Source organism: Cupressus sempervirens, chromosome 10, assembly GCF_028749045.1.
Source record: "Cupressus sempervirens isolate cs-2001-9-10 chromosome 10, ASM2874904v1, whole genome shotgun sequence".
In the NCBI taxonomy this organism is placed as follows: domain Eukaryota; kingdom Viridiplantae; phylum Streptophyta; class Pinopsida; order Cupressales; family Cupressaceae; genus Cupressus; species Cupressus sempervirens.
The window spans coordinates 331456373-331744730 of NC_143127.1; the positions used below are offsets into that span (position 1 = coordinate 331456373).

The window sequence follows — 288358 nt, forward strand, 5'->3', positions numbered from 1 at the left end:
ATTTATTAATTTTTAATCTCATGCACTCACTTTATTAAATCCACTTGTTTTATCTTAATATACTTTAATCACATGCATGCATCATGCGATCTAGAATCTTTTAATAATTTTAATATCTTTTCCATTTTTGAATTTATTTTCGAAATTTAATTGATAAAATATTATTTAGCATTTATTTAAAAATGAACTCTAAATATATTATTATTAAATTAAATAATTATTATCACATCCCAACTTTGAACTTGTAACTTTTAACTCCAAATTTAATTCTTTTATTTAATTAATTTCCCAATTAATTAAATAAAATAAATATTAAAATATCATATTAATTTTCTATTAAATTAAACCATTAATTAAATCTTTTAATTAGGCTTAATTAATATTAATTCACTAAGAAAAAGTTTAGCAATGATAGCAAAAATGCAAACTAGGGTAGGCACTACATATCAAGAGGCCAATGGTACTTCTGGAGAAATGACTATCATCTCAAACATGAACAAAATATCAAGTGTTCTTTTTTATTCTTATGTGAATTCCATTATTTTAATATGTGATGACATTATTACTGGTTGGTAATAGAATTTGGTGAATATGTATAATTTGAACTCAAAAGGAAAAAGAAAGAAATAATGGGACTTCCTTGAAAATATGATGAGTAATAACTAGAATGTTAGATGGATGCTAGCTAGAGATTTCAACACTTTTTTACACACCTCAAAGAAAGAAGGTGTGTAGTGTCTGCCCCTAGTTTACATTTTTTCTATTATTGTCAAACTCTTTTAGGCTACTTTTATGCTTGATTATTAGTAGCATTGTTTAGAGATTATCAAATATTGTTTTAGATTCAATTGATATATGATGAGATTACTTGGTACTCTATATTTCATGTATGCATAATGATTATTTAGTGATTTCAGTAATTGATGATGATTAGTTAGATGGATTATTATGTGTCTTCTTATAGATACTTACCCCATACTGCATGTGTATGGTGTGCGTGTATATTTTTTTTATCTATGGCATTTCTGATGTGGTTAGGGAAGGGACTCGTAGTCACTTGCTAGTCAGGATCTACACGATGCACCACTTCCTACCATTGTTTGTTTAGCTTAGAATATTGTGTTTGTACATGCGTGGATTTTATGCAAGTCGTAGGTACCAGGTATCAACTTCCCTGAATTGATAGGATGAACATACCTTATCGCATTATCTCAATGGTAAGAGAGGGGAGATAAATTCTTAAGTCCAAATCCTAAACATTTAAGCCATTTGTCCTAGAAAATTAGGACAAGTATTTGAGTTTGACTACCCTCCGAATGTGTCAAATGAAATTAATTTGTGATTATGACCCTTTAGTTTGATTTTGTATGTATTTTTCTATGATGAGTTTTGTATTTTATTTTATGAGTCTTTGGTGAAATTCTCAATTAATTAAGTCTAGTTAAAAGATTAAATTAATAATTTAATTTAATGAAAAATTATTATGGTATTTTTAATATTTAATTATATTTAATTAATTAGGAGATTAATTAAATCAAAAGAATTAAATTTAAAGATGAAAGTTAGGAGTTTAATTTTAGAACATGATAATATTTATTTAATTTAATAATGATATATTTAAAAATCATTTTTAATAAATCCTATATACTATTATTATTTAAGTTAATAAATATTTTATTAATCAACATTTCAAAAATAAATTAAAGCACGAAAAGATATTAAATTATTAAGAGTTTTAAAATTGCATGCATGAGATTAAAATATAACAAATTAATTAAAAAGTGAAAAAAATATTAATTTATTAAAAATTTAAAGATTGCATAATACGTGCATAAGATTAAAACTTAATAAATTAATTAAAAGAGAAGTCAAGTGAAATTAAATAAAGTTATTTTATAATTCAATAATCGTGCATGGAAAAGATAAAGAAAAGATAAAGAAAGGTTAATAAGGAGTTAAAGTCTAGTGAGGAAGGAGTCCTCTTGGGTGAACACACAATTAGTGCCCCAATTTTAGGAGAGAAATCCTTATCACCGATAGAGGGTTCATTTTCAAGGACAAAAGTTTTGGGAAGGAATTTTCAAAAAGGAGAAGGTTTTGAGAGGAGGAATTTATCTACAATCTTCAAGGGCAAAGCGATTAGCATCAAAGTCCAAGTAGACGCTTGAGATTATTCGCTCAATTTGTTACACTCTTTCATTCCCGTCTTAATCATGTCTGATGAATGGTTATTCAAAGATTTCTCTATGATGAGTGTTTCAATGTTGCAAAATTCTAGTATGCATGATTAAATCTTCTGAATACATAGAGATTGATACATCTTAGAATCCTCATCCATTAAATTTGTAGATTAGTTATTAAACTAGGGAAGGTTTTGAGATTTAAAAAGAAAATTTTAATTTAGAAATTTGATTGGTACTATAATTATAACTGTTTAAAAAAAAAATTAAAATTAAAATATTTTTTTTGGGGGGGGGGGGGGGGGGGGGGGGTGGGGGGGAATATTCTTGTATGCATTTTAAGATATATATATATATATATATATATATATATATATATAAAGGAGGGGGCGGGGCTATTAAACCCCACTCCCCAACCCCTATCCGCAACCTTTATGGCTGCACGTGATAGGTACTACTACTATGCAGTAGTAGTACTATGTACTATTACCGATGGTAGCAATTGTACCTAGAGCCATAGGGTGACAGGCCAGTGGGCCTCTAAAAATGCATAATGATATTTCTTATTAATTTTTATTAAAATTAAAATGTATTTTAATTAAAATATTATTTATTAAGAATTATTTGATAAGTTTTTAATAAGTTTTAATATAATTTGTTTAGTGATAATTATTAATTTTATTAATGAAATTTAATGATTAATTTTAATAAATTAATGATGAATGTTAATATAATTAGTTTTAGTATAATTATTAATTGATTTAATTTAATTTAATTATATTAAGTTTATTTAATAATGGAGGTTTTATAATAAAGTTTTAAAATTCATTTAATTATTATTCATAACTTTGATTTTAAGAAAATTATGAGTTATTTTATTTTAATTAGTGAGTATATTTTAATAATTTAAATAAATAATTATCCTGGAAGTATTTTAGAAAATTATTTTAAAATCAAATAGGCGTAATTTTTGTATTCTATTCGAACATAAGAATGGGTAAATATAAGGATTAATATGTTAATATTATGTACTCAAAAACTTATACTGAAACAAAATTGAAACCTTACTATAAACTGAGACTATGTATTTTCAAGACTAAACCAGACTATGACCAACACTATTGTTTGTTTGATATTGTGCTTTGGGTTTGGGTTGATCTAGCTTTGACCAGTCTTAGGATGTTACCAGAGGCTTGGGGGTTCTGTGATTGTGATGATATGATGATTTGTTCTCGACCTTTCTAGACCCAACCATGGTAATGTGATTAATATGCTCTATGATGGGATGCATTTACTATTTGTTATTGATTCCCAATCTTCTTGTGTGAAGCTGAGGTGTATGTTTATGAGATACTTGACTTCACCATTTTGAGTTTGTGATCAATTATTTTTGGGATGTTTTCTAGTTGCTTGTAGAGAATTAATGTGATTATTTTGAATTATCTCTTGATGCTTTCCAGTCACTTGTATAGGACTAAGGTGATTTTTATATGATTAATGATTTGTGCTTTTATGAGCCTAGGGTAGGTAATCTCTATGTAATGTCAAGAATTGGCTTGCAATGGGGGTCGAGGCCCTAAGTGGTTCCCATGGTAACCCATTGTAAGTTGTTTAATAAGTGAAAACACTACACTAAATGGGAATAAAATGAACCTAATAAGAGTCTTTATATGTTCTTCCCCATGCCTCGAGTGCTAGTACAGACTAGGATGGGAGTAGAGAGAATGCTTGGTTGCGACCTTGCATCCGTAGTATGCCTTGTCAGTACGAGAGGATACTAGTGACTACATAGGGATCACTAGGGGACTAGGGTCCTGAGAGACTACCAGGGTAACTCTAGTGTGATTCGTGCGATGACACTTGCCTGCCTACATAGTAGATTTCCTATGTGTCTTGTGTGCCTCTAGGATTAGATGTCGATTTATATTGGAACCCTTGAGATATAATACTTTTAGGACTCCCTATACTTAGAGAGTACTTTTGGTATTTGGTTTGATATCCTTTTTGGGACTTGAGGCTCTCTCCTCAACATGGTGGGAGTAGGCCATTTAGGTTCCATGCAATCAGGTGGTAGTGCTTTTTACTCTTACCATTGAGATCCATCTGTTGATACCATGGTTGGATTTTCCTTGTCTGCATTTGCATTTCCTTTCATTCTATCTTTGTATCTTTTATGATCGGTGATTTCTTTTATTGTATTGTACTTTGTATCATGGATCTGAGAAGGATAATGTAATTCCATTTTTATAATTGTATATTCATTTAGTCTTTCATACCCTATGATGTGTACAGTGGATGATTGAGCATTCTGAATTTTATTGCCAAGTGACATTTAGAATAAATGCATATTATTTAAATGGACATTGGACTTTTAATTATTCTTTCCTATAGATATGGTATTTGTTAGACTTAGTATTAATTAAATTTAAATGTGATTCAATGTCTTGGGATCCTTAAGGATTGTAACCTATTACGTATGCTTATTGATGATTGTATGTTATTACTTCCACTACTTTATGTTCGATGTGTATGTTATTCTCTCTTATTTAAAAAAAAATATTTGGAAAAATTAGTAAGACTTTAGGTTAATTCTTTTGGATCCCTTAGTGGGGTGTTACAAGGTGGCTCAGAGGAATTCTCTACTAGTATGGCTAATCTTGAAGATTTCTTCCAACTGACCAGTTTGTTATATCTAGACCTCAAAGGGGCAAGGTTTACATGGTCCAATTAGAGATCGAAAAAAAGCCTCATCTAGGTCAAATTGATTAGGTTTTCACTATCTTCCAACTGGAGTAATATTGATTATTTTATTCTAGAGGCTAAACCTAGAATGAGGTCAGACCATAACATCATGCTCATGCAATGAAAAGCTAGAAAAAGAAAAGTTGATCCTTTTAGATTTGAGATAGTTTTACAGTCCAATAGCAAGTTAAGAGACCTGATATATGGATGGTGGAAGACTCTAGCCAATTTCTTTCCTCTATTAAAGTTTAACTTAAAGCTGGAAGTTATCAAATATAAGGTAGATAAGTGGAATAAATTGTCCTTTGGTAATATATTTGAAAAGAAAAAGGACTTTAAAAGTAAACTTCTAATCTACTAGAATAAAGTTGGAGATAATCTGAATGACCTAGACTCCCAAAAATCAGAAAGATCCTATAGAGATGAATGACTCTCTATAGAAGGTGTCAGGAATACTAGTTTCTTCCATCACACCACTTTGAAACACAAGAAAAGAAAAAAAATTAGGTCTCTTAAAGTGGATAATGATAAGGTGGTTACAAATGAAACTAATATCAGTACAAAAACCATTAACTAATCTTGTCAAACTGGACTTCTTGATGATGGAGTTGAAGACCCTCGTGATCTAATCGAATGCATTCTTAAGTATCTCTCTCCTAAGGACAATTCTTTGACCATAAAGATTGATAAAGAGGAAGTTGGAATTTCTTCTTTCTCCTTTGCAAGGCTTCAAATCTCTAGCCTCCATGGGTTCCCTTGAATTATTTCCAAGAATGTTGGGACATTGTGGGAGAGAATGTTTTCAAAGTTGTTAGCAACTTTTTTGAAACTATAAATATGACAAATAAAACTAATCAAACCTACATTGTGCTCATTCCTAAAAAAATTGACTCCCTACATATTGAAGAATTTCACCCTATTAGTCTAAAGTAATACTATTTCCAAAATCATAGCCAAGGTTTTAGTGAACATGATGAAGCCAATGTTGGAAAAAGACATTTCAAAAAATAAAGAAGGCTTTTTTGGTGGGAGGAATATTATGGGTGTGGACATTACAACTCATGAAACCTTCTGTTCTATGAATGCCAATGTTAAACTGGCCATGGTTGTCAAGCTCAGTATTTCTAAAGCTTATGTTTTATCTCTTTCACAAGGTAAAGTCCACACTATTTCAGCAATTGATTTTGGGAAATTAAAAAGTAAAATAAAATAATTGGGCATTCAGTTTTATTTTTTAGGGTTGTACCTTGTACCTAGTGGGCTTAAAATATTTCTTTTTAATTTTAATATAATTTTGGAAAAATGTTTATACTACTTATTTTCTTATAATAAGGAGAAAAGCTTCAAATGTGTTGTATTAATTATATACTCTACAAACACTTTCAATCTTTCAAAAAACTTCATTAAAATGCTTAATAATTGGTACATAAGGGATCTAATATATAATTGCACCATATACCCTAAAAATCATATAATTACATTATGCATAGTTGATCAATGATATTGAATGACTACTAAAACTTTATACACCAAACACCAAGTTGGACAGAAATTGTTGGAATTCTTCACCACAAACAAGTGACTCAAACCTAACTATATATTATATTTAATTACCAATGTGCACTATTATAATCTTTATCTCCTCCTATCACATCTTCATGAACTGGGTTGATCATGCCATCATACAAATGACATCTTCATGAATTGGATTGATCATGCCATCATACAAATAAGAAATAAATAGCAAGTGAGTTTAGCTTGAAATGGCTGATTTTTCCTCTTTATCACAATTAAAAATGAATGACCACACGTTTACTCTAGTCTCACTCAATATCGTCTACATATTTTAAATTTTCTAAATTAATTTTCTACATATTTCTAAGGACCTTTTTAGGTTGGTACATTATATATTATTTAATTTACATTTTCATATATTAAACTATTATTCATTCATTCTTTTGAATGTATTAATCTTATATATTAATAAGAGAAACTCTATTTTTTGCTAGAAATATATGATTGGTTGTTTGTTGTCACTATGTCAAACACAATGTTCTATATTCAAGTTTATGTTTGTATTTTCTCAAGATTTATGGTTTGAAAGTTTGATATTATTGGAGATGTGGGTCTGTGTAGCATAGACTTAAAATGTAGTGGAAGACATATATGGATTTTATGTTGTATTAGAATAATAAAAAATGTGTGTATTCTTTATAGTTTCGTAATAGTATAAGACATATGTATCATGCAATCATAATAGTAGAAGACATGTATGTGTACTTTTATTTCATAACATGCAATATTGTTATTTTTAAAATGTTGAAGATGATGAGGATCCATGTGCAGGGTTCAATTCATGCGAAGACGTGATGAAAGAAAGTATTTTCTAATCTTGGTAAAATTGTCAATTTATATAGGCAAAAAAAGGTGAGATTTTTCTATCTAATATGACAAAGGCACTAAAATTATGTAAAACATGCAATTGACTCTCTACTAGATGTGGTAAACTATTTTTGTGACATCATGACATCTAGTAACTTTCCATGTCTTAAATAGTTCCCATTCTTCCTTTCTGACATTCATTCTAGTCTTCCTATGGCAACAGAGTCTACTTCTTGTTGGAATGTGTAATTTCCCCCTCAAATGAAATACTAGAGGATTCTAGAAACTCTAGCTGGAATACCAAATAGGGTAGGTCAAATTAATATATAAGTTTGTAAAGTTCTAGAAGTTATTTATTTTAGATATTTCTAGAAAAGTCTATTTCTATGTCTATTAATTTAGATGTTTTCAGAAACAATCAAAGACCTCTATAGAGAGACACAATGTAATGTTATGATCAGGCAATGAAATGTTTTTAAAATTTCTATAAGTTCTTGTAGTGTGTATTCTATGCTTAATTATCATTGTGGATAAAATCTATCCACATCCATCAAATTGGTATTAAAGCCAAGTTGGATAGAAGGTTGGATATAATTGTTGATAGTGATAAAAGAGCAAGTGATGTTCAAGTGCTGCCAAATAATTTTGAGGGATTGATTTGTGTTATAGAAAAGACAATTGTTTTGAAGAAGACCACACAGGAAGTGTTGAGTAGCTGTTAGAACAAGGAAAGAGGGAAAGATGACAAGAAAACACATTATTGAGAAAAATAGAATTAGTGAAAAGAAGAATTTTCATGAAGATTATGAAAGAACCAAAGTGTTTATAAAGTATGGAAGAAAGCACAAATGAAAGAACAAAAGGTATGGTCATTTGAGAAATTCTCCTATTGTCATTAAAACAAAAAAAAAGGATATGACATGGAGTCAAGTTTGATATTTATGTAGGGTTTGTTTCAAGTTGTTTGAAGATTTAATTAAAAAGCTAGAAGTAAAAAGGCATTTAGGAATTTTCTAAAAGAAAGAGTAAGGTGTATCAAATTGTTGATTATAATGAAAAAATCTGGTAGAGTTCAGAAAGAGAAGACAAATAAGTTAGAAGAAAAATTAGTGATGGTGAAGAAAGAAAATGCAAGATTATTGCATGAAAAAGATATTTAGAAAAATGAATTGGCAAAAGTAAGAAATAAAATGGGAGAAGAAAAGTCTAAATTGTTAAATGAAATTAGTGTCTACATAGAAGAAATTTAAGAGCTAGAAAATAGGTTAAAATTTGTGGAAGAAGTACATAATTGGTAGGTGAAGGAAACATGCAAACTTAGACAGCAAAATAAAGAATTAGAAAAAAAGTTAAATTTGTTTGATGATACTAAGAAAAAAAACAAAGGTTTAGAAGATAATGTGAAGAAATTGGAAGAGGAAAATAATATGTTAAAGAAGGAATTGTCTACTGTGGAACAAGAGAAAGAATGTTTGAATGTGAAACCATTTGTACGTGATGTATCTTGTGACACAAATGATTTGAGTGGTTATGGGATTGAGAAATGTGATTTTGCTAAAGTTGTTTGCAAAAAGGAGTGTAATGATGAACATGAAAATTGTATTAATAGAACTTCTTGTTGGAATTATTTTAGAATAATTGAGAGGGGGGGTGAATTAGTTATTCAAGGTCCAAATGTCCAAATAAAACTTTTTCGAAATTCAGTGAACCCATATAACATTCTTAACCATGCATGCATTCATTGTTTGTTAACCAAAACTAATATGTTACTATAACATTAACATGCAGAAGTATAAAGCATAAGACATAACACATCCATTAATACACTTGACACAATGATTTAACGTGGAAACCCAATTTGGGAAAAAACACCAATAACATGCTACTCCTTTTTCACTCTTCTAGAGTGATGCCCTATTAAAGGCCAACCCCGTTAAAGGTTACAACACACACTATTAAATGTGACCAGATTAAGGGATTTCAATCACCTTGTTAAAAGTGAGCCTTGTTAGAGGACTTTAGGTCATTCACTTGGAATGCCACCCTATTAAAGGATTTTAAAATGATTGTTATGTCAACCTTTCTTCAAAGGATTTACCCTAATCTCATACAATTGTTAGAGAGTAACAGTAGAGTTTGATCTGATAAAACTTATAACCTTACTTGTAGATTATAGATCACTATTCAGTCCTCAACTCTGCTTGGCTTCCAATATTTGAAGTTCTGATAACTTGTTCCCCCTTCAAGCATTCATCCTTCTCTAGCCTTCTTGCTTAGCTCACCATTACATATTTCTCCTGTTGAGTCACTTGATGAAGTAAACCCTCTTCCTTCACCCTGTCAAATTTTTGCATCCAAAAACTCTTTGACCTCCAACCATCTTTGCTTCATGGCTAGACATCCCTACATATAGGGAATTAGAACTCTTTTCCTGCTCATTATCCATCTCAAAAATTTGGGTCCTTGATGGATTAGGTAGGGTACAATGTATCTACCCCATATCTTGTCTTCTTTAGAAAATTCTCCCAAAAATCTATTTGAATTTGCCTCCAAAATGGTTTACATAAGATTTTGTGCCTCCAGCTCATCAATCTTACCTTCCTCTTAATTTACAAGTTCCATGAAAACAAACTTGTTGACTTTTATTTGGTGAATCTTCGATCTTTTTCATAATGCAACAACTCAACATTATCAATTTATTGATGCTCAAGACATACTGTGTTACTCGACATCTATTGTAAAATCACTTAGCATCAACAAGATTTTACTGGTGCTCAACATCAACTAAAAATCACTCAGCATCAACTAGATTTTACTGGTGCTCGACATCAACTAAAAATCACTCAGCATCTACTAACTTGCTCGACACCTAATAGTTTTCTTGACATCCACAAGAAATTACTTTTACTTGGCTCCAATTGAATTTATGCTCAGCTTGCACTAACTTTGTTGGGCACTTTCTATCAACTTGGTTAAGCTTAGTAAATGAACTTTGTCCAAACTTTTTCTTCTAAACTTTCTAAGTGTAGCCAAATATTTTGTAACCTTAAGCATATTATCAATACATTATATTATCACTGTCTTAACTGATTCTTGCACTTCAATACATAATCATAACTCAACCTTTCCTCTAGGTACTTTTGTTACATCTTGTTGATTAAATCATCTTCATCACTCAACTAAGTGATAGTGCTTGAAACATATAAGTAATTGTCTTACCAACATATAGCAGGTTTGACATCAGTGACAAAACAATGATTGAAAAAACTTCTTCAACAATAACAATCGTTCTACTCAAATGATCTTTTCAATCATATATCAACACTTCTATTTATTATAATGACAATATTGGTTTGAATATTATGGAAAGAATGGGATTCAAAGGAAAAGGTCTAGGAAAGGATGAACAAAGATTAAGCAATCTAATTGAGACTATAGTCAGGCCAAAATATGAAGGTCTTGTATATGATGGAGACATGGGAAGGATGAATAAAGGTTGAAGAGAATTAATTGAAGGCATAAAGATTGTGAAATGTTCACACTATAATAGGAAAGTGCATACAAATGATAGATGTTGGGATTTTAATCCCTACAATATTTGTGGTTTAAAAAATCATTCTGATAAGATATGTTGGAATAGAGAGTGCAATAAAGATTTTGTGGCAGGTTATATAAAAATGAATTGTGGTTGGAGCTATGGATTAGATTGGCAAAAAATTGCAGGAATGATCAGGGGTTTATTTGGGTACAAATGTTCAAGTGCAAGAAAGACTGTCATAGTAGTGGGAAATAGATACAAGGAAGGCATGAAAGAAGCAAAATATTTTTTAAGTCTATAAACATGGATTTGGACATGAGAAATATTCAAAAGAATGCAATAATATTGGCACACATAGAATTCCTATGCATCAACATTTGAGGTTGAAATTAGGGGGAGTGTCAGAATGTGTAATTTACCCCTCAAATGAAATACTATAGGATTCTAGAAACTCTAGCTGGATTACCAAACAGGGTTAGGTCAAACTAATATTTACGTTTGTAAAGTTCTAGAAGTCATTTATTTTAAATATTTCTAGAAAAGTCTATTTCTATGTCTGTTAATTTAAATATTTCCTAAAATAATCAAAGACGTTTATAAAAAGGCAATGTTATGATTAGGCAATGAAATAATTTTATAATTTCTATAAGTACATGTAGTGTGTATTTTGTGTTTAATTATTATTGTGGATTCAATCCATCCACTCCCATCAATTCTTAGAGATCCAATAGCATGTATTAAAGTTTTGGCTCTCTCGTTGATAGTTGTTGTACTAACATTTCTTCATCTAATTTCTCATGGCTATGACCATTGGTAGAGCAGAACTATATGAGATCATTCAAGAGTGTTTTGTTTAGCTTTAAAGAGTTGGATGTCTCCTTCGAGCTATGTGAAAGTCTATGGGGCTATACAATCAATCTTTGCAATCCATTTGAGAACTGCGCAAGTGTATACTCAAAAGTAATCTGGCATTTTAAGCATATTGTACATTGGTATCATTTGCATTGTTAAGGTGTCCGTGAAGCACAATAGACATAAAATCTTTTGCTCAATGTAAGAAGCCATAATGAAATAGATGGTCAACAAACTTAAAAAGGAACAAAGTGGTCGTTCACTCTAGCGGAGAATCTTCATTGCTAACAAGAAAGGTTCAAATATTCCTTTGCGTTATGAGTTGGGGCATTGAAAACTTTCAAGAAAACACCTTTCACTATGAGTTGGAGGCATTGAAAACTTATAGAATTGTAAAATTGTGTGTGCACTTGTTAGGAACATAATGTTTTATCAAATAAAATATTATGTGAACCCCTTGAGTTAGGGTACTGAATGTGAAAGTTTGGTTATGATATAACCATTTTTTGTGTAAGAAAACTCTATTTCATAGTTTGAAGATAAGTAGAATCAAACATAAGATTAGTCTTTTATTTCAAGTTACATTGTTGAAGGAAATTCTAATGTAAGGATGCTACACATTCAACTTATAAAAAAAACCACAACCTTTTTAGTACACTAAAATAACAAAACAGTATTAAGCAAATTATTTTTCTCCTACCATAAAATTGTTATGACAATGTTTGTGAGTTCAATGTGTTATAATATTTCATAGATAAATTCACTTAAGCATTTCAAGATCAGCTCTAAGGGAAATAAGGACACGTTATATAAATTAGTGTTACTAATCTCCAACTTTTGCAACTGTACCATATATATGCAATAAAAGTTTTTGAAAAAATATATATGCTTTGTTAATGCTTTCATTCATTTAAGGATACTAAAAAAATAAAAATAAAGACATGTTGAATTCCTTGTATTTACTTATGAGTTAGAGAATGCAATTATAATAGAAGACTAATGGAACTAAATTTGATGGGATCTTGGTGAATCTAGTTTGATAGAAATTTATAAGATAAATTTGATCATTTTCTATTTCTGTATAAACTATTTAATTCAATTCTTATGCTCTGAGTGTCCTTAATGACACTTCTTAACGATGTAGTTTATGTGAGTGGTCTATAAGAAATTATAAACTAGAAGCTAGTACACATAATCGGATGGGTAGAAGTGTATTGATATAGAAGTAGATGTATTCTTATTGCATAAATGCATGTGTAGACCCACTAAATGTACCATATACCTTCTTGAAAAGTAGAAAAAAGTTGTACAAATTAAAACTTTGTTGTTAATCTAAAGGCTGACAAATTACGTGGAAGAAAGCTACACGCAAAATGATTTATTAACATAGATACAAAGACTAATATAGGTTATAGTTTTGTGCAACAAGTATACAATAATAAAAAATATGTGAGAGGATATAAAAATTTAATAAGCTAAATCATGTGTTACTTGTTTACCATCAAGCATACCGATCTTCTCCTTAAAATATTAGCCACAAAAGAAATGGCATTGAAATAATTATAAATTTGTTAGAAAATAGTCAGGTGACTCGGTTTTTGAATTTCTTCTATGTCTTGAATTTCTTCTATGTTAAAACCAATTTGTGATTGACACTAACAAGTAGAAAAATAATTTTTGTTTGACGAACATTTTCCAAAAAATCACAGGGAGATGAGCAAAATTGTATAGGAGAGATGTCAAAAGAAAAAATAGTTCACAATATTTTTAAATTATAACATGTCTATGAGAAAATCTATGCAGACAATAACAACTCATTTAGAGCTATCAAATTTCCAAAATCGATCAGTGTTGTAATTTTTTTTCTGGATTTGATTGTGTGAACAATTTTTTACATCAATGTTTTATATCACACTCCATGATAATGACCCTATCCATATTGCCTTAAAAAATAATTGTACACAACCAGTAGTATTGTAAATACATGATATAAAAGAATCATCTTCTGATCTAGTCTTTCTCTCTAGAAGTAGGGTGTTCAATAAAAGGCTTTTAAGAATAATCAGTCCTATCAAATGAGCACAACTTTGATGAACCAAAAGTAGCATTGAGGAATAACACACCTAAAACCCTTGAAATTTGGGAAATTATAAGTATAAAGTAAAATAATAAAATAGTGCTACAAAGTTATTAGTTTTCAACAAAATAAAACTAAGTTAATTGACAAACTTAGATATTACATTGTAGATCGACAAAGTTCTTAGCCCCCTTGCTATCAAAAGAAACCCTTTTCTATGAGAGTGGACAACCTAGTCATGGAGATCTCTAACCCTTAGATAATGTCAAATGTCTGGAGTGTTACATACTTTTTAAAGTTAGAGGATAATATTCTTGTTAAAAGTTTTGATTTTTTTTTTGCTGATTTTTATTTGGAAAAATCATTTCCTTTCTTATTATGTTGTATTAAATCAATGAAATTTTAGATAAATAGATTTATTTTACTTTAAAAAGGTTAACAATTCGATTCAGTAATATTGGAATGAAATGTATAATAATTAAATGTACTAACTATTATAAATCTATTAAACATGTAAACAATTTTAGATTAAAATAAACTATTAATAGAATAAGAATTAAATAATAACAATCTAGAATCAGATTCTTATAGCTGACAAATTCTCTAAAATGGGATTTGAAGGACCATCCAGATGCATCCTATGGAAAAACAACTCTGAAAATATGGAGCATATTTTATTTAAGTGCCCCTTTGCACAAGATTGTTTTTATTGGGTTAAGAATAAATTGAATATACCTTAGGATATCAAGGGACTTCTTAGGGGTTCACCTATTAAGAATAGGTTTAGCGTCTATGAGATTATGGAATATCACACCTAAAATAAAATGTGGGAAATATGGAAGGAAAGAAATAGATGAATATTTTAAAGTTTAGAGCTTAGTAAGAAAACCTTTTTCAATAAAGTTGAGGCAACCATCATAGAAGTTATGAATTGCCATCTGAGGAACACACCCAAAGCAGAAGGTACATTCTCAGAATGGGATGAGCATATGAGGAAAAATTGGTTACATTTGATTAATCCTCCCCTTGTCTATCCTAAAAAGGATACGATAGCTAGAAAAGAATGTAAATGGGTCGCACCTTCGATAGGCTGGAAGAAATTAATTTTTGATGGAACATCTATAGGGAATCATGGGAAAGCATGACTAGGTTGTATAGTTAGATCTAAAAATGAAGATTGGATGTTAAAATGAGCTAAACCATTAGGTAATGTAACTAATAATATAGCTGAACTAGAAGCATTAAAAGAAGGTTTATAATTAATCTTAAAGAAGAATATTACAAAGTCAATCATTGAAGGTTATTCACAAATAATCATAAATGCAATTAGAAAGTGATAAACACCAAATTGGATCTTAAATGCTTAACTAGAAAGTGTACTTTACCTTATAGATCAATTTGAGGAGATTAGAATTCAACATATTTATCGTGAAGGTAATTCAAAAGTTGATAAATAGGCAAATGAAAGAGTGGAGGGAGAAGATTTTATACATTTTGCAGGACAAAATTAAATTAAGTAGAATACTAAGGATTAGAGTAAAGGATAGTTTAGTAGAATTATTACACACCTTTATAAGTAGCAATTAGTAGATAGACATTCATAGCAAGAAGATCTACTTATATTTATAAGGCATCTGAGATATAATCATGAAATATTATGTCTAATCTTTTTTAGTGTCTTTTAATAATCCTACACAAATGTGAGTAGACATCAATCAATGTATAACAACTCGAGAGTCGTCATCTATTATATAAGGTACAATATTCTAATTCTTTTTATGGCTCTTCTTTCTTAACAACCCCTATAGTTTCTCTATTAAGCACAAAGTCTTCAATTTCTCTCTTTCATGCTTTGGAAGTGATGATAGTGGCGTTCAGAGGGCCTATCAAATAGGAGAGGTGGAATAGGATCCTTAATCCAGTAGATGATGTTTCTAGGTTTGCAATCTCCTAGACAATTGGGGAGATGTTGTTTAAATATGATTATACCTGACATACCAATAGTTCTATCATAGGTTCTTTTATAGGATGTTTGGCTAGGGGTAGAGTCAAGAAAGGGGAAATTGTCATGCTCTACTATAACATCTTTGTCATCATTTGGCTTGTGGGTTTGGAAAATTCTATCATGAGCATGGATGAGAAACTATGAATTCTTCTCTTTGAGGTCTACATGGCATATGAACAAGAGGAGCTTCACCTTGTTAATGTTGCTAGGAGGCCATCTTTGTTTATTAGAGACAACATAAAGTTCTTAAATGGATGGTCGAAGATGGAGGCTAGTATTAATTTTCTACTGAGGTGGAGAGGAGTTTGTGAATACCCTAACAAGGATTGGTTGATCAACTTTCTTCAAGTGTTTGAAGCATATGTCGAACTAGATATCAATTTTGATGCTCTAGGTATATTGGAATTTATAATGCTAAATTATATTAAGTCTAGTAGATAGCTTATGGCATATGTATTTCCACCAAGATCAACAACTAATGAGGAGGACAAAGCCAAGGATATTGTAGTGGTGTGTTGGAAGAACGAGGAGGCTTGGCAATAAAAGTCGTATGATGGCTCTGGGTTAATGACTTCTCATTTAGGCTAAGGGTTTAATTACTAGATTAATAGTATAGAAAGGCCCTAGCAATTACCCTTATGGTTATTTTCTCTATTTTCTCACATGGGAACTATCTCTACTATGTTAGGGCTCCTTTTAGAATAGTTGTCATAGTATAAAGATTAATGGTTAGTATATAGGTAATATGAATCTAGTTTGGAAGTTTTTATATATTTTGGCATTTTGAGAATGAGCCATGGTTCTATTAGTATGGAGCATACAAATGGTTTTATTAATATATAAATGGTTTAGTTATTATGGACAAACTTCGATCTGTGTTCTATGGTTTTATCTTGCAATTAAACATATAGGAGGCCAAGATATAGTAGCATAAAGTTAGGTTCCTTAAACGTATAGCTGAAATATTATATGGATTTTATGATTACTTTAGTTGTTGCCTTAGCCTAGCTTGGGTGGAAGCCTCTCATGTTCCTTTTTTATTTATTCTCTCTGGTCTTTTGGAATGGAGCTAGATCTTTGTTATTGTAGATAATACATATTACTGAACAAATGTTGTTGGATTTCAGCTACTTGTGATTATCTATGATGTGCTATTTATTTGGTTTTATTTTCCTAGTAATAATTAATGAAGGAGGCCTAGTTAAAGTATCACGTTGCTCTATATTTCTAAGGAATTTAAATAAACCTCTGGGTGTGTATGCCTGGTTTGAATGCAACCCGATGATCAATGTTCTACTCCTTTCCCTTCATCTTGTTGGTTTAAGTTTGCACTTCATTATGCATTAAGTAGAGAAATTTGTCTATTAATCCCCTTGTTACAAATTATTTTATAACCTTAGATAGGCATTATGAATGACTTCAAATTGGATATTGGTTCTTTTGGCAATTTAGGACTTCTCTCAAATTCATAATCATATGATTATAATCAGATGGATCAATGAATATCTTAAATTATAGATTTTAGGTTAATATAATCATGATTTTTTTTTACATTAGAGCTAGGAAGGGAATCCAAATACCAAATTCACTCAAAGTATAAATGGTAAATTAAAAAGGTTGTGGGATGAAATTCTAGATAAGGACACACTTAAAGCTCCTTTGATAAACAACATGGGTACGGTTTATGATATTTATTGTTTATCAATGTTTAGTATACTTCTAATAAATGCCTAACATTAGATAGGTTGAATTTATGTATTCTAATCAATAATAATAATTTTCTTAAACTTTGAATTTGGAGTCTTGAGGTGTGGTAAACTTAGATGAAATAAAATGGAATCACTTCTTAAGAGCTCTATTATGAAGAGCCTCTTAAAATGTTGACTAGTCTTTTTTCTCCTCCCATCTTTTTTCTTATCACGTTGATTTTTGTACTAATTCCCAACTGGAAGATAGTTGTATTTTGTCATGCAAATGGTTGGTAGATCACTTCTTTTTGGTAGAATTCTTGATGCATTAAGTTCAGAACCTTACCTTTCTATAGCTCTCTGTTTTGCTTTTTGAAGGAACTCTATTTGTAATTAATTGTTTCATCAAAATATGTATAAACATGAATGAAGCTTCAAGCTTCATATATAATGGGGTATGCCCTTTTTAAATCTGTATAATATAGGACTTTGGTCTCGGGCAAGACTGGAGGTTTTCTTTATCCGTTCTTTCCTACCAGTCCCTGTTTGAACAAAAGACTATAATTTCTTGTTTATTCATCTAATATAAAACAAGACCTCCATCGTTTACCAATAAAATAAATAAATAAATAATAACTTTGTTTCTTCTACAAATCAAACACTAAACTATGTTCTTTCAAATAAAACAAAAAAATCTAAAAAATTAAAATACATAAATATCAATAGTGAAATAGTTCAAACACAAATTATCCAAAAAAAAAATTGAAAAAGAAAAAAAGTAAAAGAAAAAGCTCAATTATGTCACTCGTGAATAATTTAAAAAACTCTAAATTAGATACCAGTGTGAAAAAGGAAACAACCCTCAATATTCTAAAGTGCAGAAGATTTCGTTGCTTCGTAGAGTGATTAATGTGAGCAAATATTTAGAAACGCTAATTTGTCGAGAATCTGATATCTCTTGGTAAAGTGCCTATGCACTTCAATTTTAATTAGGATCTATCTAAAGAAGTGCATATTTTTCCTTGAACAAATAAACTCGAGAAAGAGAAGAGCATTGCAGAAATCAAAGAAAATCCTTGATTCAGGGAAAAATGATGAAGGTCAACATCTACGCCGCATAAAAGGATAGCTCATGCACTTTTATTTATCAAACCCTTCCTTCGCTTGGCCATCCCTTTCACTATTATGTTTCGATCTATTCTTTCTCTATGCATCTGAAATCTCAAAATCCTAAACTGCCTCCAAAAAACTTCTAAGTTACAGAGAGATTTATAGAACACGGTGAACCTAAGTCAAAATAATCAAAACTATGAAGAGCCTATGAAGTTACAAAAACCATAGAACTTATAGTAAAAATGAAAAAAATGAAAGATCTTGTATAATAACTTTCAAAGACCTTATAAAATTACACATTTTTGTGTAGAAATCATAGAGCATAAGAAAATTACTAAAAAATAAAAATATCTTGTGAAAATATCTTTGAAAGAGCATGTGGATTTTTTTAAAAGCTTTAGGATATTGCAAAGCCAGCCTTTGTAAAATTCTGATAAATACAAAGAGCTTGTAAAATTAATCTTCAAAAAGCTTGTGAAATTACACGGAGTTTTATAGAGACCGCTTAGCATAAGGAAAATAATGAAAAATAGAAAGAGCATATGAACATAACCTTACAAGAGTTTGTAACATTAGAATCCTTATAAATGCTGAAAAATACAAATAGCTTGTGATATGAACCTACCAAAAACTTGTGAAATTACAGAGAAATTTAAAGAAATTGTAGAAACCAAGTTAAATATAGGGACTGGTTATAATTCCTAACCTCTAAAATGCAGCCCTAAGTTTTCAATCAAAGGCTAACATACTTAGGTGTTCTCCCTCTCAGAGAGTAAAGTTGCCCCAATTTGCACTCAAAACTATTGTACAAAAGGATGAAAACTGGAATCTTGAGGTCTACAAAATGGACTCCAAGCTCTCTGGAATGAATCTTAACCTTCCATGATAGGAAATGGGCTCATTCAATTGATGGCTGAAAAGAGAATACATGGACTGAATTGATAGTGGAGAAGAAGGTGATCTGCGAGGGAGGCTTTATCTTTTAATAGGCGTAGTCGGTATACCCTTAAAATAAAATTGAATTAATGGTCAAGAGGAATTATTATTACTCATCAACAAGTACACATACGGATGTACCCTCTGACTAATTGTGTTCCTTTACCCCAAATTGTGGTAATTGAAATGATTGATTTTATTAATTGTTAGCAAATTGCATGACGAAGCTCACATAACTACTCTATGGGAAGGTCTGAATGAAATGAATGTGAACACCCTTTGAGGAACAGGTGAAGCATTCTAATTAGACATTTCCTTCATCCATTGACTGGCCTTTCGTGAAGAACATCATTAAAGAAGCCCAAATTGGGACCAATCTGAAAGCTCTCTAAGCAACAATGTGGAATGGATCTTAAATGATTCCTTTTCCTCTTGTTACACGAATGTTTTGCCTGTTACTGCTAGTTAAGCACAGGCTTCTGATAAAAGGTTTTTAAAAAACAATAATAGGATGTTTAGTTTTAGATTATAGGATTGTAGGGGTCTTAAACAATCCTATTTTTAATTTATATTTTATTGCTTATGGATTCATTTAGTCTTAATATAATTCAGGAATATGTTTGTATTACTTATTTTCTTATAATTAGGAGAGGAGCACATACATTTCATATACACTTTCAATCTTCTAAAAATATTGTTTAGATGTCTAATAATTTATTAGATAGTAGACCAAATACATAGTTGTATCATACGCTTTTAACTATTCATTGTGTTATGACATAGTTGAACAACACATTCGTGTTTATAATATACACCAAGTTGGATTCAATTGTTCAAATTCTTCTTCAATAAAGATATTTAATGTTTAGAAATGACACCACAAACAAATGTGCACAAATACTACTGGGGTTCTTGTTACAATAAAAAAAAGTGCCACTAAGTGGCTTAGTGTAAAGACCAATTTTCCATACACAAGACACATAGACACAATTCCATCAATCACAGAAAGTCAAAGTAAAAATTTTGACAACACATTTTGTCAAGTCAACATTTTTCTTAAAGCTACTATTTGAATGAGTAATTACATATGAATTCAACCTACTTGTCGAAATATTGTTGTTTAGGTCATTCACAATGAAAGTTAAGATATTATGAGATAATTGACCAAATTGTCGAACTAGCATGTCATCACATGACGAGACAAATATGTAATACTTCCAAGAAGAATGTTGAGCCACATGCCCAACATTTTGGAATGAGTACATCATATAAATATAAGATCATGAAATAATCATCTAACACATAAATAAAATATGTCATCGGACCTCTGTCCATCTACATGTAAACTCTATCTCCAAAGCCATCAGATTAAAGTCCATCTGCAATTGTGAGATGTGAGTGTGGCCCAGGCACTTTTACCGCTCAACTATGAAGTGGTTAGCTCCAGTGAGGTTCTTCCTAAAATGAAGAACTCCCCAACCCTAGTACGAGAAGCCTAGTAACTCGAGACAATTGGATCAGATGGATCCGGTGCAACCATGTGATTGATCTATAGTGCAACCTTATGCCTAAGTAACATCTAAAAATGGATGTCGAAGAGGGAAAATAACATTTAACCATGCATTTCAATCATATACATATATTATTCTTTTGAGCTTGGCCAAGAAAATAACCAGTGTATTGTAAAAGAAATGACAAGTAGCAATGAAAGAATATTCAATAAGAATTTCATTTTTCTACCCTCCCCTTTTTACCCACATTCAGCACCCCTCCCATTCTTTATGAACTAAAAAACAATCATAGTCAAAATTTAATAACACAGTTTTGAAAAATAGTGTACTCAAATAAACAAACAAAAGAAAATCCCCATTCATGAAACACATAAAAAAATCCTAAGAGTTTCATATGTATTCCTTAAGTTTACTTCAACAAATTCATTGGTAACACTAGAACTTTACAACAAGTATTGCATAGTAAACTATTCACCAAACTGCTTCTTCCTAATTAGTGATTTTCATTGAGTGAAAATAAAATAAAAGAAGATATCAAGCTAATATCATATTATTCTTCAACATTCTTTATTTTTGTCACTAGTAAATAAGGAATAATGATTGGGAGCAGATTATAGTTTCTAAAGTTAAATCATTTACTAATAGATAGTAAAATTACTGGCATCATTTATTGATATATTGAAATTCATGTGTTTAACTACCTCAGAGAAAATCTGAAATGATTATTCATTCTATCAATTTATCAAATCAAAATAAAGAAAAGAACTCTCACTTCCATTTTCATAGAAAACATGATATTTCAAATTAAAGCTTATAAATTTATAATACTAACTAATCCTAGGGGATATCTTTAGGCTAATTTATTTAGGAAGTAGTTTTCCACCAGTTTGATTATGTAACAATTAATATAGTTTTTTCTCAACTACCTGAATAGTTTTTAGGTTGTATATATTCAATTGTTATTATAATAAATTTTGTGTGTGTGTGTGTATGTGCATTTTCATTTCACATTCCTTGGGCCTATTACAGTGGTATTAGAGCCAAGTTATTGGAGAAAAGGAATTTAGATTGAATTGTGATGCCAATGCATTCTTTAATTTTAATTGTTGGAATAGTTCTTTCTAGAAAAGAGAATTATCATGAATGGTTTCAAAAAAGTTAAAAATACTCTTATTTTTAATGATTTGTGGGATGAAATTTGTGAAAGTAAAGATGAATATGAAGAGCCAAAGAAGGCTATAGATGAAAAGGAACTCGTCATCTAGAAGGGTAAAGACAAAAAGGCTTATGCTCTCATTGCCACCTCCATTACTGAAGAGGTAAGTAGACATATAATCTCTTGTAAGAGTGCATTTGCAGCATTACAGAAACTCAAAGATCTATATGATTCTCATTCATAACTTGAACTCATTCAATTATTAATGAAGTTATTCAACTTAGAAATGAAAGATAATTATCCAATAAAGTTAGCCTCTAAAATTAGGGCTTTATTTCATGATATTGAAGCCACATGTGTAAAAGTAGATCTACAACTCACTGCTTTTATTAAAGCTCTTTATCCTACATATTCACACTATCTTGAATATCTTCAAGCTAGTGAAATGATGAAAGATATAACATTTGAAAAACTTGTGGAGAAGATTGCAGAGAGGGGAAAAGCATTTGGGAAGAAACAATCACTTTCAAATGTTGAGACTTTGTGTCTTGTACAAAAACAATAGGGGCAACCATCCAAAGATGAGCCTTCTAGACATGACAGTAGCAACAAAGGTTGTGGAAGAAGATAGTTTAGAGGCAGAGGGAATAAAAATGATCAAGGTGATAGATAATATTCTCAGCCACAATAGCAGCATAGGGATTATCAACAAAAAGAGAGGCAATCTATATAATGCTATAGATGTGGAAAAATGGGTCACAGTGCCAATCTTTGTCGAACTCCATGGGAGAAGATTTGTGACAACAAGGAGAAACCACCAAATAGAGGTAACCCTCCTAAATGTGCACATTATGTTATAGCACATTGTAATTTTGGGATTGGAGAAGTTTTTAGTACTTCAATTTCTAGCTTGAATGATACTTGGTTGTTAGATACTAGAGCAATATGTCATATGACATTTAGAAGAGATTTTTTTGAGACATTCAATGATCAAGTGGATGTAGTATATTTTGCTAAAAAATCTGAGTGAAAACCTTCAAGCATTGGGTCTATTAGACTTAAGTTACTAGGTCTTGTTGATTACATGCTTTTTAAACTTTTATATCTTCTACAATTGAAGAGATATTTAATATCACTTATGCATATTAGACAATAAGGTCATTCAATACATATGTTTGATGGTATTATTGAGATTAGAAGAGATGGTGATCATGTGATTGTAATGACTGGAGTTGAAGATGACAAACTTTTTTACTTGAAAGGTACTTCATCAAGTTCTCAAAATTATGCAAATTTCTCACAGCATGGTGGTAATATTTCTTCCAACTTGTTATGGCATGCAAGATTTGGTCACATTAACTATGATAGTGTTAATTATGAAACAAAATGGAATTCTAGGAGTTCCCACTAACCTAAAATGAATTTCTCAATGTAATTCTTGCATTTTAGGCATACACAGTAAACAACCTTTCAATGATTCTATGTTTGGAGCTTCTAGAACGTTGGGTCTCATTCACTCAGATTTGTGTAGGCCTACGCCTTTTCCATCAGAAAATAGAAACAAATACATAATGAATTTTATTGATGATTATACTAGGATGTGTTGGGTTTATTTATTAAAAGAGAAATCTCAAGCTTTTGATACCTTCAAAAATTTTCATTTGTGGATTAAAAATGAGATTCAACTTAATATTGGAACCCTAAGAAGCGATAATGGTGGTGAGTACACTTCTAAAGATTTTGAAAAATATTTGTAGGAAAATGGTATTAAGCATCAGACAATTGTTCCTTATAACCCACAATAGAATGGTGTAGAAGAATGTATGAATCAAACACTCTTGAATATGGTAAGATCTATGATGTTTTTAAAATATGTTAAATTAATGTTTTGGGGAGAAGCAGTTCTGCATGCTATCTACATAAAGAACATAAGTCCTTCTACTGCACTACAAAGTAAAACTACATATGAAATGTTGCATGATCATCTTCCAAGTGTCAAGCATTTTAGGGTTTTTGGTTGCACATTTTATGCTTTAATTCCTACTTAGCTGAGAAATAAATTGGAAGCTTGGAGTAGAAAATGCATTTTTTTAGGATATTCTACTACTTCCAAAGCTTATCGTCTATATGATGAGGAGAATAAAAAATTTATGCACACAATATTGATAAACAAGTTTCTCATCTTGATAGGTTTCAATCAAAAAAATTCTATCATGAATGGGATAATGAACTTCCAACTCTTGAAAGGGGGATTCCCTTTCCAGGTAAATCTTTGGAAGTTACAAAGAATGAAGAACCTATTGAAAGAGAAGACAATAGTTCTAAATTTTTTGAAGAATTTGAAATAGTTTGTGAAGAACTCGTTGAAAGAGAAGACAACAGTTCTGAAAAATTAGAAATCATTTGTGAAGAACCTGTTGAAAAAAAATATGAACTGGCTTATGAAGAATCTAATTCAAAGGTTTTGGAGATTGATAAAACATTAGAACAATCAATCAGTAGATCAATATAGACCAAGAAAATTCCTAAGAGGTACACAGATTTTGAATTAAAATTTTCTATTGTTGATGAACCTTTTTCATTTCAAGAAGCAACAACAAGTGATGCATGGAGAAGTTCAATGTAAAGAAAGTATGATGCTCTCATAAAAAATGGAACTTGGAGGTTAGTGAATCCTCCAATTGGAGCAAAACCTATTGGTTGCAAGTGGGTATATAAGAGAAAATATAAAGCCAATGGTTCACTTGAAAAATACAAAGAAAGACTTGTAGCAAAAGGATATGCTCAGAGAGAAGGTGTTGACTACACCAAAACTTTTGCTCCTATAGCCAAATGGGGAACTATTTGAGCATTGCTTTCTTTGGCAACACAAAAAGGATGGAATATACATCATATGGATGTTAAAACGACCTTTTTGAATAGAGACTTGAAGAAAGATGTCTATATGCTGCAACCTCAAGGTTTTGTTACCAAAGGCCAAGAACAAAAGGTATGGAAATTGATAAAATCTTTGTATGGTTTGAAGCAAGCACCACATGCTTGGTATGAAAAATTAACTGACCGCCTCCTCAAATTAGACTACAAGCATTTTAGTCTATATGATGCAACTCTTTTTTTCAAGAAAATTGGTAGATTTATTGTGTATCTAGTTGTATATGTTGATGATATTCTCATCATAAGGAATAATGATGATTATAGAGAATCCATTAAGAGAGAGTTGAAATTTTTTTTTGATATGACTGACTTGGGATTACTTCATTATTACCTAGGTGTTGAAGTCATTCAAAATCCTAAGTTCATTTTTATTTCTTAGAAAAAAAATATTTGAGAGTTATTATACAGATTTAGCATGAAAGATTGTAATTCTGTTTCCACTCCAATGGATAAAAATATGAAGATTTCATCCAATGAAGGAAATTCTTTTGAAGATCCAACCAAGTACAGGCAGCTTGTTGGAAGTTTGATTTATGTCACCACTACTCAACCTGACATTACCTTTGTAGTAGGAATTTTATCCAAATTTATTCATAAACCATGTGAAGGGTATTGGATTACAGCACAATAATTTTTTAAATATTTAAAAGGAACTCAAACTCTTGGCATAAAATATTCAAAAGTTTTTGACTTCCATCTTACTGGCTATTTAGATTTAGATTTTGATGGTGACAATAAGAATGGGTTATCTACTTTTGGTTATTTGATGACCCTAGGATCAGCTGTTATTACTTGGAGATTAAAGAAACAAACAATTCTCATTGACTTTACAAGTGAAGTAGAATATGTAGCAGCAACTCAAGCTACGAAAGAAATTGTGTGGCTCAGGAAAATTCTTGATGACTTGCAGGAGAAACAGATAACTTTAACAACTTTATTTGTTGATAATAATCCTACAATATAGTTGGCCAAGAATCCTTAATTTCATGATCAAACCAAGCATATCAATACAAAATATCACTTGATTTGACATCATGTTGAGGCAAAAACTATACAGTTGGAATATTGTTCCATTGAAGAAAAAATTGCTAATATTTTTACTAAAGCACTGGGACATGTTAAATTTGAACAATTTTTTATGCTATTTGGCATGAAAAGTATCCCTTCAAATTAAGGGGAGAATGCTAACTAATCCTTTGGGATATCTTAAGGTTAATTTATTTAAGAAGTAGTTTCCTGGTAGTTTGATTATGTAACGATTAATATAGTTTTTCTCAATTACCCGAACAGTTTTTAGATTGCATATATTCACTTGTGATTATAATAAATTTTTTTTGTGTGTGTGTGTATTCTCATTTCACATTCTTTGGGCCTATTACATATAAGAACTGTATGAACAACATTGTTAACTCAAGAAATTTAACAAAAATAAGAAAATGGTAATATGTTTACATATATATCAACATCATGGTATCTTTTCATAATAATTAAATTTAAATTTACTAGATTTACTGTTCTTCCATGAAAGAGATGTGTAGAGTATTATTATAACAATGATTAACTAAGCTTGTACTCATTCTATATATAAAAAAATTGCAATCTAATTTAAATTTGAACATAGTTATATGCAAAAAGTTACATTCCATTACTAATAGAATTCGTGTTTCTATCTTTAGTGAGTTTTTCATAAAGTTTAAAGATCAATTGTGTTTATAATATGTAAGAGAAAACACATTTTCCTCTTATATTCTTCCTAATCCAACTCTAATATTTCAGCTTATCCTATTCATTTAGTTGGATTCTAAAATTTGATAAATTGTATAAATGTCACATGAATATGGCTCAATCTAAAATTTACTTTCTATTGGATAGAGATATATATAAAATAATAATAACTTAGCTATTTGAAAAGGCAGTTACTCATTTAGAGTAGCCCACCTATAGAAAACTAGGATGAAGAAATAGAGTAATAGACAATTAAGAGCTTTTGAATCATTTCCATCATTGATATCTTAGATAAGAGGAACATTTAAAGTAAACATGTAACATGGGAAAAAAATCAATGACTACATTCTTATGAAAAGGTTTTTCTAGAGAAAAACTATGGATGGAATGATACATGGTAATAGAATAACAATGTCCTTTACTAGTATACTCAATCTGTAATATGTAATTGAAATAGACTTAGATTTAGATTGAATTGTTGTATATGTTTTTTTTCATACACATGCATTCTTTTCTTATGCTAAAAGGATAAGAAGACAATAATAGTTCAATAACCAAGAGCTTGAAACCAGTCATAATATAAGTAAAAATTTAATTTCTCTAAATGTAAATATTCCTTTCTCACTAGTACATTTCGACTCATTTTTTGACAAAAATTGATCAAATTTTTTATTCATGTTGGTCAAATTTTTGGCAAACTATTTTGTCGCTATTTTTGTCATAAAAACATCAACAAATTCTTCTCAATGTCAGAATTTTGATGATGTATTTGGTTAAAAATGGTCTCTATTGTTAATGAGACCATTCAAGTCAAAATTTCAACCAAGTTTCATCAAAATTTTGACTAATGCAAATACTAATCGCCATGACTTATAGCAATATCTCCTCCTTTTTTGATAGAAGTGTTTGCTATATTCTATAACGATATCTCCTTTTTTATCACCAAAATACCCATCACCATGAATTAATATAGTGATATCTCCTCCTTTTCGATACAAGAGTTCGCTATATTCTATAGTGATATCTCCTCCTTTTCCATCATTAAAAACAATCATTGCCATGACTTATAGTGATATCTCTCCTTTTCGATAGAAGAGTTCAATATATTTTATAGTAATATCTCCTCCATTTTGATCACTGAAAGAACTCATCACCATGACTTATAGTGATACAAAATCTCTATTGCTCATCATTGTAATGATTATATTTATTTTCTATTTGCCGATGATTGGTATATGTTATAGTGATAAGCCTCCTTTACTGTTCATGGCTATATTGTTTTTGTAGTTTCTTTGCATAGCAATAAAAGGGATCGCTATATGTCATAGCAATATACTTTCTGCATCTCTCATCGCTATATCAAGATTAGGCCTTTTCTGATAGTGATAGAAGAGTTCTCTATATTCTATAGCGATATCTCCTCCTTTTTTATCACCAAAAATACTCACCACCATTACTTATAGCGATACAACATCTCTATCACTCATCATTGTAATGATTAACTTTTTTTTCTATTTGTCAATGATTGCTATATGTTATAGCAATAAGCCTCCTTTATCGATCATCACTAAATTATTTTTGCAGTTTCTTCACATAGTGATAAAAGGGATCACTATATGTCATAGCAACATACTTTCCTCATCATTCATTGCTATGTCAAGATTAGACCTTCTCCATATAGTAATAGAAGAGTTCTCTATATTCTATACTCATATAGTACTCAAAATCTCTTTTGATCATACTGTGATCGCTATAGTGTATCTTGACTCATGAAGCCTAATCATTGTAACTATAGCAATATGTGAAACATCAAATGAAGAAATCATATTTCTATCAATTGAGGTTGTGTGAAATAAATCTCATTAAATTTAATCAAAATGTTGAATGATAGATTCCAATGCTTATTCGATGGTTTGAGTGAGGCAGGGCATCGAAGAAATATACAAAGTAGTCAAGGTAGGGTTTGGATGAAACTATTATGTGTATAAATGTATCAGATTACATAATAAAAATATGGATGAAACTATTATGTTTTTTCGATATTATGACTCATTAATATCAAAATATGGATAAAATTGTAATGTAGTTTCGATATTACTCATAATGACTAAAAACACTCATCAAGATACTAACCCTAACCTAACTGCCCTATAACAATATCAAAAACTTGCAAATCACCTGCGACCATCCCACCTACAAAATTTAAGTTATTCTATAGGGGACAGTACAATAGATGCACATTACCAATTTCTTTTTGCATGTGAGGATGATTAGACTTAAATTGTAGGAACAAAACTATGAGAAGTATCTTGCCATACCGAGGTTATTTAATGTGCTCTTTACTATGATGTGGACTAGAGCTTGTTGCTATCAGTAGTTTTTCTGTCACTATCTTTTTTGGACATGATTCCTAAATAACATGATTGGTATATATACTAATTTGTCTAGCTTTCATACAAAGTTGTTGATCTAAAAGGAATTAATATCATACTATTGTAGGAAACTAAAAAAAAAAGAATGTATCGGCATAGGTCCACATTTATAATTAATACTAATAATATAGTATTAAGGGATACAATGCACCTACAGAGAGCCATGCATATAGTTTTAGCTTAAGGGCATTCCCCTAAGTTACACTTAAGGGGGGGTGTTGGTGTAAATACATATTCACTATTTACACTTTACTTAAGTTTACTTAGGTTAATGTATTATTTTTTTTTTTTTGGTCAGAAACTTAGGAGTTTGCATACTTTTATGAGCTGTCATGTTGACAACACAGAAGTAAGCAACTCTAATTCAGCACATGTTGTCTACAACACTGGAGTTTTAATCATTAACTGAGTTGTCATGTAAACAACATAGTTATTCACACTCTTAATTTAGCACATGGTGTCTACAACATAAATTTGCATTCTACACCTTTGTAGGCTTACCCTCTCATCATCACACTTACTCCTATGCTTAATGGAGGATAATCCACTTATGGTGAACATGTGCCTAGTTGCATGACTTATCATGATGTTGATTCCTATGCATTCTAGAAGCATTCCAAATGCCTTTATATACAGGCACTCCTGGTGTACTTTCACATTGAATCAAATACATATTGATATTCTAATCATACTATTTTTGGTCTACTATTATGCTTGTGCTTGAGCTCTTTGATCTTGGGTGAATTTTTCCCTAAGGAAAATTGTTACACAAAGGAATGATTTTTGATAGAAAGAAAAAGCCAAATTATTCTCTGCATGGAGTCAGAACCATGTGAAATAATAGCAGAATGAAGACGAGGTGACAGAAGAGTAACTACACCACCTCTACCAATTTCATGCTAAGAAGAAAGCATAATGTCATCCAGCCAAATGATGCAACATGTAGAGGAAAGCATGAAAATGGAAATTTTAACCTCTAACATGCAAAGAAAATATAAATTACCAAGTCTATGATGGTTATCTTTGACATAGTACTTTCTGGAGAGGTCTATAAGAGCTCGCACATTCCATGATAAAAAGTTCATGAAAAATCTTCCATATCTTCCTTGTCCTCAAGAGAGGAGTAACTATTTTGTAAGAAATTTGAAACCATGTGGAAGCCAGAAGGAAACTCCTATGGACTAGTAGCCCATTGTTTCTCCTCTAGTTTCTCAGCACATCTGGGAGGACTATGAGAATGTCACACATTCTACGTTGCAATGGAGAAAGAATAAAAAGGAGTATGAACCATAGAAGAAGTGGTAGAACTTGTAGATACCTTGAGTCCCTATGAACTACTAGGTTTTGAAACCCAAGAAACACCACAATTTGATTCTGAAAAACTATCATTGACCCTATAGTGGATGGGGTTTTCACTCCTATTGAAATAGGAGGAACTAAAATGATAGTACATATGACTATTTAGGAGCCAAGAGAGTCTTTCCCTTGTGTCCAATAGTAGTCCATTCTTCTTTTTGTTTCCCTTTTGCTAGTTCTATAGCGGCCTCTTTAGGAGGGGGTTTAACCTTGGGCATAGCCAAAGGGAAATCCCTTATTTTGTGTTCCTCTAATTGGTACCTATAGCATGTGTTAGGAAGGTTCAAATAGAGCACCCTCTAAGAGAAGATTTGAGAGCCAATCTCGATCTCCACATGATCCTTGAGATCCTTGGAGTGATCAACCTCAATGCACACATATTTATGAGGATGAGCATTGAAAAAAATTTCATGTTCCTTGGTAATAACTTTGAGAAGAGTATTGGCAATGAACTAAATAAAAGGCCAAAATAGAAAGGGTAAACCTTGGAACTCAACGCACATTAGAACCCTAAGTTTTTTATTGTTAGAGACAGTGAATTCTCTCGACCATCTTTAAAAAACTAGCAGGGGGAACACATTGACCAAGGGCCATTGTTAAAACCATGTCTTCCTAAGACACGTTGGACAAATGAAATAAAAAAGCCTTTGGTAAGGTTTTGCACAACATCAAGGTGGACTCCATGAGGAGTCTAGCTCTTGTTAACCCATTCTTGGATCATAGCTTCACGAGGAGTCCTACCCACAAAATGCTCTATCAAGGTATGTTGTTCTAACGAATCACAAGCAGCACCAAATTCAAGTGCCAAGGAAGGATAATATCAGGATTACCTTGTGAAAGACCTCCAGGATAAATTTGCGAGGAAGTTTGTTCAATGCAGGCACCATGGCTTTGTAAACTGGTAGCGTGAACACCAATATCAACAACTTGGTCATGACTTGCTCAGGCCATTATAAACTAGCTTAAAAACACTCACACTAAATGTGGGTTGACAGGTGGTAAATACAGGAGAGCTCAGATAGAAAGTCATATGCAAAGAAACTTAAAGAATGCATGATACCCTAACAGAGTGAAAAAATCCCTCAATCTTAAAACATGTCTCAATAATTTTTAAATTTGGAAAAATAAGACTTTTAGAAATTCTTAATTTCAAATTTACCAATTTATATATTAGGGAATAATTATTATTTTGTTTTAACAATAAACATTAAATTATAAATATTAAAATTTCTTATAATTTTAAATATTAAAATTCCTTTAAAATTTTAAACTTCTAATAAATAAATATATAATAATAATAAAATATTTTTAAATATTCTTAATATTCTTATAATCAATATAATATACTTTTAAATTTTAAATAAAAAATAATTTAAGGGCTCCCAAAGATCCATCTAATAAGACCTCAAATTAATTACCCAAACACAAGAAATAATTTTTTTATTATGTTATAATTAAAAAAAATGTCGTATACACTTTAGAAATAATATTGAAAACTTGAATGATAAATAATGCTTTATTGTGATCTATCAAAATTTAAAAAAACTTAATCATATGTTGAATGAGTAAGTCAAAATATGATACAATAGTACTTAGCCTATCGACAAGTACTAATAATGATAAATTTTAAGTGCTCTCATGAGTACATCCCCACACACATCCTTACAATGATTATTGAAATATATGGTACAATATAAAAAAAAATTAGATTTATCTATATTCTAGTATATACATTCTCGCACATAGCTTATCACATCTTCATGCATTTTCAGCGATAAATAAATAAACAAAGTTAACAATTAAATTTAGAACTCAATTGAATATTCCATCATACAAACGATTAATAAATGGCTAGTAAATGTAGCTTCACATGATGGATTCTTTCCCTCTACATATTTAAACTCAAAATAAATAACCACAAATTAATGTATTTATTTTCACATTTAATAGATTTTATAATGGGTGTTTTCAATGTCAATTTCATTTCAAACTACCTTTATTCGTACTCAATATTCTCTACATATTTCAAAGCTATGTAAGGAAATATGTACACATTCTTGATATGAGGGTGCCTATATAGGTTGGTATCTTAGTATACTATTTAATTCATATTTTCATAAATCGAGCAATTATTCCTACGAATGTGTTCATTGTCTCTACTTTTTTTGTCAAATACTTTTTCTTGTCATTGATGTCAAACATAATGTTATACATGAGATGAAGTTTGTGTTTGCTCTATCTTTGTGGTGTGAAAGTTTGGTTTTATTGGAGATGTTGGTTTGTGTATTGTTAATGAGGATTGTAGATCAAATGTTGTATGATAGAGAGGGCTTCTAGTTATAATAGTATTGCAATATTTTCCAATATTTTCTAAGAGAAGCCCAATGAGAATTTTGTGTGTGTGTGTGTGTGTGTGTGTGTCTATATATATATATATATATATATATATATATATATTCACCATGTTTTCTCATATTCAACTCAAGAAATAAAACATCAACACTCCCTCTCAGCTAGGGAGGATAAATACAAAATAGACATCACACCATTGGTAACTTATTAGGAATGAATTTTTTTAAGGATATCTTTGATCATAAGATTTCCATCATTTTCATACCATGAGTAATGCCCTTCAAAATATTAGCATATGATATTCACCAAATACTCTGAGTAATGGCCAACAAAATATCAACATATGCTATTCATCACATACCTTCAAATGACTCATAAACTATCAATTCAATGACATATAATACTTAGTTGTTGATTTACAAGATATAATCCAACATTACCTATTTCAAAATTTACATAAAATGTATATCTTGATTTAAGTTAGTATAAGATCATTAATTACCTTCCATTAACTTCTGTAAATATAAGTGATAATAATTTGGAAGTCATCACTTCCTCATGATATACACAAGGGCTAGACACATTAAAATTATATAGTCACACACGTGGGCTTTTCAACTCCCTTTAAATATCAGTCTTTTGAGCTCCTCATCCAAAGTTGTCTTTGAATAAGCGCCAGACATTCTTTGAATCTGATATCAATCTCCCTTTCCCTATAAGGAAATTCATGGAGCAAAAGATCAAGGCAAATAACTCTTATAGTATGTATTAAAAATAAAATTAAGAGAGAGACTAATATAATACTCAATATAAGATATTTCTAATAAAATATTGATAATTATAAATTAATGGTGCTCCCTCTTAACTTATATTGAGAATGATCCTCATTATTCAAATACAATAATTATCTAATTTAAATATATAGATTGATCATATATATACATAATTATCAATTACACTTATAATATTCTATACATAATGTATATATCTAAATCTCTTATTAAATATATATCACACACACACACACACACACACACACACACACACACACACAAACATAAGACAACAATGATAAATTTTATACAGTCTACTCTTCCAAATGGTGAATCCTAGAAAAAAAATGAAATTTATAAAATATGATAGGTCATATGATGCAGATTAGAAGGTAATCCCTATTTCAAATCCCTTCAATGTTCTGCAATCAACTTTAGAAGTCATCACGTTTGATAACTAAAATAAAAATTAGCAACAAGTCCATGTGCTAATGGAAGAACACAATAATAATCGAAATCAAAAGAATAGACCAAATGAGATTATGGAGAGGTAAAAAATCTTGTTTTCCAAAAGTAGATATCCTCATCAGGATCAACCTACTAACCCTAGCCCTACAGCTCTCTAGAATTTGACTATTACATTGGGATGGAATAACCCTCATCATAATTATAGGAAGAGGAAGAGTGTGATTAATAACATGGAAAGCTTCTTAAATAGCAATAGAAATACCATGGTTACACAATAGAAATCCTTAATAATGAATAAGGACAAGAAACCATAATTTTATGCTAGAGGGTTGGACCAAGATCACTTTGAGAAAAATCATGATGAGAAGTTTTGGATGGGTAAAAATGTAGTAGATATTTTATCTGAATTGATTCATGAAGTAATTGCCTTATTTAATCAAGGATCAATTACACTTAATGAGAATAATGTAAAGAAAAGTGTGATAGAAAACACCAAATCAACCTACAAAAGAAGAGGTATAGTCATTAGTCATATTAAGAAAGATGATTTAAGGTTTGCAAGTAAAAAAATTGCCAGCAAACTATATTTTGTTTCAAGGGATGATGAGTTAGCAGTTGGATTTGATCATGCATCTTATAAGTTATGATTGACAAGAATTAAGTCAATCTATATGAAATTCTGAAAATTCAACTAATAGATAATCTGGGAAGGATAAGGAAAACTAGAAATGCGCAATTTATATCTTAGACATTAATCATATATATGTTTTTCCATCAATTGAAGTGATTTCCATTTATACCTATATCTAATTGAACAAGTGAGAAATGTACAATGGAAAATATTAGAGATTTGTATAGGAGGCATCCCATGGATATAGTTGATAACAGTGCAACATCTCTTATGAAAAATTTTCAATTAAAAATCAAGTTGAGAATAGGAATACAAAAAATCTATAGTTGAGAAATATAAAGATGAATTATATTTCATGGTTGACACTAGTTTCACTAGTATAGAGGCAATCACTCCTAGATTGAGGTATGTATACAAACTTGGCTATGAAATCACAAAGGAATAAGTTGAATAATACGTACAAAGGATTTTAAATGCAGTTTTAGATCCTAATAGCTCAATATTTATAACTTGTGAAGGAAACATGTAGATGGTATATCATGTAAAGCTTAAAAATTTTGTGAGTAGGTGAATTATCAAGATCATGATAAAACATATATACTTCACTACATCAAGTTGATCTAAGTGTTGAAAACCTTCCTTGAATGATATATCATGTTTGTACATCTTATTAAATTCATGTAAAATATTGTTCTCTCCTATAGTCTCAAACATACAATAGATATAACTCCTAATAAGTTCCAAATACAAGACTCCATCAAGAATTTGAGAAAATACAGTGTTAGGGTCATCTTCCATAGTAGTGTATTGTTTACATTCAATTTAGGTCTCGAGACTTCCATGACATTATGAAACATTGATTCTTCCATTTCTATAGGCTAAAAAACTCAACCATGTTTCACAAATTGACTTGAGAAAGATGTAACTACCTTTAATTTGCAAATTAGTGCTTTCTACATGAAAATAGAAAAAAATTAGAAAATCCTTCAAATTTCTTGTAATTATCTCTACAATTAGTTTCTCAAGGCTCTTCAACTTTTTCCTCAATCAAATGGCACTTATCCTATCAATTTCAACCATTATATTTGTATCAATTCAATTCACCATTAAATGTGCATGTACGCATGACTAAAATGTGTTTTTCTTTAATCAGAGAATTGTTTTATGTTTGTGCACTCATATATGAACTCAAAAATTCATGAACACTTAATTGTAGCTTCCTTTTATCCACATAATACTATTCTTAACTTTGCGGGTCTTAATTTAATCTCTTAGTGGCCAACTAATTTTTTGGTGATCTTTTCCCTTTACTTATTAGTGTATAGATTTATTAGATTGATAAGGGTTTATCAGTAATTATTACCAACTTCAACTTGTTTATAGATGCATCACTTGTCTTTTTTTCTGCTGAGATTCATGTGCTTGTTGGTGTCTTCGCTCTAACAAATTCTTTATTGAGGTTCTCAACATGTTCTTTCATACTCTTTTTCTAACTTTCATTATTATTTTCATTCCTACTCATATTGATGTTAGCATTCCTTCTATAGTGAGGCATCCCTAGATTTTTTGATCTTGTATTATTTGGTATTCACATGTTGTTCATCCTATAAAATCTTGTTGTATGTCCCACATTATTACAAATATCACATGCTCTTACATTGGTTCCATCACCAGGTCCTAACTGACTAATATGTAATCTGCAATTTCTTGCAATATGTCCAAAGTTGTTGCACCGATAAGACATAACTTCATTTCTTATGACATTAGTTACACCAATAGGTATACTGCTTGTGTGTTTAGTGTCTTGATACATTCTATTATAATAATTATTATATCTAGGTTTCATGCTTTAATCAATTATGTGTCCATAAGCATAATATTATAACCATCACAAGAAATAAGGTTAGTATGTTTACCTATATAGTATTTCTTCATGTGACCAATTTTATTGCATGTAAAGCATCCTCTAGTTATTTTTCTCCTAATCTCTTTAGGTTGTTTAGATTGATTAGGTAGTTTTTTGTTAAGATCTTCTTATTGTTGTTCAAGCCATTAGATCATCTGCTCACCTTTAGTTTTGGGTTTCATGATATGCTCATCTAGCTTTTTAGTGTTGTAGTACAACTTATGAAGATGTAACTTTGTCTATGTAAGCTCTTCTTTCACAATAGTATTATACTTCTTTGGAAATTATAGCTTTGTATATTAAAGTTCAAATGTCACTTTGGTAAGTTCGGATTTTAGATTTGCATTCTCTGATCTCAAATTTGATTGAATTTTCTTGTCATTTTCTATCAAACTCATCTTAAGATTGGTAATTTCAAGCTCATGCTTTAGAATCTCATTCTCCTTTTTAAGCTTAGAAACTATATCGCTACCCTTGATATGATCATTTGAATCATTCTTCTTAGAATTAGTAGACTCAATATTCTCTTTCAATTTCTGAGTGATAGCTTTTGCCTCTTTATACTTGTTCTTCATATTATCTCCTTCTTCTATGATTACATCAAGCTCGTCAAGAGATTCTCCTAGGTTCTTAAGTAACTAATCCATATCTATAGTTATCTTACTCAAGCTATTAGGCCTCCTCATAGTAAATATTCTTTGATATTAATTGTTAGAAATAGTAAATGCTGAGAATGGGGGGTGGAGAGTGTGAGTTGATATTTCAAAAACTTTTGTCCAATTATAGATATCTCTAACTATCTTAGAAAATGAACATGTAATCAAGATGAAAATTAAACATAACTATGAAAAAATGCAACTCATAACACCATTATTTGTTAACTAGGGAAACTCTAGACAAGGGAAAACCCTAGTGGAGATGGTACTCAAAAAATGATCTACTAATAAAATGTATCTTATGAAAGAAATTGACCCTCTTAGGAGTTTATTAAATTTGTATAGTGTCTATATCCTTGTTAGAGGACTAAGCCTTGTTAGAATCCTCAACCATGTTAGGAGTTGGTATTATAATTAAAAAATTAGAAAGATGATCCCACTACTCAAAAATGCATATACAAGGTATATATACAAAAACCTCTTGACCATGTTGATATCTTCAACATTTGATTTGTCCTTTGTATCTTTCTCTACATAACTTCATAGATTATATCATTTCTCTGTTTTAACATAAAGTTTGTATCATATAACAATTCAATTTCAATGACATAGTCATCACACTACTTTTCATATATAAATCTTTCCTTTATACCCTTTTGTTTTTTCCTATTGGCCTTCAAGTATTCATATGTGTCCAAAAACACAACATTGATCTTTTCTAATTTAGGGTTAGCATCTATAATGTCATCCCATGTAATTGTTACATAATTATTTTGGTAAACCAAAATAATTTCTTAGCACAATTTACCATTTCCTTGCTTTTGTCCTATTTTTCATGTGCAAGATTGTAATTGGTAAATCGCTTAATATATTTGTTTATACAACTTGTTATGACATGCACTTTCAGATATAGGACCCTCATATTTTATACTAACTTCCATCAAGTTTGAGCATGCAAAATCACTTTCTTTGAACCTCACAAATAAACTACTAACAATTAATCTTCATGACACTTAGACAAGTTTCTAGGCTATCTTATCCAAAACATAATTCCAAAATCTGCTCTCTATATACAACATATAATGTTTGCATAAATGACAACCTCGAAGTATTTCTATACTCAACTCTTAGCCAAATTTCTAATAATGTAGTCAATAAGTTGAATTTCATTGTAGTTAATTTTTTTTTATAATAGGTACTTAATAAATAAAATTTAGTTCATTAATGATTTGTGATAATCTATGTGATATCCCCATTTTAGTATATAAATTAATTATACATAAAGGGTATAATATTTAATAATTGATAATTTATATAGAATAAATTATAATTATTCTAAGTTAGAAATATAAAATGTTATATATTATACAATAATAAATATTAATTATATATATGAATATGTGAATATTATTATCTATATATAATTAATATATACATATATATCAACTATTTTATCTGCTATAGTACATGACATTATGCCTATATTAAAATAATATTATTATAAATAATTAAAGTGATTCATATATATTATATAATAATTAATAATTAATCTAATAACATATAATCATATATTATTATAATCATATATAATTAATATTTATGAATAGACATACCTCTATACAATATATATATGTATATGTATATGTATATGTATATGTATGTATGTATATGTATATGTATATGTATATGTATATGTATATGTATATGTATATATGTATATATATGTATGTATATATATGTGTATATATGTATGTATATATATGTATATATATGTATGTATATATATGTATAAATATATATGTATATATATGTATGTATATATATGTATGTATGTATATGTATGTATGTATATGTATGTATGTATATGTATGTATGTATATGTATGTATATATATATGTACATATATGTATGTATATGTATGATGGATAATCCTTTTTCCCATAGTAGGTTGTCCATGTGGATCCTTGGAAATCAGAATATCTCCATCAGATAAAGTGGAATCCATTTCTAATTACCAGAATGAACCCACAAAGATCCAAGTTCCGAGCCTCTGTGAGAATTGAAGGAAAAAGTCGTGAGATTACTCAGTTAATTTTGAGTCAATTAAAAATCTCAAATCACATTTATGTGAAAGTCATTACGAAAGCCTCACACTTGACAATATATGCATTTGAGAACCCTTATATATATTCGTGCTCTCCTAACAATGGAATCTTCATTGCTCGACATTGCTTAGTTGATGAGCCAAACAAGTTTTTTTTTTCTCAATGAGTGATGTAATGTATAGACTGGTTTTCTCTTTCCCAATAGCAATTTTATCAGTCAAAAGAAATAATATGCAGAAAATATGCTTGATACGCCACGAAAATAGAAGTAGAGGAGCCATGAAAAGTTTGGAAAATATGTAGGAATGTTTCAAATTTGTTCATTGCAAAGTTCTTTGACATAATTATGTCTAAAACTCAAGAGCAACATGAAAAATACCAACAATAATAAAAAAAGAACATATCTGGCAAAAATGGGGGCAGCATCAAATAGGAAAATCATGTCAAAGAATGTGTTAAACTATCAGAGCTTGTCAAACCTAAACCTAATCCTATCACTAAAATTTTTGCATATCACCATAACATATAGCGGCAGGAGTAATGTTAACAAGAGTCGCAGGAAAGCTAGAATATAAAAAGACATTGGACAAAGATGTAGAAATCCTAACGAATTAAATATGAGCATTCAATAACAGAACAGACTCATTAGAAATGACATGAATATTCAAGAGGGCATGATTTACATAGAAGACCTAGACATACAAGAAGATGTGATAGAGATAAGCGGAATAAAAACATAATGAAATAGAAAATAAGAAAAATTAAAAGAAATCCTACAGAGCGTTAAGAAGATCCACGTGATCCATAATAAGTTTGGGAAGATTTAATTGAAGAGAGAAACTTTTTGTAAATTTCAAATACCATACACCATTGCAAATTTAACAACATGTTGTTAAAGCCGAAATTATAGGGGGAGTATTTCAAAAAAAGAAGGGAACTAATTTTTAGGGTAAAAAGGTTACAGTAAAGGAGTGGGGATAAAAGTAATAAGGTAGTTTTAAGCGAGTAAGAAGGTTAAGAAAGGAAATTGAAGCATAGAAAATAATAAAGCTATTAATTAGCATCAAGAATTATTTACAAAACTATCTTTATAGATGAAATTTTGGAAAAAAAAATCAGATTTGAAATTAGAAGTGGATTTAAGGGTAAGTCTTAGGTGGAGACATTACTAAAATATGACATAGCATTTAAAATATAATCTAAATATTTTAATCAATCACAATTGTTAGTAATATATATTGAAATCATATGGTGAACATGTGTAAAGATTTACTAAAGATTTTTAGGGAAGAACAATTGAAGATTTAGCCATATGGCAAGTACTTCTATTTTCTATGGGTTGGAGAAGGTGATACTTGTTTTTCCATTAATAGATAGATACTCAAAAGATATATTTGAAGAGACTACCAAATATTGCATATTCTAAGATAAGTTCATCTTTGATTTATTTTGATTCTAGAATTTAAGATGAAATTATTACAATTCTTTATTTTGAAATTCTCACCTTAGAAATCAAATTATTTTCAGGATTATACAAGAGGAAGACCTTAAGTGGATATGAAGATTACTTCATACTCATAAATTGCCACTTCAAACATAAAGGTGAGGAGGTAAATTATATGTTTTCTTCATATATTATAAAATAATTGCTAGTGTCTTTGTTATTATTGACACATTTTGTTATTGTGGTGAATATTAAATAGTTTAAATACTTAGTACCAATGATTCTAATCAAATAATTACAAGGAAATGACATTGATTTTTAAGTTGATAATAACAAAAGAATGTTGTTAAAGGGTCATCATCTTCCAAGATAAGGTAAGGCCTGTGGTGGAATGGGCTGGGTGACATCACTTGGGGTACCAGATAAAGCCTACAGGTACCGGGTAAGGCCTCGATGACGAGATATCTCAGGGTACATCATACAAAGGTGCTATCTTAGAGATTATGGTCGAAGAGAGATAACAATAATGAGGGAGAATGGTGAGGCCCATTGATTGGGTAACAGGGCACCACATTATGGTTTCTCCTCCTATAATTGAATGATAAGATTAACTATCTGATATTTCAAAGATTATGCTTTAAAAGACTTCTTATTGGAAAATAGTTGATAGAATCACCTTAAGATCATAATTCTCCAAGTTGAGATAAGGCCTATGGTGAAATGGGTTGGGTGCCATCACTCAAGGTATCGAATAAAGCCTACGAGTACCGGGTAAGGCCTACGGTTATGAGATATCCCAAGGTACATCATACAAGGGAACCTTCTTGGAAATAATGGTTGGAGAGAGGTAACAATAATGAGGGAGAATTGTGAGGCCCACTGGTTGGGTAATAGGGCACCCTATTATGGTTCCTGCTCCCATATTTAGAAAATGATGAGTTAATAAATGGATTGAGACTATAAACACCCTATCAGGGGATTGATTTATATATAATGTGTACTAATGATTTTTTTTGGTTGCAGGTTCACAATTAAGGAAATGCATAATGTGTGTCTTATGTGTTTGCATCGTGTCTACTTCATGTTTTCATGATCTATCTACATCATGTATGCTCTGTGTTTTCAGTCAATGTATATTTCATAAATCTTTTTGGCCTTTTGAATGCAAGTACATTTTGTGTCTATGACAGAGTTTGTATGTGAATGATTTTGCTTGAGGACAAGCAAATTTGAGAGGGGATGGCTGTGATATCCCCATTTTAGTATATAAATTAATTATACATAAAGGGTATAATATTAATAATCAATAATTTATATAGAATAAATTATAATTATTCTAAGTTACAAATATAAAATGTTATATATTATACAATTATAAATATTAATTATATATATGAATATGTGAATATTATTATCTGTATATATAATTAATATATACATATATATCAAATATTTTATGTGCTATAGTATATGACATTATGCCTATATTAAAATAATATTATTATAAATAATTAAAGTGATTCATATATAATATATAATATATAATAATAAATAATTAATATAATAACATATAACCATATATTATTATAATCATATATAATTAATATTTATGAATAGACACACCTCTATACAATATTGATATATATATATACATATATATATATATATATATGTATATACATATATATACATATATATGTATATATATATGTACATATATATGTATATATATATATATATACATATATATGTATATATATATATATATACATATATATGTACATATATATATACATATATATGTATATATATATATATACATATATATGTATATATATATATATATACATATATATGTACATATATATATACATATATATGTATATATATATATATACATATATATGTATATATATATATATATGTACATATATATGTATATATATATATCAATATTGTATAGAGGTGTGTCTATTCATAAATATTAATTATATATGATTATAATAATATATGGTTATATGTTATTATATATTTATATATATATATATATATATATATATATATATGGTATATCATAGGTTGAAGGTATCATCATACAAATTATTATCAAATTGATATAAATAAATGTCAAATCTGAAGATGCCCCAAAAATGGTACATTACAATCTAGGCAAGAAATAAAGATTTACAATTAATACATGTACTGATTAATTTTATGGATGTCATGAGGGGATAGTATATATCTTAATTAACAACTGAACCAGTTGGATATGGTTAGTTATCATCATCTATAGTTAGTCTAGTCCACTTAAATTTTACTTTTGCACATCTAAGTACATAGTAGTCTACAACTTCCCCATTTTTAGGATCTACAACCACAAAAAAAATGTCACCTATAGATGTACAAAAGAATATCTTAAAAATAAGAATTTAAGATGATTAATAATATTAAAAATTAAATACAATGAAACATGTTTGTAAAGGGAGCATAACTAAAATAATGTCATTTGAATCATCACAATAGGTGGCATGTCTTAAATTATCCACATGGGTGGGAGGACAAGGCTCCTCATAAAGGGATCATTTGGCATGATTGTATGATGATTGACATTTTAATTATTTTATTATTGTGAACTTTAAGTATTACCGAAAAAGGACATTGAGGGTGGATTTTCTAAGATCTTAAAAACTATCAAGTAATGATAAGAAAAGAAAAGTTTTAAATTCTTGCTCCAACTATAGCTAGCAACAACCATTTATGGATGGAAAGGGACTTCTAACACATGCTATTGAGGGTGGGTGTTTTTTTGGCTTTTAGGAAAGCTTGTGGAATTATGATAGCTATGCATTGCCTTTTTCTTTTAATCTTTGGTGTGTTTTATTTAATATTCAATAACTGCTAAATCTGCAACAAGGCTATGTCAAAAAATTCTAAGGAGTTGGTAGTTGATTTGGGTGATGACATGGGCACTAGTGATTGTATTGAACCTCTGGGAATGAAGGACTACATCCATAACATTGAAGTAGTGATAGTTTATTCATAGGAGGGTGGCCATTTACCATTAATGGAAGGAATTATGAAACATGATGAGAATGTCTCTATGCAGTTCTTTAATTCGTAGAAGGACAAGAAAGTGACTATCAATGGGATGGGTTTTGAAATCTTAGAGGAACTCATTACAAAGGTTGGAGAGTTTTTCATGGATGGCAAGAGTTAGCTCAGATAGACCAAGGTTAATGATGAAATGAGTCTACAAAAATTCTTCAAATTCTAGGAGGAACCAATGTGAATGCATGGTGGATTTTCAAGAGAATCCCTTACTAAACCTTGGGATGTCATCTACTATGCTATTATGAGGTACATTACCCTCAAGGATCAGTTCTAGGTACTCTATTATTATCATTTCCCCATTATTAATCACTTCAGAAACCTAGACCATATTTCCTTCCTATTTCTTTTTTTGCATTCTATGGAAGATTATATCTATAAGGCTAGGAGGAGAAAGAGGGTAAAACCATCTACCTTATCCATCAGGGGCTCATGAACAAACTGTATATCAACCAAATTACCCAAAACCCACCACTCCTGGTCAACCCTCTAGGTTTTGTCACCCTCGAAGCCTCTTTAGACCCTAACCCTAGTCTTAGCTATAGAAAAATCAAGAAAACCCCCAGCTCTAAGGTCAAAATTAGCCTCATTGAGTTGGATATAGACACTAGGAAGAGTAAGTAGAGTGCCAAGAGAACCAACAAATGCCTCTAGTTGGAAAAATTTAATTCTCCCCCTAAGAATGATCCCAACATTGAATCTACCAAAAGTGATGTTAAACCTACCAAAAAGAAGAGACTCCCATAGGATACAAAGTTTGTCCCCAGCCCCCTTAGCCCCTTTCATATTTGTTACACCCTTCCATCTTTTTGGTTGTTATCTAATACTTCAAAAATATGTTTGCAAAGATGCACCTTGAATAACTTAATAAAAAACGCATTCACAATCTATTGAATATATATAGGATTATGAATGTCTATGTCATTGTCATCTTCTTCATAAGAAGGAATTTTGATTATCTCTTTCATATCCCGTTGTGTAACATAAACATTTATAGTATTCTTAAATTAACTAATCACATTTCTTGATTGCAGACATCATGGTTCAAAAACATGTTTTTTCTCTAGTTGAATTAATGGAGTTTTGTGTTATCTTGTAGTCATCACTAGATGAAAATTTCTAATACAAGGAAATTGATTAACAATTGTAAGGATTGGACTGATCAATATCTTTAATACTCAATACCTACATGAAATTTTTAAATTTCTATGTCAATAATTATACTTGATAGTGCACATGATTTATGTTATGAAATAAATTAATGAAGTTAAATTAAATTATTTCCTTTCACTTTATAGAAAAGAGTTTATATATTATATCTCAAGGAGAAAATTGAGTTTTGTTCCATTCAACAACTTGGATTTATTTCTCTATCTTTGGACCTATACACAAAACAAAAGTTTACCAATTATTTTAAAATTATAAAGTACTCAAAAAACACACTTATATACATCAAATTTAAATATTAACCATCAATTTTGTACCTAAAAGTTTATGTTGGCAAATTTGAACACTTTACTTGTGCTCCTACTCCATCATGCTCTTCTTTTTCATGTCCACTCTCAAAGATGTTCCAAATAAACTTAATATTACATATAACATGTTGTCTTGCTAGTCAATTCAATGCTTTTACAAACTTGAATTGTCTTGAAAAAAATAAATTTATCAAATTTATGAGTAATAAAAATACCATAATCTTCATATAATTATATATATGCAATTTAAAAGTTTAACTTGAATGTAGATGTAGTTGCACAACCATCAACACAATACATTGTTCAAAGGCATTTATCTCAAATTTTACAAGATCATCAAAAAAAATCACAAAACAATGAGCTAGATAGCTCCTATCATAAACCCTATCATCCTTGATATGAAAATAGACCCCCTTAATGATAATGTGTTCATTTGTATCGATATTTTCTAGCCCATCTGCATCAAATTGCATATATCTATAGGTAACTTGTACACATATTGTAACTTGACAAGAATCACAATATTTAGCTTGAATTTCTGACTAAGAGGAAAATGTAACCTAAATGGGCAAAAATTACATTTTTTGAGTTGAACAAGGAAGCTTGGTAATTACCAAGCCTAATCAAATATCTTATATATTTGGTATATGATATATCCTACTTAAATATGTAATGGAATCAAATTGAAATGGAGGGTGGGGATTGAAAGTTGAGGAAGGATCCTCATTCTCCCCTCCATGCTCCATGTGAGGTGTTATAACTATTACAAGTGATATTTTTGTTCAATTGTGTTATAATATATTCCTATATATTCTGATACAACATATGTCCCTAAGGGTCCTAGGAATGTTTAAAGGTAGCATGGTTAACATTCCTGATGTGATCCTTGATGAAACAACTAAAGAGATAGAGCTTACTTTAGTTGAACATTACATTTTCTTTAGGCCCTCCATTAAGATTCTAAGGAAATGAGCTTCCTCTACTTGCTCTTTAAGAGGAAGTGTTAAGATTAGAACCCTGGCCAATGGTATGTTTCTATTCTCCTTCTATAATTTTAAAGATATTACACCCTTTCTCACTAATGGTCCCTAGTCGCTTAGTACTAATGTGAACAACAAGCTAGCCATTTGCAAATGGAAGCCTAAAATGGATCTAGCTACTGACTTAGGAGCATAATCTCCAACTTGGATCCATTTTCCTAGAATCCCTTAGGATTTTTGGAATTTTGAATTCTTTAAAGGAATTGTGGAATCATTTGGAACCCTTCTTTTGGTTAATAGAATCACTAAGCATAAATCAAGGATCTTGTTCATCAGCATTTGCATAAGTGTCAAAGCCAACATAGCTCTCCCTACTTATGTCTCTCTAGAATCCAAGCTAGGGACCTTTGTCAAAACCATGGAGTACGATAATGCAAAAATGTATTGTAGCTACTATAAAAGGTTTGGAAACTTGAGCATTTCTTGCCAATATTATATGATCCCTACTAATAATATCCCCTCTTATATCTCTACTCCTTTGGTGGGTCTCCAAGTTAACCCTTCAAGCTCTTCAATTTTTTGTAAGGGGATCCCTGTAGTGGCACAACCTTATAGCCCCCTTCTTAACCTTGTGTAACATAGGATCCTAGATGAGGTGGTCAAGAATTCCCTGGTAAACCTTCCTTCGTCTATCTGAGGCTCCACCTCTTTTTATCATAGCCCCAATCTAGCTCTTATATTGAATCTCTTAGTGGTCCTAACCCTCCCCCCTTGTCATCCTCATCTCACTTGGAAGATACTTGTATTTTATGATCTAGAGAGCATCTTAGAGCCCTAAAAACACTTACTAACCCTTCCTCTTCAAAGGAAATAGAAGACAATGAAGAATTTTTTGAAGAGTACAACTGAAATATAGTGGATAGAAAGAATAAGAAAAAATATGTAAGATGAACCTTCGATGGGAGTTACAAGAAGTCAAAGGTCCCATTAATGCTACCTCTAATCTTAATAATAGTAATCTTGAAAGGAATGTCAAGGAGAACAAAAAAGGGACCCACAATGTTAAGATGACACAAGAGATTTTGAAACTTCCTATTAGTATAGTGTTATAGAGGTTGGTTCCAATTATTTCTTCTTTTTTAATGAGTGTATTTTCCTAGAATATGAGAGGCCTAAATAGCACTATGAAGTAGCATATCGTAAAGTGTGTTCTTCAAGAACCTAAAGTTTATATGATACTTTTCCAGGAAACTAAGATGCAACAGGAGGGATTTAGATGTATAGCAAGTTAGGTTTGGCCTTTGCTGAATTGGATATCTATAGATTCTTAAGGGGCATTGAGAAGATTAGATATAATATTGTACACAAATAAAATTATGGGTACTTTGATCTATTATCTTCTGACTCTATAGTCTTGTGTTGTCATTATATTTTATCACGATGGTCTTGGAATTATTTGGTTAACATTTATGCCCCTAAGGACAAAGGCCAAAGGAAACAATTTTGGTCTTCCCTAGCTAACCAAATGGATAATAATCTAAACAATAAATGGATGGTTTTTGGGGATTATAAATCTCCCCTCTACCCTTCCCAGATATTAGGGGGTAATGAGTACTACTCTAATAGTGTGACTGACCTTGGAGAGTTTTTTCTTGATCAAGGTCTCAATTATTTAGATCTTGTTGGTCATAAGTTTACCTAGACAAATAGGAGACATGGAGTAAAAGAGTATGACTTACTCCTTTCTTCTAAAACCATATCTAGTTTTGATCATAATTTTTTATTATTTAAAAGGAAAATGGGTAAAAGAGTGGTCAGCCCTTTCAAATTTGAAAATATATGGTTCTCCTATCCTAGTCTGAAAGACCACATATAGAATTAGAGAGATACTAGAGTGGTTACCTCCCCTTTGATCAGCCTTTTCACTAAACTCGGTGAGATGAAAAATAAAGAGCTAGAACATAAACTATTTTGGAAATCTATTTGAAAAGAAAAAAGATCTAATAGAAAAAATGGAATTGTTTCAAAATTAGGTGGGAAAAACTATGAAGATGAAGAGAAGTGAAGATTTAAAGGAATCTTAAGATAACATTGGCTAAAGTTTTCTAAACAAGAAGAGGTGTTCTAGAAAAAAAAAATCAAGGATCCAATGGCTCACTGAAGAAGATACGACTACTAGAGTTTTTCATCAATCTACTTTGAATCATATATGTAGGAATGAAATTATATCTCTAAATGGATAACATGAAACAATAATAATAGAGGAAGATGATCTAAACATGGAAGGTGTTATTTATTTCATGAATAATGGCTACTCTAACTCTCTCTAAGACACAAGAAACCTCCAAACTATATTCTAGAGTTGGTGTCAAATGAGGATAATCAAAACCTAATGAGTAAAGTTACTAAAGATGAGTTTAAACTATCTTCTTTCTTATTTAAATCCTTTAAGTCCCCAAGCCTAGATGGGTTCCCTCCAGTCTTCTTCCAAGATTACTGGGATATTATGGAAGATGTGGTTGTCAAGGTTGCATGCCACTTCTTCAAAACTAGTCACCTTACAAAAGACTTAAGCAATACTTGCATAGCCTTAATTCCTAAAAAAGATAACCCATGTCTTCTCTCTTGGGTTATAGGCCTATAAGTCTTGGCAATATTGCCTATAATATAATATCTAAAGTGATGGTTAATAGACTTAAACGCATCCTTCACAAAATGATTTCCAAAGAAAAAAAAGGTATTGTTGCTGGAAGGAAAATTATGCATATGGTTATCACTACTCATGAACTAGTTCATACTATGGATTCTAAAGGGCTACCTGTGATGGCACTTAAATTGGATATTTCTAAGGCTTATATGATAGGGTTAGCTTGACCTTTTTGGAAGAATTGCTAAAGGGATTTAAATTTAAGGGGAAGTTCCTCAACATGATCATGTGTTGTGTTAAAACCACGAAGTGTGCTATTTTTGTCAATGGGGCTCCTACAAGATTTTTTCTATGGGTATAAGTCTAAGATAAAGGGACCCGTTATCCTTGTATCTTTTTATTTTGGTGGCTGAGGTTCTTGCTAGGAATATTTCCAAACTAAATGATGGACAAGCTTTGAAAGGTATTAAAGCTTCTCCTGCCCTACCGCCCTTTACTCACCAACAATTTGTGGATGATGCTATCATGTTTGGGGTAGCCCAAAAGAGGGAAACTAAAAGGTGGAAGACTCTTCTAAATGATTATGTTACTATTTTAGGAAAAAAAAGTCAACTTCAAAAAAGTAAGACATTTTGGTTTAATACACATACTTCTCTAAAAGATGAGATATTCAATATCCTAAAATGTGACATATCCTTTATTCCAAACATCTATCCTGCCCTCTATTTTTCTCCTAAGAAGCCTCCCTTGTCCTTTTGGAACAATCTTGTAGAGAGATTTTATAAAAAACTTGCAGGTTGGAAAGTAAAAAGACTCAGCCAAGGGGGGAAACTTCAACTCCTTAAGGCCTTCCTCCAAAGCATCCCCGTGTACTTCATCTGTATGTTAGTTATGCGAATCAAAGTTGAAAAAGCCTTAGAAAAAATACAAAAACATTTTTATGGGCCAGTACTAAGGATAAAAAGAAAATGTCCTGAGTAAATTCAAAAACAATTTCTAAACCCCTAGTTCATTGAAGCATACAAGGCCCCATGCCTTAAAAGAGTAGGACTAATAAAGACATCATTAATGTTGACAAACATGTTAGTGTAGATGAAGAGAGTAAAGGTATAGTTACTTTGGGGAAAATTGGATAACAAGAGGCTACTTTAGTCAAGAGAATATAAAAGAACAAAAGTAATAAATGGATGCAAAGGATACCTTCATGCATTCAAGGAGTACAAATTCCTTGAAGCAAAGACTGAAGAAGAAGATGATACTGATAATGAGGACACATAGGATGTAGACTATAAAGAAGAAAAGGATGTTAACTACAATGAAGAAGATGAGGAGGTGAATCATGGTTCAATAGGAGGCACTTATTAAGGTTGACCTTAGAGGGATTACTAAGAAACAAACTAATCCTATTGAGATTAATATGAAGAAAGAGGATGATAAATGCCATAATGTGGAAGATAAGGACAAAACAATAGATAGGGATTCCCTCATCAATAGGGTAATAGAGCTTTAAAGTAATCTTTCAAGTAGACTAGATGCTCTTCAAATCAAAATACAATCCCTAGATAAAATGTACAGAGAAACCATCACTGACCATGAATTGGGGGTCTTCATTGAAACTATCTATAGTATCGAGAGGGAGATAATAGAAAGAATAGTTTTTGGGGGTGGTCACCAATAAGAGAAGGAGGTTGAATAACAAGGATTGGGACTCCACTATGAAGGAAAAAGATCAGGAATAGGAGGCTAGAGATGTCGCAGATTAACATGGACAGCTTGTCCAGCTAACTAAAGAATGGAATGATGTTTTAAAAGCTTAGTTTTCTTTCCTATTTTAGTTTTTCTATCACCTCTTGTAGAGGAGTGAAAAATTATAAGAAACCTAAGTTAAATATTCTTTTTATTATTTTGAACTTACAAACTTTAAGACCCATAGGTTTTTTTGATTTAAGTACTTCTATTATTTTAAGACTTATTACTATTACAACATTGTTATCTACAAATAGTTTATGTTAAATCCTATTTTTTAGTTTGATTTATATTATTGCATATTATTTATTAGGTTTACTTTGATGCTAAATTTTATCATTTATCAATTCTCTCATGATGTGTATCAATTTGTTTCACAGTTGGTTTGATTTTTTGATTATTTTGTGGGAGTGATCTCTTTCCTGGTTCTATTTTTTTGGTAACATACTTGGTTGTAATGGCCATGGGCTTTCCGTTCTATATTTTTACCTTTGGGTTTAGGGCATTCTCCTTACCTCCTTTATCAAAACATATATTTTATAGGCAAAAGATGGTGGGAATTGAAACAATCAATTTTTAAAATGTCAAACTTTGAATAGTTGTAACAAACAAAATATATAATTTTTTAAATATTTATATTTTATAGTTCTAGATATTTAATGTAAAAAAAACTTTAAAATTAGATTCAAAAAGATTTTTTAATAATTATTTTTGTGGTGGGAACTACAACTCCTGATTTTCAACATTCTTGAGAAACTAAAATATGGCCATTGAAAATTTAAACAAAAAGTCACTATTTTTACTTTCTAAAAATTAAAAAATATATATAAACATAAAATTCATCCTTTTATACATATTTTATCAATTTACACCATCTTAACATTTGAAACAAAAATATCACTTTCATGTCATTGAACTTTAACACTTTTTATGTGGTTAGTCTTTTCCTTTGTAAAAGGGTGACACATGTTTGTGCTTTTACCAAACAAAGAGTAAAGGATGATGTCCATTTGACATAGAGTATAGAAATTATGATGATACATGGCACACTTTGTGGGTTATCTCTTCTTTTATGAGGCTTCTTAGCAAGTGAAATTTAGCAAAGAGTATTTTGAGTCTCTTTGTGTTCTAATTATTTTTCTTTTCTCTATATTGTGGGTGAGTAGTATTTTCATCATTAGAGGTAACAAAAAGAGAAAGGGTTGCTTCTTTTATATGTGGGCTATAAGAAGAAAAATAGGGTTTGAGAGATTTTAGACACTAGATGTATGACTCCCTTCATGGAGTGCCTATATGGATCGAACCCAATTATTACTATGTTACTCAAGAGGGAGTAGAAAGAAGGAAGAATGGTAATAGGTAGGAGTAAAATAAAAACTATTGAGGGAATTATTGCAAAATTTATGGGAATATCATGTGAAGGTAAGAAATTCTACAAAGATAGGAAGTTGAGAAACAAGGCTAATAATAAATTGGTGAAGGAGTGGAAGAAAAAGGAAAAACTTTTGAAAATTGATAAAACCTACCATTACCTATCATCTATAAAGAAATTTTAGTGAAGAGTGCTATGAGGTGTCATATTGTATATCACTTTGGATGATAGATACTTGTGTACTTATGGTTAACACTTCATTCTTCTAAAATATTTTTGCCACAATCAAAATGTATCTCTTCCTTTAGTTTTCTCTAGTATTCTAAATGCCAACATTAAATGTCGAGGATAAGGAGGAGAGTAACCTTCTCTCCATGAAGCTTTTTTTTATCTTGATTGTTGATTATTTTGAGGAATTTCTGTAGAGAAGAAAATTTATAATTATATTTCCCTCTAAGGAGGATACTGAGTTGTCTGATGAATCAAAGAAAGAGGGTGATTCTAAACTAAATTTGGGGGAGTATTTGGATTTAAAAGTTTCTCAGAAAAACTCTTTTAAAAGTGAGGGAAAGGGATAGATTTTGAGATTTTGAAGTCAAAAGTCCCCTTAAATACCAATGAAGGAGGGAAGAAAAATTAAGATAGAGAATGGATAGGAGTTGTCAAATGAAGATGATGATGAGGTGGAGGAATAAAAGGATGCATATTTGGAGGATAGTGGTAGAATACCCCCCCTAAAGAAAAGACCCATGACCTTTGAGAAGGATAAAATACATATGAAGATGTAATGTATTCTACTGCATTCAACCCCACCCCACTTGTGCCTTAGAGCCCACATTAAACTAATAATATGAACACTTCTATCTTCATAGAGTTTTTTGCCTTCCTATTCCTTTTATGGATTCTAGTGCTAATAGGGACTCAACTACCCCTTACCAAAACTTGGTTAATAGGAAGAAATTTGTTTAAGCCTATATCCAACATCCATTTTTTATTATATTAGTGTCTCTCTTAACCCTAGTTTCCACCCTACTTTGCTAGTGCTAGATGATTTTAAGAAGGAGATAGGTATTAAGATTATTGAAACTAGAAAAGATGGGGTTGTGAATTTTTATAGTGTTATTGAACAAACATTTCATGAGATAAAGGAAATGGAGCTGAAATAGAGAGCCTTAAATAGAAAGATGGACTTCATGGACATTTCCATTCAAGTAATGATATAATGACCTCACTTAAAGAGAATATTAAAGACGTTGGTTTGTGCTAGAGACCTATATTTCCCAGTTTAAGGAAACTAATGAGAGGATCACAAAAGTGGAAAAAACAAATCTATCTTGGAAGAATCACTTAAGAAGGTTGAGGACTAGAGCTATAAAATCTTAAAGGATTCAAATGAGCATCTACAATCTCTGACTACTACGTTGGACAACTCTAGTAGTGAGAAGGAAATAAGGATAATCTTTGGGAGGCTCCTACTAGTCATAGCAAGAAGACTCAATCTAATACTAAGAAGATGGAGTAGAGTGCTAAAAAAGAGGTCATCAGTATTAAGAAGGATATTGATACTATTGAACAAATTGAGCTTGAAACTACAAAGTTACTCAAGAACCTTATGTAGATTGTGGTGTGTTGTGGTTTTCTCTATTTTGTGTTGTTATGCTGATTTTAGTAGTGGCTTTAGTATGGGTGTAGAATTTGATAAATTTTTTAGTGTTTTGTCTGTGTTGGGATGTAATGTTTATTGTTTATTGTCCTAGTGCAAAGGGTTTCAAAGTCATATTGTAATAAATGTTCACGTAATAAAATAATAGGAATATTCTTATAGGAAGTAATGTAAGGAATGAGTTCAAGAACAAGGACTATTCTACTTCAAAACATCTAGAGATAATTCATATAAGCCTCTATGGTCATACAAGAGAAAGATGAATGAATGTTGAAAGATATTTTACATTGATTATTGATAATTGCTATAGAATAAACTAGGTTATGTTCTTAAAATAAATTAATAAAATTTCTAGATGGATTTTAACTATTCAAGTATATCATGTTAGAAAAAGGAGTATAATTAAATAAATAATTTTTATATTTAATAATTGAAAATCTACAAAGAGAAAGCAATTTCAAAACCACAATAGTGGTCTTGCTTGCCTATAGAGGTTCTCATCTAGGGGGAATTCTCTCCTAAATAAAGTGGATTGTACAAATATTTTTTTTTTATAGTACTTATGAAAAATAGAATCAATTTGTTTTGAAACTTGAGATTCAAATTGATGATGCTTCATTTACTATAGAATCACAAAATAATATATGGAAGACAAAAGTGATTAATTAGATGCAGAAGAGAAGGAACTTGAACAAGAATCTAGGCACCTGAAATAAATGTTCATAATAATGAATCATAGGATCATACAATTAGAGATAAAGAAAATGGAGTTCAGAGAAGACATGAAATCATTTTTTTCTTATCTAAGGTGATTAAAAGAAACTTTCTAGAATCCAAAAAATATGAGGAATAAATAAAATAAATTGAAAAAAATTTAATCAAATAAAACTATATTAAAACATGATTAACATATATTTATTAAAATAAAACTTACAAAATTAAATAGTTTATTAAACGTTTGTTTATTTATTTAAAAGGTAAATATTATACTTAAAATTATATGATTTAAAGAAAGTTATAATTGTCATTCTCAATATTCTAGTATTTAAGTTCTTTCCTTGACAGAAAATATATAAAGATAACTAAATTGCAAACTAAAATATTATCTTAACAAAGGAATACTTAATGCTTTTGTATTGGATATAGTGAGGTCAAAGGGAAAGGAAGATATAAAACATCAAGAAGACCCGGGAGGCGATGCCTCACATCAGGTGCACCTAAGAATCAAACTGAGTTTAAAATAATTTAAAGAATATAACATAAGCACCAAATAAATGAAAAAATATAGGATAAATGCCTATCCAATGAAGAATATCGGAGTAAGAATTCATCCAAGTTTTCTACCTTTTCAAGCCTTCCATCCAAACAATGTTAACTCTATCCTGTATATGATCTACCACACAAATCATATCATCTGGTGTATTTTTATTCTTTTTGATCTCCTAGTTCAACTTCCTCATTGCATCTTGAAAGGCAACAAAGTTGTCTATGGTTTTCCTCAAGTCATAGCCATTCTTCGTTTCAAAGATAAACATCATTGTGTGTCCCACTTTCAAGAATCTCTTCAAGCTCTCCTAATCAATCATCATGTTTATCATCATCTGCAAGGAAATTTTAAAATATATGAGTCTTTTAAAAGACTTAGTAAGGGTTCTAGGAATGTTTTGATAGCTATCTTTGTCTTTATTTTTTCATATTTGCCACAAAATATAGGAGGAAAGAATATTCCATAAAAGATTACAATCCTTTTTTAAACTAGGAACATATCCCACAATAATTTCAAATATAGTAACATTTTGAGGATAAGTAATGCCAAATAATAACCAAATATATTTAGAAATAGAGAAGTAAAAAAGAATATGTCTACAAGTATCAAGAAGTCTACAAATATCACATATTTTAGTGTAGGTAGGATCCTTTCTCAGAGGTACTTTATCTAGTAGCATAAGCCATTTAAAGAATTTAACTTTGGGATCAATAGAACTTTTCCACAAAAGGTTTAAAAGCTTTTTCCAAGAAGTATTATGGAAATTAGTGTACCACACATTATTAACAAGACTGATGATGAAATTATTATAACCAAGAACATTGTAAATACTTTTAGCTTGAATTTTAGTAACCATAGAGTCGTTTGACCACTTCATATCAAGGAACCTGTTAGAATTCATGTGACAAATAGTAGGAAGATCTTTGCAAGATTTGATAATTATATTGTAAGTTTTCTTCTAAGAGTGGGGGATGTTATACACGTATCTGAGAATATCGCAACTTATAAGTCTATCTTGCTCACTTAGACATATAACTTGGGAGATTTCTAACCCCACGCCAAATCTGGCCAAGAAACCTTTAGAGAGGGAAAGGGGCTTACATGAGAGGTAGAGGTTCCACCAAATTGAATTCTTGCCATGAAGAAGGGTATTATCATGGAAAGCCCTGGTAGGGAGAAATTCCCTAACATACTTGCAAGCTTTCGAAATAGATTTAAACACAACGGATCTATGTCACAGGGAAATTCCCTGCTATATGATCCCCCATAGGGAGATTCTTCCAATTTATGCCATTTTTAAAGAAACCTCATTGAATATTAGTCCTAACTAGGACTTTCCATGGTTTAGAGCCTTCCAGAGAGTGAAATATCCATTTGGCAGCAAAGACGATCCCTTGAATTTTAAGGTTTTAAAGCCCCAATCCCCCCCAAAGTTTTATCAGTGTGACATCAATACCATTGGCCAAAATGCTTGTTTTTTTGGCCCTTACCTCAGAACAAAGAAAACTTCTAATGGCCTTTTGAATATAAAAAAATTGGTAGTTGCTAAACATCCAAGCAGAAGAATAGTATATCTTGTAGCAAGAGAGGATCTTCTGAAAAACTTGAACTCTACTACCTAGAGATAGAAACATGTTATGCCATTTGGATAATTTTTTATTAATTTTCTCTTTTATCCATATCCACACTTCCTTAAGCGAGGGCTCCATAGAAAATGGTATGCCAATGTAGCATACAATTTTCTAAGGATCCTCCCATTGATTTCCAAATTTACCAATCTAGTCCAGAGGCTGGTTATCCCAGAAAAGGATGATTGATTTGGACTAGGACAATTGGGAACTAGAAATAGAGAAAAAATAGATTAAGTTTATTATGAAGGTTTTCAAAGTTGGTTTCATTAACCTCAAAGATCAAAGCAATGTCATAAGAAAATTGGCATTGTAACTGATCAGAGCTATTAGGTAAAGGGATGCATTTAACACAAGGAGACAAAGAATTATCTCTAAGAATGTATGAGAGGGCATTAGAGGCAATCACAAAAAAGGTTAGGGCAAGGAGGTGCCATTGTCTAATAGATCTGCCAAGCAAAAAGGGGGTCGAGAGGGAAACATTCAAATCAATTTGGATAGAGGCATCTTTATTTAACATCATGACTAGCTTGCAAAAGGGTAAGGAATACTTTTTTTTTTTTTAAAGATCTTTCTTTTTATAAGTTTTACATTTAAGTTTGTTAATTACGCACTACCAAATATTATTTCTAATACATAGGTTGTACCTTCCTACCCAAAAGAAATAATTATGTATACAACCCTATATACTAGCTTAAGAACTAGTACTAAGACTATAGGCTATTTGAGGTATAGTTACCTAGAATGAAAGTTATAAAAATATTTTGTGATATATTATTTTAATGATATATGTAAAAAGATATACATTATTGAAGTAAGAAATCAAAAACATATTTTATGTGAAAAAAAAAGATTTGTTAAAGCAATTAGAAATTAAGAACATGCTTTCACATATATGTGGGAAACACACACACACACACACACACACACACAAATATAGATAGATAGATAGATACATACATACATACATACATACATACATATGTGTGTGTGTGTGTGTGTGTGTGTATTCAATATATTGTTGATTTATATAGTACAAGATAATTGGATCCTTTCAGATCAATTTAAAAGTATTTATCTTTATTTTATTAATATTTTAATATTTAATTTATTTTTAACATTTTTATATTGTCCTTCTATATTCAAAAATTTAGAAATCATCATTCTATTTGAAATATTTAAATATATAAAAATTAGTATTTTTTCATATAAAAATAATAAGTAATTAATCATATTAATGTTATGCCACTATTATAGCTAATTATGTTGTATCTTAGAGCATTAGTATTTTAAATAAATATTATAGAAAATATTAGTTATAAAAAATATTATTTTTTTATAAATTTTGATTCTTCATATTCATAAAAAATAATTATATAATATTTTCATAACTAAAATATTTAAAGAAAAATATAGTATTAGTATTAGTATTAAAATATAGAAATTTTAATCTTAATTTTTTTTTATCCCAATAACAAAATCTATACTCTTTGACATTATCAAGGTTAATGTGTGTGTATACTCTTTAACATTAAAAAATTAATATATTTATTTTTCATTTATCTAGTAATGCATAATATGAGGTAGTGCTTCAAAATACACTGTTATATAATTTTATGAATATTGATTGCCTATATATATAATACTATTAAATTATATTATTAAACTATATCAATACAATTAAAAATATAAATCTCATGATCCCTTTTTGTGAATTGTATCTAAGTATATTTTTTATTAATAGAAAATGACTATTCATGAAAAAAAATGAAAAAATGAAATAAATATTGTTTAGTGCTTTTTTTACAATAGTTATTTTAATTAAATTTATGTTAGGTTTATTAAAATTGTGGTTATCTTTAAGATTTATATCTTAGTTAAATTATGGATAAGAATTGATCTTTTTATTAAGTTAAGATTTAGGTCACTATTAGAGATAGAGATAAAGTTTGGTTTAGCTTTATGAAAAAAAAAATGATCTGATCTAAAATCTAATTTTTTAAAGTTTTGATTTAAGCACCACAATAAGAATATATTTAAGAAGTTCTTGGTAAGTTATAATCATTTAATTAAGTAGAGTAATAATATTTAGCATAGTGTAATTATGTAGAATATTGATAATATTTAACATAGTTTAATAAGTATTTTAATATTTTCTTATAAAATTATAATTTTAAATCTATGATTTAAAATTATTTCATTTTAAATAATTTTTAAAATAACATAATTTTTAATACAAATGATATTTATCATAAACTATAATTTCAAAATTTTCATATAAATATAATATTACTTGTATTTATTGTATTACTATCTTATTTTATTTTATTAAAATTGAGAAATTCTTATTTATAAGAGAATATAATTTTATTGATTTTAGAAATTAAAATTTTCATATATGTACATTAGAAAAATGAAAAATAAACAATCAAAATATAAATACTTAGATGTAATTGGTTGAAATAATAATGATTAATCACATGATTAGAATAATATTAGCAAAATACAATAATACATATTATTTATATCTCATTTACTTTTAGATGTAAAATATAGAAACATTAATATATTCAACCTATTTATTTTAAATATTTATTCTTATGAAAAATTGAACTTTCTCATAATTAATTTTATACAATGTCTTAAATTGATTATAAATTTTGTTCAGATTAGACTTTTTAGTTTAGATTAGTGTTCAGATTAGCTCCAAAGCGCTTACCCCACATTTCTACTCGATGCAAATAGAAAAAGTGAAAAGAGAAAGAAGAAAAAAGTGAACAACACCAAATCATAACCCCACTATCATCATTTTGAAAAGTTCCTCTTCCCTATGACGTTGAACACATACAATGAACCGATGGGACCACAACAAAGATATATTCATTATGTGGTATTTCTTAAGTGGCTCTAAAACCTAATTGGCGGATTCAGTGCACAGGGCAATGGCTATGCAGCCAAGAAAATCAAAAGGAATAGTAAAGTGATATTTTATTTTATACTTCATATTTTAAATCATAAAGCATACTAAGTGGGATATTTAATTTTATACTTGGTTTTTCTTTTTAAAACTCTCCTTAGAGCCGCTCGCAATTCTTCCCCAAATAATGATTTATTTTTTAAAAACTCTCCCTAGAGCCGCTCGCAATTATTCCCCAAATAATGATAAAATCAATCTTTTTTGTTGTCTAATTACCGCTGCTCCGGCGGCTACCGATCAATAAGTATAATTTTTAGGGTAACCCCCCCGGTGCATATCGACTTCTTCCCCGTTAATGGAAACTAGCGGTACAATTCCAAACATGGATGGCGACGATTCGATCCGGACAACTTGGAGTGCATTCCTTACAGCTCAATTTGACATGATTTTGCCGTACATCATTGCCTATGCGAAATTTTGGAGACTTGAGACAGATCCGGAACAATACGTTTCGTATACTACACTGCGAAAGAGATAAAGCATACCTAAAATAGCATCCACTTTTCGTATCTATCTTTGATGGAATGCGTAACGCTACAGTTTGGAGGTTTCAGGCCATAGTCAGAGCATAGCGCAGTTGCCGGTATGAACATTTTCATTATTTTAGTTAGGGTTTCTAAAAGTTCTGCTTGTTCTGCACATATTTAAGTATTTTAGAAAGCTCTTTGCAAATATTTACGTAATATGAAAAGCTCTTTGCAAATTTTTGTGTATTTGGAAAGCTCTTTGCAATTATTTGCGTGATATGAAAAGCTCTTTGCAGATTTTTGTGTATTTGAAAAGCTCTTCGCAAATATTTGCAAAATTTGAAAAGCTCTTTGCAAATTTTTGTGTATTTGAAAACCTCTTAACTAATATTTGCAAAATTTGAAAAGGTCTTTCCAATTTTTTGTGTAATTGAAAAGCTCTTAACAAATATTTGCGTAATTTCACAAGGTCTTTGCAAATAGTTGTGCAGGTTCCAAAAAAAAGCTCTTTGGAGGTATAAAATGGGAAAAAAACGAGTAGCACTGAAGAAAATAGACAAAGCCGCGGCGAGACATGTGAGTTTCTCGAAGCGGAGGAAGGGTCTGATAAAGAAGGCGAAGGAGCTTTCTGTTCTATGCGACGCGGAGATCGGTCTCCTCGTTTTTTCTGCAACAGGGAAGCTCTTCGAACACTCCAATACCAGGTATTCTTCTTTCTTCGTGCCTGCTTTTGCTTATTGAGGAAAATATCTAGAGGTTTAACAAGATCTACATTTAGGAAGATCGTAGAAAGAACGAATTCACGACAAGGCAGCTTTTACAATGTATGCGTTTTCTAAGTGTAGGTTTCGGAGGGTTTACATTTTGAAAATTGTCTCGAAGTATTTTCGTTAAAAAGAAATTGAAATTGTTTGAGTGTCTAAAGCTGTAATCATTTTTTTTCCAAGAGTTCGTGTTTAGTAATTTTCTCTCCAGTGGATAAGTTCTTTCAATTACTATTTTATTTGTATTTTATTACTAGTTTTCCTGTTTACTTGATTGTAGATTTATGTTTTTTGTTTTTTTTGGAAATATTGGTCAATTTATATTGCTTGGGTCAAACTAGTAATTTTTTTTAGAGTGAAGATATTAGATTTTATTTTATCTAAATATAATATTTTTATAAAAACAAAATACTTAATAATATATTTTTAGAAGAGCACTTCTTGTTGGATTTCATTCTTCATTTCAAATTTATTTTTTCCTTTTTGATGATTGAACAATTTTTTTAAATTTTATTTTATTTTAAAGATGAAATGTGAACTTAAAGTGTCAATATTTTTAAAATAATAGATCTTCTTGGATTAACATTTTTATAATATAAAGAAACATAGAGAAAACTAGACATATTCTTTTAGATTTTTTTTGGAAGCATTTGAATTATAGAAAAAATAAAAGAGTTAAGAAATATTTAGAATGTATAGATTGATAGTAGAAGCGTTGTTGAAAATATTATAAGAAAAATCGTAGATTAGGAAATACTCATAATATAAAGAAGGTTGAAGAAATTTCCCCAGCTTGTCCAACATTTTGTTGAAAATGTTTGGGTTAAGAAAAAAAATGAAAGTAAAATATCTTATTATGTCACTTTTTGTTGGCATACTAAAGGAAAGTGTACAACCTATCCTCAAATTTGATTGGAAACATGTGTAGTAAAAAGAAAGTTAGGTCAACTATTACATCACCTTTAAACTGAAATGATATCTAGTAAGGGACTAGAGAATGATCCCAACATTCCACAAATGCAAACCAATTATTCTTATACAATTCTATAGAGAAAAACCTTCAAAATGGATGCAAAATATTAGGCTTATGAATTTTACCTTTACATCTTGACTTTATTGTTAGGTTCGTGTCAATCATAAAATGAGAATATATTTCAAGGTATATGTGTGCTCATAACTATGCATTAAAGGTAATTGTACATAAAAAGGATATAAAGTCTACATGAAAAAAATTATGTTGAGATTAGTGTGTAAGTATGGACATAATAGCTACATAAATGATGCTACCTAGTTTTAAATACAAATTGGGCCTCAACAATACACTTTGTCATTAAAAGAATATAGTTTTAAAAGGGACCTAAAGCCCTAAATACATACACTATACTACCCAAAAAATAATTGAAAGATACTTAACAATAACTAAATAAATGCTAAATAAAAGTAAACATTAGAATTAATTGTTTAAAACGTTACAAACTTTATTTTCATAAGAGTTATTGCTATTATTCTTGCTATAATTCTTGCTAGAAGGACTAGGAATAAGACTTGTATCCATATCAAAGTGCATAGTTATATCTTTCTTTTCTTAATTGAAGAGCTTCTACTTGTATAAACAACTATCTAAGCCCATTTATGTTGTTATTGCACCACCATTCGATTTGTCTCCATTATGCAGAATATTTTTGTGTGCACCTTATCAAATTAACATTCCAAATACTTTGATACCTTTGCCTCCCTAATAAGCTTGGCATATTTACCAATATTTTGAATTAGAGGGAGCATTTTACCAGCATTCTATGTAGAAAGAGAATTTCTCACATTGCCTTATTCTTTCTTTGAATTATCAATCAGGGAACTAACTGTCTATTTTAAGGTATAAAGATTTGATACCAACTACATGAAAAGGCTAGATTGGCCATCAATAATATCTTTAACAATTTTTAGAGGTAATTGAACTAAAGAATAAGGTCCATTTGTACCAATATATTATGATGTGTAGATTTTGGAAAAAAATTGAGGGATGGGATTTAGACACAAGTTTTTTCCCTTTTTACTAATTAGATCTCTATAAAGCTAAATGATATTTGACAGATTATAGTGTTGGAAAATTTGTCAATACTCCCCTTGTAATTTGTGACAAGGGACTAACTATGTCTAGTGGATTCTATAAGTCTAATGGTTGTATTGAGCATTGACATTGATCCTTTGATGATGCAACAACCACCACTCTAACAAGTTGCATTAGAGCTTGGTTGCAGGTTCAAATCTTGTCATGTAACACTGTAGGGGAGATTGTGGAAAAATGGTTAGTGCTCCCCTCAACATTCATGAGAAAGGACTATATTCCTCTTGTGAATTATATAAATCTAATAGTTATATCGGGCATTAATAGTTGATACTTTTGGTACAACTAAAAACACCACTCTAACATATACATGTCCACATTATGGGTAAATGCTTAAATAAATTTGTATACCTCAAAGCTAAAAAATATTTGATATATAAATATTAAAATGTAAGAATAACACAATTTGAAGGAGTATATATAATAAGGCATGACTAGTAACCATGATATCCTCTTTTGTCTTAAGTTGATAAAATTATTTGATGTGAAAGAATGAGATGAAAATGAAATACTAAAGGAAAGAAAGTGCCAATGGATTTAGAGACATGAATATAAAAGAAAGGAATCACTAGGAAGGAAAATATTGAATACTCAAAGGCAATTGTGGATAGGTTGCTAGGTTAAGAGGATTTGTTGGTGGAGGAAATGATGTGATTGCCAATATTATAAAGAGCATATGTAGCTTAGAGGGTGGACACTAATTCACTATGTTAAGTCATGGTGAACTATTCATCAAATTTAGTATGAATAAGTGGGTTGATAAGTAAATCAAGCTTAGCCTATTACTTCTCTATGTTCTTTAATATGATTCTTTGTATGGATTTTATTACCATCATATTTGAATGAAATTATGACCATTGGGTGTCTTATATAGCATAAGAAAACCCTAGAATAATAGGTTAAAGTGAGATAGATAAAATTTAATGAAATAAACCACTCTTGGATATAAATAAGAATAAGAATTATCGGATAAAAAGGGGTTTAAGATTAGAGGATCTCACCAAAATGAAAGAGGGAAGTAAATATTTTATCGGGATGAATCAATTACCATTCAAGATCTATCAAAAAATAAACAATTGAGATTCAATATATTAACTTTTTTTTTTTGAAATAATAGAAAGAAATATTTTTTCTAGATAAAAAGTAATAATTATCAACTATAACATCCTTATTAGACAACTAGAGAATACATGAATTTTGTTAGTGCATCTTGCATTAATTATAGCTTAAAATAATGATAGATGAACCAACACTTACTAAATAATATTAAATACATGTAGCTATAATTTTTTTCAATATAAAATATCTCAATTCCACTCATTAATAAAACTCATTGGACAAGGAAATATACTAGTAAAAAAAATCCTACCTAAAAAATACAACAATAATATTATGCTACAAAGAAAACAAGTGTCAGTGGTATAGTACTTGTTGCATAAATTATATAATGGAAATAATAAAATTATATGTGTCTTCTTAATATTTAATTTTAGTTATTTTGAAATATAAATATTTAACTTAATTAATTATAGTTTTAATTAATAATATTTATAGTGAGAGAAAAATTTAAGAAAACAAATTTAATTATAACCTTGATAAAAATATAAATTATTACTTCATTTTAATAACAATCATTAATTTGAAGGTGACACGATAGTTTGTGGATTCCTTGAAGAATTGTTGGGTTAGAATTGATGGGCTCTTGTTTGAAGTCACAGGGGATTTGATTGCTGACACCATGAGTTTGGTTATGGAAGGCAAAAGCTGGAGGCAACAACCTAGGGTTGCAGATGAGATGAGTGTGCGGAAAATTTTATAACCCAATGAAGCTCCTATCTATTTATGTGGGGGATTTTCTCGTGAAAAGCTTCCTGAACCATGGAACATGGTTTATTATGTTATCATGATGTATATAATGATGGAAGACAAAGTTAAGGTGTGTTACATTACCACTTCCCTGTCCTTAATCACTTTAGGAATAGGGAATGCATCTCTTTTCCTTACTTGTTAATGCACTCTATAGAGGATTTATGTGGAATATCTATAAGAAGAGAGAAGAAGGATTAAGCTATAATGTTTACCACCAAGCCCTTATTTTTTGTCTATTTATATATTTAACAAAGACCTTCACCCATAGATTCCAAGCTTGATCCCTTTCTTGCTAAAAATCATTGAGATTACACAAACCTTGTACCCCTCTACCAAAACCTAGATTGATAGGGAGCCTTTGACTATTGCCAAAAAGATAAAAATGGAAAAATTTGAGGTCCTAAGTGTTGAAAGTATTGGTACTACTATTAGGAAGGGAAATAGTAGGTCAAGGAAAAGACAGAGAGAAAAGGGACCCTTGGCTACCCTTGGTAAGGAAATACTTGACAATTCTAAGTCCACTGATAATTTGGGAAAGAAAAATGGCACTAGACCTAAAAGGAAAGCCAATAGGAAGAATTATGTAGAATAAGAGGAGGACGAGACTAGCCGTAAAGGGAAGGATGAGGAGGTTATAGGAGGCGAATATGGTAGCCATTTTCTCTCTCGGGTGTCTGATACGTTTAAAATTGAGGCCAATACATCGGAGTATATGAAGGAAGGAGTTGTGGGAGAAGAGGGTATGACCACATATCCTATCAGAATTGGTAATTTTGAGTAGCAAGACTTAAGGGGAGGTCCTTGTGGGATTTGTTGATCAAAAGGAGGAGAATACTAGGGCAGACTAGATATAGTCAAGTTGGAGGAAACCATCACTAGATTTATTAAGAAAAATGAACACCTAGAGGACAAATTTGATAGGCTTTCTAACTTTTTTGTTAGGGTCGTGCATTTGGCTATGACTACTCTTCATTTATGGTAGGTGCACAAGGAGGAAACCATTGAGGATAATGACATAGAAATGACTTGTTCATTGTATGGTTTTTTGGTGATTGATTAGTTATGTCTACTATTGGAGAACCCAAGGAACAAAAGTAAGGAGAGGTAGCTCTTGCCTCTATGCTACTTTTTTGGTATTTTATTATGATTACTAGTTTTTATTTAATCTAGGGGGCTTTCTATGTTGATATTTTCTAGACTTGTTTAATGCCCAATGATAAATTTTGGGCCATTCTTATCTAAATTGATGACAATATTGTAGATATTAGTAGTAGTAAATTTTAAAAAATTTGAGTTTGAGGGTTTTTGATATCAAGGAAAGGGGTTGGTTAATATGTTGGTAGTGACTTTCAGCTAATTTTTTGCATTTCCTTTTTGTTTTGGGTCAGTGCCCATTTTGGTTTCATTCTAATATTAAAAAAAAATCAGTTTTTAATTTATTTATTATTTGATCAGTAAATGGCCGAAGCCTAGATTAATTATTATTATTTCTTGGAATTAATTATTATTATATTTTAAGCTAAGGTAGATTCGAACCCAAAACCTCCCACATGAGAGGTTTGCAAGTTACCATTGCATTGTAAGCTTTTGCCTTAGTTTTTAATTTTTAATTACATATATTTAAATAATTAAAAATCACAAATAAGTAATTTTAGGAGAACAAAAGTTTCTGAATTTTTTTAATTTTGTAGTGCTTCCAAACCCATGTATAAGAGGCTAAGTTTTTGTAATAACAATAGGAAAAGTAAATCATCAATGGGGGGGTGTGAAGTGGGGGTGAAACAGTGTTGTAAACTTTAATCCATAAAAACATTCACCACACATCCATCTCACATATTCAATAAGTAAACTGAAATACCATGTAAAGCATATACATCTAAAGCATGTAAGTGAGTAAGCATTCACACATACATGACACAAGATATGCTTACATCGAAACCCTCCAATGAGAAGGTAAAACTGGGATGGGGATGACACCCACAAATCTTCACTATTGCAGTAATAAAGTGTATCCAATGAAGTTTACAATGTTTGATCATGAAACATGATATACCCTATAAAAGGTTTGCCCTGTTAAAGGCTTAGAAAGACTATTAGGTCTTATAGTGTTAAAGGATTTGAGCACCCTATTAGAAGTGTGCCTGGTTAAAGGACTTCAGCTAACAATTAAGTAAGTACCTTGTTAGAGGATTTCAATATAACCTGTTAGGACTACTTTGTTAAGAGATTTAATTGATTCACTTGTTAAAATATCTCAGCAATGATCCTGTAGTTAGCACTCTAATGCTTGATGATAGAACACCTCCATTTTGCTATGTACTTGAGCCTTCTTGATTAGATGTCTCTCTACTATTCACTATTTCCTTCCTCTATTCTCCATTAACTTATTATGTAATTCAATTCAGATCATAATGCCTTTATCACCATGAATGTCTTGGTTTGCACTCGCAAAAATCTCCTTGATCATTCATTCACTCCCCTACTCACACATATATGAAGTTTAGGGTTTGTCCTCCTTAAGAAGACCTAGGTGACTTAGGGTCAAGTATGAATCAACGGCCACGATGCATCCATATTACCACTTAAATCTTCACTTTATCTAATTGGGTGCATGTAAGACATAAGGATTCCCACTTAAAACTCGTCCTTATCAACAAAATATTGTATTTGAATCCTTAAGTTGGCTCAAAAGCTGTTTGCATAGTAGTTTGTGCCACTACAAACAATTATGAAAAAACTATGTTACTTAGCATCTGAAGTTCCAATGAGGTAAGAGTAAATTAATTTTATTCATTTTTTAATCATAATAAATTTCTATACTAGGTTTTTTTTATCAGTAAAAGGTCGTGGCCATTATATATATATATATATATATATATATATATATATATATATATATACCCAAGTTTATAATGGGTACTTTCATCTTAACTAAACATTGATCAAGTAATAACTTTTTGATTATCAGCTCAGTCCTTCCAACAATGAGCGAAATGACAAAGGATATAACTCCCTTTATAATAAGTAAAGATGGGTAGGTTCAGAGGTCCTCATGTCCTTCATGTTGCAATCACTTTTAAACTTATTTAAACACGTTAGCATTGTTAGAAATCTAAACTATGTTACCCTTCTTGGCTACAATATATTTCTATATAGATTGATTTACTTGGTTATATTATTAAGAAAATCATATGTTATTTTTAACTTTAATGGCTGACAGTTTTAGTTTATGAACAATAGACATCTTAATTTCTATCAGAATTTAAACACGAAAAGCTTGAGCTCCATATAACTGGTCTTTAGGAATAAGTTTTATCAATTTTTAAATTCAAAATTACAAGAAAATCCAGCTAGATAATGTTATAAATCATAATATAATTATTGAATTAGAGACACCACAAAAAAAAGGAGAACTAACACCCAAGCTTACCAAAAATAGAAGAGAAAATAAAGTAGCTCCCATTTAGATGGGTTACCTCAAAAGACATAGTCAAAACCATAAGGACAAAGATCAAACAAAGAAAAGAGATGGCAAAACCAAACTAAAGAAAATCCTTATTTACTAGAAGAGAGACCTAGGAAAAACCCCTCTACGTGCTCATTTACAGGTTGGTCTCCAACTTCCAAAATACTAAGATCATCATCCATTAGAGAATTAAACAAATCCAGGACAGAGCCAAAACTATGTTAAAAAACTAGCTTTGATTACTATAATATAAATATATATGTAATTGGGTCTGAATATACCAGGATAATAGGAATCAAGATGAAAGCGGCAATGAAGACATCCTAGAAAACATACTAAACCTTGTAATACAGCTAAGGATCACCCTACCACCATATAACCATATACAAATTTTCTTACTAGCCCAAGTCGATCTATAGAAGGATTAAACCAATGATACTTATAAGCCCAAAATAATAAAACCTAGATACAAAAACGAGGGCCCAATGAGTACAGAGGATTAATTGAGCTCCTCAAACTTATAGAAAACCATGATCAGGTCATCAACTTCTTCCAAATCAGTAGCCATGGCTCCTAGAGCCAAAACCCATGTTTTCTTCTCCCTATTGGGCTTAAGCAAGTTAGGAAGGGAGAAATCTAGTTTGTTAAGGTCCTTGAAGGTTACACCAGGCCCCAAAAAGTAGTAAAAATGTGAAGGTAATGAAAAAACCATCCTTTATCATGAGCTTCAACTATTCCCCTCCAATTCATTAGAAAGTGGATGCTTACCTCCATTTTATGCCAAAGGCAGATACAAAGATTGACATCCCTGATTGAGAGAATTGGATGCCTAATCACATCAAAATGCTCCAGGCTCCTAGGAGGATTTTTCATATAAGATTTCACAAGGGGAATTTCCATATGCCCATTGATACCCAATACTGCCTTATCTAGCCCTACTGACAAGGTGGTGTCGAAAATGTCATAGCAATGACACACAATTTCCCCATGACCACAATGTGCCCTAAATAAACATGCTATGAAACAACCTATAACATCACTATTTGAATACCATAAAAAGTTGTAATCAAAGGACCTTTCCCCAAGCCATCTACTGATGGCCACCCTATTCATGTCATCTATAGGATTCAGACTCCTGTTCTATCATTCTAGCTTCACTTGACCCAAAAAAGCCATGGTTCTAACCTCAGATGCATGAAACAAAGTAACGACCAACTCCATAGTGCAGAAAAATAAATCTATAGACTAAACTAATGATGCCTTGGATGAATAGGAGTCTAGAATTAAGACTAGTTATATCATAGCTCTGAAGTGGATGACACAAATTTTTGGAGAGAGATCATGCGAAGTGCCTCGAGACTACATACCTTGCTTAAACATAATGACATTGAGTACAAGACATCAAGGGGTTAATAACTGGGACATCTTTATAACATTTCATTATCTTATTAACTAATCATATAAAAGTGAGGGTATAAGTACTAGACATAGGAGCTAACTAGTTGTATATTGTGTTAAATTTGGGGAAGACACTAGGGACATGCTGCCAAATAAGTGATATTTTCAGCATCTGCACCCTTGTTGGTCAAGTAGTCTACCATTTTATTTCCTTCGCTGTAAATATGTAAAAAAATATTTCTTCGAATTTATCTATGCTATTTAAAATTGTCTCTAATTTCAAATTAATGATCCAATTCAGTGTCCTCTTCCTGAGAGCTTTGACAATGATTTGAGAATCCCCTTCTATGATAAGTTTCTTAATTCCTAATTTTAAACTTTGAAAAATCCCTTCTAATTGGCCATATTATTTCTTGTTGTCCCAATTGGTTTATCTCTCTTGAGTATCTAGTTTTTTTATGAACTAATGACACATCCTATCCCTACCACTTCTGGATTTCCCCTTGTTGTTCCATTGAAGTTTAGTTTTTTCCATCCATTTGGAGGTAGAACCCATCTACACTTCTTTCAAGCTTGGGAATTTTTCTTGGGGTAAATTAAATGTGGATTAATTAAATTTACCTAGTTCTTTTTCATGTCTGCATGCCAATCCAAGAAAGATCCCTCTTCTTTAGCCACCCTTCTTAAATGACTATTCATAACTTTTTTTATGTACTTGTTTCTACTTTATTAAGGAGGGAGTGAATATTTAGTTAAGTATTAGAAAAAATGTGCCTATCTTTTTCTTTCCAAATTTAACATAAAACGATTGAAGGGGAGATATACCATAATTTATCATATACTGAGCTTCTATTTTTAGTAGGCCAGTTCAGTAAGTGTTGATCTAAATTCTTCATTTGTGATGACGAACAATTTAACATCTTACTAAGTCATCTCTGGCATGATTATGCAAAGTGACAAAGATATAATATATGTTGTGAAGTTTCTGAGTTTTTTTTTGCATAACAAACACCAAGATGGTCCTTCGAAACGCATCTTTCTAAATCTGTCCACTACGAGAATCCTTTTTTGAATTTCTGACCATAGAAATAATCTTTTTTTTGGTAAATGTGATGAATAGGTATAGATGTTCTTTCCCAATTTTGGGATGAGGTAATAATATCAGATCCTCTCTTTATCAAAACCATAAGATGAGGGGAACGAACATTCTAATGAGGTTTTGGAAGAAGGGGAGATTGCTACTACCCTTAAGGTAAACAAAAAATTAAATTCTAATCTGAATGGGGAAGAGTAGTGTGGATCAGAGATCTTGAAAGAACTTTGTATTAAGGGTAATGAAAATTTTTATTTGGGTTCCTAAGAAAACTTTTTTAATGTCCTTGGATAAGGCTAGGGTCCCATGGATGCCAACTTCTTTAAAAATATCGCTGTAATTGCTGAGATTTTTTAGGAAATTCTTAAGCTAAGTGGTCCTATGGATTTTGTTATTTGTTTCACTTTAAAGTTTCAGCTCCTAAGTTTATGGGAAAACTTTCTAAATTTATTTTATGATAAAGTCTTTTTTAGTTTTATAGTGTCAGTTTTTGACAAATGGCTAGATTTTTCCCTAAACTGGCGGGTATATTTCCAGCCCCACGCCATTTGCATTCGCTTCCTAAAAAGGTGGGGCTCCTATTATGAAGGAAAATATTGTACTTAACCCTATAGCCACACCACCCCCCCCCCCCCCCCCCCCCCCCCCCCAAAAAAAAAAAAAAAAAAAAAAAAAAAAATTCTTTTGGGACCTCTTGTACCTAAAATATAGACCTGTAGCCCTCCCTCATGGGACCCCTACCTAAGACCCTTGGAACCCAAAAACATGACATGCATAAGTAAAATCATGATGGTCATGCTAACAATCTACAGGTAATCCCACAGTGAGATTCCCATCTTCATACTCACGTACAAAATTTAAGGGCATGTTCTTTGTTTTGCAAATTATGGAAATCCAAACTTAAACTAAAATTTTGAAGAAAGTGTCCGCATATGATATGGGAGGGAATTGAGAATGTTTTTTTATATCAATAGTAAATATGGTATTTTTTGTGTTGTTTTAAATTTTTTTGGATCATGAGATAAATTTTATCGTAATAAACATTGATATCTCTATGGCTCTAGATTTCGTGGTAGACCCTAATTGACCAGTAAGATTTTGTGTGATGATGGACACACATGCTAGTATTCTAAACCAAATAAAACTAATCTCAAATATAGGTTCCAAGGATGAAAAAATTTCTTTCAAATGCTCAAAGAAAATCTGTCGTATCTCACTTATCAAGCCAAAAATCTTCAAAATTGATTGGATGAAAGAAAATGTTTAGCCATGTGTATTCAAAAAAGGACACCTTGTCTAATGCTATGCAAATTGATTCACCAATTCCCTCTCTAAAGGAAATTAATCCACATCTATGTATTCAAAGTTATCATAGACCCCTTGTCCAAAATGATCTATCTGAAAGAAATATTCATATGGTCAACTTGGTAGGTACTACATCTCTTCATGCTAATCATTAGAGCAACATGAATAAAATTACAATTGCAAAATCTGCATTCCCTCCTATTTTACCCATTGCTATTAGGTGGGATAGTTTATGTGATATGCCAAGGGAAATGATTGTAAAAGAGAGATTTATTTATTTATTTATAAATCCCATTGTCAAGTCTAAGACACACATTTTTTAGGACAACTTGGCTTTTGTTGCCCCTAAATCTGCCTTCATCAATTATATGGTATTGGTAAAAGAAAGCCCTTTTAATAATAAGATGTTAGTTGATGGGAAACAAACATCAACTAGATTCTTGTAATTCTCTTCCATATACTTTAATCCCTAGTATTTTTTTCAAAGACAATTAGAGAGTTGGAAGTAGGCCTGTAGAATATATAATTACATAGGAGAAGACCAATATAGATAATGATACTAGCTTGCAGTTGTTGCCAAAACTAAAAGACATAGTTTTAAATGAGTGTACCATAGATGAGATGGAAAATGAGATAACTGAAAATGTTGAATTTACTAGATTAGAAGATGATGATATCTCTATCTTATTAAGAAAGAGGCCCTCTAATCTTCATTATGCTATTTTTGGTAGTATTATTAATGAAGATGAAATTGTGGGTTTAGAAGAGGATTATAGATTGAAATTATTAGGGAAGGGGAGTGTAAAGGGATACATTGATCTTACATCTAATCTCGAAGTTCAATTAGAAATAGAGGAATCAAAAGGAATGGATCAAGAAACTCAAGGCCAAGTTGGGGACCTAAACATAAAATTTGATCATACTCAAGTATATTCTCTAAACCAAACCCCAAAAAAAAGGGGTAGAAAGCCCAATGCACAAAAGGTTATGGAAAAAATTGATTCAATAACCCAAACCACTCTTGATGATACATTTACCATAAGAAAAAGGATGAGGAGAGCAAGATGCCCTCCTCTAGGGAAATGAATATTATTTCGTTGAATATAAGAGGCTTAATGACCTCTCAAAAAAGGGATCATGTCACAAAACAACTTAATACAAATGGGTTAGATGTGTGATTTATAAGAAACAAAAATTTAGATCAAGCATGTGAAAATTCATTAAAGAAATGGAGTCTATGGAGATCTTTACATACTCAAGCATAGGGTGCTTCATGTGGGTTGTGCATTTTATCATCTCCAAGTAGATGCAATGTCTCCTTAATCCACAATCATCCAAATTGGCAACAATTAATTAATGTTTGTTATGATTTGGAATTCACTCTCTTTATTGTATATGGTCCCAATTCAACAATTGAGAAAGAGTATCTATGGAATTCTTTATCATTTCCAATATCTTCCATGTATGCTAAAATGTTTTTATTAGCTGGAGATTTCAATGCCATCACTTCCCCATTGGAAAATACTGGAGGCATCTCTCTCCCTGCTAAAACAATTGCAGATATTATAAATTTTATTGACAAAAACACTTCAATGAATGTCATATCTTCAAATGGTTCATTTACCTGGACAAACAAGAGAAAGGACCATATGCAAAATGTAGTGATGTTGGACCACATTCTTTTATCTCACAATTGGTTTCTTTCAGACTATCTGATTTCTTCAAAGACTTTGTCGTTGGTAGCCTCGAACCATTTTCAATTTCCCTCTATTGAGGATAGGTCAAATGATTTAGATCACAAACTATCTTTCAATTTTGAGAAAATGTGGTTCAGACACCTAGTCTCTTCCACCACCTCAAGTAATGGTGGTTAGATACACCTTTTGCCAAGGGATCTTGGATATAACAATTTCACATGAAGATGAGTCATCTACAGAAGAAGATCATTATATGGAATAAAACTATGTTTAAAAATAATTTTGAAGAAAAATCAATAATCAAAATAGAGCTAAAAAAAACTCAAGAAGTCATCTTTAAACATGGGATGGATCAGTGCACTTATTTGTGTCAATCTCATATTGGTTTTGAAAATTGAGTGTTAACACAGTTAAGAAATTTAAGTTCATGCCAAGTATAATATAGATGCCAAGTTGCAATGAGTGCCAAGTCACTCATGTGTTGAGTAAATAGTAAGTGCTAAGCAAATAGACGGAGCCGAGCAGGTTTCAAGTGCCGAGTGAACAATAGATGCCGAGCAAGTTCAAGTGCTGAGCCAGACAAATTATAGTATGTGCCGAATATTCACAAAAATGACCTAGTTGTAAAGTAAGGCATCATATTAGATCATATTAGATCACTTCAGATAAAGAGTATTAGAATAAAGACAAAGAGTATCAGCAGAGGCAAATCAATCTAGTTAGAGAGATTTTGGATACAGAGAAGACATATTAACTTAAGGGGAGTTATAAAATTTTGAGGTATATAGTCCTTTACAAAATTTTGAATAATTTTGAAGTTTTGTATATATGCCAAACAGGATGTACATTATACTCAAGGAGATTAGATTCATCATGTATAGTTAAGTGTTTTTGCCACTCATGTCAAAAGGGGAGATTGTTGATCTCAGATTGGTTTTGACAATTAATTGTCAACACACTTAAGAAATTTTCTAAGTGTATGTCGAGTATGATATAGATGCTGAGTTGCAATGGGTGCCAAGTAAATAGTAAGTGCCAAGAAAATAGACAAATCTGAGCGAGTTTTAAGTGTCAAGTGAACAATAGATGCCAAACAAGTTCAAGTGCCAAGCTAGACAAAATTATAGTATGTGTCGAGCATCAGTATTAACAATTGTCGAGTAACACAGAAATGACCTAGTTGTTTGTGATGGCACAAACAACTATGTAAACCATTTTTGAGCTTTCATATGGATAGATCTTGAAGCTTTGAACATAGGATCAAATCTTTTGTGGACTTTTGTCCTATTTCCTATGTAATGTTATATATAAGATATTCTCCAAGGCTTTATACCTAAGGGTACAAGGTTCGCTTGCACATGTTACTCCATTACAACAAGGGGGACTTATACCTAGAAGAGAGACCACATATGGTGCTATTGTAGCTCATGAGGTTTTGCATTACATTAAACAAAATTTGTTTGCAGCATGTGTAATCAAATTGCATATGATTAAATAATATGATAAACTCAAGTAGTCATTCTGATCAAGGTTGTGCTTAAATTTGTTTTTTGAAAGAAATAACTTGAAATTAGATTCTATCTTTTCTAAAGGGCTATTTCTTTCTTATTCTTATCAGTGGATCAATATTTGGTAAGTTCAATACTTCTCAAGGAGTAAGATAGGGGAATCCTCTATCAACTTTCTTATTCATCATCATGGTGGAAGTGATAAGTCGAATGATTATTCTTCAAATCAGGAAGGCTCATGGTTAGGTATCTCAATTGTGTGGATGAAATAGCTTCCATGTATTATTTATTTGCAGATGACACATTGTTGCTATGTAGAGCTTCTATATTGGAAATCCACCAAGTCAAAAGGGTTCTCTTATTATATAAGAAATGTTCAAATCAACAAATTAACTAGCTCAAATCATCAATTTTTTTCTTCAATAAATCTCCAAAGATTAAGGCGACAATTTTATCATGTAGTGAATTCTTAGAGGCCAAGTTATCCAGTTCCTATTTGGTTATTCCTCCTTTTCAATGCAGTAATAAGAAACAACATTGGTTCAATATAATTAAGAGGCTCAGATCAAGAATTTTCAATTGGATAGCTAGATGGCTACCATTTTTTGATGGACTAACTTTGGTAAAATCAATCCTTGCATCAATCCCAAAATTACTTTTTTGTTATTTGAAAAGCCCACAAGTCAATTATAAAGAAAATTTTGATATTGCTTAGGATATTTTGTGGAATAATAATATGGATGGGAAATAGAGTATTTCTCTAATCTCACTACAGGTGATGACACCATCTAAAAATTGTGGGGGATCAAGATTACATGATATTGGCAAGAGGAATTCAACATTTAGAGAAAAAATAGTATGACACCTATATATCAAACCATACCTATCATGGTGTAGGTTGATGATGTAGGAGCAATTTGGGTTTGCTTGGTGACTACTTTGGATTTCATGGGAGGAGGCTCAGTAGTTTCTTGGGAGGGTTCTTGGACTAGTACTTGGTAAAAGAAGGATTGGAACTTAGCATGCTCTAGGAGCTCGACATGGTCTATGGAGCTCAGCATGTCTGAGAGCTTAGCATGGTCTTGGATCTCAACATAGTCTTGGAGCTTGGCGTGGTCTTTTGTGCTCAACATGTGTTGGAACTTGGCAATGCTTGTGGGAGCTTGGTGATGCTTGCGAGTTTGCTATCACTTGGCAATTTGTTGGTTCTGACTAGAGTTCTTGGTGCATTTAATGCATGTAGCATGTGATCGTGATGTGCATTGATCTGAGAGTTTGTGTGGACCTATTTCAATTCTTGGTTATCTCTCCTATGTGCATTGAAACTTGTGTTGTAAACCTGGGGCTTGTCCTAAGTATTTTTGTGTAGTTTTTGTGTGTTAACTGCGGGTTAATGTTTTTATATTTTATTTTTGTTGTGAGCTGACTTGTGGCTTAAATATGCATTTAATGCAAGGGGTTTATTTAATTTGTAATTGCTAGGACAACTTATGGCTTAGTTGGGTATAACTAGGGGGTATTGTGGAGTCTTTTTGTCATTCATTAATGGAGTGACTCATTCGTTTCAGAGGAGTGAGTCTAGAGAGTAGCTAAAGAGCGAGTTTGCCTAAGTCTATGGATAGAGAGCCAAATATGAGGTAGTTTATAGGAGGGTTGTGGTGGAGTTGCGAGTTTGTGAGAAAAGCTAGTAGCTGAGGCTTTAGAACCAAAGAATGGCTTGGTGGACTTGAGGGTACAAGAGTAGATTCTTCTTCGTGTTCTTATCTAGTTGTTGATTTGGACTAGCTCGGGTTTGGATTGAATCTTGTTAGATCTTGTAGAACTATTATTGTAATTGTTGTTGTATTTGGCCCTAACCTAGAAGGCCTTACAGAGAGACATATTTCATGCAAATAGTTATTTTATAAATAAAGAGTTGTAATTTGGTATCATATCTTGCATTTATCTTGTATTTTTGTTATCTTGTGTTGTGTTTTTACTATGTGGTTATTTGCTAGGGCCTAGGACATCTCCTTTGGGGATTCGCCTGCCTTGCACTATGTCAAGTGGTATCAGAGTGAAGATTATTCTTGAGTGTGTAGGAAGATTGCCAAAGTTGAGCTAATTTGTAATAGGACTTGGGTTGGAGAAGTGGATATGAGAAGATCTTGATTTGGTGGTGGATTTTTCTTTCTAGAGTCTTAGATCTCTTGTTTGTGAGGTGGTAGATCATGTTTCTGACTTGCAATTATAGAGGGCTTACAGATGGATTGATGGATGCAAAGTTGGAAGACTAATCTTGTTGAGTCATGATCGTAGAGAGTTTGTGTATTGCAGATCCATGTTCTTGGACTCATGATTTGGTTCCTGATTATTTGTGCGAGGTAGTAGGTTGTGATTTGACTTGCAAACAATTCAGTTTATCACAAGGAGCATGGGAAGGATTTGTTGCAGAGAATCTACAAAGATCTTGGGAGATGGCTTCAAGAGGATTAGAGCCTGAGATGATTGTGAATCTCTATGATATGGTAGAGAGTTGGTTTTTGGAGATGTCTTCTCAGTTTGAAGAAAGCTTGGCTGATTAAGTTAAGGATGGGGTGAGGAAGGCATTCCATGGATGTTTGTGGAGTTGGAGTCTACCGATCTGAAAGAGAGTTGTCATGTCAGTGAAGAGACTTGTTCATAAGAGAAGATGGCATGACAAGGTTAAGGTGGAAGAGGTTGGTTTTTTTGATTAGTTTGTGGAGTTTGATACAGAACCTACAGAGAAACTTGAGGTTGTTGCTAAGGATATTCCTAACCTTGTTGATTTTGGGATGGAGATTGGTTTTTGTGACTAGTTGGTTGAGTTTGACATGGAGATTACAGAGAACTTGGTCGTGGATGCTCTAGTTGCTTTTGGTGGTAAGTTATGTGTTGTAGAGAATCTTTTATTGAGCGATGGGATGCTGGTATTGTGTGTTTGGCATGTGTTGATGGATATCTACATATTGCTACTAATGTGGAGTTTGTTATTGCTGGTGTGGATTCACTAGTTTCTGTTGTGGATGAGGATTTAATGTTGAAGCACTATGTTTAGTTTGTTCCTGGGAGTGAGCATGTTGATTAGATGGTTGAGATTCTAGTGTTTGACAGAATGATGCAGATATGGATGATGTGTCAATTGGTTTTCTTGTCCCTATTGGAATGGAACCCTTTGGTGAAGATGAAGATGGTTATTGATCTTTCTTTGGGCATTAAAGTGTGGACACACTTTTCTATTTACCTGGGGAGTCTGATGCAGGATCATCTTGGGTTTTCTCAGTGACTAATTTGGAGTTCATGGGAGGAGGCTGAGTAGTTGCTTTGGAGGGTGCTTGGATTGGTACGTAGTCAAAAGACTGGCACTCAGCATGCCCTAGGAGCTTGACATGGTCTTGAGCTTGGCATGGTCTAGGAGCTCGACATGGTCTTTTGTGCTCAATATGTGTTGAACTTGACAATGCTTGTGGGGTCATGGTGATGCTTGGGAGTTTGCTGACATCACTTAGTAGTCTGTTAGTTTTGACTAAAGTTCTTGGTGTATTTAATGAATTTAGCGTGTGATCATGACATGGATCAATCTGGGAGATTGTGTGGACCTATTTGTGATCTTGGTTATCTCTCCTATGTGCACTTAAATCTATGTTGTAAGCTTGGGGCTTGTCCTAAGTATTTTTATGTAGTTTTTGCATGCTAACTGTGGGTTAACGTGAGGGTTAATATTTTTTGTAGATAATGTTTGTATTGTGATCCGACTTGTGGCTTAAATATGCATTTAATGCATGGGTTTATTTAAATTTGTAATTACTAGGATGACTTTTGTCTTAGTTGGGTATAAGTAAGGGGTCTTGTGGAGTCTCTTAGTCATTCATTCATGGAGTGTTTCATTCATTTCCAAGGAGTGGTTCTGGAGAGTATCTAAAGAGCAAGTTTTCTTGAGTCTATAGATAGAGTGACGAATGTAAGGCAGTTTATAGTAGGATTGTGATGGGGTTATGAGTTTGTAACTAGAGATAGTAGTTGAGGCTTGAGAACCAAAGAATAGTTTTGTGGATGTGAGGGTATAAGTGTAGATTCTTCTTGGTGTTCTTATCTAGTTGTTGATATGGACTAGCTATTGTTTGGATTGGATCTTTAGAGATCTTATAGAACTATTATTGTAATTGCTATTGTATTTGGCCCTAACCCAGAAGGCCTTATAGTTGGGCATATTGCATTAAAAAAATTATTTTATAAATAAAGAGTTGTGATATGGTATCAGAGCTTGCATTTATCTTGCATTGTTGGTATCTTGTGTTGCATTTCCACTATGTGGTTATTTATTGGGGGCTAGGACATCTCCTTTGGGGATTATCCTGCCTTGCACTGCGTCAATCGATGTGTGCTAAATATCTAGATTCTATGAATCCAACTACAGTTTTTACTATTTCCAACCTTCCAAATGGTTCTAAAATGTGGAATTTCATCATTGCCTCTTGCCATCTCATTAGAAATTATATTTCATGACAAGTTTAGAATGGGGAAAATGTACTATTTTGGTTGGATTCATGGAACAACCATGTTCCATTAATCTAAGATGCTCATTTCCTTGATATATACAAGAGGGTCTCTGAAATACAGATTCCTCATTTGATTGTCTATGTTGACTATGTTGAACTTAATTTAGGGAGGGTTCATTTGAAGGATTTTGGGTCCCTTACTTTTGGTGATGATATTACATTGTAGCTGTGAAGTGTTTTGGATAAAACAATTAATCTTCCCTCTCCACAATCAGATAAAGTTATCACATGCTCTCTTCATCTTGACAATATTCTATTAAGGTTGGTTACTAGGCCCTTTTGGAATGAGATCTTTAATCTGGTTTACTTTGTGCATACAAGTTTTGTTTGAGTAATGACATATCTCCAAGGGTTAGCACATTTACTTCTCTAACTCTAAAACATCTTGTTTTGACAAGTGACAAATAATGTAAATAAAAAATCTTATCTCCTTTCAAATATGTAATATGTGGGGATTCATTTGAAGATCTAGGTCATCTTTTTCTTGTATTAACTTTTTCTTATGAATGCTAGACTTCTGTGCTTGCTAAGATGCAGTTGATGTCTCCTCTTTTAGCTGGGCTTTAGGAACTTTAACAAACATGGTCAACTCTATTTTGAGATACTCTTTTTACAATCCTATGGGTCATTATCCTTGATATTGTTATTTGGTCTATTTGGTAGGAGAGGAACAAATAAGTATTATAAAGCACCCCTTCATCCTTAGAACATGTCATGGGTAGATTTTAGTCATCAATAATTTAATCATTAAATACATTTTGGTAGATAAAGTTTCAAGTAGTAAATTTTTCTTCATGGGATAATGAAATGATGAAAGTTTGGTTTGGAATTAAGATCCCAATTCCTAGTTCCACTATTCCCAACCCAAAAATGAATAGAAAGGAGATTAGGTGCCATTATCACTCACCTGCTTTGGTTAAGATGAGTTTTGGCAATTCCTCAAGAGGTAATCCAAGCCCTTCAGGGCTAGGTTTTTTCTTTCTTAATTCCAAAGGGCAAGTAACACTGGCTAAAGAAATTCCACTTGTTCAAGGTACTAATAATTAAGCAAAGGATTTTTCACTTCTTCAGGGTCTCCAATGTGCAACCCTATTAGGTAGCTATGCAATTCATATCAAGGAGATTCTCAATTTATCATTCAGGCTATGAAATAAAGGACATTGTAGAATTATAAATTACACTATATTCTTCAATAGTATTGGGTTATAATTGAGAAATTTTCTTCTTTTGTGATTTCTCTCTCATATCGAGAAGGTAATTCGCTTGTAGACTACATGGCTAATTTGGTAATTAAAAAAGGTTGATTGGTTATTACATCTAATTTTTAGAACAAAGACTTCTTTTCTGATGCCTTCAAAATTGTGGATAACGAGGCCCTAGTTAATGTTTAGCTTAAACAATGTTTAGGTGAAAAGTATGTCAAGAATGAAAAGAATATTGTTTGGGTTTGAGGTTTCGTGACGAATGACACTATTGGTTTTGGCATCCTCTAGAATTCATTTTTTTGAGGAAGTATTCAGTGGTATATATATATTTCATTACTTGTTCTAGTACCATAAGATATGTCACCTCTTGTAAGTTGGTCTAAGATGGTAGTCTACAGTGACGCTTAGTTGCTTTGCATAGTTTCAGTTGTCAAAATTTTTGAATTTCTTTCATGCTGGAAGTATCAAATTAAATGAAATAGTTATGTTATGTCAAAATATGCTACTTTAGAATGGGTTCTAGGCTCTACTAGGGTTTTCTTGCTACATGCGAACGTTCAATTTTTTTAACGTACGGCCTTTCGCCTGCACTCCCCTTCTGTCGGCACTTGTCATACCACATTTACTATGGGAGCTTTAGGTTCAGATATAATGGCTTCGTCCAGCAGTGAACCAGATGTTTCTAGTGTTCACGCTACTGCTTCGGACTACCATTACGCCGCCATCGAACAAATGTCCGCGCAAGTTTGTCCCGAAGGTTTTCCATGAGGTAATCTTGATATTATCTTTCCTTTGCAAGAATTTGATGCTGCATGTGACTAGTTAGAACAACATACCTTGATAGGGTATTTTGTTGGTAGGACTCCTCTTGAAGCTATGCTCAGAGAATGGGTCAACAAATTCTGGACTCCTCATGGAGTCTGCCTTGATGCTGTGGAAAACCTTACCAAAGGTTTCTTTTTATTTCGCTTTGCTTACTCGTCGCAAGCAGACGCGGTCTTTACCATGGCCCTTCGTCTGTGCGTTCCTCTCTGCTTGTTTTTCAGAAATGGTCCTGAGACTTCACTGTCTCAGATGATAAAAAGCTTAGGGTTCCTATTTGGGTCGAATTCCTAGGTCTACCCTTGCCCTACTGGCCTTTCATTGAGTCTATTGCCCAAGCCCTTGGCAAAGTTGTTACCAAGGAGCCTGAGAAATTTTTTAATGCTCGCCCTCAGCGGCGTGTTTAAATTGAAGTTGATCTTTCCAAAGATGTCAAGGATTTTTTGGAAATCTAGATTGGAAGTCAAACCTTCTCACAAAAGGTGCTTTACTTGAACCTACCTAACATCTGTTATAGGTGCTAGTCTGCGAAACACAAGATCAGGGATTGCCCTTTGGCTACACCTAGGGTCAAACCCTAGCCTAAAGCGGTGCCTGTCAAACAGGCCGAAGGAAAAAAAGAAGAATGGGTTACTGTTGGGCGCAAGAGCAAGCCTGCCTTGAATCCCTTGGCCCGTAAACCATCCTATGCAGCGGTTACTGCGATTCCTCCTACTTCCATAGAAGTGTCAATGCCTGCTAGTGTGGAGACGCCAGCGGCTTTCATTGCACTTGTTTCGGGGGTTTTGCAGGTTTCAAACCCTGCTGGTTCATAGGGGATCAAGGCAGCCGCCAGGGCCTCGCCCTTGGCTGGGGATCGTACTCCTCTTGCAGTTTCTTCCATAGTACCACCAGCAATAAGGCATTCTTGCAGTCCTCCTGGACGTGCGGGGATATTAGGGGTAAAACGGCAGGCTATAAGTCCAGAGGATTTCCTCTCTAACTTCCACCCGGTTTCTACCTTTTTGTAGAATAGCTACTCCTCTTTGGAGGACGAGGATGATATGGAAGAGTTCTCATGAACTTCCTCTCATGGAATGTTTGAGGTCTTACAGGCCTCCGCAGAAAGTTCTATGTCCGGGATACCCGTCAGAGACTTGGGAATTTAGATTTTCTTTGCCTGTAAGAAGTTAAGATTTCTGGTTTCATGCTTTCTGCCGCATGCCACATCATTTGGTAGGATAGCATTATGTTTTCTTCTCAGCATGAAGCTGGCCAAGGTGGTGTAGTTACTCTCCTGTCACCTCGCCTTCATTTTGCTATTATCTTGCACGGTTCTGACCCCACACACCATATTATTTGGCTTTTGCTTTCCATTAACAATCATTCTTTTAGAGTCATTAATGTTTATGCCTCCAATGATGCTCTGGAAAGGGCACAAATGTGGGTTTGGCTTGCTGACAACTTGCCGCCAGCTACTTGGGTCCTATGTGGGGACTTCAATATGGTTGAAGTGGCCTTTGACAAAGATGGCATTCTGCCTTTCCGTTGGATAGCTGGGGAAAGAGAAGCCTCATTTTACAGGCGACATAAATTGGGCCTTTTTGATCCCAATACAAACTGCCACCATGGTAGTGGGGCCTGGCACACTTGGTCCAATTTTCGAGCCGGTCCTGACCGCATTTTGAAACATCTTGATCGTGCTATTATCTCGGCGCAATCTTTTTTCTCCTTTTTTGAAGATCATGATTTACCTATCATTCCCCTGACAAATGTGATGTTGTCAGACCACTATCCCATTTATTTTAGCATTTCTTGGCAAACAACTATCCCCAAGGTGGCCAAGTCTCAATTCTTCCTCAACACGTTTGTGTTGTTGCATGCTTCCACCATCTCCCACATCCAACGTGTCTAGAATTTGGAGCCACGTTCGCATTCCCATCAAGGTTGGATTCAATGGTGGAATGACGCCATTACTAGAACTGCTCAATTTTTGTGCATCTATGGGCGTCAGCTGGCAATCTTCAGAAAATGATCTTATGAAGCCAACACTCTTGCCCTCAAAAAAGCCTCTGAAGCTCTCAGCTTCAACCCCTTTGATGTGGATTTACAAATTCAGCTTGCCAAGCTTCACCATGATAAGCAAATTGCTGATAGCTATGCTACCCAAGGAGCCCAAATCAAAGCTCGTCTCCACTGGTTGGAGGTTGGCGACGAAGCCTCGAAGGAGTTCTTCTAGGCTCTCCGAGCTTGTCATACCAATGTTGGGATTAAAATGATAAAATAGGGAACTGATGTTCTTTCCAGTTTTCCGGACATCCTGCAAGCATTTGTTCTTCACTATGAGAACGTCTTTCCTTCGCAGGGCAATTCGGTTGCTCAGGAGGAGGCTCTTAGAAAGTGTATCGTTGTTACTCCAAACCGCCTTGCGGTTGAGCAATGCGCTTTCTGTGAGCAACTTCTTTCCCTCGGAGACCTTAAAGAGGCAGTTTACTCCATGGCGGATGAAAAATCCCCATGGGTGTGATGGATTTCCCTATGAATTTTACAAACATCTTTGGGAGCAAATTGGTCCTGATCTGCACAAAATCTATTTTGAAGCATATCATTCTAAAAGCTTAGGAGCGATCATAAATAAAGGAAATATTAAATTCATACCTAAAGCTGGTGATCCTGAGGACATATGCAACTGGAGGCCCATCACCCTCCTGAATGTGTCTTATAAGATCATTGCCAAGGTGCTCTCTCTCAAAATCTGCCATATGCTACCTTTAATTGTGCGGCCTGAACAAATTGGCTTCATCAAATCCAGATATATTCTTGACAACATCATTGCTGTTTGGGAGGGTATGGAATGGGCCTGTAAGTCCAAGAAACAAGCTATCTTTTTAAAGATAGATTTTGCTAAAGCTTATGATTGCATTGAATGGCTTTTCATTTTGGCTATGCTTCAGGCTCTGGGTTTTGGTCCCAATTTCCTTCAGTCTGTGGAGATGCTCTTTGGTGACGCTAATGCTTGCATCACCATCAATAATTCTCAATCTGAAGCTTTTGGACTTTTTCGCTTCATCAGGCAAGGTTGTTCGCTAGCTCCAGTGCTTTATGTCCTTGCTACTGAAGGTTTTGATTATTTACTTGCTCACTCTATGTCTTCAAGCCTGGGCCGTGGCATTTCCTTGCCTAATTCTTCCTCCCAGTTAGTCAATGGTCATTTTGCTGATGATTCTTTTCTTATTCTTCTTGAAGATGAAGAAAACATAAAAAATGCTTTAAATTTTCTGGACACTTTTTGTCAAGCCTCTGGCTCTGCCATTCAATGGCATAAAACACTCTGTTACTGCCATTCTTTCTTGCCAGCTCCACCTTGGCTCAGCCAGTTTCAATGAAATGGGTTACTCATGGAGAAATATTTTTCTTTCTTGGCATTTCCTTTCCTTTCCAAGCTTCCCTTGTGGAACTTTAGAATGTTGTGCTTGCAAAGATTAGCAAAAAGATTGATTATTGGATCACTAAGCCGCTTTCTCTTGCTGGTAAATTTTAGATTTGTTCTAAGATTTTGGCTGCCACCCATGTGTACTATTCTTCCTGTTGGTCTCCTTCCAAAGCTTCCTATCTCAAACTAGAATGTTTGCTCAGAGATTTTCTTTGAGCCTCTGGTTCTGACCATCATGGTTTTCACAGAGTTGCTTGGGATTTATGTTGTCTCCCAAGGGAATTTGGGGGTCTCGGTCTACTTTCCACTCGGAAGCAGGGCCTTGCCCTCTGTGCTAAATGGATTATCAGAGCTATTTCTGGAGATGAAACCTAGAAGATACTAGTAAGGCATTGCATTTCTTTTAGCTTCCCTGTTAACAGACCGGCGTGGAAGGGGATTGGTTTTCAGACCCTTCTCACTATGCGTGAACCAGTGGTCATACAGGGCTCTTTTGTTATAAAGAGCATCTAGAAAGCCTGGGAAGCTGTTAAACCTTGGCTTCGTTGGGCTGGTGATGCATTTCGCAATGGGCTATCCTTAAATCAACAGAACATTTGGTGGTCTCCCCTGTTTTCCATCCAGGGTACTCTTGCCAAGACTCAAGGTGCTATTGCTCTGTGTTTCTTTAAACGTGGCATTCGCACTACCAAGGATATTTTTTCAAGAGTCACCATGAATTTCAGTTAATGGGAGGATATGCAAGTTCAGTACTGCCTTGTTAGTTTCGATCACTAGACTTATGACCTTCTGTTGTCTTCCATCCCTGTGCACTTAGTTTATAAAGTGGGGATTCAGTCTCTTCATCCTTGGTGGCATGATTGGAATTGGTATCCTGCCACTCTATTTACCAATTATAAGCCCAATATGGGGTACAGATGGCTTTCACCCCACCTTCCAATGGTGGACACACTTAATCAACGGTGGCATTTGCAATCTTCGCTTTCTCAATGGAGAAAATTTTTTGACACCATTTGGAGTGCCATAACAGAACCTAAGATTGCCCACTTTGCTTGGTGCCTTGCCTTCCAAGGTCTTCCCCTGGGGCCTCGACTCAAGCACATTGGGGTTCCTAATCCTAGATGCCCCTTCTGTGGTCAACCTGATTCCTTTTTGCATATTTTTTAGTTTTGAAAGCGTGCTCAAAATTATTGGCACTGGATTCATGATTTTTTCAAGCCTTTTAGGCCTGAACCTTTTTCATGGCACATGATCCTGCTGGGTGATTCCCCCAAAATTCCTCGAAAGTTCTCCCAGATTTGGCATACCTTCAGGATGGAAATTTTGTTTTCTCTGTGGAAAGATAGGAATGCAATTTTATTCACTCACAATTTTTTGGATGTTAACATTGCAATTTACACTAAGGCATGCATTTGTAACAATGTCATTATGTAGATATAGGTGCAAGCTAATAAAGTTTCCCTAGAAGTTGCACACTTACAGGAATTGTTAAATCAATGGGGCAATGCTCCATGTACCATTGCCAGAGTGCCTTCGGATGCCTCGGTCGATGCCTCTTCGTCTCGCGGTCACCGTTCCCAACGCTAGTCCTCTGGCCACCATTCACACACGCCGCGGTCCCAGGGTCCCCGCCACTGCTCTCGCAGTGGTGGACATGGCGATTGGAGGTGCCGTTCTGCTTCCCCGCCGCGTGGTGGTTCTGGCTAGTCCCCGGCTCCTCCTCGTGGGCGGGCTTTCGGTCGGTCCCCGACTCCTCCCCCTGGACGGGCACACTCTGGCAAGTTAACTCGATTGGCCTTGGCAATTTCTCCTCTGCGGCTAGACAAGAAGGATGTGGAGACTGCGACTACCCCAGATATTGCTGATGCTGCTGATGGCTAGACTATTCCCAGTCCGCCCCACAATCCCACTGATGTGTGGGGATTCCCTAATAAAGATGATCCTCCCTCTGCTGGTACTACCTTGGCAGCCTGAGGTTATTAAAAGTTTTTTTTTTTTTGATGAATAGTTAATAGTTTCTAGCTGAGGCCATGCTGTTTTTTCCGGCTCCGACCATCTGAACTCTTTCGCGAGGTGATCTTGTATCCCCTAGCCCCTTTTCTGTGAATTGTAATCTTAGTAAATTTTATTAAATGAAAAGGACTATTCATCAAAACAATTATGCTACTTTAAGGTGTATCAATAACTTCTTTAATACAAATCTAGTTGTTTAGATTTTTGAAATCTATTGTGGCTATGACACATTATGGATCATAATGATTTCGTCCTTGATTTGTGTCATACATGGCCATTTATTTATGATGAAGATGATGAAATTTATTGGGAAGATTTTATTAATGCCTCTCTTTTGTTGGATTTTTTGAATCAACTTAGTTTGTTCCTGGAGCATTCTATTCACCTACCTATCATAAGTTGGGTTCCCCAAGTCTACTTTGACACTATTGCTCCATCAGAGACATTAAATGCGGTATGTAAGTTTCAATTCAATAATAATAGGGAGGTTTTTTTGTGGACAACAAGAGACAAAAGGGGGGAATGTTAGTTCATTCTGAGAGAGATACCGAACATTTTGAGTGATTCAGAAGAGTTTAGTAGAGCAACTGTAGCAGAAGGTTTTATCAGAGTGCAACAACATGGGTGATTGAGTTTCTGAGTTTTGTGAAAAGTGATAGTTTGTTTTGTATGAGTAGTGATTTCTCTAGGCTTATTATATGCAGCCATATGTTGCTGTTTGATATTATTTTTTCTAGGTTTTTAGTTTTACTCTTTAGATTTCTAATAGTTTGAATCAGTTAAAAGAAAGTAAACAAGAAAACTTTCCCATCTCCAGTATATTATGTTTTTGATCTTGTCTCCTTTCTTTTATATATTTCATTGTACATTTAGTGGTTTGGAAAAACCAACCAACAAATTCTAGAATGTTTTTCTTCTTTCTCATTAAGGTTAAAACACTCCATTATTGAGTGTTAGTTAATGTTTAGTGTCCATTTCTGAGTGATATTGACTAAGTGACTTTTTCCCTATTGACCAAGAAACTCGACCATAGCACTACTGAGTGATTCGGCTATTACCCATACCAAGAATTTGTTTGATGACTGAGTAACTGGGCCTTACCTTGTCAAGTAAGCCTTTGTCGACTGAGTATCTCAACACCTTATGTTGTGGAGTAAACCGACTGACTTCTACCGATTGTCTTCCCCCTCATTTAATATTTTTTGACACAGTATCAAAGGTTTTAGGCCCCACATCCCTGTGAGTTTGGGAATTTTATTTAGGTGTTGAAGTTTGTTGTGTACAAGACATGGTTGGAGATGAAGGAAAGACTTGACAGCAACCATCGTCCTTTAATGAACAAAATTATGACACTTGGGAAAAGAAGATGAGAATCATTATGGTTTCAAATGACTTGTGGGAGTTTGTAGTTAATGAGTTTGATGATGTAACCGATCTGTCACAATATGTAGCTCTCACCAATAATCAAAGGACTCAGTTGAAGGAGTTAAGAAGGAAGGATGCTAAAGTGTTAAGGTTGATTGAAGTAGCCATGACAAAGGTTATTTTTCTGAAGACAACATAAGCTTATTATTCAAAAGAAGCATGGGATATCCCCGAGAGAAATTTCAAAGGGTCTAACAAAGTTCAAGTGGTAAAGCCACAAATGATTCGAAGGGAGTTTGAAAACCTTCAAATGAAGGAAAACGAGTCTATTGTAGACTTTAGCTCAAGGATCTTTGGTTTGATAAATCAGTTGAAGTCATATGGAGAAGATTATTTGGAGCAGGGAATAGTGGAAAGATATCAAGAAGTCTACCTCCAAAGTATGATAATCTTGTGATGACCATTGAAGAGGCAAAGGAGCTCACTACTTTGATAGCAGATGAATTGGTGTGTACTCTCCAAACACATGAACACCAGATCAATAGACCAGAAACATCTTCCCAAGAGAAATCTTTAAAAGTTTAGGCAAATGTAAGAGGCAAGGGGAGAGGCTCTAGAGGCAGAGGTTGTGGAAACTCTAGATAAAGAAATGCTAGAGGAGAAAGCACAGGATGAGAAAGAAGTCGAGAGGGAGCAAACAACTCTCAAAATAGCTTTAGAGGAGGCAAGAAAAATTATAACTCAAACAAGAGTAACATTGAGTGTTACTATTGCCACAAATTTGGACATTATGAAAGTGCATGTTGGAAAGAGAAATGTGACTAGTCAAGGCAGAGTGCAAATGTGGTTGATGTGAATGTGGGTGAAGCAAACAATCCCATAGCCTTCATCATGTGCACATTGGTGAAGAAGGCAGCCTTGACATATGGTATTTAGATAGTGGTTGTGGCAACCACATGAGTGGCATTCAAAAATTATTTTCATTTATTGATAAGAACTTCAAATCTGAAATTAAAATGGGAAACAATTGAACCATCCCTATTGTGGGCAAAGGATCTATTATGGTCCACACCAAGTAAGGTGAGATGAGATAGAGATTCAAAATGTTTATTTTACCCCAGGCATGAAGCACAGTTTGATAAGTGTTGGACAACTCATTCAAAATGGTTACAAAGTGTTGAACAAAAATGACTAAATGTGTTATTCATGAGAAAGATGGGATTCTTGCAGAAATCCAAATGACAAGGAACATGATGTTCCTCTTAAGAATAGAGACATGTTTCTCTTCGTAAATTGTTATTGCTCCTCCCAAGAATGCATGTTGAGCATGAATAAAGACCCCTCCAAGCTTTGGCATCTCAAGCATGGACATCTTGGTTTTGTTGGTTTAAATTTATTGTGAATGACTTGCCTAATATTGTAGAGTCATGTGACACGTATGAGACTTGTATTTTGGGGAAGCAACATAGGATTCCCTTAAATTTTGGTAACTCTAGAAGAAAAAGGGCACTATTAGAGTTGGTGAATGCTCATTTAGTTGTCCCTATGCAAATCACTTCTATTAGGGGGAGTACATATTTTATGACATTCATAGATGATTTCAGTCATAGGATATGGGTGTATTTTTTGAAACATAAATATGATACATTTGATAGGTTTGTAGTGTTTAAAGACCAAGCTGAAAAGGAATGTGGACATTAGGTAAATTTTCCACAATCAGATAGAGGGGGGAGTATACCTCCAATTATTTTATAATTTTTTTCAAGAAAAATGGCATCAAGAAGGAGCTTACAACTAGTTATACTCTACAACAAAATGGAGTGGCTGATAGGAAGAATAGGACCATTATTGAGATGGCAAAAGAAAAAGGAATCCCAACTGAATATTAGGGAGAGGCTATAGCAACAACAATAAATTTGATAAATAGGTGTCCAACAAAGGCAGTCTGTGACAAGATTCCTCTTGAGGCATGGGCAAGACATAGATGGATAGTTGAGCACTTGAGGGTGTTTGGGTGTGTAGCATATGCATATGTGACAAAGGAGGAAAGACAAAAGTTGGATGACAAGGGTGTGAAGTGCATCCTCACTAGTTATAGTGCAAAATCAAAGGCATATAGATTGTATGACCCTGTCACCAAGAAGATAGTTATCTTAAGAGATGTAGAGTTCATTGAAAATCAATCATGGAATGACTCAATGGATAAATCAGTAAGCACTTCAAGTAAAATGCCAATAATTTATGAAGAAATTGAATTTGGTATTCAACATGTTGAAGGAGGAGAAAATATAGACAGCTCCAAATAGTTCCAGATTGCTCCCAATAGAAATAGGTAGAAAGGCAAGCAGCCATGGATAGTATCAAATTCAGCTCCAAGTGGCTCCAAACAACTTCGGATTGGTGTACAATAGGTATTGAATAGTAGCAGTTGTAGTAGTGAAATTTTAGACCCCACTCTTGCCTCCCTTGTGTCAACAAAGACCAAGAGTCTAAGGGAGATATACCAAGATGAAAGGTAGGATGAAGAGTTTGATGAGTGTTAACTTTGCATTATTTTCTCATAGTGATCCAATTTAGTTTGAGGAAGTTATGCAAGAAAAGAAATGATGTAAGACCATGAATGAGGAAATAGATGCAATAGAGAAAAATGAGACATGGGAGCTAACTAATTTGCCTCCCAAAAAATATGTTATTGGAGCTAAATGGGTCTAAGACCAAGTGCAACTACTAAAGTAAAAATAGATAGGCATAAGGCATAATTGGTGGTCAATGGGTACAAATAGTAGTATGGTGGAGATTATGATGAGACTTATTACCTGTTTGTAAGAATGGAAACTGTGCATGTTGTCATAGAAATTGCAGCCCAACACAAATGGAAGGTGCTTCAAATGGATATGAAGTCCACCTTCTTGAATGGAGTATTGAAAGAAGAGGTGTATGTGGAGCAGCCACTTGGTTATGAAGTTTTGGGTGAAGAAAACAAGGTGGATATGCTAAAAAGAGCTCTTGATGGGCTGAAGCAAGCTCCGTAGGCATGTTATAGTAGGATTGACTCATACTTGATGAGCAATGACTTTAGCAAAAGTGATAGTGAACCCACTCTCTACATCAAGGCATTTGGTAGTAAAATTTTGACTGTTATCTAATATGTAGAGGATTTGATGTTTACTGAAAATGATTTAATTTCCAAATTGATGATTTCAAAGATGCCATGAAAAGTGAGTTTGAGATGATAGATTTGGATATCTTGAAGCACTTTCTAGCCATAGAAGTAAAAAAAATGCATGATGGCATCTTTATCTCTCAATAAAAATATGTAGAATAGATCTTGGAGAGATTTAAAATACAAAATATTAAGGCAACCCCAACACCAATAGCTATAGGTTTGAAGTTCAGCAAGGAAGATTGCAGCAGCAATGTGAATCCATAATTGTATAAAAGTATTTTTGGAAGCTTAATGTATTTAACAACAACTCAACCTGATATGATGCATGCCGTAAGTTTGATTTCCAGATTTATAGAAACTTCAAAGGATTCCCATTGACAAGTGAGAAAGAGGATCCTAAGGTATGTGAATGGCACCAAGGGATTTGGTATACTGTATACTACAAAAAATAAGTTTGGGCTAGTTAGTTACACATATAATGATTGGACTGAAAGTTTGGATGATTGGAAGAGTATTTTGGGTTATGTATTTCATATGGGTTGGGGAGAAATTTCATGGGCATCTAAGAAGAAGCCAATTGTTAATCAATCTATAGCAAAACTTGAATATATAGCAACAAATGCAATAGCATGTCAAGCTATTTGGCTGAGAAGAATCTTGGCAGATTTGAAAGAAAAATAAGAGGATGACACAACAATCTATTGTGACAATATTTCCTCAATAACATTGACAAAGAATCCAATCTTTCATGAAAGGAAACAGCAGATCGAAATAAGATATCATTGCATTAGAGAGCTAGTTGAGAATGGTAAAATTAAGATGAAGTAATGTAAGTTTGAGCAATAGCTAGTGGACATATTCACTAAGCCATTAAACAGAGCTAGTTTTATACACCTAAGTAGATGACTAGGTGTAGTTGATTTGGATCAACAGTGATCCTTGTATTGTTGGCTCGGGACAAAGAGAGTGATGGATTTTTTGAATCGATTCAGTTTGTCCCTAGAGCCTGCTATTCACCTACATGTTTGAAGTTGAGTTCCCCAAGTCTGTTTGACACTGTAGCTCAATTAGAGACATTAAATGCGGTAGGGAAGTTTGAATTCAAAAATGAGAGGGAAGTTATTGGTTGGACAACAAGAGACAAAAGAGGGGGATGTTAGTTTATTCTGAGAGAGTTCCTAGACATTCTGAGTGATTCATAAGAGTTAAACAAAGCAGCAACAGGAGAAGGTTTTATCAGAGTGCAACAACATGGATGATTGAGATTCTGAGTTTTGTGAAAAGTAATAATTTTTCGTGTGTGAGCAGTGATTGTTCCAGGCTTATTGTATGCAATCATATGTCACTATAAGTTTGTTTAGTGGTTAGATATTTTACTTTTTAGATTTGTAATTTTATTCTTTAAATTTGTAATAGTTTGAATCAGTTAATAGAAAGCACGCAAGAAAACGAACTTTCTCATCTCTATTATATTGTGTTTTTGATCTTGTCTCCTTTCTTTTATATATTCCATTGTGCATTTAGTTGTTTGGCAAAACTGATCAACAACTTCTGGAATGTTGTTCTTTTTTCTCGCGCAGGCTAAAACACTTCACTGCTGAGTGTTAGTTTCTGCTCGGTCTCCATTTCCAAGTGATATTGACCGAGCGGTTCGGTCCCTATTAACCGAGGAACTTGGCCATAATATTTGCCGAGTGATTCAACCATTACCCTTGCCGAGCATTTCTTTGATGATCAAGTAATTCAATCTTACCTTGTTGAGTTACCCCTTTGCCAACCGAGTGTCTCGGCACCTTACATAGCCCGACTGCATGTCTTTCCCTTGGTTTAGTTGTTTTTGACATGTTTTTGGTGACATGACACTTAGCTCATATTTGGTAAATCTTTTTACAACTTTCCTCTGTTTTGAAGTATGTTGTTTCCCAAGGCCGTAATTATTCTCACACAAAAGCCTATCCTTATTTTCAGTAATTGCCATGTAGCCTCTTGAAGGTACATTCAAATTGATGATTTATTATCGCATGCTTGGAGTTGGGCATTTCACACATTCTGTGACAGTTACCACTTCTTCTATAATTCATAATTTGGCTTCTTTCAGAATCCAGAAATGAGCTCACCAAATTCATCTCTAGATCCTGAACAAGTGGACGAGAGGGAGTCCATGCAATCGTGTGAAGATTGTTGCCTCTGTATTCACTGTCAGACGGAACATCGACCGTTGAACTTGCGGATTTGATTTCAAGCTTTATAAGATAATGAACCAGTCATTGAGATGTCTTCGACGAAGAACTTAGCAAGTATTTTGTTGTTTCTTGCCTAACTTTAAAAAATGTTGTCCATGGTATTATTTGTGCGAAGATCGTTACTGCCATTTCATGGCATGCACTCTTTACTTGGAAAATGTTGTCCATTTTCGCTTCAAATGTTTATGATCTAACACAAAACCCATAATATGTTCTTATGGTTTGTATGAAGTGTTTCCTACTAGGGATTGTGTCTGAGGAAGTGATCCGTTCAGAGCTGTTGAAGTAAAATCTCTGGAAGGAGAATGGGTTTGTAGGGGCAATTTTCGCAAGGGACTTCAACTTACAGAAGTTACCATATTTATCTACATTTGATAATATCAAAGTGTCATTCCAGGCTCAGGATATGGAGCATATATATGGCTTCCTTACAAGGAGTTGTCGGACCCACTATCTCATTCAAGTATCCCATAAGTAGCTCATTTTTCTTTCTCAAAACCAAGATCTCTAAATCACCTTCATCTAGGTGCGGAAAATTGGAAATACATGCTTAAGGCTTGTGGTGATTAAAACCTTAGATGAATTCATTGCAGGTTTTCTTAGCATTGTCTCTTTTATTTGATAGTCTTTTGGAGTGAAATATTTTGTATTAGCATGAGTAGGAAAAATGGAAATGTGTGCCAAAAGATTATCATTTTGATTCTTCATGATAAAAGGTAATGTATTGGTATCACCCTTGGGCGATTCAGGCTTTCCGACCACTTTTAATAATTCTATTATACCCTCTTGTTCAGTAAGCTCTACATGTCTTCTTTTATTAATTATAGCCTCCCTTTTCAACCATGTTGGAGTTGTTCCCATGTCTTCTTTTATTAATTATAGCCTCCCTTTTCAACCATGTTGGAGTTGTTCCCATGGGTTACATATACTGTGTAGAAGTTGTAGGTTCAGATTCTATTCATTTCCCTTTTATCACCTCATTCTAGAGTTTTGTCATGTTGAGGGGGACTACAAATTGAGTTGATATAGCTTGTGAGTTGAAGACCTGGTATCTATCCTAGGAAGAGTTTGTTCTCCTTAATCTATAATTTTTCCTTCTTCTCATATTTGATTTGTGTGTAATTGGATATATTCCTCTTCCTCTAAGGTCTGACTTTTAGGTTCTACTATCGAAGGAGGTAAGACAACTAATTCTTTCTCCAACTAAAGAGGTACACACAAAAGGTCCTTTGATGGTGTGGAAGGTATACCAAGGGGCCCTAGTTCAGGTAAAGGAGGTAATTTTTTACAATCCTATCCTAATGACTCATTCTGAGGGATCTCATATCCTGTCCCCTACCATCTCCATAACTAGTGGTATGAAATCAAAGTCTTAAATGTTAAAGACATCAATTCCTTTTACTTCCATTTATGTTGTCAATCCCTCTTGTTCTTCTTTTGAGGTCTCTATATGGATGAGATCTCAAGGAATAGAAGGTGTTATCTGAGTCAAACTCCTCCTCCTTTCTTTTTCTATAGTCCTCATTGAGCGGGTCCTCTTGTTAAGTGGGACTTATTCAATTTTCTCTTCACCTTCCTCATCTTGTACCTTAGGGATGGTTTCTTGAACCTAAGGTGATGGAGTGTCTTTCTTATTTAACTTTCTTCTCTTCTCACTTATCATCGTCATCTCAGTTCGAGCTCTTTTAGGCATTGACAGGGATGCCTCTACCAAGGTTATAAGATCTTCTTGTATTGGTACCCCTTCTTATGTGGGTTGAGTCTGTTCTCGCTCTGCTTGAGCTTCTTGTTGTGTGGTCAACCCTTCTTGGGCCTACTCTTGTTGATATCTCACTCGAGTGACCCCCTTTCTCTTCTTGCTCTTCACCCTTTCTATTTGAAATTATTTTACCTCTCATTCATGCTAATGCACCATTTCTAACCTTACCAATGACTTAACATGGTATATAGGAACTATGATCTTTGTTTTGTTTCCTTTCTTTGGTTGATCAGTTGCTTGTAGGGTTGGGGATTGAGATATTGGGTACTAAGAAAAAGGTTTCCTAAACCATTTCCCTTGTTAACTTAATAACATGTTGAGCCCTATTATGAATATCATCATTCTCTTCTTGCCCGATTTCTCCATTCATAATGGGCCACTCATATATCTTATCCTTATTGTATAAGGGATTCAACACCTTAGGGGTAGTCTTGTTCCATTTTTTGAGGGGTCTATTTAGGTTAAGCACCTTTTTCACAAGCTGTAGACTCCTTCTATAAGAGTCCCTGATCTAGACATCATACTCATCTACACAATTTATTCAATGATCTTTAAGAGCCATCTTAGGTACAAAGTTTTTTCGTACCAAATGTTGTATCATTCCAATGTTGTCAAAGTATGGGCGAGGTGATTGATAATCCTCCAAAGGATTTTGGTTCCATTCCTAATCAAAATTAGTAATGTCTTGTTTCTCTTTGACTTTAAAAGCTCCAATGGTGATTGGCTAGATCCATGTCTTCTTATGTTGTTTTCTCACCTTAGCAGAAGCAGAAATTAATTGCCTTCCTATATCTAATAGTAGTAGTCTATCTGATTGTTATCATGGGAGCTTCTTCAGGTATAGTAGAGTACTAGCTACCCTAATATAATAAAATGTGTTGAATTGAATGAAATAGGCTCTAATCTATACTATCTGTGCTACTACTACTACTAACATTTTCTTGGCATAGTCTCCTTCTATAAACTAATTGATGGCTATGATGAATCCATCATTGACTAGCATATATTTTAGGCTCTTGAAGGGAAGAGTATTTTTCACAAGTTGTAGATAAACTATATATAACCATGTGTTTGCATCCTACATACTCACCTTCCTAACCAAACCTAGGTAATTTTTTCATCTTGCCTCTAGAAGATATACAATATAAAAGGTCATGTAGAAGTGGGGATCATTCTTCACTAAAATTAGTTCCTCATCTATATTGTTCCTAAGGATCATAGTCCATTCAATAGGAATCTTCTCTGTTTTGATAGTCTCTATGAAGTGTACCGTCCATGTTTCTAAGTGACTGGCTATAGGGAGGCCCATGACTCTACTCAGAAGGACTATAGAGTAGCTAATCTTATCTATCATGTAACCTTGAGTCATATCAGCCTTTCCTCTTCTCTAGTTCAAACGTGTCCTATCAATGAGGTACTTTCCTTGTACCATTTCTTTCACTTCAGAATCATTTTCTCTATACCACCTAGCCACCATGTCATAAGAGATCTGTAAGTATTGATCTACACAAGGTAGATGGATCTACACAAGATGATTTCTTTAGTCACACTTTTAACCACTTTCTCTTCTGGCACATAGTGGTGTAATAGAGTCATAATCATCCCTGATGATTGGAATGATACTAGATTAGAGGCCATGGTCACTAGTCCACTATTGATCAATGCAGATACCATAGCTCACCTCTCCTTAGACTTGATGTATAGTAGTAGGAAGGCATTCCATTTGATATGTCCTAGCTCTGTGTCTTGAATTTCTAAGTGGCTGTCTCCAAATTTGGATTTCTTGGGTGCTCCTTGATATTTGAAGGAAACTAGTTTCGATGCAATCTTTGCACTCATAGAGGATGAAGATGATGCCATTTTCTGCACAAAAGATAAAATTCAATATTTATTATTGATGAAAAACTAATTCAACCTTAGAAAGATGACCTAGCTAGAAGAAAACTAACAAAAATGAATAAAATTTCTCGAAAGCCGTAATAGTGTCTAAAGTGTGCACTTATGCACATGCGTATGTCTGTAAGGTGTACAAGTGCATGTATTTTTTATTACTACAAAATAGTTTTAAAATGTAGTGCACATATTGTGCATTTAGCGCACATGCACATGTGTGAAACACACACACTTTGATGTGCCTATGGGGGGGTAATTGTCTCTTCACATAATGTGTATGTTATGAGGGTGTGCACATGTGCATGTGCATATATATGTGCACCTTCATTTTACCTTAGATAAAAGGTTAAATTAGTACTATGAAGGTGCTTCTCTAGAGTATCTATGCATATAAGTGAATAGAATGAGGCAAGAGGAGTCATATTTATAGGTGGAGGCTCGAGAGTGTGTGCACCTCTAGAGTTGTGCACTTGCGTATGTGTGCCTCTAGGATTGGAGGTGAGCATGCATGTTGTGCACTCAGTGCACATGCATATGTGCACATGTATGTTGGTGCACACTTGCACTTTTGGAATTCGTTAGGCAAAACTTTTCCATTTTTTTCCGCTCACTATTGCATTGACTTGAGTGACAAGATATCGTAGACTCTAGACTTAGAGGGAGATCATGATCCATCAAGGTGCTTGACTGGGTGCTTTGAAAGAGATCACATTAAAAGAGTGAGTCCCAATAATGAGTCAAAAATAGGGCATGCATTGTGAAACCATAACAATTATTATAATGTATTATTGTAGGTCATGATTAAGGTCAACTTAGTTTATATTGGTGTATTGTAAATAAGGTGAAATCTTTTTTATAATGGTGTGCTCAAGAATACTTATATGGAAGGATCAATTATAAGCTAACATATTTGTTTTTGGTAAATAAAGTATAAAATATGCTTATATCATCATAAATTTATCATAAGTAGAAGACTAAACAACTACGAAGGATTCTCAAACTATCATTACTACGATACATTCATTTACCAACAACGTAAATAATATACAAGATTCATTCCAATATCTAGAATTACATGAGTTAAAGCATTCAATTAAAAAATACAATATACAAGTTTCTTAGAAAAATTAACCATACAAATTCATTTTCAGCATTAAGTGTAATTTAAAGAGGGAGATTACCTAACCTTTTCTAGAAGGGTGTGATAAGAAGAATATTTTGAATTGGGAAGATATAATTCCCAAATGGTTATCACAAAACCCAAAATTGAATCTGTAGAAAGGTCTAGAAATTCTCACTAAATAAGGTACAATGAAACAAATAGATTATTATGTGATAAAACTGATCTAGAAGCCATGTGATAAAATATTCTATTGCATGATGCAAGAGTAAAATCCTTCACTAAGATATCACACACTAAATTCATTTATAAATTAGAATAATATTTTTGAGTATGAAGATATAAAAGATTTTGATTAGGTCTAGTTTGTGAAGGACAAATTGATGGTTCATGGAAAAAATTGGTGGTAGGAGAATTAATTGGAGGGAAAAGGAAGATGAAAAAATAAAATCCAAAGGTGAGATCATATGGTGGATAAACTAAATTGATAGTAAATTACCATAAAATATGAATTTGATTTTTTGGAAAAAAAAAATGCAAGGGCTAAAGCAAGCGGGAATATTGATTCAAGAGTATACAAAAGAGTTCTATCAAGTCCTCATAAAAATATACCATACACAAGCTAAAAAGGAGAAAATTAGCTATTATCTTAGTGGGTTTAGGCCAAGAATTCAAGAGGAGATGAGTTTGGATAGAATGACTAGAATTGAAGAGGCATACCAATTTTCTTTAAGAGTAGTGGAAAAGTTGAACAAGAATTTTGAGACTGGGAAAAGTAGAATAGATTGTGTTAGCATATCTAGTAGACAATCTTACAAAGGCAAAAATAAACATTAGAAAAAGAAGGATGCGGCTAGTGGTAGTAAGAATTAGAGGGGAAATAATTTCAATTTTTTCCATGATCAAAATAATAAGGATAAAAGAGGAAGAGAAAGATGAGAATGACTAAGAAGAGGAACCCTTCATGGAGCATGTTTCCATTGTGAAGAAAAATGTCATTAAGCTTATGCATATCCTCAATTCTAAGGAAGGAAAAATAGGAGAGACGAATTATATTTAAGAGTTGTACATGTAGATGAAAATGCCAAGTCATCATATTCCGAAGATGTTGAATTAGGAGAAGTCCTAGTTAACAAAATAGTCTTGTACAAAGATGCTTCTAAATAAAGGAAGCTGGACAAAGGGGAAATAAGTAGACCCAAAACTGAAGATTTTGTCAAACACTTAAAGAACAATCATGAGGAGGTGAGGAAGCATATTAGTCAAATTAATACATATTACAAGGCTAAGGAAAATGAAAAAAAGAGGTATAAGTAATTTTAGGCTATAGATGAAGTCATGGTTTATTTGAGGAAGGAGTGATATCTAGTAGAAACAAATAAAAAGTTGAAAGAATTTTTTTGGACCATGCAAGATATTGAAGAAGCATGATTTAGGAAATGCCTATGAAGTAAAGTTGTCAAGTGAATATAATATTTCACTAGTATCTAAATTTTCAAATATGATAGAATATCATGAAGGAGGTTTTGTAGGTGGGGACACGTAAGTATAGTGGAGTATTATGACAAGTACTTCAACCACAAAAGACATTGAAGATATACTACATAATCATATTGGTAGAAGTCCAAGGAATAATACATATGAACAATATATGGTCAAATAGAAATGATGACCTATTGAGGATTAATCTTGCCTAGCAAAGGAGGTAGCAACCATATTAGTTTCCCTCAGAACACCCGAGTCATGATAGGGAAACTTGTCAAATTACTCTAGGTATTTGATGTAGGGGAATTCTAGGTGAAAAGGAAATCTTGTATCAGCCAAAAATATTTCTTTTTGTCATTTTCAATAAGGGTTGTATCAGTGCACAATTTCCTTTTTGGAAAATTACTATTTTTAGTAAGTCTATCATTCAAGCTTAGAATATTCTAATTTTATAAGGGGAGGTTCACCTTAGACATATCATCCTATTCGTTTAGTTTCATTGCAATACCATCTATTTTGGTGAAGTATCAATAATTTTTGGTACAAAATATTTCAATTCAATTTTGAAGGCCTTAGAGGCTTTAAAACAAGGTTAATCCTTGGCTAATTTTGGTTATGTTTTAGAGTATTGTAGTTTAGGAGATGCCATTTTCGAAAAGTGGTTATAATAGCTAATCAAAGCTATGACTAAAAAAATTCTTCAAAAGTTGGGCTACCTAAATTTACAAAAAAAAAATTAAAAATTGGGCCAACTCTAATGTAATAAAATTTTAAGATAAAATAATTTAGGTTTGGGAAGCATCAAGGTTAGGGCTAAATTTTTGGAACCTTCTTGGGAATTGGAAAATTTCCTATATAAAGAAGGCATGTAGGGTTGTTTGAAATAGTTATGGGTGATAGGTGGCTTTAGCTTATAGGATATTGTAAGGAGCATACCAATGTGGCTTCACATGTGGTATTTCTAAAATTTGTGTATACATACAATTAGAGATGATAAGAAGTCCATTTTCTAATCTTGCAAATTGTTTCTATTTCTCTATTTCAATTATGTGCTTGTGATATTAAGGGGGAGTTTCCTTAATTTCATATTATTGTTAAACCACATATATATGTATATGTACAAGTAATGAATGATAGTATTATACATCTACCATCTAATCTTGTCACAGACTAATTCAAGTAATATAATTTATCACCATAAGAATAACTTAAATTAAGATGAGGTTGCACCAAAGTACAAGTAAAAAGGTGAAGTCAAGAGGACAAGAGAAGGTGGGATAAGTTAACAATATCTTGGATCTGGAAGATGGTCATCAATCTCCAATAGTGGTATAGTTATAAACACATCCCAACCACATAGAATCTTTAGGCCCATCCTACCATGCTTATGGAGATAGAAACCAAACCCTAGTTACATAAGACACACATGCAAAATTCTTTTCTAAACAAACTTGAAAAACTCAAGAGAACAAAAATGATCAAGAATGAAATGTAGGTTTTTAGGTTACTATTCAAAAATATCTATAGGATACTATATAGGGACTCTAGTGGAGTGTAGTCACTTGTCAAATACTATCCCAAGTAGTATATGGGTTTGGTAACTAAACTCCCTTGGGTGGTCTCACATTGTACACTTGTATTAACTTTTGCATAAAAATGACTATGGTTAAGACATATAGTCCTTGTATCACCTCCCTCAAAAGGCATAACTACCATATGGATTTGTAGATTGTTAGAGTAAATAATTAATTATTAATTATTTATTTTATTTACTTAACTTTACTTAGATTAATGCATTGATTTAATAGTTGTAGTGATGAGTTGTTGACAACACGAGAGTTTGTTCCTTTCTAGCATGTTCCACCTTTTTGTGGAAGAATGCTTAGTTGTCAACCTTATCTTCTACCACTTTCTAGCTGCTTCTACAATCTTCCATGAGGCCTTTATATTCATGCTCTCTCATTGTATTTTCACATCTCATTTTCATTGTAAATACATTTTCATTGTTTTGCAATATGTTCTCTGTCAAGTCTGTTTAGGGTTTTTCCAAGCTCCACCTCTTGCTTCTTTGTTTCCCTTCAACATGTTATTTGCATGCAGGTGAATTTTTACGAGCTGTGGAGTTGGATTTCATCAACTTCTACATAAATCTTATATCTTAGATTAAATTTTATTAGCACATCTTTTATTTCATTAACAATTTTTTAAACCTCTCCATGTTACCTTATTAGCTACTTCTAGGATTGGATAATATATTATGAGAATCCACTCGAAAAACCTACCCTACATACCCTTTCTTATTATACATTGACTTCTATAAGGCCATACAAATTCCAAACGAACCTCAAAAAGAATAATTACTCAACTGGTGTATAGCCAGGAGTTTGGATCTCACAAGATCTCACCATAACACGCTCATGTACATGTTGGTGGGAACAACGAACTGCAAAAAATATAATAAATAAAAATGTCCAAGGGGCTAGACCTAGGAAATGCAATATCAAAAAAAAAAAAAAAAATCACTTGGGAAAGCAATTGAGAAGAAACAAAAAGGAAGCACAATATCTTAGAGAATACAACTACAATTAGAAAACTCAATCAACCACTATGAAAAGAAAAAAGATTCCCAAGGTGGTATAATATAAATAATCATGGGATGTAAACATCCCTACATGATTTAGAGTAAGGCACACCATTTTTATTAATCCAAAAGGAACTCAAGATCATAAAAGTCATATTTTCACAAAATATAATAGGATTCTAACATCAACATTCTAACTTAAAAAGGCAATTTCGAGCTCAAATATAAAAATTCCCAAACATTCCTATGACCATTCTAATATATCCATTTTATCCTTCTAGAAAAGACCAATTATAATAAAATCTAATTCCTTCTCAACATGACAAATGTCATGCTCTAGATAGCATGCAAAATGGTTTGGTGAACAAAAAACCCAAAAATCAAACTTGGAACATGGCTATGAAATTACCAGCTCTTGTCTAAAATCTATCCAATAACATACTTTGCAAATAAAATTTGGAATTTGGGAACCTCACAAAAATTTGGTCGCATAACATTGTAAAATATTTCAAACCCCACATGGGCAAACAAGAAATACTCACACCTACCGAACTAGGTAGAGGAAAGTAATTGAAATGTGGGGGAGCACTTGTTTTCATCCCACAAACTAATAAAAAATTACTTCATTTTGATGAAGGGGGATCCCCTTAATACCACAAACACATAGTTGAAACCAAGGAATAACAAGAATTTGTGAGAACAAAATATGGGCTTCTTATTAGGGTAGAAGCAAGAAGTTAGGTCTCAATTCTGTAGAAGTTTGCAGAGTGAGATCATGATTAGGCTCGGGTGCCCGATCCAAAACTCATAAAATGGGCACCTTCTTTTTTCAAATTGAGCATCCATTTTTATTTTCAAAAAATGGGTTGCCATTTTTCACCCCTTTTTTTCAAAATGGGTGCCCGTTTTTATTTTCAAAAAATAGGTACCCATTTTTGGAAAAATAAAATTTAAAAAAATGGGTTCCCATTTTAAAAATATTCTAATATTCTATTTTTTTGGGGATTATTAATGCATTTTAAACAGTGATTTTATTTTTTAAAAATGGGCACTCATTTATTACAATATGGGGCGAGACTTTTTTCTCTTGCCTCAAATTTTGGTTCGAGATAGGCTTGGTGAGACCATTCCTATGCCTTGACCTCTCAAGTTTTGGCTAAGGTATTAAATTGACAAATTTATGCCTTAAAATATTTTTTAGAGGGTCTTCCCAATCAAATTATTTTACAAAACAAAAACCCATTAGAGTTCTCATTGGCCTAATTTCAGAAGTATAAATTTTATAGTGTTGTGATTTTATTTACTATTTTTGCATTATTTATAAATCAAAGGTGGTAACTAAATGTAAAATAGATAGAGGTTCACTAAAGCTTTAATAACTTTTGTATTTTATATTTAAAAAAAATTTAATTTAGATGTTATCAATCTACATAAAACTCTTTTGAAGTTAAAATAAAAAATAGATTTTTTTGAAAAAAGTGAAATTTTGATCAAATTATGGTGTCAATACATGAGAGTTTTTAAGATTTACCTTTATAGTGAATTAAAAATTAATAATAAGAAAAATATTTAAGGAAAAGTTTAGGAAAATTATTTTCATCAATCTTCGGTGTGTTAGATAACTTCCTTTAAAAGGATTTACAAAAATTCATTTATTTGTGTCAAATTATATTTTCAAAAAGTAGATTACGAACACTACAATTTTTATTTCTGATTTTTAAAAAAAATTTCAATCTCTAAATGCGTCAAATTTTGACATCAATTGATGAGAAATTTCAAAAATAGGAAAAACACTTTGAGTTTCTGCCCAAAAGTGAAACCCAACTTCTTGTACTTACCCATTATTTCCATAAATGTTGAAACACCAAATTTTTAAATATAATATTCAAACCCTCATGAGAACCTTCTTTACAATCATTTACAAGACATAGCTTCAAAGTACCATCGAAAGCTATCCTAGACAATCTAAAAGCTTTCCTTAGACAATCTAAAAGCTTTCCTTATATGCGGAATCACAAAATTTTGAAATACAATATGCAAACCTAGATGGCCACCTTCCTTACAATAATCTACAAGATAGATCTTCAAACTATCACCCAAATCTATCATAGACAATCAAAGATTCTTTCATATATAGGAAATTTTACATTGTCTTGGAAGTTTCTAGATATCGAACCCCCTCTAGGCTAACCAACCTTAAAATTAATTACAAAGTTGGGTCAATTCAATTATAACAATTATTTTTGGAAATTTTAGTTGGCTGGGCAACTTTAGAAGACCATAATTTGTAAACCACTGACTCAATTGTCTCTTATAATCCCATTCCACAATCATAATTATTGATCTATATGGCCTTAGCTCACACAAGCTCAAGTTAGCCTCACTTGTAAGGCCATTTGGAGCCTGTAAGTCCTCCAAAACTATAGCTAAAGTTTTATACCAAAATTTCACACAAAAAATTCACAATAAGTGCATGAATACTCATGATATAGCATTGAGCTCAATAGTGAGGCTAATATATCCAAGAAAAACTTTCATGTCTCAAATTAGGATATTCATAACATGTGTGGCCGACTTACTAAGTAGCAAGGCACCATGGAAAACAACTCTGTATTGAGACAAACCTTATTCACTAAATAGAAAAGAATTTTTTTTGAGCGATGAAAGATTCCTCTAATACCTGAGATGCTCTTACATCTGACACGTGAGGTAATTTGAGAAGTGAACTCATCATGTCTCATGTGGTTAGAGGAAAACCAAGACACTCAATCTCCTCCCAAGAAAGACTTAATGACTATTCTACTATCCTCCCTTTCCATTTTACTAGATACTCTTCATATGTTATGTTCCTTGTACTTTTGCTAACATGACTATCCACTATCTCCTAAATCTTCTTTGTAGTTAAATTATTTGCTAGAATACTCTACTACACTTTTGCAACTTAATCTCCAACCCCTCTTTCATTATATTCTCTCATATTTGAAATGATAAATACTAGTAAAATATTTAGTTCAATAGACAAGTCTACTTCACATGCACTTCAAGGATCATTATTTTTATTATCTTCCATGAACTCTTTATTTTTAACTTATTATATGTACCCATTAAAAAATGTTCCTTCCTCAAATGAATCACAACCTCATCCCCAACTTGAAATTCCTTATACCTCATTTTTTCATCTTCCTTAGCCTTGTAATGTGTATTCATATTTTTAATGAGCTTCCTCACCTCCTCATTGATGTTCTTCAAATAATCTACAAATCTTTAGCCTTTACACTACTTATCTCACATTTATCCAAGTTATTTAATTTAGGATCATTTTTGGGACTTCTCCCATATACAATCTGGAGTGATGATTTATTAGTAATTACTGTTGATAGATTTAGTCTATGAAATTTTTTCCTATGATAAAATGACATCCTAGAGTAAAAGTACAAACCTCTGTGACCTTTTATAAAGGAAAATGATATCATGATACAACTTTTCAACTTTGATGACATAAAAATGGTATTTCTATTTAGAATTTGAAGATGATGTAAACAGATGAAATGTGTAGAATTGGATGATTTTTATTCCTACAATTTTTATAAATTTTTTGAGTAAAAAATTATTCATTTAAAAAAAATTTGAAGTCTCTTTTTCATCTATAAGAAAGGGTGTAGTTCTCATCAAACAAGTATATGAAAATCATATTTTTTTTGTTCTGATTTAAAAATATCTTAAAGATGACATGTAACGTTAGGGAACAAAAAATGAAACAATTATTTTTTATGTATGTTTTCTTTGTTATAAGTACTCAAGGTCAACCTTACTAGAATCGAAAAGTTTTTTCCTCTCATCAAAACTTCCCTATCAAATCTACACCTTTTAAAAAAGAAATTACATAATCCTAAGGAGGACTCTCTCTTTGAGAGGTAAATATATTTTTTATTTTTTTGATATGAATTACTATTTTTTCCATTTTTGAGGGAGCATCTATTGAAATGTTAAAATATCAATTTATAATATTTTGAAATTATAAAAAATTATAACTAATCAAACACTTTGAAATTTATGTAATAATGATATTGAATCTAAGATCTATAAAAGGGTGCTTTTAGTTTTTGAAAAAATGAGTTTCGATAGAGAAGTAAGATTTGACCAAAATAGGTTTTGGTATTCTAAAAGGTGATATAGATCTTTGGTTTTATCCCCCATCATTTTGTCTTATCTCAACCAAACATCTCGACAAGTTTCTAAAACTCCAATTCAAAAATTAAATCTATCCATCATTTTATGGATGGTGTTATGAACTAAACTTCAAATTTACCTTTAATTTCTTTGTTAATATATAAATACCCAACAAACATGATAGCTCAATCTGAAACTATGATATTTGGTAGACTATGTAGTCTCACTAGCTCTCTAAAACATAATTCTTCCACATGAATATCACTAGTCTTCTTGTACGGAATGAAATAAGCTACCTTTGAAACACCTGTCAACCACCACAAATATTGAATCATGCCCTCTAGGAGTCCTTGGTAATCCAAGAATGAAATCTATGTTGACATCATCCCATGGATTCTTTGGTATAGGTAATGGTTGTAACAACCCCATATTCTACTTAACTCCTTTTTCCATTTGACATAGTTTGCAACATTGAATAAACTTTGTGACATGTTTTTGAAACTATTGCCAACAATAATTATCGACAACCAAATTAAGATTTTTATCTCTACCAAATTCTTCAACCAATCCACTACTATACTTCTCTTTAATGATATTCTCCCTCATTGAGATTTTGGAATGGAACTACTTTTTCCTATCAAGCACAATAGGTTTTGTACAATCTTTCCAAGCTTTACCAGAATTAGGATCCTCTAAATATAAATTTTCAGTTCCTTAATCATACGACCTAAATATGCATTTGCATGAAGAAAAGTTGTCTTAAATTAAGAGTGTGTACAACTCTATTGGGCTTCCCACTTTTGTGTTCCAAAATAATGTATAACTCTATATAAATTTGACCCATTTGAAATGCCTTTGGTTCAACTTTCATTGACTATTCAAATATTACAAAGATTGATGATTAGTAGACAAAGAAAACTCCCTAGGAAGAAGATGGTGTCTCCACTATTTCAATGCTTGAACTATAGTATAAAATTTATTATGATAAATAAAATAATTTTGTTTTGGCATCATTCAACTTCTTACTTAAATAGTAACAAGTCTACCTTCTTGACTCAAAATAGATCTTATTGGTGTACCACTAGCATCACAGTCTACATGAAATGCGTTATTAAAATTCGGAAGTGCTAGAACAGGGTTTTTTTTTTTCACTTTCTGTTTCAAAGAATTGAATCTCTTATCTACTACTTTAGTCTGCTTAAACTTTATTCAATCTCCTCTCATTATTTTAGTCAAGAGTCCACAAATACTACTAAAACCTTAGATAAAGTTTCTATAAAAACTATAGATTCCATGTAAAGATCTCACCCTCATGGTACTCCTTGGAGTAGGCCATTCAAGGATAGTCTTCACTTTATTAGGGTCCATTTTTGGACCTTCTTTTGAAACTAAAAATCCAACATATACCAATTCATTCTTCACAAAACTACACTTCTTCAAATTTATTAGCAAGCTTTTCTCCTTCAACTTCTCAAACCCCTTACTGATATGGATGATATGCCAATCTAATGTGTTACTAATGATAAAAATATCATCTAGATAAATAATGATAAAGCTACCCAGAAATTCCTTTTGTACTTCATTCATGAGCTACATGAAAGTGCTTGGTGCATGGCTTAGCCTAAAGGGCATGACTAACCACTTATATAACTCTTCCCTTGTCTTGAAGGTTATCTTCCATTCATATCCTTCTCTTTCCAAATTTAATGATACCAAATCTTCAAATCTATCTTTTGGAAACACAAAGCTCCATTAAAATAGTCCAGAATGTCATCCATCCTTGGCAATAGAATTGTGATCTTATTGATAGCTCAATAATTTACATATACATTCTCCATGAGCCATTTGTCTTTGGTTCTAGAATACTATTGGTACAACACATGGACTCAGAGTCTCTTAAGTAAACATCTTGTTTAATAACTCATGTACTTGTCTATTCAACTCATTGTTTCGTACAAGCATCATTATGTGCATTGCCTTATTTGGAAAACTAGCTCCTAGAATCAAGTCCATTTGGTGACTGACCTACCCCATTGGTGGTAATCCTTCAAAAACATTATTGGATACAATATATGTAAACTCTTTCTACAAATATTCAACTTATCTAAGTGTCTCTTGTACTTTATTTTTATCATCTTTTGGAATTAGAGAAAATATATATGCTCACACCTTATATTCTCTAAGAACTACTTTTTATCAACAAAACATACTCTGGGAGCACTGTAAATCTTTTCTTCTTTCTTCTTCAATGGATCCATATTATTTTTCACTCAATCCTTTATCATTTGAAGTATAGGTATTGTCATGACCATCATGTACAATATTCCTATTAAACTACCATGGAATACCTAGAAATATATGGCATATGTCCATAGGTATGATATCGCAAAGTATATTATCCTTGTAGCTTGCAATCTTTAACTCCACTAGGCCCTACTCATTGATAGTGATATTGTGGTTATCATGGACCCAAACAATATGTTAGGGATACACGTATTTTTGCCTCTTTAGTTTTAACTTTGTGACAATATTTTTTGACATGGGATTGTTGATTCTACGACCATAAATGATCACATAAAAACACTTATCTTCACACTTATACTTTGTACAAATAGAACCCTCCTTTGATCAAGTTCATTCTCAACACTCAACAAATCTCTTTATTTAACTAGGACTTGTCCACTTTCAACATCTTTAGAATGTGATGATTTGGCATCTTCATGGACATCCACAACTTTGGACTAGCCTTTAGGTTCTCCTACCTATCCACCCTTGGTGTTGGGGACATTCAAAGGCCCTATGACCTTTTTCTCCATAGTGAAGATAGGTTCTACAAAAACTCTTCTAAATCCTTTCCCTCTTCCTCTTCCTCGTATATTGAGGAAATTCAAAGATCTAAAGGATTTGGTGCCTTGGATCTTGGGCACTCACTCAAGATATTGATATAGCTATCTACTCCCCATAGCCTCCTTCCACCCCTAGGGCTATGCCATTAGAAGAGTAGGGGCGTAGTTAAGATGAGCTTGATTGCACTCCATATAGGTTCATATATACGACTCCACTGAGGGAATAAAGCAGAACAACTAGCAACATCATAATAATGGGGGGGGGGGGGTAAGAATGATCTTGTTCACCTAGAGCAATGTTGAACTTGAAAAGGAACTTGAGTGGCGTTTAGACCAATCACGACAAAGGAAGCTTCGACGGGGTGGGAAATTAACTGCTTCTCTTTAGAATAGTACCTAGCATACCCTATAGAATGGTAGGGCACCTAGATGACCATGCACAATATTGAATGAGTTTGGAATGGTTGCAAGGGGATCTCAAATAATAGACAGGATAATGCAAGCCTTAGTCAATAACTAGATGTAATAATGGAGGTTTGATAATTTGAGTTGGACCATAAATTTCAATGTAAAATTATATTTCTCAAGCACCTAAGTTAAAAAAATCTGACCTTAATGAAAATATGACAATTGTGATTAAAAAGAAAAATGTCAAAGATTCTAGACTAGCAGAAAACATTTTTTATTTAAGGGATTAGCGCAATATTCATTATTGATTATGAAGTTCAAGAAGAAAGTGATAGCCAAAAGGATAACCGAGAAGAACTATATTAAGAGGATAAAGCAATAGTAGTGATAAGATGATGAGGGAGTAAGTGGATCAGCTAGAAGGGATCAAAAGGAAGAAAAGTAAAGAAATAGAAAAGAGATCGAGAGACACAGAGATCTTAAGAAACAAGGTAGTGGTAAAACCTAATAGGTCATTTCATTATTACTCTCTAACTATTGTAGATAAAAATATCTTAACCAAGTGGACCTCATAATATTATTTGTATATCCATTGTATGGTGATATTTTGTTGAATATTTTGTATGACCTTTAAAGTGTGCTATTGTTTAGATATTTTAGGGAGAGATAAGGTTTAGATGTTCTTTGGTAAAAATCCCCTAACAAGGTTACATTAATAATGTATATGTAACCTTTAACGAGGTTGGCTCCTAATAGAGGTTACTTTAGAAGAGTGAAAATTTTGAGTATCTAGTTCCTAGATGGGTTTTTTTCCTTAACATGGTTTGTATGTTAAATGCTTGCGTCAAAATTTTGTGCATACTAAATGTGTTGTATGTATATTTCAGGTTTATTGTTTATTGTTGCAACTCAGTATAAGCTAGATTTTTTCTCTAATGCTTGATAGAAGTTAAAAGTTATTTGAATGCTTAAGTTGAATGATTGTTTTACTTACTAGGCTAATTATCTTAAATACTAAATATTTTAAGATAATTTAAAAGTGTTTATAAGGTTTGTAGCATAATTGGTTATAACTAATTAACCCCCTCCCCCAAGTTACCTACCGACCCTTTTGTATCTTTGAGTAGTAAGATCTACATAGTGAGATTAAATGTATCCACATTCCCACAATATCTTTAACAAGATGAATGTGATACTACATTATCTAGTGGGTTTCATTCCCAACATGGTATTTTCTCTAACATAGTTTTGACATTAAAATATTTGGTGTTATAAGTGTTTCTTTGTTGTCTTAAATAATTACTATTACAACTTGGTCATCTTTTGCAAGCTTGACCAATTGAGATCTATGAGGGAAGCCTTTAAGAAGGTCAATCTCATGTTTGATGTAACCAATTATGCATCATAAAATAGAAGGACAATTATTAATTTAATCCAAAAGAAAATAGAGTGTTGGAAAATTATAAAGAAGGATTACTAATGTTGAACCTCCCACTCACATATCTAAATCTATCACCAATGAGAATTAGAAACTTCGAAATAACATGAGATCCATTAAAGCATTATATAGTGGCTTTTGAGGTCCTAAACACATGAATGCCATGGAATTGGAGAATTCTCATAAGATATGGGTTCAATTAGAATCATTACATGCAAGAGACAATTGTGAAAAGCAAAAAATGATACAACATTTGAAAGAGAAGCTTGAATATTTAAGGATGAGTGAATGTGAGAATTTTAGTAGCTATGTGCAGAAGGTGATAGATAATATTATGGAATTATATGCATTGGTGGAACCATATTCAAAGATTAAATAGTCTAGAAGCTATGCATATCATTTCCATATTCCTGTGGTAAAAATGTTTGTGAACTTGAAGAAGTTAGAACAATGGATAAGGTGACTAAATATTCATTAGTTGGTAAGTACTATTCTTTTTAAATGAATATATAGTATAAAAAATGCATTTTATGTACCCTATGTCACCCTTTGCAAAGGAAAAAGGCTAACAAAAGTTTAACTGTTCACCTTCAATGACATAAAACTTGTATTATTATTTAGAATTTGAAAATGAAGTAAACTAATGAAATGTGTGGAAATTGATGAAGTTTTGGATTATAATTTTTAAAAATTACTTTGAATAACAATTGATATATTTTTCTAATTTTTATAGTTAAATTTTTATCTGTTGAAAAATGCTGAAAATTAGGGGTCTAGTTCGCACCACAAAAGTATATGGAAATAAACTTATTTCCCTTTGATCATAGACTATGTTATAGATGAAATATATAGCTAGAACAATCAAAAATTATAATTGGCTTTAGATCTATATTTTCTCTTTTATAATGATTGAAATTTTAACTCACTTGGAATTGGTAGTTTTCATCTCCCACCACATTTTTCAAAATGAATCTATTCTAACAATAGGAAATGTCACACATTCTTGAAGAGGACTCCCTCCACTAGAATTCCATATAATTTTTAATATTTTTAATATGATTTAATATATGTTTCTTTCTCAAAATCAACATCTATTGAAGTGTTAAAATGTGTGCTTGTAGAATTTTTAATTACAATATACTATATCAAATTAAAACACTATAAAATCTATATCACAATATTCTTAAATTTGAGCTCTATAAAATGGTGTTTATATATTATTAAAAAATATCATAAAAAATAGTAAGAGTTATTGAAATGCCAATTTTTTAGAGTAATTTTATTTCATTAGTAATTGGATACAAACTAGTATAAAACATGCATTTAATAGATATTTTCAATTGTAAAAGTGTGAGACCATATATAACTTAGACAGAATGAATTTATTTATATCATATGTTTGAAAAAGCCTATTTTTTAGATTGAAATACTCAAATTTAGTCATTCTAATAAGTCAACCTGAAACGTGACACAACTTTGTCCTTTTATGCATATTCAGTAGAATTTTTTCTATGGTAGTATCCATATTTAAATATACTCCTTGCAAGCATAAGATAAAGTGTGAATTTAGTGAAATTTCTTCAAATTTTAATTTTATTCTAGCTATGGATCTAGACATGCTAGGGATTTGGAAGAGATGAAAGAATATTAAATGAAGTTGTAAGAGTTAGAAGCCTTAATTGCAAAGAGAGCATCTAAATATGTAGATAAGTATGAAGGAAAATTTCCATTAAAAAATCTCTTTTTATTTTTTGTAATAAGATTGGTCATTTTTCATGTACATGTACATAGAAAACACCAACACACAAGCCTACAATGATACTACTTAAATATCATGAAAAATATTACTATTCTAGTGTAGGCGTGACTGATGATGATTTAAAGAAAAGAAAAGACAATATTGTATACATTACTATTGGAGAATTGAGTCTTATATGCGTACATGAGGATATAGGTCTAATTAAACATGTTAAATATAAAGATGAATTTGATAGATAATGCATGATAGGTACGATGTTGGTGTTGTTAGATTTGGTGATAACACTCCTTTGATAAAAGGAAGAGGTTCTATTACAGTTGATGGTAAGAATAAAATTGATGGTGTCTATATGTTAAATGATTAAAGTCACAATCTTTTGAGTGTTTGGAAACTTGTCCATGAAGTTTAAAACTTTCAATACAAGGAAGAAATATGCTCATGTGATAATGCATATTATGTTGAAGGATTGAACTACAACTTGTTGAGTGTATCATAGTTAGGCAATGTAGGTTGCAAAGTTGAATTTGGAAACAAAACTGCTAAGATCTATGACACTGATGGAAAGATGATAGGAAAAGGTGAACAAACTAGGAGTAATCTGTTTTACTTAGATACGGAAGATGCAACATGTCTTGTTGTTAGATTTGATGATGTGTCACTGTGGCATAAAAGGTTGTGTCATGTTAACTTTGATAATCTAATCAACATTAGCAAAAAGAACAAAGTCAGAGGGTTACCAAAGTTGAAGAAACCTAAAAACACAATGTGCAAACAAAGTCAACGACTAAGTCTAGTTTCAAAAGAGTTAGTCCATACAGACTTATGTGGTCCAATAGAAGTGCAAAGCTACCTAGGAGATAGATACATAATGGTATTTGTAGATGGCTATTCCAAGATGATGACTGTTATGTTTTTGAAGCAAAAATCTGATGCATTTCAAATATTTAAGTGGTATTTGGCTAGAATTGAGAAGGAAATAGGAAACAACCTGAAGTGCCTAAGGTCAGATAGAGGAGGTGAGTTCACATCAAAAGAGCTTGAAATATTCTGTAATGACAAAGGTATCAAAAGGAAAACTTGAGCACCAAGAACTCCACCACAGAATGGTATTGCTGAAAGAAGGAATAGGTCAGTGATTGACTATGCTAGAACCTTGATGATGGAGAAAAATGTTGCACTAAAGTATTGGAGAGAAGCTATAAGTACTGTTTGATGCATAAAGTGATGAAGGCATATTTGTTGGATACTACAGTAGAAGTAAGGCATATAAGTGTTTGAGCACTAAGATTAATAAGATTGTGGAAAGTGCAAATGTAAATTTTGATGAGCATACAAAATTTTAGGTTGATGAGTCCAAACAATCAGAGGATTATAGATCCTTTGTATACTTCTATGAAGGAATGACTATTGAAGACTATGCTACAAATTAAGTTGGAAATCGGCAACAAATTTTAGTATCTGCCGAGTCTTAGTCTATGAATGCTGAGTTGCATTTAGAAGCCGAGTTGCAGAATGTAGAAAATGCACATTCTAGTTCTGAAAATAATATACATGAGAGGAATGATGAAGTGCCTGATGAAGAAGAACAAAATGACTCTGAAGCTGAAGGATCAAACATGGAAAGAAGAATAGAACCAAGATTAGCCAAGTATGTGAGGAGACATCACCTTGTAGATAAAATCACTAGTGACAAGGATGCTAGACCAATGACAAGGAATAGACTCAAGAATGAATCATGTCTGTTGAGCAAGATTGAACCTTTAATAGTGAAAGATGCACTACAAGATGATGACCAGTATAAAGCCATGGAAGTGGAGATAGATTAGATTGAGAAGAATAAAACATGAACCCTAGTTCTTAGACCAGTTGATAAGAATGTGATTGGTACCAAATGGGTGTTTAGAAACAAACTTGATGAGAATAGTGGGATAAGAGAAAACAAAGCCAGATTAGTATGCAAAGGCTATGCACAAGAAGAAGGACTAGATTATGGGGAAATATTGTCCCCTGTTGCAAGAATGAAAGGAGTAAGAACATTACTCTCATATGGTGCATACAAAGGTTTCAAAGTGTACCAAATGGATGTTAAATCTACTTTTTTGAATGATATACTAGAAGAGGAAGTCCACATAGAAAAACTAGAGGGATTTGTTGATGAGAAGAACGGGGACATGGTCCGAAAACTACACAAAGAACTTTATGGATTGAAGCAAGCACCAAGAGCATGGTATGAGAGGTTGCACAAATATTTTGTGAAGATAGGATTTTAGAGAATATATGACAACAACAATTTGTACATCAAAGCTGAAAAAGGTAAAGATATTTTGATATTAGAAATCTTTGTTGATGATATAATATTTGTAGGAAAAGATGTTCTTTGCAAGGTTTTTTTGATCAAATGAAACATGAATTTGAGATGTCAATGTTTGGAGAAATCAAATTCTTTGTTGGATTACAAGTACATCAATTGAAGCATGGCATATTTGTGACCCAATCAAAATACATCAAGGAGACTCAAAACATTTGGGTTAGAAGACTCAAAACTAGTTAGCACACCAATGGCAATAGGCCATAAACTATTCAAGAATGATGAGTCTGCTAAAATAAATTGGACATTGTATAGATCAAAGATTGGAAAGCTAAAATATGTTGTACATAGTAGACCAAACATTGCATTAGCTGATGGAATAGTGGCAAGATTTTTTGCAAATCCAAGAGAAAATCACTTAATGGCAGTAAAGAGAATACTGAAATACCTGAAAGGAACTGATGACTTTGACTTGTACTACAAGAGGAGTGAAAAATTTGAACTAAGAGCCTACACTGATGAAAATTGGGGAGGTAACATTGATGATAGAAAAAGCACCAGTGGAGGAGCACTTTTCTTAGCAAAAAGGTTGATTACATGGACTAGTAAAAAGAAAAATTGCACCTCATAGTCCACTACTGAAGCTGAATATGTTGAAGCTGCTATAATTTGCACCAATATTGTATGGATCAAACATTTGCTGCAAGGTATGAAGGAAGAGGTAACTAAGCCTGTGATACTTTATTGTGATAATACAAGTGCTATCAACATATCAAAGAACACTATAATGCATGCTAAAACCAAGCACATTGCAATCAAGTATCACTATGTAAGAGAGTTGGTTGAAGACAAACAAGTGAAGATGGAATATGTTAGCTCAAAGGAACAGATTGCTGACATCTTCACAAAAGCACTACCTAAAGATGCTTTTGAGTATTTTAGAGGCAAGCTAGGGGTGATACCCCTAGCCAAGGCTACTTGAAGTAAAAGACAAGATTGCCCTGCATCAAATGAACTGATTATTGAAGATTTTACGGATTGATGTAGAGGATGCTTACTTTGGGATTCATGCCTAAAGTAATAGAAGTATTGAAATTCCAAGCAAGGTGATAGAGGGAGAAATTGAATGAACCTGCAAAAGCTACACTTTCATACTAGGATGCTAATATGTCTTTGGCATTGTTGTCAAAGAGGGAGAAATAGCAGAAAACTTATCAACAACTATTGAAGATAAAGAATTAGAAAAGAGGGAGAAGTTGCGAGAGACTAACTACATGCTAATGATTTGGTGATCAAATGAAGATAATCAAAAGTTGATCAGAACAACATAAGATGAACAATACAGAGAGAAAAACAAAGAACAAGGATGCATCAACCAAGAGGGAGAAGCAGAAATGAAGCAATCACAATAGTAGGAGATGTGAAGTTACAATTACTTTTTGGCATTTGACTTACTGTTTTAACCTTGTTAGCGTGTGGTTGAATAGTTTAGTCTGATGGTTGATTAGTTTGGTTTTCCGTCAATGCCAATGAGGGAGATTTTTGGAAATCTGATTGAAAAGTTCATTGTTGAAGATCAAAGAGGGAGATTGTTGCAAAGAAGAAAGATTATTGTTAAAAGAATGTTTTCAATCATTTTTTTGTCATTGATGTCAAACCTGCTATTTGTAGAAATGACATTTGCTTATAAGATCCAAGTACTATCACTTAGTTGATTGATGAAGATGATTTGGTTAACAAGATGTAACAAGAGCACCTAAGGGAAAGGTTGAGTTATGATGTTGTAATGAAGTACAATGATCAATTAAGACCATGGTTAAATGATGTATTGATAGCATACTCAAAGATATAGAGGTTGGTCACACTTAGAAACATTAGAGGAAGAAGTTGTAGCAAAGGTGAGTTTAAAGCTTAAACTAAGATCATTAGTGGGTGCCAAGCAAGTTAGTTGAAGGCAAGAAAATTCACAGTTGGAGCCGAGTGATCTTCAGGTGTCGACTGAAGTTCAAAAAAAATCTTGGTGCCGAGTGATCTTCAGGTGCCAAGCATTAGGAAAAATATAGTTGATGCCGAGTAACACAGTGTGTGCTGAGCACCAATATTTCAATAGTGTCGAGCTGCTACATTATTTCAAATGATGAAGATTCACCAAATCTGAGCCGACAAAGTGGTTGCCTTGAATTTTTTGAACGAGTTGGAAGATAAGGATGATGAGCTGGTGGCATAGAATTCTATGTAAACCATTTTTGGGCGAATTCTAAAGGATTATTCAAGAAGTTTCTAAAGGAAACAAAATATGGGTTAGATGCAATGAATCCTACCTAATCCATATGAATTGAAATTAAAGAATGGAAGAATCAAGTGGGAAAAGGAACTCAAAGACTTCTATTTAAGGAGTCATAGACCAAGAAGAAAAAGTTTCCGATACTGTTGATGTTGAAGAGCCAAATCTGTGAAGTGGTTAGAAGGGTATCAAGGAGAAGACATCTAGGAGAAGGAAGAGCATACAGGCTCTGCTTCTAGAAGTGGTCATGAAGAGATGATTGCACTGGTACATTGAGTATGGAGACTCAAGGAGACTAAGCTTGAAGGAGGGCAAGCTGTCAGAGTTGCAGTGATTGAAGGCCAAGCAATGGTATGAGCTGAGAAATGATCTGAGATCTGCAAGAAAAGTTGTATGTTGTAATTAGGTTAAAGATTTTCTAATACTCTCTAGCAATTGTATTAGATCTGAAAATCCTATGGACTTAGGTTGGTTTAATAGCCATTTGTAAATCCTTTGATAGGGTGGCATTCCAAGTGAATATTCTAAAGTCCTTTAACTAGGCCCACCTCTAATAGGGTGGATAAATCCTCTAATAAGGTCACATTTGATAGTGTGTTGTAAGTCTTTAATAGGGTAGGCCTTTCACAGGGAATCACTTCAGAAGAGTGAGAATGGAGTAGAATGTTACTGGTGGTTTTTCCCAAATTGGGTTTCCACATAAATCACTATGTTATGTGTTGATTTCTTATGTGTAATGCTTGCATGTTGATTTATAGTAACTTGCTGGTTAGAAAAGTTAAAGCTTGGATGAGTGAATGGTTGAATGGGCTCACTACAGTTAGTGAAAAGTTTGAATAGGACATTTGGATCTTGAATAACTAATTCAACTGCCCACCCCCCCTCTCAGTTATTCTAAAGCATTTCTAACAAACTATGATTTTCATTAAGTTATTCAGATTGGTTTGATTTATTTGACTTAGTGCATGTATATGTTCTTTTTTCATTGATTTAAAATAGGTAGAGACATCCTTCTGTAAAAAATAAAATGTTTCAAGTTAGACAATAATGAATTTTTATAGTAACTATGAAAGATATATCATTATTTAATATTTATACACTTCAAATTGAATAAATAGAATTTAATAAAATATAAAAATTAAAATTGAATAAGAACCATAATAGAATAAAGACCATACACTACAAGTTGATAATGAGGTTCACCTTTTAATGGATACAATTTTTAGTCAACTTCAAATGTGTGACAAATCCATTAATATTGATTAAAAAAATACATAAAAATATCTTTCATACACAATGACCTACAATATAATATTTTGTATTCTTCTAAGAATATATAAACTCACTTAGAGTTCATAACATTCTTCCTAAAAATAATCATAATATTAAGAACATTTACTTCTTCAAAACTACTTATAGATAGGAATATGTGTATTTCTCTCCAAAAATAGACAAATGTAGCAATAAAAATACTTATCATCTATATCGTCAAGGTCACAAGCTCACTCCATCGCATTTTCTTTCTCTTTCTAACAAGGACACATTGTGTCTAGTTCCTACCTTTAGTAATTTAAAACAAAATATATATATAGTAGGAAAAAGTAATATTAACATGATTTACTAACTTATGAATATAAAAAATGTCCTCTCAAAATGAATATTATTAATTGAAAATGAAATTAGAATAATGAATATCTTAAGACACAACTTCGGGAAATAGTAATGAAAAATTTGTATTGAATTTATGTCTAAATAGATGATGAAATTTTTTTTTACTTTATGCATTTAATTGCAACCACCTACTATTAATTAATTTTATCGTAATTTTAATAGGAAAAGGCCAAAGTTGAGGAGAAATATATGACTTTTATTTCAAATTAATTATTAGAAATTGTTGGGACTCATGACAGTTCATTATAGTAACTAATAAGGAATGAAATAAAAGATTCATAATAAATTTTATAAAAGAAATAGAAATTATAACATTACAAAGGTACCAACATTTGTAAAAACTCTATGATTTGATTGGTTAAAGGAAAAAATAAATTGACATTTCATGAATGCTATAATATCCTGCCTATGGCAGGAACTAATAAGGTGTAATTTAAATATGCTTCAACCCATATCGAAACCTATTTTTATGTTTTATGTAAATGATAAGTCTTATTCTCATATAGGTTATTGGGTCAAATACATATGTGAGTACTTTAATCAACATTTTATCGAGCATTGGGTCACACAATAAAGATACATTTCCCCCATATATTTGCACTGTGCACGTGTGTATTTTATTGATAAAGGTATTTAATGGAATGGGGTCTGTTGTGGGGGAAAAATCCTATTGAATGTACCTTTTCATTAAATACAACTTTATGATTAACATCAAATTTAAATGAGTCCATATGCCTATATGTGAAAGCATGTAGATTAGTGATGAAAACATTAAATTACCTTGTTTAGTTTGTGTCGCCATTTTTTTCCATATGTCATAAGTTTATAGGACATGCTCATCTCTAGACAAAATGCACTAAAGACGAATCAATGTCAAAAAATTTATTTTTTCCAAATTCATGAAAATATAGTGATTTTTTGCAAAATTTTTGTTGTTTTTGACTACAAACTATATAGATCATGAAGATGAAATGCTAAAGTTTTTAGGAAAAGCCATGATGTTTTTGATTTTTCGAAAATTGGTCAACTATATAAAATGTAGGGAGGATGGCCACATCTTAAGTTTACAATGTCATGTGTCATCAACATCATACAACATGACAGTCTATGAGTACCCCATGTATAAACTGACCTTTACAATGCCTTCAAACTTGTGAGGGCCACAACTTTTGCTCACGACATTCATTTCAATCCAATAAAAATACATTGGAGAGCTCTAGATAATATCTAAAATATTAAGGAATTCTAATCAACTGGTAGGTATGGGGGTCGTTAATATTAGTCACACTACTTAATATATTGTTCAATTTTTTCATATATTAAGGGTCCTATAACACCTAATGAAATCAACCAATTATCTTTCACATAAATAATATATATGAGACATTAAAGTAAAAAAATATTATAATAACTTTAAAAATATTTGAAATTATCATAAAAATAGTTCATTCTTATTGGTTGATTGATATTGAACTAATTCACTAGTTCGACAAAGTGAATGCCATAGTACTAGCCTACAATAAGTACAAAAAAAATTATATGGTCTATATGCAGATGTAATCTATGTGCCCGTTAGCAATTGAAGTATGATATGATGATATTCTTATTTTCAAGTGTTATGGGATAGACCAATTAATTATATATCAAATGTCTAAAGAACACTAAATAGGAACATGTACAAACATGTGTTATTGTAAGAGCCAGTAAACTAGGATGAGCAATTTAAGAGTTTAATTTAGAAAAGCTAGTTTCACATTAATTCATACTCAACTAAAGATTGAGCTGAGGTGACCTTGAATATATTTCAATCAATGTCAATTAAGAAATAAATAAATATTGACAAGGTATCAATTATGAGAAAAAATCACATAATATCATAACACTTGATGATATGTTATTACAAAAACAATCACAAACACACACACATATTATTGGGCATGTTTTATTAAAAATCTTATAACTCTTACAAAATCATTAATTTTATTTTTGTTTTATCAAAAAAATTATCAAAATATATAACTTACATGTTTAATGATTACAATTATTCTATATTCATACTTATATCATTAGTAAGAGTACATATGCATTTTATATTTGTGTGTTTATTTTTATATTGAAGTGAAATTTTCGTTATAATTTTCAATTTTTAAAGTTTTCTATATTATTTGTAATTGTTTTATGAATTTTGTACATGATACTATTTGATATCTAAACATATTTAGTTAATTATTTTATAAGTAACTTAAATAATATAATTTATTTGTAAAATTTTTTCTCTATATTAATTTGAATTTTTGTTTCCTAAAGCATGAAGATGATCTTCATCAAGTATTGTGAAAGCTTTGGAGAAATTTTAAATATTGAGGTAATTGAATCCTATGCTTTTGCATATGTATAAGATATCATTTACTTGAATAGTTATTGAATGTGTATTATATTTGCAAAGTATCACTAACATATTTAGATAAATTATTTTACATAGGCTTATTCATAGACCTAAACCAATTAAAATATATATAAATTTAATCATATAGATATCAATATCTATTTTATGTTTAGATATTTAAAACATTAATTTTATTTTTGGTTAAATGGAATAAGAGGAAAATGAATGTATGTTGGTTTAGTGCTACTAATTATGCAACGAAATCCTTAATATAGACTTGTGAGGCTATGTTTGATATCGCATTCTACCATTCCTAACTTAGATGCTAAAAATAATTTGATTAATTAGTTTCTATATCAAAGGGGGAATAAAGATAATTGTAACATCATTATCAATAGAAAAAATTACTATTTCTCTTTTGATTAAGTGAAATAGGTTTTTAATGGTGCCTAGAACCCAATGGTTACAAAAGGAATAGACATTAAGTCCAGAACCATTATAAAAAACACGGAAACAATGGGCCTAAAAGGATAGGAGAGCCAAAAAAAAAGGGAAAACATCTAAAAGAGTAGGTGAGCATCAAGATTTACATTTTGGTCCCATCTTTTGAGAACATAAAGACATCAAACAAAGGTTTTGATAACTTGACTCTTTTTCCTTTTATTGTTGTCTAACCATCCTCCACCTTCCTAGTGACATTCTACTAGTGAAGCCATTCAGCCTCACAACCATCCCCCAACACCCTTGCTACAGGAGATAAAATAGCTAAAGTAGCACCACCACTTGAAATCTAGACAGTAGCAGAAGAAGGCATAGTAGCATTGTTGTAAGATAGAGCCACAAGAGGGGCATCATTTGAATAAAAAATTTTGGCAACCAAAGAAGGGACAACTACAATATTCTTAGTCACCACGAAAGGGACATCATTTTAATCATTAGAGATAGCAACACAATCCTCCACCAAAGAATGATCTTCTTGAGAAGAGCCATCCAACCCATTCCCAACTATAGAAACTTTCTGAACTGTGTAGTGGCCATCTAAAACCGCCAACCACCAAGAAGGTGATTTCTTCAGTCTAACCTTTTTAGAGGAGCATTGTGTAGCGAGATGGCTGGTCTTATGACATTTTCTACATTTGAAGGGAATACCCTCATAATCAAGAAGTTGAATCCAATAGCTTTTTGGAGAGGCCAACTTGATCATTTTAGGGAGCCACTTGGGGACGTCAATCTCCACAAGAATGTGAGGATACATCATCCTAAAAACATTATAGGATGCCAAATCAACTAGCAAGAAGTCCCCAAGGGCTTCCCCCATAGCCTTGAGGACTCGATCCAGCCATAGGTGAAGGGGAAGATTTGGCAACCTTACCCAAAGAGGAATCTAATCAAAGGATTCAGTCGATAGGTCAAAATCCTTATACCAAGGGAACCTCTCCTCTCAAGAGAAACCATGACATAGGATGATACTCCTATCCTCAACATTAGAAAATTTCACTATTAAAAAGACCCTTGCCATAGGGTAAATCTAAACTAAATTCAAAATGATAGGTTCCCATTATTTAGATATCCAAGCATGTAGATCTGCTAGAGAGGGCTTCAATCCCCTAAAACAAAAAATGGAAATTGTAGCAAAGCAGTTGTCCACATATGTGGAAATATCATCAACTATTTTAGAATCCATTTACTTACAGAGATAAGTACATTCGAATGGGGCCCCAACTTCATAGCATGACCCTCGATAGCTGCCTCGTAGATAGCCATGCTAGAATAAGAGATAGCAAATCTTCCCACAACAACCTGAGATTGACCAGCAGGGGAAAGAGCCTCAATAGTAGGAGCCATAGAAGTAGAGGCCATAGCGACCCTAGCCACTACAGAGGGACTTAAAGCATCCACCAGCTTAGCCAGAGATCGACTTTAAGCCCCAAAATCATCTAGAGATAAATGGGCAAGAGAAAACCTAGTTTGAAACGTAGCAAGAGTAACACGGGTAGAAGCAGAAACGGGAGGGGACACATGCGCAAGAGACATTTAAAGCACAACTTCAAAGTTCATCATGAATTGATAACTTTGGGGGAAAAGTCTAGTCCTATACCCTAGGCTAGTGGAGCATGTACTTGGCATGAAAGTCCCATATGGGAAACTGGCCTACAACCATTCTCCACTACGAAGTAAAAGTAAAAAGATTACTATATCCATTGGTAGCATAGTTTGAACTTTAATTACCGTGTCTTAAAATTTGGTCAAATATATTTCTATATGTACATTAATAAGATCACTTGACAAGATATTAGTTTTGGATGATCAATCAAAAGAGTTAAAGGTGATTTTGTTTACACTTGGAACCTCAGTATTATTTTAACTTATTCTTTTATTGATGATTGATTATTGACAACAAAATGAATCTAATCATTTAGCTTCAATATTAGCATACCTTGATATTTGGTTGAATAATTATCGACAAATAAATGAATCTAATGATTTTGGTAGATTCTCCTACATTGTACTATTGGTCCACTCCTAGATGCTTTACCCTTTTAAAGACAATATTTATCACATTTGAGAAGGGTATTAGTCCATCAGTGTTATTATCATTTCTATATAATTTATTTTGGATGATTTAGCACTATAAACCAAGAAATATCATCTTTAGAACTTATTGTGCCTTTACTAGGACTCATAATGTTTCTTAGGCAACACCCAAACCTAGAATTAATTTTTTTCTTAAAATCAAAATATTGTCTGCATTTCTTGAGATACATATCTTTTTTTTCCTTAAAATTAGGACTCTTTATTTATTTCCTTTTTTTGTGCCCCATTATTACGCATTGCATCAAATAGTGGTGCATCCTCTAGAGGTTTTATTTCCTCTTTAAATTACGAGACAATCCAATGATATACTATTTTATTTTAGGTCACGTATCATAAATATTTCTAGAACTATAATAGACTTGTTGATTTAAAATCACGTATTATAGTGGAAAAATAAGGAACTACATTAAATAGTGAATTTTTTAAATATAAGTAGAAAACTATATATTTTAATATTTTTACTAGATAACATTAGTTAAATCCTAAGTAATAATGTAACTACTAATACCTTAGAGTTTCCTTATGATCTTATCGTAATAGTTCATCTTGAATGAGATAATATGTATATAGTCATACCTTTTTATAGATATCTCTAGAAATGTGCCTAATTATGAAAATGTTCACTCCTGAAGGTTCCTCCGAGTGTGGTAGTGTTCAGCATGGTAAGCCTCACGAATAGGGGGATACTTATTTTTACATTTCTAAGAAACCTCGAGGATTTTAGAAGTTGACTCTTCATGGAGTAAAACGGAGAGAAAATGGGATAAAGAGGTTACAATGGAAAATCGTGACAATGAACTGACCTTCTTACAGAGTGCACAAGTTAACTCTATACAAGGTATCAATGCACAAAATGAATAAATATAGAACATGACATAGAACTCTAAAACATAGAACATGGCATATAAGAATAAAAACTGTTAGAAAAAAAGAGTATAGTCCAATCAACAACCATCCAAATTAAAGTGTTAAACTTTAAGCTTGTATAGAAAACATTCATAAAGTTAATGAGATCTTAGAAGAGGGAGAAAAGGGCATGAGGAATGAATTATTATATTGATAAATCAAAAAAATGATGAAAATCTTAAGACTATTACTGAGAAGAATCCCCTAGAGTAAAATAATTGATCCTAGTTCAAAATTTCCCTTGGCCTTTCTTTAAAATGTGTTTCCCTCTCAATTTTAAAGTCATAGATATAGAATGCCCTTGGTAATCATAGGTAGTAAAAAAAATGTTGGTTGCTTCTTCTTTATTTTTAGGTCACAACCATCCCCTTCTTATCCTTTGAAGGATGAACATCTATTGAATGAGTTTCTACTTAGATGGTATTAAATCATGTGCAATCAATTATTACATCAGTGTTACTCTATAGAAGGTCACCCATATTTTGAGTCTAGAGGTGTATGGAAATTAATGTAAAAAACCTCCCCATCCCTGATCATTGCCACATGTGAAGATGTGCATAGGGTTGGTTCCATTCTAGGACACACCTTTATGCATTGTGTGGAACAAACTTTGGGTCCTAGGATGATGACAGAGGTGGATGATATGGACATGTGGCACATCTATGGGTTTCCCATAAGATTGTGGGAGTAGTAACTCCATAAGAATGCATCATTGGGAACAATAGCACTATTTTTTGTTATTTGTTACATTGCCATTACTCTTAGATGAATCAAGGAACCATGAGTATTATTTCAAGATACTATGAAAACTTACTTCAGAGAACCAACTAGAATTCTTTACATACTATAATCCCACTTTTAGGGATTCTTTAGCATTAGGATAGATTTTGATGCAAAAGCATCCAAGGAGTAATAGAAATCATGCATCTCCCAGAAAATATTTTTTAGTTGATAGTAAGAGCTACTATTTTTGGAAAGGTTTCTATTTTTAATCATTTTTTCATGAAATATTATATAGGCCTATTGAGCAATCAAAAATAACTAATGATGAAAAAGTAACCCCATATTTTAGAATATATTCATTTTTTCTAACCAATTTCTCCAATGAAAACTTCAAATGTATTTTGGAGGGCCTTAGAATCCAAGGTATGGACCAAACAATATAGATTAGATTTCTTCAATATATTTTCATTGATGTATATAAAATTACAAATTTCAATGGTACCTTCCTTTCAATTTTGGAACTGTTTGGATGTGATCTTGATACCGCAGTTCCAGTTCTTCGTTAAGAGTTTAGTTGAAAATTGTGGAGTCACCCACTTCTTGAGTGACATCACCATCATTGCTTGAGCTAGCTTCCTTAGTGGATTTAGGAATCCATTGTTGCCTTATCTACTTTCGAATGTTATCTGCTTTTGCTTTCTTTTCATCTTCAATTCTACTCGTATTCATGCAATTCTTAGCTAGGCAACCAAGTTCTGTACAAGTGAAACATCTTATTGTGGTATCTCTCTTACTTGCATGATGTTCAACACACTTCATGCCAATGTGTCCATATTCTCCATAGTAATGACATCTACATCAATTGTTATAGTCCCAATTGCTTTCACAGTTTGCTCTACTAGGTTGAATGACTTGGTTTTATAGTTTGATGCCTTGTGACCTTGTTTCTTGCATTTGTGACACTTTCCTTCAAATATTGGTTTCTCTTTGCATTCATTAGCCTTGTGACCATGCTGATTGAAATTGTAGCATTTACCATTGAATTTTTCTTTACCATTACTCCAACATCTATTTGATGTATGACTTATCTTACCACAGTGATTGCAAGTGGGTCTTTGATTCCTTTGAACACCTTGTTCGGAGGATTCACCTTCTCCTTTGTATCCAATTCCTACTTTACCTTTTTGTATATAGAGAGTTTTCTCATTTAGCTGATTCAATTGATTCATGTCTGCTTGAGATTTCATCATTCTTCAATTGATTTTCTTTTCAGTGTTTAGGTCATTTTTCAATTTTTCACTGATTTGCTTTTTAGATCTCAGCTCACTTCTTATTTTTTCATTGATATGTCTTTGTAAATTTAGATCATTTCTTAATCTTTCATTTATCTGTCTTTGGCTCATGATCTCCTCATTTGCATTGGTGATTTGATCCATAAGATTTGCATGCTGAAGGCATTGGTTCTAGATCTCATTGTTTCTTTCATCCATTTCTTCTTCCATGTTGTTCGTTTGTTCCAAGATTTCACATAGCCTTACTGACTAAATTTATTGTTCTCTTTTGAGCTTTCTTACTTCTTGCAGGAACCATTCTTCTCTAAGAGTTCTTTGATTGCATCATTTACTTCTTTTGAACTGCTTGAAGGGAAAAATTCTTCAATATTTTCTTCAATGTACTGATGATCATTCATTTGATTTCCAGGTTCCTTCCTTCTTTTCAGGGATTCAAAAAGTTTCTCCTCAGCTTTATTGAGTTGTGCAATAGCCATTTCTAGATCTAGCTTTTCATTGTCAATGCCTTATCAAATCTAAATATCTACATCATCCTTGATCTTTGCTCAAGCTATAAAACTTTATCCTGAGAACCACAAAGCTTTGATACCAATTGTTGGAAATATTTAAGACTATGCTAGGTTACTAAGAGGGGAGCATGAATTAGTAACGTTAAAAATTGTACCAAATTTAGATCTTAATTACAATAAGCCAATTTCCATTTAATTTATTAAATCTGATCTAATTGCATGCATGAGAAATTGAAAACATAAAGCATTCACAACACCTGAACACAATAATTTGGTGACCCAGAAACCTTCCAAATAGAAAGTAAAACTGGGGTGGGGATGATACCCAAAAAACTTCAATACTATAGCATAAAGTTTTCCTACTAAGGCTTACAATGATCACTTCTGATGATCTGCCCTATTAAGAGCAATTAGGACTGCTAGGTCCACCTTGTTAGAGGTTTTACAAACACACAATGAAGTATGCACTCAGTAAAGAGATTTGACAAAAGACTATTGAGTCTACCTTGTTAATGATTTGGACTAGTTCACCTGTTAGGATGAAACAATTGATCTTTGACTTATAACTAGATTGCTAATAGAGATTCTTTGAAGTACTGATCACCTTTATGTGATAGATATGACTCTCTTGCTCCTTTGTTGATATGGCCTTACAATACACTTTGTCTTCTATTGATTAACATTCTCATGCTTTTATTTCACATTATTTTCACTTTCATACTTTTCATACATACATACTACCTTGGATCTAATACAATATATTACATATATATAAATCCAATTTACATAATTACAAATTAAGCCAATATGCAAGTTAACACCAATATTACAAAGTTGGCCCAAATGAAGACTCTCAAGTTCTGAAGATTGACTTTGTGAAGTTTCGATACATGGCATCCACTGTCACTACTTGACATCATCATACATTCGGTAGACATAGAAGCTTAGTCCATACTAATCATCTCAGAGTATACTTGAACTCAGTCTGCACTGGTGACTTGGTAAATACTGTGTAACTTAGTATAAACTGAATTACATGTTTACCATGACTGCACTCAATAAATACTAATCATCACATAGCTCTGTTAACACTAACTTAACTTCACATGAACTACTAGCTCGATAAAAACTGCAAAGCTTGGTAACCACTGAAATGCTTGGGTTGAACTACTGGACTTCACATTGCCTGATTCCACTGGGTTTGAACCATTGCACTTCACACTAATTGAATTCCACTGGTAACCATTGAAATGCTCAGTAGGAACTGTAGAGCTCAGTGGCTACTAAATTACATGGCAAATACTGTAGACTGTTCAATGAGCTTGGTAGCCATACAGAATCTGAATAAGTATTGTCACTAATAATAAACTTGACTAAATGTCAACAAGTCAAACTCTATAACTATAACTATAATTAAAAGGAAAATAATGTTGAAATTAAAAGGGATAACTAACTAAGTGGACCTCTTTGGATAAGTATATCTAGAAGTTAATTACTAACTATAAACTAAAAATGTAACATTGAAATAAACTTTATTTTATTTGGCTAACCTCTCAAGAAGTTTGATATTTATATTGAAAATATTTTTGTAACTAACCATTAAATAATAACCACCTAGAGGAATAGGTGGTTAAAAATTAGTGACAAACCAAGAAAAATAATCTCAATCTATGAAATCAAGAGCAAGTACCTCTCCAATTATATTAGGAGAAAATATAGCTTACCCACTACTTCCTAGATTTATTCATAGTAAAAAGTTACCAATAAAGTCCTTCGCTTGCTACATTATTTGTCACCAATTCATCATTTTTCTTCTTCAAATGTTGATCCTTTTTTAATTGATTTGACTTGGTCCCAGAACATATGCCTTCTTGAGCTTCAATTCTAATTATTTTTCTCCATCAATATAAGATTAACATATATGATTACATATATAATTATACACAAATACCTAACCCAAAATTATGATTATTATATATTACTGCATTTATAACTATATAAAAGTGTCTATAATGCATCTATAGGTAATTTAAGATGAATTCCATGATACAAATTTCATAATGCTGGCCAAGGATTCCTATAAACTAAGTCTGTTACACTAACTTCTAATATAACCCATGGCCATAACAGAGGGAATGCAACACCTTGAACAAACATTGATCCATTATTTCAGTCCATTGCCTTCCTTCTAAAAATTCCTTAAATGACCATGTGATTCTTTTCTACAAATCTTTGTATTTTTTTTGTTCTTATGGCCTTTTTTTAATTCTCCTATGATATCTTATTGTTGCTAATACTTTGGAATAGTCATTTATCTATTTTCTCCATTTATAATATGTGATTGACTTTATGTATTTTCTATTAACATGGAAGATTCATTATTATTTTTCTTGAAATCTATTTTTCTAATAACTATCAGTTGTTCCTTATGTCCAATGTCATCATTATGCTAATATTAAAAAAATCATCCTCTTTTTTTTAATATTGTTATCATGAAGAAATAGTCATGTAGATTGCTACCTTTTTTAATTTTCTTTAAGTATCTATCACATAATGTAATTTGTTGACAAGGCATATTTATATATTCTCTAAGTTACTTTGACCGTAATGTACTTTACTTTGTCTAGATTTTCTTATTAAATATGAAGTCTTCCATGTTCATGTTATCCATAGCACTTAAAGGATCTCTATCCTTTCAAAGCTACACAAGAAAATTATTAACTATCTTGTAATCTTTTGTCTTTATCTTTGTATCCTTGAGGTTTCCTTTACAACTACTACACAACTCACATGCTTTATATATCTATTAGTCGCTAACCCTTTCTTTATATTTGGTCTTGTTATACATTGACTGTTAGTTAGATATTCATATGTTTAATTATTCTACTCTCATCGTTTTTTATATTAAAAGCAGACAAAATTTGGGTGACTAACCCAAAGAATACATATTTAGAGACAGAGTCACTATCAATAAACACAAAGCTCATAGACCCATACTAGTAGCTTATACACCCATAGATAATATCAAAAATATAGTAGTAAACCACAAACTTACTATAAAAAATTAGTCTTGGATATAGGAAAAAGAGAAACCATCCACTCTAAACTAACAACTAAACTAACCATAAGATAAGGAGGGTCCATAGTTACAATCATTAAAACTAAGAAAGTTACAAATCCATCCATGCAAGGCTTAAGAGTTACAACATAGCAAAATAACATAAGAGAAATAAAAATAAAGAGATATAAAGAGGATAAATGCTCAATCTTTTTCCTCCTCGAGGTCAGGCTTAGGTGGCAAGACATCCATCAAGTTGTCAACCAAGAAACAATACAACTTCCTAATGAAGGGTGATCCCCTTAATACCATAAACTCATAACAGACATAAAGAAACAACATTAAATCCAAGAACAAAATATGCACTTCTTATTTGCACCACAAATGTGGTATTTCAAAATTCACTAGTACAATATGCTAATGCACATGGGCGCCTTCATCACAATAATGTACAAGACAAGCTGTGAACTATCACCCAGAGTTGTCTTAGATAATGTTCAAGCCTTTCTTAAATAAGAAATTTTATGTCGCTCGGGAAGGTTTCGGACAATGAAACTTAATACCTAGGGCCGACAGACCCTGACAATACATATAGAGTCGGCTAAATACATCTTTGACAATTATTTTAGATATTTCAGGTAGCCCAACTTCATAAGGCCATATCTATCATACCATTGCTTTGATTATCTATTATGACCACTTTTCAAAAATGCCAATTCCTAATCTATAGACTTGGAATTGCGCAAGCGCCCTTCCATTGAGTTTTTGGACCTCATCCGAGCACTCTAAGGCTTCCAATAGTGAGCCTGAAGATTTTTTTGCAAATTTTTCCATAAAAAATCCACAATAAGTTCTCCAATACTTAACCTAGTGCAATAAGATTTTTATGGTAATCTTATAAGTCTAAAATGAACCTTCCTGTAGAAAATGAGAACATTTCGAGCTCATATAAAAATCTTACTAAAAAGAGAAAGTTCTCGTAAATAGTAACTTTCCTATCTACTAGTCCTTGTTAAAATAGAAAAGACTAAAAATAAAATATTTTTGGGTGATACAAGATTACTCTTACACCTAGGATGCTCCTACATTAGACACTTGGGGTAATTTGAGAAGTGAACTCGTCACATCTCAGGTGTTTAGAGGAAAATCAAGATGGTTAACCTCCTCCTTTGCTAGCCATGATGAATCCTCAACTAGCCTCCCTTTCCATTTGACTACATATTCCTCATAAGTTTTGTTCCTAGAAAATTTTCCACCATGACTGTCCAGTATCCACTCAATCTCCTTTGTAGCCAAACTAGCTACTGGAATACTCTACTATGCTTCTACAACTTCATCTTCATCACCTCTTTCATAATATTTTGTTAAATCTAAAAGTTTAAATACTGGTGAAATATTCAATTTAGTAGATGACTCTACTTCATACGCATTTCCATAATCGACGACTTCAACTTATGTTTCACTCCATCCTTGGTCAGAGTGTAGGTATTTGCTTGCCCATTATGTACAACATGCCTATCAAATTGTCATGGCCTACCCAATAATATATGATATATGTCCATAGGTATGATATCACAAAGTAGCTCATCCTAGTAGCTTCCAATCTTGAACTTCATTGAGCATTACTAATTGACCATAACCTTGTGGTCATCTTGCGCCCAAGCAATATGGTATAGATGTAAGTGCTTTTGCCTCTTTAGCTTCAACTTGGTGACCATTATTTCTAACACTAGATTGGAAGTACTTCTACCATCAATGATTAAATCACAACACATATCTTTACATCTACACCTTGTGCGAAACAAGCTCCTTCTTTGATAAGATTCATTTTGACCACTTAGTAGGACTCTTCTATTAACTAGGCCTTCTCCTCTTTTAGTATCTTCAAAATGTGATAATCCAACATCTTCATCAATATGTACAACTCTAGCCTAGCCTTTTTTTCTTTGATCTATCCTTGCTTGGTGAAACTTATATTCAAATGCTCCATGCCCTTCTCCGCAGTGAAAACATTTCCCACAGAAACCTCCTCTTCTAGATCCTTGTCCTCTACCTCTTCCTCTCTGATTTCTATTATTCTGATCATGGCAACAATTGGAATTGTTTCTCCTCTAGTTCTTACTTCTACTTCTAGCCTCATCCTTGTTCTTTTTATCATCATTAAGACCACTATAAGATCATCTACTAAATCTTTCACAGTGGCGTCTTCCAGTATTCTTGTCATCAAATTTATTGTTCAATTTCTCCTCAACTCTTAGGGAAAACTAGTATGCCTCCTCAATACTATTGATTTGAACTAGACTTAGCTCATCCTAAATGCTTGGCCATAACCCATTAAGATTCACAGGAAGCTTTCTCCTTATCAGCTTCTACATGACCATTTCTAATGAGATCTTGGTATAACTCTTCGGTATACTCTTGAAAAGATTTTTCTGCTTGCTTCAACCCTTGCATTTTCTTCAACATATCAAGCTCATAATCCATAGGAATGAATTGTTGCTTCATTTTAGCTATCATCCATTCCCATCTGGTGATTTTGTCCTTTCCCTTTCTATTTTACTCCAACTAAAACTCATGCCAGCAGATCTTTGCATGTCCCTTTAGTTTATCCTTCGCCAACTTGACCCTATTAGGATTGTCAATATCTTCATCCTCAAAGTTCTCCTCCAGTTCATTGATCAAATTGATCAACTCCCCTAGGTTAAGATTTCTTGAAATTTTGGGAACTTCAAACTTAGGTCTTTTTCCAATCTTGGAGATGACCATAAAAAGTCTCTCTTCCTTTGGGTTTAGGACTACCTCTTCTTTGGCATTTTCTTCTACTTCATCATCATCCTCACTTTCATCTCTTATAGGAAGATTTATTCCTCTATGCATTTTTTCTTCTAATGGTTGCATTTGTCTTTGGAGGACTCTGAAACCCTGAGGTGTAACACCTACAACTCTTCTACCATGCTCTCTTCATGGGGGCATTTTCACACTTCTACTAAATCCCAAGTGCAAACTACCACACAATCGGCGATCTGTCTATACACTTAACCTAAACCATGGTTCTGGTGCAAACTACCTCATAGTGGGTTATCTATCCATACAGTGAAAAACTCTAGCTCTGATACCACTTGATGAAGGGTGATTCCCTTCATACCATAAACTCATAATAGAAACAAAGAAACAAATTAAATGCTAGAACAAAATATTGACTTCTTATTTGTGTCGCAAATGTTGTATTACAAAATTCACAAGTATAATATGCTAAATCACATGGGCACCTTCATTACAATAATTTGCAAGACAAGCTACAAACTATCACCTAGAGCTGTCCTAGATAATGTTTGGTTCTTTCTTAAATAGGGAATTTTATGCCAGCTGAGAAGGTTCTAGACAATGAAACTTAATACTTATGGCTAACAAACCCTAACAATACATATAGGGTTAGCCAAATACATCTTTGACAATTATTTTAGATATTTTGGATAGCCCAACTTTGGAAGGCCATAACTCTCGATCGATTGCTCTGATTGGCTATTATAACCACTTTTCGGAAATGCTAGCTCCTAATCTATAGGCTTAGGATTTCACAAGTGCCCTTGAAACAAGTTTTTGAACCTTATTCGGGTACTCTAAGGCCTCCAACAGTGAGCCTAAAGATTTTTTTGTAAATTTTTTCACCAAAAATCCGTAATAACTTCTTTCATACTTAAACTGGAGCAATGAAATTTTTATGGTAGGCTTATAATTGTAAAATGAATCTTCCTGTAGAAAATGAGAATATTTCGACGTCATATGAAAAACTTACTAAAACTAGCAAGTTCTCATAAATACTAATCACCTAGTCTACTAGTCCTGATTACAATATAAAAGACTAAAAAAAAAAAACTTTTGGGTGATGCTCCTCCATCACTTCCCCACATCATCATCATCTTTATGGTTTTCCTTTTCCATCTCTTATTTTACAATCAAGAGGGTAGTATCAATGACATGAATGGTCTGGACCCAAAAATCAACCAATTTCATAAAATAGGAATCCAACTCAATTGTTCCTTTCTTCTAGTTTGCTAGCTCAATCCATAGCTTCTTCAACTTTTCTTCTACCTACAAGAAATAATTCATATCCAGACTAGGGTGGGGGTGAGTATTTTGGATAAGGGGCTGAGGTCGGTGGACAACCATAGGAGGGACAAGAGTGAGGCAGTGAGGCGGCGGGGGGGGGGTAGGGGTGAGATGGGGAATGGGATAGGGAGGCAAGCGGGAGGTTCGGTCTAACTACAGGTTCAACGTTTTGTTTCCTCAAGGGGGACTGAGGAGTTAAATTGATGTCCATAGCTTCTTTCGTCATAGTCAAGAGTATGATACCCATGCTAAAAGTGGCAGAGACATGGGAAGGTTCCTGAGAGGATTCTTTAGTGTTATGAAGGGACTTGGCCAAATCATTATCTTCCTCCTTAATGTAGTTATTCCTCTTAGCCTTTTGTTTCTGATGGGCATGTTGCTTTTTTCCTTACTATCATTGGACTCGGTCCAAATAAACCTTCTCTATGCCTTATTTTTTATTCACCTATTTCTTTTCTTTTTGATTGTTGAGCAAGTGGTGCAATCTCCTGCTACCTCCAATAGACTTGGTACTAATATTTGCAAGGAGCACCTCTAGCATAGGGTTAGATTTAAAGAAAAACACCATGTGAGGGCCTTTAAATTTCCTACTGCTAGGTAGAGGGGATGCTTGAGACACAACACATGAATTGGGTACGAAGGTAGCAACAACTAAAGGAGAAGTGTTAGGTATAAAGGGTTGAATTAGCATAATGTTTCTAGATGGGTACATTGCTTTTATGAAATTAAAGAATTTAAAAATCAACCCTTGGTGAAGGATGTTGTAATTTTTCCCTCATTCATATATTTCCTTACATCCATAACCAAAGCTCCTAAATCTAGTAATAGGAAGAAAGAGTAACCAATTTTATCATGATAGTGGAAATAATTTAGTAGAGGGAAGTGATAGTAACAAATGTTGGCACTATGACTAAGGTAGATATTGAATGTTGTCATTTATAGCAACAGATCTTCAGTATGAAGAATGCAATTAAATGAGGCATTGGTGGCATGTGTGCAATTGGGTATAGAAAGAACAAAATGTTAGGATGACGTGTTCAATAGAATGAGTTACAATGGTCAGTTTTGAAGGAGATATAACAGTTTTATTAGTTGCAACAATATATAGAAAGGAACAAAGTATGATAGGAATTATAGATTAAGGAATTTTTTTCTCTACAAAATAATTACCTAATTAATTAGAGATGACATCCTAGATGCTAATCCTAAGATAAAAAGTTGTAATAATATATTTTATCAAGTGCGTGAAAGCTTGAAGGTCGACTAGACAATATTTTGAGAATTACAAATGTATAAAGGAAATTATGTAAATACAAAGTTAAGTGTGTTTCTATGGAATACTATGTGAAATTTATGTGAGGCATATACTGATGTATGATCAGAGGTATGTGAGTTTCTATGAAGATCAACATAAGTTATATCAAATATTGAAGATATCAGTAGCAAGCAAACATGTTTTTGTATCTATCTTTTTGTATCAAGGATCTACTTTTTATATTGCATGTTAGGGATGTTGGAATTAAAATAGGAAAGGTAAAATTCTAAGAGAGGGGGAGGGGGGGGTGGTGAATCAGTAGTTTAAACTTGGACCCATAAAGCTTTCACCACTCATCCATCTCTTACATTCAATGAGTAAAATGAAATAACATGTAAAGCATATACATATAGAACATGTAAATGCATAAGTAATCATATGCATATAACACCAACTATGATTACCCAAAAACCCTCCAATGAGAAGGTAAAATTAGGATGGGGATGACACCCACAAATGTTCACTACTACAATAATAAAGTGTATCCAATGAAGGTTACAATGTTTTGACCATGAAACATGATCTACTCTGTGAAAGGTCTACCTTGTTAAAGGCTTACAAAGACTATTAGGTCTCACTTTGTTAGAGGATTTCAACACTGTGTTAGAAGTGTGCCTTGCAAAAGGACTTTAACTTACAACCAAGTAAACAACTCATTAAAGGATTTCATACAGGCTGTTAGGACTACTCTGTTAAGATATTTTGACTGAAGTCACCTATTAGAATGTCTCAGCTTTAATCCTGTGGTTAACACTTTCTTTCTTGATAATAGATCACCTCTAAAATTATGTCTTCTTGATCCTTCTTGATTAGATGTCTCTTTTTTGTATCCTTTTGCTTTCCTCTATTCTTCTCTAATTGATTCTACAATGTCATTTCACTTTATAACTTCTAAACCATCATAAATGCTCTGTTTGCGCATGAAAAAATTTCTCTTCACTCCTTCAATTCCTTACACACTCGTTAGAGAGTTTAGGGTTTATCCTCCTTAAGAAGACTTTTTTGACATAGCGTAAGGTATTAATCTACGACTAAGATTCATCTATGTTGTCACTTAATCCTTCCAATTTTCTGATTAGCTACATGTAATTGCATAGGAAACCAACTAGATTCATCCTTATCTCCAATATATCAAAATTCAATCTTAAGTTAGCTCAAAAATGGTTTACATAGTTTTTTGTGCCTTTACAAAAAAATATGTCAAGACTTTGTTACTTGGCATTTAAAGTCTCCGACGCTCGACATACACTAATCTCTCTACTATTACTAAGCACCTATATTACTCGACATCCACTATGTACTCAACTCCTGTGTCACTTGACATATACTATCTACTTGGCACTTGGGTGACTTGGCACATGAGTGGCTCGACACTCACTATGACTCGACATGGTCTAATATATACATATTGTGCTCAACATGTACTACTAGTTCAGCATGAACTAAGTAAATAAATTAAGTTTTTTGACACTCATTTGTCAAAACCAATTTGAGATCAACAATCTTCTGCTTCGACATGAGTGTCAAAAATACTTAAATATACATAAATATCCTTGATCTGAGGAGCATAACATATGTTAACTCAACTTATACAAAAAGCTTTGAAATTTGAAAAAAATTGTAATCACTTAGATACCACAAAATTTGATGACTCCCCCTAAGTTATTATTTCTATTCTATATCCAAATTTTTGTGCTCTTGGTGAGTAAATGTGTCTCTATTGATTCACTTTCACTTCATGTTGTTTTGTTCATACTCTTTCCTCTGATACTTTTGATATTTTTTGATGCTTGCTCTCCTTTAGTTGATTCTGGCTTTTCTTTGTTCCTCTTATTTCTTACTCTCCTTGTATCTCCCCAAAGAAATATCTCCCTCATTCTCTTATGTCATTCTCCCCCTTTGCTCTATTTCTCTCACAAAAATATGTCTCCCTCTTTTTAACACTTATGTCAATGGGTTATACACTTATTGTGCGTTTGTCTAGAAATGATTTATGGACATCTAATATCATCTTAAGAGTTGCATCCCAGTTCTCACATGCTACATCTAACGACTTGATTTGGATTGCTAACTACGCAGAAAGGTGGACTAGACCATCTTGTTAGTTTGTGGTGACCGATCAGGAAAGTACTATACATACTTCATAAATTCTTTTGGGAAAAAAATTGGGCCCTATTTTATCAAGATTTTGGGCCATGCAATTATTAATTATAACCCTAAAGTGATAAAAATACTTGTATAAAATGGGTTAGGGTTAGGAATTCTTTCATTGTTGTGATGCAAAAATTGGTTCTTGTGGTGGTATTGAGCTATAAATGATTATAGATTGTAATCAGGTTGTAATCATTGGACTGTAATAATATTGGACTTTTTGTTTGGTGGACCCAGCCCAGTGATTGAGTGAACCATGTTAAATCTTTGTGTCTTTTGTTCTTTCTATGTGATCTGTTATTTTTTGATATTGTTTATATTTGCATATAATTGTTATTTCTATCTGTGGTTTAATTCTAAAAGGTGGTATCAAAGTGAGATTATTTTTCAATTATCCTCTGTAGGAAAGTCTCACAGTTGAGTCAGAGTCTCATGGTTGAGTGGGAGCAATAGAAGATGAGGGTAAGCTGAGGGTTGATAGGTTAAATGGGCTGAAATTTCAGCTATGAAAGATGCAAATGGAAGACTATCTTTATCAGATTGATTTATGGAAGCTGTTGGAAGGGAAAACCAAGAATCCGAGATTTATGTCAAATGAAGACTAGGATCTTTTGTACAAAAAGACACTTGGAAACATTTTATTATGCCTAGCACCATTGGCGACATTTAATATTACAAAAGTGAAGATGACTAAAGAGTTGATGCAAACCCTAGCGAAATTGTATGAAAAACCTTCTACTTCAAACAAGGTATTTCTCATGAAGCATTTATATAATATGAAAATGACAAAAGGTGGATCTATTGCAAATCATTAGATGAGTATAACACAATTACTAGTCAGTTATCTTCTATGGGTATCTATTTTGATGAAGAAATTATGGCTCTCTTGATTTTGTGTTCTTTGTCTGAAAGTTAGATTGGCTTGGTAATTGCTGTAAGCAATTCTATTTTCGGATCTAGTACCCTAAAATATGATGATGTGATTGGTGTTATTTTGAGTAAGGAAATTCATAGGAAATCCTCAGGTGGCTCTACATCAGGAAGTTCTTTGAATGCACAAAGCAGAGGTAGAATGACTAAGAGAGGAAGTAATTCTGGAAATTATGGGAAATCAAGAGGAAAGGCAAAAGGGAGGAGGTCTCAATCAAGAGGATCGAACAACTACTAGAACTACTGGAAACCATAGCATAAAAAGAAAGATTCTTGGACTCAAAAGAAAAATGAAGGAGATAAACCAGATGTAGACAAGGAGGCAAATGTGGTAAGTAACAAATCTGAAGAGAATGCTTGTTTCTGTCTTCAGAAAGTATTGGTGATTCATGGGTTTTAGATTATGGTGCTTCATTTCATGCTACACCTCATAGAGGTTATTTCATTGATTACGTCCTAGGGGATTTTGGACTTGTTTATTTGGGGGATAATGAATTCTGTTAGATTGTTGGAAAGGGAAAAGTTAAGATTAAGTTGTAGAATGAGAATCATTGGCTACTACATGAGGTAAGACAGGTTTCATGGCTGAGTAGGAATTTAATTTTAGCAAGACAACTTGGTGATGAGGGTTGTGTAGTTACTTTTAATGATAAAAATTGGAAGGTTTCAAAAGGTTCCCTTGTAGTAGCAAAATGTGTAAAAGTAGGAACCTTGTATCTTTGTACAGGTCATATTGTTCCCTCTATTTTATTTGTTTTAGAGAAAAATGAATGTTAAAAAATAGTTGGTGGAGTTGAGCAGGGAGAACAAATAGTTGCTGTAAATTCTGATACAACATTGTGGCACAACTTTGGCACATGAGTGAGAAAGGTATGAAAGTACTTCATTCAAAGCAAATTTTACTAGGTTTGAAATGTGTTAATATGGATTTCAATGAAAGTTGTGTGCATGAAAAACAAAAGAGCGTGAGTTTTGTGAAGACTTGGAAGGAAAACAAAAGGGAGAAATTAGAGCTTATGCATACCAATGTATGGGGACCGGCTTAAGTATCTTTGGTTGGTGGCTCTCATTATTATGTTACCTTTATTTATGATGCAACTAGAAAAGTATGAATTTATTTCCTTAGACAGAAATATGATGTATTTCAAACTTTCAAGAAATGAAAATGCTTGGTTGAAAATGAGACTGGTAAGAAATTAAAATGTCTTAGATCTGATAATGGTGGTGAGTTTTGTAGACATGAATTTGAAGATTATTTCTCCACTAATGATATTCGTAGACAAAAAACAATTCCTAGGACTCCACAAGAAAATAGAGTGGCTGAACGCATGAACAGGACTATAATGGAGTGTGCAATGAGAATGAGGTTGCATGTTGGGTTGCCCTTACACATGTGGGTAGAGGCTGTCAATACTACTGTATATTTGATTAATAGAGGTCCCTCTACTCCTTTTGGTTGTGGTATTTTAGAGGAAGCATGAATTGTTAAGAAGGTGAGTTATTCTTTTTTCAAAATAGAACCAAGCTAGAAGCTATGATATTAATGAATTTGGTTATAGGTTTTGAAATTTTGAAAATCATAAAATTATAAGAAGTGGGGATGTCATATTCAATGAGAAAGTGTTGTACAAAGATCTATTGCAGCAACATGAGAAGAAAGAAGATGATTATGTAGTATTGAATGATACTCCAAAAGATGATGTTCCAGCCATTCCTCATGATGTGCACCAACTGCAACAACAAATACCACACACACTAGTGAATGTTAGATGGTGAGCAAGGATGAGTGAACCTCTAAAAATATTTTCTATCTCTTTGTATTCTATTTTACTTACTAATTTTGGTGAACCTGAATATTAGATGAAGCTATGCAGGTGGATACTAAGATTCAGTGGGAGTTTACAATGAAAGAAGAAATGGACTCTTTGCTGAAAAATAGGACATGAGATTTATGGAAGTTTCCTATAGGTAAAAGGGCTTTATAGAATAAATGGATTTATAGGTTAAAAGAAGAGGATGGAAGTAAGAAAATATTTAAAGCCAGGTTAGTTGTAAAAAGATTTACATAGAAAAAAGAAATTGTTTTTGATGAGATATTCTCTCTTGTTGTTAAAATGACTTCTATCTATACTGTTTTATGTATTGTGGCTACTAAAGATTTGCATTTGGAGTATCTTGATGTTAAAATAGCCTTCCTTGATGGTGATTTAGATGAAGAGATATATATATATGGCTAATCCATAGGGATTTGAGGTCAAAGATAAGGAGAACTTAGTGTGCAAATTGAAGAAAAGTTTATATGGCATGAAGCAAGCACCTCAACAATGGTATTTGAAATTTAATTGTTTTATGCATGAGCATGGATATAGTAGGTGTCATTCATATCATTGTGTTTAATTTAAGAGGGTGGATGATGATAGCTACATTATTTTATGTTTATATGTCGATGATATGCTTGTAGCTAGGTCTAACATGGATTTGATTAAGAGGTTGAAATGCTAGTTAGCACATGCATTTTCTATGAAGGATTTAGGAGCAACAAAACAAACCCTTGGTATAAAGTTTTGTAGAGATAGGAAGAATAAGAAATTGATGCTATCTCAGGCTGATTATGTTGAGAAGATGTTGCAATGTTTCTCTATGGAGAATGCTAAATAGTCAGCACACCTTTATTTGGTCATTTGAAGTTGATTAAGAAGATGTGTCCCAAGACACAATAAGAGGAGGATAAGATGTCCAAGGTACCCTATGCTTCAGCTATAGAAAGCTTGATATATGTTATGGTATGTATAAGGCCAAATATTGCACATGCAGTGGGACTTGTTAGTAGTTATATGAGTCATCTCAGAATCAAGCATTGGAATGCAATCAAAAAGATTCTTTGCTAATTGAGAGGAACATCTAGTAAGTGTTTATACTTTGGGAGATCTACTACTGACTTACAAGGCTATGTTGACTCAGATTTGGCAGGGGATATTGATACCAGGCATTGTACTACATGTTATGTATTTACTGTTGGTGGGGCAATTGTGAGCTCGGTGTCTAGGTTACAGAAGGTTAATGCTTTATCCACTACATAGGTAGAGTATGTTTCTATTATAGAGGTAATCAAGGAAATGGTATGGCTTTAGTTCCTCTTGGAAGAATTGGGACACCCTTAGAGGGATAATTATTTGTTTATAGATAGCCAGAGTGCCATTCATCTTGCAAAGAATTTTGCTCTTCATTCAAAGACAAAACACATATATTTGGGTCTTTCTGCATTAAGGTTTTGGGATAGCCTAGCTCCTTGTGCAAAATTTCCATATGGGGGGTGAGAGTTGCCTGGATGCTAGTCAGTTTGGCCCTTAGGTTTGCCTCATTTTCTGTCAATACAACTAACTAACTATATGTTCAAAGCAATGTCCTGGAATGCTTCTCAATCTGAGCTGGATTCATTGGTAGTTTTGCACCTGATGCTGTAATTTGGCTATCCAGACTCAAAATGTGACTTTTGGTCTCTTGGGTGAAGAGTGAGGGATTGCACAATTTAGTGTACAATGAGAATATATTCTAAAGTACCTTCTTAACATACTCAACCGTAGTTACTAATGCAACTTGTGTTAGTGCTATATCACTTAATATTTTCTCATTGACTTTGCTTTGAAACTTCTTTTTTGACCATTCTAACCATTAATGTATCTAGGTCTTCTTTACTGATCTTTTCCACTATGTCTGTCAGCTATTCCATTAGTGGCTTCATCTCATTAGGAGTTGGTAGACTAAATGTATCTAAAAGGATGTATTTAATATGATGTAGTTCCCACTTCTGCATCTACTCCCTTCTAAGCATATTCTGATGCTTTTTCCTTGCTAGGGCCTATTACAATATGCCCATTTTTTATATAGTCATGGTATCATAGTCATACTTGGGAAAAATGATCTCTTCATCAATGCTCACATCTCCATATTGAATTACTTCTTCAACCTTTAATGAACTTGGGCTCGACATTGAGATCTGCAGTGGAGTAGCATCTATGCTTGGCTTACTAGGGCTTATATGGTAGTTTTCTCCTTCAGTTTTGGTGTCATCTCACTCTCTTTAGGCTTTCCTTATTCTACCACAATAACTTGACTTTCTCCTTGTCCTTTTGTTGTAGGTGCAGATAAGTCTATCTAACCTATTTCTTGTTGTTCTACATTAGCAACTTGTGTTTCCACTATGCTATTCTCTATAGTATCAATCTTGGAAATTTTATCAACCTTGTTAGATGTATCTTCTAGCATTCAGAAAAAAGGTTGTACATTAGTGACTGGAGGGATGATAGAAGGTGGTTCTTGTGGATTCACCTTTTCCCTTGCAACATCAGTCACTAACTTTTTTAGCTTATCCATACTGACGAAAACAAGATTATCAAAAAGTTTGTCCTACAATGTAGATTGCTCTAATATCGTCTTCAAATGATCTTTAGTAAGCGGATTCATGTTTTGAGCTGATAGATCAGAAACATCCTTGACATTTACTATTTCAGTAGTCTCACTTGTGATATGTGAAGGACTAACACTTGGCAATTGTGTGTCTTACACACTCTCGTCTTATGGCTGCTCTACCTCAGATGTTGCCTTGTTATCTACTTGCATTTCTATTCCTCCTCCAATACTATCAACTTCATCATTATCTTCTTCATCATCCTTCACTTCAATTGTTGCTTGTTCTCCTTCCTTAACTATAGTCAACCCACAAGTGAGCTTCCACATCTGTGTGGACTTCTTAGCAATATCCTCAATATTGTTTTGCAACATTCTAAAAGCTTTGTATTTAGGTGTGAACCTTTCTGCATATTTCTTTATAGCCTTAGCAATATATACCTGATTTAGTTCAAGCATCAATTGGGCTAGAGATGTTTCTCTAATTTTTTTCTCCAATTCTAGACAATAGCGCCATTTCTACTCAACTCTGTCATATAGACTCTTTGGCATTGATTTTGAAAGTGCTAGTGGAGGTGTCTTGAATTTTTCCATCATGGCATATATGCTCTCCTCCACTTGATTTTTCTCTACCTTACACAAATCATCAAAATCTACATGTGTAAATCCTGATAGGTCTACACTATTCTTAACATTTTCACATAAATTTTCAAGATCTAAAAGAGGAATATGACTCACAACCTTAAATTGGCTATTGTCATCTGACTCTATTTTATCCTCATCAGAATCTAGTTGTGCAACATATTTTCTTCTTTCTCTTGACCTCCTTGTTCTGCTTGTTTTGTCTTTTCCTTGGGCTTTTGGGTTATTGCACATGTACTAGCTCTTTTAGTAGGTGTAGTAGGCTTGAGATGGCTCGACTTAGCTACCTTCTTAGCTTTAGTCATTGGTTAAGCCTTAGCCTTCATCTTCTTTTGCTTGGCAGGAGTAGGTTCTTCCTTGGCTTCTTCTCTCTTGGCACCTTCAGTCTCCTCCTCTTCTTGTTCTTCTCTCATACCTTGAGTTAGTGCAAGTGATGCTTGTGGTTGGTTTTCTTCTTCCTCTTCATGCTCCTCTTCTTCTTCTTCCTCCTCAACGCCCTCTTCAAAATTAGCTTTTAGTTTCTTTACTATCTTATCCTTTTTCTTCACGGTAGAGGCAGTCTTTAATTCCCTGGTAATTTTGGACTTTACCATCTCATAATTTCCAAATACCTTTGCAATTTTATCTACCTCTTATGCCAGTAAAGTTGTTGTAGCTTCAGAGGCCTCATCCACATTTATTTCATAACCTGAGGGTCTCAACCATCTCACGCTTGGTGTAGTAGCTTGTACAAATGTATAATTAGCATCCACGAGAAAACATACATCATCATAGTGTTTCTCAACTAAGGATAGTTGTATTCTTAATCTTTCCTTCATTGGCTTCTTGAAGTCTTCAAAATAACTTGTCATCAAAGATTCAAAATTCTCTCCTAATTGCCTCAATGTACTCACCAATCTGTATTGCTACTGATTTGTCGGTTTTCCATTCCATAGTGTCAAATGAGGGGAATGTGTTTTGCACATAAAAGAATATAAAAATCAATATAGAACCAAATTTACATTGTCCACTCTTTGTCTTTATGATTTCTCTAAGATTCTCCATCAATTGTTTCAATTGTAGCTCTGCTAGATCATATGTGTGATCTTTCTTTACAATTTTGTATCCCACATCCATAGCTATATAGGGCACACTATCTAATATACTAGATTGATAGAACTTGTGTGATATAACCCTTACAAAAATTTTTATCAGAGGATCAATTATTGTGGAAATTGTCATGCATCTCTTGTTCCAAACAGCTCCAATATTTTTCTCAATCACTTCCTCTGAATCACTTCTCAATGTCTTAGGCCAATCTAGGGTTTGGTAAATAGTAACCCTATGGATTATTTTCTTAACAATTTTGATAGGTCCATTGTCTAGCCATAATGAACCGTCATAGAGATGGCTAAGGACTATCCTAATCCACTCTTTCTTGAATACATTTAGGAAATCTAGGTCTCATGTTAATCACTTCCTCTCAATGATTTTGAACTCTTCCTCCAGAACACTAGTATCACAGAGTTTGTTGTATGCTTCCCTAATCTCCATATCACCAATGCTAGCAATTTTACAAATATATCATTTTCTTACATCTTGTACCATTATCACATTCGGTGGAATTATCGTCAATGCACCGGAAGGGACTTTCTTGTATGCAATATTAGGAATAACTTTGAAAATGGGTTTCTTGACCTCATTACTCACTAATTGAACATTCAAAACTTCCTTTCCCTCTACTTTCTTTGAACTAGATGCCATATAATGTGAAACTAGAGTTTATGAAATTTAAACTACGTAGCTTGGCTTTGGATAAATACCTTATGAAATCTGATGAACTAGTGTAGAATTAGTGCTAAAATCTTTTGCAACTACTTGGAATGGATTTCCAGATCGCCTTCTTCTCTGCTCGCTCTTTCTCGAATTTGAAATCATAAAAATGAGATAAAATTGATCAAATACCCTTTGAAAAACTTGTAATTAATGCTTGAGTGCTTACACAACTGTAAGCTCAATATCAACCAATTTGAGGCTCACTCGGCAACCAGTACGAGCTCGACATCAACTAGCCAGTTTGTTAGCTCGACATCTTCTAGAATTTCACTTGACACACATAGGAAATATTTCATGCTTGGAAACAACATGAAAAACTTAAAGATTTATCTTGCATTTCTAATAACATTCTGCATCTTTATTCAGTTTAATGTAATATTTTTAGTACTAAGTCATTTTGGAACTGATGTATGATATAACCTTTAAGTATCAGTCCCACATACCTCTTGATTTCCTAGTTTGATGAGGTATGATCACTTGGCCCATTGGGTGAAGTGATCCCTTCTCCATTTGATGTACTGCAATCATCCTTTCTCTTCCATTTCTTGTTCATTTCATCTTTGATGTGTTCAAAATCTGCCTTGCCTTTGCCTTTATCAAAGTCACAACTTGGTACTTTTGACCTAGTTGGACAATATCTACTGATGTGACCAATCTTCAAATATCTAAAAAATGTAGTTTGACTCAACCACCTTTTGTAGTTACCACTGAAGTGTGTCCTAATACAATTCTCAAGAACATGTCCATATTCTTGACAATAATGATAGCTATATCTTGTATTATAATCCTAGTTATAAGAGTTACCATTGTTCCTTACCTTTGTTTGCCTATTTGATGACCACATGGGTTTGGATTTGCATTCAAAAGCTTTATGTCCATACTTCTGATAGTTGTAACAATATCCTTCAAATTTTTGCGTATGTATGGTCTTGGTTTTTTAGTCATATGCCTGATGACCTTGCTTGTTACACTTATGGCAGTGAACCATGTTCTTAGGCTTGACATTCTGATTTGTAGACTTGCTCTTGCAAACATTTTTAGTATGTCCTTTCTTATGAAAATGATGGCAAGTAGGTTTAGAGTTCTTACCTTTGTTGTTCCTTTCTTTAACACTTTTGGATGACTCTCCTTCTTTAGCTTGTGTATCCTAGTCCAAATGTATCATATTGGATCTTAATAGTTGCTCAAAGTATTTGATGGCTTCATTTTTTTGGTTGAAACTTTTTGAAAAAAATTTCCCCCTCTTTAGGTCACTCTGCAATTGTTCATTCTGCAAATTTAATGTAGTTATCTCAATGTCCTTGACATTCAATTGATAATTGACATTCATCATTTGACTTAGAGTATCCAATTGCATGTTAGAAATCTTGGTTAGTTCTAATGATTTTTATTCCAATCTGTTGGCCAAAACTCTTTTATGTTCTTGAATCATAGCTTTGTAGTCCATGGCTTTCTTCTTTTGTTTAATCACCTCACAATGCAGTATAGCTTGTGATTCTTTCTCTAACTTGAGATTTTTTATTTCCTCAACTTGGGCTCTATTCTTTTCCATTAGATCTACAACTACTACATCAAATTTGTTGGAGTCTCCATGTACAAATAGTTTAGTAGTGTCTATCTCTTTGTATTATGTGTCATTCTCCACAATAGCAGTTTTCTTTCTTCGCTTCAAAGAATTATTTAGCTCTTCTCTTGCATGATTTAGTTGATGTAGATTGAGTTGTATTTCAACTCCCTAATTCTCAGTAGCCTTTCCCAACTTGTAGACTTCCATTTCAAGATCTTTCCTCAAAGTTGCAAAGCTTCTCTTTCAAAAAACCAAGCTCTGATACCAATTGTTGGAATTACAATAGGAAAGATAAAATTCTGGAGGGGGTGAATTAGTAGTTTAAACTTGGACGCATAAAACTTTCACCACACATCTATCTCATACATTCAATGAGTAAACTAAAATATCATGTAAAGCATATACATCTAAAACATGTAAACACATAAGCAATCATACACATCACACTAGATATGATTTCCCAGACAGCCTCCAATGGGAATGTAAGACTAGGGTGAGGACGACACCCACAAATTTTCACTACTATATTAATAAAGTGTATCCAATGAAGGTTACAATTTTTTGACCATTAAACATGATCTACCCTATGGAAGTTCTACCCTGTTAAAGGCTTACAAGACCATGTTAGAAGTGTGCCTTGCAAAAGGACTTTAACTTACAACTAAGTAAACACCTTGTTAGAGGATTTCATATAGCCCAATAGCACTACTAGGTTAAGAGATCCCTATGGATATGGCACTGTTATAGAAGAACCTAGAAGAATCTCTTGTGCAGATTGATATCCTCACTTAGGAGTGACATAATTTGAAAGAATGATATGAAGATGCAAAATACTACATTGATAAGCTAAAATGACAAGATTGGCCATCTCAAATCTAGAAAGGTATCTAAAGATCAAATTAAGGATAGTGATGAAGTTTCAAGATTGATGATAGAAAATATGATTCTAAAACATGAGTTGAAGATCACTAAACTAAAGTTAAGTTTCAAGAAAGATGATAGAAAAACTTGTGAAAGGAGACAACCTAGATTAAGAAACAATTAGAAAATTTATGTTCTAGTAGTGAGAAAATTTATGTTAAGACTGGTTTTGGATATTTTATTGGAGAAAATTCAGCCAAGAAATGTGAAGTGAGAAAAGAACTAGATCTACTTGTTGGACATCTTGAATGTAAGAAATATTACTAGAATAAGATTGATAAAGTGAATTTGAAGATGAATCAAAAGAAGTTGAGCAAGAAAATCAACTTGAGAAAACTAATGAACCTAAGAAACTTAAACAAACTAAATCACCCAAGGAAGCAAGGTATGCTTTTAAGGTTATATGCTTTGCATGTAATGAAATTGGTCATATGAAAACAGATTGTATATATAATTCATTCAAACCTATTTCTAATTTCTATTGTTATAATTGTCATGGTTTTGATCATAGAGAAATTGATTGTAAGAAACCTAAATTTGATAGTAATAGTATAATAGTAGAATGTTTAGAGGTACTAACCCTGTAGGAGAAAGGAGATCCAATGAAGGAACTAATGAATAAAAGAGTAATATTATGTGTTATAGATATAAAAAAATTGGACACATTGCAAGAAATGATAGAGCACCTGTTAACCAGCTTGAAACTAATTACAAAAAAAATGCACTAGTATGTCAGTTAGATAATAGCTTCAGTCATATAGCAAGATTTTGCAAAGTGGATATGAGGAACATCAACAAGGATCCAAATTTCAGAAGGAACACCAACATAAAATTCAAAAGTAATGATAGTAACAATAACACTCAAAAGGAGGAGTTGAGTGACCATGCAAAACAATTCAAATAAGTATTTGTCAAAGCCAAAGATCCATCCAGTTCATATGTATTATTAAAAGAGAAGTCACTTGATGCGCTTGAAGGAAGACTGAAGTCAACAATTATATAATTACTCATCCCATTAAATTACACATCCTTTATAACTAGAATAGATTTAGAATGACAAAAAATGTAGATGGAAAATTATGAATTGTGTAGTTAGTATGAGGTACTTCATGGTGACTTGAAGGTATGGTTAAGAGGACATGATTTGGAGACCGTATGTTTGAGCATAAAAGAGAAAAAGTTTACTAGTAATTAGAATTGACTTTTTATAAATTGTTTACTGATGGAAATGTAAGAGGAGTAACTGAGAGGGGAGGGGTGAATAAGTCACCATAAAAAAAAAATACAAGTCCCTTAGATGTCAACAATTTTTTTTTACATAACAATCCAAATTCTTGCTTTGCTTAGTTAGAACTAGATATTTATTGTAACTTGGTTAACAAAGCAGTTTTGATATATTATTGTATATTAACCTTTTGTAACTTAGTTGAAAAACAATAAACCATAATAAAAATAGCATGAACACATGAGACACCAGGATTTAATGCAGAAACCCAATTTTAGAAAACCACCAATGCAATTAGTTATAATTTTTCACTCTTTTGAAATGATCCCTATTTGGAGCCAACCCTATCAAAGGTTACAAAATACACGGTTAAGTGTGACCCTATTGGAGGTTTTAAATCACCCTATTAGAAGTTGTCCTGTTACAATTCTTTATACACTTCAATCAAGAAATGACACATTGTTAGAGGATTTACAAAATGATTATTAAGCCAACTATTTTAAGGGATTTCTTCACTACTACAATTGTTAGAGAGTAACAATGGTTCACCTAATTGTTTGAAATAAATGACTTTGTAAATTTAGATCACTATTCTAGCTTGACCTCAAGATCCTTCTTGATAAGATCTTTCTTTACATTTTAACTTTGAGACTTCTTGCTCTTCCTTGTTTGTGTTCAAATATCCATCTCTTTCATACTCAACCTGACACTCATCTTGTCCTCATGATTTGACCTTTCTTATATATGATAAGCTAAAAAAATCTGTCTTGAAAATGCTTTCAAAATATTAATAGAAATCTATTTCTTCAGCTTGTATTAACAAAATAATTAACAAAAGTAATTTTTTGCCAGTCAGCTAATACTAGACTAAAGACTTGGTTAATACTAAACTTTCTTTGATGACCAACCAAACTTAGTTAACAGTATCTACTTTGATGATTGACCAAGCTCGCTTATCACTCTTTGAAGAAATGAGGAAAGAATTCGAAATGTCTATGCCTGGAAAATTTAAATTCTTTTTGGGTCAACAAGTTAATTAGATGATGAATGGGATATTTATCACTCAATCAAAGCATATTAGAGAAACATTGAAAGTAATTTGAATGGAAGAGTCCAAACTAGTTGGTACACCTATGTCTATTGGACATAAGATCTCAAAGGATGATGATTCAAAGGAGGTAAACCAAACTATTTATAGATAAATGATTGGAGAAGTTTAGTATGTGGTTCATAGAAGACTTGACATTGCATTGACAATTGGAATAGTTGAAATATTTTCTAGTAATCCTAAAGAAAATCTCATGATGACAATCAAAAATAATTTTGAGATATCTAAGAGGACTTGGAGATTATAGATTATGGTACAAGAAAGGAGGAAATCTTGAATTAAGAGCCTTCACTGATGTAGATTGGGCATGAATCATTGATGATAGAAAAAGTAGTGGAGGAGCATTCTTTCTTGGAAAGAGGCTAGTGTCTTGGACAAGTAAGAAGAAGAATTGTATTTCTCAATCCATAGTACAATCAGAGTATGTTGCTACAACAATAAATTATTCTAACATAATGTGGATCAAGTAGTTAATGTTAGAAATGAAGGACAAAATCAAGGAACCAGTGCTTATCTATTGTGATAACATAAGTGAAATCAGTCTATGCGAAAATCTAGTGATGGAATCCAAGACAAAATACATTACAATCAAATATCATTTCCTAAGGGAATTGGTTCAAGTCAAAGAGGTGAGATTTGAATATGTAAACACCAAGGAGAAGATAGCATAGGTATTCACCGAAGCTTTATCTTAGGATGCATTCATTTATCTTAAAGGTAAACTAGGGTTTATTCCTCTCTCCGTTGCTCACTATAGAAAAAGTTAAGGAGGCATCAAACAACTCTATTGAAGATCAATCAAGTTGATGCAATATAATATAGAGCATATTGCATATGAATCAGTGCTAAAGGTGCATTATAATTTTAGATGTCTGAATCCTTTGGAAATTGATGTCAAAGATGAGATTTTAGTGTCAACATAGAAAAGTGATAAGATTGAGGGGAAGTCTTAATAATGGAGTCTACAGCTAAGAGGGAGAAAATGATAGGAAAGAAGCAAAGACAAATCCAAGTAGAATCTCAGAGGAAGGTAGTATGGATTATGAATCAGAATCAAAATAAGGATATTACAATTGCTCATACTTTCATCTGTTTATATTGATATATTGTGTAGTTTTCAATGCTAAAGAGGGAGTTTGTTGGAACCAATTATTCAATTATATATTATTATTGATGGTACACAAATGCCAAGATTTAACTCAGCATAATTAATATAAGCCAAGCTCAACCAAGCACAAAAGAAGATTCTAGTTTCAACCAAATATAATAAAGTTTCAACTTACTTTTGGTTAGTCTACAAAGTTAGTGTTAACCAAACTTGGTTGGTCACCAAAGAATATAGTGTTAATCAAGTTTAGTAGATCATCTGGAGCAGACAAAGGGATGAATAACTAGGGCCGAAGACTCACCTAGCTATTCAAACCACCCTCCAAGAGTTAACACAATGAAAGAAAACACAAGGAACAACAACCAAAGGAGGAGAAATACTTTTATTGATTCTTCAAATATTCAACATACATGCCCAACTATAAGGCCTTCTGGGTTATGACCAATTACAAATAGATTCACATTCAAAGATCCAACTGGAAACTCACACTTTTAGTTATGCTCTCCCATCTACTCCCCCCAAAAACTTGCCTAACTCTAGGCCTAAACACTCTATATATACTTGCCAAACCGGCCATCAAATTATTCTAGAACATTGCATAAGAGGAGGGCTGACCCAACAATGGTCTAGACACCTCCCAAGAAAAGATCTTAACATAAATGACATGATCAAAATAAATCTCGCAAGTCAGCTTATAGAGATCACATCCAAATACTGACACTCGGCATACACTGGATAATTTGGCACATGAAGAGTCACTCACCATACACTAGATAACTTAGCACATGAAGAGTCACTCGTTATACACTAGATAACCCGACACATGAAGAGTCACTCGATATACACTGGGCAACTCAACGCATGAAGGAATTACTATAGTAACTTAGCACATGAAGGAATTGCTACAGTAACTCAGCACATTAAGGAACTGCTAGGAACATGAAGGAACTGAACTGCTAGGCACATGAAGGAACTGATAGGCACATGAAGGAACTGAATTACTAGGCACATGAAGGAACTGCTAGGCACATGAAGGAACTGCTAGGGAACTACTAGCCACATGAAGGATTTTCTAGAGTCTTCATGTAGTACTAAGTGTCTTTTCTTTCCAACCTGCTAATTTCCTTTGGAGCCTTTCAAGTATCATGTTCTATAACTAGTTGCTAAATTCATGCACAATGAGAGGAAGGCCTAGATAACTATCTGGGAGAGGCTACCTAACGTCGTAGAATATAGGTGACCCAATTTCGCAAAAGACCTTTTGTACTAAAGAACTAGAATTTTATTTTCTTATAATTGATATGTTGGCCTCAGGCTTCGGCATACTAGTCAAAGATAACATTCCATTGTCTAGCCTTGATTATAGAGGAGATATGAAACAAGAAGATATAATCAAAAAAAAATTGGATGACCTCTAAGGGGGGAATGCAATCAGCTTAATTCCTTTAAGAGAACCTTCCTCAACTTTTGATGTGAAATTTCTTGCAAGAACCTCCAAAACCATGATGAATATGTAAGATGATAAGAGGTCTCCTTTCCTTAGACCCCTTCCTGAGGAGAAGGGACCCCAAGGAGTTCCATTTTCAATAACAGAGAACTGAACCATGCTGATCATATTTTTGACAAGCTTAATAACCTTTCTATTAAACCCAATCTTTTCCATCTCTTTGAGGAGTAAGTCCCAATTTACATAGCAATAGGCTTTTGATATTTCTAGCTTTAGAGCCATCCCAAGTTTCCAACTCTGCTCCATAGAATGAATTATCTCATTAGAGGAGATAGCCTTTTTGAGAAGGGTTTATAAATCTATTAAGTAGTGGTTTGATGTTGTTTGTTAGAGTTTTAGAGAAAACTTTGTAGACCATGTTACACAAGCTTCTTAGTCAGAAGTTTGCAAGAGTCTTAGGTTCTTGAATTTTAGAAACTAAATCAATGAATGTCTTGTTGAAACTATATAGGAATTTCCTCATTCTAACAAAGTCCCTCACATCTTTGGTGAGGTCCATTTCAATAAGCTCTCAAAAAAATTGGAAGGAGGGAGCAAGGAAGCCATCTAAACCAAGAGCTTTATAAGCTATCATAATAAAAACTACTACCCTTAGATCCTCTTCATGAACTAGGGTAATGAGTAGCTCATTTTCAACATTGTTTAAACTAGCAGGTTCTCCCTAACCTCACCAAAAATATTCATATTCTGGTTTCCCAAAGTATCCTTAAAGAATAGTGCATACTACATTCCAACCTCTTCAAGTTTTGAAAGGGGTATTATTGCCATCACTTAGGGTGGTAATAGTATTTCTCTTATGGTAGGCCAACACTGATCTATGGATGATCGAGGTGTTTCTGTCTCCTTCCATCTACCACTTAATTTTGAAGTGTTTCTTTGAATAAATTTCCTTCCGCTTTATGTTTTCCTTCCATTTTTTCCTCCATTTTTCTTCCTCCAGGTGGTCTTCAACAGTGGACCTCAGAACAGACTTGGGTTCCATAAAGTCACAATACCTCCTAAGGCACCATTAGCTTCTACATAGTGAAAGTCCGCACCTGGCCAAATGTTTTTGACAATGTCAGCAAAATTATTATACCTCATCTTAACCTCCTGTAAGAATAAGATGTCAACTCTATTACTAAGCAATAGTTGTTTCACAATGAACTGCTTCTAGGGGCTATTCAATCCTTGAATGTTCCAGTAGACTTTCATTTATTAGTTCTCCTTTGAGATCTTTCCAAAGTGGAATTCTTTCCTCCAGAAATTTCCATATCTATGGCTTTTATTCTTGTTGATCTTCCATTATGTCTTCTCACCTTGGATTTATTTCCCAAATATGCTTTAGGGTTCCCACGCTTTTTTCTTTTGTGCTACTAAAAAGTAGAGTTATTCTCCTTAAAGAGCAACTCATACTTGGTTATCATAACCGAGTTTGGTCATCCCTACCAGTGGTGTGAACTATAACATTCTCGATGTCGCTGATATCTATAACCATAACCATGAGATGTTACGGAATCCCTTCCTCAACTATTTCTCTTTGTCCCTAGGTAGTTTGTAGTCAAGCATAAATTTCTATTGTTTCATCAGTGTTCCCTATTGTTTTGCATTGTTTTATAGAAATTATTTGATATATTGTATTGGAGCACTTGTAGCAGTCACACCTTTTTCTTTAATTTTGTGCTTGTAAACTATCGTGGCTCTGAATATGCTATAATCATTATCCTCAAAATTGATAATTTTAAGGTAGAAAATAACATTGAAACTCATCTCAACTTAACCCTGTGGTCTTTCTTCAACCTTCTCTTTTGTGCACTCATGCACATGAAATTTTCATTTCTCATTAAACTCCATTGTCTCGGTACATCTCCCTTTGATGTCCATGTTACAACTGTCATAGCTTCTCTATCTATATTGATTCATTTTTTATTACAAGGACACCAACGCATCCTTTTGTATTTCCTATGATAATGCATGTTTTGTTGAAATTTTTAAATTATTAAATGCAAATAGACATTTTCCCTTGGAGCCAAACGCCCACCTACCACCCTAACCATTTCAGAAATATTAATGTTCGGCAGGTGAGTTTCAAATTTGGAAAAGAGGGGGAAACATTTTGAAGGGAGACAAAAGGAATGTTTATTGATTCATTCGCATGGTTCAAAAATTGAAGAAGTTAAAAGAGTTGCAGAGTAGAAAAGGAAGAAAAAGAAATCGATTAGCAAATCCAGTCATGAGAGTACAAAAGATAGAAGGAAGGAAGTTCTCATGTCTGCAGTTGCATGTGTTTCCTTTGATCATTCTATAAGTTCATTGTTTATTGGTTTTGTCTTGTGAAGCAGTGATTGCTCCAGGCATTGTTGTATGCGGCCATTAGAGCTGCAAGTTTAAAGTTTTAGATTTTACCAGTTTGAAGATTTTAGGGTTTTCTGGTTGAAGCTGAATGCTCTCAAAAATTTTAATAGTTTTATCATATTTGAATAGAAAGCAAGCAAGCAAGTAGGCATACATATCTTTGTTGTCCTTCTCTTATTCATTATTGCATGCTTTGCATTTGAAAAGTTCTTTGTTGAACTCTTCTTCCTTCAGCTCTCTGCATTTTAATGGCATTTTGTCATTTTGCTCACTTGGTCTAGTCTAAGACTGAGTTTCCTCTCTATAGTTGTTACTGAGCTCACTCAGCATCCTCTTCTTTCAAGCACCACTTTGTAGTGGCTACTAAGCTCACCTGGCATTCCTTGCTACCAAGCTCACTCTGCATACTCTTGTGCCAAGTTGCCCATTGTTTGCTAAGTTTACTTGGCTTCCTCTCGTGCCAAGCTTACTTGACACCCTCCTACGACTCGGCATCCATTTGTGTCAAGAAAAACTACCAGTCAGCACCTTCATGTGCCGAGCAAAATTGGCACTCGACAATAGTTGTTGTAGACTGAAATCCTAGGGTTGTGATTTTATTTTTCACATGGTATCAGAGCTTTGAGGCCCCACATCCATAATGAGTTAGGGCATTTGTTTTTATGGGATATTTGACATGGTAGGAGATACAAGAAAGATATGGAAGTAGGCATCGTCCTTTAATGAACAAAATTATGATACATGGGCAAAGAAATTGAAAACCATAATGGTTGCAAATGATTTGTGGGAGTTTGTAATTAATGGGTTCAATGATGTGACAGACCCAACTTAGTATGCTGCCCTTACCAACAACCAAAAGACTTAGTTGAAGGACTGAAGGAGAAAGGATTCAAAGACATTAAGTTTGATTGAGGCAGAAATGATAGAGACAGTCTTCCCCAAGATTGCAGCAAAAAATTATGCAAAGGAAGCATGGGACATTCTTGAGACAAACTTCAAGGGAACTGATAAGGTGAAAGTAGTGAAGCTACAGATGATCAGAAGAGAGTTTGAGAATCGTCAGATGAGGGACAATGAGCCTTTTGCAAAGTTTAGTTCATGAATCTCCACTTTGATAAAATAGCTCAAATGAAATGGAGAAGACTATGATGGGCAGAGAATTATAGAGAAGATACTGAGGACTTTGCCTCAGAAATATGACAATCTTGTCATGACCATAGAGGAAGCAAAGGACCTCACCACATTGACCATGTATGAGTTGAAGAGAACTCTTCAAATCGATGAGCACCAAATAAATAGATCAAATACTACTTCCCAAGAGCAATCTTTCAAGGCTCAAGAAAATTCAAGTTGTACGGGGAGAGGTAGAAATGGCTCTAGTAGAGGCTCAAGAAGTAGAGGTCGTGGAAGAAATGGTCAGAGGAATGCTGGTGCAGAAAGCTCAGAAAGAGCAAGCAACCAAGAGTGAGCAAGCACCTATCAAAATAGCTCTAGAGGAGGTAAAAATAATTATAACTCCAACAAAAGCAATGTTGAATGCTATTACTGTCATAAGTATGGGCATTATGCAAGTGAATACAGGAAGAAATAGGGTGATCAGTAAAAAAAAAAAATTCTAATGTGGCTGATGTGGACATGGGAGATGCAAACAATCCCACAGCCTTCATCATGTTTAACATTGGTGAAAAAGGATGCCCTAAGGTATGGTACCTAGACAATAGTTGTAGCGACGACATGAGTGGTAATGAAAGTCTATTCTCTTTCATTGATAAGACTTTTAAGTCTGAAATTAAGATGGGAAATAATGGAACTATTCCCATAGTGGGCAAAGGATATGTCATGGTCCACACCAAGCAAGGTGAGAAGAAGGAGATACAAAATCTGTATTTTTCCCCTAGTATGAAGCACAACTTGATGAGTGATGGATAACTCATTCAAAATGGATACAAAGTTCTGATGGAAAATGACAAGTGTGTCATTCATGAGAAGAATGTGATTAATAGATTACTTGCAACAGTCCAAATGATAAAGAGCCGGATGTTCCCATTGAGAATAGAGACATGTTTCTCTTCTCAAGTCAATGCTACACCTCCCAAGCATGCATATAGTAGTAAACCAGAAGTCAGCTCTTAGAAGCATGATTGAGGACCCCTCCAAGCTTTGGCATCTCAGGTATGGACATCTTGGCTTTGCTAGTTTAAATTTGTTGTCCAAGAAAAGAATGGTAAATAGTTTTCCAAGCATTGTAGATTCATATGACAAGTAAGAGGCTTGCATATTTGGTAAGCAACATAGGCTTCCCTATAATTGTAGAAATTCTAGAATGGCTAGAGCACCATTAGAATTGGTGCATTTTGATTTGGTAGGCTCTATGCAAACTACTCCTATTGGGGGGAGTACTTATTTTATGACATTGATAGATGGTTTTAGTTGTAGGACATAGGTGTATTTGTTAAAGAATAAATCTGAAGCATTTAACAAATTTGTAGAATTTAAGCCCTGGCTGAAAAAGAATGTGGACACTATGTTAAGGTCCTTAGATCAGATAGAAGAGGGGAGAATACCTCCAATATGTTTGTAAATTTTGGCAGGAAAAATGGAATAAGAAAAGAGCTTATAGCCAGCTATACTTCGCAGCAGAATGGAGTGGCTGAGAGAAAGAACAAGACCATTGTTGAAATGGCTAGAAGCATGATGAAAGATAAAGGGCTCCCAATTGAATATTAGGGAGAAGTTGTGGCAATAGTAGTATATTTGATCAATAGGTGTCCTACAATATCAGTTCGCGAAAAGATACCTCTTGAGGCTTGGTCAAGGAACAAATGGATTGTTGAGCACTTGAGAGTGTTTGGATGTGTAGCATATGCACATGTGCCAAAAGAGAAAAGGAAAACGCTGGATGACAAAGGTCTGAAGTGCATCTTCATAGGGTATAGCTCAAAATCAAAGGCTTATAGATTGTATGATCCAATTAACAAGAAGATAATTATTTCAAGAGATGTGGAATTTCTTGAAAATCAATCATGGAATGGCTTGGTAGATGAATCCTCAAGCACTTCAAGTAAAGTGCCTACTATTTAGGAGGAAGAAGATGACATTGGTGATCAGCAAGAAGATGGAGCAACAAACATGGATTGCAGATAAACGCAAAAAGGGAAGCAACCCTTAACATGTTGAGCAACAACTCCAAGCACATCAAGACAACCTCGAGCTAGTATGTAAAATAGTAGCAGCAACAATACTGAAAATTCAAATCCCACTCTCACCTCCCTATTGCCAAAAAAGACTAGAAGTCTAAGGGAGATATACTAAGAAGAAAGGTATGGAAAATATTATGATGAGAATGTAAATTTTGTACTATTTTCTCATAGTGACCCAATTTATTTTGAGGAAGCTGTGAATGAAGAGAAATGGTGTAATGCCATGGATGAGGAAATAGATGCTATTGAAAGAAATGAGACATGGGGGTTAACTACATTGCCACCCAAGAAACAAGTAATTTGAGTGAAATGGGTGTATAAGACTAAGTGCAATACTGAAGGAAAAATAGATAGGCATAAGTCACGTTTAGTGGTCAAGGGGTACAAGCAACAGTATGATAGAGATTATGATGAGACATATGCCCCACCTGCAAGAATGGAAACCGTGCGTGCTATCATAGCAATTGCAACCTAACACAAATGCTAGGTAAATCAAATGGATGTGAAGTCTACCTTCCTAAATGGTGTATTGAAGGAAGAAGTTTATGTGGAGCAACCACCTAATTATGAAGTTGCAAGTGAAGAACACAAAGTGTATAGATTAAAGAGAGCTCTATATGGGCTCAAGCAAGCCCCAAGGGCATTGTACAATAGGATTGACTCATATTTGATGAGCAACAGCTTGAGAAAAAGTGATGGGGAGCCTACACTTTACATCAAGGCAACAAATGGTAATGTGTTGATTGTTGTTTTGTATGTAGATGATTTAATTTTCACTCGAAATGATAATTTCCTAATTGGTGAGTTCAAAGTTGCCATGAAAAATGAATTTGAAATGACAGAGCTAGGTCTCTTGAAGTACTTTCTAGGCATAGAAGTAAAAAAAATGCATGATGCCATCTTTATCTTTCAAGAAAAGTATGCAAGGAAGATCTTGGAGAGATTTAAAATGTAGAACAATAAGGTAGCCCGAACACCAATACTAGTAGGTCTGAAGTTGAGCAAGGAAGATTGCAGCAAAAGTATGAATCCAACACTATACAAGAGTATGGTTGGAAGTTTGATGTATTTGACTACAACTTGGCCCAACATAATGCATGCAGTAAGTCTAATTTCTAGATTTATGGAAATGCCAAAGGATTCCCTTTAGCAAGAAGGAAAAGGTATCCTAAGGTCTATGAATGGTACCAAGGGATTTGGAATTTTGTATAATACAGTAAATGATTTCAAGTTGGTGGGTTATATAGATAGTGATTGGGTTGGAAGTTTAGATGATAGGAAGAACACTTCTGGATACATGTTTCATATGTGATCGGGTACAATTTCATGGGCATCCAAGAAGCAACCTATTGTTGCTCAATCTATAGCAGAGGTTGAATACATAGCAGCAAATTCAACAACATATCAAGCTATTTGGTTAAGGAGAATCTTGGTAGATTTGAATGAAAGGCAAGAGGATGGAAACACAATTTATTGTGACAACATCTCATCAATTGCATTGTCCAAGAATCTAATCTTCCATGGTAGAAGCAAGCATATTGTGATCAGATATCACTTCATCAGAGAGTTGGTGGAGAATGGAGATATCAAAATGGAATTTTGCAAATCTATGCAACAGCTAGCATACATTTTTACAAGTCATTAGGAATTGGAACTTTTTTACACCTAAGAGAGAGTCTTGGTGTAGTTGATGTGGATCAACAGTGATCCTTGTTTTTTTTGGCTTGGGACAAAGGGGGAGTGTTGAAATATTAAATGCAGATAGATGTTTGCCTCTAGAGCCAAATGGCCATCTACCACCCTAACCACATCATAAATATTAATGCTCGATAGGTGAGTTTCAAATTTGGAAAAGAGGGGAAAATGATTTTAAAGGGAGACAAAATGAATGTTTATTGATTCATTCACATGGTTCACCAGTTGATAGAGTTAAAAGAGTTGCAAAGCAGAGAAGGAAGAAAAAGAAATCGATTATCAGATCTAATCATCAGAGTACAGAAGAGAAAAGGAAGTTTGTTCTCATGTCTACAATTGGATGTGTTTCCTCTTATCATTTTGTAAGTTTGTTGTTTATTGGATTTTTCCTGTGAAGTAGTGATTGCTAGAGGGATTGTTGTATGTAGCCATTAGAGCTACAAATTAAAATTTTAGGTTTTACTAGTTTGAAGATTTTAGAGTTTTCTGGTTGAAGCCGAATGCTCCCAGATTTTGTAATAGTTTTATCATATTTGAATAGAAAGAAAGCAAACAAGAAGACATACATATCTTTGTTGTTCTTCTCTTATTCATTATTTCTTGTTTTACATTTGAGAAGTTCTTTGTTGAAATCTTCTTCCTTCAACTCTCTGCATTTTAATGGCAGTTTGTCATTTTGCTCACTTGGTCTAGTTTTAGATTGAGTTTCCTCTCTATAGTTGTTACCGAGCTCTCTTGGCATCCTCTTCTACCAAGTACCACTTTGTAGTGGCTATCAAGCTCACTCGGCATACTATTTTGCCGAGTTGCCCTTTCTTTGCCAAGTTCACTCGGCTTCCTCTTGTGCCGAGCTTACTTGACACCCTCTTGCAACTTGGCGTCCATTAGTGTTGAGAAAAATTGCCTCTTGGCACCTTCATGTGCCAAGAAAAATTTTCACTCGACAGTAGTTGTTGTCGAGGGAAATTCTAGGGTTGTGATTTTATTTTTTCACAAAAATGTAGTGTACTTGCTCATGAAGTGCCCACATGAACACTTGTGAGTTCTTTCTTCTGGGTACATAGCAATCTTCTAAAGTTTGCTTCATTCTCCAAGGTCAAATGGTTCTTTATAATAGTAGTTTAGCATGATGCATTTGTATGTCCATGCTTCACATTGGTTTTATATTCATTCACCATATTTATTTTGTGTAATTTAAGTTTTCTATCCTTATTTGTGTATATCAAATGTCCCTCATGTTTCAAAGTTTACATTTGATAGGAGCTCCATCTTTCTGTATTGTCTCAATAAGAGCTTTCTAGGTCTCTCATTATTATTGCTTCATTATTATCATGGCAGCCATGTATCTGTCATTTTGTAATATGGATGCAGAATTCTACTGTAAATTGAGAAAGCTGTCATTTTATTTTTTAAATATTAATTGTAGTTGACATTTGCCCCTGGAGCCAAACAGCCACCTACCACCCCTGATGGATTGTAGGTGACTTTTCAAATTTAGAAAAGAGGGGGAAAATATTTTTTCAAAGACAAAAAGTATGTCTCTCTCTCATTCAGTCAGTAGAAGTTTAAGTTCAGTGGAGCAGAGAAGATTAGAAGTTGCAGAGAGAAAAGAAGTGATTAGTAGATCTAGTCGTCAGAGTGCAGAGAGAGAAGGAAGTTCATTTCGTGCCTGTAAATGCACATGTTTCTTCTCTGGTCATTCTATAAGTTTATTGTTTGTTTGATTCGACCTGTTGAGGCAGTGATTGCTCCGGGCATTATTGTATGCAGCCTTTGGAGCTGCAAGTTTAAAGTTTTGAAGTTTGAAGTTGTTTAAAGTTTTAGGGGTATTTTAGGGTTTTCTAGTTGAAGCCAAATGCTCCTAGATTTTGTAATGATTTAATCAAAGTTGAATAGAAATCAGGAGGCATACTTGAATCCATTGCTCTTCCCTAATTTGTTTCATTTAAGAAGGTTATTGTTGATTGTTTCAAGCTTTGGATGTTTGGTTTTAATGGTGAAAATATTCATGTCATAAGTCTTCTCTCGGTCTTGTCTTTGTTTGAAGTTTTTATCTCTATAGTTTTCGCCGAGTTTACTGGGCACCTTCTTCTACCGAGCTTCACCTTGCAATGGTGACTGAGCTCACTCGGCATCTATTGGTGTCGAGTTGTTCCTCTTCTACCGAGCTCCACCCTCCTGTGGCTACTGAGTTCACTCGGCATCCACACTACCGAGCTCACTCGGTAGCCATTGGTGCTGAGTTGTTCTTCATTTTCCAAGCTCACTCGATACTCTCCAGCCACTCGATTTATTAGGGTTCCGAGTGAAAATTTTAAGTTGTAATTTTATTTTATTTTAATTTATTCACATTTATTACTATGGATACACACATGTTATCAAAAAAATGTCAACATGATTGTCTTTTTATGCTTTTCACTTCAATAATATGCATTGGCACTCAATGCCTGTCATTTGTCTAGTTTGCTAATGGCTTTTGTCGCTTACAAAACTTATCCTTCCATTGACAGTGTGGTTTGTCATAAAAATTCTTATAGCAACAAAGATAATAAATTTCAAAACAATATTTAGTCGAACAAAACTCTTGAATGTATGATCAAAAATATTGTATGAAGTGAGAATAAATGGAGCTTCATAAACCCCGCCATGAGCCAAGATGGAGCAGACTAGAAAGAACAAACCAACTACCCAATAAAAGTACAGCACAGACCTGGAAGTTAGAGAATGACCGTTATATTAGGCGTCTGATAACAATTACTTATCTTTGAAACTTCCTACAAATTTGAAGGTTCCAGCCTCTCAACTTCCATGGACATGTGGCCTTAAAATTCTGGAATAGAACATCAACTAGTTTCATCCTGCGATGAAGGCTTTGCAGACTAGTTCAACATTATAACACAAAAAAACTCTCTCATTTCATGCTAAGTGCCCTCAAACTCCAAGATGAACTTTTCAACATAAAGTACGGATTTGACCATGTGATATTTCATTTTCCCAATTATCCCTAATGGAGCCAAGTCTAGAAAAGACCTCTTTAAAAATATTTAGCATAACTGAAAATTAGCCTCATGATTTAAATTATTATTTTTTCTCCAAAACAGCTTTAGTGGCTAAATTTAGTAGAAGCTAAAACAGATCAACAACCCTTGAAAAAAAATTGTTTGATAATCAAGAGTGACACCCCACAAATCCATAGCTTAATAGGACTAAAATTGGGTAAGAATGATTAGTTAATTACATCAAAATAATAAATACAATAAAATTATACATTATACTTATTATAATAATTTATATAAAAAATAATATTTTTTAATATTATCAAATCAAATCTTTTATTCTTCATTATGTAATAGCATAACTTTTTATTATCATGTTATATCAATAATTTAAACTACAATATAATTTTGATTCCTTTTATTTGAATTTAATATCTTTATATTGATATGTAATAGAAATCCTAACATAATATTTCATGTAAAATTACAAAGTATATGAGCCTTTAAGATTTTACTAATTTTTTGCAATTACTTTCGGCTTGATAATCAAGATTTTGGAAGGATGAAACAAGAAAAAGAAAACATCAACCAGATGTTAAGGTAAAGCATAAGAAGACATTATTAAATATCATGAACTTACCTTTTATCGTATAAAAACAATTTTCTTTAACCTAAGTTTTTTTTGTTGGTTTTACATAGGCATATGGATGGAGAGGACCTCCGAGAGTTAACTCTAAAAGATTTACAAACACTAGAACAAATGTTGGAAGGTGGTTTGCATAACATTCGATCAATAAAGGTACAATATTATTGTATATTATTCTAAGCTAAATTAATCAATTAATCTAGAGTGGTCAAGTAAATGTGGCTTCACATTGGGTATATGTCTAGTCATGTAAACTAATAATGTCTCTAACAAACTACTACATAATATTAGAGAAGGTGGTCAAAAGTGTAAAAAGAGAAATTGTGTTAGTTATGAGGCAACTAAATATCAAGGTGGTCTTAAATCTACCAAGGGTGGATCAATATTTATAAATTACTTATGACATGGAAAACTGTTGGTATAGGGAGAATGATTCATACGCAAGAGAACTAGTACAAGGGAAGTACCTCATCGCCAGGTCACCATTGAGCCGAATTGGTGGGAAGTTCAACATGACCTAATGATACATGATCAACGATATTGGCTACCTATCTTGGTATTAAATTATGTCTGTTAGAGAAAAAGTTGTTAAGAGGATTAGGCCAAGAGAAGAACCACTAGATGATTACAAGTTCAGTGAAGAATTTATTTCATTTTGAAGATATCAATGCTTTGAAAAATAGGAAAAGATGTGGTAGAGTCTAGATGGATGCTTGAATAGTTTGAGGTACTATAGGAATGGAGAAGCTATACCTTTATAAGGGCTATGAGGCATTTCATATGGAGATGGTGTGTCCAATAGTTCAGGGAGATCTGAAAGTTTCGAAGCTTGGCATCGTTATGAGAGATTTCATGTGGATATGGTGTATCCAATGGTGTTTCGAAGCTAGATGATAACTGCATAACTATGAGAAAGTCTTACTCATCTATGACATATTCTCAAAATATAACTTCTACATAGTGTTTCCTTTAGTTTTCACATTAAGTGGGAGTGTTAGATTTAATGTTCCAACTAGTCAATAAATAATTGTTGGACATGTGGCAAACCTTGTTGATTTCCTAGCAACACAAGTTAAGTTTAGGTGTGAGTCAAAGAGTTCTAGTTTGAATCAAGCTCTTCTTATAGATGTGTTGAGTTAGGTGTCTATAAGTTTTAGTTAGTGTCAAGTTTATGTGTGTGTTGCCAATCATGAAGTAGTTTGTTGTCAATCTAATCAGTAGTCTTTTAGGAATATTATTGAGTCAAGCTATTGTATAAATAGGAATCTATTATTCAATAGAATAACAAGTTGAATGTTCTTTCTTCTCGTCATTTTTACTACTATTCTATTTTTTCAATACTCCTATGTTTTGAACCTCCTAGCTGCAAGGCCAACACATTATTCTAGTTTGGTTAAAAGAGGGAGTATGCAAGATGAAAATGCATGGTTGTACATAGTCTACCACCAAATTGTCAAGAAGAGGCTTCCTTTTAAAAGGCTCAAATAGATATCAGTTAATGATGGATTCATCTTTTCTATCATTTAGGTTGTCGATGGAGACTATGCTAAGAGAATGTTAGTACAAGTGGAAACTCATATCACAAATCGATGCTTACTGCATTTAGTTTAACACATTCTATTATATTCGGGTAGTTAGTACTCTTATGTGCCTGAGAATGCTCCCTCCTTATCCATCAGGAAGATTCTTACTATTGGAGATAGCAGGGCAACTAACCTCAACTTATGACAAGGTGTAGACATAGCCACTTTCAACTCTAAATGGGATCAATAATCGTTAGATGATTATACATCAGGTAGCCCCTACTTCAACAATATTGGTATGGTACGTCTTGTAGGGAAAAAATTCATACCAGAGTGGGTAATTGAAGATCACTAGATGAACTATGTAGATGACTATGATGTGTAGATTAGGGACTATCATAGGATGAGTCTACAACTTGCACAAAAGCTTCTTAATTTGGAGTTACCTCTAAAAGTGTGGAACAAGGACACTCATGATTTATTGGACCCACTATAGAGTAGGGAAAAGATCTATGAGTCAACCATTAGGAATCCAGAGATCTATCGAGAGGAGAATTATGATATCCATCATAGGGCTCGACATGTTATACAATTAACTAGGGAGTGTGTTAGGAAATTAAACCTTTTCTCTTAGATATAATTCCCTAAGCTTTTACTTTACAAGCCATAGCCTAACCAAAGAAGAGTAAAGGAATGAAGGTTATAGTTCTTATATATGTTTCCAAGTCACCCGTAATTCCTGAGATAGTACATCAAGACAAGTGGAAAGTGGAGTACTTCCAGAAAGAGAGGGTAGAGAGAAAAAAGAGGAGAAGCATTACTCAAGAAAGAACCTAATAAGAACATGCTCATACATAACCAACCCAACAAGAACGAGCTTAACCTAAGGAGAAAGAAGCCCGAACAACCCCTGTAGAGGACACCCCATTAGTACCAAAGAGACCATGAACTGAGATGATGGTGGTGGGAGAGAAAAGGAGTAAGTTAAAGAAGAAGAGTACTTCAACACCTTAGGTTATAGAGACCATACCTGAGGCTCAAGATGAGGAAGAGAGGGAGAAGACTAGGTATATCCCACTCAATAGGAGAACCCATTCAAGAAGAGCTACAAAAGAAGAAAGGAGGAAGAGTTTTAACTAAACAACACCTTCCATCCTAGAACAACAAATTTAGATAGAAGCCTTCGATAAGGAACAAGAAATATAGATAGTGGAGATGGGAGGAGAATGGATCGATGTCTTCAATGTTTCAGACTTTGACCTCATGTTATTAGGTGCAGAAATGGTAGGAGGAAATATACAGGATGCCCTTTAGTCACTAGGAGAATATTTGGAATAGGTGCCTCCCTTACCATAAGGGCCACTTGGCATACCTCCCAAACTATCACAAGACCTTCAATCTATCCCTCCTTAGCAAAAACAAGAACTAGTTGTTATACCTCCTCTAGTAATAGAGCCAGAAAGCTAGACAATGGAGGAAGTTGAGTATGCCCAGTTACACATAGATGAAGTATCATAAGAAGGACAAGTTATCAAGGAAGAAAAAGTTCCTCCTAGAGTAGAGACTAGGTCCTTGACACAAGTAAAAATAAAAGCTCAATCTGTAGGCCTCCCATGACAAGGGAAGAGGGTAAAAGCACAGATCTGTGCCACCGTTTGTGATACCAAAACCTATTTTGGTCAAATCTCATTTCTCTATCAAAACTCAATTTTTTTCAAAAACTAAAAAGACCCTTTTATAGATCTCAGATTCAACATCATCATTATATAAATTTTTGAGTGTTTTGATTAGTTATAATATGCTATAATCTCAAAGTATTTTAAGTCAATATTTCAACATTTCAGAAGATGCTCCCTCAAAAAAGGAAAAAAAATAGTAAATCATATCAAAAAATTTAAAAATTATATTTATCTCTAGAGGAGAGAATCCTCTTCATGAATATGTAATTTTTTTTCTAGAACATATAGATTTGATAAGAAAGTATTGACGGGAGGAAAAAATTGTTGTTTTCTGATAAGGTCAAACTTGGGTACTTATAACAAAGAAAATATACATCAAACATAATTATATATTTTTTTGTGCACTAGCTATACATGTCATCTATAAGATATTTTCAAATGAAAACAACAAAATATGATTTGCGTATACTTGTTTGACGAGAACTACACCCTGTATTTTTTACAGTTAAAAAAGGGACTTCAAAATAAAATAAAATAAAAAAATTCCTACTCAAAAAAATTATAAAGATTATAGGCATAAAATTCATCCAATTCTACACATTTCATTAGTCTACATCATCTTCATATTGTAAACACAAATACCATTTTTTTTGTCAGTAATGTTGAACTGTCACATTCTGATATCACGTTTCTTTATAAAATGTGACACAGGTTTGTGCTTTTACCCAAGACTCCAAAACAAGGTGATAAAGGGAAAGGACCAGCTTCATAACCTACATCATATTCTTAGTACATGTACCCCATGGGAACTACTTTGGCATGGTTAAAAAGGGAGGCTTTAACATAAAAAGGGAGATATATGGAGTTCACATAAGAGGAGAGTCTAAAGGAGTTGATAAATAAAATCAAGGTACCAAAACACATCAAAAGTGATGCTAAGATATTGGATTTTATTATGAATAATCAGAATGAATATTTGATGGCACACAGTGCCATTCCACCTCATCACACTGATATTGAGGAAGTGTCTCCAAAAGAATATTATATGTAGGAGATAGTGTTAGGAAAGCCCATAGTTGATACAATAAAGGTTCTAATCACCACATGCCTCAAGAAAGTGTTTACACACTAGGATCAAGGTGAGTTAGAGATTTTTCGTACTAAAAAAGAAGAAAGAGCTACTAACATGATATGTAAATAAAATAGTAGGCTCGATTGACTCTGACCATCTAGAGGTTTCTCTAGGGGCTTCTCTAGAGAAGAAAGAGTGAGGTTAAGTCACAAAGGAAAGTGATTCATTTTTGGATGCTTGCAAAAGGTGGTGTCATAGTTTTGAAGGTAGAGAGAGGGGTACATATAATTCAGGATGATTTGAACCTTCTACAGAGCATCCAAAATAATGGCAACAAATTGGTTACAGTAATAAACCATGATTTTGGGTTGACGGATGAAGTACATAGATGAGCCAATGATTTGGAAGCAATGAAGACCATCAAAAGAAAAATGTATTGATGTCGATGGAGATACATACAATAGAGAAATTAGATAAAATAGATGATTGGATAGAGAAGGTATCAACTGACAAAAAAGTTATGGTAGGGTTATATAAGGATATTCATGAAATAAAGAATAAAGCTCAAAGGCATTTGTGGAAGTGGATAATTACTATAATGCCTCTAATTTAGAATTTTTTGTGGATGAGTCAAGAACTCATCTATCTTTGGTAGAAATAGTAGTACAATATTTAAGAGCATTATTTGAGGAAGCTTTATCCAATGATGATATTAGACAAATCTTCAAAACAAAAGAAGCATTACTAAAGTTAGATTGTAGGTTGGAAATTTTTTTGGATAATAGGTTAGAGATTAGTAATTACTGCCAAGTCATGCATAATAGGTATGAGTCCTTGGATTTTTTGAAAACACAAAATATCACTACTATAATCCAAAAGTTCAGAATATCACATCAAGAAATCATTTTAGTCCAGAGGGAAGAAAATCAAGATGCTAGAAATTGAGTTTCAACACTTGTAGAAATTTTGAGAATTTTTTTCTTGTCATCCAAAGGTGTACTTTTCAATAGGTGTGCTTTATAAAAAATGCAACAAATTAAGAGGTGCACTAACAATTTTGAATTTTAAGTAGTGGGCTAGGAGTTAACTGTCAGTTGCTACTTTTGAGAATTCCATGCACCGAAAACACATTTTAACAATAGTTCAACTCCTAGAAACACCTAGAGAAGGCCAAGCTTCCATTTTTAAAACTTCCAGCGATTCCTAGATCAACTCATCACTTCTATCTTATTATATTCTTATTCTTTTATTGCTTTAAGTGATGTAAAGGCTTTTGCACCAATTAATTGATATAAAAAAGGGTGAATACCTACTTAGCAACATTTAGAGAGTCGGTTTGTATATAATTAGCTTTATTTTATTAGTTTTTAGCATAGTGTTTACATTAGAAGAGATCTCACTCCTAACTCAAAAATAGGAGGGGGTTTCTTATAAATATATGAATATAATATGTACTCTAGGCCAATAGTTGGATCCAATAATTAATGCTTTTGGTGCTCTCATTCTGAGTGTCGTAAATCTTGCTAGTGTTATTTTTGTGAATTTAGGCTCATGAATAGTAATGAAGCTAATGGTTTTATTATGTTGTTATAAATGTGGTGATCTTTTAATTCTTATGTTTTCTTTAAGTTAAGAAATTTTATTATTGTGAAAAATTCTAGAAAGGATCACTATTGTTCTTACATAGCATTTTCTCTCATGTGCACACACTTCCTATGGATGGATGATTTGATGAATCGTGAAACATATTTCAGTTTTAATTAAAGCTCCAATTGATGATAAGTTAATTCATAGATGTGTTCTTACTTTGCCTTATGTTCATTAGGAATTTTGCTTTTAGGAATTTTCTTTAAATATCTCGTTACTCTATCTTCATCATTTTCTTTTGAATTATGTCATTAAAATAGGAATTCATATAGTTGCATTCATAATAAAATAGAAAATATGTAAAAATATATTTTCTTTATAAAAGTTGTGTAGAATTGGTAGATACCAGAAAAGGCCTCATTGCGAATACAAACACTTATCTTTGATTGAGTTACCAACAGGTTGAAAAAAATTCAACCAGAAACTTGGAGTTGGTCATTGATTAACTTTTCAAGAAAGAAATTTGTTAGAATTTCTATCATTAGCATCATGCAAATGACCACTCAACACATACTTACATTAATTAAATTGGCTTGAGATAGCTTCTTTTCTTTGAGAAATTTTTATTTGGGTGTAGGAGATTTTCTACAATGGAACACTTCACATCACATTGTGAAAAACAACAAGTTGCATGGTTAGTTTAGCATCTTATGGAAAACTGTCCTAGTTGAATTAGGTTGATCTTTAAATGATGTGACAACTAGTCTTTCTCCAACCCTTGCTTCCTCTAGGGTCATCTTAGGCCTTTGTCTAACCTAATAGTGTTTCTAGTTACCCTATTCTTCTTAGGATCCTAAATATGAGGTCTTAAGCTATTCAACTAGTGCACACATATTAGTAGGAATGAAAACTCCCCAATACTAAAATTAAATCCAAATGCTCAAATGAAACTCCAATGGATGAATGGTCATTTAGGAAGGACTTTTGAATCTCTCCAAGGTTCACAACCACAATCACACTTGAAACCTTAATCAATTTCCAAAATTCATGCAAGATTTCACAAAAATACTTCAAACAGGGCTACAAGAAATTAGCCCTACTAATGAGGAATATCCCAGATAACTTGCAAAATTCCATAAAAAGGGGTCAAATAAACCACTGATATAGATTCTCTTTTTAGAGGAGTCAAATATTTTTTTGTCTAGGATTATCAACCTATCCATATAGTATGACCACAAATTAAACCTAAAACCACAGGTTTTAAGGGTTTAACAGGTTATCCGGTAAAAAGATTGTTTTTCCTTCCATAAAACTTCCCTCAATGCCTCCCATTGAGTTTGGAGCTTCACCACAACATCTTCCAACACATTCGAAGCTCTGGTTGAAGTATCTCAAACATTCAACCACTCCAAACACCTCTGCTATAGATTGTGATCCCTAGCCATGTAGCTCTAGCTCACCAAGGGCATCACCTTAAAAAAAATTCCTCAAATTTCTAGGGCCTTTCCTTCATTGTCAAACATGCAAAAGGAGTCATATCCCCATTCCCAAGAGTCTATGCAAATCCTAGAGTGGGAGAGGGAGTTATGACTCCATCTTGCTCCAATATTGGATTTAGAACAATAGGCAATAAAAAACCAAAATAATTTGTACAGGCAACTAAAACCTCACAAAAAGACAAAATAGCACTGTACAGAATCAATAATCAATCTATTCTAACTCTTCAAACAATAGAAATTCCTATTGTAATCCGATTAAGTACCAAGATCTTCAAAAACACAAAACTATGACTAAACACTTGCTGTTCAGTTTGTACACACCAGGATTTCTCAAGCTTCCAACCTTGGCAAAACGTTGAGGATGACCCTATAAACGCATCCCAACCCATCAAACTTGCTCCAAAGGTTTTCAAACCTTTCCAAGAGCATCAAATGGAAGAAAAGCATGTATGAAGCAGCTAAAAACACTCATGACCACTCTACCTACTAAACAAAAAGATGCTCAATTTGACCTTATTGAGCAATTATGAGCAACTTAGACCTTGCTAATGGATTTATTTCATGGTTTTAGCTAAGTCTTCTTGACTTGATCATGGATTTCTTTCATAGTTTGAGAAAACTATTTAGAATGTCCACTTCTATGCTCCACTCCTCCAAGATCTCTCAACTCACCTACACCCCTTTGATGCATTTCCTACACAAGTTCAAAGGGACTTTTTCCTGTGGTTCTATTCCTACTATCATTGTAGGCATACTCTACTTGGGGAATGATTACATTCCATGTTTACCAATGCAACTTAGTCAGGCACCTCAAGAGATTGCCTAGCGCCCAATTGACCACCTTAGTCTAACCATCTATTTGGGGATGTTAGGTTGAACCAAAGGAAAGGTTAGTACAAAGTCTACTCCATAAATTCTTTCGAAAGTGACTGATCAATTTTACATCCCTATCTAAAACTATGCTCAATGGAAGTCCACGAATCCTCACAACCTCTTTAAAGAACTAATTTACAATGTGGCTTGCATCATTGGTAGTCTTACATGGAATGAAGTGCCCCATCTTGTTGAACTTGTCAACAACTACATAGACATTGTCATAACCCTATTCTGTCTTGGGTAGTCCTACTATGAAATCCATGCTCACACACTCGCATGGCTTATTTAGGACTGGTAGGGCCTAATCAAGACCTGTATTACTCATTCCTCCTTTATCTTTGATACATACCATGTATTTTCCTACATACCTAATCACATCTCTGACTAGTTTAGGCCAATAATAAAACCTTTGGACTAGTTCTAGGGTTTTGCTCACACCAAAGTGTCCACTTAGACTTCCATTTTTCTTTTTTGATATTATGTTCTCCTTTATTAAACCCCTTGATACACATAACTGGTTACCCTTAAATAGAAATCAATTTTGTAAGGTAAATTTAGAGAACTTACTATAGAAATGGTTCTCAAAATCAAAACATACCTTAAATGCCTCTGCGAAGTCTTCATCCTTCTTATAGAGAATATTGAAACTCTCTATTCTAATGCTATGCAATTGAATGTCTTGGATTGTTAACAATATCCTATTTAGTACATCTTCCACCTTGTTCATTTGCACTTTGTTATGCTTGATTGTGAAGTTGAAAGCTTGCAAGTACTCCATCCACCTCAAGTGCCTATTACCCAACTTTTCCTTAGTTTTGATATAGCTAAGAACTTTATTGTCTATAAACACAAAAAATTCCTTGGGTAATAGGTAGTGTCTCCACTTACTAAGAGACTGAACTAGGGAATAGACTTCTAGATCATAGGATGAATACTTCTTTTTGGGGTCATTAAGTTTTTCACTAAAGAAGGCTACTAGCCTACCTGCTAAGCTTAACACTCCCCCTACTGCTATGCCACTTGCATCATATTCTATGATTAAAAGTTTCTCAAAACTAGGCAATTGTAAAATTGGTTGGGAAACTACTTGCTTCTTTAACATTTTGGACGACATATTTGTACTTCTAAAGTCCACTTGAACTTAGAATTGACCCCACCCTTTATGGTATCTAGCAAAGGTTCACATATGCCATTAAAATTCCTAATGAATTTCCTATAAAAATGGGCTAAACCATGAAAAATTCTTACCTCATTGGATTTAGTAGGTGGTGGCCAGTTGAGGATAACAACAACCTTCTCTTGATCCATCTTCAAGGATCTCTTAGACATTGCAAAGTCTTTGTCGAGCCAAGTTACCTTGTATGGATTCACATTGAGTAACTTATTTGATTTCATAATGTAATGGTGATATTGTAGCTTCTTGTGGTATATTGAGCTATAAGGGATTGTGGATTTTAATCACTAGATAATGATAATATTGGACTTGATGTTGGTGGATGTAACCTAGGGATTAGGTGAACCACATTAAATCTTCGTGTCTTGTGTTCTCTTTTGTGTGATCTATTATTTTTTGATATCGGTTATATTTGCATGTAACTATTATTTCTATCAGAGGTTAATCCTAAAAAGATATTGCATGTAATCCTAAATAGAGCTCTCCTATGCTTAGGCTCATCAAGAGCTGGTTGCTTGACCAATACCCTTCTAAACATAAGATTTAACTTACCCTTCTCCTATCTTCTTCTTCCTTCTTTGCTCCATTGGCGACTTCATCAAACTTTGTCTTAACCTTTTCCAAGGCTACTTCAATGAGTTTGTTCTTCTCCTTTTTCTCATCAACTTCCTTAACTATCTTTGCATTAGTCACCATACTCTACTCACCTACTGAATCTCCAATAGCTACAAACATACACCTTCTTCCCAACTCTTTAACTTACTCTGATACCGCTCTGATGTGATAACCAATTTTCCTCCAACCCTAGCTTTCTTAAGGGTCACCTTAGGCCTTTCTCCTACTTAATAGGGTTTTTATTAACCTATTCTTCTTAAGATCCTAAGTAAGAGGTTCTAAGTCATTTAATTAGTGAACACCAATTAGTAGGAATAACAACTTCCCTATACTACAATCAACTCCAAATTCTCAAATTACACCCTAATGGATGAATGGTCATCTAGGAAAGCCTTTTCATTCTCTCCAAGGTTCACAACCACAATCACACTTGAAACCCTAATTGATTTCAAAAAATCATGCAAGATTTCACCAAAATGCTTGGAATAGGGCTAAAAGCAATTAACCCTCCTAATGAAGAAAATCCCAAATAACTTGCAAAAGTCCTTAACAAGGGGTCAAATAAATCACTGATATAGACACCCATTTTAGAGAACTCAAATATTTTCGTAGTCTAGGATTCTCAAATTGTCTGTATAGTACGACCACAAATTAAGCCTAAAACCAATGGTTTAAGAGTTTAACAGGCTCTCTGAAAAAAATATTGTTTTTCCTTCAATATAAATTCCCTCAATGACTCCTATTGATGTTGGGGCTTCATTACAACATCCTCCAACACATTCCAAGCTCTGGTTGAAGTATCTCAAACATTCAACCACACCAAACACCTCTGTTATAGACTGTGATCCCTAGCCATGCAACATTGGCTCGCCTAGGGCATTACCTTAAAAACACTTCCTCAAATTTCTAGGGGCCATCCTTCACTATACAACATGTACAAGGAGTCATCTCCTCATTCCCAAGAGGCCATATAGATCCTACGATAGGAGAGGAAGTTATGACTCCATCTTCCTCCAATACTGGATTCAGAACAACAGGTAATCAAAAACCAAAGTAATTTGTACAAGCAACTAAAACCTCACAAAAACATAAACTAACAGTCTAAAGAATCACAAATCAATCTCTTCTATCTCTTCAAACAATAAAAATTCCAATCTAATCCATTAAAGTACCAAGATCTTAAAAAGCATACAACTATTACTAAACACTTGTTGTTCAGTCTGTACACACTAGGATTGCTCAAAATTCCAACCCTTCCAAAATGTCAATGATGAACTTGTAAATGCATCCCAACACTAGTCCCAATTGCTCCAAACAATTACCAAGCTCCAACTGAAAATTTTCTCGAATGCAACAAAAAGTTTTCAATGTTGTCAATGACAACATTGACTAATTTTGAGCAATTTTTGTATTTTTTAGTGTTTGAACCTCAACTTTCCCCCAAGGTTGCCAAACCTTTCCAAGAGAATCAATAGGATGAAAAAAATGTAATAAGGTCCTAAAAACACTCATGTGACCACTCTACCCTACCAAATAAAAAGATGCTCAATTTGACCTCATTGAGCGACTATGAGCAACTTAGACCTTAAGACGCTTTCTCACCTTAATATACCTCACCCTAGGACTATATTAGTCCTATTATTCACCTAGTGGTGTGTCTAGTACCACTGCAAGATAAAATAATCTAGGAGCCCTAGGTCTTACTAGTGATTGTGGATACTAGTTTTTTCATTTTGCCTAGAAACATGTTGAGAAGAGAAACGTTATCATGTGATAATGTTATAATAGTTCCTTCAATGAACTCATATCATGATTTCTCCAAGTAATGTTTGACCTTGGGAAGATTTTGGTCGGAAAAAAAAATCTTTCTTATTGCAATTTTGGGATTTTAGTATTTTTAATCTTGTTTGAGGTTTTATTATGTGCTGGAAAAAAAGACTGATAATTAAACTAGATGGTTATTTGATTTTGGATGTTCAATTATATATTTTGATACTTTCAAATTTTATTTTTTGTTAGTTTTATGTGGATTCAAATTTGACTATTCTCTATAGAGTCTTTTTAGTTTTGGTTAATATTGAATAAGTTAATGGTGTATGTCAATTTGAGAGTTCATTATCCTATAACCCTGTTATATTTTTGTGTTAAAATTATTTTTTGTAATGGATCATGTTGAAAACTAGCTCTATCAGTTGAAAGCAGTCAAGGTAAAAATTTGTTGCATGAATGTTAAGTTATTAGAAGTTGATAGATGAATAGGTATCTGTGAATACTTTTTTCCCCCCAAACTTTAAAGATGCATGCACAAAATTTTGTAAAAAATATATTTGTGCATAGGATCTTGTCTCTATGATATTATTTTTAAAATGAAGGGGTGGTGGTGTACTATGACAAATTATAGCAAAAAAATGCATTTGAAGGTTAAGGTTGTACAATTTATTGAAAATGTTGTAGTAAGTAGGTAAATGATTTGGCACATCACCCCTAGTTAATTTTATTTCTTGTTTCGTATGTTACTAGCTATAAGAATTTGCTTTACAGAAAAATCACCCAAGATCAAGAAGCTCAAGCACTAGCACAATATAGACTGGAATAAAGTATGATCAGAATAATAATATGAAAATGAATTTTTGTGCATACACACTAGAAGTGCCTGTATATAAAGGCCTCTAGATTGACTAGGAGTCAGCAAAGTGATAAGACTCACAACCAAGCACATGTCCACTAAGAGTGGATTATCCTCCATTGAGCATAGAAGTTAGTGTGATGATGAGAGGATAAGCTTACATAGGTGTGTCACATAAAAAGATGTTGTAGTGTTAGGAACCTGTGTGTTCCTTCTGTTTATTTTGTTACAGTAGAGTTGTTGGACGCATATGCTTTGTAAGTCGTCCCGTGAGTTTATTTTATTATCCCACATGCATAGGTAGTATTACTTTTCTAGATCGTACCCAGTATATAAGAATAGGTTGAGGCCCTTGATGGGCACGGACGAATTTATTGTATTGAGCTTGCTCAAAGGAGGTTACCCCCTCGAAGTGGCCTGCGATCAGTAGATTTATTCTGAGTTCTGCTATCACTTTGTATTCTGTTATTTCGAGCATTCTCACGATATTGCTATAAGGAGGTTCTTCTCATGTAGACACCATGTACTTAATTAGAGTGCAAACAACTATGTTTTCTACATGACAACTCAGATAAATATGCAAGCTCTTATGTTGTAAACACCATGTGCTAAATTAGAGTTGCTAACTCTTGTGTTGACAACAAGATGACTCATATGAGTATGCATACTCCTAGGTGTCTAACTAATAAATAATAAAATAATGCATTAACCTAGGTAAACTTAAGTATAGTGTAAAAATAATAAATTATTTACACTAACACTCCCCCTTAAGTGCAACTTAGGGGAATGCACTTAAGCTTATGAAAGCTAGAATGAAAATGCATGATGTGTCCCAGCTACTAGGCCATGTTAGGTACCCATGTACAAATGCAATGCAATCTCTCTGAAAATGGAGAAAGAGGGAAAACCTCATGGGAAAAAACCTCCCCCAAGAAGAGAGATGAAAAAACAAGATGCATGGATGGATGGAGTAATTAAGACCCCCCCATTACACAATACATCATGTATATACAATAGAGAAGTATGAGAAGGACAAAACGCCACGAGGAAAAAGTCCCCTTGCCCCCCCCCTCCCCCCAACATAAGAGAGAAGAAATAAAAGAAGAAAGGAGACAAGTTACCCCCCCTGACCCCAAATATAGAATGTCAATCAGTGATAGCTGCTCAAAGATGAATGTAGAAGCTAATCACGACTTCTAAATAATGTTCCTCCCTTTAGGAAGAAACAATGTTATAGGTGCATATCCCAAAGAACCAATTGTCTCCTTGAATCATAAAAAGACCTCTTGCAACTACTATACATAAGGATCCACAATCATATCAACCTTGTAAGACTGATCATGTAGAGAATGGACAAGAGGGTTAGAGTGTTCCCTCGCAACAACTAAAGAAGGATCTTCTTCATCAAATAGAAGATGTATATCATCAATAATGTCTCCCAAATTTGCTAAATACGACTCCACAAACAAGCCTAAAATATCTATTATGTAGTCATCCCCTAATTCTAGAACTAGAAGACAAGGTGTACACAACTGTACTGAATTACATGGACCTATTACTGTAGCAATCTATGCATGTGGAGTTTTCTGATGTTGTGACCTCATCCTACATCTATCAATAGGATCCCCCATATTTGAACTTGTTGAATCATTATCACTATTGTCACTACTAGTTTCCAAAATGTATGAAGTATGGAGAGGATAAGAGGATAGGCTAGGTGAACTTTCCTCAAAGTGAAAATTCCTCACTACGAATATCTCATGAGTCTTAGGATCCATAAGTCTATATTCCTTAAGATTTTCATAATATCAAATAAAAGTACAAGGTCATGGTGGTGGTGCCTTGCATTCCCTTGAAGATATATGCCCATAGTAGACAACCAAAAACTTTGAAGTTATTCACAACTAGTTTTCTTCTTCACCATGCCTTAAAAGGAGTCATTCCATCTAAGAAATTATAAGGAGACTTATTAAGGATGTGATTGGAACTACTTATACCTTCTACTTCAAGTGATGGATTAAGAGACTTAGCTTGAATCATACAACTTGCCATTGACTTAAGAGTTCTAATCCTCATTGCTGCAACACTTGTCTTTTGTGGACTAAATGTAACTAAATTCTGAAGATTGTTACCCTCAAGTTCACAAAAGTCTCTAAGTCTTGAGTTAACATATCTACTTTCATTGGCCATACGAAGAACCTTGATGACCTTACTTCATTGCTTCTCAACATGACTCTTGAAGACTAGAAACTTAACAAACACTTCATTCTTGTGATTAAGAAAGTAGACCCATGTGTAGCGTGAAAATTCATCAATGAAAGTGAGAATATAGTTACCCTTGCTAACTAATGTCACTACAAAAGGGCCTACTAAAACAATGTGAACCAACTCAAGAACAACTAATTCTCTCCTAGACTTCACTTTTTCATACTTTTCTTCTAGATGCATATCCATAGAACAAGTTGAACATGCACACTTAGAAAAGTTGATTATAGGTAGACCTTTGACCATATTTTTTGAGCTAAGTTGATGAAGATAGTGTAAGGAAAGATGTCCATACCACTCATGCCATAATTTACTTTGTGATTATGAATGTGTCAACAAGGCATATGAAGGAGACTTAGGCACAAAGTGAGAGAAAGAATTAAGCCTTGTGTCATGATTAACTTTACCCACTGCAACCAATGAATCATCCCTAAGATTTCCCACCATTACCAAATTAGGAAGGAAGTCAACTTTATTTCCACCTCCATATTGAGTTATCTGTTAAATTGATTTGTTATTTCCACCAATGTCATAGAGTTGGATGACTTGAGAATTCCCATATCTATCAACTTGGATTGTTCCAACATCAACATTTCTACAAATGCAACAAATGAACACTTAGTGAATGCAGTTCTCATGGTCAACCTCTGAGTGTTGTAACCCAAAACAAAAGATGCATACTCTAAAGGTAGCCTCTTCAAGATGTAATGAATCAATCTATCATCCTTCATGGGATTACCACAATCCTTAAGTAGTGCTCTCAATTCATTGGCTTTGTTGACATAGTCTTGAATTGTGTCAAAATTCTTAGGATCCAATAGAAGTAGATCATACTCAATTTGGAATCCCTTTTCTTCATCCACCTTACCATACATCCCTTCATGTTTCTCCCAAGAACCCTTGGCATCCTTACAGCTAGAAATGTGGAAGAAGAGATCTCTATCAACACAATTCTTAATAATTCCTAAAGCCTGGTTGTCTTTCACTTGCCAATCAACTTGTGCATTAGAATCAGTGGGTCTTACAATTGTACCATAAACATATAGATTTAAACCTTTTTCCATTAGGTAACTCCATACAATATCTTTCCATGTAGTATAATTGTGTGAAGTTAAAAGTGGAGTTTGAGGTGAACCCATGATACAAATAATTAAAAGAGCATAAGAGAGAAAGAGAGGCACAAGACCACAAGATGCACCGCCCCCCCCTAATTCACTCAATCAAAGAACCCCCCTAAAAATGATGCTTTTGACACTTTATATGTAGTGTATTTACAATAGGCCACTTGTCAAAATGAACAAAAGTGGGCTTTTGATTTTTCTGTTTACAACCTCCTTTTGGAGTTAAAATATGGTACTTAGCAATGTAGCTTAGATGTACAACAATTTTTATGTTTTATCAAAACAATACAATGCAAAAAAGGACCTATTTTTGAAAGTGGTATTTCTATCTACACAAGCCTATAATCTGATTATAGATCTAGAAAGTAGACACAAAATTAAGCACTTTCAAAAAAAACAAAACCTGAAAATGTGTCCAGATGAGCCCGTATGGAGCATTTGAAGTTGCAAAATGTAGGACTGGATAGGTACAATCACCAAAAACTAAAATTGCTTACAAATCCTTGCATCAAAAGTAGAAAATAATATTGACTACTAAAAATGTTAGGAAATTTTAGCCAAAAAAAAAAAAAAAACTACAGCTGATTTGAATTCTGGATGACTGAGATATGGCCTCTTGAAGTTGGAGTGTCAAATCAAAACTATATATGGAGAGGGGTCTGATCAGGCAAACACTATGTTAAATTTGATGTCCAAATGGTCTATATGGAAACGTAATCTGGCTTGTTTATGAGGGTCAAATAGGCATCAAATTTAGGCTCATGAAAAGCTGATGTCAACAAAAAAGGCCAGCCTGGCTGACATGGTAGTACGGTCAATGATTTATCAGGTCATACAGAGGATGTGTCAATCTGTATAGCTGATGTGTCAATCTGTACAATTGACTTGGTAGATGTCATGGTCGATTATTTGGTAGCACACATGGATAGTGATTGTGTCATAGTTGATGCTGATGTGGCAGGCTGAGTTGTCTTAGTGACTATGTCAACTAGGAAGGGGTGACAGGGTGCCATGTTGGATGCTAGTGTGGAGAATGGTTCTATGGAATCGTGGCACTAGAAACTGAACGAATGGTGACTAGAGAATTTTAGTGGCAATTGAGTTTGGGGTTAGTGGAAGCGGTGACACTTGTGGAGGAGAGGCAGAGCACCAACGGTGGGTCTGGGACTTTAGTCCTACATTCATCATGTGGTGAATACTGTGGGAAAATAAATGCCAGAGCTCACACAAATTAAAAATGGCTTAGAGAGTCATTAAAGTTTATGAAGTTGGTACTGTGGGTTTGTTTCACTAGTTTGTGGAAGTTGAAACTACCGATTATAAATAGAATATGCTAGATTATGATTGAATATTCTATGGGTGCCGAAATTTGACCAGCCAGTTTCTGCAAAAAAATGTTTCTAAGTTCCAGAGAAAATAAAAAATTTGCAGAGAAATTTCAAAAATTGCAAAGTCAGAAATTAAATACAGATCTAAAAATGATCATAACAAATTCGCAAATCAGACCTTTGGGTGCTGATATGCAAAAAAAATTGTCTCAAATTTGACTATGGCTTAGGGTAGGCAAATTTATAGTCAAAATTCACTGAATTGATGCTTTGGATGCAATGGTGATGTTTGCTTTGGCTTTAGATTCTCCCAGTAGCTACAGATACTCTAAATGTGAATCAAGGTCCCCCAAGAGGTGAGGCAAAAAATGGTCTCCAATGGCTATGAAATGACACTCCCTCAAGTCTGATACCATGTAAGAATTTTCCTTAGGGAAAAATCACACAAGATCAAGAGGCTCAAGCACTAGCACAATATGGACCAATAAAGTATGATCAAAATAACAATATGAAAATGAATTGTTGTAAATACACACTAGAAATTCTTGTATATAAAGACCACTAGATTGACTAGGAGTCAACAAAGTGATAAGACTCACAACTAAGCACATGTCCACTAAGAGTGGATTATCCTCCATTGAGCACAAAATTTAGTGCAATGATGAGAGGATAAGCTTACATAGGTGTGTCATGTAAAAAGATGTTGTAGACACCATGTGCTTAATTAGAGTGCGAACAACTATGTTGTCTACATGATAACTCAGATAAATATGCAAACTCTTATGTTGTAAACACCATGTGCTAAATTAGAACTGCTAACTCTAGTGTTGTCAATAGGAAAACTTAGATGAGTATGCATACTCCTAGGTGTCTAACTAATAAATAATAAAATAATGCATTAACCTAAATAAACTTAAGTGTAATAATAATTAATTATTTACACTAACACTATCCTCCCTTATTCATACAGAGTTGGCCCAAACTCTTGGAGATTGTTTTGAGTATTGGAAAATTTAATATCATGATAGTTAGACTTGCCCTAAGAGTTGTTACAGTTCTAAATTACAAATCAGCTATTCAGTTTTCTAGATCACCCATCAGAACTATCCATCATTGATTCTAGTTAGATTAAGTAAATGAGTCATAGACCTATCAAAATATCCATAACAACTTGTTATCTAGGATAATTGATCTCTCTCCTAGGTGCACATTTTAGATATAAGGCTTCATCATGCTCATAAAGTGTAATATTGGCCTCAAATAAAACACCTATTGTTACAATAAACTTTTGAGTTAAAATTCTAGGATCTGAATCATTCCTCCAGCTGCCAATCTCAACTAGGATGCCATACCCTCTAATTATTCAGAATATTTAGCTAAAATTAATTAACAAGGATGGAAAAAACCCTTGTTGAGCATATCATTGACTTAGCTAATACCTACATGTTACACCATATTATTAAGCATAATATATCCCTCAGATTGCTCATGGCATCTTTAAAATGGGAAGTGTTTCATTAGTATAGATCCCTTCCTCCAAAGATACAACTACTTCACATGACTCGAGTTACTTATTCTACAATCACTTTTGTGAAAAGGGTGATCAGTCTTTCAGACTCCACCTAGTTATCAATATTATGAGAGCTCCTCAAGAGGTTGTAGTGGATTTTAATTTTAGGCAGACATGTGCTAGATCATGGTCTACCAAAAAGTGGCAATTAGAAAAGTATGTAGTTCTGAAATGCCTTAAAGCATTTCAAAATCTATTCCAACTTTTTTCCCACACATCTTAATACCAAACCCAAAAATTAATACCTTTATAAGGCCTATTATATCTTTGGATACCACCCCTACATGGTCAACTTAAAAGACATCCCAAAAATGTGTTTTTGGCCTATTCTTGTATATATTTTACTTCAAACATGTATCTAATGATTATTAATTTTTACTCAAATTTGATTAAACAAAAAGGGTTTTTTAATAATATTCTTAGCTTTCCATAAATGTAATGTCTATCAAATTATGAGGTTAGTTAGTAATTATTACTTATTTTCTAATGGAGATGTATAAAGTGTTGATTGACACACTGATTGAAAAACAATTATAACTTTCAAATAGTACAACATTTTTGAAATCCAAAAGATGCATCACATTCTACACTTCTTCTACATGAGAGTTTTTTAATTCTAAAAATACTATAGTAGAAAATTCATAATTATTATTTGTCAAGAATAAAATACCCAAAAATATGTGTCACATCTGGGCATGAGTCTACTTCTTATATCTAGAATCTTGTTAGAAAATATTATTGCTTGGTTTTTATTAAGGTGGTTAGACATATGTCTACTTCTTATTTTTGCTCTAAATTCTTTTTAGTATTGCATTAAAATTAAAAATTTTGACCAATCAATTTTTAATTTTAATTTTTTTTTTTCAGATAATGCCTAGCAGTTTAGAAAGCAAATTCAATTTCCTCAAGATTATTTTCTCTCAATTTATTGATAGAAAGTTCATAACAAGTTGAAAATTGCACGTCAAGTTGACATAACCTGGATTTGCTAATTTTTCATTACCACTTAAGGACATAGTTTGGTTGACTATGATCCTACACATACCTAGGATGTATAGGAAATAGAACTCAATTCTCAAATATTCTCACCAATGAGTTACAATGGTCTTTCCTTCTATTTAAAATATTTCAATGCTGACATAAGTAAACTATACAAACCTAGGAAGTGTAAGTTTCCTAACTGCCTATATATTAGAAATAAGAGATAAGAACAACCTTATTGAGGCATAGGAATTTCTACCTATACTTCTATTACAAGTGTTCCTTGATTTTTCCTTACAAGTGTAAGACAATCCCCAAAGTAAAGCCTATACTAACTCAGTTTGTATCCTATAGTCTACAAATGTGTATCTAATTTCGTAGGCTCACCAAGGGAACAATTGCCAAAACAAAAACACAACCAAAAATCCAAGCAGTTAGGTGGTGTTCTCCATCCTACAGTGTCATTATAGTCATTTTCACCAAATTCAAATAGAAAAATAATGGCAAGCTAGAAAAACTTTATAGAGGATTGCTCCATTATAGTGATTGCTCCAAAAAATCGTAAGAGCTCAAAGAATCTTAGTTTGTTTTTGTTTTCTTATTTTTTATATTGTAATCTATAACTAGTATTTCAGTTTTGAATATAAAGGCAAGCAAGATACTTGTACAGATACCTCTTAGTTTATTGTCTCCATTTAAATTTCATTCCAGTATAAAGTTGGATAACAAAACAACATTCTCTATGCATCTATTAATCTTCTTGATTTGGGAGCATAAATTTTGTTGTTTTTGACCATGTCATTACTTCTAAAATTATGCCATGGTATTAAAGCTATTAAACCCTTAATCCTAGTGAGCTTGGGAACTTGTATTTGATGGGTATTTGAAGGTATTATGCAAAAGACATGAATGGAGATAAAAGGAAAGTTGGCAGTAGTCACCATCTTTTAGTGGGAAAAAAATTACATTTGGACATGGAAGATGAAGACCATTATGATAGAAAATGGTTGTGGGATCTTTTACAAAATAGTTTGACAAATAATCAAAACCTTCTCTATTTTATTTTCTTACAAATAATCAAAAGACTTGTTTGAGAGAGACAAGAAGAAAAGTTTCTAGGCCGATGGGACTAATTGAAGCACCCTTGGCAGAGCCATTATTTCCAGGAATAACAACAACTAATTATTCCAAAGAAGCATGGGGTATTATTGAAACTACATTCAAAGGGACTGATCAATTTTTTGTTGTGAAGTTGGAGATGCTTCAAAAATAATCTGAGTCTCTTTTTATAAAAGAAAATGAACCTATTTTAGAGTTCATCTCTAGAGTCTTTAGTTTGATAAACTAGTTGAAAAATAATAGAGAAGAGGTTGAAGAATAAATAATAGTGGAGAAATCTTAACAAGAGAAGTTAGTTGTGAGGGATGAAGTTGTTGTCAAAGTAACCCCCAAGGAGGTAGAAGAAATAATAGGTGTAATAAGAGAAATGTTGAATGCTATTATTGTCACATGTTTGGAAATTATGAAAATGAATTCTGGAAGAACAAAAATGATCAACCATTACAAAATGATAATGTAACTAATGTAAATATTGGAGAAATAAATAACAATACAACTTTCATCATGTGTAGTATTTGTAAAGAAGGAAGCCCTAAAATTTGGTATTTGGACAATAGTTGTAGTAACCTCTCATTGATAAGAATTATAAGTTTGAAATTAATATGTGGAACAATGAAACAATTTTTACTATACGAAAAGGTTATATTATGATCCACACCAAGCAAGGTCAAAAGAAAGAAATTCATAATATTTATATTTCCCTTGGTATAAGGCACAATTTTATGACTATTGGATAACTCATTTAGAATGGATAAAAAGTGTTGCTAGAAAATAACAAGTGTATCATTTATGAGAAATATGAGAGTAAGAATGGTGCTATTGTAGGGAAAATGACAAAGAACCGAATATTTTCATTGAAGGTTGAGACATGCTTCTACTCTTAATTTGATGTTACACCATCCAAGAAAGTATGTACAATAGTATAGAAGGAATCAACTTTAAGAAGTGTACGAACATGTTTGCAATGCTGGTGTAAATTTATTATCCAACAAAATAATGGTGGATGGTTTTCCAAGTATTGTTGAGTCTAGTAGCAAACATGAGGATTTTGTTTGGGTAAGCAACATAGGTTGCCCTTAAATTTTGGTAACTCTAGAAGGGAAAGAGTACTAATAGAATTAGTGCATATTGATTTGGTTGGCTCTGTGCAAGTTACTTTCATAGGAGGGAGTAATTATTTTATGATCTTTATTGATGATTTGAGTTGTAGAACTTGAATGTATTTTTTGAAAAATAAATCAGAAGCTTTTTATAAGTTTTTAGAGTTTAAAGCCCAGGTTGAAAAAGAAAGTGGACATTGCATCAAATTCCTAAGGTAAGATAGAGGAGTGTATACCTCCAATATTTTATAGGTATAATGGTATAAGGAAAGAGCTTACAATCACTTACCCTCTATAACAAAATAGAGTAGCCAAAAGAAAGAATAGAAGTATCATTGAGGTACAAAGAATTGTGATGAAAGCCAAAGGCCTCCCAACTGAATATTGGGGAGAAGTTGTAACAAAATCAGTTTACTTGACTAAAAAAATTCCACAAAGGTATTCTAGGATAGGATACCTCTTTAGACATGGGCAAAGCATAGATGAAAAATTAAATACTTGAGTGTGTCTGTGTGTAGCATATGCACACATAAAAAAGGATCAAAGACAAAAGTTTGATGATAAGGGTGTGAAAGTGTATCTTCATGAGTTATAGTTTAAAATCTAAGGTATACAAATTTTATAACCCTATTACCAAGAAGATAACCATTTCAAGAGATGTTGAGTTCATACAGAATGAGTCATGGGATGGCTCAATAGATACATCATCTAAAACGTGAAGTAAAGTCCCTATTATTGATGAGGATGATGAGTTGGATGGTCATCAAGATGAAGCAATAGAAGATATGGATGGCTATGGACAACTCTAGATAACTCTTGATAGAAATGGGTAGAAAGGGAAGCAATCAGAGATATTCAAACACTTCACTCTTGATAGCTCCTGACAACTTTAGATTGATAAACAAAGAGCTCTTGATAATCCCAAATAGCTCAGGACGTAGCCTACACAACACAACAATACTAGTGAAAATTATAGTTCTACTCATGCCTCTCTTTTACCAAGAATGACTAAAGTTCTAAAGGATATATATCAAGATAAAAGGTGTAGTGATATTGATGAGAATAGTAAATTTGTGTAATGACCCTTTCCAATAGGCCACTAAAAAAACCCTATATTTAATACACTACTGAAAGTATATTGCTTTATAAAGGAAATTGTTGTGCCACAAACCTACTTAAATAACTGATGTAAAATAGTGCCAATGTATTAATTCAATGATAACCAAATGTTTTTACATATGATATCTAATTTTTAGCATCAAAACATTACAACATGGCACATTACAAACAAACCCTAATTGGGTGAATACAACTGAGAATTTGTTGCAACTACAAACTGAAATGAATAACCTAGATTGAGAGAATGCTGGAGACTGAATGCTGAAGATGATATGATGAAAATGCAACCCCACTTGAAACCCCAGAGCAGCAAAGAACTTGGCCCTTGGCCTCCAATTAAGCACAAGTGAAATGACTAAAATATCCTTCCGACAACGGCAATAATTCAGGTGATCTTTTACTGCCTCAAAATTGCGTACCAATTGAGAGTTTTTGTTCTCAATGGCCAATTGTGACTATTGCAGAAACCCTAGGTTCCACAATGCACATCAACAAATATCAACATGAATGACAAATCTAAATTCCAGGAATGAAGCCTAGGATGCCTATTTATTCATTTTCCTCAATAGGTCGGCCTCCCTCTAGAACTTCTCAAGTCACCTTCTAGAAGGAATATTATTTTATTTTATTTTTCCTCTGCTTCTTCCAAAAAATCCTAAAACATTATTTTATTCAGTGAATTTATAAAATATTTTATAAATCTAAGTCACTTTATTAAATTCAATTAATTAAATAAAATTACCTTCAAAATGGGGACATTACAATTTGCAATTCTTTCTTATGGTGATCTAGTTTACTTTGAAGAAGTTGTAAAAGAAGATAAATGGTGTGAGGCCATGGATGAGCAATAGAAATAAATAAGACTTGAGAGTTAAATAATTTTCCTCTGAACAAGCAATTTATTGGTGTGAAATGGGCATGTATAAGACCAAGTGTAATGCTAAAAGAAAAATAGATAAGGATAAAGCACATATGGTGGTCAAGGAATACAACTAACAGTTTCTTAAAGATTATGATGACACAACAAGGATAGATAGTATGCATGTTGTCATAAAAATTGCATCCCAACTCAAGTGGAAGGTATTTCAAATGGATGTGAAGTTTGTCTTCCATTATGGTGTGTTCAAAGCAGAAGTGTATGTGTAGTAGCCACCTAGTTAAGAATTCTTAGGTGAAGAAGGTAAAGTGTATAGGCTAAAGAGAGATCTTCATGGGATGAACAAAGAACCAAGAGAACAATACAATTGGATTGACTTATATTTAATGATAAATGATTTTAGAACAATTGATGGCGAGCCTACTCTTTAGATCAAGGCAGTAGATGGAAAAGTTTTAAATATTTTCTTATATGATGATGATTTGATTTTTACTGGGGATAATGATTTATTTACTATTGATTCCAGAAAAGCTATGAAGTATGAGTTTAAAATGAAAAATTAAGGTTTCTAGAGATACTTTCTAGGCATAGAAGTTAAAAATTGCATGATGATATTTTTATTTATGAAGAGAAATATGCAAATCAGGTTTTGGAAAGATTTAGAATGTTAAACAACAAGGCAACCCCAAAACCAATAGTTGTAGGTCTCAATTTGGCTAAGGAATATTACAACAACAGTTACAATCACATAAGAAATTACAGCCATTGACATCCCCCTTATTTTTTGTGTTTACCAATTAACAAATTTAACTACAAATATAGGATCTTTCATAGTACTTGAGTTGTCCTACTTGATGTTGAGAATGTAGCATGAGGCAAAGTGCATAGTATTGTCACAAATCATGTATAAAATCCATGTAGTTGATCAGCCTATAATAAATTTTTAGTTTTCCCACAATTCCATTTCTAAAGAAGAAGTATATTGCATTAAGATGTAGGATGAAGAGGTTACTACAAACATAATCAAAGAATTTATTATAAATAAGTTCTTCAGAGAAGATCATTTTTGGAAATTCTATGCTACTTGGTTGGGCACCATTGTAATGTTGAATTAGGTCCACCCAATGCAAAGGATCATAGGTGAAGAACATTATTTTACCAACCTTCAAGCCTCTTAAGAATGGATAATATATTTTGATAGGATAACATATTTGATGGGTTCAGGAAGTAATATCTACCCAATCTAATCCTTCAAATAGGAAGTGAAAAACACTTTTCATTTTTAGTTTTATTTGACATATAAAGATGAAGAATATGAAAAAGTAGTTAGAGGGCTAGACTTCACTAAGATAATGGGAATAAAGAAACTAAATAATGTTTAGACAATCATAATTAATATTAAACAAAGTTTGTCGCACCTCTTTGGCCATGAATCGTCATATGAGAACCTATCCACATAGAATATGTGACTTGATCGATAGACTTAATGGTTTTTTATTATTATAGTAATCCCAAAGAAGTATAATACAAATGTTGATCAATTATAAATAATTGGTTCTCATTTTGAACATGTCATTGATTTGTTTACAAATGAATACTAAGTATATGCCATAATAAAACCTTATATACCATATAATCAAAATCATCATCAACTATTTGAGAATGCCAAGTCAATTTTTTGTTCTTTTGACACAATGGAAAATTTATAGATCATCAGTAACCAAAAAATAAGAACCTTATGAAGATCATGTCATTCAACTAAGAGGAAATAAACCCCCTCAAATTTTGAGATACCTGGATAGTTTAATTATGATGATACACCTAAATATTTTAATTAATTGTGATGAAGTCAAAGGAGATAAGAGTAGGACTATGAAGAGCTAGAAGTCACATATGGTAGGAAGTTAAAAATCAAGAAAGAGATAACCAAACTATAGAGAGAATACCTTGATTCAACATGCTAGATACAAAGTCATCATTGTATTGAATTATTATGACCTAAAATATTTTAAAAAAATTATTATGGAGTATAGCATTGAGTTTGCTGAAGGGATAAAACCAATAATAGAGAAACACATACCAATCAATCCCAATGTAGAACCTCTTTTCACATAAGAGATGAATAAATTGATTTAATCCAAAATCTTCTATCCAATCAAACATATCATGTGGGTTTTCAAATTCATGCCCAGCGTAAAGAGAAATGGCGGGATCTTCTTCATGAATTTTTGAACAATGAACACAAGACAATGTTCACCACCAAATAGGGAATTTTTATTTATGTTGATATGTTATTTGTTGTGTAATATATGATCCTCTTTCTATAATGGCGTGAACTAATTTTGAAGATATAATCATTTTAATATACTAAGATGAGTCAAAAATATTTTCAAAGAAAAAGGAAGATCATTTCACCAATCTTTAGCAAGGTTTTCAAAAATTCCAACAATTTGCGGACTCATTAATTTTGAATAAATTATGGGTGAAAGCGTTTATATGCATTTGTGGTATTGGAAAAAAAATCTTTGAGGGTAAATAGTATCAAAAGAAGGGATTTCTATAGATCCTGAAGGAATAAAAGCTATCTTAGAGATCCCTCTCTTATCCAATAAGAAGGAAATTCAATTTTTCCTTAGAAAGGTAAACTTTACCTTCGACATTTTTTTTTTTTTTTTTTCATGATTGGTGTGTCCTATTACTTTTAAATTGTGAAAGGACAAAAATTTCTTTTGGACCCTAGAAGGGAAGGATCTTTGAAAATATCAAGGAGACAATAGCTATTGTATTAGTGCTACAAGTCCCAAAATTCCTAGAGGATATTGAAATATATGTTTATGAATGTTGAAATAACTTGGTGGTTGTGCTGACTCGGAAGAAAAAAATCCAAATGGAGCATACACTCTAGTAAAGTGCCTTTAATAAATTCAAAAATTTGTTCTTATGTAATAAGACTTTGGTGTACTCAACCCATCCTAGTGTACAAGATTACATTATGGGAGGATAGATCACTTAGAAGAGAGCTTATTAGATCACCAAGATCATGGTGCATAAGTATGACCAAGTAAATTATTACAAGGGAGAGGTCTCTCTAAATATATCATAGAGAGACTGTAGAAAAAAGGTAGAGGAAATCATCATGGTGAATCATCTCAAAGAAGTGAATGAATGTAAAGGTAATTGGATAAATTTTATGTTACCCACAAATATACCCTCTTCACCTCCCCTCCAACAAGGCAAGATATTAGAAATTAAGACCTGAGATACTCTCTGGTTGAAGGTGTAGACTCTTCACCTCCCCTCAAAGGAAAGAAGATACTGCAAATTAAAAGACATTAGATACTTTCTATTTGAATGTTTAGTCTTTTGAAGGAATTTCACTGGATTCATTTTGAGATATCTAAATGAAGCTAAGTTTTAGAATTATTGGAAAGGCCAGAGTTGTCATTGCACCAAATGATCGAGCTATCAATGCTCGATACAACTAGTAGTCTTATACAACCACCAAAGGTAGTTAAGCCATGTCACGAACCCTACGAGGGACAATGGCCCATTGCCAAAATTCCCCCTCCCATCATCACTCACCATGGCTTACAAGATATGAACTTGTGACCAGGCTGTGATACCAATTGTTAGAAAGGCCAAAGTTGTTGTTGCACGAAAAGATCTACTTGTCAATGTTGGATAGAACCAATAATCTTATAGAACAATGGTAAGTCATGGTTGATCTATGTCATAATCACTATGAGGGACATTGGCCCACTGCCAAGAAGAAGATCTTAGAAGAAATGCATAATGGTACATTTGGTGGCTACTTTTGTACAAAATTTGTGGCTCTCAAGATAATGTGAGTACATTATTATTAGCAAACCATGTTCATTGAATATTCTAAAAAGGTAAAAAATATTGTAAAAAGTGGAACTTCCTTAATTGAAGGGAAAATAATTCTTTTGTGCCATTAAATACCATCATGATTGATGAACTTATTCCCCAATGGTGTTTGTAATTCATCAAGATAATTAACCCACTTTGATTATTGGACACGAGTAAATCTTTACATGAATTGACCTGATGGATAGAAGTAGATCCATTGAAGAATGCTACTAAAAATGAGATTGTTAACTTTATCAATGAGTTATTTTCCATGTTTAACCCCCAAAAATTAATAATTTAAAATATTCCAAGGGAATTTATTAAAACTAATATGTTCAATTTTGTGTTAAGAAATGGTATTTTTTTGAGGTCATGTTCTAATTATTTCCCTCGAGGAAATAAATTGATAGAGTCAATATATAAAAATCTACTCTATATCATGAAGAGAATTGACTTAGAGCATGAATGAAAAATACACAACTATCTTTATTCTTCTCTACTAGAAGATAGGATTACTTTGAAAAAAAAGTTTTAAATGAATCGTCCATTCAATTTATCTTATGGGGAAGAAGGTCTCTCTTCTATTTTAATGAATATTCAAACATTATAGTTTCTAAGTTAATAGAGATTGAAGAGGATAGTTCTATAAATATAAGGTTGGCTACATTTTAAATCGACAAAAGCATTACAAATGGGCCCACAGTTTTTTCATATGATACTAGGGAGTTGTTATAAGGTAATTTGACAAGATAACATCATATCTTAACTTTAAAGAAGGAGACTTAGTCCTAAAATATAATGAAAGGGTATGAAAGATATTTAGCATACCAAATTTAATGGTCTATAGAAAGAACATATATGTACTTCAAAAGGAGAAGGTGGAAATAATTTTGAGATAGAGGATATGAAAGGTACCTTGGTTGAGATCTTAGTAAATCAGATTTAGCTCAAAAGTTTCCATTAATAACCCACTATGCCTTCCTGTAAATAGTAAGTTAGTCATGCATTTTATGTCAATAAGTACCGGTAGGTTCATTTTCTATCCACTTTCTAGACCTCAGTTTTTGTCCCCTTCCCTTTTTCAATGAGGCAACAACTAGTATCATCCTTCCTATCTCAAGGCATGTCCTTTACATTGTTTTGTCATGAACCATTTTTTTTAATGCCTTCTTTTATGGAATGACATTGAGTCCAAATAGTTTGTACTCTCCTTTTTCATCCACATGACACACAAAGACCAAGGAAATACATGGACATGTTTTAGGTAGTTAGGAACCTACTTTCTTTCATGTTGCCAAATCATAAAATTTACATATGTATTGTAAAAAGATTGGAGTCTCTCATTTTTAGGTCATTGAATGATTCTTCATGCAGAATGTCAATTTCAAGCATAGAAACTTGTACCCAATAAATAATCAATGTATTTACATACATTATATATTCTGAAGCACTAATGATTGTGGTATGTAGGCCACAAAATATAGAATTATAAATGGTTGATTCTAGTAGAGTTATGGCTCTAATTTTATAACTAATAGACCAAATTTCAAACAAGTCAATGACCTTTTCAATCATATTTATATATGGATCTTTACTTAAAAATAATAATGAAAAGAATAGGAGAATGTATTATAGGATATGGGGTTCTAGTCTTCCTCAGTACATGATATGCAATTATCATGCTTACCCCAAACTAATTAACAACATGACATGAAATTTTGATAAAGGAAAAAACTCTATATAGTGTAATAGCGTCAAGGTGGTTGATGTTTCTATATGTTTTTATTATTAAGGACCTAGAAAATTTATGCATTTTTGATAGTCTTATTTAGACTACTTATTATTATATTGTTATATGTGTGCACACTTTGACATTTCTAAGATTGAATGAATATGTTGTACATATATGTTATATAGTTCTATGGAATGAAATATAGTATCTTTCTATCTTATATTGATTGGGTAGTTTTTCCATTAGCCATGTGATAAGAGAAAAGCTAATATAAGAAAAAATTATTATGAATTTTTATCTTGGATATGTATTACATTTTTTGCATGTGCACATCAATCTTTTGCAGAGAAATGGTGAGTTAGCAAGAGAAGAAGAAGTCAACATTAGAGGAAAAAGTAATGATATGAATTTGGTTGATTGTTTCAAGCTCATAATGATTCCATGACTTTTCAGCTATCAATAGTTACCATTGTGGGCTCACCAAAGCGGTTATCAACCATTATGGACTAAATCTAGAAGCCGTGAACTCGTGAATTCATGTGCAACTGAACACAACCTGATCTTGTATTAATTATATAATTTTGTTTTGTATCTTTAGTATTGTCATATCCCTGATGTTGAAGGATCCTAGATTTAGGGAGTTTTGTTTTATGTTGATGTTATAAATCAGCTAGAGTTTAGATTCTTGGGAGAGTTAGTGTTTCTGTGTGCAATTCTCTTGTAACCCAATAGTAGTGATAAATAGAATTTAGTTGCTAAAATATGTACTTGTGTTTTACTTATGAATGAAATGATATTTATAGTTCTTAATCACTGTATTTTTATTCATTCATTCTTTCGTGGGGTCCCATGCGTGAGGTGAACTTTGTTCATAGCTAGGTACAAATTAGTTTGTAGTTTTAATAGGATAGAAGTATTTTAGAACTTTGTTGCTCTTGCAGCCATATGGTAACAAAATGGTTGGTTGTTTCTTGCAATGTAAGAAAATAGTTTAGTTTCATGTTTGTAGAATTATTTCAGAGTGTTCAGTTAGACTACTATTTCATTCCATACACTTGTATTTCCATTAGCATTTTAGTTGCATATTTATGATGAGATTTAAGATGAATTAGAGCATATAATTTGTGTGCATCATTTGAATTTTATGTCCCTGGTCAATAATTTATTGAGCTTAGTATGTTATTCTAGTATGATATTTGGCACTATTAAAGATAAATAGCCATTATAAGAAGGATGTCCAATCCTTAGTTACAGATTCATTATACTGACCAACCCTTTTTGGCACCATTTCTGTAAATGGTGTCAATCAAATCCACTCCTAGAGTCATTGCCTTATTTTAGTTTGTGCATTTTTATGCCTAGAAGAAGAGATAATCTTTGGAGATTCCTTTTTCAAAATATTCGAATTGAACCAAAAGATATCTTAATCCTGAGCCTAAGGAACACCAAGTTTAGAACGAAGAAGAAGAACTGTATGAAAATCCATTTGCTGATGCACAAGATTAGCTACCTCCACCATCTAAGGAGTCACTTCACTTGAATAATTTTTTTGTTGAACCTAATTATCAACCTACCTTTCCTTTCCCCATTTTTGGTTTGCACAACAATAGTAATCTAAAGAACATACCTACCTCTGTACTTCTTGTGTTTTATGGCCTTATCATTAAAGACTTTAAAACTATCCTTTTTAATTTGATATCCTATGTAGGAGATATGATTATGGAATAGATGCTCATATGTTGAAATTGTTTCCATCTACTCTTAAAGAGGTTGCTCTAAGATGGTTCATGGGAATAGGTGCCAATGTTGTAAGGGATTGGGATGCAATGAAGAATATATTTCTTTCTCAATATAAGGAGTACTGTAGGGTTAGTGATATGAAGGAAAATGACATCTTCAAAATGTCAAAGAAAGATGATGAGACCCTAGAAGATTATGTCTCAAGCTTTATGTTTAACTTGCAGTGCAATATGCAACATCAGTTGAATGAAGAATTACAAAAATATATTATTACAAAAGGTGTTAATGATGAAAGTATAGAAGCTTTAGACCTTATGGTGGGAGGAGACATTACTCAGAGGAATTAGGTTGATATACAGAGTATATGTCTAAATTACTCAAGAGATACTCTAAAGAAAAGTAAGGGACTCAAGGTCATCCCCACTAACTCTAAGGTTTCCAATCTTTTGTTTGATTTCAAGTAGGACATCATTATAATGTTGCCACTCAGCTAGATAACATGCAAGGAAAAAGGATGAAGGAAGAAACTAAAACTATACTAGCTGAATATTTTCCACATTGTAGAGAAAGGAAGAGGAACCACAGATGTGAGAATGTTGCAAGTCTGGAACCATAACCAATGCCCACTAAATTCAAAGCTATTCATGAAAATATAGAGGCACTATATGTTGCTCAACACATGCCATGCGCTTAGAGACTAGGTATATCACAAGACCCTCTACAAAACTATAGTAACAATAGTCAATGGAAAATTACCAGAATGTAGGCCCTCAAGGTTTTTGTGGGCATAGGAATTGGTCCAAACAATCTCAACAAGGTGGGAAACAACCTCAACAAGGTTGGCAACAACCCCATCAAGGTTGACAGCAACCCCATCAATAGTTTAACCAATCCAATCAACCGGCCTTAATGCAACCACCTCAATAGTAGGCTATAATGCATCCTACTATAGCCAATAACAATGCATCTTAGCAACCTTAGTTTCCATCTAAACCTAGTCCTAATCCTAACAATAGAAAGCCACTAGCTCAGCAACATAGTTATGTTATCTCTTTGAATGATATCCATTTATGGTCAACAACCAATCTTGCTCCACCTGAAGGTTAAATATCCTCCTACCAAAAAGGAAGATGTGCCCACACCACAAGATTCTCCTACAACAAAATATCCCCCATTTCATCAAAGGCTAGTAGACCCAATTATGCCTAAAGAAAACAAAGATATAATAGATTTTCTCAGTTAGTTGAAGCATATGACTATGAAAATACCATTACTAGATACTGTGAAGGAAATTCTTGTTTACACTAAGGGAATTAAAGAAGCTTTCATTAAAAACCAGGGAGAAAGAGGAAAGATCCTAAAACTATTCATGTCTTATGACAATTGTCTGACCTTATGTTAGAAAAGCTTACAGTACCTAAATATTCTAACCATGGAAGTCTTGTAGTCACTATCACTATTCATGGAATTCAAGTATAAAATAATTTGGTTGATTTAGGAGCATCTATAAATGTAATGACAAAGGAATTCTTACCTCACTTGCATATCATTGGCCTTAGAGAAATGCCAACCATTCTACAACTTGATGATAGTTCTACTATTAAACCAGATGGTATGATAAAGGATGTGATAGTCACACTAAACTCTTGGGAGTACACTATCTACTTTGTTTTCCCTTCCCCAAAAGCCAATATGGATCAGTATCCTCTCATCCAAGGGAGACCATGGTTAGCTATTGTAGATGCATACATAGCTTGTAGGTTTGGAAAGATGACATAATCTAATGGGATGCATACTATGAACTTGACCCTATACTCGCCAACCTAGCCTCTATTACAAGATGATGAAGTAGTTTGGCCTGATTAAGGAGATGATAAACTAGAACTCAATTTAATCCGTTAGCTTATGATGATAAGTAGAGATCCATTTGTAGCCCCTCAAGAAGATGATGATGTTATCTCTTCTATTGTCACAAATAAAGATGGAGTAGATTCTCGGTTGTGTTCACAACATGACTGTACCTTGGAAACTATTTTGTCACCACCGAATGCACCTCTATACACAAGATCCTCCCAATAATTTCATTTATTTCTACTTTATGAGATGCATTCTCCTCCAATTTCTAAAATATCCATGATGGAAAAAGTTATTTAGGATTGAGTTTAGCTCAGGACAAGAACTAAATGTTAGTAGTACCTTGTCACAAAGACATCAAAAAGATATATTGTAGCTATTGTAAGAGAATCAAGAATTTTCTAGGGATTATAACGATATGAAGGGATTGGATCCTAAGATTTTTATTGAGAGGATTTACATTACTATAGAATATAAGCTCATGAGACGACCTCAAAGAAGAGTTAATCCTATCTTGAGAGGCATAGTTAAGTTTGAATTGTAAAAATTGTTAAATGTTGGTTTTATCTACCCAATCTCTGATAGTCAATGGGTTTCACCATTAGTCATATTATCAAAGAAAGGAGGGAGATAGAGGACTTGTGTAGACTATAGAGAAATGAATTTAGCCACTAAGAAATACCATTTTCAATTGTGATTTATAGATCAAGTTCTTGATAATTTAGTTGGCAAGAAATTTTTCTCTTTCCTAGATGGTTTTAGTGCCTATAATTAGATCCAAATAGCTCTAGAAGACTAGGAGAAAGCCACCTTCACATGCCCATGGGGAACCTTTGCATATCTAGTCTTACCTTTTTGATTGTGTAATGCACTAGCTACATTCCAAAGAGTTGTTATTAGTATTTTTTCTAACATATTTGCTGAATGTATGGAAATATATATGGATGATTGTAGTACTTATGGGACCACTTTTGAAGAAGCTAAAATCAATTTGGAGAAGGTTCTTAAAAGATTCTAAGACTACAATCTTTCTCTAAATAGTGAGAAATGTTTCATGCCGATGAAGGAAGGGGTGTTGTATGGATCATTTCATTTCATCACAAGGTATTTAGGTAGATATAACAAAAATTGAGGTAATTAGCACTTTGCCTACTCCTAAAAAGCATAAGGATGTGAGAAGCTTTCTTGGAAATGCTGGTTATTATAGAAAAATAATCAAGAATTTCTATCAAATTGAAGCACCTCTCTACAACTTATTGAAAAAGGATTTTGAATTCTCTTGGGATTCTAATTTTGATAACTCTTTCCTAAAGCTTAAGGAGGTTCTAACAAAAGCACTAGAATTGAGAGGTCCCAATTAGGGATTTCCATTTCATATTCATATAGATGCTTTTGACTATGCCATAGGAGAAGTGCGAAGCTAGAAGGAGTAGTAGAAAATGACATTTATTTCATTAGTAAAAATCTACAAGAAGCACAATTTAATTAGACTATGACAGAAAAGGAATTTCTTGTAGATATTTATGCGTTGAATAATTTCAAATATTATATTATTGGTTATCAAATATTTTTCCATACTAATCATTCATCTATTAAATACTTGATGAATAAACCTATCATATTAGGGAGACTAGCTAGATGGTTGCTACTTATGCAAGAATTTGATATCACCATTGTGGACAAACTTGGAAAAGCCAATGTAGTAGCTAACTTTCTATCTCGGTTACATGTTCCTAATGATCCTATAGTCATTGATGACATCTTTCTAGATGATCATCCTGTTAGCATGATTGTTGTTCATACTACATTGGGGGAGTATCCTAAGCATTGAAGAGTATTGATATTTTGCATTCATGACTGTATTTGTCATTGATGTCAACACAATAGTAATTCTATTAATAATGAAGGAATAACAGCTAGTAATCTTAGTATGCATAGGAGCTGAGTACATTTTAGATGATGTGTAGTGGAGGACATGTGCCTAAGATTTTCTAGATGATGTGGTTCAAAGCACTAAGTGTAATTTGATGTTGTACGAAAGTTAGACCTATTTTACTAGAAGTAGTGCAGAAACAAAGCATTGGAAAATAGAGTTCTGATGATCTATCACTATCTTTCATTTGAGATGTAATGAAGGTAATGTGCAATTAACAATGATAGAGGACAATTGTATGGTAATGCCAGCATGTGCGTGAGACATGGTTTCACATGTGTAATGTTTTTAATAGACTGTGTGCTAACAGTGTTGTTGTAATTGTGAATTAATTAATTATCTTACTTTAATTAATTGAGAAAGCCTCATGGCCAACTGAAGGAATTATTATGAAGATATGGTATAAATGAAAGTTTTTTTCCTTGTTTATAGGAAGACTTGAAGAGAGGGGATCAAGTGGGATGCGAAGTATTAGTACATAGCTCGAGAAGGAGTGGAATACTTACTAAATGTGTTTAAGTGATCCAAAGAATCATTGGATGCACAATATGAGATCTGCTTACAAGATCTAAAGGAGTAGAAGTCTGGTTGATAGGATAGAGATAGAGGAAGAAGTACATTTTAGTTCTATTATTCTACAAGGAATAATAGAGAGGTCATTTGTATAGTGGATTCTTTGATCTTAACCTTGAAAATGTTTGTGTAGTGGGTTCAACTGTCTTCCACAATTCCTAACAAGGTTGGAATCTCCTAACAGAGATTCAAAGTCTCCTAATAGGGACTCACATGTATTGATTGTTGTAACAAACTCCTAATAGGGTGTATCCTCTAACAAAGAATATTTATATTAGTACACCATCTTGTGAGTACCATCCCCATTGGGGTTTTCTATCTAATCAAGGGTTTCCCTTGTTAACATATTTGGTGTTAATTGTGCATGAGTATCTTATTGTGGTTTCATTTTATATTGCTCACATGGTTATGTTTTTTTAAGGTTAAAGTTTGCAATGATAGTTGTAAAACTGGTTGACCCCCCTGTAGTTATATCAGTAGACTACATGTTCTAACACATCTTTTCCTATAATGAGAAAAAAGTCCATGGTATCCTAACATTTCAATTTACCTCACCACAGGTAGGACACCAAATCACTTTTCTCCCAAGAAAAGAAAATGGTTAACAGAGAAATTTCTTAACTTGTCTTGGATTGTTGGATTTATTTTTAAAATGGCCTTGATCAAGTGATGTGTAGATGTGTAAGAGAAGATGGAACTTATGATATCCTTCGGGCATGTCATGATGAACCATGTAGAGGTCATTTTTTTGCCAAAAGAGAAATACTCAAAATATTGACCATAGGATACTATTGGTCAACTCTCCACAAGGATGTAGCTAAGAAATCTAACAGATGCCAAAGAATGGGAAGGCCTACTAAATCAGATGAGATGCCCCTACAGCCATAGGTTGTAACACCCTTTGATAAATGGGGAATTGACTTTGTTGGGCCTATTGACCCTACTTCACAAGGTAAATCTTATATTCTGGTTTATACCGATTATCTCACTAAGTGGGCAGAAGTCAAGCCTATAAAATATCCTAGGGATAACAATGTTGCTAAATTTTTATATGAATCCATTTTTACAATATTTGGTGTCCCTAGAGAATAAGTATCTGACCAAGGTGCTCAATTCACTTCAAATCTCATAACTGCCTTGATGGTGGAATATAAAATTAGGCATGAAAATTATTCTTCCTACCGTCCACAAGCCAATGTCCAAGTAGAGGTAACTAATCGAGAGCTTGAGGAAATCCTTACCAAAACAATGTCAGTTAATAAAAAAAATTGGGCAAAAAAACTTATTGAAGCATTGTGGGTTATAGGACTACATGGAAAACCACCACTAGCTTCACACCTTTTCAACTTATCTATGGTATGTTAGCTATGATGCCTGAGGAATTTGAACACAAGACTTTAAGGAAAACATTGCAACAACAAAAGAAATAATGGCATGATAAATTTATAAAGGATAAATAGTTTTCAGTTGGTGACTAGGCTCTTCTCTATGATTGCAGATATCAACATATCCCTGAGAAATTTCAAACTAGGTGGTTGGGACTCATGAAATTCTTGTTTTTTTCCCAATGGTGTCGTTCAATTATTAATAATTGATTATGTGTGTTTTAAATTTCTAGTAAATGGAAAAAGGCTTAACCTATATCATAATCCTCTAAGAATAGAGAAGTTCCTCCAGCAGTTTGAATTTAAAGCTGAAGAAGGTCCTCCTATCGCATTTGGACTTGAGCCTTCCACTCATGTCAATTATATTGAAATAAAGGAGATTGTTGAAGTATAGAAATGAGGAGATTGATGTAAGCTATCATGGAACAATCATTATTTTTTCATTGATATCAAATATGCTACATGCTAGTGAGACAATTGATAATTTGGTCTAAATGCTATCATTTGATTGATTGATGAAGGCAATTTGAAAAGAAAGGATAACAAGAGTACTTAGAGAATGGTTGAGTTATATCATATATAAAAGAATCACTAAGACTAGGTAATAATTTGATGATATAATATATTGTTTATCTACTTAAGGCTACAAGGAAAGGATACTTGAGCAAAGACAAGAAGAAGGATAAGAAACCAAATGTCTATACTAAGCCTGACTGATAAAATAGTGGAAGCCAAGAAAATCAGTGCAAGTCAAGTAGAACGTTAGTTGTGCCCGAGAAAATTTAGTATGTGTTGAGAAAAGTAAAATCTAGTAGGTGTTAAGCGAAGGAATTTTAGTGTGTGTTGAGCACCATTTAAACTTAGTGTATGCTGAGCAACCTAGTGTTGAAGGAGCATCAAAAAATAGTTATTTCCAAGAAAAAAACATGTTATTGTCAAGTGCTAGTAAAATTGATTTGATCAAAGATTTGACAAATCAAAGCCAACAAAGTTGATTTTTTGAATTGTGTGAAGTGTGTGGAAGATAAGTATGATGAGGTGGTTGCACAGAATTCAAGATAAACTTTTTTGAGATGAATTTGAAGAGAATTGTAAGGGAAGTTCCTAAGAGGAACAAAATGGAGAAGAGGGTATATTTGATGAATCTAACCTAACCCTAAGATATATTTGGACAATTATGGTGAAGCAAAAAAAGAGCTAAATTCTCTATATAGAGAGATAAAGGCCAGAAGCAAAGTGTCATAGTGTGAACCAAAGAGAGATAAGGAGTCTTGAGATGTTGCTTTATTTTATGGATAAGAGAATGAACGTATAGCTGGCATACTAAGAAAGAAGGCTTAAGGAGGGGAAATCTTAAAGGGTGAACAAGCAATTAGAGATGAATGAGATTGAATGCCAAGTGGAATGAAGGGCTGAATAAGAGATTTGTAATTTGCAAGTGAGTTATTTTGTTATTAGATCAAGTCCTATCATTACTTTCTAACATCTATATCAGTCTAGATAAATCCTTTAGATTAAGGTTGACCTAGTGCTCATGTGTAAATTCTTTAATAGGGTAACATTCTAATAGAATATTCTAAAGTCCTCTAAAAAAGGCTCACTCCTGATAGGGTGATTGAAATACTTTAATCAAGGTCACATTTATCCATGTGTATTGTAACCTTTAACAAGGTTGACTCTTCACAAATCTCAATTCAAAAGAGTGAAAATTGGTAGCATATTGCTGGTGGTTTTTTACCAAATTGGGTTTCCACATAAAATTCTTGTGTTAAATTGTGTGAATGATTTTGTGGTATTTCATGTTTACATTTGTGCAAATTTCATTTGGCCTAGGATAGTAATATACTATGGTTTGAGATATTGGATGATCAATGCATGCACATGAATTTTTTAAGTACTGAAAATTTGTATCTGTACATTTTTTTCTTGGATAACTGATTCACCCCCCTCTCAATTATTCTAAAGCATTCAAACAACTGGTATCAGAACATTTGGTGCTTGTGAAGGAAACAGTTTGAAGGTACTTGAAGCTGAAGATCAATATGTATAGAAAGGAGGTGGCAAAGTTAAACAAGAAAAAATTTCTTGAGTGGAAATTTTTTATGAAGTTGCATCTAGGAGGACTTGGAGATTATGCATCAGAAACTATCACCACTAAATATGTTGTATTATTTGGAGGCCCAATCGTTGAACAACTAAAATAAAAGAAAGAGAATAATCAAAAAATGTTGGAGATTGCATCTACCCTAAGCTATTTAGAGTGTGAAGATATAAAAACATGTACTACTTCTAAAGGAATGTGGGATAACCTATAGAAGATCTATGGAGGAGAAAAGAATGTGCTAAGAGCAAAAGCAAAAAGTCTACGAGGAAAATTTGATAAAATGAAAATGTAAGAAGGTGAGACTACAGTTCATTATTGTGCAAGAATCAAAGATGATGTAAATGAAATCAAAGGAGCAAATGGAATTATTGAATATGAGACTGTGATCAAAATTTTTTAAAAAACCCTACTACCTATCTGTGATATTGGAGTCTCTATTATACAAGAATTGAGGTGTACTCCTGGTTGTGATCTAACCATTAAAGGACTGGTTGGTATACTCACTACTTTTGATCTTTCAAATTTTGATAATTTCAAATATGAGAATATTCATTATACTTTCAAAGTTAAGCTAAGATTGAAAAAACCTAAAGGAAATAGAAAGGTCAAGCATGTTCCTAGTGGAAATGACACAGGTGACAAAGATTTAGAAGAACTGGAACCACTATTGGCTAGGAGATTTCACAGAGACAAATAAAAATGCAAAGGTAAGTTACCCATCATATGTTTTAATTGTAATGAAGTTGGCCATAATGTAGCAAGGTTTCCTAAGAAGAAAAAAATAGAAATGAAGACAAATTCAAAGGTAGAAAAGATGAGGGCAACAAAGGCTATAAAGATAAGGGAAAGAAAGCTTGTTACATTGTTTAAGAGGAATCTAATGATGAATTAGATTATATTATGATGATGAAGTTGTGTATGTTTCTATGAAAGATGATTCAAATGAAAATGAGGCAACTACATTAGTATCTTATGTGACCAAAGGTGAAAGAGGGATCATTGACATTGGATGTTCTCATCACATGACTAGTGGCAAAATTAAGTTCATTACCCTTGAGAAATACAATGGAAATAGTGTTAGATTTGGTAATGATCCACCTTGTCCAGTGAAAGATAAAGGATCAATAAGATTGACAAACAAGATCATGTGTGGCAATGCTTACTATATAGAAGGACTTAACTTTAATATGTTGAGTGTGTCACTATTGAATAGTTTAGGATATAAAGTTAAATTTGAACACAAGAAAGCGAAGAACTATGATGTTGATGGAGAACTCATTAGAATTGGAGATCAGACAAGAGGTAGTTTGTTTTATCTTGGCATGAATCAAGTACTTGTCTTGTTGCACAATTTGATTATGTGTGGGTATTGCACAAAAGATTATGTCATGTAAATTTTGATAACTTGTTTAGTAGCAATAAGATGAAAAGAGCTAGAGGTTTACCAAAACTGAAGAAACTTGATAATGTGATTTACAAACAATGTCAATTAGGCAAGATAACAAAGTCTAGTTTTAAGAGTAAGACTCATAGTTCAAAATAAAATTTCAAATCAGTTCATATTGATCTGTGTGGACCAATTAATGTGAAAAGCTACAGAGGTGATAGGTATTTTATTCTATTTGTTGATGATTACTCAAGAATGATGACAGTTATGTTTTTGAGAGAAAAATATGATGCTTTTCAAAATTTGAAGTGTTATTTAGAAAAAGTTGAAAAGGAAACTAGTACAAGCTTGAAATGTCTAAGATCTGACAGAGGTGGAGAGTTTACATTAAATGAATTCAATAACTTCTGCAATGATGAAGGAATCAAAAGAAAAACTTCTACACCTAGGACCCCTCGACAAAATTGGATAGCTGAAAGGAGAAACAAATTTCTGATGAATTGTGCCAGAGCACTGATGATGAAGAAGAATGTTTCTTTAAAATACTAGAGAGAAGCCGTCAGTATAGCTATATATACCTTGAACTGAGCATAAGTGAAGAAAGGTACAAATTTCACACCTTGTGAATTATGGTATGAATACTCACACAATGTGAAATATTTTAAGGTATTTGGAAGCAAGAGTTACACTCTTAAGGACAACATAAATAGTAAACTTGATGCAAAAAATGAAGAAGGTATATTCCTAGGTTATTTCATAAGAAGTAGAGCTTATAAGTGTTTAAATATTAACTCTACTAAAGTTGTAGATAATGCAACTATAGAATTTGATGGAGATACAAAAATAAATGAAGATGAAGAAAAGAAGGAACCTGAGAATTACAAAACCTTTATGTACTACTATGAAGGAATGTCGGCTAAAGAAAATGATATTGTAGCTACTAATCAACAAGAATCAATGAATGTTGAGTCATATACAATGGATGTCAACTTGAATTCAAGAGTTGAGTTACAATCAAAAGTTGAGGTGCATTCTGATGCCGAGATCAATTTACAAGAAAGGAATATCAATTTGTTGATGTTATGGTCAAATAATTTGTTAGTTAATTACTCAACACTTAATAAATTGATTGATTACATTACTAAAAATCTTTACAATTGCTATCGAGCTTCACATTTAGATAGAAGAGTCTTTCAAGCTTCACATGGTCTATGGAGCTCTTAGTGCAAGCCATGTAGGAAGTACTATTAACTAAGCTCTATAGTGCTAACTAATCTTATCAGTATCTACCAAACTAGTAGTGTTAATGAAGTAGAATGAAGGAAATGTTGACTAAGTTGTAGTCTCAACCGAGCCCTTCAGTGTCTACTGAGTTTTTTTGTATTTGTCAAGTCACACAATGCTAACCAAATTCATGCTACTCCAGAGTGATCAATGTGTACCATGCATCAGTATCAACCAAATGCCAAATCTTGCTAGGTTGACAATGTTGCCGAGTGTTAGAATATCACCCAAGTGGTCTTCAAAAGCTGAGTTACAACAGTAAGCTGACTTAGTGAAGATTATTTGAATTTGGTATTGTAGCCGACTTCAAAAGGTAATTAATTAGATTTGTATATATATAACACATCTTATCATATCCAAGCATGAGTGAGTAATAAGTAAGAAGCAAAATGAATGTGAATTAGAAGACAAAGGATACAAGTAGTATAAGGGAAAGCAAAATCTCATCTATCATAGCAAAGTGATTAGTTTTCATCAAAGGAATATCATATAACAAATCAAGTTGCAAATTAGAGATCAACTACTTGTTCATCCTAATGAGTGCATTAGTAGAATCCTCTAACAAGGTTGACTTAACAATCTTATGCTAAATCTCCTAATAGAGTGCATATGTCATTGTATTTTATAAATCATTTCACAAGGTAGACCTAATAGTCATTACTGCTCCTAACAGGGTAGATCACCAGAAGTGATCATTGTAGCCTTAACAGGCCAACTTTATATTGCTGTCATAAAGCTTTTCGGTATCATCCCTACCATAGTTTTTCTTTCTATTTGGAAGGTTTCCAGGTTACCAAATATTGTGTCAAGTGTTATGAATGTTTTATTGCTTGTAGTCTTTCATGCATGCAATTAGATCAAAATAAATTATGAAGGATTAATTAGTGAATAGATGTTAAAGTTTTATTGGTTCCTAATTCACCCCCCCCTCCCCTCTCAGTTACCTAGGCCCACATAAATTTCCAATAATTGGTATAAGAGCTTTTGGCTCTCACATCAAAAGTTTAGTAGCTTGAGAAAAGATCAGAGGCAATGGAAGTGTATAGACTAGAGAAAACTATTGAGAATGAAAAGTTGGAATTGTGATTGGCCATGGAACAATTGAAGAAAATGAAGGAGTAGCTCTCTCAATCCTTGAAAAGAAGAAAAGACCTAGCACAATAGATGAATGACAATTTCTATATTGAAGAAAGAATTAAAGACATTTGTCAAGATAGGAGTTTAGTTGAAGCTAATGCAACAACCAGATATCTACTTGAAAATAATCTTACTTTTAATGAAGAACGTAGAAAACTAAAAAGAGAACAAGAAATTCATTTAGTTAGAATGTGTGAAGAAATCAAACAAAAGGACCAAGAAAATGAAGAGAAAATATTGCCAACTTAAAAGGTAGAAGAAAAGGACAATGGAATTCATCACTTGTCTCTTCAACAAGGAGATTTGATCAATCAAATCAATTATGAAAATCAAGAGCTTATCAACTTGAGGATAGAGAATGAAGGATTTAAGAAGGATCCCAACATAGAAAAGAAAAAAAATGAGAGGACAATTAAATCTCAATAAAGCATGAATCAATTGGAGAAGCAAACTCAATTTAGACACAAAGGTAAAGAAGCTTTAGGCTATAAAGATGAAGGTGAATCATCTCAACAAGGAGCTAAAAAGAACAAATGACCTACTCATAATCATTGTGGAAAGATAGGGCATACATCAGACAAGTGGTTGAGCAATGGGAAATAAAAATTCAGTAAAAAATGTTAAAGTTGTAGCAGGCCAGGACATAGAGCAAGTGAATGCATAGAGAAACCTAAGTTTGAAGGAAAGTGTTTCAATTGCAACAAACAAGGGCACAACTCTTTAGAATGCAAGACTAAGAAATGGAATCTAGTAGAACATATTGTGAAAGCTATATTTGGTTAGGATTATAACACATGGTGTAGATGTCTCTATTATGGTGAGTATGGGCGCACTGGACCAAATTGCATAAGAACTCGCATGAGGAAGAGAGACCCTAAAAAGTGATGTTATTTATGTTCAGAACTTGGACTTCTAGCTGGAAACTATATGAACTGAGGTAATGTTGAAGATTAGAAGAAAGAAAATGCTGACAAATCAAAAGTCAAATGAGGCAGCAATGCATAAAGAAATCTCTAGAGAATACAAATCAAAGTATTGAAAATGTTGACACCAAAGTCAATGAGCTAGGTAACTCAACCATTTCAAACCAGCTAACCATGGAGATCACTAGAACTATGATTCAAAGGATGCATCTCATATCATTTCCATCCAACAAGCAAGAAAATCCAAATTAGTATTTTAGATACACTGGGATTGCCGAGTTAGATAATATTTGAAGTAATGTATCAAGACCTTATAGAGCAAGGTTGGGTTGCTAGATCTAACTGAGCTTGGATACAAATGGCGAGTTCAAACATTTAATTGAGTTTTGATAGTTCATATCGTGTTGATGAACTTGATTGAGCATCTTATGACTGCCAAGCTCAATATGTTGCCACCCAGCTATCTATCATACGATGCATTAATGGCGAATTGAAGACAAATTTTGGTTAAAAAATGAAACCAAAAGGTTTATTCTTCACCACACATTTCAAAGAAAATAGAGTAGAGAATTTGTAAGCCCCTGAGAAATTTAGAGTGATTTTGGTGTGAAGTTTTTGATGGTTTTATCAATCATTCACCGAGCGTAATGACATCTTCATCTAGAAGCAATGTCAAAAAGGTTTCAAGATATTGATCAAAGGTGTTGAACCAAGAACCACAGTGTTGAAACTATGTCCAGCGATTGTGGAGGAAATTGATCCATCAGAGCTCATTCGCAAATCCCTCCCAAGGTACTTTTAATTCATGACATTAGGTCATTCTACCATTGTTTAATTTTAGAATTGGGTACTTTTGAGATAAATCAAGAATATGAGGGGATATGTGTGGATGGAAGTATGAAACCTGAGCATAAGCATTTGGAGACAAAGGGATTAACTCACATTTTACATATGTCGAGGGGTTTCCAAATCAAATAAATCATATTTATCATGAGTTTTGTCCACAATATGAGATTTTGGCTTGACCAACCTATTTAGATAACAATGAAAATGATTCATAGGGTTACTAGGGGTTCAAAGCTCAGCAAAGCAATAACAACAAAAACCCTAGGTCAAGCTAAACTAGTAAAAAAGACTCTTGTCAAATGGGATGGAAGAGGTGTGAAGTTGAATGGAGCCACAAATATGGAGATCAAGTTTGGGATACATGTAATTATACATAAAATCTATAGTTCAAGAAAATTGAACAATGTTACTTGTGAAGCTGTTGACCTAGCATTCAAGGTGGTCAAAAATAGGCTATCATTTGACCTTGCCAAGTTATAGCATAATCAACTAAGAAAAAATATGGAGAGCATCCAGACATCAAATACAAATCCTTGTAAGTTTGGATCACTCTTAACCTATCTATGTTTTTTATGTTTAGAAGTTTTTCCCTTTGAAAGGCACTGTGGCATGGAAGAAGGATATACCTATTGTATATGATATAAATAACTATATAACTTAAATGGCCAAAAATTTTGAGGGCATCATGGCTACATACTTTGAGACATTTAAGGAGAGAATCTAGAGTAGATTTAGAATTCCCAAACAACTAGTTGATGACTATGAGCAAGATATATCTTTCCTTGTGGACTGTGACAAGGTGCATATACAAGCAGTGATGCTAAGGGTGGCATTGGTGAAACCTCTTGGATATGAGGTGAATATTGATGATACAAGAGACATAATTGAGGTTCTTGTAAATGAGCTAGTGGGCCCTAAAGCACCATACTTTGGTACCTATGAAGAAGCTAAGGCCAAGATTTCTTTGGAAATCAAGCTTCCTCAAGCCCTAAAGAGAGGAAGAAAGAAGGTGGAGAAGATTTTGAAGGAGAGAAAGAAATATAGTTTCCCTCTTCTATTGTCAAAAGGCAAGGGAAATGACTTAGAAGAAGAAGGAGAAGAACATGAAGAAGAAGAAGAACTAGAAGAAGAAGAACCTCCTAAGAAAATGGGAAGGTTACAATCTTAAGGGCTACAAGGTCCTCTCCAACAGTATTCACAAGAAGACTTGCAAAATTTAGAAAGAAACTAAAATTGTAGGATGGTGAAGAAGAAGATGAAGAGTAGAAAGCTACATTCAAAAGGTCTGCCCCCACCTTTGAACAAATACTGAAAAGACTACAAGATGGTGGAGGTCTATTTGATTTCAAGTTTTTAAAGTATGAATCAAGAACTAAGGAAGCAAAAAAGAAAATTGAAGAAGCTTTAGTGGCTAAAATGGCTAAGTGGAAGTACTCACCAGAGGAACTAAAAAATTAAGTTTCTAATATCTTGCTAAAGGTTGTTTCAGATCAATAGGAAAATGCTCTAAATATTGCCAGGGATATCAGAAAAGAGACCTTAAGAAAGACAATGCCAAATCTTTCTAACAAGGAAGTGAAGGAGGCATTGAAAAAGAATGAACAAAAACTAATTCCTAGGTTCAATGCATTCTTGATTTTGTCAAATGATATTGAATTAGTTGTCAAATCAAATACAATTACATGAAATATATATATATATGGATTGCATAAGCCTATTGAGGAGGTTATATGAATTGACGATGAAAAGGATGATGAGAAAGACGATGTGGAGAAAGATGATGAGAAAATAGATAATGTAGAAGGAAATGACGAAGAAGATGAGGAGGATCAGCAAGCAAGTGTAGATTTTCCTGAAATATAGAGCATTCAAGACTTAGATCCTGAGAAGATAGCAGCTGAGGTAATGGCCTCCCTCCCTCTCTCTCCGAGAAAAGCCTTACTACCATCTAGCCCAAAGATGATTGCTACCAATTTGATTGAGGTAAACATTATTCCAACAAGCACCCAATTGATTGTTGGAGACATTCTACCAAGTACAATGATGAGTACGGATTCCAGCAGTCTATCAACTGAACAACAGGCTCCACTCATCTCAGTAATAGGCTAGACTGAGTCTCAGCAAGGAATAGTAAGTTCTCCTACTAATACTACTATTTATCCATTGAGAAATGTTGTTTCTACTGCTATTATTTCAACTATTGCAAGTGCAATGACAATTGATGTTAAGCCTCAACTGAGCATTGAAGATCTGAGCAAAGAAAAGGAGAGTATTCCTTCTACTACTCAAAAAGAAAATGGTAAAGAGGTAGAAGCCTCTAATAAAGAATTTGATCTAGAGGAAGACATTGTTATACTAGATTGGGGTCTCTCTAATCTAACTCTGGATCAAATGGATACCCTTGGTGAGCTATAGAAGAAAAGAGTTAGACAATAGAAGCTTAGAGAAGAAAGGAAGAATAAAAATCAAGTGCTTGAAGACATTAAAAGCATATTTGTTGATGCACTTAGTATAGAGGTTGATGAGAATCAACCTATTTTGGACCAACTTGTTAATATTGTTCATGAGTTTAATGAAGAATTGAGTGGACTGGACAAAATTTTGCAGAGGGTAGAGAGGAAATTTGAAAACAAAGTTTTGAAGAAAGTGGGCCACAAAAGATTGCCATTGATTAAGTGAAATTATCCACTATTCTTGTAAATTTTGAAAATTGTGTTAATAATGTTGTTTCTTTATTTTTTAAGTTGAGTGATATATCAAATTTCACCAAGGAAATAAAGGATAAGTTGTCACAGATAGACATTGATTTGAAGGCAAGTGCACAACAATTATCACTTGATCCTAGCACTAGTTCTGCAGATTTTGTGAAAACTAGGTATCTGACAGACTTACATGTAGAATTATTAAGGGAAGGAGCCAAAATAATGGTTACACTAGCAATATTTAGAGTTTGATAATTCCCTACATGGATGTAATACAAAAAAACATATTGTGCATGCAAAAACAGTAATCCATGAAATCAATTTTTCAATTGCTGATCACATGATGGAAGTATCAGTTGAAGTATAGATAACATTGCAAACTTCAAAAGTTTTGCAAGAGAATTGGGACAAAACCATGTCCATGATTTTGAAGGTAAATAGTGTTTTCCTTTCACATTTTAGTATAACCTCGTAAATATGCATTCTTATTTTTTGGCATTTGTGTCAAAACCAAGAGGAAAATAGTTATTATCATACTATGTAGTGCATATGTATATATGGAAGGGAATCCAAAGGGAAATATAGACAAGGGTAATGCAATTATATATGGATATATATACATATCTATAAAAAATTGTCAAAATTGATATGCAGATCATAGCATATTGATAGGGGGAGTTTTAACTAATATTTTGAGTATTCAAAATTTTGGTATGATAAGTGTTTTTGTCACTAATGTCAAAGGGAGAGATTGTTGACCTTATGGTCAAATCATTTGTCAGTTAGTGAATAAGCACTTAATCAGGTCGATTAATTGCATTGCTATCAAGTTTTATAGTTGTTATCGAGCGTCACATTCATATAGAAGATTTTGTCGAGCTTTAGATAGTCTATCAAGCTTCACTGAGTCTACTTAGCTCATTAGTACAAACCATGCAAGAAGTAGTGTTGACCAATCTTATTAGTGTCTATCGAACTGACAGTGTTAATGAAGAAGAATAAAGGTAGTGTTGACCAAGTTGCAGTGTCATTCGAGCCCTTTAGTGTCTGAGTTCTTCAGTATTCACCGAGTCATCCAATGCTAATCGAGTTCATGCTACTCTCGAGTCATCAATGTGGACCGTGCACTAGTGTCAACTAAATGGTAGAGCTTTTTGAGTTGACAATGTTACTAAGTTTCATAATATCACTCGAGTGGTCTTTAGAAACTGAGTGAATACTTTATTGCATTGTATAAATCATTTCACAAGGTGGACCTAACAACCCATATTGATCCTAATAGGGCAGATCACTAGAAGTGATCATTATAAGCCTTAATAGGACAACTTTATACTACACTCATAAAGCATGTGGGTATCATCCCCACCTTTGTTTTACATTCTATTTGGAAAGTTTTTGGGTTACCAAATATTGTGTCGAGTGTTATGAATTTTTTATTGCTTTTAGTCTTTCATACAAGCAATTAGATTGGAATAGCTTATGAAGGATTAAATGTTGAATAGAAGTTAAAGTTTTATTGGTTCTTGATTCACACCCCCCCCCCCCCCCCCCGATCACCTAGGCCCACATACATTTCCAACATTAGTTACCTGATAGAGAAGTACACAGTGAACCTAAGATTGAACTTCATGAATGACCTATTGTTGAAGAAAGAACACAACCAAGATTATCAAAATATGTTAAAAGATATCATTCTGCTGAACAAATCATTGGAGAGAAAGAGATTCGACCAATGAAAAGGAATAGATTAAGGAATGAGACATGTTTTTTAAGCATACATAAAACTAAATCAGTGAAGGATGCATTAGAGAATGAAGTTTGGAGTGAAGCCATGAAAGAAGAAATTGATTTGATTGAGAAGAATAAAACATGGACACTAAAACCAAGACTAGAGGACAAGAATTGTATTGGAACCAAGTGGTTGTACAGAAGAAAATTGTATAAAAATGGTGAAGTAACAATGAATAAGGAAAGGTTAGTCTGCAAAGGTTATGCACAAGAAGAGGGAATTGACTATGGAGAGGCATTTTCCCTAGTTGCAAAATTGGAAAGAGTAAGAACTTTGCTTTCTTATTCTGCCTATAATAGATTCAAAATTTATCAAATGGATGTTAAGTCAGCATTTTTGAATGGTCTATTGGAAGAGGAGATTTACATTGAACAACTTGAAGGATTTGTTGATCCAAACAATAAGAACCTAGTGTGTAGACTACACAAAGCTTTATGTCATTTAAAATAAGCTCCTAGAGTATGGTATGAAAGATTGCACAACTATCTTGTGAAGATTAGTTTTGATAAGACTAATCACAACAAAAATCTTTACTAGAAGACAAAAGGAGGTAAAGGAATTTCACTAGTTGAAATATTCATTGATGATATCATATTTGGAGGACAAAATGCATTGTGTAAGACATTTGCAAATGATATGATGGAAGAATTTGAGATGTCTATGTTTGGAGAAATAAAGTTCTTTGTTGGATTACAAGTTTATCAAATGAAATATGGTATTTACATTAAATAGTCCAAGTATCTAAAGGACATCTTGAAAACTTTTGGTATGGAGGATTCAAGACCAGTTAGTACTCCCATGGTGACAGGACATAAACTATCCAAAACTGATAATTTTACTGAAGTAAATCAAACATTGTACAGGTCTATGATTGGAAAATTACAATATGTAGTTCATGTTCCTATTCAAAAGATGAAAAAGTCAGATGCAAAATTCTAACTTTGTATCTTTGTGGGATATTTAGATTCCACCAAAGGATATAAATTTTATGAACTTGACACAGAGCAATGGATTATTAGTCGAGATGTGGTGTTTGATGAATGGGGAGTATGGAAATAGAAGAAAGAAGTTCAACAATCTACACCATTCATCATGGGTAATGAAGATGTTCAAGTCCCTCCTCTCCCCACAAGCTCAAGTGGAAGCTCAAGTCCAAGTCTACCAAGCTCAACAAGTTCCTCTGCAGGTAAAAGTTCAAACTCACAATCTAGTCCAAGTTCCTCACAAAAGGTATAAATTTTAAATGAAATATATCAGAGGAGTTCTACTGTGGCTTTATTTGCTAACTTTGCATTGTTAAGTTCCATTAAAGTTGAACCTTTTGTGTATGAAGAAGTTGTGATGGAACCAATGCAGATTGATGCTATGAATGAAGAGATGCATGCTATTGAGAAAAATGATACATGGGAATTAGTTCCACTTCCAAAAGACAAACAGGTGATTGGTGTCAAATGGATTTACAAGGTGAAATATCATGCTGATGGTTCTGTGGAAAGACACAAAGCTAGACTAGTTGCTAAAGGAATCGCACAAACACCTGGAGTAAATTGTTCAGAGACTTTTTCTTTAGTTGCTAGGTTTGATACAGTTAAAATTATATTGTCTATTGCTACTCAAAACAAGTGGCCAATCTATTAGATGGATGTAAAATCAACTTTCCTAAATGGTTATATTGATGAATAGATTTATGTGCATCAGCCTATTGGCTATAAAATTTTAGGAAAAAAGCAATTGGTTACAAGTTGAGAAAATAACTCTATGAGTTGAAGTAAGCACCACATGCTTGGAATGCACAAATTGATAGTTATTTCTTGAAGAAAGGATTCATTTGAAGTCCTTTACAGCCAACCCTTTATATCCAACATGTTGGTAATGACATTTTAATTATTTTTCTTTATGTTTTAGATCTCATTTTTACATGTAATAGCCCATGAGCCTCATCTCTCAGTTTATGCAAGATCCACGAGTCTCATTAGTGAGCTGCCAAAAGAATCTTAAGGTGTGTGAGTGGTACACACAATTTTGATATTCTTTGTTCTCCCAATGATATGTTTGAGTTGGTTGGTTACATGAATTCTAATTGAGTTGGTTCAATGGATGATCAAAAATCAACCCCCGGTTATGTTTTCTCGCTTGGTTCTAGATTTGTTTCATGGAGTAGTAAGAAGCAGGCAACCATGGCTCTCTCTTCAATAGAAGTAGAATATATTGTAGCAGCAACAACCAGTTGTCAAGCAATTTGGATTTGAAGGATTCTAGAAGATTTGTATTTGGTTCAAGAACATCCTACAACTATTTTTTGTGATAATAGTATTGCCATTGCAACGACAAAGAATCAAGTGTTTCATGCTAGATCGAAGCCCATTGAAATCTACCATCACTTCATTCAAGATTTGGTTCAGAATGGTACCATGGAGTTAAATTTTTGTCCAACTTCTGAGCAAGTTGCTAATATCTTCACCAAAGCGTTCACTAGATCCAATTTTACTACCTTGAGAACTCAACTCAGTCTCATTCCCATTGTTCATGCAGGAGAAGATTGAAGGCATGCACTTACACTGCTTGCATGCACCACTCTATTGCATGTGCATGTAGTGGTGATGCATTTCAATGCATTCAAAATGTATTAATTTAGATTAATTAATTTAATTTTATGTTTAATAAAACTGAATGTTGCAGATAGCTTCATAAGGATCATTTATTATTATTTTTAATTATTTGTTAATTAGTTTGCATATAATGCAAAATTCTGATTTTCATGCAATCTCTTTACATGCTATTGTTTAGGAATTTTTATTATCTTCATTGATCAACAATCAAGGTTAAGTGCTTTAGTTGAATTCTTTATAATGTATTCTGTATTTTCAGAATTGTAACACGGTTTTTATTATAATTTCTGTTGTTGTTTACGCTTTGTTTATTATTTCTTTGAGCATCAGTATATCATAAGAACTTTTATTTTTAGATCTTCAACCTCTTAAGGGTGCACCTTATTTTTTATTTCTCCTCTCTTTCAATATAATCCACCTCCCTTTTGTGCCTGTAGACCCTCTTCGACCTGACTGGAGACTTCTCTTCGTATGTAGGAATAGTAACCTTAGTCCCCGTTCCTTTCTTCAGCTTGGAAGGTGCTTGCAGTGTAGTGATATGAGGTAGAGACTCCATATAGAAATGCTTGCGAACCTATTCTTTAGTTAGGTCAAGCACATGCCGAGCCCTATGCAAGATGTCATTCTCTTCCCTATTTACCTCGGCGAGAGGTTGGATGATGTTATTCCAAGATGAGATGAAGAAAGTCATCGAGAATAGCGACGAGAAAATCCATATGTTCGTCGAGAAGTTAATAACTGATAAAAGCAAGATTCTATATCATTATCTATTATCTATTATTAGGGAAAGTTTTTCCCACAATTCTTCTAAAATCTTCTCTGCTGAAAGAGTGAATAGTATACTTGTGGACAAGGAGAGGAAAATCATCTCGCTTGCCTTCTGATTGAGTTTCTTCCAATGTAGTTGGCTTCTTCACTTTCCCTTCAAGTGCGAATGATAGATCCTACTCTTATCAGTAGTGAATACATTTCCACCTTACACGAAACTCTGACCTGTGAATTTCTCTAAAGTGACACCAATTTTCCAACTAGCAAAAGCACCTATGAGCTATTATACCAATTGCAAATTATAGTAGAGCAAATGAAATGAAGAAAATAGAATAAAGAAAAGAAGACAAAGAAGACAAAACGCGCATTAAATTTACAGTGTTGTACCAATTAACTACATCCACTTTGAAACATGAAATGTGTGAAATATTAAAAATTTCTCACAAAAACAACCTAACCCTAAAACTTGCTCGGGAACAACTATTACCGAGTGATAAATTTTGCTCGGTAACCAAAGAGAATAAGCAGCAGGAGAGTTTACCGAGTTAGCTCGGTAAATGAAGGACACACAATTCGGTAACCAAAGGATACCGAGTGAGCTCGGTAGACAAAGAGATTACGGAGTGAGCTCGGTAGACAATGTGATTACCGAGCGAACTCGGTAGACAAAGAAATTACCGAGTGAACTCGGTAGACAATGTGATTGCCAAGTGAACTCGGTAGCCACTGGAGAGAGGAACCCAGTAGAAGAAGGCACCGAGTGTACTCGGTAGCCACTGCAGAGAATGACTTCTACCAAAGACAATACCGAGTGCAAACTTATAAAATGAATATTTCCACCATTAAAACCTGATATCCAAAGCTTCAAACTTTCAAATAAACTTTCCAAAATGCAATGAATAGAAGAAGGACAATAATGGATTCAAGTATGCCTGCTAGCTTTCTATTCAACTTGAATTCAAACTATTACAAAACTGGGAGCATTCGGGTTCAACCAGAAAACCCTAATATAACCCTAAAATTTTAAACTGATAAAACTTCAAACTTGCATCTCTAATGGCTGCATACAATAACGCCTCGAGCAATCACTGTTTCAACAGGACAGAGGAAAACAATAAACTATGAACTATGAACTTACAGAATGACAGGTAGAACCATGTGCAACTGCAGGCACGACAATGATTCTTTCTGTCTCTGCAATGAATGATCTACTAATCACTTTTCTCTCTGCCTTCTCTGCTCTGCACCTTCTGAGCTCTTCAACTTCTCCTACTGACTGATCGAATGAATGATAAAACATTCCTTTTGTCGTCAGCAAAATTATTTTCCCTCTTATTTTCGATTTCAAAATCTCACCTGCCCGTAATAAATTTTCTGAACGTTCAGGGTGATAGGTGGGCGTTTGGCTCCAAGGGCAAACAACAACCGTATTAAATATTCCAACATGAAAAATCTTATTATTCATCTGAGATTTGCAAAACCCATTTGTAACAGAAAATGCATTGATCTGAATAGATATCAGCCTTAGCAGTATGTGAACAGATTAGAGACTTGACCATTGGGCATCGTCTCTCAGCAATATCAGCTGTTGAAGCTTGACGATGGACTTGAAGAGAAGCTTTCTTTTAGCGCAAATTATTTCTGTATTACAAGATACATTGATTTTTTTGGTTGGCTCAATTGGATTGTAAGCAGCGAAGCCGAATTGAGGAGGAGAATGCTAGACTTCACTTGAAGGTATCAATGTTTTCTCGTCTTTGGCATTTGTATTTCTTCGTCCTGTATTCTTCTGATTTATTAAAACAAAAGGTTAGTCTGCAGGTTGAACAGTTGAAACTGCGCTCCAATTCGGAGAACAATACTGCAGCGGAATTCTTGTTGATTGAGCCTTCGGAGGCTCATGATCATCCTCAGTCATCTGGTAGTATACATAATTCTTGCACTTCAATGAGCCGACACAAAACAAGCACTATTCAGCACAATGAAGTTTCAGACACTTCCTTGCAATTGGGGTTGGTTAATTCGGCGTTTTATATTCTGTTTGATTGGAATTATTGGTTATTTTTCACTGTTGATAAGATAATTACGAAAAAAATTGTTTTCTGTTTCAGTTTGTCTATCTGAAACCTGGTTTAATATTCGTCATCAGTTCTTCTGATTATGGAGCTTATGACCTGAATTACGATGATAATCGTTCTCTATACTTGTTTTCGAGATGAAAGATACACATTATGTCAAGAACATTAGAATTAGAAAATTATTTGCCGCAGATAATAAAATTAAAATATAGTCAGGGATTACAGATTTGACGTTGACTTTGAACTGTAATTTAATTCTGATTTTATTGTGTGATAGAACTTGGATAACTATTCGTTGGCAAGGATTCTCATATTTTTCTGATATTTCATATGCTTTATCCGCAGAGTGAAATTATTATATATATGTGATGTCATAATAAATGCGACTGTTGTCTGCAACAAATGGCAGATGGCTGGCCTCTATCTTTCAGAATCAGTTATGCTTTAAAAGCTGTTCTATTTTTTTGTGCTTTCTTTGTACTCATTCCTGGACAATTGTATTTACTGAGTTTAAAAGAAAAAAAATTGATGCCGTGATGGTGTTCCTTGAATTTTAAGGTATACTTAAGGATGATGGATATAAGTCCCTCCATTCAAATGGGCAGGATATAAGTCAGCTGTGATTCAACACTAATATAATATATTGAATTTCTGATTTCCTTAGGATTTTTCTATTTAGAAAATTGCATTACATTTTTTTAGAGAGCATTTAAAATTAAAGATCCACTACTGCCACTGAATTCGGATGTGCTGATGCAAAGTCTACTTGGCCATAAAATTGTCTAAGAGCAAAATTCCTAACCCTTCTTGGTGAATATAGATAATAATTGCTTGATAATCTTTGTTTCTCTGTGAGAACGATCGGTTGGTGTCTCTTATTTTTCCGGTAGATCTCTTATAGGCATAAGCAAAATAACTTAGCCGAATTATTGCGAAATTTAAAATATTTATAATTTTATTTCCCTGTGTTTACGCTGAATTGTTAATGAGTCAAGCATCCACAGTTCTGGGTTAAAGAGCTGAGTTTTCAACATTTATAGGTTTGAGGATACTAGTTTAGAATAACTCTTTTAGTATTTTTGTGAAATTTTATGTGCAAAACAAAAATATTCAATTAGAAATATGATTTATCTTTTTATCTCCTTAGAAATATAAAAACTATTAATTTTTTAATCTTTAAAGATTTTGATAATTTCAATCTGGAAATATGAACTATATGAAATTTATCATACATCAATTTTAAAAATACAGATGACTTGTATTACTTGTTTAAAATTTAAAACATAGTTAATATGACATGATTTCTAATAATTATTAATTGTCTTTCTAATTGCAAGAAATTTCACACCTCTCAAACTTCTATCTTAGAACATGTTCTCATCTGCTGCTACGCTTATTTTTAGGAGTAATATGTGGAGTTGGTGACCCCATTAAAATAAAATTTTTTGCTTATTTTTAATCATTACTCTCAAATTTTTTTAAAGAATCAATTAATATTATTTGTTGTAAATAAAATATAGATGCAAAATGTTATGCCAATGAAAAATAAGATATTTGTTTATGAAGATACTTCTAGCTTTCTTCATTAAGCCCCCATTTTCTCCCATAGCTTTTTCTAAACACTTCAGCTGCCTAAATTTAAGCAGAGATGGCACTTAAGCAATCACATGAAAACACGAAGTTATTCTACACTCTACAGCTCCCTTTTATCCTCAAGTCAATCTTAAAATGATTCCATTTATAATGAAAAAGCATGATCAAAAGCTTGCTTTTTCCCTAAAGTCAATCTTAAAATGATTCCAATTGTAATGAAGGAGTATGATCAAAAGTTAGCTCTAATATTTTGGATTTGTTTTATTGTGAATTCCTGTTTACCCTACAATATATTACTAGAAAAGAAATGTTCGTCTATATCCATCATATTCACTTAATATGGTATGTTCTACGCCATTATATTCAATTTTATTATTGGACATTATTATCGAATTCATTGAAGTGATTAGGACAAGTGTCTCTCACTGTATTTTCGGTATATGCATTCTTTGTATTAGTCATCTTACATTTGACTCGTCAAATTTTAGGTTAATGGTATAATGGTGGAGCTAAAACTTGAGATTGAAAATGATTCATGAAGTAGTGTATCATCATTCAATTCTTTTTTAACTTTAAATTTAGTAAAGACAATGTTTGTTTATTTAAATCTAAATTTTGTGATTGAAATGAAAATAATAATTATATAGTAATAGATGAATTGTTTCCAAGCTTGAAATCTCACAATTATAATGAAAGACAATTGACAAAATTTAAATACATTGTCCTGTTTTACTCCTTGCAAATACTTGATGAATGACAAACAACTTCAGCTATCATCTTTTATATAGAGTGTGTTCATGCTAATTATAGATCCTCCTTATAATAAGTCATATTCTAAACAAGTTAGTACTTCCTTCATTTTAGCTTTAGTATAAATTTAGTTTTCATTTAATAAATTTATTATAGTATAAAAAATATTAATATTAATAAAAATATTATATAGTATTTTTATAATAATAATATATATATATAATAGTATTCTTATAAGATTTGATAATATAAGTATATATAATATTTTTAAATGAATGAAAAAATTAATTTGTAAAATATAATATTAAAAATCTTAAAAAGAATCAAAGGCTAATAATTTGATTTAAAATAATTTAAATCATAGTTTTTTAAAATTAAAAAATATCATGTTTTACAATTCATGTAATTGATCCATATAAAAGTCAAAATGATTCATCCAAGAAAAATGTTTTATAGAAATTATTAAGTTAAAAATCTTGTATCTAACTATTCACTTATTTTTATAATTAAATTGAAAAATGATAAACTTAGACTAGTTGAAATGAAAATGTTTAATCATGAGTTAAGACATGAAATGCAAAAAGTATGACAATAGTAGCAAGAAGTACTAATAACAAGAATGTTGAATGATGTACTCATGGTATCTAAATGCATTATATTTCTCCTTCAAAAGAGGTTATGCTATGACCGGAAATAAATTTATTTCAATAAAGATGTCTCAATGAATACATCATTCCATATAGTCATGTATGATCTAATGTAAATAGTTATCCATCTCAAAATAATTTTGCGATTCTAATTGAAGGTTTCAATTTTATTTATTTTTCTTACAAGTTTAATGTATATAGAGAAATATTAATTGTATTTAAAAAATTAGTACGAATAGTTGGATATGTTATAAAAAAATAGTTGGAATCAATTTAATGAAATATTGTTTCAATTATATAAGTACTTTTTTGTTACTATACTAAAGAAAGGATTGGGTTACTTACATATTAAAATGAAAGTACATGACAACATCATACATTTATTTTAATTTTTAGGGTAGAGGCTATTAAACTTTTTAAAAGGGTCCTTGACTAAAACTATGAGATTATTCAGCTGCTGATCTACGAAATGTGTGTTGTTAGGGTTTGTACAATTTTTGTCTAAGCCCTCTCTACTATGCCACTTGTCATTCCTCATTTAGTGTCAGAATTCCTTTTAGGATATAATGGCCTCGACCCTCTCCAGCCTAGTAGTTTTTGTTGGTGCTAGAGTTTTTGTTGTATGTGAGAATGGCCTTGCCGAGAAAACACGAGTGCAAGTTTGTGCCCAAGGTGTTCCATGAGGTAATTCCTCTCTTGGCCTAGTTTTAAATATCTCTTCTTTTGAATCTTCTTGTTAATAGCTAGAAACCCAAACCCTTATTAGGTATTTTGTGGGTCGCACTCCATCTAAAAGCACACTACTTGAATGGGTCACCGAGGCTTGGACCCCCCAAGGGATTCACCTTCAAGGATTCAAACCTTACTAAGGGCTTTCTTTTGTTTCACTTTGGTAACCTCTTCTAGGCCAAGAATATTTTGAGTCATGGGTGGTGGATAGTTTGCTTGTCTCTGCTTGTTTTTTAGAGATGGTCTTAAGACTTTTGTATCTTGGATGACCATAGACTTAGGGTTCCAGTTTGGGTAGAGTTCCCTAGGTTTCCCATCCCTTGCTAGTCTTTTGTCCCATAAATTTGTCAAAGATCGGGCAAAGTGATTTGTGTGGAACCAAATAAATTTTTCAATGCCCACCTTTAGTGGAAGGTTTGGACCTCTCTAGGGACCTTAAAAGAATCAATGGAAATTTAGATTAGTGCTACCATCTTTACCCAAAGGGTGCTTTACCTGAATGTCCTAAATATTTTCTTTTGCTATCAATCTACTAGCCAGAAGATAAAAGATTGTCCTCTTCTTGAGCACAATCACTCTCCGGTCCAGGAAACTAAGCTTTCTTTGGCCATTAAGGAAGTTTAATGGATAATAGTCATCAATAAAGGCAAGGGTGTTACTAAACAAGGCCTCATTTCTCAAGAAGCCAGTCGTCCCAACTCTAGTGCGGCTCCTCTTATTCCTATGGCTCTCAAGGTTCTCATGGCTATGCTGCCACCTATTTCAAACCTTGCATCGCAGGGGACAGAATAGCCGAAGTTCCAAGTTGCTTGGGTTTGTGCGCCTCAAGTAGCGTCTACGATTTCCTCTTAGCCTCTCCATCACTCTCACAACCCTAAAGGTTGGAATGTGGTCTTTATCAATGGGGATAAATGGAGAGCCATCTCTTTGGGTGACCCCTTGTTTGAGTCCTCTGCTTTCTTGCATAACAACTTTTCCTATCTTGGGGATAAGGAGAATATGTAAGCTGGTTTATAATGAATTTTATCTCATGGAATGTGTGGGAGCTAATAGACCTCTCTAGAAAATATTATGTTTGTGATACCAAGTGTAGGCTTGGCAATATTGATGTACTGTGCCTGCAAGAAGTCAAAGTCTCTGGGTTTCTTCTCAACTCAGCCTGTCATGTTATATGGCTAGATGGTGTTAGTTTAGCTTCTCAACATGAAACTAGTCAAGGTGGTGTGGTCACTCTCCTCTCCCCTCTACTTTTTCCTTTTGTTATTTCTGATGGTTCTGACCCCATGCAGAGTGTTGTATGGATATTGTTGTCTTTTCAAAATCATTCTTTTGGCATTGTCAATGTCTATGCCCCTAATGATATAGTCAAGTGCTCACACTTGTGGAGGTGGCTAGTTTATCATTTGTTTCCTGCTACCTAGGTATTATATAGAGATTTCAATATGATTTAGCTAGCTATTGATAAAGTGGGCCTTCTGTCTTTTCAATGTTTAACTAGAGAGAGGGAAACCTAGTTTAATATATAGAACAAGCTGGGTCTTTTTTATCCTAATGTTCACCACCAGCAGCCTAATGGTGTTTGGTACACTTGGTCCAACTTTTCAGAGGGATCTGATAGGGTCCTTAAAAGGCTAGACCATGCTATAATTTTTTCTCAACCCTTTTTTTTCCTTTTCTCACATGAGTATACTACCTGTCACTCCACTCCCTGATGTGACTCTTTCTGACCATTTTCCCATTTGAACTTCTCCATTAGTTAGCATTCTGCCCCTCCTTGTAATTATAAAACTCAATTTTACCTTAATACCTCCTTACTGTCACATCTTCCTACTGCCTCTCTTATTTTAAAAACTTGGAATCTTGAACCTAGGACCTATTCCTCCTCTAGATGGATTCAGTGGTGAAATGATGCCATCACTCGTACTATGAGGTTTGTTTACATTTACGGGAGACGGTCGGCCACTTACTGCAAGAGATCATATGAGGCCACTACCAAAGATTTTTGTACAACCAGTAAAGCTTTAGCTATGAATTTTTTTGACACGGATCTCTAGATTTGGCTTACTAACCTCCACGACTAGAAGTAGGTTGTAGACAATTATACTACTTAGGGACCTAAGCTCAAACCCTACCTACATTGGCTGGAGGTTGGAGATCAAGCTTGTAAGGAATTTTTTAATGCATTGAGGGCTCATCATTCTAAGATGGGGATTAAACACATTCAGGAGGGTCAACACTTCTTCTGTGAGCTTCTCAACATTCTCAAAGCTTTAGTTTGCCACTATGAAAAAGTTTTCATAGTGCATGGCCCTTTGAAAGCCTGAAATCAAGCCTTGTAGGCTTGTTTGGATGTCACTCCTAAAAGACTCGCTCTAGAACAATATGTGTTCTAAAAGAAGAAGCTCACTTTAGCGAACCTCAAGGAAGCTATTTTCTTCATGGCAGATGATAAGGCCCCTGGTTGTGATGGTTTCCCTTTTGAATTTTACAAAGCCTTTCGGGAAGAGATTGGACCAAACCTTCATGAAGTTTACCTTGAAGCCTACAATTCTTGCTCTTTAGGAAATATTATTTATAAGGGGTATATCAAATTCATGCCTAAGGTGGGTGACCCTAAAAATATATGCAATTGGAGGCCCATCACCTTGTTGAATGTATCTTGCAAGATCATTACCAAGGATCTCTCTCTTAAAATCCTCTTCTTCCTTAGATTATCTCCCTTGAACAAATAGGTTTGATCAAATCTTGTTATATCCTGGATAATATAATTGTTATGTGGGAAGGGATGGAATGGACTTAACACTCCAAGCAATAGGTCATCTTTCTCAAGATTGATTTTTCCAAAGCTTATGATCAAATAGAGTGGCCTTTGATTCTTGTAGTGCTTCAGGCGCTTGGGTTTGTCTCTACTTTTCTGTAGCCAATCTAGATGCTTTTTGGGGATGCCTCTACTTGCATCTCCATCAATGGCTACCAGTCTCAAGCCTTTGGGCTTTATCATTCAATTCGACAAGGCTATCCTCTAGCGCCCTCTCTATATGTGTTGGTTGCTAAAGGTTTTGGGTACTTGCTCACAAATGCCATCTCATAAGGGAGGGTCCATGTTATTTCCCTTTCGGACTACTTCCTCACTCTCATTGAGGATGAGGAGAATGTTGCATCTACTTTGTAATGTCTTGACAACTTCTATCTTGCTTTAGGGTCTATTATATAGTGGCATAAAACCCTCTACTACAAGTAGTCTTCCCTTGCCCTGTCTGCTTGGCTTGAACAATATCAATGGAAATGGTTCCAACATGGTGAATTTTTCATTTTTTGGGCATCCCTTTTGCCTTCCAAGCTTCTGTTGTCGAGCTCTAAAATGTGGTCATTGTACGCATAGAGAAGAAGCTACAGTATTGGATCACCAAACCTCTCTCCCTTGTGGGTAAATTCCATATTTGTTCTAAAGTGTTGACCACCATCCACGTGTACTACTCCTCTTGTTGGGCTCCTTCAAAGGCTTCTTAACTCAAACTTGAGTGCTTATTATGCAACTTTCTTTGGGCTTCAGATGCTTCTCACTAGGGATTCCATGGAGTTACCTGGGATCTTTGTTGTCTTCCCAAAGAGTTTGGGGGCCTAGGCTTATTGTCTACCCAGAAGAAAGATATTGCTGTTTGTGCCAAATGGGTTATCTGAGCTCTTTCTTGCAATGAAGCATGGAATATTTTATTGTGGCATTGCATTTATTTAGGCTTTCTTGTTCACTAACTAGCCTAGAAGGGGATTGGTTTTAGACCCTTCTTGTGACCACTAAACCTATTCAAATTTAGGGCACTTTTGTTGCTAAGAGTATTTGGAAATCCTGGGAAGCAATTAAGCCCTAGCTTTATTGGGTTAGTGATGGGTTTAGATATGGGGTTCCCATGAACCAACACAACCTCTAGTGGTCACCATTATTTTCTATTCAAGGTGTTCTCTTGGCCAAAGTATATGGCGCTAGTGCTCTACATTTTTTTAAGTGCAACATAAGTACCCCTAATGATCTTTTCTCTACAGTAACTACGAGCATACAATTATAGGAGGACATGAAAGTGCAATTTTGGCTCACTCATCTAGATCACCAGACTTTTGATCTTCTAGTTTCTATGGTGCCTCCACATTTGTTACATAGAATTGGTATTCAGTCCTCTCACCCTTGGTGGTAAGACTGGAAGTGGTATCCAGACACCTTGATAACTAGCTACAAGCCTAGGTTGGGTTACCGATGGCTAGTTCCTTACCTACCCATGGTTGAAGTTCTCAACCAAAGATTGCATTTGCAATCTTCTCGCCATACTTGGAGTCATAGGTACTCTACTATGTGGAAAATCATTATTGAGCCTAAAATTGTGCATTTTGCCTAGTGTATTCTTTTCTAGGGCTTGTCTTTAAGCCTCCGGCTATGGCATCTGGGTGTTCCGAACCCCCATTTCCCTTTCTATCATCAACTAGAGTTTTTTTTGCATATTTTTTGGTTCTATTGATGGGCTCAGATTTATGGGTGATGGATCCATGATCTCTTTTGCCCCTTTTGTCCAAAACTTTTGTCTTGGCATATGGTTGTCTTTGATGACAACACTCATATTCCCTTCAAGTACTCGAAGATATGGTATGTTTTTAGATTAGAGATCTTATTTACCATTTTGAAAGATCACAATGTAGTTATTTATGCTAATAACACACTTGGCATTAATGTTGCTATGTACGCTAAAGCATATATTTATAACAATGTCATGTTACAGATTCAAGTACAAACATATAAAGTGGCTCGTGAGATGGCTCACCTATAGGAGCTAATGGCATATTGGGGAAATGCCCCCTATATGGTACCTCGTGTTCCATTAGATTTTGCCTCTAGTGACCATACTCCTTGTGATTTTCATTGAGGACATAGCAGTTCTGCTCGCCTCTCATACATGCTTTGCTCTCAATTGTGCCACTCTCCCAACGATGGTGATTTTGGTCAATGTTGCTCTTCTAGAGGCTCTGGTGGTTAGCACTACTCTGCCTCGCCCCCTTGGAGGTCTAGCTTAGGGTGGTCCCCAATGGCTCCTCCTGATACTCCTACTACTGGTTGGCCCTTTGTTCATTCAGGCCCCAAGTGGGTGTTTCCTTGGCTAGATTTAGCCATTTCTCCTCCTAGGCCTGAGGGAGAAAAATAAGAAGATAATATTGCTACTGATGATAGATGGGCTCCCCGTAAATTGTCTTCAACACCACCCCTAGGTGGGGATCTAGTGATAAGGATCCTCCTCCCTTGACTGGTGTTGCATTGGAAGCATGAGGCTTTTTATGTTTTTTGAATTTTTTTTTAATGATGAATAGTTGATATCCGACCTTAGGCCATATGAACTCATGGGGTGATCTTGTTTCCCCCAGTACCCTTTTTGTGAATATGTAACTTTATTGTAATTTTTTAATATAAGGAAGGGACAATTCATCAAACTATAAAATTATTCTAGGAATTAATTAACAACTAAATTTCAAATCATAGACTTATTTTGGTTTTCCTATTGTAAATTCAAGGCTTTCAGTGTTCTATCTAATAGCAAGAACACAAAAATTACCAGGTGTTAGGATGACATATCCAAGCTCTTATTTGAACATGATAGCACATGCTTGCTGGGTGACTTGGGGTTAGTGGTAAAACAATAATTTTGCAAAAATAGTTTATGGAGAAGCCATATCTATTCAACCAAACAAAAAAAATAAAATGTAAAAAAAACATCTAATAAAGGATAACTCAATTTTGCCTCCACTAAAAGGTATGGCATTTGAGTGATAGCCAAGAATTTGAATAGAATGAAACATTGGCCTTATCAAATCATAGAGGAAAATAACAAAATTCAATTAATTTATGTCACTTTCCAAATATTTTAAACATAAAATAATTTTACTATTTTTTTAGTCTTATATATTCATTTTTTTTTTAAGTCTCTTATATATATCCATAAGGTATGGATTCCAACTTCAATTCTTCCATCTCTTGTTTCAAATAGGAAATGGATAGTGGTTGGTGTTAGCTATAGAAAGGTGTTCCTTGTTCTTTTGCATTATATATTGTTCATTTCAAAGTCTTAAATATGTTGGAATTGTAATCATAAATCAAATATTAGATTTGTGTGTCTATATAAATTTGTATTTGCATGGATGAGTGCAGGATGGTTACATTCAATAAGCATTAGTTGTAGAAGAGTTGAGTTGAAGAATTTAATATTATTACATTAGATGACTAAAATATATTAATTATTGGATATGTTTTAAATGTTCTTACTTATTATACACTTTAACAATTGTATATCACAAAGTTTAACAGTCCCTTTGTGAGGGTTTTTGGGTGAAAAAGAAGGATTGTTACTTGAGTTAGTCCACAAAGTTGTGAAGCTTGAACTATCGTGACAGGCACTGATAAGTTTATATTTAGTTTTCTTTTATACATAAGTTTACCTATATTGATAATACACATATCTATTTTATTCACTTATAGTTAAATATATTTGAGTTTTGATACAAACAAACAACTTAAAATGGATTCTTTTGAATTGAACAAATCTTTAAAGTTTGTATGAATAACTAATAGTTGAAATTAATTGTCCCAACTTCTTGAATAGAGTTTAGTAGAAGACACTGAGGTTTTAGAAAGACAAAGTATGTTAATCCTATTATAAAATATCAAGGAATTTGTTAGCAAATTGTGTGTTTGTTTTAAGTCTTAAAGAGTTTAAATAGTTATTGACAATATAATTGTTAAAAAGATCTTATTGCCCTTTCATTACATTCTTGTGTAAAATATTGCATGAAGTCTTCATACTACTTTGAATGCTTAAGGAACATAAATAATTGTTAAGTAACTAAGTTCTCCTAAATAATAAACATTGTTTCATTATATGATCAGGTTTGTGATATCACTAATACGATATTGGATTGTACTATTATTTTTGGAAAATCTAATCTTATTACTAAAAATTTACATTAAGCTAATGAGAGCACACATACTTCAATTCCCTATTTAATTAATAATGAATATCCTTTGATGCATAACTTCTTCTACATGTGATACATATTTATGTGTTGCTAGCCTCAAGCCTTTCTATGTCAACATAAATAAATAAGTGAAAAAATCCAATTTGACTCCAAATTCTTGATCTTTTAAAATATTTAAATCAATTAGAGAGGCTACAATAATGCACCATTCCATCTTGCTAATAAAATGCCAAAGGCTACTATTAAATGACTTTGGTATTTGTGCACTTCTCTTTCTAGACTAATTTTACTCGATGTTATTATTTTCTATAAAATGGTTTTTATATATTAATAGAAGATTGACTATACTTCCAAGTTATTTCTTGTTATATTTACTACCATAGTTGTATTGGGTATTTGAAAATGTGATAGCATTTTAACATATATTTGATGTTTTCAAATTAAAAGCATAAAAAATTGGGGGTTGGCCTAGAGTAACAATATGCAATAGAACAACTACAAATTAGATATACATTTGAACCTAGCCTCCTTTATTTTGAAAACCCCCACATTTAGTCTGTCCCAAAATATAACCACCATTTAAAAACTACGAGCAATGTGAACCATATACATATATAAATATAAACTCCTTTAAGCTCTTGTTAATGTCTACTAACCCATCCACATTTTTTCTAGTTTTCACCTATAGAGGTTCCTGTGGGGTCCTTATTGAGGGTTTGATTTCCTTATCCCTACTAATGAGGCAGGGAGGTAAGAGACCAACCTTTTTCACCTCCCTTTCTAGATGTTGTGTAATTATTTTGGGTGTCTGAGACATAGAAAGGAATATGGCTTAAATGACTTCTTTCTTTTCTTTTTCCCTCACTAGTGGTATCCTCATGCTCATCCACAATGTATTTCTTTAAGTTACTTTTCATCATTTTCTGGGGGGCTCACATTTACCACTACTACTGGAGCCTGAGATAAGAGGGCTTTGAAGTTTGGGCCTAAGTTCCACATTCACACATTTTTTCTTGTTTCTAAGGGATCTTGTCCTACCACCTTCCATTTCCACATCTGAGACCACAATCTGGATATTCTTCTCCATATTAATTTTTTTAAGGATGTGGTGTGGAGAGGACTTAGGAATTCTGGTTTCAATAGTAAACATCACCTCAGAATAGATTTTTTCAATTGAGTTAGAAATAATCAGGTTAGGAAGGATAACTTAAATATTGATAGGCTAGGCAAGGAAATTTTTTTTGTGAAAATTGAAAAGTTTAAACATAAAATCTTGGTGGAGGATATTATAAGATTTACCTTTACCTTTACCTTAATAACATTATCTTCCATGAAATGAATTGTGTGGTAGTGAAATGAAATGAGATCATGATTCAAAAAGTGGTTTAAAATGGGGAAATGATAGTAGTAAAAAATTTGGAACCTACCCTCTAAGATGAGATAGTGCATGATATCATAACATACCTCTTTCTAGGGATATGGAAATGTCATCTTGACAAATCCATCATGATCACAAGTTGAATTTTTACCCAGGAAGAAGAATTGGTTGAGGTAAGCTTTGTCTCCAACATGAGTTTTCTTTTTCCATTTTCAACCTTCCAAGGAGAAACCAGCAACTTTAGTGATTACTTCCTATGAGATCCCATTCACAATCATGCACTTTTTGTTCCAGGTATTGACAAAATACATAGAGAAAGACTCATCATAGCCCTTATGTATTACATTAATGACACTGGACTAGCCTTCTTTAGATAAGTCCAGGTGGACTCATTATATTTCACATTGAATTCATGGTATATGTGTTGAATAGTCACTTCCTAAAATCTAAGGATGAGGATATTGGCATCCTTAATGACTTGGGTAACATTTCAAGTAACATCATTTTTTCCTTTAATTTCTTTGATAATAAGCTACAAATATCCATCCACCACCAAGTTTTGAATACCAATTAAATTGGCATGCTAGATCTCCCAAAATATATCCATAGCTTCAACAATGTTGCTACTATGTTCACTACAATTTTCATCATAGGCCATCACTAGATTGCCTCTATCATTGCTCATACCATAGTAGCATAGCCCTGCTTTGTGGACCCATCAAAATTAATTTTGAACTAGGAGGAGGGAGTGGTTTCCATCTCATCCATTGCCTAGCAAAATTTTTGGAATTATCAAATTCATTATTCCCAAGTTATTTGAAATAAGACATTCTTGCGGTGTCAAGGGATGAAGCAAGGGGATGGGAAGTCCACCTCTAGTTGGGAATGTATTCACACAATAGGTTAATAATAATTTGGAGAGTGACAAAGGGGAGAGATGATATATCCCTAAAAATGAAATTATTTCTTTCCTTCAATATCTATGAACACACATATGGGTTTAAAACCTTGCATAGTATTCTAATAAGGGGTGGAAGGTAGGAGGCTCCCATCCTAGATTAAATTTTTGAAGGTTTCCATTAAAACCCCACTAAACTCTAAATATGTGCATGATGTCAATCTAAATTTCCCTGGTATAGGTCCAATGGATCAATAGATGGGTGTCGTTCTCCTCCTTATGAAGCAACACGCACCTATTAACAAATTCAAACCCTCTCCTCTTAAGGTTTTTAATTGTAAGAACTCTTTCATATAGGGCCTCCACCAAAAGAAATTCACCTTTGAGATTTTTATTGGTTCCATATATATTTGTAGTCCCTACACTACTCGTGACCAATAATGATATTATAAGTAGATTTAACTCTCAACTCCCCCAAGGCATTAGAATTCTAGAGCACCACATTTTCTAAAGGGAAGGTTAAAACTCTAAATTTTTCTATCATTATCTAAAGATCCTTGCATAAAATATGGTGTGGGAACAAGTGGTCAAGCTTTATCCACTTCCCATTGTTATCTACGTAGTTACTCAACCATATCCCAAGCTAGTTTACATAGGCATTCCTTGGAAGAATTTAAATTATAATTAGAAAAGTGAGGACCCAATCAAATTGTCTCCCAAAATATAAACTTAATTGCATCCTCAATCACCCATATTAAATTCTTTTTTAGGAGTTTACATCTATGAATAATATTAGTCTAAATTCTTGAGCCTAGTGGGAGGTCATTTTTTCCAAGATTGTACTAAAACAAATTTCCCCTCAAATATTAAGCCTTCATAATTCTATATAATCATGCCTCATGCTTGATTAATCTCCAACCAATCTTAGCCATAATTTCCCTTTTTAGTTTAGTTATTCTCCTAAGATTTACTCACCCATATGATTTTGGTTTGCAAACCTTATCCCAGGCCACAAGAAGCATGTTGGACTTCTCCTTAGTTTCAAACCACAAAAAAAATGGTGAATCTTCTCAACAGTATCCCCATCTTTCACAAAGATTTTAAATTCAGATAACAAATAAACCTAGATACCTTGTAACGATGCCATCCAACAAGATTTTGTTGCATATGTTCCACAATTGAGTTTTAAAACTAGGGAATGACCTCAATAATGGTAAGGGGTAATCCCAAGGTATGCATTAGCAAGGTTAACTTGTTTTGCACTTTGATTATCTAGTTATCCTATCTTGGAGGAATATGTTGACCTTAAACTTTAGCATTTTCATTTAGGAGTGTCTTCCAAAATCTAGCTTCAGTGATAGAAGCAATCCCATAGATAGAGATGTCATCCACAAACAATTTGATCACCTCCTAGGGGAGAGTGGTGGCTAACCTGATACCTTATATCTTTACGTGATCCATCATGGTCAAAAAATTTCTTCTGAGCACCTCCACCACAATGATGAAAAAGTATGGGGAGAGGGGATCCCCTTGTCTCAATCCCATAGTAGACTTAAATAATTTCCACAAGGATCCATTAAGGAGAACATAAAATTGAACAAAATTGATAACCTACTTAATTAGTGAGATAAATTTCTCCCTAAAACCCATCCTTTCCAAAATATTAAAATGGAAATCACATCTTACTTTGTCATAGGCTTTGGAAATATTAAGTTTCCTTCTCATACCTAGATTTTTCTCTTCTCCATTAAATGAATAACTTCATGGGAGGTAATAGAAACATCTATGATTTTCCCACTTATGATGAAGCTATTTTGAGATGAACTAATAAACTTATCAAATAGGAGTTTCAGTAGATTCACTAGAATCTTTTATTGGGTTTTGTAAATCATGTTGCAAATACTGATGAGCCTAAAATCATCCATCTTGGTGGGCTCGCCAACTTTCAAAACCAAGAAAATATAAATCTAGTTAAGCTCTTTGAGGAATCTTCCTTATGAAATCTCACACAACATGGGTGAGGTCATATTTGATGATTTCTGAAAACTCCTAGAAGAAATCATGTGAGAAGCCATCAGAGCCCAGTACCTTATAGGCTTCCATGGAGAAAACAACTATCTTCACCTCCTCAATGTCCACCTTCCTCACCAAGTCATTATTCATCTCCATGTCTACCACCGAGGTGATTATTCTAAACCAAGTCATATTTATTATGATCCCAAGGAAGCATAGTCTGATTGTAGATGTCATGGAAACAATTGGAACCCCAGTTTCCAAAGTCAATCTCCTCTATAAGTTCTAAATTCATATTTTAACTTTTATCATAATAATATTTTTTTTATTCCTTATTATTTTGATTTATGCTATTTATAATATTGTGTTCGGTCGAAGCCCTCAAATTGTATATTATGGGCCTATAAACCCTTCTTTTTTGATTGCATAGGCTTTCTTATTATTATTGAAAAAGAAATGCCTACCCAAAATATTTAAAAGAATAATGAATCATTATATCACAATAATAATACCCAAGTATTGTGGTCTTATTTTCTATTAAGGTGTTCCAATCTAGACTATCATCTTGTTAGGAAAGATTTACAATAGAAGATACAACATCAAGAAGAGCAGGGAGAGCATTTATAAATTTTATTATTTGATTTCTTACAGATTTAGTATCGTAGATATCATCTTTATTTCATTACATTGAACATAGAATGCCAACCATCAGGTAAAATAGTTTGTATGATGTACTATATCTTATTAGTAAACTTCATGTTGATGTATTGATGCATCTTATATATACCATTATATTGATATGTTGATATTGTATTGTAATTTCTTTGAAGAGATGGATGTACAATTTATACACATAAATTTGTATTAGTGATTAATTGTGTTTGTTAAAGTAAACATGCATCAATAATTATTTTAATATAGTATTTAAATTGGATGAGTAATGTTTTAACTTGGGATATATCATTGCATGTATATATGTTATATTGGTTACATATCTTATGGAGGCAACTCGTACTATTTCTTATTCATGAATTCTTAGTTGTGTACTTGAATTAGTCTTAGTTTTTCTCATTATTAGTAGTCATCTAAGGGACTTTAGAGGGTTTTTGTCAAGTTTGGATAGGAATCACATCTAAATTTAGTGGTGTATCACTATGAGTGAACATTCTATGCTATTTTAATTGAAATGTTAATCATTTATCTATCTTAAGATTCTTGTATCATGTAGTTGTACATTGTATTAGTTATAATTAATCCTATTGTTCTTTGAGACTCCTCAGGGGGGCATTACATCTTCTATTAGAGTGAGGTTTCTAAACTAGATATGGTGATCTCATTGTATATTCTTCATGTGTAAATTCAGTTATGTTTTATCTCTTCATTTCCCCCCTAAGAATGCCTAATGCTTGTAATGAGTCATGTCTTAATATTTCAAAATTTTGTAATTTTTTTCTAACCTTGTTATTTATGTAACTAGACAAATGTTTTGTCTTTTACATTAGGTGGCTAGGTTCTACTGATGCAAGAATGTAATATTATATTTTTCTTTGACAACTATTGAATATTAGTATTAGAAAGGTACCTTAGGTATTATAGCTTATAAATAATAATTTGTTGATAAATATATGTAATGTTACATCCTTAAGACTATGGTTTCATCCAAGTAAACTTTGATTAAAAAATTGATGTTCCAAGGTGAATTAGATATTTTCTATTGCTACATTATTTGGAAATTGATGAAATGAAGGTATAACCATGTATTATTTTGCATGTTGGTCTATTTTGCATATATCTAGTCATGGAAAGAAGGATGCCATTTGTTTTAAAGGATGGGTTGTGTTGTAACACCTAACAAGGTAACCCAAGAGGAATTAACCTATTAAGTTGCAATATTTACTAAACAATTTTTTTCATAAAATTGTATACAACGTCAAAATAAGAATGTGTAAGCAATATAGCACATGCACATCAACTACACATAATCAATGCAAATACAATTTTTGTTTTGTGAGGATTCCTTCATGTTGTGTCACATTATTGAAATTTTTTGAAAATAAATTTAATATTAGGCACAATTTTTGTAACCATTATGAAATGATAAATACATAATCTCATAAATACTATGTAAGTAGATGTCATGTACACTCAAGTAGATAAGAATTTATCACATTCAATGCAGATGTCTTATGGTATGTAATAATAATTCAAGTACAATAGAATAAAATACATGACCCCATAGGATCTTAGGATATACGGTGTAAAATACATGAATAAATAGATATATAAATTGAATATAAACTCTCTAAGACATACAATTAAGAATGGTGTAACTACATCAACATGATGATACAATAAATATCATGTAAAGACATATAATATGACATTATCATTATAGTTACTATAATCACTAAATAAAAAGATAAAAACTATCATTGTTTCAATTAAGTAATCATAACTATCCAATATAATCATCTACTGTACCTATCAAGGTATTTCATTTCAAAGATCACTAATAGTTAACATGTTTATAGAAGGGCATGATAGGGTTTATAGGGAAATATAAAATTATAGAAAAAAGGATGGGTATTACATCCTCCTCCTCTTCAAATAGGCTTACTCCTAAAAGTCAACTACTACAACTAAGGTAACTAAATGTCAATTGTACTACCCACACATCATACATCTAGTCACTAAGATAAATGTGGTTGTGGTTTTAGCCTAAAACAAAAACCACATTGATCAAGCATTTATCTTTTACCAATTTCCTTTTAAATATATCTAATTCTTACTCATCTAAGATAAAAAAAAATCCAAAATTTATAGTTATATTGAATAATACGTTGAAAGTCTCATGCGATCCTAATTAATGCAATATTTTTACAATCATGAGTAATGTGGAACTCATGCAACCTATGTGATCCAAAATCTTATAGTGTCCTTCCTTATACATACTATCATAACGCTCCTACAATTAATCCTAATGAAATATTATAGTGTCATCCTTTACATACTATCAAAGGTCTTTCAAGGAAATGATAGAAAAAAAAAACTTTTTACATAATAGGGCCAGCCATACCAAACATTCACATTGTCGCAATAGAATTCAAAAGAAAAAACCCCAAGTGGGTGAATTACAAGTTTAATAGTGAAACACAAAATATCTTGCAAAAATTAAAAATCAAATCAAATGTGATTAGTATCAAAAAATAGATAGAAAAGAGTGTAAGGTGACTAATCCACATATGAGAAAGTTTAAATTTTAAAGCAAGCCCACTCACAAAATGATCAAATAATAATTAAAAAATAAAGAATTTATTAATCATCACACATTTGACATAACAAGGTGGCTGGTGGTAGACATTCTCAGTGGAGTAATCCCATCATGACATCCATAGATCCAAATTACTAGATACATTAGAAAGTTTTACGAAAAAAAATAGATAGAAAAAATAATTTATTCTTATTACAATTATCTTTCACATTATGATATGCAATTACAAGTCCTATCTACTTCAAAATATTCTATAGTTTATTATAATGCTTTGAGTTGTTAATACATAAAAATTCACATGGTGCATCTAATGCAATGTTTCAATCTTAATTCTCTAAAATAATACTAATATATCATAAATCAAATGGTTCTTTTATGAAAGTAATACATAATCCAATGGGGGACTTAGGTACTTCACCCAATTGACTTATTATGGTAAGAAACAAACATAGTTATATAAATGTATAACTCATAAAAGAAAAATATTTCAAAATAACCCATGATACATTTTAATGTAAATGAAAATACTCTGAATTAATTCCATATTTCCAATTAACTCTATATTTTCATATTTTATTATAAAACCCACACAAAATAGTATGCAATACTCAAATAAGATTTAATCAAGATGCAAAAGTGTAAGCATCAACCAAAAATTGATGTCACATTAACAAGTGTATATCCAATAGAGTCTAGCATACTAACTCAACAAGATAAAATCAAGTGCGATAAGACATAGTTATTGGAAATATAGTATAGACTAGGTGATTGAGAGGGGGAGGGGGTGAATCTAGAACCAATATAACTTGTACTTTAATTCACCAATTAAACTTTCACAAAATAATCTAATCTAATTTTATGCATGAATGATTGAAAGTAATAAAAGATTCATAACACTTAACACAATATTTAGCAACCTAGAAGCATTCCAAATAGAAAGTGAAAATTGGGTGGGGATGATACCCACAAGCTTTATTATTGAAGTATAAAGTTAGCCTATTAAAGCATATAATTGACGACTTCTAGTGATCTAACCTATTAGGAGCAATAAGGACTATTAGATCCACGTTGTGAAAGGATTTGCAACATATAATGTAGTATGCACTCAATTAGGAGATTCATAAAATACTGTTAAGTCCACCTTGTGAAAAAATTTGACTGATGCACCTATTAAAATGAATCAGTCATTGGTCTTTAATCTACATCTTGGTTTGCTAAATGAGATTTATTTGAAATATAATGATCACCTTGCTGTGATAGATAAGACTCTACTTTTCCTTATCCTTCTTGTAGCTTTCTTAATTCAAACTCATATAACTTCATTCTTAATTTTCTTCGATGCAATGAATATGAAAATATGTATTACATATATACCAATCCAATAATTACCTTATGGAGTTGACTACAATACCTTTAATTCAAACAATGTTCAGTAAGTTAGCTTACTATTGTAACTCAGATTTTGAAGACTGCCCGGGTGATATTCTGACACTCAGTAACACTATCAACTTTGCAAACTTTGGCTATCATTTGACACTGGTGCTCGGTCTACACTGACCTCTCCAAAGTAGTAGGAACTCCGTTAGTATTGGGTGACTTAGAGAATACTAAAGAACAAGGTTGACACTAAAGAGCTTGGTAGACACTACAAAGCTCGGTTAACACTAAAATTGTCATTGATTACACTAATGTGCTCGATAAACTATATGAAGCTTGGTAGAAACTAATATCTACTTCTGGAGATTGGTAGACTTTGCTAAGCTCAATTTACACTACATAGTGCATGTGATGCTTGGTAGCAACTGTGACCAACTTACTAAGTGTTAAGTCACTAATTAACAAATTATTTGACCTCAATGTAAACAATCTCCCCCTTTAGCATTAGTGACAGAAACACTTATCATACCAAAATTGTGAATACTAAAAATATAATTCAAAACTTCCCCTATCAACATGCCTGCATCTGTAACTCATTTTTTACTTTTGTTTGCTCTTCAGTAAACTTTGACTCTATATTTTTATTTTTCAAAATCATTTTTGTAAACATATTTTTAGCTAATGTACATACATCTCTCTTACTATGCATATGTTTCCTCCTTGTATATATACACTCCCCTTGATTTTATTTATGATATATATATGTATATTATATACATTCCCCCTTTATTTTGACACAAATGCCAAAATTAAAGAACTACAAGGTAATGGAAAAATGCGAAAGGAAATCACTATGCACCTACAAAATTATGTACCTAGATTTGTCCCAATTCTCTTCCAAAATTTTTGAAGTTTGCAATGTTATTTACACTTTTGCTGATAGTTTCATCATGTGATCAACAATTGAGAAATTATTGTCATGGATCAATGTTTTGTCATGTGCAATATGTTTTTGCATTACATACATGTTGGGAAGTATCATGCCCTAAATTACTACTAGTTTTCCTATTATCCTTGCTTGTTCCCTCAATAATTATGCCTAAAGATCAATTAGATGCCTAATTTTCACAAAATGTGTAGAACTACTACTAGGATCAAGTGACAACTAACGTGCACTTGCCTTCATATCAGCCTCTGTATTAGATAAATTATTCTTTATTTCCTAAGTAAAATTTGATGTGACACTCAACTTCACAAATAAAGTAACACCATTCTTTAGAGAATTTTAAAAAGAAACAAGAATGGTGGACAATTCCACTTCATCAAAGGCTATTTTTTGAGCCACTTTCTCCAAAAATTTATTTTCAATTTTCCTTTCTACCCTCTACAAAAGTTCTTGTCAACTAGCTCATTTATAATAGCTTCAATTATATCTTTTATATAATCAATGTTTACCTCATATCCAAGAGGTTTCACCCATGCTATACTTGGCCTTACTAACTATATATGTACTTTTTCACTATCCACAAGGAAACAGATATCTTGCTCATAGTCTTCCACTAGCTTATTGGGAATTCTATATCTACTCTACATTTTCTCCTTAAAAGTCTCAAAGTATGCATCCATTATGCCATCAAAATTCTCCCCCATTTCTAGTATGAACTTATTGATTGATATACAATGTGTGTATCTTGCTTCCATGCCACATTGCCTTTGGAAGAGAAAGAAATTTTAACATAAAAGAATAAGCATGCCAAAAGAGATCCAAACTTATAAGGATTATTCTTTGATGACCAGATGCTCTCAATGTTTTTTCTAAGTTGATTGAGATGCAACTTTGTAAGCTAGGTCAATAGTTTCGCATGAAATGTTGTTTGGTCTACTCAAACTATAAATCTTATGAGAAATCATATGTATGTAAAATTTTATCTCGATTTCTATATTTTTGTTCAATTTGATACCTCTGTCATCTCACTTAGAAAGAGTTTTCTTCACAAGATCAACCCAACCAAGGGTTTTGGTAGTTTTTGCTTTGTTTAGCATAGGTAACCTTGTGATTCTATAAATCATCTTCTTAATGATCTAAATGGGTTGATCCATCCATAAATGTATGTCATGAACTTGACTTAGATTTAATCTAATCCACTTCCCTTGAAAATATCTCAACATGTGTAGGATATGCATGATACCCTTAATTTCCAAATGCTTGTGCTCGAGTTTCAAACTGCCATCCACACACATCTCATTTTATGCCTAGTTCAACTCTAGGGTTCCTAATTCTTGAATAGATCACTGATAGAATGAATAAATATCATGAATTAGAAGTACATTAAGAGGAATTTTTTATTTAACTCCACCTTGGTCAAGCTCATATGCAATCACTAGACTCAATTTGATTGCTAGGGTTTTGCAATTGACACCTCGAACCAACATTTCCAAAATTATTCTTTGTTTTGCTACTAGAAGATGTCATTATGCTCAATGATACTTCGAATGAAGGAATGAACTTTGAAAAATCTGCTCTGAATCACTTGGTGGCTTAAAGATACTTTTCACTCTTCTCTCTAAAAATTTACGATGAAACAATAACCTTTGATTTCTTCCTTTTATCAAAATTCATTCTTAAAATTATCATTAATGTGTCATACAATAGTTAGCTTAGTGACATGATGTCCAACTTGGTAGATACCTTCAACTTTGTAAAGTCTCCAACTCAGAAGGTTCTTCACCTTGGCAAGAGCTCTAATCTCACCACCTACATCCAAGATCGGTTAGGTCTTGCAACTTGACCTTTCTTGGTAAGGTCTTAGAAATTACTTCAATTTTCATCTAACTTAGTGATCCTAGTGTATCCAAAATATTGATTTGGATCTTCTTGTGTGTTGACTAGAACTAATATGAGAAGTCTCCTTCTGAATCATAGCTCTAGTAAAATCTATGGCTGACTAGTTTTAAATGGTTGAGCTACCCAACTCATTGACTTGAGTATCTGCACTTTCACGACTTTAATTTGAATTCTCTAGAGATTTCTTTATCCATTGTTGCCTTATTTGAGTTCTAATATTTTCATCCTTTTCCTTCTTTTCATCTTCAACTCTTTCTCAATTCATATAGTTCTTGGAAGGACGTCAAAGTTTTATACATATAAAACATCTCTTTGTAGGGTTTCTCTTCCTTATGCGATATTTTATGTAATTTATCCAATGTGCCCACACTCACTACAATAATGACAGATGCAACATGTGTTGTAATTGCAACCAAACATATCTTTGACAATTTTTTCTGATGGGTTCCATTCCTTGGTCTTGCATTTTGAGGACTTGTGCACTTGTTTTTTGCAATTGAAACACTTTTCTTCAAACTTGGTTTTCTCTTTGCATTTACTTGCTCTATGTCCTAGTTTGTTGCAACTATAATACTTTCCACTAAACTTTGATTTACCATTGCTCCAACACTTGTTTGATGTTTGTCCTATCTTTCCACAATGATTACAAGTAGGTGTTTTATTCTTTTGAGCTCCTTCCTAAGATGATTCACCTTATTTTGTGTATCCTAATCCTTCTTTACCTTTGTGTCTAAATTGAGTTTACTTAACTAGTTGATTCATTCTTTCTTGAGATTTTTTTATCCTCTTATCAAGGTTTTCTTCTATATGTTGAGGTCGTTCTATAATAGATTACATTCTCTTTCCTCAAATTGATAAGCTCTTGATTTGGATTATTAATTTGATCAATCAAATCTACTTGCTAAAGAGATAGTGGATGAATTTCATTGTCCTTTTCTTCTATCTTTTCAGTTAGCAATATTTTCTCTTCTTTGGTTTTATCCTTTTGTTCCATGTCTTCACAAACTTTGAATGATTGAATTTCTTGTTCTCTTCTTAGCTTTTTGACTTCTTCATTAAGAGTATGATTATTTTCAAGTAAATCTTTGATTGCTACATTAGCTTCATCTAAATATATATCTTGACAAATGTCTTCAATTCTCTCTTCAACGTAGAGATTGTCACTCATCTGTACTACAAGGTCTTTTCTTCTTTTCATGGATTTGAGAGAGATTCTTCATTTTCTTGAATTTTTTCATGGCCAATTTCATATCAAACTTTTCATTTTTTATATCTTTCTCTAGTCTATATACTTCCCTTTCCTTTGATCTTTTCTCAAGCTGCTAAACTTCTAATGTGAGAGCCGATACTCCAATACCAATTGTTGGAAATGTAATATAGTCTAGATGACTGAGAGGGAGAGGGGTGAATCAGGAGCCAATATAACTTGTACTTTAGTTCACTAATTAAACCTTCATAATGTAATTTTATCTAATTACATCCATGAAAGAATGAAAGAACTAAAACATTCATAACACTTGCATAATATTTGGTAACCCAAACACCTTCCAAATAGAAAGTAAAATTTGGGTCTAGATGATACCCACAAGATTTATTACTATAGTATAAAGCTAGCATGTTAAAGGTAACAATTGATCACTTTTGGTGATCTACACTATTAGGAGCAATAAGAACAATTAGGTCCACCTTGTGAAAGGATTTACAACATACAATGAAGTATGCACTCAATTAGGAGATTTAGAAAAGATGACTAAGTCCACCTTGTTAGAGGATTTGATTGATGGACTTGTTAGGATGAATCAGTGGGTGATCTTTGATCTACATCTCAGATTGGTATATGAGATTCCTTTGAAATACAATGATCACCTTACTGTGATAGATAAGACTCTTATTTTCATTATATTTCTTGTATCCTTATTAATCCACACTCATACTACTTCTTGCTTAATTTTCTTTGATGCATTGGATATGAAAAGATGTATTACATATATACCAATACAATAAATTACCCTTTGGAGTTGGCTATAATACCTAATTCAAACAATATTCACTAAGTCAACTTACCACTGTAACTTGGGTTTTGAAGACTAGTCGGGTGATATTCTGACACTCGGCAACACTATCAAATTGGAAAACTCTAGAATTCATTTGACACTAGTGTTTTCTCCACATTGATTAGTCTAGAGTAGTAGGAACTCAATTATCATTGGGTCACTTAGTGAATATTGAAGAACTCAGTAGACACTGTAGAGATTGGTTGATACTATAGCTTGGTCAACACTTTCTTCCTTCATCTTGGTTAATAAAATGTAGCTTGGTAGACATTGATAAACTTGATAGATAGTACAAATCTCAGTTAACACTAAAAACTTCATTGATTACAATAATGAGATTGGTAAACTCTATAAAGCTTGGTAGCAAATAATATCTACTTCTTGAGTTTGGTAGACTTTGCTAAGCTCAGTTTACACTACATACTACCTAGCATGCTTGGTAGGAACTATGAACAACTGACTAAGAGTTAATTCACTAATTTACAAATGTTTTGACCTAATTGTGAACAATAAAAAAGAGTATGAAACACCAAGTACTAAGAATCCAAGTTTCATTTTTAAATGTTCTATTATTTTCAATTTTGAAGTCTAAACTTTTTTGTCTAAGTTTTGTGATGATAAGTCTTATTGTTCAATCATGTTGCAAATTGACTACTTGTTAACTAATGGGTGCACAATATTCCTAGAGTTTATAGTGTAGAAATTTGGGAACTGATACTTGATGTAACACCCAATAAGTGAACCCAAGATAAATTAACCTATCAAGTTATTGTATTTACTAAACCATTTTTTCCTTAAATTTTTATACAACATCAAGATAAATATATAATAAATGTAACACATTAACATCAAATACACATTTAAGTAATGCAAATACATTTTCCATTTCTTAAGGGTTCTTTCAAATTGTTTCACATATATAGAAGTTTATTAATTATATTCAATCTTAAGTACACTATCCATAATCATGATAAAATTACAAATATATTATCTAATAAACACTACATAAGTACAACTAATATCATGAAGCACATCAAAATATATTGAATCTATTGCAAATGTCACATAGTATGTAACAATGTCATGAATCCATAATGACATATGGATAATGGAAATTTAAATATATTAAATTCATTCTAAATAAATTATTGTGACCCATCAATCAATTTTGTGTCAATTATGTACACAATATGATATTGTATTGATTTATTATCAAGACTTTATAATAGAAAATTACTTAAAATAACAAACATATTTAATATGATATGGAAATAATACTCATTTTACATATAATAATTATATTGGTCTTATGTTGGTTTTGACAATCGAGTGTTAACACACTTAAGAAAATTATAAGGTTCATGCCGAGTATAATATAGACACTGAGCTATAATATGTGTTGAGCTAGAAATCCAATAGGTACCGAGTAAACTTTAGGTGCCAAGAAAGTTTCAAGTGTCGAGTCACTATAGGTGCTAAGCAAAGTATAGGAGTTGAGCAAGATAGAGTTACTATAGGATCCGAGCAAGACAAAAATGCTATATGTGCTGAGCATAAATAATCAGTAAGTGTCGAGTAACATAGAATCAACATATGAGTTTGTCCCTTCATAAAATCAGATGTAAATCATTTTTGGGATGACTCAAGATGAATCTCAAAGGATCTAAAAGATAAGATCAAATATATTACATTCCCTATGCAATCAGCATGCAACCAATCAGAAAAATGGAGAAAGCATGCAACCAATTAGAAAATATGAAAGAATTGAGATGGGTGAATCTCGATCATAGATTCATACCTAACCCTAAGTCTTGAAGCCTTTATAAGGAGCTTGATACCCCATAATTTAATGAGAGAGAGTTGAATGGAAGAGTAAGAAGTCATGTGGGAATGCATGAAAGAATGCTAGTGAAGTATAGAAGGAAACAAAAGGGGTGTAAGGACTTAGAGGAGGAGAAAAATTATAGAATCAAGTTGATTAGAATAGGGTATTAGCACTACGAATAGAGTTATATCAAATTAGGAAGGATCAAATTAGATTGCATAGAACAAGGGTCTGGAATCAGCAATTAAAGATTGTAAGTCATCAGATCAAGACATTCTACTATACTTTCTAACCATTATATTAGGAGAATTAAAATCCTATGATGTGTTGGAATGTCTTAATAGGAAGAGATCTTCTTAGAGGGGGGGTGAATTGGAAGTATTGGCCTTTTTACCACATATAACTGAAATTAACATGCATGCATATAAACATTAAACAGTCATGAGAAACAAACATGCATCACCACATAACACTTGAGATTTTGGTGACCTAGGAACCCTCCAAGAATAAGAAGGTAAAATTGGGGTGGGGATGATACCCATGAAATTACTATAGCAATTGATTTCAACCACTTCTGATGGTTTGCCTTATTCAAGGCCTGTACTATTAAAGGCTACAACACACTGTTAATATGTGACCATGTTAAAGGATTTTTGCACCCTATTAGGAGTGTGCCTTGTTAGAGTACATAAGAACATTCAACTTAGAATTCCACCCTGTTAAAGGATTTACATAAGGCTGTTAAACCTACCTAACTCAATAGGATTTCCAAATTCCTAATACAATTGTGAGAGAGTATTAGAATAATACACCTAAACTAATGCAATCTCTAATGCTAATCTCATGCTCTTAATCTGCTTCTCTATCCCTGATCTCTACTAGATCTGATCTACTGATTGTGTTCCTTATTTTATTCTGATCAAGTAGATGTGTAAATGTTGTCCTTTCCACAAAATCCTTGACACTAATTCTCTACAATGACATAAATAAAAGACTTTGCTATTCCTTCTTCTCACCAACTCTCATTCAATGGTGTCAGGACTCCCTTATAAAGATTAGTGGATCATCATGCATCCTTGGATAAATGTTCCTGCTTAAACTTTTGAAATTCACCCATTGGCTCCATGCAATTCCAATTTTCTAATTGGTTGCATGAGGATCGCATAGGTGGATGGGAGGATTTGATCTTATCTCCTTATCCTATCACGAGTCATGCATAATCATTTTACATCTTGGTTTTTATTGGCACAAACTCTTATGCTAATCCTGTGTTGCTCAAAATATCAAGTAATACTAATGCTCGGCACCATCTATTCTAGATTTCTTGGCATCCAATGTGTTTCCTGCATTACTCAGCTCCTATAGAATTCTTGCATCGCTTAGCTTCTACTAATTCCTAGATCACTCAGCTCCTATTAACTTCACAATGCTTGGCGCACACTGTCTTCTGATCTACTTGGTAAATGTTGAATTTTGTATAGCTTGGCATATACTGTAATGTGTTCTACTCGATATCAACTATAGTTTTCTCAGCACTATCTATCACTCAACACATAAAGAAATTCTAGCTCAGCTTCCATTGTGTACTCAGTATGTATAGTAAAAATGGTTAAGTGTGTTGACACTCATTTTTCAATCTTATTTATTTGATCAACAATCTCCTCCTTTGAAATGAGTGTCAAAAACACTTAACTAATCATTCATGATCTAAACCTTATGTGTACATTCTTCACTTTCAAAATTTCAAAAAAATATTTTGAACAACAATATACCTTGTGGCTCCCCCTGAGTTGATTATGCCTTGTCATGTTGTGAATTCTGATATCTTATGCCATTGTGCCTACTGTTCTCTGTTTATGATCCTGTTAACTTTTTATCTCCTCTTTTAATATATCTCTCCCCTTATAGTATTATCTACCTCTTAGAATATTAATAATTATCTCCCCCTTTTTGACACTGATGTCAAAGGGTCCTAAATGGTAATGCCATGCTTGGCCAAACATGTCTTATTTACCACAAGGAGTATTTTGAGAGTTGCATCCTAGTTATTTAATGTAATATCCAATGACTTGTGTTGGATTGCAAGCTCTACTACTAGAGCAACAAGTCCTTCATGAGTAGAAATATTTAGATCTTTCTTCACGACTGTTTCTACATACATTTTCTCCTTATGTAATATCTCCAAGTGAGAAGTGATAGAGGCTTGTATTTGCATCAGCTTTTCTTTAATAGTGGCCTCTTCTGCTGATAATGCAGCTAATTCCCTTTGAGTGTGAAGTGTTTGAGCAAATTGCTTTGCACTCTATGCAGGATTTAAGGGTAGTTGCATGCTAGAGAGCTTAATTTTTATTTCAAGGTTCAAAACTTTCACATGTATTTCTTGTGTGAACCTAGAAAAATCACACAATTTGCTATAAAGGGAAAAGATATTCCCTAGTACAATCTTTACATTATCTAGTTTCTTAGCTAGGTCAACCTGTCCCAAAATTATGTTATTAGCTATCTTCTAGTTGACCTTGCCTTCAAACTTCTTTTCTAAACATTCCATAAGTTCTGCATTTGTATCATGGTCTTCATTATTCACTTGATCAACTATATCAGATAGTTGCTCAAGGATTGGCCTGCTTGAATCTAGAGGTTAAAGGCTAAAGCCATCCATGAATATATCTTTGATCTCATTCATTTCCTGCTTGTATTTGTGGTCTTTCCTCATTGCCTCTTGCCTCCTTCTCTTATCCAATGCACTTTGTATCTCATTCATCTTTTCTTCAATTAAAGTGCTTGAATCATAATAGGGTATTTTAATTTCTTCATCAAGCTTAGGAATGCCATAATGAATGGTCTTGGCTACCCTAGTAGAACTTGAGCTTGGTGTATTGACATGTAAGGTCATCTTTCAGTACTCGGCTTCTAAATGGATTTGGTAGGAGTACCTATTTTTGGCATTTCAACCAAATTTTGTATTGTTGACTCCTTATCCTGTGTTTCTTCCCTATCTTCTTCTTGTACCACTACTGCTAGAGGTGTACTTGTAGTCTGTGTTGTTATACCTATGACTTCCTCTATTGTTGCACTCAGCTCCTAATGAGCTTGTATGGCTATTCTTGGTGGTGATGGAGGTGGTAGAAATGAAAGCCTAGTAGTTTGAGTGATTTTTGGTGGTTCTTGTGGTGGCACCTTGGCTTCTTTGAGTTTATCTACTGACTTTTGAAGATCATCTACACTAACCATTATGAGACTTGTACACAATTGTGCTCGAAGAGTTGTTTGGTCAAGGATCTTAGTGAGATCCTCTATAGTTAATGGATTGATGTTTTGACATGAGGTGTCGAAAACATCCTTAATCTTTATGATTTCTACAGGTGTCGTAGTAGAGTGAGGAGGACTAGGAGGTGGAAGTTGTGTGTCTTGCACACTTTGTTGCTCATCAATACCCATGTTTTCATCTTTTCCTTCCTCCTCTCTTTCTTCCTTGTTTTCCTCTTCTTCAACCTTTTTCTCTAATTCTATGTTCTCTTCTCTCCTCATCTTTCTTTCCTCTGGTTTAGCAATATCTTCTTATTTGTATTCCTCTTCAAGGACATCTTCAATTTTCTTACACAAGCTCTTCCATGCTCTTGTGGTTCTCTATACAACTTCTTCAATTTTTTTTTGGAGAATGAAGAATGCCCTATACTTAGGTGTAAACCTAGTGTTATGCCTTTTGACTACTTGAGTTACCTGTTCCTTTGTCAAATTAGGTAGTATGCTTGCTAGGGTTGATTCCCTCATCTCCTTTTCCATTTTCAAACAGAAATGCCATTTGTCTTCTACAATTTTAGACAATTCCTTTGGCAATTGTCCATCTAGTTCAAGAGGTGTGTACTTGAACTGTACCATTAATGCATAGACTGATTCTTCTATGCTATTCTGTTCCTCTTTACTAAACTTATTGAAATCAATCTTTTTCATTTCACTCAAGTCTCCATTCCTAATCTTTTCACATAATATATCAACTGAAGACTTAGGAGGATGACTTAACTTTTTAGTCTGATCTTCCTCATTAGTATCAGGTTAAGCCACATATCTTTTTTTTTTCCTTGGCTCTTCTTGTGCCTTCTTGACTATCTTGTTCTTCTTTGTAGCTTCCTCTTTGGCCTTTTGTATAGAGGCCCTTGTTGTAGCTCTGGTTGTTGGCTTCTTGGATGTTGGTGTGATAGCTTTCTTTGGTGAAGCTTGAGAAGCAGGAGGTTTCTTTGCCTTCCTTTTGATGACTTTTCCTTTGATGGGTGCTTCCTTGGCACTCTCATCTTTGTCTTCACCTTAACCTTGTGACAACTCAAGTGGCCCTTGTTCAAGCTCATCCTCATCTTTCTCCTCATCACCTTCTTCTTCTCCTTCACTAATCTCCTCTGCTTCACATACTGCACTTGTTTCTTCAACACCAAACTTCTTCTTTATTTTCTTTACTAACTTTTCCTTTTTCTTTACTACTGTGGCTGTCTTGAGTTTTGTAACAATTCTTGATTTGATAGTATCATATGTTCCAAATTCCTTTTTAGTTTTGTCCTTTTCCTCTGCAAGTAATGTTGTGATGGCTACAAAATCTTGGTCAACATCAAGCTCATATCCCAATGGTCTAAGCCATCTTTCTTTTGGAAGAACTACTTGAATGTAAGTATAATCAATGTCAACCAGAAAGCATATGTCATTTACATGCTTTTCCACCAGTGAAACTGGTATCCTCATTATTTTCTTCATTGCATTCTTGAAATCATCAAAATAGATAGACATTTTATCATCAAAGATATCTCCCATTTGTGCAATGAAATTGTTTATTTGATCATCAATGGTTTTATTTTGACTCCAGTTGACTTTGCCAAATGAAGGGAACTCTTTCATCACATAGAAGAACATACAAACTAGCACTGATCCAAATTTACATTGCGCTCCCTTGGAATTTCTAATAGCTCCAAGATTTTCATTAATATGCTGCAACATGAGCTCTGCAAGGTCATAGGTGTGGTCTTTCTTTATAAGCTTATATGCCACATCCACTACTATGCAAGGTACACTATTCAACCTACTGGATTGATAAAACTTATGTGATATGATCCTTACAACAAAGTCTAGAAGCGGATCTTTTACTGTGTCGATTGTCATTCCCTTGTTATTCCATTTTGCACCTGTGTTCTTCTCTATTGTTTCCTTCTTTTCACTTCTCTATGTCTTGGGCTGATCTAGGGTTTGAAATTTCTTATAACCCTATGAACCATCTTCTTGGTAATCTTGACTTGTCCTCACTCTAGCCAGAATGATCCATCATGGATCAGCTAAGTATTATGCATATCCACTCAGTTTTGAATATGATTGGAAAAATTAGGGCTTTGATTAAACCCTTCTTCTCTATGATAGAAAATTCATCTTTCAATATACCATTATCACAGAGTTTATCAAAGGCTTTAAATATTTCCAAGTCTCCTATGGATCCTATTTTCTAGTTATAACACTTTCGCACATCCTAAACCATAATAACTTTTTTAGGTATGGCGAATAGGGCACCAATGGGATCATTTTTATATGAAACTTTTGGTATGAGCCTAAACTCAAGTTGCTTAACCTCATTGCTGACAAGTTGAATCTCATGGCTCTCTTTCCCTTGGGTCATCTTTGAACTAGATGTTATTTTTAACTGAACTAGGGTTTGACGATTAAAGAAAATTTCACAAACTATAAAACTCGACACTAGAAGGAAACACCTAGTTAAATGCTTAGATCGCTTGGGTAGATGCCAAATCATTATAAATCATTGGTTCAAAGCTTGAAAATTTCTTAGTCGTGCTCTTGGTAATCGCTCTTCATTTGAATGGCTCAAAAATGAATCAATTTTCACCTTTAAGCAACTCAAAAACCTTGCATTTAATGCATTTTTGTACCTTTACTTGTCACTCAGCTTCCAAAGGTTTATCAACTCGGCATCCACTTGGTAGCTATTCTTACTCAGCATCTACTAACTTTGTTAATAACTCAGCCATCACTATAGTTTCACTTGATTTCCACTTGACTTCTTCACTTGGTATCCAAAGCAATTTGACTCGATGTCCAAAGATAGCTCGACATCATCATTCAAATTCTTGTCTTAGCATCTTGTCTCATGCAGATTTTTTCTTTGCAGTGCTTCTTCATGGTTTAGGGCTGATGTATGATACTTCCTTATATGTATCAGCCTTGTAGGCTCATCTTGTGATTAATTGGATGAGAAATGATCACTTGACCTCGTGGGTGAAGAGACCCTTCCATTGGATGTACTTGATCCATCCTTTTTCTGCCATGTCTTCTTCATGTCTATTCTGATGTGTTCCACATCAATCTTTTCTTTGCCCTTATTTACTTCAGTCTTGGGTGCCTTGGCTTTTGTTGGACAATTCCTGCTGACATGTCCAATTTTCAAGCAATTGAAGTAAGTAGTTTGGTTCAACCATCTTTTATAGTTTCCCTTGAAATGTGTTCTTATGCAATTTTGGGGTATATATCCATACTCTTAACAATAATGACAACTTTTCCTTGTATTGTAGTCCCAATTGTAATGGTGTTCATAGTTGTCCCTTCTTGCATGCTGATTTGGTGTCCACATAGGCTTTGATTTGCATTCAAAGGCTCTATGTCCATACTTCTTGCAATTATGGAAATTTCCATCAAATCTTTGTGTCCTTGTGACTTTAGACCTGCAGTCTTGTGTCATATGTCCTTGCATTTTGCACTTGTGATAGTAACCCTTGCTTTTGGGTGTGTTTGGCTGATTAATCCTTCTACTCCTACAAACATTAGTAGTATGCCCCTTTTTATTATAGTAATGACAAGTGGGTTTAGAATCCTTACCTTTGTCACTCCTTTTCTCAAAAATCTTTGATGATTCCCAAACTTCAATGCTGTTGTATCCAAGTCCTGATGTATCATGGCCTGATCTTGGGGATTTTAGTAACTACTCAAAGTACTTGATGGCTTCACTTGACTTGTTGAGATTCTCTACTATTTCTTTTTATCTGTTCAATTCATTCTGCATCCTCAAAGTAGAGATCTCAATTTATTTCATATTGAGTTCGTGATGAAGGTTCATCATTTGGGCAAGTGTATCCATCTGCATGTTTGAGATCCTGGTTAATTCAGTACATTTTTCTTCAAGTCTGTTTGCAAGATTTCTTCTATCATCTTCCATCATGACTCTATCCTCAACTACTCTTTTCTTTTGTTTAGTGATTTCACAAAGCATCATAGCCTGTGATTCATGCTCTATCTTAAGATTTCTTATCTCTTCTGCTTGAGCTCTATTTTTCTCCATTAGTTTTGCTATTGCCACATCAAATTCTTTGGAATCTCCTTTTGAAAATACTTCTGTGCTGTCAATCTCCTCGTAGTGAATATCATTTTCAGCTATATCTATTTCCTTCCTTGTTTTTAAGGATTTTCTTAATTCCTCTCTAGCTTCCTCTACCTTGTGTAGAGCGAGATGCACATCTATCACCTGGTTCTCAATGATCTTCCTAAGTTTGAAGACTTCCATCTTTAGATCTTTTCCTCCAAGCTGTTAGGCTTCTCCTTGAGAGAACTTGGCTTTGATACCAATTGTTGGAATGTCTTAATAGGAAGAGATCATCTGAGGGGGGTGGTGAATTAGAAGTACTAGCCTTTTAACCACATTTAACTAAAATTAACATGCATGCATATAAACATTAAACAATCATGAGAAACAAACATGCATCACCACATAATACTTGAGATTTTGGTGACCCAGAAACCCTCCAGGAATAAGAAGGTAAAACTAGGGTGGGGATGATACCCATGAAATTATTGCAGCAATTGATTTCAACTAATTCTGATGGTTTGCCCTGTTAAAGGCCTGCCCTACTAAAGGCTACAACACACTATTAATATGTGACCCCGTTAAAGGATTTCTGCACTCTGTTAGGAGTCTGCCTTGTTAGAGGACTTAAGAACATTCAACTTAGAATGCCACCCTATTAAAGGATTTACATAAGGCTGTTAAACCTACCTAACTCAATAGGATTTCAAAATTCCTAATACAATTGTGAGAGAGTATTAGAATAATACACTTGAACTAATGCGATCTCTAGTAATGCTGATCTCAGGCTCTTGATCTACTTGTCTATCCCTAATCTCTGCTAGATCTGAACTGTTGATTGTGTTCACTATTCTATTCTGATAAACTAGATGTGTAAATGATGTCCTTTCCACAAAATCTTTGACACCAATGCTCCACAACAACCTCAATAAAAGGCTATGTTGTTCCTTCTTCTCACCAACTCCCATTCAATGGCATCAATACTCCTTTTTAAATATTAGTGGATTGTCATTCATCCTTGGATAAAATGTTCCCACTCAAACCCTTGAAATTCACCCATCGGCTGCAAGCAATTCCAATTTTCTGATTAGCTGCATGAGGATCACATAGGTAGATGGGAGGATTTGATCTTATCTCCTTATCCTATCATGAGTCATGCATAACCGTTTTACATCTTGGTTTTTATTGGCACAAACTCTTATGCTAATCCTATGTTGCTCAGCACATGAAGTAATACTGATGCTCGGCACCATCTATTCTAGATTTCTCAGCATCCTCTATGTTTCCTGTGTTACTCAGCTCCTATATAATTTCTATATTGCTTGGCTTCTACTGATTCCTAAATCACTTGGCTCCTATTAACTTTGTAATGCTCGGTGCACACTATCTTTTGATCTACTTGGTACATGTTGAATTATGCATAGCTTGACATATACTGTAATGTGTTTTGCTCGACATCAACTATAGTTTTCTCGGCACTATTTGTGACTCAACACATAAAGAAATTCTAGCTCAACTTCCATTGTGTACTCAGTATATATAGTAAAAATGGTTAAGTGTGTTGACACTCATTTATCAATCTTATTTATTTGATCAACATGATGATAGGTTGGTTTAGTAGCCATATTGTAAATCCTTAATAGAGTTGTAAATCCTTTAACAGGGTAACATTCCAAGTGAATGTTTGTAAATTTTCTAATTAGGCCACTTTTAATAGGGTGTAAAGCCTTTAACATGGTAGGCATTTTCCAAGGAAAACCATTGTTGATGTTCAAACTTTGTAACCTTAACCAATTACATATTGCTACAATGATAATTTGTTGGTTTCGTCCCCCCCCCCCCCCAAGTTTTAATTTCTCATTTTGGAGTGTTTCTGGGTGACCAAAATCTTGTGTTATCTTTTTCATGCATGAATTTACTGTCATGTTAAGTGGATGTGTTAGATGCATGTGACTAATTTTAGTTAAAATTTCTAGAGGATAAAGTTTGTTACTTCTGATTCACTCCCCCCCCCTCCCCCACCCCCCCTTCCCCTCTTAGAAGTAAATCTTCCCACTTGTAAATTCCAACAATTGGTATTATAGCTGAGTTCTCACAAGGAGAAGCCTTACAACTTGGAGAGAAAGATCTAGAAATGGAAGTCTACAAACTTGGGAAGATCATAGAGAACCAAGAGATTGAGATACACCTCATTCTACATTCTCTAGAAGAATTCAAGGAAGATTTGAGGAAATCCTTAAAAAAAGAGAGAGAGATTGTCATAGCTGAGAATGATACATAGTACAAGGAGATTGACTCCACAAAAGTGTTTTCAAATAGAGATTCCAAAGAGTTTGATGTAGCAATAGTATATTTGATGGAGAAGAATAGAGCTTAAGTAGAAGAGATCAGAACTCTCAAGATTGAACAAGAATCACAAGCCATGATGCTTTGTGAAGTGATTGAACATAAGAAAAGAGCCATTGACGATAAGGATATGATAGAAGATGACAAGAGAAACCTTGCCAATAGATTGGAGGAGAACTCAATTTAGCTTGCAAGAATTTCCAACATGTAGCTAGACACCCTAAGCCAGATGATGAATGCACATCATGAAGTAAATGTTAAGGACATTGAGATCTCTGCATTGAAGATGCAAAATGAAAAACTATAAAATGACCTAAAAGGAGAGAAGGAAATTTTAGAGAGATTCAACAAACCTAATGAAGCCAACAAGTACTTTGAATAGCTAGCAAAATAACCAAGAGCCAATAATGATACTTTAGGACTAGGATATACTAGCACTAAAAAAGGAGAGTCATCCAAGACTGAAGAAGAAAGAAGTGACAAATGTAGGAATACTTAACCTACTTTTCATTTTTATGGTAAAAAGGGACATACCTCTAATGTGTGCAGCAGTAAGAATGCCCATCAGCATGACAAAACTAAGAACATGGGTCACTATTACAAGTGCAAAAAGAAAGGACATCAAGCACATGATTATAGGACTAGAACTACTAGAACACCAAGATTTGAAGGTCACTGTTACAATTGTAAGAAGTATGGACATAGAGATTTTGACTGTAGATCAAAGCCTATGTCGACACCTAATCAGCTCGCAAGGGGAAATAATCATGGATATCACTATAATTGGGACTACAACACTAGGCATAGTTGTCACTACTATCAAGAATATGGACACATCCCTGAAAATTGCATAAGAACACATTTTAGTGGAAACTATAGTAGATGGTTGAGTCAAATTACATGCTTTAGTTCTTTGAAGATTGGTCATATCAGCAAAAATTGTCCACCAAGGTCAAACGCACCCAACTCAGAGTTCAACAAAGAAAAAGAGAAGATATATGTTGAACACATCAAAGTAGAGATGAATAAAACATGGAAGCAGAAAGATGGAGACAACACATCTAGTGGAGGGATCACATCACCTAAAATGTTAAGTGGTCAAACTTCATCCAACTAAGAAAAAGAAGGTATGTGGGATTGATATTTAATGTATTATCATACATTAGTTCCATGACAAGTGAGTACTAAAAATGAGAGATCAACATGAATTGAGATGCAAAGTTAAAACTTCAAGTTTTCAAAAGTGTTGCCAAGTTGTCTTTAGATGTCGAGAAAAATCCTAGTACATGTTGAGATGTCTTTCAAAGTTAGTAGAAGTTAAGTGATTAGTTGTAGCCAAGTTGAAGTTGAGTAAGGAAAACTCCAATATATGCCAAGTAGTGGAAAGACAATGGAAGCTGAGTAAAGCAAAATTGCTTAAGAAGCTAAGTGTACAAGTGTAAATGTACTAAGCATTTAATGTTATGAAATAAGGGTATATGATCGAATTTTAAATCATTTTTTACCATTGTGAATAAAAGAGAAAGATGAGAAGAGAGAAGAATGGTTTCCAAGCTGAGTTTGAAGCATTTAAGTAGATTTCTACAAAGATTCAGCATAGTTTCTTCAAATCCAAGGTATTTATACTAGTGTCGATCTATGCTGTTTCAAATTTTCTTCGTGTTTAAACCCTATTTTGAAGAAATCCCCTCTATTTATAGGAAACCTCAAGAGAAAGAGCCATTTGAAGTTTAGTTAGTGTGAAATGAAGTTAAGCAACCTGATTTTTGACCTATCTCTGAAGTTGCCTACAAGAATGACCTAGTTGGAGCCCTATCCATAATTGATCCTCAGGTAGTAATGGTGCAAGAAGTTAGGATATGCTATAACTACAAGATAGGTGCTATAGGAGATATGGAGATCAACAAAAAGAATATGATAGATTATGTGAAAATAGAGTCATGACGGAAGAGTTCCAAATCATTGAGAGGAAGGGCTTAACCTATGCCCTAGAGTTCCCTACTATTTTAAAGATGGAATGGATCAAAATTATGTTGAGGAGGATACATGATGGCAATTTATGGTTAGAAGACGGCCCAGTCAAAATATCAAAAAGGATTTTTCACTAGGTAATAGGGTATCCAACCCTAGGTCAACCTAAGACCCTAAGAAGTTACTCCAAGGAAGCTATTGAGAAGAAGATTCGAGCCAAATGGAACAAGAGAGGCATGACCATAGATACTATTACAGATCCTCTTGTTGATTTTTCTATCAGAGTCATTTCCCACAAGTTTTATCAATCTAGTACACTCAACAATGTTCCATGCATTGTAGTATATGTTGGCTACAAACTTATTAAAAAGGATCATACTTATGATCTAGCTAAACTGCAATTGCAGAAAATCAATGAAAGTCTTGGAGCTATAAGAAGAACAAAGGGATCCCATTGTAAATTTGGTGCAATTTTGATTTGTATATTTTTCTATGTATAGAATGAATTCCCATCTTTTGGAAAAGTTATTTAGAAAAAAAATAGGTCTATAGTAGTCTAGGTGAATGAATATATTGAACAAATGGGGGCAAATTTTGAGACATTAATGACTAGCTATTTTGAAGATTTCAAGAATTCTATGAAACAAAGACTAAGGATACATGTTTCAGTAGTGGAGCAGTATACAAATGACATTTGCTTTCTTGTTGACATTGACTATACCTACATCCAAGAAACCATACCAAGGGCAAGATGGTTTAGACCTCTTGGATATGAGATAAATATTGATGAGGCATTTGTAATAATAACAACTTTGTTAGCAAAGGAAGTAGATAAGAGTTTTCCACACTTTGGCACATATGACATTGTCAGGCCAAAAGTAGATATGGAGTTAAAGATAAATTAGTGAAGAAGTTCAAAGAAAAATTTGGAGAAGGGGTTGCAGAGAGGTAGAGGATGATGAAGAGTAATAGGGGCAAGGGCCACTAGCATTAACCCAAGGAATGGGTGAAGATGCCAAAGAAGAAGAAGGTGTCAAGCAAGAAGAGGAAGTACCTAAGGCTGAGCCCAAAAAGAGGAAAGCACAAAAGCAACCTGCTACATAGCCTAAAGGCAAGAAGAAAACAACCAAACCAAGTCCAACAAAACCTACGACAAGGGAAGATACAAGAGCTACAACTAAGGTGGCCAAGGAACATGAAAAGAATAAAGCTACAAAACAAGGAGGGCTAGTAGAGAAAAAAAGGAGAAAATATGTGGCACCTCCAGTAATAGATAAAGAGATAACAGAGTCTGATGATAATGAACAATTCAAAGTAGTAAGTTACACCACTAAATTTGACTTAGAAAATATTTGTGACAATATTAGGGATAATGCAGACTTTTTTGGATTGAAAATAATTGATTTCAATAACTTAAGTAGAAAGGAGAGAAGCATAGTGGAAGAATTAGTCTATACTATGATGGCCAAGTTCAAGTATACTCCACTTGAACTAGATAATACAATGCCTAAGGAGCTATACTCCATTATAGAGAATAAATGGCATTATTGCCTAAACATGGAGAAATAAATAAGAGTCAATTTTGGCTTGTGTGATGCATGACCTCACAAAAGGTAAAATAAGCAAGGCAAGTAAGAAACATGGGAGAAAATTCATACCCAAATATAGAGCCTTTAGCATTTTACAAAATAAAATTGAAGATGTTGTAAAGAAGTCCACACAAATGTGGAAGTTGATTCATGGGTTGACTATAGTGAAGGAAGGAAAATAAGATCCCTTTGAGGGAAGAAATAATGATGAGGAAGAAGAGGAAAATAAAAAGGAGGAAGAAGGAGAAAAAGAAAAGGAAGAAGTTGTAGTGGAGAAGAAAATAGAGAAAGGTGATATGGCAATAGCTAAAGAGCAACAACAAGAATAGAGTGTGCAAGACACACAACTTCCACCACCTAGTCCTCCACATGCAACACCTACATCTACAGAGACAATTATTGTGAAGGATGTTCCTGAAACCTCTAGTCAAAACATTAACCCATTGACTACATAGGATTTCAAAATGATCCTTCACCAAACTACTTTACAAACACAATTGTGTACCAATCCAATCTTGGTGAATGTAGAGGAACTTCAGAAGGTAGTAGCTAAGATAACCAAGTAGAAGGTGAATTCACAAGAACCACCTTCAAAAACTCCAATAGCTACAAGTGGAAATCCACAAGAGCAAGTAGCACAATATGCATCTCCTAAGGCTGGTTCCACAGTTACAATCACAATAACTTCAACTACCAAGGAGAAAGCAAAGGAGAAAAAAGATAGAAGGATACCTCTACTCCTATAGGACAAAGTCAAGGTGTACCTCCTCTGATTACAATCATTGATCGAGGAAAAACTAAAGAAGACAAGGAGGAGAGCCCTAAGGAGAAGGAACAAGAGGCAATCCAAACATTAGTCAACTTGCCTACTACAGGGATTCCTACTGGAACAACACAACAACTAAGCACTAATGCAGTATTATTAAAAATTTCAGCACCAGGCTAAAGCTCTACCAAGGTAGCAAGGGTACTTCACTATGGAAACCCTACACTTAATGAGGAGATAGTCATACCGAGCTATGGCTATAAAACAATGAACATAGAATAGATCAATGAAGTGCAAGAGACACTGGAGAAGAAGAAAAAGTAGGAGATACTCAAGAATGAGTATAGGAAAAGGTAAGCATTGATAGAAATCAAAAATATCTTTCTAGATGCTTTCAGCCTACAAGTACCTAATGAGACAAAGCCAATCATTGAAAAATTATCTAACATAGTGGACCAGGTACAAAATGAAGACCTAGATACCAATGCTAAATTTCTTGAATGGTCTTAGAAGAAATTCCAGATCAAGGTAAATGAGAAAATATCTAGTGAAATAACACTATCACAAGTAGAACTAGAAAAGAAGGTAGAGAAGGTGAAAGAAATACTTGAGAATATATTCTCACTATACTCCAAATTGTGTGATTCTTCATACTTCACACAAGAAACAAGCTAGAGGATAATGAGCTTCAAGAGGAACTTGAAACTATATAGCATGCAGCTACCAAAGGATCTAGCTCAAAGTGAGAATCATTTTTCTAAAACACTTCACACACAAAAGGAATTAGTTGTACTCACAGAAAATGAGGCTAACACCAAGGACAAATTGATATAGATACCGTCTACCATAACCCCTTACATGGAAGTCTTGCATAAAGAAATGGCCTATGAAGAGAATGTTTTGAAGAAAGATCCTAATCTTTCTACATTGGAAGGCCTGGTACACCTTGTAGCAGAGACAACCATCTATCTTAAAGAACTAGAACTTGCATTAGACAATTGGGATGCTTCTCTAAAAATCATTATGGAGGTAAATCAATCTTTTTTGGCTAAATTTTAATTCATTCATAGAACCCTTTGACATAAGTGTCAAAAAGGGGGAGATATAAAATAAATTGAGGGGATATTTAATAAACTATGGGGGATAATACATTATGGAGATAATAAATGATACCCAAAAGGGGGAGATACGCAAAGGGAAGATAATTAAATTTTGAGTTTTGAGGAGAGATACAGAAATAAAGCCAAAAAGGATATAAAAACTGCAAGGAAAGATGTGTGAAAGGGGGAGTAACAATAGAGAAAACAAGGAAAGAAATGACAAGGCAAAGATTTAAAAAATCACAATATTTAGCATGATTCAAATCCAGCATAAGGAATTTTGGATACAGAAATGGCACAATCAACTCGGGGAGTTGCAAGTTTTGAGGTATATAGTCTTCTACAAAATTTTGAACAAGTTTTTGAAGTTTTGTACATATGCCAAACAAGTTGTATATTATACTCATAAAGATTAGATTCATAATGCTTAGTTACATGTTTTTGACACTCGTGTCAAAGGGGGAGATCATTGGTCTCAAATTGGTTTTAACAATCAAGTGTCAACACACTTAAGAAAATTCTAAGGTTGATGTCGAGTATAATATAGATGCCAAGCTATAGTATGTGTTGAGCTAGAAATCCAATAGGTGCTGAGTAAACTTTAGGTGTTGAGCAAGTTTCAAGTGCCGACTCACTATAGGTGCTGGCCAAAGTATAGGAGTTGAGTGAGATAGAGTTACTATAGTAGCTAAGCTATATACAAATGTTATATGTGCCAAGCATCAGTAATCAATAAGTGTCAAGTAACACAAAATCAGCATATGAGCTTGTGCTTCCACAAACTCAAATGTAAACGATTTTTTAGCCAACTAAGGATAAATCTTGAAGGATCTAGAAGATAAGATCAAATCTATTACATTCCCTATGCAATTAGCATGCAACCAATCAGAAAAATGGAGAAATCATGCAACAATCAAGAAATATGAAAGAATTAAGAAAGAAAAGATGAATGAATCTTGATCGTAGATTCATACCTAACCCTAAGTCTTGGAGCCTTTATAAGGAGGTCGATACCCCATAATTCAGTGAGAAAGAGTTGAATGGAAGAGTAAGAAGCTGTGTGGGAATGCATGAAAGAATGCTAGTAAAGTTTTGAAGGAAGAAAAAGGGGTGTAAGGACTTAGACGAGGAGCAAAATTGTAGAATCAAGTTGATCAGAATAGAGTATCAACACTATGAACAGAGTTATATCAGATCAGATCAGATTGGACATAATAGAGGTCTGGAATCAAAAATTGAAGATTGTAAGTCATCAAATCAAGACATTCTACTATACTTTCTACCTATCATATTAGGATAATGAAAATCCTATGATGATAGGTTAGTTTAGAAGCCATATTGTAAATCCTTAATAGGGTTGTAAATCCTTTAACAAGGTAACATTCCAAGTAAATATTTGTAAATCCTCTAACTAGGTCACTTTTAATAGGGTGTAAAGCCTTTAACAAGGTAGGACTTTCATAGGGTAGACCATTGTTGATGGTCAAACTTTGTAACATTAACCAGTTACATATTGCTATAGTGATAAGTTGTGGGTGTCATCCCCACCCCAGTTTTACCTTCTCATTTTGGAGGGTTTCTGGGTCACCAAAATCTTGTGTTATATTTTTCATGCATGAATTTACTTTCATGTTAATTAGATGTGTTAGATGCATGTGAATAATTTTAGTGAAAAGTTTTAGAGGATAAAGTTTGTTACTTCTGATTCACCCCCCCCCCCCCCCCCCCCCCCCCAAGAAGTAAATCTTCCCACTTGTAAATTCTAGCAAATTAATCTTCGAAAAATAGAATATATCCATAGAATAATTCACAACGCTATCATTACTTAGTCCAATGTGCATAAAAAACTATAAAATAAACAACCAACTTCTAAATAAAATGTTGCATTTAATCAACATAAACATAAAAATTAAATCCCTTGGGGGTACCAACTTCAAAGTATTGAGATTAAAAAAACTAAGAGAAAAAAAAACTAGAACTAGGGTGAGCTTTCCTCTTCCTACCCTTGCTTGTCCTCATTATTTTCCTTAGGAACATCCTTGTTTTCATCCTCCCCTCCACCTTGACCAGATTATCCATGATGGTCTTTAGCAAGTCCTCCACTAGGAACCCATAGATGGATCGAGTGGTCTCAAGTAGCTTTTAACACGGCCTTCTCCTCCTTGTTAACTTGCAAGAAGTATAAATTTGTGGTCATGGAGTGCATGAACTTGGTGGAGAAATCCACAAAAGTATCAAACTTCTGGCATACACCAATTTGATTGTCATCCAAGTCCTTCATAGACTGCTCCGGCCTTTCTATTCTTGCCTTGCTATGACTCTGCTTCCCTTTCTTCATAGTATCTTTATTGGTTTCTTTCCTAGGGGAAGTGATATCCTCCCCCCACCCCCCCCCGCCCCCCCCACTCCTAGCTGGGGTAGCCTCTAGGGTTTCAAAGACGTGGAAAGGGCTAAGAGGGCTAGGGGCTAGCTTGTTAACCTGAGGCAATCTCTTCTTTCTCACTGGTTTGATATCATTGTCTAAAGAATCAAAGGTGGAATCCTTCTTGGGGGTGCACACAAGTTTTTCTAATTGGAGACATTTACTAGTTCTCCTAGTGCTCTATGAACCCTTCATAGTATCTGAATCTGACTCTATGAGGCTAATTTTGACCTCAGGGTCAATTTTGACTTCTAGGCCAGGGGTTTTTTTGAACTTCTTGTTGCTAGGGTCAGGGCCTGTGTCTAAGGAGACTTGAGGGGTGACCGAGGCCTGAGGGTTAACCAAAAGAGGTAGGTTTTGGGCTAGGTGCTTGGTATATAGTTTGTTCATAAGCCCCTAGTGGATTAGGTAGAAATTTTTACCCTCCCCATATTTCCTTATGACCTTAAAAATACAATCTTTTAGTGAATACAATAACAATAGAAGAAGGAAATGTGATCAAGATTCCTAAAGTGATTCAAAATAGGGAAGTGGTAATAATAGATTACCTAAATGTAGTCCTCTAGGGTGATATATTGCATGATCAAATAGCAGATGGTGTCCCAAGGCTTACAGAGGGCTTCCCGTGAAAACTCTCTACACATTTGTGTTAGCTCCTCCTTGAGTTTGAAAAACTTCCACAAACTGGCTTCTCCATTGACCTTACCCTATCTCTTCCGTTTCCTTCCTTCCATAGAAAATTTGTTGACCCTCATAGATCTCAAATCCCATTCCATTGATAGTTACCTTTCTATCCTTCCATGTCTGGAAGAATTGCATCAAGATAATCTCACTGTGCTTCCCCATACCCTGCATATATGGCAAGCAGCCAAGTTCCTACACTTGTACACCATCACTGCCTCACTATTGTGGATTCCTTCCTCCATGACCACCAGCTCAATGTGATTACTAACACCCATGCCTTCTCCAATTTTGATCACCAATTATTTATATGACATATCATTGTTGTAGGTATGGTAGTTACCGAATATAAAATGAAAAGGAATTGGATACTCATTATAACTCTACAATATTTTCTAAAAAACAAAAATCCACCCTCCATGACATGTGTGAGTGATCTCTTTCCATATGTAAATGGCTAACACCAACTATGATTTGCATGAGAATTTTGCAACTTGTCATTTTGATTATTTGTTCATTCTCTATATCTTACTAAATCCCCCCTCTGCATCATTTTTCGATAGTAATCAATACTCACAGTAGTTGAACATTAATGCATATCATCATACAATCTTTCCAAACAAGCCCTTTATGAAGTGCCTTGTCCTTACACTTACAAATAAAAATAGAAGCTTACCACCTATTTTAATTATTCATGTGGCATTATTTAAAATACACTCCCTTTCCATCACCACTTGTGTTGATGATTGCAATAATCTAATGTCCACCCATTCCACTAATCTCATGGCACCATGGCCAAATTTGGCCAACTCATCTACCACTCCATTCCCTTCCTAATATATGTGTGCCACATGGATGTCATATTAATCTTCCATAAACCTTCAAATTTCATCAATTATAATTTTAATTTACTAGTTTCTCTTACCCTCTCCCTTAGAAGCATTAATAATAAGCATAGAGTCCCCCTCAATGACTAGCTTATTGATTCCTTGAGCTCTCACAATTCTGAATCCCCACAAGAGCACCAGAGCTTTAGCTTCATTGTTAGAGCCTCCTCCATAGTTTCTAGAATAGAAAATCACCATATTTCCCATATTGTTACAGAGGACAACTCCCATTGCAGTGCTACCCATCACAGTGAAGCCATCGAAGTTTAGTTTAAAACAAGATAGAGGGGGTGGGTGCCACACCATCTTCTTCCTTGCCAAGACTTTTGAATTATCAAATTGTGGCATGATTGGTTAACATTCCATGTTGAGGCCCATTTCATATCTATACCAATTAGGGGATTTGGGGGGAGGTGGGGTGGGGGGGCTTCATATGCCATATCCCACTGCATTCTTTTATAAGCCTGATAATCTATTAAGGCACTCCAAATGTACTAGTGGCTTGTTCCCTAAAGATCCTATTGTTCCTTTCCTTCTAGATATGCCAAGTAATATAAGGGGGGATAATTGACCATAATTTTTTGAGATATGGGTGAGAAGCTAGAGTGTTCTAATGAATACATTGCTTTAATTCACTCTCCATACACCACTAGACCTCCCATAGTGCAAGAAATTCCCTCCACACAACTATGGAAAAAGGACAGTGGATAAGTAGGTGTGGAATATACTTAGCATCTTGGAGACATAAAATATAATAGTTAGTGAGTTGACACCCTCTACACTTGAGTTTATCAATAGTGAGGATTGACCCATGCAAAGTTGTCCACCAAAAGGAATTTATCTTTGGTAAGATCCAAGGGTGCCAAGATCTTCTCCAATCATCCTAGGCCACCTCCTCCTAGCCCCCACAATACAACAAAGGTAGGAAGAATTAACTATAAAATCTCCTAATGGTGTGAGTTTCCACACCAAGGAGGCCTCAAATAGATGGGCTCCTATACTGCTACTTGATCTACACATTGTTTTGCATAAGTTGCATTATGAGAGCTTCCAACTTTTTTTCAGTAGCCTCCCATTGGTTCCTTCCACCATCATGCAATAAATTCTCTAAAATTAATATGTGAGTGCCACATGATCTCATACCTAAAAGACCTCCTTCTAGTTTCCTATTTGTTTATAGGAGAGAAGTAGCATCCAATGATCTAGGATGGTCCTTGGATACACTTTAAGTGAGGTATGTTGGAGAATGTCCATCCAAAGGAGATTAGAGCCTTGTCAAGCCTAGCTTGAATCAAGTTTTTCCCCAATCTGTTATTAGATCAAGTAAATGAAGAACCCTAGAGATCAATATCAATCAAATTATTTCTTCTCAAAAAATCCTCCAAGTCTCGTATGCTCCCCGAAAAGTCCTCTAAGCCCCCCAATTTCTCTAAAGGGTACAATAGGGTTTTGAAGTCTCCCATACACAAAATGTTTCCTTCTCTCATGGAATCAGTCATAATGGTAGCCTCATTAGAAATAGATAGCCTACCATTATGAGTGTTATAGGTATTGAAATTAAAAGCAGTCTAGCTACCAAATTGGGGGTGAAATTTGTGGCAACAAAATGGGTGTTGAAAGAAATATCCACACCCATATCCCTATCGGGATTCCACATCATAATAATGCCACCAAAAGCTCCATTAGCATCACTATAGGTATATTTAGTGCCTGGCCACATATAATTAGCTACTCTCACAAAGACTTGCATAGTCATTTTCACTTCCTACAAAAGAATCATATTAGTGTTAAGTTTAGTGATCTTCTATTTGATTTCATACAACTTCCTCGAGCTATTCATCCCTCTCACATTCCAAGATACGATCTTCATCTTTTATGGTTTTGGGTTTCCTTCAAGGTTTTTTGTTTCCCCTATGCAAAGTCCTTTCTTGTTTCCTTTTGACAAATGTTCCTAGTCAGAGGTCTCCCTATCCTCATAGTTGAACCAACATCCACCTTGCTCCCCCCTCTAATCTTTCTCTTTAGGATCGTCCATTCCACTTCATTTCTTACGAACTCAAGGCTTGGGCCCTTAGAAGTAGGGGAAATGACTTCCACTATACTAGGAAGGGAAACCAAAAGGGTTCCATTATAAAGTGGAGGGCCAACCCCCAAGTTGAGGGGTGGGGTGTAGTAGCTCCCAACCTCCACAGGAACCATTTCTTTTTCCAGCAACCCGTCGCCCAAATCCAGCTTTTCTAGGGTCTACATGTCCACAACCCCCCCCTCTTAATGAGTAGAAAGATTCCTCTCTTCACCTTACATAACAACAAACTCTTTTATTAGGGTTCTTGTGATCCCACTCATGCAAGGGGTTCCATTCAACTAAGGCTCCCCCACACTAGTTTTGATGGAACCACTTGTTTCATGTTTTCCTAGGTTTTTGGTACAATAGTCATTTCCACAATTTTTGAGCTTTCAACCACCTCCATACCTACGAATGAGACCTTGTTCTTGAGTTTCTCACTCATCCAACATTCCACAAAAATATGGCCAAATTTGTTACATTTCTATCAAAAAAGGAGCAACATTCTCATACACCAATGGTTGTGACCATGTTCCCCATTTAGACTTTAGGTCTACCATGGTTGGTACAAGTTTGTTCATTCCCATATTCACACAAATCCTAGTGAAACCTAGTTTGATATTTGAGCTAGTCATTGAGACCATTTTTATGAAGTACCCAAAGGAGTTGCAAATCCATCCTAAAACACACTCTTACCAAAATTCCAAGGGGAGCTTGGGTAAGGAGATCTAGACTAGGGCATATCTACTCTCCAAGTTAAAACCCAATTTCCATTTTTCCAACATTAATTAATGTTTTGTAAAGTTCCAAGACCTACCCATGATCGCATCCCTATCTTGGGGGCCCAGTCATCATAGAGATGGAAACAGAGCTTATAAGTTTCTACTTTGTCAAGCATAATTTTTTGACCATATCCAACATAGGTTAGAAAGATACAAAATTTTATACAAGGCACAAGGTAAACACTAAGGAAATTGAGTCCACCATAGAATTAGGAAGTGAGATCTGGGGTCCCGTAGGACCTAAAGAGAACATAGGTTTAGGCCCAAAATCAACAGGAGTCTTGGATCCAAAAATAGTGCCCAACTAATTTTACTTTGGGTCTAATGTTAATGTGGGACCACCCAAGGGTTTGTGGCCCAAACAAGCATTATCATTAGGAACAATAACAAGTTCCATCAAAAGAGAAGTGTCCTCCTAAAGAAGGATGCAACCATTCTAGGATTTAGCAACCAATTCAAAATCTAGGCAAATGGGGGCTGGTTCCAATAAGGGGGAGGGGGGGAGGTAAAGGGGGGATCCATCCCTCGAAAGAATGAGAGGGCATGGATCTGGGAAGGAGGTCAAGGGTGGAAAAATTGTTGGGCGATGGAGTTGCGAAGTGAAATCTTTTCTCACACAATGTGATTTTTGAGAACCTTTGTTAAGAATGTTAATTATTTCAATTTAGTTAACTAATTCAAGATATGAAATATTTTTAGATTTTTTTTTAATTTACCAATTTGTATGTAGTCATTATGGTCTAAAAGTAATCCTAATAGTGGGGAAATTATAGTGATTTTAGAGCATAATCCTGCTATCTTGTGAAAAGTTTACTCTAAGGAACTATGGCCAAATAATTAGCCCAGGAACTAAGGAACTTTATAGAACAAAGCAATGAGATATTTGAAAAGTCTAAAAAAATTGAATAATCTACTATTGAAAGTTATACAAATATTAAGAAATAATAATAATTGGGATGAAAGACCAAACCCACAAAGAGACCATCATTCTACTCATTAGGAAAATGAGCCCTCTTCACAAAATTTAGTTCAAGAAGAAAATTTCCTCTAATTTATTTCAGGAAAAGAATCAGTTGTAGAGGAGGGAAAAACCACTAATATAATGAAATAAATTATACAAATGTATGGTAGTTTGGATACCAATATTTGATAGCTTATTCTCTTTAAACAATACTATGAATCTAAACTAATGTAAAATAGAAAAAAACATCATGTAGATTAACACCTTAAGGAGAAAGTAAGTAAGGTAAAATTTCCATATTCTAACAATTTAGGAGAATAAACTACTCAAGCATGGTTCCAAAAATTAGAAATATATCTGTCCTATAGTCCTATGATAGAAAAAGGCACTAACAATTTTTCCACAGTTAATTTGAGAGGATCGACCCACAAATGGTGGCACTAGGGAAAAATTCCCCAAGACTCAAGAAAATCACCTCCTATAGTGAAGTCACTTAAAAAATGATATAAAAGATCCTAAATGATATTATCAAGAACTAACTCATCTCAAACAAATAGATCTTGTATAAGAATTTTCCAATTAATTTCAAGACCTAGCTATAATGGTCCCAAACTTATCCCAAAGATAAATTACATACATATCATAGAAGGACTTAAAGAATACATTAAAATACAAGTAAAACCCTTTGAACCTCAAAAAATTGAAGAACCTATTAAAAAGGTATAGTAGGTTGAATATAATGGGCCCAAGAATCCTAGAACATCTTTCAAACATAAAAAGACATGAAAGGAAGACCAAGAAAAGAAATGTTGCTTGTGTTACAAACTGTGGAATGTTGGTCATAAGTGCCCAAGGAGAGATGATCTGATAAAGAAAGGATTATATTTTAAATGTAAAGAGCCTTGTGAGAATATTCATCAATGTAAGAGAGGACAAATTAATAAAATAACATATAATGAAAAAAATATAGAATAGTAAGGGAAGATTTGATGAACAAGAATATGGGATGCTAGGAGTCATTACTCAAGAGAATGGTTATGATCATTTTCGAATCAAGAGTCCATTCTAAAATTATTAAATCTACATTACAATAATTTGTATTTCTTTAGGACAAGAAAAATTTAAAAGGGGTGGACTGCCATGAACCCATAATGGCATATGGCTAATGTAAATAAAAACACTAATTTATTTATATAAATATACACAGTTCATTCTAAATAAATTATTTTGACCCATGGTTAATTATTATATTGTAAACTATTTACACCATATCATATTGAATTGATTTATTATCAATAATTTATAATAGAAAAATAATTATAACAAAAAAATGTTCAACATGATAAGAAAATGATAATCTTGTTACATATAATAATATTTCATACGGTAATCATATTTAATTTCCACTTATAAAATGGCTTACTCATAATAATGAGTTAAGTGTCGTGACCCTAAGATCACTAAGATTAAATTATCACCTCTTTACATTAACGAAATAAATTTTTGAATTAGGTACTCTATTGTGAGCATTGTAGGAAGGTGAAAAGAAGAAACCACAGACATCCATGTGAATTATTTGAGAAATACAAATCCACAAAGCTTGAAGAATACCTACATGCAAGAACCTATCATATAGAAGAAAAAGAAAAGAAGAGGCAAGAGCTGTTCTCTAAGAATATGCAAATTGTATTATCAGATTAAAAGGAACATGAGATATTTAGAAAAGATCAATCCTTATAGGAGATCAAACACCTGAAAGGGAAATAATTCCTAATTAATTATTAAATAGAAATGAAAAGTGCATAAAGTGAAATCCTAAGAAGGGAGTAAAGGTAATTTAATAAATTAAATTAAATTAATGCTTTACTCTAACATCTCCGCCCCACCCCACACCGCCCCCCCACCCCGCCCCCCACCCCCCCCCCCTCCCTCTGCCCTCTTAAGATGAGAAACAATGTAGAAGAAAGAAAATAAACTACAATACAATGTTGAAAGAAAACTTGGGTCTCAAAAACAAGGCTTGAAGAGGTAACCAATCATAACCAAATCTCTATGAAATGGAGAAATAGGGAAATCTCAGTGGCAAAAACCCCTACTCCAAAAAGAGATAGAAAGAAAATAAGGAAGGAAGAACTCATCACTGAGACCCCCCAAGGATAACTTCCTTCACCCAGAGCATAGAACATAGTTTAAGATACCATGGAGATGAAAAAGGTTTAGTGAAGATGTCTACAACCTACTCACTAGTGGGAATGTAGTCCAAGCTCAAAGCACCATCTTGAATCATATGTCTGAAGAAGTGCATGTGAATATCAATCTGCTTGGTCCATTGATGCTCAACTAGGTTTTGGGAAATGTGTATGGCACTTTGATTGTCACACCAAAAAAATATGGGAGTTTTAGGAGGAAATCTAGACTCTATCATCAACTATCAAAGCCAAAAAACCTCTTGACTAGCTAGCACAACTATCTTGTACTCTACCTCTATAGATATTAATGTATGTGCATGCTACTTCTTGCAAGACCATGTGATAGGACCAAAACCAAGATAGAAGAAAAATCCAAAAGTACACTTGTGATAATCAATATCACTAGCCCAAGCTTAGTATGTATAACCAATAATATAAGAATCATCTAATGTATAGTGAGTTTCATAACATATAATATGCCTAATGTACCTCAAGATACATTTGGAAGCCTACCAATTACTCTCATGTGGATCATGGGAGAATCAAGAGATAAGTCCAACCATAATTAAAATATCAGGACGTGTGTGTGTGTTAGGTACAACAAACTATCCACAAGTTGTCTATATAAATTGGAATCCACTATAGGAATAGTGAAGGTGGTAGATAAAACAATACTCAAATGAAAAGGTGTGGGAGAAGGCTTGTAATAAAGCATGTTGAATCTTTGACACATATCAAGAACATACTTCTGATGGAAAATACCTATCCCATTTGAAGATTGTACAACCTATAGGCCAAAAAAATAGTCCAAAAGTCCAAGGTCTATTAAACACTGTTTCATGGAGGATGAGATACCTATAATGAAAAGATCATCTACATAAAGCACAAGTATCAAAAATTCAGCCCCATGATGTTGAATGTAAACTGTAGGATTAGATGACACCAAGTGAACTATGAAGTAAGCAAGAAGGAATCCATCTTCTAATATCTAGCCCAAGGGACCTGTTTAGGATCATATAAAGACCTTTGAAGCCTACATACCAATGAAGAGTCCTACACAAAACCATGATACTGATCCATATAGATCTCCTCATCAAGGTCTCCATGTGAAAAGGCACTCTTCACATCCATCTGAAAAATTGTCCACCCTTGTGAAGCTATAAGACAGAGTACAAGGAAATAGAATTCATCTCGGCAATAAGAGAAAAGGTCTTAGAGTAATCAATACCATCAATCTATGAAAATTCATTTGCAACAAGATGTACCTTGTACCTATCAATAGAACCGTCTATATCATACTTGGTACAATACACCCACCAACACCAAACCATCTTTGTTCCTTTTAGAAAAGGATATAGATCTCATGTATAGTTCTTCATTAAAGAAGAGAACTCCTCATCCATAGCCTTATCCCACTCTATGTATCCTGTCACCTATGAAATAATATATGGATCATCTGGAATGGCATGACTTAAGAGGCTAGTACTAGAAGTTTGAGTATGAGTTGGACAAGAATCTATAGGATCACCTACCATAGGTCATGTTGCATCAACAGTATCATGAGCCCACTTGGGAACTCGTTGAAAAACTAATGGAGGTGATGAAGGGGGATCAATATTAAGATCTTCCTTGAAGGATGCATAATCGTATGGAAGAGTAGAGGAGGTATTGGTGATGGTGGCTCGATCTAAGGATAATGCTCATCAAACTAAACATCTCATCCAAATAAGACATCTTTAGATTTAGGATAAAACAACATGTGCACCTTCATATCCTCATAGTCAACAACAAAGATGAGTGGTCAACTCTTCTTCTCCATGGATTTTTGCTAAGCATTAGAAATAAATTCCCAAGCCTCACTACCCAAAATGTAAAAAGTAAAAACATTTGGCTTGACATGAGTCCAAGCCTCCTCAGGACTCATGTGTCACAATACCTTGTGAGACATCTAATTCTAAATATAATTGGCATAATTGAAAGCCTCAGCCTAAAATAATATCATGTTCTTTTTCTTTGCAACCACATTATGCTAAGGGGTATGGGGAATAGTGAACTGATGTTTTAAACCATGCTTAGTGCAAAAATCTCTGAAATATTGATTCACTTATTCCGCCCAATTTTAGTGTGTATAAACCTAAAAGAAAGACTAGGTTGATTCTCCACAAATGTCTTACAGATTTGAAATTAATCAAAGACATCATAGTTGTACTTGAAAAAGTACACCCATGTGTGTTTGGAGAAGTCATCTATGAAGGTGAGCACATATCAAGCACCTAAAAATGATGGAGTGGGAAATGACACAAGATCACTGTGTATCAACTCCAATGGTGCCTTAGCATGTGTGGATTTACTTGCTAGAAATGGATCTCTATGATGTTTTCCAAGTGCACAACCTTGACATGGACAATCAATAGCTCCTGTTACTCATCTACTATAGGTATCCATAGTTGACATGGAGAAAATACCCATGCCAAAGCTTACTCATTATGTCTTCATGAGCAATGAGAGAAACACCTGTTGAATAAGATCTCTCAAAACTATCAAACTGATATAAGTGAGACTGAAGATCAAAAATCCTAGTAGCAACAACTAAGTCAAGATCATAGAGGTCTCAAATACCCACATCATGTGGTGAGAACTCAACTATCTTTCTAGAGATAGAATGAAAAATCTGAAAGATAGACATGAGGTTCATAGAAATGACAGGAACCAAGAGAACATCTTGTAGTGAACCACCATTAAAGAGAGTTCTTGAGCTTGTGATTAAAAGTTGTGTAGAACCACCAACTATAATCTATGTAGTAACACTCTAAGAAAGTGAGGTAACCAAATCAGGTGAGTTTTTCATATGGTATGAAGCCCCTAAATCATGAATCCAAGTTGTTATAGAAGACAATGCCCATGTAGAAAGGGCATGTCCTTTCCTTGAAGGAGGATGTGGTGGCTTTAGAGAAGGAACACTATGCTGCTACATGGCCTCCTCTATAGCCTCAATATGTTTCCAAAGCCTAGAAGCTAGATGTCCTTCCTTGCCACAAAAACTACAAGGATCATCTACACATGCTTCTTAGTCTTGGAGGAAGACTCACCACACTTAGAAGATTTACCCTTCTGAGAGGGTTTTTGAGTATTTGATTTAGGAGTAGGCTTGGAGGAACTCTCATTGCCTATTCAATTTTTCTTTTTCTTTGCTTTCTACTTTGACTTCCTTATAGATATCTAAGAAACCAATGTCTGTGTCTTTGAACTAGTAATAGTATTCAAGTGCTTAGGCTTTGACTTCTCTCTAGTCAAGTGATCACAAAAGACTTCAAAAGTGGATTGGAAAAATTTGGGACCGAAGGCATCAATAGTGGAATAGAAGGTAGAAGAGAAAATTTGAAAGTTTCCTCAAAGCTTTGAGAGAATTAGATAGATGCACTCCTTATCTATCTTCTTTTTCTTGGATCCCTATAACAAAGTCATTTGTTGTTTGAACCTCATAAGAAAGACCTCAATAGAGGGGAATCCATCAGGTATAAGAGAAAGAAGCTCTATCTCATTCTAAAGTTCTCTAAACTTGTTGATGGTACCAAACAAGTCATTAAACCAAGCTCACATTTATTGAGGAGTGGAACACTCATCAAGATGGAACTGTAAATTGTCTAAAACACTCAAAAAAATCACACTCGTGGCTTCATCCATCTTAATCTTATGCTATAAAGTATGGTATTGACTCTAAAATTTTGGTTCTACTATATCTACACAAGACTAAAAACTATTTGAACGGAGAGGTTGCTGCACATGAGACATTCATGTGTGATAGTTGTGTGGGTTTACAAGTAGTAGACAAGAAGACGTCTTGCCCATTTTTTTAAGAATATTTTTGAAGTTTTTTGATATGTTGATATTATAATAGAAAGTAATATATAAAAACCCCGCACAATGGAAAAAATTGAACCCCAACTTGTAGAAGGAATGCATAAACGAGAAAAGAGAAAAAAAAGATTCAAATGCACATACCACACATACTTGGTAAAAAGTACTAGTGAGATGGTAGGTACTATGGAAATTTATCAAGACGATCTTTTCGACACTTTTCCCAAATGAAAGAATGTTTCTGAATAAAAGAATGGATCTATAATGAACAAGTTGCACCCCTAGAAGATGGAAGACTTCATTGGACTTCAAGTGAAAATAAATACGAAACTAGAAAAATTTCAAAAAATACCTAAACTATTATCTTTGTCTTTGAATCATCTTTCTAGCACTTCTTTTGGACCAAAAAAAAACCCCCATATTCTCAAGTTATTGGCAAAAAAGTAATAGGGCCCCCATTTGGCAAAAAAACTAAAAAATTTGCAAATATTTTGAAAAATTCACGAGGGCTTAAAAAAAGCACCCCCAGCCCCCACATGACTACAGGGAAGGGTTGGGAGGAGCGGAGATGGCTTGACAGTGGTGGAATCAAGCAAAGGTGGCCCTTGAGAAGAGGAACCAGGTAGAGGAGGGTCATGAGCGGAAGCACTAAGCGAAGGTGATCCATGAGTAGAGGCACCAGGTAGATGGGACCCGTGAGCGATTGCACTTCATCTTTGGAAAAGAATGTTGAAGAAAGACTACTAATGGCCACCAAAACAAACTATTGGTGGCTATTTGAACAAACCGCAATGGTGTTGGAAATATATTGTGCAGTTTAAAGGAAACTGCATGTGCCCACTACGTGTTTTTTTTATGATTTGCATGCCAGATGTTGTACAACCTTTTTTTTCCCTCCTAGGTCAAAGCTCTCCAAAATTGATAAAGTTTATATGAAAATGGGTGTTTTTATGCCTTTTGAATCCAATTGCGAGGTTTGTTTGGCCACAAAGTTCTCCAAAAATTAGAGACCCCCCACTTTCATAGAAAATACCCAAAAAACATCAGATCTTTTATGTCAAACCTCTTTCTTTTTCACTAAATACTAAACAAGGTATATTAAATCTGACCCTAATACCATGAAGGATTTGAGAAATATAAATCCACAAAGCCTAAAGAATACTTGCATGCAAGAACCTGTCACAGAGAAGAAAAAGCAAAGAAGAGGCAATGATTTTTCTCTAAGAATATGCCAACTATATTATAAATTCTAAAATAATACAAGATATTTATGAAAGATCAATGCTTATAGAAGGAGATCATAAACCTAAAAGGGAAACCCTAAGAGGTAAATGCATTTAATAAAATTACTAATTATTTATTAAATAGAGATGAAAAGTGCATAAAGTGAAATATTAAGAAGGGAATAAAGGTAATTTAATAAATTAAATTTAAATTAATGCTTTACTCTAACACCATGTGGATAACAAACTTGACAAGTAGTACAAGCTGAACCCCATTGAGTTGCATAGAGAAGGTATGGGTTGTATACATAGTCAACACAATGCTTACACCATATCGAACACAGTAGGTCAATTAATAAGGTGGCATCATAGTGAAAAATGATGTGGGTAAGAAAAGACTCTCATCCATGTGTGTCGACAATGAATGAAAACATGATGATACAATTGGGGCAAGGCACTATTTAAGGAGATTAACCATCGTGGGTCCTCAAGTATATTAAAGGCACTAGGTCTTATAAGGGTATGTAATATATATTATGAATTATTATGAATATTAATTCATTAAAGACATATGATATATAATTAAATTATTAATTAAGATTTTTTGTCCTAATGAGATTATAAATGTGGCATATTATATATGTATATATATATAGAAGATTGAAATGATTATAAGTTGTAAACGGATAATGAATTTAATATCTTTGATCCAAGTATAATTTGGTCCAAGATGTTCATTGTGAATATCATAAAATGATCAAAATATAACTTGGTAAACAAAATTCATTATGAATGTCGTATAATGATCCAAGTGTAACTTGGAGGAGGGAATTCATTTTAAATGTCATGGAATGATCCAAGTATGACTTGGTAGAGGTCATTCATTGTGAATGTCATGAAACAATCCAAGTATGACTTGGTGGAGAATGTTTGTTATGAATGTTGATTATTTCAATTTAGTTAATTGGTTAAAGATACAAAATATTTTTAGATTTGTTATGAACTTACCAATTTCTTTTTAGTCATTATGGTAACCCTAATAGTGAGGACATGAAAAATAATAATATAATTATAATAGAATTAAAAAATCATCTTTTAGGATCTCAACATATAAGATACAATATTTATGAATACATAGATACACAAATTGAATATAAAGTCTCAAAGAGATAAAATTAAGAATTGTACATCTCTATCACCGTGAAGAGACAATAATCCTAATTTAAAGACACATAATATGACATAATCATGAAAGTAAATATAATCACTTACTAGGAAGATATAAAGTATCATCATTGCAATTAAACAATCATCACTATCTTATATAATTAATTACTCTACATATCAAGATATTGCATTTCAAAGGTCATTAAGAGTTAACAAGTTCACAGGAGGGCCTGATAGAGATTATATATATATATATATATATATAGAAAAAAGGATAGGCATTACATGGCATGCACTTTAAAGGAAGGTAGAATAAAAATTTAACTAAATTATTATCATAACTAATGAAAATGGATGTGATAGTATGTTGATGTCTAGTATGTCCATAGGCAATTTTTACACTATAGAGTATGAGGAAATTTGTTCTTCTTGTTTACTTTAAATGGAAGTTTCTATATACAATGATAAATAAATAATTTTTTCTCAAGATTAGGTTGCATAGATGATCTTCTAATGTGATGTATGAGATTTAGGATAAATAGTTATCCATTCTATTAAATTATATTTGATGTACACTTTTTTTCAATGCATTGCTTATGAAAATTATTGATATTATTAATATTATATTAATGCCTAGATATATTGATATCAATGTTTACATTCTTTTGTGATATACATCTATGATTATGATTGGCATGTATGCATAAAAAGGAATGAGTTGATAGTCACTCCTCTAGGAGATCTAAATGGCTTTTTTGTTTCTCTTCATCATTTTTCACTATCTACAATGATATAGACGTATGTATATGGGTGAAACCACAATAATGGGTTCCATTTTCATGGCACGAAGGAAATCAAAATTTTTTGCAAAATCTGCAAATCAAAATTAAAGTATGTTCACACAAACATAAAAAGTACATGTTCACACAAACATATTTCACATATATAAGGTACATTAGGGTAAACTTACCTCATTAGTATGTTCTACCAAATATTTTTAATGGCAAATTTGTGTTGAAACCCTGTTATCCCCATTTTCCTGTTTATTTTTATGACAAGGTGAATTCAATCTAGATATTGGAGCGAACATATTGGATTGGTAAGTGTGTCACGCTAGTTTCCATCATTCTCCTCCAAATTTTTGTCATTCTCCTCCAAAAATATTAATTTAGCATTAGAAAACAAATTTAGAAAAAAAATTGGTGTTAAATTAGATAAATATTTAAAAATATTAGAAAAATAATGGTTTAGAATATTAGGAAAAAATTATAAAATATTAGAAAATGTTAATCTAGAATATTAGAAAAATATTAGTATAACATTAGGAAACAAATTTACAAAAATATTAGTTTTATTAGAAAAACATTAGGAAAAAGATTACATTTATACTAGAAAGTATTAGAAAATATTTTAAAAAAACATTACTCTAGAAAATATTAGAAAAATATTAGAAAAATTAAGAAAATAATAGTGTACTAGTAACATAGAATATTAGAAAAAATTTATAAAAACATTAGTTTTATTAGAAAAACATTAGTTTAATTACAAAATTATTTAGAAAAATACTAGTTTTATTATAAAAACATTAGATTTAAATATTACAAAATATATTTAAAAATATTAGTTTGGAAAATATTAGAAAAATATGAGAAAATATTAGAAAATATTAGAAAAAAATTGTAAAATATTAAAAAAACAATAGTGTAGAATTATTAGAAAAATATTATTGAGTGGAATATTAAAAAAATGTTAATCTAAAATATTAGAAAAATAAATTAGTATTATAATATTGGAACTATTAGAAAAAAATTACAAAATATTACAGAAACATTATAAAATATTTGAAAAAAAATTACAAAATATTAGAGAAAACATTTAACTCGAAATATTAGAAAAATATTAGAAAAAAAAAAAAAACACAAATTAGTGTTGAAAATTAGAAAATATTAGAACAAGCTATCTCCAACCCTTTAACATTAACCATAACCCTAACCGTAACTCTAACTCTAACCCTAATTTCTAACGCTAAGTCAAACTCTAACCCTAACTTGAAAACTCTTTAACCCTAATCTAACCCTAGAGTGCTTTAATTGAAATAGGCTAATGTAACCCTAAAACTATAACCCTAATCTAATTAAAAACTCTCATCTAATCATAAGCCTAGAAATCAAACCATAAGCAAAACCTAATCTAACTCAAACACTTTAATCTTTAAATGAAACCCTATCTAAACCAAACCCTAGAATGTAACTTGAAAACCCTAATCTAATAGTAACCCTAGAAATCAAAACCTAACCAAACCTTAACTCAAACCATAATCTAATTGCAACTGAAATCTAAAACCCTTTAATCTAATCCTAAATGAAAACTCAAACCCTAATCTAAATGAAATCCTAGAATCAAACCCTAATTTAACACAAACCCTAGAATCTAATCGTAACCCTATAAATCAAACCCTAACCAAACCCTAATCTAAATGAAACCCTAATCATGTATATACCCTAATATTTAACTCGAACCCTAATCTAGAAATCAAACTATAATCAAACCCTAATCTAATTTCCTAACTAAAAACTTAGACCCTAATATTTACTCAAATCCTAATTTCTTTAAATCAAGCCCTAGAATCATGAACCCTAATATGATCTTAACCCTAGAAATCAAACCCTAACCAAAACCTAATCTAACTCAAACCCTAATCTAAATCAAACCCTAACTCAAACCTTAAGTAATGTACAACTATTACCCTAACCAAACCCTTCAATCTAGAACTCAAACCCTAATCTATAATTGAGATCCTAATCTTAATTGTAACCCTAATCTAACTAGATAACCCTAACCTAACCCTAACTGTAAATAAAACCCTAATCTTTAAACCATAACTCAAATTGAAACCCTAATCTAGCTCAAGTTACCCTAACTATAACCCTAAAAAAATCACAATCCAGCTCTAATCTACAACAAACCCTAATCTAACCACATAAGTTCCCTATAAATCAAACCCTTAGATCTATTTATCAAACCCTAGAATCATGTGTACCCTAATGTTTGACTTGAAAACCCTTTAATCTAAATAATTTAAACCATAATCAAACCCTTTATCTAATCCTAACTGAAAACTCAAACCCTAATATAATTCTTGAACTAGGTAATCCTTAAATCAAACGCTAATCATGAACCCTAATCTAGTATCATAGTTCTCTAGAAATCAAACCCTAAGCAAATCAGGTAATCTAACTCAAACCCTAATATAAATCAAAACCTATAACTCAAACCTTAAGTAGTGTATAATCATAACCCTAACCAAACCCAAATAATCTAGAACTCAAATCCTAATCTAAATCATTTGAACCCTAATAAAACCCTAATCTTTAACTCAAATCCTAATCTAACCGTAACCCTAATCTAACTAGATAACCCTAGCCTAAACCTAAATATAATTAAAAACCTAATCTTTAAATCCTAACTCAAATTGAAACCCTAGGTAATCTAACTCAAACCCTAATGTAATCCTAACTTCAAACTCAAGTTACCCTTTAATCTAACTTAAACCCTAGAATTTATATAATCCTAACTAAAAACTAAAATCCTAGAATCTATCTCAAACTCTAATGTAATCCTAGGAATTGAAAACTCAAAACCTAATCTAATTCAAATCCTAATTTAAATAAAATCCTAATCAAACCCTAATCTAACACAAACTTGAATCTAATCATAACACAATATCCCTAAGCAAACCCTAATCTATTTATCAAACCCTTTAATCATGTACCCTAATCTTTAACTCTTGAACCTTTTAATCTAAATCAAACCATGTAATCCAACCCTTTATCTAATCCTAACACTAAAAACTCAAACCCTAATATAAAATAAACCCTAATCTAATCATAACCCTAGAAATCAAACCCTAACTAAACTAGGTAATCAGAACTCAAACCATAATCTAAATCAAACCCTTTAAATCAAACACTAACTCAAATCTCAAGTAATGTACAACCACAACCCTAATCAAACCCTTTAATCCATAACTCATACCCTAATCTAAATCATTTGAACCCTAATCAAACCCTAATCTTTAAGTCAAATCTTAATCTAGAATCGTAACCCTACTAATTTCTAACTAGATAACCCTAACCTAATCCTAGAACCATAACAAAAACCCTAATCTAACCCTTTAGAACTCAAATTGAAACCCTAATGAGTAACCCTTATATAATCCTAAATTCAAACTCAAACCCTGATCTAAGTTCTCAAACTAGATAATGTAATCCTAACTAAAAACTCAAACCCTTAGATCTAGAAATGAAACCCTAATTAAACCATTTAACCTAACTCAAACTCTAATGTAAGATTTTAGATAACTGAAAAATCAAAACCTAATCTTTAACTCAAACTTTAATGTTTAATCCTAACTAAAACTCAAACCCTAATCAAACCCTAATCTAACTCAAGTTCCCTAAGTCAAACCTAGGTAATCTTTAATCCTAAACTTCTAAAAACTCAAGTTCCCTAACTCTAACTCTAACTCTCATGTGTGATCATATAAATTTTATTGATACATGTTACAGATTATCTAGACATGATGTACCTGTTACTACACTAAACATGTACAATTATATGTGGAAATTTACAATATATATTAGCTCCATCATTGTACAAATATGACTTTACATGATCAACTTGCTCATCATCCTGAGGGCACTAATGAGGCTCCTACTATGACTCATTCTATTGTGCCTCCTATTCTAGCTCATGATGTGATTCCTACTACGACACTTGATGTGGTTCCTGTTGTGACTCCTCATGTAGTTCGCCATATTTCTCATGGTGGGACTCGTGATGTAGCTTGTAGTGGGGCTCATGTTGTGGCTCATTATAGGGCTTGTGGTGGGGCTCATGTTGTGGCTCCTGGTGTGGCTCCTAGTGCGGCTCTAGGTGGTGTAGGTCCTAGCATGGCTCTTAGTGTGACTGTTGTTGGAGGTCCTACACCTGTAACTCCTGCTAGAGGTCTAGTTGTGGCTCCTATTGTGCCACCTCCATGCACTGATATCAATGCATTATTTACATTTGTAGAGCAAGATGTTGTTAGATTACAACAATCTACATTGTGCTCTGATGATGGTCTATATAGAAACATATGTGCTAGCATATGTATGAGTTTACAAGATCTAACTACTAGATTTAGAGCTCATAATTCATTTACCCTTGACTATATTAGCTACCATATCTAGCGAGCTCAGAGCCAAGATTTTAGGAGATGCATCTTTTGATGATGTCAAGAGGGTGGCCCTAAAAGATGTCATCAAACGAGATCTCTTTCCATCATGTGAGGGTACATAATGTAGGGTGAGAGGCTATTGAGTGACACAATGTAAATATCCTATTATTTCTAGTATGATCTATCCTCATTTATTGGCTACACATGGTCATTATCCTAATAATGATTAGATATCTCTTTATTTTGTGCAACAGTTGTATGCTAAGTTCCACATGGGGCTCAATGTCAACTACTTAGACATTCCATATTATTGTGAATAGGGGCGTGGTCTGATCACAGATCATGACTAGTATAGCAATGCACAATGTTTGCCACCTCCAAATATGAGACATTTTGTTGGACAGAGACTTCCTCCAATGACTCCAACACTAGCACCTATTGTAGATAGAGTTGTCATTGCTTCCAAGAGGGGAGCAATTAACAATATTGGACACATTGCATCTGTGACTGCTAGTATCACATCTGATTAACTTGGTTGTTATATTCACACTCATAGAGTCATCTAGGTCAACCATCTTTAGAGGCATTTAGTAGCACTTCAGGGACCTCCCCTGTTGAGGCATATAGAGCTACTAGACTACCAGTACCAGGTGATGTTCATGCTCTTTAAGGACAACAAACATATATGGATTTAGCACTGTATTTTTTGGAGGATCTATTATAGAGTATCAGTTATATTTCTGATACATAGGGGATTCCAGCTCATTTAATGATGGATGCCATTAGACACCATTAGTGCCCCATAGTTCCATAGACATGGACCACACTAGTGATAGTCACCATACAACATAGCTCACAACATTCTACACCAGGCTCACAAAACTCTATAAATGTCTTAGCTGAGGGCCTTGATGATTTTGGTGAGCAGTTACAAGGGCTATCTAAGATTGATACTAGTCTAAGCATGGGATTTTCATCGTACATGGACATTTTATTCTGACCCAACACTGATTCTACACCATTACCTAGCCAATTACACACTCCACTTCACTCATCATTACTAGTAGTTGGAGATATTGGCACTGAGGGTAGTTTAGTATTTTTTGGAGTATTAGGACTTACTAATGTTTCAGATAGTAGAGGTGCATCGATAGATGATATGATGCAGTTTGATAATCATCCTCCACCTCCTAAGACCTACGTGTATGTATATATATATATATATATATATATAATAATTTTAAATTTAAATATATTAAATTTTTTTAAATAATTCAGATAGATATTGAATTTAAGTTATATTAAATCATGTAGGCATAGGTCACCAAGCACATGATTACATCTAGTGTTGGGTCAGGGCATGTATGTCAGAGAAATGATTCTATTGAAACACCCAATAGTGCTCAGGTACAAGTTTTAAATAGTTTGTAAAGTTATTTATGTTTCAAACTAGATATGCACTCATATAATTCATTTACACACACACACATGTGTGCGCACGCGTAGGGCTTAGTTGATGCACCCTAGTTACAGGATGTACAAGAGACTGAATCAGAGGGTCATTCTATTCATATGTGGCTTGAGGGGTCCCTCTAGTAGTAGAAAATTTATATATTTTCTGATGCATTTATATATTGGATACTTTGAACATTTTGGAGACTTACACACACGTGTATTTTAGTACCTTGATGACATGTACATTTCACTATTTATTTGAGTATTTAGTGGTTTAGTAGTTGAATGGTCACATGTATATGACATTTTATATTTTTCTACATTCATGTTTATTCAAGACTTATAGTTTGCATATGTATGTATGTGTATTTTTTTGTATTTTAATTGAACATTCTTCATGAATTAGATTATAGATTTTAAACTTTAGATTTCTTTGTGATCATTACAAAATAATCAAATTAACTTCTCTTTACCTACTTCAACAGTCAAATATTCAAAGAAGTTCCAAATTGATCTATGAACCTAATTTATAATTTTGGAAAATAATAATCATTTATAGCATGATTGAATTCAATTAATATAGGTGCTTAAAATTACTAAATTAACCCAAATGATTTAGATTACAAATTTAAAACATTATAGTTATTTGTAATTAGTATAAAATAAACAATTAGTAGGACTAACTTGTATTGCCTATTTAGATCAAGTTGTTATTATTAAATTCATCCCTAGTTTTTTAATAAACTAATGATAACTAAGAGTATGATCGTACAATTAAAAACACATTGAATTCAAGATGAAATTCAGTAGTTTGAAAAGAAGTTGATAAAAGAATTTAGATATAACATATTAAGTTATCTTTGATATATATCTATCTTTAAATGATTGTGTAAATTCCAACTATCTTGTATTGCCTATTTAGATAAAGTTGTTATTATTAAATTCATCCATGGTAATTATATTATTAATTTATATAGTTTTTTAATAAACTAATGATAACTAAGAGTATGATCGTATAATTAAAAACACATTTAATTCAAGATGAAATTCAATAGTTTGAATTGAAGTTGATAAAATAATTTAGATAATATATTAAATTATCTTTGATACATATCTATCTAATGATTGTGTAAGTTCCAACTAACTTGTATTGCCTATTTCGATTGAGTTGTTATTATTAAATTCATCCATGGTAATTAATATTATTAAAATATATACATTTAAAAACACATTAATAAACTAATAAACTAAGAGTTATGACCCTTCAATAAACCAATGTTTATATATAGTTTTTTAATAAACTAATGATAATATAATCTTTAGTTTAGGATGGTAATTAATATTATTAAAATGACACATTTATAAATTCCAATTATTCATTACTAGGACTAAAGATACATATTTATTTTATGTGGATAAAAATATGCTAGTAGATAAGCCAATATACTATTTTTAAAAACTTTTACAAACATATAATATTCTTAATAACCTTCATCCATGGTAATTAATATTATTAAAATTTATACATTTAAACATCCTTAAATTTGATATATCAAGGAAAAAAACTTTAAATTAATTCAAATTATTATAAAATAAATCTCAAAGGTCAGTTCAACCATGATGTGCACTTATAACATGTAATATCTTCTCATGATCTTCATTGTCTAGTCTCCACTTGTGATGTACATGCTTAAATTTGGCTAGATGTAGATAAAGCCTGGTAACAATGACTAGGTGGTTGTATCGTAAAACCTTGTTGTCAAGTTGATAATTAGCAAAGTGTATTCCATGTTGGACTATTTTGTCTTGCTTCAAATATGTTCCCTATATCACAATATAACCTATACCACAAATTTAAATATTTTGAAATTTGATAGATATAAAGTTACCTAGATATATATAAATTCATATATGTACGTGCACACATGTATGTCTAATACCTATGGGGAACAACGTTTCATCACTTTCTTTAGGATAATATAACTTTGTCCTCTCTATAGTACATCGCAATAAATAACAACTGACACCTTCATGATTTCCAAGCTCAACAATCACTATAAAGATATCTCCTGTATAACAAGTATACATACATGTGTACAATATATATAAGATAGTTCATTGATAATTAAATAACAAGTTGAGATTAATTTTTATGATACTTACCAACTTTTACTAATCTAGAGAGATGATTATAATCATAAGAAATCAATGGAATATCATCAAAATTTTCATCATCTTGATCAAATGTATTTGTAACATCAAGTGGTACTGAAATCCATGCACATGTATATCCACATGTTTGATTGATGCATTCTTCATAGTCTTCATCAATGCAATTATCATAAAAACATGAGTATTCTCTTGTCTACAATGTCCAATTGCAATTATCTGTATTGATGATTGAATGTAAGGAACGTGTGTTTTCTATCCTTTTGCAACCATGCATGTTTTTTCTATTAACACCTAAAAGTTCATTACATTGAAAATATGGATTGTAAATTAAATTTAAACTTCAATTAATTGAAAGATAAAACTTAAAAATAAAATTTTAATTGCATTAAATTTAAACAAGTGTACACATCCATACCTATTATCTCCCAAAAGACTCTATATGGTACCTATCGACTCATTGTTGATGATGTTTCGGCCTATTCTGATACAAAATGTGTCTTACACTATTCTATAACATCATGTGCATCATTTATATGAACTCCCTAATAATTCATTTGATACTTTGACATAGCACATTTGATGCAAGCTCCAACACCATCATGTTCACCTTTTCAATGCCCACTCTCAAAAAAATTCAATATGTGTTTTATATTCTCATTGTGATAATATCTACATAATGCATAAAATGGTGTAGATGATTTGAACTATGTGGCACATCCATCAGACCAAACATAATGTTTATCAACATTTATGTCTCTTTCTTTCAAATAATAAAATAATATATTGAAGCAATGTTCTACATAGTGAATGTCATGTTCTTTATCATCACTTATATAAAAATGATATTCTTTTTTAATGACCCATGTTTCAACTGTACTCTAAACACCATCTAAATCTAACTATGCATGTCTATAACAAACATGTACCATAATAATGACCTCCTTAGAAAACAAGTAATCTAATTGAATTGCTTTTTGATGAACAAAGGAATAGTTGTTTGCAAAACCAATGACTGATACAATCATTCCAAGCAGGAATTATCTCTCAAAGTTTGAAACTATTGTGCTTGCCACTTTACAAAAATTGCATGACAAATATAAGGTTGAATCAAATTCTTAAATCTGTCCATAAATGTTACAATAGGTAATTCCTCTTCAACGTATTCCAACCTTTTTGTCTCTTTCCCCAACTTTGTTTCATTCTTCACATACTTGTAACCTTTACAATTCAATATTTTTGTTACATCAATATTTTCAATTTCCAATGGAAATATAGCCAATTCACACACATGTTTCACATAATTCTTTGATGTAATTTATTTGACTAGCTGGATCATCTATTTTGTCACATAGAATGGATTATATAAACTCACTTCTCCTACTAGGAGAAGTAGCATGAAAACCATATGTGTCTTCTAAAAAATTTTGAAATACCTAATAGTGGAGATCAAACTCAATATGATGATGACAACAACATGTTTCAAACACTTTGTTTGACCCCACAAAGTATGGCCTCAATTTTTGAAACAACATTTGCCAAATTTTTACATTAGAATGTTCACTAAAAAATGACACGTATAACTCATGTTGTGTTGTGTCCAACCAATGCTTTGTATGATGTTCATATTGACAAAATGCAATCCTATGCCTGATAATATCTGTACTATTTGATGAAGGATGAGTTTTATCAATTCAAAATGATATGAATAAATTTTTGAATCCCTCATCAATCATATCAGCACAAGGTGCTCTACACATGATTGCC

At 33.1% G+C, this 288358-nt stretch overlaps 1 protein-coding gene across 3 annotated transcripts; it reads left to right on the forward strand.

Annotated features, from left to right (window-relative positions):
* The first annotated feature begins 60032 nt into the window (after positions 1-60032).
* Positions 60033-220303, forward strand: LOC149533963 (MADS-box transcription factor 23-like). Of its 3 annotated transcripts, XM_089803889.1 has the most exons (7): positions 60085-60408; positions 60776-60996; positions 122332-122390; positions 165064-165124; positions 165224-165323; positions 219630-219674; positions 219759-220303. In XM_089803889.1, the coding sequence occupies exons 2-7, from the start codon at positions 60815-60817 to the stop codon at positions 220059-220061; spliced, it is 750 nt and encodes a 249-aa protein (XP_089660015.1). In that variant the 5' UTR covers positions 60085-60408; positions 60776-60814; the 3' UTR covers positions 220062-220303. The 3 variants fall into 3 exon arrangements, with proteins under 3 accessions (XP_089660014.1, XP_089660015.1, XP_089660013.1); XM_089803888.1 differs by lacking the exons at positions 165064-165124; positions 165224-165323 and having other exon boundaries at positions 60033-60408; positions 60784-60996; positions 122332-122389; positions 219633-219674; XM_089803887.1 differs by lacking the exons at positions 165064-165124; positions 165224-165323 and having other exon boundaries at positions 60091-60408; positions 122332-122389; positions 219633-219674.
* Positions 220304-288358: the final 68055 nt, after the last annotated feature.

Coding starts and splice junctions, on each gene's coding strand:
- LOC149533963 (XM_089803889.1), top strand. CDS start 60,815: ATGGGAAAAAAACGAGTAGCACTGAAGAAAATAGACAAAGCCGCGGCG. Junction 165,125..165,223: donor AACATCAACCAGATGTTAAG/GTAAAGCATAAG, acceptor GGTTTTACATAG/GCATATGGATGGAGAGGACC. Junction 219,675..219,758: donor ATGCTAGACTTCACTTGAAG/GTATCAATGTTT, acceptor GTTAGTCTGCAG/GTTGAACAGTTGAAACTGCG.